Source organism: Asterias amurensis, chromosome 5 (genome assembly GCF_032118995.1).
Source record: "Asterias amurensis chromosome 5, ASM3211899v1".
Taxonomy (NCBI): domain Eukaryota; kingdom Metazoa; phylum Echinodermata; class Asteroidea; order Forcipulatida; family Asteriidae; genus Asterias; species Asterias amurensis.
In genome coordinates this window covers 6,470,386-6,706,058 of record NC_092652.1, presented here as the reverse complement: position 1 = coordinate 6,706,058, position 235,673 = coordinate 6,470,386, and the positions used below count along the sequence as shown (strand labels likewise).

The window sequence follows — 235,673 nt, the reverse complement described above, 5'->3', positions numbered from 1 at the left end:
TGCTGGACTTACCCCTTGTGATTCTTTCAATTTTGGACCTAATTTGGTTAAAAATACTGGACTTACCCCTTGTGATTCTTTCAATTTTGGACCTAATTTGGTTAAAAATGCTGGACTTACCCCTTGTGATTCTTTCAATTTTGGACTTAATTTGGACTAAAAATGCTGGACTTACCCCTTGTGATTCTTTCAATTTTGGATTTAATTTTGACTAAAAATGCTGGACTTACCCCTTATGATTCGTTCAATTTTGAACCTAATTTGGACAAAAAATGCTGGACTTACCCCTTATGATTCGTTCAATTTTGGACTTAATTTGGACTAAAAATGCTGGACTTACCCCTTGTGATTCTTTCAATTTTGAACCTAATTTGGACAAAAAATGCTGAACTAACCCCTTATGATTCGTTCAATTTTGGACTTAATTTGGACTAAAAATGCTGGACTTACCTCTTGTGATTCGTTCAATTTTGAACCTAATTTGGACAAAAAATGCTGAACTAACCCCTTATGATTCTTTCAATTTTGGACTTAATTTGGACTAAAAATGCTGGACTTACCCCTTATGATTCGTTCAATTTTGAACCTAATTTGGACTAAAAATGCTGGACTTACCTCTTGTGATTCGTTCAATTTTGAACCTAATTTGGACAAAAAATGCTGGACTTACCCCTTGTGATTCTTTCAATTTTGAACCTAATTTGGACTAAAAATGCTGGACTTACCTCTTGTGATTCGTTCAATTTTGAACCTAAATTGGACTAAAAATGCTGGACTTACCCCTTATGATTCGTTCAATTTTGAACCTAATTTGGACAAAAAATGCTGGACTTACCCCTTGTGATTCTTTCAATTTTGAACCTAATTTGGACAAAAAATGCTGAACTAACCCCTTATGATTCGTTCAATTTTGGACTTAATTTGGACTAAAAATGCTGGACTTACCCCTTGTGATTCGTTCAATTTTGAACCTAATTTTGACAAAAAATGCTGAACTAACCCCTTATGATTCGTTCAATTTTGAACCTAATTTGGACTAAAAATGCTGGACTTACCCCTTATGATTCGTTCAATTTTGCACCTAATTTGGACTAAAAATGCTGGACTTACCTCTTGTGATTCTTTCAATTTTGAACCTAATTTGGACTTAAAATGCTGGACTTACCCCTTATGGTTCGTTCAATTTTGAACCTAATTTGGACTAAAAATGCTGGACTTACCTCTTGTGATTCTTTCAATTTTGGACTTAATTTGGACTAAAAATGCTGGACTTACCCCTTGTGATTTTTTTCAAATTTTGACTTAATTTGGACTAAAAATGCTGGACTTACCCCTCGTGACTCTTTCAGTTTTGAACCTAAATTGGACTAAAAATGCTGAACTAACCCCTTTGTGATTCTTTCAATTTTGGACGGGGCGGGATTCGAACCGGGTGTACCAGCTCTGGAACGCACGCAATTGAACGATCCAGTGCACTGGGTGTGAGCTCAGCATTAGATCAACCATAACAAAGCACTCAATAAAGACAAACCAAATCTTTCAGTTCTGGATTTTAATTCGATATTTAAGATGAATCGTTTATTTTTGTTATACTCCAAACAATTTCTCACCAACATCGAACTACAGTACTACAGGACAGACACGACACAATTAAAAATTATCATCAAATTAAACCGAAGATGGCAGTAACGCTATCCTCGGTAAGTTTTTGTATTTTGTTTTTTCTTAATTTTTTTTTTTTTTTTCTTTCTTATTCTGTTTTTTTTTTCCTTCTAATTTAAACATTGATGTATTTTACAGCTGTCACAAAAAAAAGGTTTCACATTTTCTCCCTGATATTTTACACGTAATGAAATGTGGCATGCGTAAAAAAAACACTGGTCCCCTTAAAAAACCCAGGCAGTCCCTTTGGGATACAACTCTGGGTTTTATTAGTAATTGTTTGGTAACCATAAAACAACTTAACTTGGCAGATCTCCAACTCATGTAATCGACCTACCAACATGATCGCTTCTTGGGGGAAATAATTACCAACCGTCCAAAGACAGTGGACTTTGGTGAAAATTGTCTTTGATACTCATCATAAACCCTGTAAAAGATCTCACAGAACATCAATTTGTGTCTCCGTTCGTAAAGAACTAGAGAGAGAGGGAGAACACAATTTTATAACATCTTCTAGTTTAAAGAACAATGTTTTCTAGCACACCATTTTTTCAATATTTTTTTATACAAACATTTTTTAGCAGAACACTTTATGGATTGTACCTTGCCCCTTCATGGTATTGTGTTTTTTTGTTATCCAATACAGAATTAATAAATATCTTTGATAACAGTAAATAAATACATTGTAGACCACTGGGCAAGATAATACACACGCATTGCTGGGATTTAACACTGAAGAGCGTATAAACCACAATGCTATCTAGGAATTAATGCTGGTAGAAATTAACAAAACACACAAGCACAGATCTGTGTTCAAACTATAAAGCTGGTTAATCAATATATTGATCTGTATTGATCTGATACTCATGAGTATTTAATGTTCACTCAGATGATCAAGTTGTGGCCGTAGCAATCGAAATTGATCGGTAGTGATTGATGTACTCTGTTTACGCTGATATTGATCACGTTTTCAATACGTCAATCTGCATAAATCAATAATCAATGTGAGTTTATCAATGTATCCATCATAGTCAATATCGATCATATATCGACTGTTAATCACCAATCAATGCTTTGAGGTATCAAGCTGTTAGGATAACACTTAAGCGTGAAAAACAGTAATAAATCTCGCTTAATGCAAAACTGAAATAAAAAAAGTTTTTGGCATTCATACCGACTTGAATCCTATGGCAAAGCCATTCCTCTTTCTCCAATTAATTTATCTTTTACCTCTCTTGAATTATTTAATTCTCCATTTTAAAATCTCATTCTTACTTCTTACTCCTTAAAATCCAAAACTCGCTTCTAAACAACCCCACCCCTCCCCTCCTGAGACAACAGCTTCCCTTTCCTGAAGTAGTCATCAGAATATTTTAAATTATTCAATCAAAAAATATTTGCAGAATAGTCTACAGAGCTTTGTTTTCTTGAAACTAGTGTCCAAAGATTTGCTATCTAAACAGTGTGCCCCAAGCTACTGGGCATTAACTCAAACTACAATGACAACACAAATGTAGTATTTAAATAAGCTATGTACAAAGATGAATGGTTTCTTTTTAAAAGAATTATCTACACTTTTCTCGCGGGGGAAGTCAACAAAGAGGCGATCAGTTAATACCCATTGTCTTTCTCAATTCACTCTTTGTCATCTCAATATTTGACTACATTGCAACACATGAATTAGGTCACTTATCAACCCCAAATCAGGGTCTTGTTTTTGTGGGCGTTATTAAAAAAACAGATTCATTTCAAGGGAATGTTTAATTGCGGGACCTTCTAGGAATCACATGTTGATGGCTTCACACGTACATGAGGTATCTTTATCACCGTGTGGTCATCTTGATTTTACTCCATTCCAACTCATTGTAACCAAACTGAGGCTTGACAGAATAATAGACTGGTGCCATGCGCAATGAATGTTAGTTAGCATTCATTACACCTATTGGAAACAGGGAACATGACCAAGATGGTGACAGCTTGATAAAGCTCTCTAACTCATTGGTAGCCATGTTGGCAAATTCGGATGTTTTCATATATACATTACAAGTGCAGTCACAGAGATCCCCTTTTTCTGCAGAAACTTTTAAGTTTAAAGCCACACGATGTAAATCTCTCTAAAGTAAACTACAAATACAAAATAATCAGTGGTTTTCCTAACTATTCGGATTGAACATCCTCTGGTGTGCAGTTCATGCAGTACAAATGAAAGAGCTACTTTATTTTTTACAATTGTTTAATAAATATCAAACATAACAACATCTATCATTTTTTTTTTAAAGCAAAACATTCTTGATTTCGAGCAAGAAATCATCTGTAGAAAAAAAACAAGGCTTCTGAGAGGTGGGTTAGAAATCCCCATTAAATTCCAAACAGGATGGAAGGAATTAACAAATTATTATTTTATTTTCTGAGTGTGTGAAGAGTTGAAAAAGTATGTGGTTTTTGCAGAGAGTTACTCATGTAACTGTGGCTCCCAATGTTGTCCCTGGGTCTCTGTCATAACGAATATATAACAAAAAAGCACCAGACTACGCATTTGTTTATTTTAAGAAGAGACAGTGTCCTTAGTATGTACAATTTAACGTTAAATATAAATAATCATAGTTTACAAACCAACCTTTCCAGAAATGATTTTCACAGAAAATTCATTGAACAGAAATTGAAATTAATTTTGCCGATTCTGGTGGGTTGGTTTATTTTTTAATGAAACGTACATAATTATTCTTCGAGCACAGAACCGAGCCAAGACATTACATAGATTTAAAAAACAACACAAATACGTCAAAGTTGCAACGACAAGAAGAAGAAAGAAAAAAATACATTGGAAGATTTCTGTTGTATTATTGTATAGTCTGAAATAAGTTGAATACTGATTTGTTGTTGATACACACACACATACAACACACACACATTGAACATCTAAAGTGGTTTTGCTCCACCGTGCCTATGACTGAAGCACTAATTGCACGAGACTATATTCATATGATACAAGAGGCTTTGATCTCCATTCAATCTTATTGCTTCAAATTGTCACTCCAAAAATCCTCTCAACCCGACAAAAAAAATAACCTTTCCCCCCCCCCAGCTTCTTACATTTCCATCCCCACTAATTCAAGAAATGTATTCTGTTAATCTGTCATAGCTGATGTTTTCCTAATGATATTTTCCCCCTCCCTCCCTCCCTCCCTCAAATTCTTCAAGTAAAATGCTCCTTGATTTGAAACCCTTTCGAATAATCAGCGATCATCGCTGTTTCAATTTTAAAGGGGGCATCAGCCGATTTCACGAAATCATATCTCGAGTAAGGAAGAGTAACTTTTCCTACACAACTTAGGACGGGTTCAATGCGTCCTAATTGTATAAGGATACAGAACTCAACTCATCCTAAGTTTTATGATAATTCCTAAGTCAGGAAGAGTTTAGTGAAATCGACAGCTGGTAAGTACGTACATTAGCTGTGATGAACACACCATGTAATTAAGATTGTATGTCATCACTTAGCTTCTGTCAAGCAAACTGTATCAATACTGTCAGTCATTTGAAATTATTGTTCACATTATTAAAAAAATTCTCACAAACACATACTGTCACATTCAAAGATCCTACATTATTTTTTTCAGAATTTCTGTTTGTGTTAAAATACCAATCTTATCTTTTCCCACACGGAAAACAAAAAACCCAAACAAATCAACGAAAAAATTCATCCATCGAAATAAAAAATAAACAACAGTCTGAAAAATACTCTGCTTTTGTTTCTACACACAAACAACTTCCAAGTAATAATCAAAATTGGGTCAAATTACTATCGATAATTTACACTGTCATTCAATTCCACCGCAGAGGAACAAGGTGCTGGAATAACTGTCCATGATTGATTGTCCGTTTAAAAAACTGGTCACAACTGACGCAATTATAATACTTCAAATGTCACTCAACTGCATTCATGATTAATATTAAAAAAACAAGTTCACTTTTAGTTACGTTCTTCGGGTTCACTGATCCGACTCCTATGCCCTCCCAACTACTAAAACAGAACGTTCAAGCGAAGTTTCTTTAAGTTCAGAAATCAAAATTTATTAAAAGCGTATCTGAACGACAATTCCAGAAAGGAAAACTTGCTGACTTTATACACTTCCTTTTCCTTTTCCTTTTCCTTTTCTACAAAATCTCCTCCCCGCGATCTCAAAACTCTCCTTAGAATACTCAAGGTAAAAGTAGCACCAGTCCCGACACAAAACTGGAAAATGAATACAGAGCAGCATTATAACTACCCCCTTCCCTGCCCAGATCCCCTTTGCATATCTTACAGTGTCTCTTTAAATCGATTCTATGATCCAGAGGTCAACTAGAAAAGAAAAGAAGAAAAATCTATTTCTTTCCATGTTGTTACAAATCCCACGTTTCATTTAAAGAGCAGCAAGTCAAGATTTGTTGCCCTACGCTGAAAATGTTTTGAGTCATGTGAATGCTATTGTCCAATCAGATTGGCCTCGAAGGCGCATATATTACCTCCGACATGGTTGGTGTGCAACTGCACTTTAGTAAGTACTCTTTTAATAAATGCATAATTTACCGTCTTCTCTGGGTAAGCTGGTTTTACTATTAAATCCCTAATACTTTGTCTTAATGCTCTGTCACACCCTGCCACGCCTTGCCACGCCTTGTTCTCCATTCACCAATCATCATCTCGGCTATGTAGCGAGCTCGGTGATAATCTCCGCCCACCTAGTCTCGAAGAACTCCCTCATCTCATGGCCCGATCTCCCAACGTCCGAGTCATCCTCGTTGAATGTTTCACAGTTGTCAAAGACGACTCGTACATCCGCAGCAAACTCATCTCGCTGGTGGTAGCTGAGGAGAAGAACAATTTGACGTTATTATTAAAAAATGTTTTATAGTATACAACCTTTCCGATTCAGCTGGTGGTAGCTGAGGAGAAGAACAATCTGACGTTATTATTAAAAAATGTTTTATAGTACAACCTTTGCGATTCATCGTACCAATGCATCTTCTGATGAAGCGACAGAAATCTTTGAATTGATATTGCAAAACATACTTTCAAAAATATTTGAAATCACTTTGAATCTGGCTTGAAATTACACTGAGGCTGATGGTTTGTATTTCCTTCTGATGATGTTATGTGAGTTCTATTAAACCTTTTGAGGACATGGTTTATAATTCCCTCCTTTACCAAAGGTTTATGTTACCCTGCTAGGTAGTGGTTTATATTGCCCTCCTAAGCTACATGTAAGGTTTATATTGCCGGAAGAGGTTATCATTGCCAACGGACAATATCCCAATCTTAACCCAACAGTTGCTGTAGTAATTCAGAGTTTCTAATGGATTTCCATTTAATCTGAGAAAATAGTCGCCCTGCCCTACAAAGCATAAGTCCCTGCAGCCAATTTCACAAAACTTTGTGCAACTGCATACATGTAGGTCCATTTGCAAAAGAATACTTGAGTTAGCTGTGCACAACTTACACAATAAATGTTGCAAAAGTGGACAAAAGTTTTGTGAAATCAGCCGCTGGCCTATTATGACATGACTTACTGTCCAGCATGCAACCTGGCTCGGATGGTACTGAAGTCCATTGGTTTCTTGATAATCTTGCGATAGGTGGGGAACTGTTTGGTATTGACGGGTACAAGGAAAGGCCAGGAGTTCTCTTCCTTCTCCAACTCCGCCATGACTTGTCTGAGGAAAGGAGAGGAAGTCGTCACATTATTCGAACCAATATCAAGTTATGAACCACAAAGAAAACTGACTGGGTATATTTTATTTGAAATGTAAAAGGTAGATCCCTGTAAGGTGAACCCTGAGGCGGGCTGCTGCTTCCAAGGTTGTATCATAAACTCTGGGTATGATCCCTAGCTAAACGGCAGAAACTGACTGGGTAATAAACCTAAAACTTTATTTGAAACAGAAAGTCACATTCCATGGAAGGGAATCCCCTGGTTACCGCTTCCCAGGTTGTACTGTAATCAAAATTTAAAAAAAATAATAATAAATAAAGCAAAGAGAATATCACGTCTGTTAACACACAAAGTTTCAGGCAAAATGCACACTATGACAGTACTTCTGAACTGCTATCCCAAGATGAATTGGATAATTGAATAATATCAATAATAATATCAAAGTCTTATACAACGCACGTAGCTACCAAACAAGGTACTCAAGTCGCTGACTATTTATATACAAACTTTCAGAAAGATATGTTATTGCAGTGATGAATTATGAGACCCAATTATTTAGCACGTTCTAAGGGTTTACAAGGTGCTATGGTGCATACAGCAGCCACAGCCAGGAACACACCGGGGCGAACCCCTTCTCTTTTCAATAACTGCACTGGGTTCTTTTACATGCGTCACACAACACATGGGTCCAATGGCTTTACGTGCGATGGTTAGTGTCTTGGTTAAGGACACAAGTGTCACAGCTGGGGATTCGAACCCACACTCTGCTGATCAGAAACACCAGAGTTTGAATTCGGTGCTCTTAACCGCTCGGCCACGACACTTCCACAACCAGGGCCTTTTGGCAGACCTTGGCTAGGGCGCCGGCTCTGACTTGGGTTCCGGCTTTGGCTTGGTCTCCGTCATCAATATGTTTCAAGCATCAAACAAAACCCAGAGCCGTAGTGAGAGCCTAAGCCGAGGTATACAAAAAGTTCCTGGTAGTTCATTGAAAGCTAGGAACTCTCCCACCCCCTCAAGTATAGATCTCCAAGACTTACTTGCATGGCGCCAACTCCTTCTTCCTTGCTGCTTTCTCCTCCTTCTGTTGCTCCTTGTCCACGGACACGGCGGGGCTCGATGGCGTATCAGCAGGCGTGCTGCGACCTGAATGGTGACCCGAGTGATGACCTGAGTGGTGACCTGAGTGATGACCTTTGTCCTTCTTGTCTTTGCTCTTCCTCTTATGGTTGCGGCTCTTGGAAGCCTTCCGCTTGATTTTTTGGCAAGGTGGGCAGAACCATTTTCCGCGGGGAAATCTAGCATCACAAAAAGAACGTACTTTAAAAATAACCACAGGTCCTACACAAACAGGGTGGGTTTTGGTGAGCAAATTAAAGTTACCACATGTACTGTATTATATTAACAAAGAAAGTTAATGGCCATTTTGCAGTACTAACCCAGTTAGGAAACTTTGTGTTACAACAAAAAGGATCATAAATATCTTCATCTTTCTCAACCATTTAAACACCCCCAACATGCTCTCCACCAACAGGAATAGCGAAACTGTCTGGGGTATTAACGTGAATACTTGTTATGAGTAAAAAGGTTGTACGACTGAAAAGCGGTAACTTACTTGCTTAGTACAGGATCAAGGCAGTTAAGGTGATAGGCTCTGGGACACTGCTCGCACTTCAAGAGTTTACCGGTCTTCTGGCATTCGGTGCAGGTACCTGGTTCACCGGTAGCCTGCAGGTGATGAAAATACAGAAGAATTATATCATTGGGTTAAATCTCCTGACAGATATGAATACTTTGCCCAGCTCTGCTCAAATTGTGTTAACTGCGTGTTAACCCTTCAGGGACCATTTATTCCTGCATACACATCACTGCGCCCTGGCCGTTGCTAAATCTTGTTGATTTTTTGCAACATTATTTTCATGAAAAATATCAGGGAAATTGTTACAATTCAGAAATTTTGCTTTTGCAGATTCTATGTTTGACATGGGAAAATAACAATTTGGTCTAACACCATTTTTTGTTACTACTTTGTTTGAGTGAAAGTAGGTTAAAATTTTGCAGCTATTATTGGATTGTTATGGGCATTTTGGTACAAGCCGCATGCAGATGCCATGGTCCCTAAACGATTAGGGGAAGCTTTTAGATTAACACTAGTTGAATATTAGCTTCATGAAAAGCAACACACACTTTGATAAAACTGCAAATAATAATTTGTCAATATTTGGTTGGGATCTAACTTTAACAGATGGCATTTTTTATTGTACAAGTGCATATGAGATGTGCATGTATGACAGAACAAGTGATATGTATCAATGCTTCAAAATCAAGTAACACCAACATGGAAACAGATTTACATAAAGGTCAAAGTGCAAACAGATTTACATATGGGTGAAATACAAATTTCCCAGGTCGCACCAACATGACCAGTAATGCAAATGCAGCTAACCCAACAAAAAAAAGCTCCAGCAGGATCAGCAGAATACACACATGAAAACCAGGGTGAGAGAGAACAAAAACCTGATTTGCGTGGAGACTAATAAAAAAAAGCGCAACACCCTCCCGAATCCACGCACACTGCCAAAAGCGCATGTTGCCATGGCGATTGAGCGTACCTTGGATATACAGACAGTGCAGTACCAGTCTCCCTCTGGGATCTGCGTCATCTTGGGCTTGATGCAGTAAGTATGGAAGCCCTTATCACAGCCGTCACATAACAAGAGAAGCGCCTCATTGTCTCCCTTACGACACAGCTGACAAAACTATATAAGGAGGTAGGAGGGGAATGAAGGGGGGAGGGGGTAACATAGAGTAGGCCAGGTTTAGTGAAGGGTGAAGTCAAGGCTACATGTAGATTAGGGAAATCAATTTATCTTTGATATACAACCCAGAATTACAGACATGTTAAGGTAAAAACCCAATGTAGAATTAAAATTAAAATAAAAAAATAAAAAATATGAATGGCTTCTGACTGGCACCCCCAAACAAAGAGATTGACAACATAAGGAACACCCAGCATAGGGCTAGATAGCTCAGTTGGTAGGGCAACGGCACGTACTCCTGAGGTAGATTGTTCAAATCCAGCACTGGTCAATTGTTCTTTGTTCTACTCCGATTAATAAAACAGTCTTCAAAACCTGGCAACAATAAAATCAGTATTCAAATACCTGTGGTTAACCTATGTCTCTGACAGTTACTTTTGTGGAGCCTTGTTCTTGGGTTGCCATTTATTTGGGCGGGGTTAAGAGGGGAGAAGGAATGTAGTGTTGGGGAGAGGAGGTCAGTCCTCACAATGACAATACCCCTATTGTGTTCATCAGTACAACATTTAAGAAGAAGGTCCCTGGTAGAGCCCTTTACATATGACATCATAAGACAGCCCACTCACTGAGGTCAACGAAGACCTATTATTGGCTGAGAGTTATGCGCAAGCAAGCACACGTTTGCCCTCAGTGATCACGGCCCATGCAAGGGGTCAAGTTACAGGTCTGGAATTTTATCTTTGAAAATGTTGGAAAGGCAAGTCCAATTTTCATTTTAAAATTACCATATTTTTTTACACTGCAGTGATAATGATCACGACGCAAAGAGAACGCATTCTATTGGTTGAATTTCTCCACACAAAGTACCCCAATGCTCATTCAACCAATCGAGGGCGTGCATTGTTAACATTCTCGTTTTCGTTCTCGTTATCGAGGCTTGTGTGACTGGGGCCTTTATACTACCTTTCAGATCTGCACTCAGATCGACTTCCGACGTATACACACATGCAACAGTTATAACAGCTTACCACTTTCATGATGGACTTGTCCCACGCCACACATTTGTCCAGGACGGCGAGACACATGTGTAGTCGTGACGCTGAGGTGGCGTTCTCGACGGTGCGCCTCCAGCGTATCAACCCCTTTGAGGGCTCCTCCTCTGCCTTGATGAAAGACTGATCGTCGGGGGCGGCACCTCGACATCTGACAATAAGAAAACATAGTGATTACGCGGATTAATAATTAGTGTATAATAGTTAAGATATTTATAACGCGCAAAAAACATATCAACCCAAGGGGTGCTCAAGCCGCTAACAAGTAGAAAAATTATAACAAATGGCGCGTCATAAGATGTGTTTTCATTTTGGGTCTTGAAATTATCAACAGTCCCACATGCCTTCACTGAGGTGGGGAGTTTGTTCTACAAAGGGCAACGGAAGCAATCGAACGAAACTAACAATACCTGTCAAGGAAAGAAATGTATGTGTTTTGTTCCTTTCATTGGCTTTTGAAATCAATGTGTTTGTAAACAGTGTTTGTGCTTGCCAGTTCTGCAAAATAAAGATCAATAAACGAGACTACATACACAAGTTTCATCAAACTTGAGACCAAGTTTCATCAAACTTGAGACCTGAAAAAACAACCCTCGCTCGAACTTCACAATTCTTCTTCACAACTGAACAGTTCTTTTTTTGTCACTATTTAATGGCATTGATGGGGGCTGGCTATGATTTGTGCGAGCAATTCAGCCATGATAATTTAATTAAATTTTTCAACAACTTTGTAAGAGAGATTCTAAGAAAAGGAAGAGAAAAAATTAACGCAGGGCCACAAAGCTAAAATAAAAACTGCCTGACAATATTTCTCCACAGTATTTAGCAGCAGACTGATTACTTCAATGGGCAGTGTCAGCTTACTTTATCTTTCCCTCAGCTCAGCATTCAGCTTAATGAAATGTGCATTCTCCTTTTGCTAAACTCCCCCCAAAAAAATGAAGCCTATTTGTTTGTAACCATCGGACTCCAGTGGGGAGTGGGGGGGGGGCACAAGACAAAACAGCAAGAATACGATACCACTTTCCATTGCTAATTTTTACACTTGGGGTAAACAGATCACAATAGATACATCACAGTCACAGTGGACAATCTAAAACTCCTAACAACAACAACCTGTCTAAGTGTGAGATATGTGACTAAAACCCTATAAAGACTTATCTAAAATGAATTCAAATACTCTAGCCAAAAGGGGGGGGCTCTCTCCTGATGAGTTGATTTGAAATAATTTCTAGATTTAAAAAAAAAAGTTTTGATATTGACAATTGCCTTGAGTATTCACCCTCCTTTGATTCAGTATCCGCCCTCTAACTTTTCCCCCGCCCACCCCGCCCTTTCCTTACTACTCGTCCATCCTACCCTGCCCCATCCTACCCCGCCCCCTCCTACCCCTCTCTCCAACCCCGCCCCTATCTAACTCCCCTAGCTACACCACTGCTCCTGTGTGTCTGTTTGTTTGTAGGTGCTTGTTTATAAGGCAACCTACCTGGACAATCCACCATCACACTCTGTCTGTCCCTGGCCGGCAAGATTTATTGCATTTTCACTGTGAAAAGCGAAACAAAGAATGGGCCAAAACTGTACACAGAAACTGCTGACAATTAAATCAACAAGTTCAAAAAGGAAGGCAGCCAAGACCAGAGTTTTGTTAGCCGTGCCCCGCCCGTTCAAAATTATCTTCGTTAGCAGAAAACAGTGTGGTTTAAGTTGTTTTATAATTAATGTGTTAGAGTTTAACAGCCTTCAACAAGGTAGGAATTCAACAATTTAAGACACATGGTCAATAGCAGGTGATCATTATTAAGAGCCGATGTTGGTTTTTGTAACTGCAGTATTATGCTTTGAAGAAGTCAATAGCTGAATTGCTCATGATGCACAAAGCATTTAGTAGAAAAATGTGTGCATTCTTTAAGCTACCCGAAACTCCCCGTCAGAAAAATAGAACAACACAAAAATAAAAAATAAAACATAAAACAAATTAACCCTTATAACCCAACTCATACTTCCTGCGAATGCGAAGCAAATTTTAGTGATGCAATAATCTGTTGGCACTTCGGAAGCAGTTGTGATGCAAGAAAATTCCCCTCGCACAAAGCATTTGCAAGAAGTATGAACCAGGCTTCAGGGACAATAGCGGCCAAAAACAGCTTGTACCAAAAAGCCCATAACAGCCACAGACTGCTGCAAGATCTGACCTGCTTCAACTTCTCAAACAAAAAAGACAAAAAGTGCATGTTTGTTTCAGATTATTTTTTTCTGACATCTTTTAGAAGACAAGATTACATCAACAAGTTGTGTCAAAAATGGTATAAGCTACATGTGTCTGGTCCTATGTTGGGAATTATATATGAATGGTTTCTATAGGGTTTATTAAACAAATTAAAATGTTAACTAATCTTAGTTTTAAAAATAAAAATTTGTATGTTAACCTTTACATCCCAAAAAAACCCTTGTACAAACTTAAACCAATGAAACTGCTACCAAAAAAACACAAGCAATTAAACAAAGAAAAATTATGTAAACTAATCAAATAAATAACAAAATAAAAATAAAACATTAAATTGGAATGAAGAAGGTGCCGAAGAAGTCAAGAAGTGACAACTTTGGGGGTGTCTTCATCATTTATAATAAATGCAGCGCCAAATCCCCCAAAACAGGACGGCAGTTTGAATGATTATATGAGTTAGCAAGATGATAAAAGGTTATGTTGATGCGATGAAGTTAAACAAGGGATGGGGGAAAACTGAGTAGAATTCAAACACAACGAAGAATGACTTTTCAGTGCTACAATTGAACTTTTCCGTTAATCATCAATGGGTGATGCCATCTTTGGTGGTACTAGTATCCTTGTGCAAGACATTTTGTTCCTTAAAGGATTTGGATACTTTTTCAAAATGTCCATAGATTTACATTAAACTTACAGGGTTTGATGATAATGATAGTGGAAAGCTTCCCTTCAAATCTTACTTACTGAGGTGCTGTAGTTTTTGAGAAATGAGTAAAACAATGTCATGAAAATACGTTTGTAAATGATTGAAATAATTTTCGTCTCATGAGACGAAAATTATTTTCATGACATTGTTTTACTCATTTCCCCAAAACTACAGCACCTCAGCACATAGTATTTTCAGGGAAGCTTTCTACTATCATTATCTTCAAACTGTGTAAGTTTAGTGTAAATCTGTGGACATTGTGTTTTTTGTCCTACAAAAGTTACATAGACCCTTTAATGCAGGGTACCAATGACTTGAAGTCGATGGCTAGTACAGATATCTAAGGCAGGCCTGTGTGCTTCGTTTTTGAAAGGGCAAGGGAACCAAGGCATTTTCTCCTTGGTACACGTAAAGGGCACCCTATGAGGAAGTTGCAAATTTCTACTGCAGAGCATATCAAGGGCATCAAGGCAATGACCAGGGGGCCTTTGTTCCCTCTGTGAAGTATCAGTCCTGCTAAGGTACAGTCTAACAACAACAAAATGTTGAAACTAGGCCCCAATTGTTCAAATGCAGCTTAGAAAAGAAAGAAAAAAACACTCGTTGGAAAGTTAAGAAAACAAACCTTGGTTTGCCGTTAACTTTTCCAGTAAGTGAGGAGCCAGCGGAATCATTTAGCATGCTGTTTTACTGGTCCACCAGCTACTTTTCACTCTTCCATAAAAGGGGGGCTTTTCAACAAGGCACTAGTGAGCAGTACCACTCAGCAAGAATGGATACAGTTTCCTAAGTGTTTTGAACTAGCATTTTGAACTGGCCAGCGGACCGCTGTTAAACAGGGACTTCAATGTCAAATTCATTTTTTTTAATTACAACATAAATCACAAAAGACAAAGGAAATTTCCAGCTGAAATTTTTCTCAGGGTGAGTGGTGAAAATTATTCTTCAAATACATGTTTTTATGATGATTGTGCAATTTGTGTAACTCCGTACAACAACAAATCTTTATTGAAAGCAAGAAAATATTTGTGAATAAAAGATGAGCACAAAAACCCAAGCGCAACCAACATGCCAGAAACAGTGAGCCCCCTTAAAAAACCGAACATCCCCAAAATGCAACAATAACTTAAATAATTAATTAATAAAGCAAAGCTTGGAGTAGAGTAGGAAGTCAAAATTCAAATTTAAGGACATTGCAATAAAAATCACTTTATTAAAGTTTCATTAAAATGTACACATATAAATGAAATCAGCAGTTTTTAAATATATAAAAAAACAATCTCCCATGCCATTTAAAATATATTTGAACTGAAATCTATTTTGATAATTTTTGAGCAAAACTCTTGTTTTTGGACTCTTTGCCGAATGACATTTCATGCAAGAGTCAGAGTAATTTATCATTGCATCTAAAGGCTTTTGGTTTCAAATTGCAGCATTTGCTTTAGCAGAACTTGGCAAAATTATTTCTTGTAGAAACATCAAAACCCTCAACACATATCACTTTTTCTAACGGAATCTTATTATTTAGCATTGTAATATCTAAACAGACCAAACATGCTTACATGCGTGGGAAATCTGCTTAGCAAAATGAGACTACCAGCAAACATTGCATGTAATGATACTAGGTTGGTTGTGAGGGATACCCTGCTAGGTGTTTGCTTAACAGAATTACTGTGCTAAGCAAAATTCCCACTATCACTATCAACTCAATCGAATTGGCCTCTGACCAAATAGTATAGTCAAGCCACTCCTTGTTCTAATCAAGGACTTTCGCTTAGCATAAAGGGCGCCCTCTATGTATTATATGTTACTCACGTTTTGCTGAGTGGCGGTTTCAAGTAGCGTCTTTCTACTGACTTCTCCAGGGCTAGGAGTCTCTTGATTGCGATGCCGATAGGGTCCACTCCCGAGGTCTCGGTGAGCTGCCACGATTCCAAGTTTGGATCGATGGACACCTTCTCCGGTAGCACCCAGCCCTGCCCAAATGAGAATAACAGGTGGAGTTACAAACTACTATAATCAACAAGGCTCGAGTCAAGTTTCAACCGCTCAAACACGACATGCAAACCTGCTGTTTTCACCTAGAAATTTTGGCAAAAAATCATGCAGCCCAAAATAAACTTTGGAAGCAGAAAAACAAGTTCAGGCGCTGAAATGACCGATGGTCACCAACGTCTCCAGTTGCAAGAGAAATACGTCTTGACAACTGTGGGCCAAAACGCAGAACTGAAGAAAAAAGCCAATCTTTCTGGGCCATTACCTTGACTTGCATACTGGCAGAGAAGACGCGCTCTTCCATAGACTCCACTGCTTCAACTATCCCCTTATTGGACGCAAAGGTAACCTCCTTCAGCCAATCAGCATTCTCTTCATAGGTGGGAGGTGGAATACGTGGAATGCTGTTGTTGTCCACAAAGGGGACCTTCTTCTCTATTTCGTTGATTAAAACATCTGCATTGAAGGAAAACGAAGAAGAATGAAAATAAGGAAAGGTTGTGAATGACGATTCAATAACGGCAAAAATAATTAAACACACCTCAGAGGTCTAACAAACTGGCAATTGTATAAACATGTTCACACCTGAAATATTCCATGGTGTAGCGTACATCGTGGAAGCATTCAACATGCAGTTCCGATTCTTCTACATAAAGAGGGACAGATGGTACTGGAATTCTCATTTGAAATCTTGTTTATGTTTCCAGCGAAAATTAAGTATAGAACTAACAGGTATAAAAAAACAGTCAGATCGGATCCTTGATTTGACTTCTCAATGGTTGAATTTTAATGGTTCTTCTGTTGTGAAGGGGGGTAACCCTGTCACAGCCCCAGGACTACAGTGACAATGTGCCCCTGGTGGCAGTTGATTTGGGTCGACAGCCCTCACCTTGAAATTACCATCTGGCCTTGTGATGTTATCAAACAAATATTTAAAACAATAATATAATGATGTTGTATAAATAGGTGCTTCATGCATGAGAGGTTGATTAATTTGGTCCCAGCAGTTGTTTAACATCAAAACAAATTGGTAATGAATGACAAGTTTGAATTTGCTAAGACAAGTTTTCTGCATTAACAGCTTGATGAGTGGTATCAGAGTGTATGCTAAAACATGTACTAATTTTATCTCAAAACTGTTTATAACTCACCTTTTTTAATTCCCTTGCCACAAACCTTAAGGGAGAAGTCATTGTACTTCTGGAAACTCTTCTGCAGCATTCTCTCACGAATTCCGCGCATGTGTAGCGCCCTCGTGACCAGACGTAACATGTTAGGATCGCAGATCTGCCACCAGCCTTGCTGTAGATCTGATTGCAAGAAATAACAAATGTTAGGAATTCAATCTTAACTTCTTTTTTTTGTACTGGTCTATTATCAAAAACTCACTCCGCGGTAGTGAAGTTAATAACAAGAAGTCCCCTCGATCCACTAAAGAGAAAGTAGTAGTCCAGGCCGATTTTCTACCTTCCGCCCAGGTATTAGTTCAAAAGCAGGACAGTTCTTTTCAGAACTGAGAGGTCTCCCAAATTCTGAAAATCTACTCAGCAGTAATAGAGAAGTCTCTTGAATTCCAAAAACCTACCTACCGGTAGTAGATTATACTGCAAGACAAGTTTGCAAAAGAACATAATCTACCCAGCTAGTAGATACACAAATGGTGTTACCGCAAACCAAATATATATTGATATATACTGATACATGTACCTCACCACGCAATGCCTCAAAACCCATAATATCATCTGATAAGATTTGACAAGTGTGACAATTGCTGACAATTTCCCATTACAGCCTAAGACTCACCATCTGGTATAGGTTCTTGCTGCGCCTTCTCCATCTGGTCCAAGAGAGCTTGCATGTTAGCGATGGCCTTCAAGTCCGCCTCTTCTTCTTCGTCTTCTTCCTCCTGCTCCGTCTTGATCTTGAGGGCACTGCCCAGGGGCATGAGAGGGTTGACGTTGGAGGCCTGATCCATCTGGTTCATGTGGAGGGTCTGCAGGGGAATCGGGGCCACACCTGGGAAGGTGTACCCTCCCATGAAGGAGTTCATCTGACCGACGTGCATGAGGGGAAACGGTAACTGGTAGATTCCGTACGGCGAGATTCCGAACGCCGTCTGCATGGAGGCGGCCTGCTTGAACTGATCGGTGAACGAGGCGTCGCTGGACGCTTCCTCCTCTTCCTTTTTCGTGGGGCTGCTGAGTAGCGAGGTGTCGTCGCAAGGCATACGAGGCAAGATGCTGAACCAAGACCCCATGGTGCCGTTGAGTTTAGAGTCCCCGGGTAGGGATGGGGGCGTCGTACTTGAGGACGTGATGGGAGGGGGCGGAAAGTGACTCGGGGACGACACAGACGGTTTATCCGGCCTCTGGAGCATGCTGTCGATGCTCAGAAATCCGAGCTTAGGAGAGCTCTTCTTGGTCGGCGATTCCTGACCTAAGGTGCTCGTATCTGAATTTTCCGAAGGCTCTACTTTAGGTATGAGAGTCCTTTTTGAGGGGTCCGCTTGCGGCACTTCCTGGGCACTGAATTCGGGCTTCTCAGCGTCACTCTGAGAGGTCTTACTGACCATCGAGAGATTAAGCGGAGTCATGTTCTCCCTGGGGTCCTCCTCTAGCGTCCCATTCAGGGTAATATCTCCGTTCACCTGGGGAGGCACAATCTCCTCTTCTGTCCTTTTATCCTCAGCAACCGTCTTCTCCTCAAAGGCAGTTTCCGACGGTCGCGGCTCGGTGGTCTCCATCTTGCTCTCCTCCTGCGTATTGACCACCGACGCCGTCTCGCTGCATGACAACGACGAGCTCTCCGTCTCCGATTTGGCAACAGCGGCATCTTGGGAGATTGCATTACATGAGGTATCCATCGGTAGCTCTTTGGTTTCATTGTCCACTTCCTTTTCCTCTGACTTTGGGATCACGTCCTGAGTCTCCTTCCCATCCCCTGTCACCTCCGCCTTCTCTTCCTTGTTCTCTTCATCTTCGTTTTTAACACACGCTTCTTCACCACAGGTTTCCGTTTTGCTTTCAACAACGGGAGTCACTATCTCCTTCTTAGCGTTTTTGTCAATATTAAAATAATTTGGTTCTGCGCTCTCGAGACCCTCCACGAGGAGGCCACCGGCGTGGGGTAGAACCCAGTAGCGGCGACGATATCTGTCCTGGCCGAACGCAATAGCACGTAGGGAATGGGATGCATCGAAGATCTTATGTCGGAACTGACCATGTTGCTGTAGTTGACATGAGAAAGAAAACCGGTATTTAAAGGGATGGTACGCCTTTGGTATTTGCTCCAAAAATTAGTGACCATAAAAAACGAACTTGGAAAAAGCACTGCAGCTGTTGATAATGTGTCACAATTTTTTAACAAATGATTCCCTTCTTGAATGTCTTATAAATGTAGGATTGTGATTTTAGAGAAAGGGAATCAACACAAAATTTTAAATTGAAATAAGACATTTCTCACATTGTGCATTCCAATAATGAATTATTCTTACTTTGTGGACATATAAATACTCTGGCTTTTGAAAGATATTTCTTAAACGCTACAAACTTTACGGTAAAGAGGAAAAAGGGAATAAGATTCTGGGGGATACCATTTTCAAATAAAGATATATGTAGGTCCCAATGCTTTGCTTTAGGAGTTTGTTTTATTGTCGGCTTCGTTGTGGGTTCTTTTCTTTTATGAGGAGGGGACAACATCTCCAGCTACAAAAATAAACTTACATGCAAAACCACGGAATGACAAGAAAAATCCACTTTTGTTCTAGAAATGAGACAAACAATCTAGCCTTCCAAAAATTAAAATCTTACTTTGCCGAGTTTCTCTATCTTCCTCTCGATCTCCTCCAGTCCCTGATTAGCGGACTCTACTTCCACCTCTTCCTCTGCCTCCGCCTGTTCCTCTTCCGTTCCCGCACCTCCGACTTCCTCCCCGCCACTCATGATGTCTTCATCGTCATCGTCCTTGTCATCGTCGTCATCATCGTCACCGAGCTTCTTCTGTTTCTCCGGGGTGCCGTTCAGACTGGACGGGGTCCCTCTTCCTGGCTCCTGCTTGGGGGTGTCCCTCTTGCCGAACTTCTTGGCTCGTAGAGAGCGTAGTCTATTATTAGATAACAATAATACTAGGTTAAGGAGGAAGCGTGTTGTGTGTGTGTCAGAAACACCAGAGGTTGAGTCCCCTGCCCTTAACCGCTAGACCATGCAGGTTGCTACCACAAAACGACAATCATACTTGCTTTCCCATCAATAGCAACGAACCAGTGTCCAATATTGTTCTGTGGATCCCTAAGCATGGGAGGAGGGAACCTGGTAGACCAGCACTAACTAATACATCGACAGTCTCAAAATAGACATGGGACTTGAATCAGCAGATTTCAAGTCAGCAATGGGGGACAGGAAGGCTTGGGGAACCATCGTGATTCGAGGACATCACTCGACTTAAGCAAGTAAGCAAGCAACCAATAATAAGGTTTAGTAATAAAGCGCAAGGGAAACTGACAAGCCTAGATAGCAAAGATACATGTAGTAGAGCACGAGCATGTTAACCTGGGGGTCTTTGTTCCACAAATATTATTGACAATTTGGGGTAATCCCTCTGCCGCCATTTCCGGGGTTGTATCATAAGCTTGGGTGTGATTTAACCTTTTTTTAAACATATTCATGAACCACATGAATCTTGTTCAAACGACAGGCACATTTAATTTCAAAGGGGTAAATATTTGTGACAGCATTTTATTTACAGCATCTGTCAGACTCATGAGGAACAACAGCATTTCTGATCAAAAGTAATTTTTGTCTGTTTCCAAATTGTTCACTCACTTTCTCATCTTGCCTTCGACGATCCATTTGTCGCGCCTCAAGTTAGTGACTTTATCAATACCGCCCTCTATCTGCTGGGTGACGGGACGGCTGCAAACAAGCTGGTTGACCAGGAAGGCGAAGACGGACACCTTCTGGACGGCACTGAGGGCCTTGAACGGGCAGGTACTCAGGATTACGCTTATCTGAAACACAAACAAGTTTGGTAGGTTTTCATGAATGAATTTAGTTTGCACCTGTTAAAGACACTGGAGACTATTAGTAATTGTCAAAGACCAGTCTTATCACTTGGTGTATCTCAACATATGCATAAAATAACAAACCTGTGAAAATTTGAGCTCATTTGGTAGTCTAAGTTGCAAGATAACGATGAATATCAAATCATTTTTTCAATATAGAACATGCGTGTCTTTGATTTGTGCACAAACAGTGGAACGCCACAGATTGACATAGACAGATATAGATTTGTCAAATGATTACACAGAAAAAACATATGACCCACTTACCTTATCATCTGCCCCGTTCACACCAACGATGTAATATCGTAGCATCTCAGACAGATTCTCCTCTGTGATGTCAATGTCTTCAACTGACTGGCCCCACGGAGATTTCTGTCATTGAAAGAAACATTATGAAACAGGTGTCAAAGTCTTGCCAAATCTCTTCCACCAAAACGCCCAATGTTGTTGCAACCAGCTGCAATATTTGACCAGCCGTCGATTTCACCAAACTCTTCTTACCTTAGGATTTATCTTAGGACTTAGGACAAGTTCAGTTCCATATCCCAAGACGTCAGGACACATTGAACCTGTTCTAGGACTGAGGACGAGTTACTCATCTTACTCAAGATTAATCCTAGCGTTTCGCGAAATCGGCTGCTGCTCTCATCTAACAAAACTGATCTCATTGTAAAGATCAACTCCCACATTTCCATTCTTATACAGAATCCAGCAAAAATTTAGAAAAAAATCATAACCATGTAAATATTTTATTCTTAGATAACCAAAACAAAATTACACACAATGCACAACAGACCTCCTTAACCTATGGGAAAAGCATGTACTGACAGCGTAATATAGAACCATTGGCACTAAAGAGTTGCCACTTTGAGGGTTTTAAGATGAGATTTGGACGACGCTCATGCATAAGGTACATGTACGTAGACAGTTTTAATACAACCTCTCTTTCATTTACCTCTGGATGGTTGTCTGGTATACCAGGATCCTCCAGGGCCAGTGCAAGAAGCAAGATTGCTAACGCTATGACCTCCCCAATGTACTCTGTCTCATCGAGTAGACCCCGTTGTAATGTCTTCATAGTGGGTATATCATCTTCTTTGTCTGCAAGAACAACAAAAATAAAAATCATTAACAACTTTAAAAAAATCTTTCTGATCATCTGAATCAACAGATAATCAGGCATGATAGTTTTATTGCTTTGGTCTTACCCATACACGGATGTGTGTTTTAGCACTAAATACTCAGTACTTTCCCGAGTCCTGTGAAAAATATCACAGGCATGTAACTCGGGTGGGATTTGAACCCACATCACTTGCAAGTGTCTTACCAACTAGACTACCGAGGCTGTCCGGTAGCTAGAGGCAGTTCGAATCCTATGTTTTGGCAGCGGGTACCACAACAACAGGTATGATAATGTGTTCTTGAAAAAAAAAAGTAGAACCATTTGATCGAGATGTACAAAGCCTTACCTACTTTTCACACTTAATACACATAATAGTACATGTGTACATGTAGTGTAGGCTTTTCAGGCTATTCAATCACAAGTTCTATTCTGTTCAAAGGAAAAAATATCGGAAATCAGACTAAAGTAGAAGGAATATTATCGGGATAACTTAGATACAGCCTTAAATATTGCAAATTTGTGAACTTTTGAGTTGTTAAGTAGGATTTGAAACTTTGCATTGTGGATATACGGTATAGAAAGGTTTTGTGGTAACACCATGTAATGACGATCTCTAATGACTTGGGGTGGTTCAGAGTCCAGCTTTCCCCAGAAGACGATCAGAGCATACTGATCCAAACGTCGAGTTGAAACCAACGGTTCTTTTCAGAACCACCCCAACTCATTAGAGATAGTCATTACATGGTGTTACCGCAAACCTTTCTATAAATTATGTTGTTTTGGTTTTTTTTTTAATCTGAGCAATGTTATGCATTTGCACTAACCATACCAAATGAGCGATATCGTTTCATGGTGCCATGGGGGAAAAAAAAGAATACAACTCTCACCTAGACCAAGTGCATCTGCGAATGTGTGGAGGAATTCCAGAGTCATCAGGAGATCTGCAAAGGCCTGGCCTGGAAGTTTCAGCCCGTCAAGTCGCTCCAAGTTCGGCAGAGCCTGAAATACAATGATAAAATCGATCATGTTAAATTTACACAGGGCGTAATGACAGTCACAAGTGTAAGCAAATATGTTTAAGGTAAGGTCTTTGTTTGTTTGTTTGTTTGTTTTTGTCAACGTCATGCTTTTTAAAAAGGGTTTTGAAACCTTCTATAGAGAAATGTTTTAAGGTGAGTCACGTTAATACAATATACGACCAGGGCTCATTGGTACTAATAGTAAAATGCACTGTATAAGAACCAGTAACTGTTGTCCGACGCACCTTGGATTCTTGACAGAGTTTCATGTCCTCCACTGGCTTCTTCAGCTCTTTCGCCATTTGCATCTCCAGGAGACGCTGCTGCACCTTACGATCCTTCTTCACTTTCTTCTCCACCTTCTTCTCGTTCTTCATCCGCTCTTTTTCCTATGAAAAGATTTGATATACAGATTTAATGTTCGGTCTTATAACAAGAGCACTCAAAAACGTCGAGATTGTCTGCAATGACGTCGTCACAGAAGACTAAATTTTTGCACAATAATATAAATTGAATCGTCTTCAAACAAATGTATCAAGTCATTTTTGGGCAAGTCAAGTAAAGTCTCATGGGTCGATTTCACAAAGAGTTAGGACTCGTCTTATCTCGAGTTAGGACGAGTAACTCTTCCTACTTAGGGTTAATCTTAAGGTATGCATGCTACATTGCAGTGTTGGGACTAGTCCCAAGTCCTAAAATTAGTCTAGGAAGAGTTTTGTGAAATCGACGGCAGGTCATTTTCCCTCAAGTCATTGAAATTGGCAACTCAAGTCTGCATTCACCGACTGGAGTCAACAAAACTACTTGGTTCTTTGTGAAATCAAGGTTAGCGTCTATCGTACCTCGTGTTTCTTCCTAGCTTCCAGAGCTCTTACGAGCATCATATGCTGTTTCCGTCTTTCACGCTCCTGCACAATGGGAAAGATATCAGAAAGAAAACGGTTAGAAAGATGACTAGAGCAAGCTAGTCGAAACGTTGAGACCAATTCAGAACTGACTCCGCAGCAGTACAGTTAATTTCGATCCTATAAGCCAAAGTAGTAGTCCAGTCTATTTTCTATACCATCCGCCCTGGTAGTAGTTAAAAAGCAAGACAGTTCTTTTCAGAACTGAGAAGTCTCCTGAACCTCTGATTATCTACTCCGCGGCAGTAGAATAAAGCAAGACAGTTCCCTAAGAACAACTCTACCTGGCAAGTATATACACACATACATTAGTGTTAACGCAAACCAAATATATAAGATGGAACATCATCGATAAGTCAATACCAACAAACAAAGCAGGGCCCAATTTCATAAAGCCTGTAAGCACAAAAATTTGCTTAGCATGAAATTTCTTTCTTGATAAAAGCAGGATTACCATCAAAATTTCAACGTGATTCTCAGAGCAATGTGCAACCAATGGAACGTTGGTTGGTAATCCTGTTTTCTATCAAGAAATTTCATGCTAAGCATAATTTTTGTGCCTACAGGCTTTATGAAACTGGGCCCAGGTAATGGTAATCATTCAAACTTCATCAGCAAAAAAGTAAACGGCACTATCAAATAACACCTGTCAATATTTTCTTACCATTATAAGCATGTGCTTACGGCGCTCACGTTCCTGAAAGACCAAACACAAATACACAAGATTTGTTATTATTGATGAAATGTACAGTATGAAAAGGGTGCAGGATACCAGTCACACATTATTCATGTGGTGTGTTATTTTATATGGCATGTTATTTTGATGAGCATAATTTCGTTGTGCTTTGTAGCCATTTTGTGCTTAAGCAGCTTTATAAAATTAGGCACTGGAGCCTTTGTGGTGAGCATCTGCAACATTTTAGAGAGTACATCAAAGAGCAGGGTGTAGTTTTATTTGGAGAAAATGGCTGCCCTTTTGGGGTCAAAAAGCAGATTTAAAAAAGTCTGAATTCAGTTAAAAGTATTGACTTTCTTTAATTGTACGTTAGTGCATCTACGTGCAAGACCGAAATTCCAGTAGTAAAGGTTTCTCTGGAGTACAAGACTGGTACTTGATGAATATTACAATCGGTTAGCTTTCAGATTTAAGCTAATATTTTTTATCAAACTGTGCTTGTTAACTTTTTGCTCAGCAAAAGAATAAGCAGGATCAACGATTGTACACAGGCGTAGTAATTTGGCTGGTAAACTTATTCTTGACTCTGTCCATACCCACCTGGTGCTTAAGTAGAACAGCATGCTGCCTCCTCATCTCTCGTTCCTGTCATAAGAAAGAGCAGATCAAGAATTGAGTAAAAGGCAACTCCGTCCTCCCACACTTCAAGGTGGTTTCACACAATCAATGTCACTCCGATTTTAACTGATGATAAGAGGACCAAATTCACAGACCTGCTCCAGAGGGCTCAATTTCATAGAGCTGCTTAAGCTTAACAATCTTTCCTGCTTAGCAGAAATTAGCGGGATACCAGTCATAAATTGCACAAGCGACATGGTAGTTTGAATGGTAACCTTATTCTGGTAAGCATAATTATTTGGTGCTTAGCTTCTTGTTATGCTTAAGCAGCTTTATGAATCTGGGCCCTAGTCTTATCTAGGACAAGCAATGGTTGAGCAGTTTGTGGCTTCATAGATAGTGAAGTGTTGGGTTTCAGGGTTTTGAGTTACACTGTATCGGTTATCGACCGATTGTGAATCACAGTTTTTAGTTCTCACAGAATCTCAACTGTATTTTTTGGAATTGTTTTACTAGCTTCATTTGCCCTTGTCACGTTTAGAAAAAAATGTGTTTCCATCTACCCACACAAATTGTACATGTAAGGTGATTCGCCTTGCTACAGCAAAAGACTAGCTCAATTATTTCACTTCAAAAATTTGCAGCTTTGATTAGTCAACATTTTTAAATCTTCAAAATTATTCTACTATTCGCTGTGGTGTGATTAAAGTGTGTCGTTTTCTTTCTCGTGCAAATTGTTTTTGCTTAAAATATGCAGTCTGAATTTGGTCCTAGTGTGCTGTGAATTGTAGCCCTGTTCACACCACACAGAAGATTCCCACTTGAAAATCCTGGGGATCTGTAAACCAACCCCCACCTCTTATTTCAGTTCACACTTGCCACTGTTTCTCTGGGGGAAGGGTGCACACTTCGGCAAACCAGGGTGTTACTATTCCAAGAAAGAAAAAACCTACTCCCCAAGAAACTTCCCCAGAAATTTCCCATGGTTAGAAATTAAAGTGTAAAAATTCCATCCAATGTTGCTGTATTTTTCTCCATGTTTTTCTCAGGAAAACTTGTGTAGTGTGAGTAGGGCTTTTAGTCGAGAGATGAACTTATTAAGATGACAGTGTTATGTTCGGTTGGTGGTCCCATGGCCTCTTTCATTGCTTTTAATAACAACTGATTTTGTATAGCACTTTACCTGCAGGTGTTTCAAAATGCTTATCGTTATCTTTTTGTAAGACAAAATTTGGAAGTTTTTTTTATTCTGAGACCCATTTATGTAACACCATGTAAAGGCTTACAAGGTGCTGTGGTGCATTCAGCAGCCACTCCCAGAAACACAAGGGTAAACCCCTTCTCTAAGAGACAAAAGTGTAACTGGTTTTTTTACAAGCATTACACAACACACAGGTGTTCGAAGCTTTACATGGTGTGGAGAATAAAAGTAACTATAAATATAAATATTAAAGGTAAACTTGCGGGTACGACCATGAGTAAAATTTGATCTTTCCTGCCCCAAGTGCATCCCTCCAACCATACATAAGCTCAACCACCTCCAGTAGTCCAGCATTCTCCTGAAGACGAGCAGAGTATACTGTTTGAAAGGTCATGACCAAATCGGCTCTTTTTAGAGCCACCACTCCTTCAATAGAGATTTTACCCATGGTTGTACCTGCAAGTTTACTATATTAATATTTATATTTATAGTTACTCTTACACAGGACCTACTCAAGTATGTTACCAGCTACCAGCCAAAGTACCAGGTAATGTCTGGTCGGGTTTCTCACTTCTTTTTTTCTCACAGCAGATAAAACTGAAATGCAACTTCTTCTTTTTTCGTTGTGATTTAACAGCACATTGAAATTCCGCCAAGGACTATCAAGAAATGCTTAAAAAGCAAAAGTATTTCAGCGACGTGACTGCATTGCATCATGGTTCACATAGTATGAAATTTATCACAAACTGTCGTGTCCCGTGTATTTGAAAATGCTTTTTTGCCAAAAACCCTTTGCTTTAGCAACATCACAAAATGCGTCAAAAAGAACTGACATAACATAATAACTGTATGGTTAAAGTTGTTTAAATAGCTTAAGCAGAGAGGGTCATTGGTTATTTTTGCAGTATTTCTGTGTCAGGATAAAACACACACAGTTGGGAAATGTTATCAAGAATATCCACAACAAAACGACTTGTTCAGTGAAGAGAGTTTTAAAAAAGAGGAAATAAATAGGATCAGGTCTTTTTTAAACAAAGAGAGGATATGGTTAATTTGAAATAAAGAAATAAAAAAGCAAGCAAATGGCAGCGCTAAGCAAAGTAATACAAAATATCAACAACACAAAACCAGCAGTAAACATACATATTAATTTTTTTTGTTCCAAATGTGTCAGGTTCTTTTCTGAACACATGTTAACAGTTTTTAACAATTTTTTATGCTTTATAATGAACCACAAAGGTAAGAAAAACAAGCGTCCGTGATTAGAATGGACTGATAACATTCCAACATCGTTTTGAAGTGCCAAAGTTGGGTTGGGGTAACAAATGTTAGTGGCTAACTAAAATCTGTCTTGTCGAAAACTGCAAACATTTTTGGAGATTAAAAAACCCTGCTATTTTATGCTCTAAAATACCAATCAAACTCGAAAAATAATTTGTTCAGTTTCTGAAGGAAGTTGTTGTTCCTTAGACTTAAAGGCAATAGTAACTGAGACAACTAGTGACTATTAAACCTAAAATTCTATAAAGCCCCCCCCCCCCACCCACAAAAACTTAACCACTACCGTGGAGGATAATTGATTTGGGGGTTTTTGGGGTTAAGAAAAATTAACTGGAGTGGGATTTGAACCAACAACCTCTGTATGAAAGTGCCAGCGCTCTAACCAACTGAGCTATCTAGCCCTATGTTGGCGGTCGCCCTATTTTATCATAATCCTTGTTAATATTTAAACAACCACAAAACGGTGCAACACAGCAAAATTTGAACCACAGTCAAAAACTGGTGATAAAGAACTGCAACCACTTCCAAAATTAAAAACTTTTAAACTAATCTTGAAAAACCAATTCAGAAATACCGTCACCCATAGTAACCATCACCCATAGTAACCGTCACCGATAGCAACCGTCACCGAGAGGGCGGAGAGAGACTGGTTACAGACTCCACAACCCGAAAGATAAACAATGGAATGAGAATGTTGTGCGCTTTTCTATGGGAAACTCAACACAAACCTTGGCGCGCTTGAAGGCTTCCACGGTTTTGGACTTGCTTTCCGCATCTTTTCTTTTTCTACGATCCTGTGCATGCAAAACAGGAACCAGTCTTATCGGGTTATCCTGACCTAGTTAATTCACCTAGTTAATAAAAACCTGGTTAAAGCTGTTTAAATCATTTTCAACCGGGCTGGGGTAAATAACGGTTATTGGAGCTGTAAATGGTTTATGAAGATTGATGCGTGGTATTTATAAAAGAAACTAATGGTGTATCAATAAGGTAAATGACAATTGAATATCAGTAGTAACAAAGTTCCTGCTACATTAAGTTAAGGGTTCGGACTGCAATAATTCTCAAAAATTGTACAAATCAACACTACATGTAAATATCCATTTCATGAACAGTTTGTTTTAGAAAATAACCTCCATTTCAAATGTAGTTAATGGACCTTGGGATTTCATGCCTAAACAGTGTTTCTTAATTTCAATTTGTGTTCTTTCATTTCTCTATTCAAATAATGAACCACAGGTGAAAGGAGGTATATTTCAAACAGGTTTGAACAAAGACAAATTGACTAGAGTGGAATTTGAACAAATGACCCCATTTGGAAGACTGGCACATAAATCTGGAGGTTGTTGTTTCAAATCCTGCTGTAGCAAATTTTTTCTTTTTTCAACCCCAAATCTTTTTTTTTTGGGGGGGGGGCTTGTTTATTACTTGGTTTATAGTCAAGTTTTCAAGGCGGCAAAGATTTGTCAGGTTTTACCAGTTGAATTCAAATCTTTGTAACATTATCTTACAATTAAAGAAAAACCCAGTCGCTGATAAAGACATTTGGAATAGTTTAGTCAATATGCTTTGATAAAAAAATTAAGTCCTAAGACATAAACAAAAACAAATAAAAAATCACTTGGGGAACCCAAATAATATCACTTCATCATTTGCAAATAAAAAATGCAGAGAAAACAAGAAAATAAAGGAGCTCGACAAGAGATTCTCATTTACACATGTATCATAGAGTCTAAAATGAAAAAAGCCACACGATGAATAAAGACAAAAAAAAACATTTTGAAAATGACAAAAGAAAAGTAAGCATGATGTTGAGCAGTACAAAGCAAAAAGTGAGACAGAGACAAAGCGATTTTAAGGCAGCATTTTAAGACATACAAAAAAAAACAAGGACAAAAAATACAAAGAAGCCAATATGGTGCATGAAACTACAGGAAAGATATGAAAGGATGAAGGGCCTTTCCAGTCACCTAGTTCAAATTCACTCCTTTTGCTTTTTTTAAGGTGTAGTTTGTTTGTGTTTAAATTTCCCTTGACCGAGCCGCCCCTAAACTACTGAAGGTAGAATTTACATCAAGGATTGAAATTGATGCACATTATGCTAGACCTCGAACCTCCCAGCTGTAACAATTTATGAGCTTTATAGAATCTGTACATCACCAGAAATACAAAACTAGAGGTTTGGGCACAATGTGGAATTTGCTGTCTCCCTTTGGTGATTGCGTGATGTCTTTCAAGGGTATTTGTAGGCTAACATGGCTAAAGTAGATTTTGAAAAAATTCTGAAATTAGGAAACATCCCAAGAAATCACATGTCTGTGTAAATATACATGCGTTTCTGAAACATGGAAGAACCATTAAATTGTATAAAGCCAGAAGAAGAAAAAACCAGAGTTAAACATGTTGGACTAATGAATGCGAGGTGCTGTGTTCTTTAAGGAGCGCAATATTATTATTACTGACGAAAAGGTCTTTTTAAACTAAATTCAGAAACTCCCAGCTTAAATATTTAACTCTACAGTTATTTTATTTTGTTTGTTTTCTAGAACCCCCTTAACTTTTTGTAGAGATATTTACAAGGTGTTACCACAAATCGTAGTTTCCCCACCACACACAGCTTCAAATCCTACATAAGTAGGATCTGGCCTACTTCTCCCATATGATGCCACCGATCCCACCCCATATGTCTATTCTGATTAAGAAAGAAAACATCGTTGCAAGGGTCTGTAAAAACAGAACACTGCAACCGATTTTCGTTTGTTTTCAAAGTGCAACAGCGAACACTACACATCAACAACAGACTCTTACATCGCCAACAACAACAAAAATCTTCTCTGTAGAGAGAAAAAAACATTTGAATTTGTTTTTCGTTATTAAAAAAAAAAAGTGACTGGACTTGCCCTGTTTGAAGTATGAGTCAAACAAACAACACAACATCACAAGAAGCAAAGAAAAGAAACAACCGGCCCATTATTTTAAATGTTTCCATCGATACAACTTTTGAGTGTGTGATCACGTCACAGTGCTGTACTACATAAAAAATATTGTCAACAATCAATGTACAAGCATTACAATGCCAAACAACTTTAGGGGGCAGTTGAAATTTTGGTTAAAAAGTTGTTGTTTTTCTCCTGTAAGGACGGGAAGGTAGTCTCAACTTGAAATCCTGTGGTGTTACGTGTACTTTGTCGCTAGTCATGCAGTGTGGTTTGAAAATCTGAGTCACGATGTCAAACATTCATCCAATCAAAATCATAACTGATTAAAAAACTTCTGGTACTCAAACAAATATGGTGACTACGAATTTGAAAGTAGAATCTGCGGATGGAAAAAAATAAAGCAAGTTTCGCTGAAATAAATTTTTTAAAGTAAGGTTGGGTTTTAGTTTTTTTTTTTTTAATTGGTTGATTGAGAATTCTTCATCTCATGCACCCGCATGTTAGTTTAGGACAACAGGGGAGAAGTTTAATAGCTTTTTTTAAATTTATATTCGGAGAGAAGTCTTTTTAAGGGAAAAATGATCCCCCCTCTAGTCCCCAAAAAAGAGAGTTCAGTGCAAGAGAAGGGCTTCATACCTGGAAGAGAGTTTGTTCTGAAGAAGCTTGCATCTGAAAAGATTCAGATAACAAACAATATCAACCACATTGTCCAACACGACGCCTCCTTTTAACTGCCATGGACGTCAGAGGTGTTTTGAGATAAAAACCACTAGTTCTTGCGGCGAAGGTAAAATATCGTTAGTTCTTAGATAATACTTGTACAGTTTTAACATTTTGATGAAACCATCTGTAGTCCAACCTTTTTTGTTGGGGGGGGGTATACATTTTGGTTTCCCAAGTATTGACATCACAATGGTCTTTTAGCGGCCATCTTGTGTCTTGAGACCACACTGAGATTACAGTGGTGGAAAATAATAGGCACCAGCCTAACCAAGCTGGGGGCTTACTCAAATTCTTATTTTGGAAATTCAAAATGGCAGCTGTGTCAAAATGCGTACTCGCTGAAATTTGAGTATTTATCTCACTGAAATGACAATCACACATATGTGTCAGATACCGTAATTTTGGTCTTCAAGATTTGGCGTAAATTTGTCATCTGTTTTTGTTTTTTATGACAACTGTTTGGGAGAGGATGTTTCTTTCTCTTTTCTTGTGATAACAAAGGATGTCTGCTCGATTCAGTAAGAAGAGGGAGAAAAAAAAAACAAGTGACAAACACATAGAGAATATGGATTCAAGACCAACAAATTCTGAGGGGGAAAAAAAATACATAAGAAGGCAGATTCATAAAACAGACATGGGAACTAAACCAGTTATAACAAAAGTTTCAATTAGCAGAATCTAAAGAAAAACACTGTGATTTGAACAACCTTTAAATTTCAAAAAGGATAAGTTGAGACAAAATACAAAAGGTAATGTAACAGTAGATTAACAGTGACTGTAAAAAAGATTAGGGACATTCACACAAAAAAAGAACTAAATCTTGTGATTTTTGATGATAAATGTTTTCTTAGAGTATGAAAACACAAGACGCTAAAATTTTACAAACGAATGCTTTCCACAGAATTGAATAGACCCCCTGCATATGACGTCAAAAACACAAACAGCACCCTTACTGAGGTCAAAGGAAGACCTACATATATCATTGGCTGACAGTTGTGCGTTACGCGTACACGCATGCAGGTTTTGTTTGACCTCAGTGATGGCAGTCAATGCAAGGGGTCTATAGACCTTCATCACGCTGTCACCATCTTAGTCATGTTCCCTGTTTCCAATGACGGTAATGAATGCTAATATCATTGCGCAAACATGGCACCAGACTAATATTTCGTCCAGCCTCAGTTTGGTTACAATGAGTTGGAATGGAGTAAAACCAAGACGGCCACACCGTGATAAAGGTCAATAGGAAGTGGAATAAGGACTGTGGCTCGGGTTCACCTCAGTTTCAGCAGAGTCCCAACAGTGAATTTCAAAATACAAATCAGTGAACAAAAATTGTGCTCCGTCTCTGGGTACATTTTTTAGATATCCTCTTGAAGCGTTTTGAAAATGGCAATCATTCGTAAGACCCCCTTGCCAAGACCTTAGGTGTCGTGTTGGACACAAGTGTGCATAAAGTGGTTCCAACTGGCAACACTGTGGACTCACAATACAGTTTGCCGCGTAGAGGTCACTCAAATGGATGAATTGAACAGAGAAGCGTTTCATACGCGTAGCCTCCCACAAATTCATTAATATTCATGATACCAACCCCCCCCCCCCACCACAGCACCCAAAGAGAACACTTCTAAACAGTGAATTCTACAGTAAGCAGAGCCATGAAATTGGGCCCTTGTGAATTGAACAGATTTTTACACAATTGGTGGTTGGCTTTTCCAAATGATGTAACCCTGTAAAACAAAAATGGCCTGTTCAGTAGGAAACACTATTGCGCGCACTGTGTTATGAACGGACCGAATTTGGACTCAAAGAACATTGACACGTGACAGGAAAGTCGTCAGCAAGGGGGTCTCTACAAGATAACTGTCATGATGACTTGGTGAAGATTGATCTCCGTCACTGACTTTAGTACTAGGATTGAGGTGAAAGGGTGGGGGGGGGGTGGAGTGGGAACAACTGGGCCCAATTTCATAGAGCCGCCCAAGTAGAAAATATTGCTTAACAGTTAAATGAGCAAGATACCAGTCGAAAATTCTGCACATTACATGGTAATTTGGCTGGTAACCTTATTGTGGTAAGCAACATTTTGTCGTGCTTAGTTACTTGTTGTGCTAAGGCAGCTCTAAGAAATTGGGCCCTGATGGTAGCCTCCTGGGCCCAATTTCTTAGAGAAGCTTAAGCACAGAATTGTGCTTAGCAGGACACAAGTCACAGATTGCACATGTGACTTGATTATTTTGGCTTGAAACCTTTTTCTGGTAAGCAAAATTTTTGTCATGCTTAGTTACTTTTTGTGTTTAGGCAGCTCTTTGAAATTGGGCCCTGAAGATGGCGGAGTTGTAAAGGGTGAAGAAGGGAGGAGTGGAAGGAGGGAGGGAGACGGTGGGTGGGATGGGGGGGGGGTGGTTAATGAGAACAAACTGGTTACCTCTACCATCTGATGGGCTCTCATCTCTCGTTCCATCCGCAGCTGCTCCATCCTGTTGTGTTTCTGCTGCTGTTTGAGGTAGAGTCGATGCTCCTTGGCACGCCGCTTCTCCTCGGCAGCATGGAAAGCTGGGGGAGAGAGAAAAAGTCAAACCCAAACATGAAAATACCACGACAGTTTTTGGGGGTGTAATCAGCTGACACTTTTGAATGCGACTTTTATTGAACATGTACTTGGTATCTATTCTATAATTTCGCCTACAAACAGGCATTACATGTATGTTGACAAAAAACAACCTTAGACTCTACCTTTAAGGGCCATCAACGTGTACTGAACCCAGAACTAGAACTTCTCCACGAAAAAGTCTAGAAAGTGAGCGATTTTGACACCTTTTATTTTTCTTCCTGATATTTTTTTCATTTAACGCAAGTCTGATTGCTCTGTATCAAATTTTGAAAAAGTCTTTCGGGGAATTCTGCTCAAGCAGCAAGGCTCCTAGTGGATGATACCCATGTCTACATCCTTACGGACTTAGAAGGGAGTAACCCTATTTAAGCCCCAGGTGTAAGTGGCAACATGCCCCTGGTTAACGTTGATCTGGGTCGATAGCCCAAACTAGTTTATAATGTAACCTTGAAGTGGCTGTCCATGTCCCTGGGGAGGTAGTGCTTTCTGCTCTACTGGCCAGGCTTCCGACTGATGATACCCAAGCCTACATCTGTATGGACTGTAAAAGGGGTAACCCTGTTTCAGCCCTAGGGGTAGGTGGCAACGGCCTATGGACAAAAATAATTGTAGCCCACACCTTGAAGTGGCCTTCAGGCCTTGTGTGTCTGGCGACTTGCATAAAAAAAAATGTTTTTTTAAATGGCCTTTGGATGTAAGGTGATCTCTCTTTAAAAAAAAAAAATTAAAGGAAATTTGGGGTACCTTGTTGTCTCCTGGCCTCCCTGGCGTGGTGGGCTTGCTGCTGCCTCTCCAACTTCCTTCTCATCTTAGCTTCCTGGATTCTCCGCACCATGTCTGCTTTGGGACCAGCGGACAGGAAAACAAACACAGAACACAACGTTCAAAACATTTTTTCATAAAAAATGAGTTCCTCATTGCAATAAAAACAGAATCAAACAGCAAGAGCATTTTGTATGAATTTGTTTAACGCTAACTCTCCCGAGTTCTTTTCAAAGCAGGACCAACCAATTTTCACCATCTTAGATCTCATTACTTGAAAGAAAAAAATCGCATCCCCAGGGGTGATCTCTCTGCTTTCACTTCCCAGGTTGTATCATAAACTTGGTGGTGATATAATAGTAATAATGATTACATTTATACAGCGCTTTATACTAAAAATAAGTGATATAAGGCTATTACAGGTTGAACTGTTTCTGACTAGCACCCCGAACAAAGATATTCACAAAATATGGAGTCTGCAAATATATGGACTAGATAGCTTATTTTGAAGAGCACCCGGCATGTTAATCTGGAGGTTGCAGCTTCAAACCCCGCTCTAGTCAAATCTTATTTGTTCAACCCACGTCAAAAATATAATTTACACAGACATTTTTTCCTCTGCATTGCATTTCCTCGAACATTGACCTTGGATTTTTCTTAGAACTGAAAACAAATTGTTCGCAGGTTTGGGGTTATTTTTGTTCCTCACAAACATATGTTGTACTTTCCCTTTCGGAAGAAGCCTGCAAAGAGAAAGTGCTTCGTGAATCACTAATGTATCAAACGTTTTTAACAATTCTCAGAACTAAAATCCCAAAGGAAAAGTGTTTGAACATTCATGTAAATCAAACAGGAAGTCCTTCACCAAACTTGTTTCATTTTCTACGACATACATGTCAAAGTTCCTGTTTCAGTTTTTTTGTACAAAATTTAAGATTTAAATCTGACAGGAAATTGCTTTGCAATGCAGACCAAAATGTAAAGACACCGAAAAACATTGTTATCCATGAAAAGTGCCACACTCAATGTTTCTCAAAGACCCGTTATCCATTGACTTTTAGCAAGGTCCCATAAGTACAAACCGCATCTCTGGTCGCAGCATTCACAACTGGACACTAAACCTCAGATATCTTAGAAAACGATTGCCTGAATCGTTTCTCAGCATCAAATATTTTAGGGTGGCAAATTATCCAAACAGTATTACTTAAAAACTCATCCTTTCTGAAAATGGTTTCTAGCATCAACGCCTGCAGTATTTCTCACCAAGGAATTTTGAATTATTATTATTATTATTAATATTATAGAGCTGTTCTAACCTTGATGCTCCATCTTCTTACGATGTTTGACCTCGGCGGCACGGCGGGCCAGCTCCTGGGCTATCCTCTTCCTCTCTGGGTTCTTGAGGGGGCGACCGGGGCGAGGCTTACGCCCCATTAGGATATTGATGCGATGCTGGAGCTCGTTCTCCGTCAGTCTCTCAAAGATGATGCCCTGCTGGGACGGACAGAGAAAAAGGAAACTTGCATATTGGTGGAACAACTGTGCTGCTCAAAAATTGACTCGGTACATTTTCTCAATTAAGTTCAACAACATATATTTCCATTTCACATAATGTGTGCAAGTATCATACAAAACGATGATTTGAATTAAAACAGAATACACCAATGATACTTTATATGGGAAAAGGGGCGGAGTTAGCGAAACGAAGGCAATCCCTGGTAAGCGTTTGCTTGATTTGCTTGATAAAAAGGGCATCTAAAATTATCTAAAGAGCATATCCAATCATTTCACTTTTCCACGACCATAAGTAGAGAACAGCAAAGCCTGGGAAGAAGGTTTTATGAAAAACGTAAAAAACTCACCCCGACATTCTCCCCGTCCGGCTTGGGATTCAGAAACTCCCCGATGCGAATCTTGGCGCTGAAGCTGAAATGTTCCCGGCTGACATCGGATATTCCCCGGCGCTGGATGTACCGCATCACCTCCGGGTAGGTCCGTAGCTTCTTCCCGCAGGGGCCGTAGTACAGGACGTCGCCTTTGACCCGGTCACCGGGTCCGAGCTGGCGAATAATGACCTGACGACGCCATCCTCGAGTTAGAGGCCTGCGGACGGCTTTTTCATCAGTCACGCGGAGGCGCTTTCGCTGAACTTCTGCAATATGATAAGATATAGTTGTATTTAATTTCAGAAAGTTTAAACCCAATGCAGACTTGACACTACAGAAAAAGGTTTAAGGGACTTACGCAGGTAGCCAGGGTACATAGCGCTCTGGTTGTCGGCTTTGCGCTTGAGCAGCATGTTCATCGGCATGGGACTGCCCTCGGAGTCCCTGGCCATGGCGCTGGTGTCAGTGTCCTCGGAGTTGTCCAGCTCGTTCTGGTCATCATCATCGTCATCGTCATCATCGTCATCATCACTTTCTAAATCTGAGGCAGAATCAGACGACACTAAGACAAGAAAGAAGACAAATTCAGGAATGATACCTAACACTTAAGAGACCATAGCAGCCACAAACGGCTTGTACCAAAATGCCCAAAGCGACCGCAAACGGCTGCAAGATCTGACCTGCTTCCATTCCACATAAAGAGGTTAAAGTAAAAGTCATGTACAGATGTGAAATTTTCCAAAGTAGTATGATAACATTTTCTGAACACAAAACTACATTTTTGTTTCATGTTATATCTGTTGAAAGTTTTACTGAAAAGAAATTGATTAAAGAAATCAACAATACTAGCAATGTCTGGGCATTTTGTGCTGATCATACAGAAATGAATGGTCTCTAAAGGTTTAAAGGGGCACAGCAATGTCCCCCCAGTAAAGAGCCTTTCTATGAGGAAAGTGTAAATTTTTACAGGAAGCTTGCACAGGGCACCAGAGCGAAATCACAGGCAGGTATGATATTGGTCCTTGAAAAATAGTAGAGCCTAAACATCAGGTGGTGTATGCTCTAGTAGACTTTTCAGGACTTATTAATGGCACTTTTTCTGGAGGCAAAAAATATGGAAAACAGACTTGTATAATAGATGTTAAATTTGCATCGGGGATGAAGATTATTAACTTTTGTTTTTTTAACCCGTACACCGATGTGTGTTAGCACACTGTATAATCAGTACTTTCACCGAATCCTGTGAAAAAATATCACAGGCATATTTACTCAGGTAGGATTCAAAACCAACTTCTGTGGAGTACAAGGGCCGACCAAGTGCATACATGTATATCGGCTTTTAAAGACTTTTGTTCAGGCTCCTTCCAGTGTAATTCTAGACCTGTGAAACACAGCTTGTATAAAATATTGATTCAAATTATATTTTAAAGTTGACCAATGCGCCTACCATCTTGACAGTCATCTGAGCCTCCAGTAATATCCCCATCACTGTCGCAATTTTCCCTGATGGTCAGTTTGTCGCCATCTCTCTCGCTCCCTTCCCCTTCCTCCACCTCCATCTCCTTGACAGCTGCGAGGTTTGGCGTGCTGGCGTTGGACGCTGACGGAGCAGAGGACATCTCAATATCAGGGGACGCCGACTCGCTCCTAGCCTTCTGATCAAGCTCTTTTGTGCCGTTAACCTGTCAAGAAAAAAAGCAAAATCATAACTGAATCCTGACCTGGTCAACTTAAGCAAGGCATCCTGTACAGGGTGAATTTGAAATACACTCAGTTTGAAATATTCTCACTTTCATCCCCTTTTTTTGTGGCAAAACTGCCCACCTCAAAGCAGTTGTTTTCTTATTTAAGATCATTTCTGGGTAAATTGAGGAAAAAATTTCCATTTCAAAGTTTTAAAGGCATTCTATGTATGGATTTGAATATACCATCAGCCTGTCGTCCTCTCTTTGCTTTTTTCAAGAATTGTTATTTTTCAGGCTAGGCTGTTTTTGCCATGGAAGGGCCAAAATGGTTAACAAATTCCAAATGCCTACCTGCTGTTCCTGATTGGCATGCTGTAAGCTCTCCATCATCATTCGTCTTCTCTTCTCTCCCTTGCTCTTCCCTCTTGGCCTCTCCACCACCGGCATCTCCTCCATCTTCACCTCTCTGCCGACCCCACCGCCGGGCTTCCTCCCCCTCTTCCCTTTCCCCCTGCCGCCACCGGCAGTCTCGGGTCTCCTCTTCTCAGTCTGGACCTTCTCCAGACGGCTCTTCTCGTTCAGGAGCTGCTTCTCCCGCTCGGCCTGGGCCTTCTTCTGCATCCGGAGGTGGTGTTGTTGCTCCTTGATCTGTTGCTCGAACTGGAGAGTCAGCTGCTCGGCACGTCGCTTCTGCTCTTGCTCCCTCATCATCTGCTCCTGGAGTTCTTTCTCGGTCGGGATTGCATCTTTCTTCTTACCCTGTTTACGGTGGAAGACACACACAATGAAAGACACAAAAATAAGTCAGACAGAATATTGTTAACATATATTTGGTTTGCGATAACACCATGTGTATATCTTGCCGCCAGGCGGAGAAGAACTGAGAAGTCTCCGGAAATCCAAAACAATGTACTTCGCTGTAGTAGAATACATAGCAACACAGTTCTCTATAGAACAAATTTTCATCTAACTGGCAAGTAGATTCACATGGTATTACCGCAAACCAAAATACATATTGATCCCACCATGCAATGCCTCAAATCAAAATATACCTCTCGTTTCTGAATACACAAATCTTCTATCGAGAACTGCTATTATTTGCTTTGATCAATGTCATGCTCATTTGCGTGTACCCGTTAAGTTATAGGCTTGAGTTTAGTGAGATGAAGATTTCTCTTCTTCTCTGGAAGACACAGACAAGTGAAAATCACAAAAGTGAAAATCACACAAAATAAGTCGGAGAGAATTTATACGTCTTTTCTCGCTGAACACACAAATCTTCTAATGAGAACTGCTGTTATTTGTTTTGAACCATGTTATCATGCTCATTTGCGGGTAGCTTTAGTGACAGGATGTAATTAAATGAGACAAAGAGAGTGTAGACTTTCAGACCAGAAGTCTTAGTAAGATACATTTATGCAACAAACATAAGGGCAAGAACATTGAGGATTGGGAATTTCTTTAAGGATTTTTCAAATCCAAAGAAACAAATAATTTTGGTTCTTTCAGGGTTTGTTAGAGTTTCTTTAAAAAAAAAAAAAATCAAATGACAAGGCTGCTATAAATATGAAACATGACCTGCCAGTTTTGTCCCAAAGTTGCAGTGTCTATTTTGTGTTTATTGTGAACAAATGTTCAAATAACAAGGATTTAGGTGGTCAAATGTTGAATGCATCTTTTTTTGGTGCATTGTCATCGAATTTATAGAGGGAGTGTATTCAGCAACAATGCACTTGTATTATACATCCAATAGATGTATAACGTAACAAACACCATGATAAGGAAATCATATGAACTATAACGATGATTAAAGACACTGGATACATTCGGTAATTGTGATAGACCAGTCTTCACAGTTGGTGTATCTCAACATATGCATAAAATAACAAACCTGTGAAAATTCGAACTCAGTTGGTCATCGAAGTTGCGAGATAATAATGGAAGAAGAAAAAACCTTGTCACCTTAAGTTGTGTGCTTTCAGATGCTTGAACTCGAGCCCTCAAAAACAAATTTTGAGGTCTCGGCATCAAATTCAAATATTTTGGTGAGAAATAACTTCTTTCTCAAAAACAACTTTACTTCAGAGGAAGCCGTTTCTTACAGTGTTTTATACTATCAACAGCTCTCCACTGCTTGTTACCAAGTAAGTTTTTATGCAAACAATTATTTTGAGTAATTACCAATAGTGTCCTGTGCCTTTAAGTAATTATATTGAGATGAAGATGAAGTGATTGGCATGGATTATTAATGGGGTTTTTTTTTCAGTACAGTTAGTGAGAGGTTAAATGAGGAGTAGCATTAGCTGTGACCCAAAAAGGCAAACAATTTTTCTCAAATGAGAGAGACTTTTCACTCCGGTGGAGAAACAGTAACCTTTTTACGTTTAATTCCAAAATGACTAAAAAAACAAAAAATGTCAGCGTTCCAATTTAGGGTTTTGAGTTTATAAGTATTGTGCAAAAAACGTTCTAAAGAAGAGCCCAGTAAGCAAAAAGCAACAATTCCTTTTGAACTGTGTCTGGCTCAACAAAGAGCCACTACAATCAGCTCGAATCTTTTGATCTGTTCGCTCTGAAATATGTTCTCTTCATGCCCTCACACACATACAAATAAAATAATAAGACCCAAACTCCACAGTTCTAGTTTGTACAAGACATTTTGTTGGAGTTTGCCAAGTTTCCTTGACGAGAAAATCATCCAAACGAACAAACAAACATCTAAACATCAAGTTCTTGCACTAGCTACCACTGGACACAAAGCAAAAACAGCGACCGAAAAGGAGGAAAAAAAACGGATTTTGAAACTGTTTTCCCTTCACCTCAAATGCTTCCTCTATTAGGTTAGTAGTGTAATGATCAATGTCATCAGACGGGGTGAGAGAAGGGTTTAGAGTAGGAATGGTGCAAGTGGTGATGTTGAGATCGTTAGTAGTAGTAATCAGTGGCTCATCAGTGACCTCCTGGCTGCCTTTCCGATGGTGGTGGTGGTGATGATGGTGATAGTCCCCGCCGTGGCGGTGGTGCTTCTTCTCGCTGGCTTGTCGCTCGTTGGAGGGCGGCGGCGGCGGGCGCTCGTTGGGCTCCACCTTGTGTTTCCTGCTCATCGACGACTGCTGCTTCTCGCGTAGGTTTCGTTGTTGCTGGAGGAGGAGCTTTTGTCTGGCTTCCAATTCTTTCTTGGCCTACGTTTTTGTCAACACAGGAAACAATATAATTACAACTATACAGCTTCCCGGATAAATTTCTGGATACAAGTTTCTGGATACAATTATCAGTGATTTTTGTTTATTATTGAAAGATGTCATAAAAAAAATGAAGGTCCCCTGAAGCATTAGTTTGACTACACTGCCCAGGTCTTGTTTTTGGCGTTCTTGAAAACGCTCCTGTGGGAATTCTTTTGTAACACAGAACACATAATTATAATTATAAAGCTTCAGGTAATCAGGCCTGGAATTACACGGCGGCCAGAGAGGCCTAGCCCTTAATTGCCCTGGTCTTGGCCTTGGTGCCCCTTCAAAAGTTTCCCATAGACTTTAAGATTTTCTAATGGAAGTGCCCTTTACAAAATGAAAATCAGCCTCGCACTCTCCGAGATAAAATTCCGGGACAAATTGGCAACAACCACAACAATTTTCTGCATACAATTATCAGTGATTCTGTTTGAATAATGAAAGATCATGTCACATGTAAATGAAAGAGGTTTGTATGACTTAAGAGCTGAAGGTCCCCGAAGCATTTGACTCTGCTGCCCAGGTCTTGGCTTTGGCGCCCTTGAAAATGCTCCTGCAGGAATATTTTCGTAACCGTTATCAGTTTATCCAAAATAAGGAAACAAACCAGCTGTACCCTCTTCTATAACCTTTAGCTCCTGAGAGTAATTTTTCCAGGATCTCCCCAGTCTTTAAAGGACCATTTTTCTCATAATGATGTCATTGGATGTTGTGGATATTAACCAAATTTTGCACTGGGACGGTATCGAATGCAACTGCAATTTACGCCATTTTCACGCGAGGTAAGAGACTTGTCCCCACTCACATGATGCTTTTATCTATTGGAAAATGAGTACATCACAGAACTGAGTTTGACACCCTTCCTTTAAACTAACTATTATAATTCGGGGTGTTGTTAGGTTTTAACGGGGAAGACAAATAATAAGAACTCTTGACCCACCTGTTTAATCTCCTCATCGCTCTCCGCCTCCGAATCGCTCTCCGAATCCTCGTCGCTGACCTCCGACATGTTGCTATCGGAGTCCTCCGAGCTCAGACCGTTATCACTGCTGTCGCTTGCACCCTGCTTTCGCGTCCCCTTCGCCAGCGATGACGAGAGCGACGACGACGCGCTCCTCTTCTTCTTGGGAGAGGTGGCAGAGAAGGACGAAGTGTTCGATGGTGCGCTACCTTTCGGCGACGGCGATTTGGATGGATGCTTCTTGGGGGAGGAAAGTGAGGGACTGGGTGAGGAAACCTTAGGGTTTGACTTCTGGGGCAAAGAGATCGGGGGAATGAAACAGAAATGCTTCTTCATGAATTGTTCGGTGGAAATGGTTTATTTTCCCATTTGTAGTGATGTATGGTTTAAGAAAAAGTATTTGCTGTTTTACAAGTCTGCGTTAAAAAATTAAATGAGTGGTCAATAAAACTGTTTTGAACAGGAGTTACAAAAGGAAAAACTATCGTATTTTATTTGGGTACAACCATTTATAAAATTCTTTTTGGAGAAGTGTTGCTCATCCTCAGGAGAATATTAGAGTCCTCCGAGCCCTGAGCATTCTCCTGAAGACGAGCAGAGTTTTCTTCACCCAAAAACTAATCATTAAATGTCAACATTTAACTGACAATATAATGACTAAATGTAATTCAAAAGACTCAACAAGTCAATAAAAATAAAAACTTAATTGATAAACAAGATTTAAGTCATTACATTAATCATTAATCAATGTGATTGATCAATAATCAAAGTAACTGATCAATAATCAAAGTAACTGATCAATAATCAAAGTAACTGATCAATAATCAAAGTAACTGATCAATTATCAATGCATTAAGTTTGTCAATGTACTCACAGGAACCTCTTTGATGACAGACACGGATTCTTTGGGCATAACTAGAGGTGTGGGTTGATGACTTGGCATCGGCATGATGGTCGGTGGCCGGGTCATCAGAGGTACCCTCAGCGGGTTTGGTCTGTCGGTTTTACGAGGCCGGCCGCGGCGTCCAGTGCCCCGTCGGGCACCCCCGCTGCTTGGACTAGGAGATTCACCTGTTGAAATAAGAGAAGGTTTCTAAATAAGCACTTTGCATTATTACAAATATAGATAGCTCAGTTCATGTGGAGGTCGTTGTTAAAACGCTGCTCTGGTCAGTTTCCCTTTATTTTTTTTGTAACTGAAAATTGAGGACAGACATTTAAGTAATCAAAGATTCAGGCAAATTTTGCCTGCCAGTATAAACATTCCTCTCACAGGTGCAACTGCATGGAATTGACAATAAGAATGCCACACAAAGCAGCAATGTAGACCAGCCAACCCCCCAACCCCCCACCACCCCTCGACTACACACACACACACACACACACACAAACAGACGCATTATAGCTTACAAGGCATCATTAAGCACAAAATTATTAACTGCCAAAATGGCAAGATGTGTTTGTGAATATAACCAGTTAGGGTTTCGTAACAACGCAACCTTGAAAATTAAGCTTCATTGTAGATTTCTCTAACAAAAGACGTTGCCATGGGGAACGTACTGTATGTACTGTACATGTATTGTATGTGTTGCTCTGGTAATGAAACGCTTCAAATAAACTGAAGAGGAGTATACAGTACGTGTATTGTCAGATTTTAGAGGCTAGTCGTCATTAAACAATGGTTGCACGCTGTGACGGGGTCCAAAACCCATGGACCCCAGTCACAGAGTGCAACAATCATTCTGTTATACCTTTGTAAAATTGTTATTTCTCTTCTCGAAGTTCTGTTGTCATCTTCAAACATTACTCGACGGACTATTCATTGTTTAATAAGCAGACGAACAAGAAACAATTCCCTCGAACCCGCGGTCACAGCGCTGGAAATCGACTAACGCTGGGAACAATCAAGGTGATGTACACCGGTGTACATGTACATCACTTTTCATGTAACCCGGCCCGTCGAGCCATGTAACAGGCGTTTTTGTTGCACGTCACATGATTTGTTCTCGACCAATCAAACTTCACAATTTGTACAGAGGTATAACAATGTCGAGTGTTGCATCAACAAGTTTTGACATTTATAATTATTACATCAACCAATTACATGCCAGAAATTTACAACCATGTAAAATCGGTAGATCTTTTGTACTATACAGTCTTCATTTCTGACAAATTTATTTTTTAAATGTTAGTGTGTACGTCGCCTCTGTGTAGTATCAGGCCTTACTGCATATTACAACTGTACATATATACATGAAGGGGAGAAAATCTTCAAAAAATTTAGAGAACACAAAAAAAATTGTTGATTCACCAAGAATGCACACAACATTAAGTGAAAACTCTTACTTTTTTGGCTTTTGAACAGGGCATCAAAACCAGCGACACTGGCTTCCTTATCGGCACTGGTTCCGTGGCCGAAGGTTGACGGCAAGCCAAGGTTGTGTGCATAATAATCGTGGCCTAGCGCCCCCAAGCCATGCGACTGCTGCCACCATGGACTGCCACCTTTACGAAATAGGGAGGAAAAACGATTTTAAAGTTTAGAATCATTTCAATATCACGATTATCACACGCAGGCACTTGCTTTGAGTTTGAAGTAATTTGTGTTCATCATTGTTCAAAGGGAAGGTACATGTATACCTTTGGTATTTAGTCCAAAAATAAAAGCCCATAAAGACCTACTAGGTCAGAGGCACTGCAGCTGATCATAATGTGCAACATTTTGAGAAATGATTCCCTTCTAAGGAATGTAGTTTTAGAGGCATGAAACTTTTCTCATCTTGTGTTTTCCAATTAAACTAGTTTTTCTTCCTGCTTGGACAAAACCACTTAAAGACACTGGACACTATTGGTAGTTGTCAAAGACCAGTCTTCTCACTTGGTGCATCTCAACATACATAAAATAACAAACCTCTGAAAATTTGAGCTCAATCAGTCATCGAAGTTGCGAGACAATAATGAAAGAAAAAACGCCCTTGTGTCACAAAGTTGTGTGCTTTCTGATGCTTGATTAGGAGACCTCAAATTTTAAACTTGAGGTCTCGAAATCAAATTCGTGGAAAATTACTTCTTTCTCGAAAACTACGTCACTTCAGAGGAAGCTGTTTCTCACAATGTTTTATACTATCAACCTCTGCCCATTACTCGTAATCAAGAAAGGTTTTTATGATGATAATTATTTTGAGTAATTACCAATAGTGTCCACTGCCTGTAAGTTTCTGGGCACTATCTAAAAAACTCTACCTTTCAATAAAAACACAATTGGCAATTTGGGTAACAACCTGCATGTACAATGTCAACTTGTTTGAATGCTATAGTACATTAAATACCCACAACGGAAAAGTAAAATGTAAGCTTTCAACTTTTAGGGCCAATGGTTTTTCGGTAGTTATCAGAAATCATATGGAATGGCTTGACTGTGCTTCTCTTTCAAACCAAAAAAAAAAAGGTTTGAGAGTCTGACGTCAAGAGATCAAACAATTGCATAAAAAGAACAATTAGACTGAGTTACTTCCTGGAAGATTGACAATTACAGAAGACAAGCCAAACAAACAGTGCGAACGAACATTAGGTCTATTGTCTGACAACTCAGGTTTTCATTGACCAATTTCTGTTACAAGAAACGTTTTTTCAGCAGAGCTGCCAACATTTGCATCTTGCAAACAGGAAGATTTTGTACAACATTCAGGGAGATTTTTTAGAATACATTCAACATACGTATGTAATCAGGGAGATTTTCAAATGTGTTTTTTTTTATCAGAACATGGAAAGATTGGTTACTTTATATAAAAATAAAAAATAAAAATAAAAAAAGAACTTTCTGCAGAATCAGTGAGAGTTGGCACTCAGCTCTGTTTTCAGGCACCACTGGCTGGCTGATTCAAGAAAAACAGTTTCCGTCATCAGGAATATCATCAAAGTCAAAATTTGCATCAGAACATGGAAAGATTGGTTTATTTTCAGGGAACTTTCTGCACAATCAGGAGTTGGCAGCTCTGTTTTCAGGCACCACTGACTGGATGATTTGAGCGATTAAATCACACAAGTGGAAGTCTGTCAGCCCGAACCAAGATTTGATTTCTAATCAAACCGGTCATGCCAGTCGGTCATTACAATTCTTTTAACCAGATTGATTTTTCCGAAACAGAAAAAGCACTGGCCCTTACATTTAATATGGCTGACAGCGACAAATGCCACGACCCTTATATCTACACTGAACACATAAAATGTACACGTAAAGATGCACGTCAAAAATAATGCACTAATGAGCAGGCATAATATAACATAATAATAAGATGACAGTGCAAAGAACATCAAAGAAGCGTGGAAAGCTTGGGCATTACATTTACACTACGGCAAAAAAATAACATGCATTAGACTATCATCAAGAGGCGTGTAGTTTACTTGTGTTGTACATTGTCTGTGATCTCTGTGGACATTGAAACATAATGTACCTCGTACCAGTATCATTTTCACATAGCAAAAAACAATGTAATCACAAGTCATGGGTCCCTAATGGCATTATAATGGACCAATAGTGTACCAGTAGATAAAAAATGTACTTATTTTCTTTTCTTTTTGCACACACTCTATTACTTTTCTTACTGAAGGTGTAGAAATCTGCAATTGTCTTAATATTGGAAACTTGTTTATAAATCTAGTTCAAATGTTTTGGTCGGGGAACAATTATTATAAACCAGTACTTCAAAGAGAATCCTTTAACAAATCAGCTTTTTCAATCACCAGTCTGCACAATGCTTCCTACCCAGTAAGTTTTTACGATCATTCATTTTAGGAATATTTTTTAATGACCTATGACCCGTGATTTAACTGAAGATAAACAGTTGTAGAATTTAAGATGTGTACCATCTGAAGTCTGCTTAAAAAAATACTAATTAAGTCACACGTATTAAATTATGAACAATTTCCCGGTCAAGATTTCTCACCAGAAATTTGTGTTCTATACCACTCGTTCACACGTACTTTAAAGGGTCTATGTAACTTTTGTAGGACAAAAAACACAATGTCCACATATTTACACTAAACTTACACAGTTTGAAGATAATGATAGTAGAAAGCTTCCCTGAAAATATTACATGCTGAGGTGCTGTAGTTTTTGGGAAATGAGTAAAACAGTGTCATGAAAATAATTTTCGCCTCATGAGACGAAAATTATTTTAATCATTTACAAACGTATTTTCATGACATTTTTTTACTCATTTCTCAAAAACTACAGCACCTCAGTAAGTAATATTTGAAGGGAAGCTTTCCACTATCATTATCTTCAAACCCTGTAAGTTTAATGTAAATCTATGAACATTTTGAAAAAGTACCCAAATCCTTTAATGCCAACAATAAAATCTTTGAAGAACACTGGCACTGAAATGTGGACTACACTGTTAATAACACAAGCATGACTTGGCTATAGAGTTATTGTCCACAAAGAAGAAAAAAATATCCAATTGTCCAACGTTAATAATGTGCGTGCACAAAAGCAGCCAATTTTCAACGACACAAAAGAACCCAACAAAGAAACAAAATTGAAGAATTCATCAGATCTGCTGCATGAAGTTGCATAAAAATGCAACGTTTGGTGAATTAGGACTTGGTGTAATACTTCAAGATCTTCTCTCAGGCATGATATTTTAGCTCTTGGAAAAAAGGACAAGGACTAACCATGGTCACTGCTGCCTTAAATAGACAAGTCAGGCTGTTTAATAATAATTTTCTGACTTTCCAAGAACAAAGTCGAAATTCAAACAACATAAAGTATTAGGAAGAATACCGTTCTTGGCTTTCACAGTTGAGAGGGAAACAATATTTCTCTGGGGGTAACATGCATCTAGAAATGTATGAAACTTAATAATCTCTTTTTTCTGTTATGACCAATCTTGTTCTTATATTCTAAATTCATTTTGAAAAGAAAACCGTGCCCAGCAAGTGGCACTTCAAGAAACATTGGGTGCTGGCATGGTTGCTACGTGTACCTCTGCTGACTGCACAAAGCCCTCTTTCCTCTACAGCATTCGTGAAACGTTGCAGCCCTTGTAATGTATTCGCAAAGTTTGCCCTTTGTCAAAAGACCAGTAGAAGTATAATTGTTTGTACTTGAAGTACAATCTACAAAGTACACACATACAATACATACGTACTATGTACTTGAAACCACAGGCATTTAGTATACTGTATCATCTGATAACCCAGGGCTCGGATTTCGGAAAAAAAAACGACAAAACCGTCGGGCTTGTAGCTCAAAATATTAACTGTCCGTACTTTTGGGTATGGAGGAAGCCTGCTTCCATTGCTCCCTACCAACTGACACATCAACATACTACTGGTTACATGTACATACATACATGCATTATGTAAACAAAGCCATTCAAACCACTGTCCCCTTCTACTGTACTGCATCTATTTGCCTACTAATGGCCACGTCCACATGTCTCTACCATCGACAACAACAAAGCAATCTAAAGCTAAAATAAAAAACACTGAAGTACCACAAAGCTGCAGCAACACCAGCTACTAACATACTACTCGAATGGAAATCAAAAGAAAAGGACAACAAAATAAATCAATCAATAACGGCAGAAGCAACAACAGAGAGGGAGGAAAAAAGAAAAGAAAACCTGGGATTTTTTTTATTTTTGTGAAATTTGAATTAAAAGTATATAGGTTTTTGTAATCACCTAGCGTTGCCAGACTAAACAATTGAGCACTGGCCTCAAAGGACCACCCTATAGATGGGGAGTAATAGAGATGAATGATGGAAGAGGAACAAAGAGATGGGTTAGTGTCAAAAAAGCATTAGTCAAGCACAGTATCAATGAATCATAATTTAGAATAATTTCATATTAATGATAATAATGACTTTTATCAAGCACATTTACAATAATGTATCAATGTGCTTTTATTACATGTTGTGCCTAGGCCCAATTCCATAGTTTTTGCTTAAAAGGATAAACAATGCTTTTAAAGGATACCAGTTACAAATCACATTTTGATTGTTTACCTAAATCTCCTCAGCTTGATTGTTTTGTGCTTAGAACTTTGAAATTGGGCCCAGGTCATTGGGCAAATAGTTTCCCCCCCCCACCCCTGCAATCTTTCTAAGCTCCATGGAGAGTATGATTGTTCAACCTTTCAAATCCTACTAACCTTGAGATGCCAAAGGCTTTTTCAAACACAATATCAACCTCTACCCTTGCAGGTACCCATTTATACCCCTGGGTGAAGAGAAGCAATACATGTACATTAATGTGTCTTGCTCAAGGACAAAAGTGTCATGAACAGAACTCGAACCCACACCCCTCTCAACATCACCCTGAATGTGGATCTTGACTCGAGTCAAAGAGACTTCAAGTAAATAGTCCTCGAAGAAATAAAATTTGCAAAGAAAATTTGTCCAAATCAATAGTCTCAATGCGATTTTAAGGCATAATTTCTTTTTCTCTTAATGATTTGATAAGACTCCGTTTCTGGATGATGACTGTTCACTCACTCTCACCTGTGGATGGGCTGATTGGACTGTGTGTAGCCACCGACGTCGGCGATCGCAGAGGACTGCTAAGACTCTCTGAACTCAACGAACCCAAGCCTCCGAACTCTGACCCCAGAGGTCGAGCTGCAGCGGCAGCGGCCGCAGCGGCTGCCGCAGCCGAGTAGGCGTTGTGTGGGAACATGGAAAAGGCACTGGGTACGTGGGATATGATGGGGAACGAATCGTGGTGACTTGTAGAGGGTTGGGAGTAGAGTGGCTGGCCTGGGTTTGTGTGGAGAACAAGAACATCAAACAATTTTAAGTCATTACGATCTGGGGCGTATTTTCATTATCAACAGTTGGAAAGGAGATTGGAATTTTTTCTTAATCAGTGGGCCTATAGATTACAAAGGGGGCAAGACCTTACCTTATCACACACGTGCTTCATTGCCAACACTATGAGATCAGTCACAAAAAGGAATGAGGGAACTCTGATGGTTTGTTTTTGGAGAGGGCACGGGGCACCAAGGCATTTTTTTCTTGGTAAAGGGGGATGAGGAAATTGTAAATTTCTACTGGAGCATTTCAAGGGGCACCAAGGCAATGTACCAGGGGGCATGGAGGCAATCGTCATCGTTGCCTTTTCAGCAGGTCAGCTGCTTGAGCTAGCAAAACTTCAGTTCAATGCTTGACAAAATCTTGGACAACTGGGGGCTCATAAATGTAAGCTTTTATGGGAATTCAATTAAAGGAAAAGAACTAAGATACATATTTGGAACCTTTTGATTGTTTTAATCCTACAATGTAAATAAAGTAAACATGAATGCAGTAGAACTTCATTTCAAAAATTATTGGGCTTTCGAGATCGCCAAAAATCTGGAGTGGTTACAGAAGCCTATGTCCACGCAGGAAGAATAATCCAAAATTTGAATAAACAGTCTAAGAAATGTTCCATGCAGAAAAGTTTCTCGGATCTATTGATAGGTTTTTGAATCCCTCTTGCTAAAACCAATTTACGTAAAAGGGCTATAATTCAGCCTTTATGCTGCGAGGACAGTTTTTTAATAAACCATTTTATCTATCTATCTTATCTAACCACATTCCTTTAAAGAGAATTGTTTCTCAAAATGCTACACATTAGCAACAGCTGCAGCGCTTCTTACAAAAGTAAATTTTCATGGTCTTTAGTTTTTTCTAGTAATAACCGAAGGTATACCCTTCCCTTTAAGTGTCTGGCCTCATCAGACAGTGTCCAAAAGTGACCACAAATTTAACGGCCTATTAATGAAGTCTGAAGTGTCTACCATCAAGGTGAGTCATGATACAAAGCTTGGACTTTACTGTAGAAAGGTTTTACATACAATAAGTATTAATACTTTTAGAAATGCACAGTCATTCAGGGTTTTTTTTAAAGGGCAACTCTCCCTTGTAGGTTTTTATGGAGGTCACTTAAATTATCAGGAAGAATTTAAGCTTGAGTTGAGACCAAACTTAAACATTTTTATTTACTCCAGATCCAGAATCAATGTGCATTGGGGATAAGGATTGCATAGAGAAATTGCATAGTGATGACCAAGCTTCAGTTAGTATGCTCCGATCGTCTTCTCTGAAGACAATCAGAGCATACTGATCGAAACGTTGAGTTGTCAACCACCGGTTCTTTTCAGAACCAACAATTACTCAAAAGGGATTTTCACATAGTGCTACCGCAACCCTAAGTACCTGATTATACTCCCACCATGCAAAGTTTCAAATCCTACTTTATTATTAACAATAACAGTTTCAATGTCAAGAAGTTTGGCAAAACAGAACTGATAAAAGTTTGACCGAACTTTGTACTCACTGATGGGGTGTGAACTATCGAAGAAGCTACTGCTAACGTGGGAGCCAATGGGACTCTTCTGAGATGATCCCTCCCCTTGCTCCATACTGCGTGTACAAAAAGAAAAAAAGGAAACAAACAAATGTGTCAATTAATTTACTGACTGTAAAAGGGATCCCATCAATTAGTCTGACTTGATTTTAGTAATAAGAATAATACCCTTTGTCACACTTAAGGGCGATTCAAAAGTGCTGACTATTTTTCTACAAGAAATGTGGAGTTATTTGCAAAATATTGTTAGACCATTTATTTCAAAGCACCATTTATGGTTAACAAGGTGATGCACGGTGCAATCTGCAGCGAGCCATATATAGGCCTACCAAAAAACACCAGGACGGACCCTTTCTCTAAACAATAAGTATTGGGTTATCTTGCAGTTACACAACACGCATGACCTACTGCTCACAAAATCACAACCCATTAAACTTAGAACCCAGGGATGAAGCAATAATGGTTTTTAAAGTGTCTTGCTTTTAAAGGACACAAGTGTCACGACAGGGAATTGAACCTGAACTGATGCTGCATCAAAAACAATAGATTCTGAGTCCAGTGTGCTTGACTGCTCGGTCACCACAACATGACAATGAGATTGCCATTACGAGCCCACAAAAGGGAACAAGTAATAAGCTAGCCTGCCTACTCAACGTAGTCTGACAAATGTAGTCTGTATCAAACAGTGTAGAACTTTGCTTTTTTAAAGTCATCACATTTGAAAGTAATTTACTGTTACTGTTACATTTGTACAACAAGGCACAATTTCTTATCGCTGCTTAAGGATGTTAAGCAAATTTCCCTGCTTACTGTAGCAGAAAAGAATTGCTAAAGTGTGTACCGGTAGGTGTATTTCACAGGTTAGCAAGTAAAATTTGTACACAGTTTCGTGTGGTTACGGTTAGCAGCGCTACGGAATGGAAATTTGTGCAGTAAGCACAACAACAAAACTTGGCCGTTAAACAGCTGAAGGGGGATAACAGTGCTGCGTATTTCTCCACACATGCCTCTAGTTTTCAATAAACACAAATCCAAGCCATTATAAATGCATCTACTACATGTACGTCGCTGGTTAATCAAAGCCATATAAAAACCCCTTTTGCAAACATACAGTATTTGATTAGAAACCCCAACCCCCTTGAGGCAATTGTTAGAGCCACTAATTATCCCTTCCTCCATGGCTCAAGAGAACAATTGCATCAGTGGGAAAAAAATGCTCTAAGCTCAAGGAAAGACGTTCAAGGCAGCTGGCTTGTTATAGTCTTGACTCAAGCGTTCAGTGATCGATAGTGGACAGATTACTGCGCTCGTTGTGAATCGTTGTGTCCTGTGGGCTAACAAAAAGTCCAAACTACTTTTTTGTAAACTGCGCCAATAAAGTATCTAAACACTTACAAATGGTCAGATATATCGGAACCTGAAATAGTATGCCAAAAAATAATTATTCATTTCTATTCACCGTTAATTTCTGCACATTTTGACACATCTTGTGTTGCGCTACGATGTTGTTTAGTGGATTTATGGACACTTGAGTGGCTTAAGGTCGAATTTCAAAAGTTGCAAAAGCCCCTATTCAAGCTAAATCGTTGTATTGTGACGAGTAAGATCAGCGTTTCTTTTGCCCGCCCTTAATAAATGATTTGTTTGTCGCGTTTTGGATAAATCGGTTGCGATGAACATCAGCAATAATTGTCAATAACCAAGCAAAGGGGTCAAAGATGGGAGGCATACAACAAAATGGGTTAAGAGCCAGAATCCCTGATTATGGTAAGACAGGGAAAGGTGTTTCAAGATAACAGGAAAGATGGCTCAACTGACCAAACAGGAAAGAGGACGGATCGTTGGTTTGATTGAAGCCGGTATGTCGATTCGAGCTGCAGCTCATCAAGTTGGAACGTCACCAGCGACGGTCAGTAAAATGGTGGAATGGCTACCAGGGAAATGTGGACAACCTGCCAAGGAGTGGCCGCCCGAGTGTGACTTCTGCAGCAGAAGAAAGTGAACAAGTCCATCAAGCCTGACACCACTTTCGAGGGATTGCGACGCATCCTGATCAGGAAATGGCAGGGGATTGACCAGGGACAGATCAGATGTCTCGTTTGGAGTATGAGAAGACGACTCCTTGTCGTTAACAGTGATGGAGGACACACCAAGTATTGAGGACAGGATATCAGCAGTTTTAGAGTTAAAGATACGGACATAAATTTCATGGTCAAGTAAACGAAACGAGTTTGTGTCTTTTGTCTTGATTTTGTCTGTGTGTGAGGCTTGTGTGAGTTCCCTTCTGGAATTGGGGTGAATAGGGGCTTTTGCAACTTTTGAAATTCGACCTTAAGCCACTCAAGTGCCCATAAATCCACCCAACAACATCGTAGCGCAACATAAGATGTGTCAAAATGTGCAGAAATTAACGGTGAATAGAAATGAATAATTATTCTTTGGCATACTAATTCAGGTTCCGATAAATCTGACTATTTGTAAGTGTTTAGATACTTTATTGGCGCAGTTTATAAGCCATTGGTTAAAACCAATGAGAGTCAGTCAAGTTGGTTCGCGCTATAATTTTACAACTAGCCCAGTACAATATCCGCAATCGAACACTGACGTCTTGAGCCAAGATACATGAATCTGGCTTGCATTCTGAGCACAAATTCATGGCTCTGCTTACCAGACGCAAAGAATCAGCGCTTAGAGAAATCTGCCCTTACACGTACATACAGTATCAAGCGTATTTCAAGGGTTAGCAGGGAATTCCATTTGAATTTTACGCGTGCGTACTCCATGTTACTAGGCTTATACAGCTAGCTTACGCTTCTACGCTTACACAGCTAGTGCAGAAATTCTGCGCTTGCCTGGCAAGCGGAGAATGGTGATCGTAAGCGCAGAATTTGGTGGTAAGCAGAGCCATGTAATTTGGGAAACCTTTTATGTGAATCTTTGTCTTGAAGCAAACAGACCCATGCATAAAGCCCTTACCCACCACTATCCTCAAAAATCCTGTTGATGAGGTTGTTTAATTTGGGACTATAGACCCAATTAATAACAAAACTGCTTACAGCTGGGTCTGGCATCAAAGTCCACATAAATTATTTGCTATAAACAGAGAGTTCAGGATTCACAATCCAACGACACTAGGGCCTTCAATTTTTAGTTGTGTTAGGATTGTAATTTTGGAGTAAAAGAGGGCTCAACCTTTTATAAAACAGTAGTCCGGCGTACATGTACATAGTCGGACACTTGTCTTTAAATAGACCCAATTTCAATCTGGAAAACTCACTGACAATTGTCCCCTGCAACACTGTGTTTTAAAAAATGTTTTATTTTTAACTACCTTGTTATTTTTCACTTCATGTTCTGGGCCTTAATCTTTTGACAAATCGCACGTTAGCATTTAGCCAATAACACATCGAAGAGGGATGCGGCACCATCATACGCAAAACCTTTGGAAAAATCTTTCTTTGTTCGATCATCCATGTACAGCGAGTATCAGCATTTACGTGTCCGCGATGAAAACCAATATGGTATTTGTCACAACATGACGTGCGGAGAATTTGTTATCTATATAGATTTCCCATAGAAAATCCTTAGGTTGATTACTTTGTATCAATTTTCAGATCAGTTTAGGTTTCCATATCATCGCCTGCGCGATGAGGGTCGTTGTTTGTTACATACCATACACAATACGCAGTCAGTTTATTTTCAAACCCTGCTTCTCTGTAAACTCAGGCCTTAGGACGACGAGGTAAGCATACAAAACAACAATTTCAAGGCAACAAGGGAATTAAAGGTATTATGGTCAAATTGATAGCCTACTCCAAAATTTAATGGCCATAAACAACACATTTGGTGAGAATCACATTCCACTGAGTGATAGTTACTATTTTGAGAAAGGATTCTCTTCAAAGTAATATAGTTTGGATCTTTTTCAATTGAAAACATTTGAATCTGCAAGCATGAATTGTTTATCAGATTTCTCACCCGGGTATTTTGAGCAAAGTGACGTTATAAGTGCAGAGTTCTGCGACCATCGAAATACAGTAGTGTCTGCATCCATAAGGCCTTCAAACCTGGTGTCTTTGACTTTGATAAGTACTTTAGACTGAACAAGTTTTTTCTCTCCAGGATTAGTTTTGGTATAATTATTTTTATGGTATGGTAATGAAACCGAGGATGCCTAACCTTAAAGCCATTGGACACTTTCGGTACAGAAATTTTTTTTAAAGTTCACAGATTTAAAAATAACTTACAAGGTTTACAGAACGTAACGGTGAAAGACTTCTCTTGAAATATTATTCCATGAAATGCTTTACTTTTTGAGAAAACATTAAAACAATATCAATTCTCGATAACGAGAATTACGGATTTATTTTATATACATGTCATGACACGGCGAAACCTGCGGAAACAAGGGTGGGTTTTCCCGTTATTTTCTCCCGACTCTGCAATGACCGATTGAGCTTAAATTTTCACAGGTTTGTTATTTTATAAAGAAGTTGTGATACACGAAGTGTTGGCCTTGGACAATTCTGTTTACGGATGTAACGCTACGCGATGCTGTTTTGTCAACTTACAAAATGGCCGCACAAACACACGCTGTGCGATGCCTGTTTTGTCAACTTAGAAAATGGCGGCCTGCGCGCATGTCGGGGCGCGTATTTAGGCCAGTGCGCCCTCTAGTTCTTATAAATAACTCCATGTGTTATCCCCTACTCTTCAACAATAAGTGTACTGGGTTCTTTTAATACACTACAGCAGTACATGGCACCTAAAACTTAATATCCCATGGAAAGGACAGAAGCAATTATGGTAAATTATCAAAAGCAGTAGAGTTGGAGCTGGTGCTCTAAACTGTTCGGCCACGACACGCCACTAATCGATGACATGATCAATGAACTTTCAGATTGAAACCCTTAAGTTGTCCTGAAAATTCTCAATCTTGCATTTTTTTCTGATCGTATCAATTGCAAGCAAGAATTGATATACAAAAGTACAATGTATTTAAGGAAAACTAGTGACCTACATAAGTACATTTTGTAGGTCTATAGTCACATCTAATGGATGCTAACATTTGAAGAAAAGATGCTATTTGGGGGCAAAGACTTGCACCCCTTTTTGCACTCACATTCATTGAAAATGTTCGCAAATGCTGCAGTGGCTATTGGGTCCTTGGGAAATTGAGTACAATCTGAGCTACGTGTATGGTTTAGGCTCTTATAAATATTTCAGGCTTTTTAATCACAATTCTTCAGATTATTTTAAGGGCAAACAAAACCAGAAAACAGACTACATGTACTTGAATATAAAGTAGGAAAAATATCATGCATTCCACCGTTATATTTTTATATTTTTTCTCCTTCCTTTTCTCTTTCAGTGCGCCCATCAAAAAAGAAGCCGAGTCCATTTCCTCTCTCGTCATAAAACCATGTAATAAGCGTCGGAGTGTGGCTAACCCAGGCAATTTTTACCCCATGACAACAATTTGCATCAGTTGCTATCTATCACGCTTCGGTTACTTCATATCTGTGGCGCTGAGTCCATCAAGTGCAATACAAAATTGTCTTCATCAATAATTTATAGAGCTATACAGTATTTGATTCTTCCCAACCATGTATTGTACGTGTGGTATAATTATTCATAACGGATACATTGCAAGGCCTTGTGGACAAACTACATTGCTATTGCGGTTTTATCCACCTCTTTATTTTAATACGTAGACTGCTCATAGGCACACTATGTAAGCGTAGTCAATTATTAATGTGATTATTTTCATAATAATATATTTTTCAAGATCACAAGTACCAGCGCACAACAAACAATTTTAAGCCCAAGTTATTTATTTTTCATATTTTATTGCATACAGTAGATTTTAGCCAGGTTGTTTTGTGTTTTATTTTAATTCTTTTATTTATTTTGCTATAGGGTACATTTTGTTGTAAACAAATTAACGCTGGGGCTCGAATTTTACACTGGACCACCGTTGCCAAGGCCAGTGATTTCAGTAATGGATCACTAAACTGAAGACACGACAAGTCCAGTGGTCTTGTTTTGGGGTTTTTAACAGAAGAGATAAATCTTCTCTTAGTGGTGGTTCGAAAATACATGTAAAACAGTTTAGAAGAAAATAACTTTGTTCTCATTTTTTGATTCTATTCTCTTCAAGTTGACTCTGGTCTTGTATTATAAAATCCTGGTCCAGTAAAGATTCTGAGCTACAAATCCTGCGGTCTTGTGGACATTTCCCCAAATTTGAGTGTTGAACCCGTTTTGTGGGCTGATGGTCAAACATTTGAACAAAACAAGACCATGTAATAATCTTAAAGACACTGGATACTATTGGTAATTGTCAAAGACCAGTCTTCTCACTTGGTGTATCTCAACATATGCACAAACTTACCAACCTGTGAAAATTTGAGCTCAATCGGTCGTTGAGTTTGCGAGATAATAATGAAAGAAAAACACACCTCTGTCACACGAAGTTGTGTGCTTTCATAAAGAAGTAATTTTCCACGAATTTGATTTCCAGACCTCAGATTTAGAATTTGAGGTCTCGAAATCAAGCATATATGCATGATTCCGAGCAAATATGCTTGATTTCGAGACCTCAAATTCTAAATCTGAGGTCTGGAAATCAAATTCGTGGAAAAATGCTTCTTTCTCGAGAACTACATTACTTCAAAGGGAGCCGTTTCCCACGATGGTTTATATGTTACTATCAACAGCTCTCCATTACTCGCTACCAAGTAAGGTTTTAGGCTAATTATTATTTTGAGTAATTACCAATAGAGTCCACTGCCTTTAAAAGACAGCATTTTAGATGCTGAATGTATTTAAGATACAAGAAGATTGTACCAGTAACTTTTATATGAACAGTAAGCATTCAGATTAAAGGGTAACTTTTTACCTCAGTCTTATAAGGGCATTGCGTTTTTTTCTTTTGTAACGAGCACCTCTGTTCTGATGTAAATTTAATTTGTACTTGGTACACACAAGGGGCATCGGGGCCAAATGATCAGGGGCCTGAAGGCGAACTGCCTCCCAAGCCTGCATACCAATATCCACACTATTACTTAAAAAAGGTTGCAGGGTATCATTGTAAGAAAATCTCTAATTATTTTTGACTTCACAAAAGTTCAGTTGGAACCCCAGTCTGATGCTGTTAATTTATAAAGGCTAAGAACCAGTGGCTGGTAATTTTTAACTATAGCCACAGACTTTCGCAGGACACTACTTGTAGATATTTTTCTTTTCTTTTTTATTACTTTTTTTCTTTTAAAGTAACTTGGTGTATCTCAACGTATTATGCATAAAATAACAAACCTGTGAAAATTTGAGCTTAATTAGTCGTCAAAGTTGCGAGAGAATAATGGAAGAAAAAACACCTTTGTCGCACAAGTTGTGTGCTTTTCGAGACCTCAGCTGAGGTCTCGAAATCATTTCAAATAGTTAAGTGAGAAATTCCTTTTTCTCAAAAACTATGTTACTAACGGAGGTAGCCAATTCTCACAATGTTTTAACAGCTTTCCATTGCTGGTTACAAATAACCGAGTAAGTTTTTTTGTTTTTTTTGTAATTACCAATAGTGTCCAGTGCCTTAAAGGGAAGGTACACGTTTGGTAATTATCTCACTTGGTGTATCCCAACATTTAAGCATAAAATAACAAGCCTGTAAAAAAATGAGCTAAATTGGTCGTCGAAGTTGTGAGAAAAAACACCCTTGTTGGACGAATTTGTGTGCTTTCAGATAGTAATAAAAAACTTCTGGCTAGAAGTCTTTCACTATTTGAGTGAGAAATTACCTCTTTCTCAAAATCTATGCTACTTCAGAGGGAGCCGTTTCTCACAATGTTTGATGCTATCAACAGCTCTCCAATGCTCGTTACAAAGTCAGTTTTTAAGTTAATATTTGTTTTGAGTAATTACCAAACTTGTACCTTCCCTTTAAAGGCAGTGGACACTATTGGTATTTACTCAAAATAATTATCATCATAAAACCTTTCTTGATTACGAGAAATGGGGAGGGGCTGATAGTATAAAACTGTTAGTTTTCGAGAAAGAAGTAATTTTCCACGGATTTGACCTCAAGTTTAGAATTTGAGGTCTCGAAATCAAGCATCAGAAAGCACACAACTTTGTGTGACAAGGGTGTTTTTTTCTTTCATAATTATCTCGCAAACTCAAAGACTGATTGAGCTCAAATTTTCACAGGTTTGTTATTTTATGCATATGTTGAGATACACCACGTGAGAAGACTGGTCTTTGACAATTACCAAACGAATGTACCTTCCCTTTAAATGAAGCCTGGTGGAAGTGAAATGTTTGTATCCCCTCATTGTGTACCCTCAGGATTGCTGGACATAATTAGGGATACTACCGGATTTCTCATTTCCACTAAATCAGCCTTGCAGTATTTCCACCCGTCATGAAATATGTTTATTTCCAGCGCGGTCACAAGTTCATATGAAAATACAATGAAAGTTTGTTGCTGATTTTTCTCACCAAATAGACACTGTAATTGGCTGAAACTTTCACAATGACTTTTATTGCACCAACCTTTATAACATTTCCTTTAAATCAGCTATGCTCTGACAAAACCAATCTATATTATGACCCTTCCTTTAAACTCATCTAACTCTTCTTGAAGAAATTATGAAGACATTGTGAAATGTACTGGTACACAAGGCTGGACAATGAGCGAATGGACAACATAGCAATTAAAGGGGAGGTTTAATACCTTTGGTAATTACTCAAATAATTAATTACCCTGAAGACCTTGGGTAAGAAGCACTGCAGCAGATGATCATGTACATTTTGAGAAAGAATTCCCTTCAAAGGAATGTGTTTTTTAGAGAGAGTGGGATTCAAAAATATATATTTCAATCTGAGAAATATTTTCTGCGGGAAACATTTCTCAGACTGTGTTTCCCGATTCTATATAGTCTTCCTGCGTAGACGTAAATGCTCCAGATTTTCTGCAATACCTCCAAAACGCTACCACTTTTTGAAATGAATTTTTCACAAGTAAGTTTTATTGCATAAATATTGACATTTTGGTTAAAACAATTGAATGGTTCCTAAAAGGAAAGGTATATGGAAACCTTTATAATTTTATTTATGGGGGGGGGCACACACAAATCATCAAGAATGCCCAACATTCACAGTAGGGCTTTTAAAACGAACAGTAAAATGAAAAGTAGAAAACAATCCGAAGACCTTTTCAATTCAGCGTGCTTTGGCCAACACCCCAAAATTTGAGTCCAGAATACCCCACAGATTTGATAAATCGTTATAGAAGAACCCTGAAGTTATCTTCCTGATACGCAAAATCACACTAGGAAATTTATTTTAAAAACTGCCATTGTTTCAGCCAAACATAAAACAATTTGGGTCCAGAATGCCCCACAGTTTGAAAGAAACCTAGAGAGAACTGTTGTAATATCCAAAGCTATGAATCAAACCCATTAGTACAATGTACTTGGTTCGATACGTAACAATCACGTCACAAAACTGCCAGTGCAAAGCGACTGCGAGTTGCAGTTGAAACAAAAGTATGTGATAAATGGCTGAGATCCACTCAGGTCATCAAAGGATATTTTGTACATGGATTTAATCAAAATCAGAGGTCATTCCGACTCTTGGATGGATTATTCCATTAGGCAACAGGATATGCGTCCCCCCTCAATGCAAAGTTATAAACCACCTGATAAAATTACACCGTAATGTATTAAAGTCGTCGACGGCGAGAGAGTGTGTGTGTGTGCGCGAGGAGCCCCAGTCAGTTCCAGTTCATGACTTGGGGTTTGTTATTCATCGCGAATGCGTTGAACTTTTTAACGAAGTCATTGACTCTTTGCAGTTCTCCCTTCTCTCTCCCTCTCACTTGTCATTACTGAGTCATAATGCAATACAAAAATAACACACAATCACCTAAAGATCCATAATATTGTTGTTCACTTTGGGAAAGTGAACAAGAAAAATAAGTATTCTCCAGAGTCGAGCGGTGTGGAATATATATATAAATCAATTTCTCGGGGACAAATGGCTTTTTAATAGTTTCAAAATGGTTACTAAACTCATTGTAGTGTTAGCCTGAGGGGTATCTGGGTGTCTTTTGTGGACACCCTGTTTTAAATTTGGACACCCTTTTTCATCTGTCAGTGTCATGTAATGTATTGTACAAGAACAATTTGGACACAAACATTTTTTAAATTTTAACAAATTCTGGCTGAAACCTTAGTTCAACTGAAATGAGTTCGAGTGAGTCTTTTGGACCCCCTGTTTTAAATGAACACCCTGTTTTTTCAATCTGTCATTTATATAATATGGATTGTGAAGGAAAACTTTGTTTTGGGACACCCTTGTACCAAACCCTGGCTGATCCCTTGGGTCAACTGTTATAATAATTTTGTGCAGTCCCTCACTGGACATACATATGTACAAGTTGCCAAGAGTAAATGAGCTAATGAACTCTAAAAGGGGCAGGTATGGCAAAGGAAATTCCTCTACCGGTTGGGCACAATATATCCAGCTGATTTTTTACATCAAAAACGGGCTTGCAGTGGTACAGCTTCTTGGCAACATTTGAAGGTTGCTCATTTAAACATGACCATACAACTGTGTTGGTGTACTTGATTAATTGCAAATAATGTTTCCTTCTTGTGCAGATGTTCCATTGAACATCCCAGAGAGCCTCACCGTTAAAGGGTCTGGGTTTACATAAAACTTACACAGTTTGGAGATAACGATGTAGAAAGCTTTCCCTGAAATGTTACTTGCTGAGGTGCTAGTTTTTTGAGAAATTATCTAAGTTGTGAAACTTGTGACTTGTTTTACTCATTTCTCAAAAACTATAGCACCTCAGCAAGCAATATTTTATAGGAAGCTTAACTACGTTTTAAATGCTAAAATTGTTTTTGGGACTTGTTTTACTAATTTCTCAAAAACTGCAGCACCTCAGCAAGTAATATTCTAAGGGTAGCTTTCCACCATCATTATTAATGTAAATCTGTGGACATTTCGCTTTGTGACATACAAATCCTTTAAGCCTCGAGACAATACGATGTCTACTAAAAAAAACGCTACAAGCTACTAGTAGTGACACCACTTGTCAACTTGCCCTGCGGGCTACTAAAAACCATGCAACCTACTGTACTTGTTTAAAACTGTTCCTCCAATTTTCAAATGGTGAAATAAGTTTTTTAGATGAGTGGATTTCTTTCTAAGTGAATGCAACTTTATAAAACCGGTTGTGATTACCTAATAAGTTTTTCCTAAAACAGAACCACAATGAGTTGCCTCTGTACCCCCTGGTCATTGCCTTGGTGCCCTTGAAATGCTCAAATTACAATTTCCTCATAGGATGCCCTTCAACAAGGAGAAAATGCCTTGGTGCCCTTGATGCCCTTGCCTTATCAAAAACGAGGCAGGCATACAGGGCTGATGGAGGGCTCGAATTTGGGTGGAAAATCCACAAGACCGCAGAGCTTACACGTTTGTAGCACATTTTTACTGAAGTGAAAGCAGAACCACACTGCGAATCACTGAAGAAAAACAGAGTTTTTATAAACTGTTTTTAGTTGAACAAGCACCAATAGAAGATTTATCACATTTGTTCATTATTAGGTCCATCATAGTCAACAGAATTGAAAAACATTTATCAGTCAAAAAGCCGTGACCGCGGGACTTTTCCCGTTGTGCGTTTACCCGCCTGACGCTAAAATCACTGCCCTCGGGTCTTGCGATCCAGCGTTGTTAATTTCGAGCCCTGCTTTGGGCAACCTTTAAACGGGAACTACGGTCAAGACCAGGGGCATTAGAAACAGAGGCCATGGCATTCGTGTACATTGTAATTCTAGGCCTGGGAACATACAATAATAAAACAGCAATTAGCGCAATATCAATTAGGCCTAATATCAATTACAGCCAATTCATGGGGGTTTTTTTACGGAAAAACTTGTATATTTTACAGAGTTAAGTTTTACTTTCATAATACTTCCAGGAAAAATACAGAGTTATTTAAATTTCATCATAAGGTTTTCAAGACTTTTGGGAAAGTCTTCGTCTGAAATTGTGATTGGTTGAAGTTCCTTCCTCCATGGCAAATACATTATGGCTCGATCTAGGAATGTTTTTTTCTCAATGGTTCGTGTATGGAATGCTGTAAGCATTGAGAAAATAATGCTTGAAACCCCATCAAGAAACATACGTCCTGGAATTTCACTCTTATCTTGACAAGACCAATTTTTCTCAAGAAAAGGGGCTCTGACATAGGCAGTGGACACTATTGGTAATTACTCAAAATAATTATTAGCATTAAAACGAGTAATGGGGAGCTGTTGATGGTATAAAACATTGTGAGAGTTGTTTTTGAGAAAGAAGTAATTTTCAACGAATTTGATTTCGAGACCTCAGATTTAGAATTGTTGAGGTCTCGAAATCAAGCATATCTGAAAGCACACAACTTTAGTGTGACAAGGGTGTTTTTTCTTTCATTATTATCTCACAACTTCGACGACCGATTGAGCTAAAAGTTTCACAGGTTTGTAATTTTATGCATATTGAAGGCTAGTCTTTGACAATTACCAATAGTGTCCAGTGTCTTTAAGGCCTGGGGTAAGACAAATAAAGTAATATTTCTGATGACATCAAGACCAAAGAAATGCAACTTTCGCCATTTACTGTAGGTATGGGGCGGTTTCAAGGAGAATTTTTTTTTAGAGGAGAACAGATGAGAACAATAAAAGAGTACTCAACTACCGATCCCTTTAATTTCAATAACCAATGATCATCCTTACAGAGTACATTTTGTTATGAAGTTAACAAGATATGGGTCATGAGTTTCTAGGTTTGATTACTGACCTCACAAACAAGAAGGAAATTTAAGAACTCTAGAAAACTACATGTAGCTGGGCAGAGTGAGATCTCATTTTGCTTTTGAAACTATTAAATCAAAACAGGTTGAAGTGTTCATATGAGAAAGGTGACAATGGCAAAATAGTTTGTTAAAAAAACAGGGTTGTCCTAATTGTGGAAAATCTCAAAGTTGCAGACAAAGCTAAGCAGTATCTGAAGGGTTTTTAGGTTCATTTGTGAGACTTGAGATTTGGAGCAAACTTGAGTTCAATATTCTCACTGCAGAGATTTTAATTGACCAGCTAAATTGACTACTAAGATGCACCATGATAAAAAGACAGATATTATGGCACATATGGGACATACGGCAGGATACTGCAGTATCTGCAGACAAAGATAAGGGTACAAAGGCAAGATGCTTGTATGAATCATACATGTAAGTTATTGGTTCACTAACGGGCGGCTATTACTCAGTATTCATTTCACACAAAGAACATTTACAGCTCTCTCTCTCAACTACTATACAGCAACTCCCCACAAGCCTGGCTTTATCCTTAGCTAAACCAGCCATGTAGCCAATCAAATGTAAACAAGGGCAAGAGAGACAGCTCACAGGCTGTCAAAAGAAATATTATTGTTCACAGGTCAGATGGGCAGTGTTATATTTATTATGCAAATCCATGCTCCCAATGTGGTGTGTGTGTGTGTTGGGTGTCTCCCCACACTCCGCCATGTCAGGGGCAGCAGGCCTATCATGGCCAATGGAATCAATGATCCCCCGCTTGTCAATTGCTGTATTAAAAAAAAAGTGCATGCAACAACATATTATACATACATTGCACAACTGGCTGGTGTTGTGCGCAGTATACTATACAGGGGCTTTGTGTGGACTGGCTCTCTTTCTTTGCCATGTGTAGGGAGATTTTCATTGTCTGAATGCAGTTTCATGTATTTTGCCAGTGAGTGTGCAAAGTTTACACCCAACGAAAATCTCCACAACAGGAAGTTACATGAAGTACAAAAACAAAGTACCATTTTATGTTTGAGGGCAACCTGATATTATTAGCACACAAGGATGTCTTCTTGTAATTCAATTTGTTGCACAGTTTCTTGTAAATAATCATGTTGAAAGACTAAAAGCAATATGTGATTTCAATGCTATAACACTCAATGGCTATTAACTAAACTCAAACAAAGAGGTATAACTTGTATGGGTAAATATTCAGAATTTGATTTATAAAAAAAAAACAGTACATATCTAGTTAAAAATGTACGGTAGACATTTTAGAGAAAATAAAACTTCAATTAGAACTTATTTTTATTGCAAAAGAGCATCAAGGTTTGGCTGAAATGGTTTCATTGCTTTGTTTCAAAGTCCAAAATCCCCAACATAATTTGACAGGACACTAAAATCTGACATCTGGACCACTTCCTGCATTATGTACATGTATGGGGGTGCTGATCCTAACTTAAGTTTCAGAAACTCAAACTGCATCCAACAGTGCAATGTTTTAAGGGAAAGCATGTGGAGCGAATATGTCCATGCAGGAAGAATAATTCATAGATATTGATACACAATCTGAGACCATACATGTACCTTCCCTTTAAAGTACATCTTGGGGTGAGAATCACACCGTGTTTAATATTATCCATTTTCAATTTTAATTAAAGCTGGGAAGACATTGGAAGTAACCGTACATATTCCTTGGCATTTCTGTCACAGCTCACAAACAACTGTGTATTGTCGTGAATGCAAGAAAGACAAAAAAAGAAGTTTTAAAGAAATGCAAAAACAAATCTTTAAGATATCCCTTTAGATATATACTCTCTAAAACAAATTTTAAAGCATTTATCAGTATCGTCCAAATAATCTCCTTTCAGTACTCTAATACTTAACGAGTCGGCCTACACCTGTTTTAAGCCAGTCTGAAAAAATGTCATGCATTGTTCTTGTTGTGAGAAATCTCTTTAATTTGCCGGTTGATTTTTTAATACAAGAAAAACAACACGTACAACAGTAATCTGCGCCTCATCCCCCACAATCCTCTTTAAAACGTAACCCGGGGAAAAACAAGCGGATGGTTCCTGTAAACAATCGGATTCTTTGTGCGCTGGGAAGTGTTTGAAAACTTTTAGGTCACTCTGATTGGAAGGCCCCAGCTGTCAAAATTGGCTACCTATGAATGGCGCCCTCTATTGTTCAATTCAAGATGCCAAAACTTTTGAGCACAAAACTCTGCTGTCAAAAACCCTATAGCGATATACAATGTACATGAGGGTAGACCAATACAAAATTTGAAAACATACTTTGCAGACAGCAATGATACCAAAAACTATAATCACGTTGTTAATTTAGTGGTTAAGCTTAACAGCGGTTTGATGTGAGTTTGGAAACAATTACCCACATTTTAACTTTATTTCAGAATACAGAACTGCATGGCTAAAAAGAACACATTGGACAGGATGAACAATACAAATTACCTAGTCCTTCTCTCAAACTTAAAGTATGAAATATTTTTTTATATTTACACGCTTGTTTGAAATTATTCTGAGAGTTTATATAAATAATCTTGATGATGCTTTGCAATAAATCTACTGGTACGGCCCAGGTACGGAAAACAATAAGCTCACTCAACAAGCCTTGTATTTAAAAAAAATACTTGCTTTGTTTTTGTAATTTTGACCAGTGCAGGGAGTAGACATAAATCAATACTGTATGGTATACAATGTTTGTTTGAAGTGTACGTCAAATACGTGCACTTACCGAATTATGCATCAAACTGCCTGTGCTTAATTACTATAATTGCATTTATTTATGCATGAGAAGACTTCGCTGAAAAAATAATACGAGAATAGATGTTTTCAATGCAGTAGGGCCAGATCGTTGTTTTATTGTCCCATTCTCTGAGAGGAAAAATGTGTTTCTGAAAATAAACAACAGGTCTTGATTTAAGGTAAAAAAAATTTTGAAACACAGTCCAATATTTATTATTTCTTCTTCCAAGAACGCTGATGTCAATTTAATATTTCATAAATTAAAAATGAGACAAAATTCATTCAAATCTGACATGCCCACTAAAAACAGATAAATCAAATAAAAAAGCACTATTTGATTGAAAAATATGTACACGCCCTGTCTTAAAAAATCAAGTCAGTAATTTTAATCAAGCTGTTAGAAAAACAATATGTTCAGATATTTTTTGACAAGTGCTGGTTTCTTGATACATTTTATTTATAGACAGAAATATTTATAGATTGATAGAATTATTTATGGATTGATAAAAATCTTCTATTTTTTAAAGAGTCTGTAATTTTTAATTGTTCCATGGACAGATTGTGGAATACATGTCATTGAATACGGTTCTGGTTAAATTGGAGATAGCGAAGGTTGAAGAGTTGAAATAAGATGCAATGTTTGACAATGTAAGAGGTAATAATATTCAGGTTTAGAAAGTTCATTGACTCATCCCGTTAAGTCAGTTCCTGATTCAAAAACACTAAGTCATATTTCAAAACAGTTTATAGTTCCCACGTCAAAGACAACACTTTTTGGGGATTTAAAAACACAAATTCGTTTTTTGAGGATTCATACAACTCTTGTATGATACTCGACATCACTTGCAAGTTTCCAAGATTTTGAAATAAAATTGAATAGTGAAGAAAACAAACCTACAAAGTTTCACAGCAATTTTGTTAAAAATAGTTTTGCAAAATTAATTGCTTTTTCAAAACGTGTTTCAAACTCTTAATGTGAATGAAAACATTTGTTTTCAATAACGTCTGAGATAAAAAGTGTTCAGACAGAGACAACGCTGGCAAACTTCTGACTTTCAAGGAAATAAAGATTTGAGTTTCAGAAAGAACTGCAGTCTGCAAATCACTACCATGTTTTTAAACTTCCAAAAATAAAATAGTTAGAATTTATCTTTGTAAAAAAAAAGGTAAAAGCTATTGCACAAGGTTATTTTCAGAATGAAAAATCAAGACCTTAAAATAAATAAGGGTTGAAGTTTTTTATTCAAAGAAAATCAGAAACTATTTACAGTGCAAGCAGGGAGAAACACTTCAGTTACAATCCTGAAAAACAACCAGCTAGTTGAGCCCTCTCCAATTGATTTATAAAACAGTGAGAAAGATACGCCAGAACAAAATATGAATATTTCTATTACGCCCCCGAGTAGAATGACCTTTCCTATCTTAACTACAGCGGTAATAAATTAGAACGATGCCACACCACCGTGTTAATGGGAAGAAATGAAAAAGAAAATAACCGGTGATTGTTTTTACTGAATCCGGCCGAAAAATCCTCCACAATCAACCCCACACACAGGTTTGGTACACTCAACTGGCCTGCGCGGTTGCAATTGACAAAAATTATTCCACAGTATTAGCACGAAACACAACGAAAATATGCTGGCCGTGTCGGGTCTTAAAAAAGGATAATGGAGGCGAAGTGCTTGTTTTGCAATAAAAAAAAAGGAACGAGAGATTTTTTCCACCAAACGCTTCACACGGAAGGTCAAACAAACGACGGGGAAAATGTGTCCAAAGGGCCGGGGATACCCAGTGCATTGCCCCCTAACTACACTCTACGTACACGGTAACACTTACCTGAGAGGATGCCGTTCGCTGCGCCAGGGATCGGGGGCTTTTTCGAGGGGAAAAGATCACAAGACGGACGACAACGCCGGATAAGAAACAGCGACCATTTTTGTTTGCCCTTGTTGTTTCGTATAAATAGGTAAAAGGATAAATGAGGAGTCAATTTATGCATGGACCGACTAGCAGCTGCGCGTAACATGATGGCTTCACTACAAGCCGCAGGCCATGCGATAGCTTCACTCAATCGTAGCTCAGTCTCAAATCAGGTCTAAAATCGCTCGCATCTGACCCAAATCACGGTCACCCTACACACACACATTCACCACACATAAACAGAGGGGTATCCCCACTATTAAGGTGACTTTAAGGGGAGAAAATTGGCCCAAGTTTTGAGGGAAAGAACCCAGCCTTGGCGAAAGATGGCTCGCGGTCAGTCAACACGTTACATGGTATTGCAAACCGGGGATTTCTCGCACCGAAAGTGTACAAATAAAATGCTCAAATTAGCGCCAGATTGGGGCCAAATGGGGTCATACACCCCCACATAGAAACCCAAACACTGCCTGATATTATGGTAATACTCCCGTGTACCAAAGTGGAACCGATCTCAACGGATAAAGCAGAAAACGGCGGTGATTTTGTGGGCACTGCGGACGGGATCCATTTGGGGGCATTTTGAACAAAGTAAGAAAATCCCACTCAGACGCTTGACACACAACAAAAAGAATTCGTTCATTTGAGCCCAAAATAGACACCATTAAATGAGAGATAAGTGCCAAGAACTTACCCTTTCCAGCCGACACGGGTCCCCAAAAGCCTTCAGTTGGCTTCGGGGGTTATAAATCCGGTGAAAACGACGGTAAAAATCCGAAAGAACAGCGGCGTCCTGGGAATCCGAAAGAAACGAACATTTGAGGATTTGGAAGGTGAATTACTAGTAACGAGGGCTGAGTGCATGTGGTTTGTACAGCGTGACGTCACGGAATGCACCTTGTAAATGAAACAATGCAAATGTAAGACTCACACACAAAAATTACTGGTCTAGCTCCACGGCAGAGGCGTTCGTTTTCCCCCAATTCAGACTAAAGATTGCGGATTTGGATGACAAATTACTGGTAACCGGTCATTGAATACATGTATTCTGATTTATTCAAGGTTCGGGGAGATTCAGGGGTTGTGATCTATATGTATTTGCCATTTTTAAACCAACCAAGAGTTCACCAGTATTTTGTCGGAGATTTTAATGTACAACGCACATTCAATGCAACGTGTGAAGGGTACATAGATTGTGTGTTGTCAATGCTATTTCCATTGAGTGGTTTTTATCTCCGCTCCAATCCACGATTACATGAAGAGACGCGCACAGAGAGAGCATGCAGAGCGGGGTTTGCAATGTTACACTCGAAATAATATGCGTCATTGGTTTGAATTGGGGAGTTGTTTGTTTAAATTAAGATGTTTTTTCTCGATGACAAATAAATGTTTTCCATGAATTTGACGCAGCATGTTAGCCGGTTAGGTTTTTTTTTCTACTTCTGAAATGCCATTGAATAGAAGCACAATGTATACAAAATTTGACGTCTGACAAGCGGAATCTGGCGGACTAAAATTGCATAGGATTTTCAATGTCGTAATTTTATAAATAATAATGATAGAGAGGCGCGCCCGCATGAGTCGTGATATGCGGTTGGGTGAAGCTTGGGAATTTTACTATTATTGCATGTTTTGTAGCGTATTATGTTTGTTGTTGTGGCCTGTTGTTGTTGTTGGTTGTTGTTGTTGTTGTTGTTGTTGCTGCTGCTGCTGCTGTTGTTGCTGCTGCTTTTGCTGCGTGTTATTCTTGTGGGTTTAACAACTACGTCATGAATGTTTCTTGGTTTTTTAGGGGTGGTCTTTATTTACCGTAGGTGTTGTTGGGTTGTGTTTGGTTTTACTTTTATATATTTATTTATTTATTTATTCTTGTATGGGGTGAGGAGGTGTTAGGGGTTCAGTTTTCTTCTTCTTTCGTTCCTTTTTAAAATGAAGAACCACTCAACTGTAGTCCACACATGAAGTGAGGACGTTCTGATGACTTTTATAGGGTTGTACGTGACCTGTTCGTGATGGCCGGGTGGCTGGATCTTGACACACAGTTGAAGGTCGGAATGTTGTATAAGGGGAAGGGGGTTTGAGTCTGGGGCAGTAAAAACGGCGTCTGTACTTCGGACTGTATTAAAGGGCAATGGTAGTGGAAAATAGTTAGCACGGTGCGCGTGAGTAGATCTGCCTAACTACATAATAATATCGATGGAAAACATTGTCGCTGATTTGTCTCTTTTTTCTTCAAAAAAAGGTATGACGTCTTAAATTTAGTCCAAAACGCTTATGATTGTTTTTAAACACGCTTATGATTGCCTACTAAAACAGCATCTTTCTAGCATTAAAGATTTTGGGAAACAAAAGTATTGTGGTTTCGAAGTTGTTATACCCCAAACTTTGATTATTAGAAGCGTTCTGACAGTTTGTCAGCCTTTGGGTATTGGATTCAGTATTCTTCCTGCGTATCGTTCCCGTGAGTTCACAAAATATTTTTAATGTATACATCTATATAGCCTACATTCAATGGGATGAAAAACAATTGAAGTTTCCAAAAACCGGATGATTATTTGCCTTTTAATGTGCTGTATTGCCTCGTTTGCATTTTGTTTTATGATTTTTGTCCAAGTATAAATCATGTTTTTTTAGGTGAAAGGTGCAAAGTTAAATAGCGATGTGTTTGTTAATGTTTTCAATTAATTTGAACGGTTTGCTTTGAAATAAATTATTGGTCAATAACTTGTCTGTCTTTTGGGGTCAGACAATGTTTTTCTTTTTGTTGATTCTAATTAATTGATCTTTTGGTTATGTTTTGGTCTATTTATGTAAACATTTTCATAAGGCTCATTCATTCATAAGATTAAATGTGTCCAATCATGTGATTTTAGGCAATTCCGATCAACAACAAAAAATTACATGGGCACCCATCGTGATCGCATCCTATCATTTCTGTTGTAGGGGAAAATTCTTTTGTTCAGAGGAACTGATCTGCAGTTAGCTTGTGGAGTGTGCATTGTGGGTGAGTTAGGTGCCCGGACGCGCGGTGCGGGTCGTTGAAGCGGGTGCCTCTATCGCAGCCCGGCCCGCTTGTACGGAGGCCAAGGCCCCACTCTACCATTAAAAAAATCAAACGGCGTTGGGCCAGTGGAGAACAAAGACTTTAGCGGACATGGCCAATGTGCATGCAGATGGCTGACAATTAAAGGTTGCCCGTTTTGATGCACAGGCCCAGCCTTCAGAGATCAAGAAAGACTTCGCAAATTAGCGATCAGGTCGCCTGGTATTTTTTGTACATAATACATAATAATGATTTAATATAGAATTATGAGTTGCCATTGCAAAAACGTGTTGTGATTGGCGGGCTGGTAAATAAACTGCAAAGCAGAACCAATAAGAGAAGTGTATTTTAGGCATATATGGCTATATTGACAACTCGGGGATGGAGGCATAATGGTCGGGGCCCATGACTTTTGAGGACTTCCCTGGATATTGTGTTAGATTTGTTCCGGTAAAATCTCAACCAAAGAATTCAATCATGTTACATTTCCTTCCGCAAACCGGGGAACGGTTCACAGGCACAACTCTCAAGTCATCCCATCCCTCTCAACCATGCTCTCAACCCAACTCAAATCCACCGCAATTTGTTTTTTTTGGCCTAACAAAGTGTTTCTTCAATTATGTCAACGTCACTGCATGAAAATGGTATAAGTAATTTGTTGTAATGAGTTTCTTTAAATAGTTTTTACGTCTTACGTAATAAGCCATCGGAATACAAAGCTCTGATGAATATTTGTCATAAGGCGCAAAGATATTTTTTGCGATTTTAAAATAATAATGGAAAATGTTTGAAAACTTTAGAAAAGGTGACACATGGTTACATAATATTGGCAAATCAGTCAGATACTGACAATTTGATGCTTATTTTAAAGAAGTTTTCCTCATACCAAGAGTTTTTCTGGAATGCCAATGTTCCTTCAACTTCCTACCCCCATCCTTGCTCCGGGGCTGCCCTGTCCAGATGAGGCCAATAGAGGTCAATGACGTCTTCGCTGAAAGGGACGTGTGATGGGATAAGTCCGACCTCCCCATCCCATCGACCCGCCAAAGTTCAATCTTTGCTGTGCATTTTGTTTTTAGTGATGACAATGATTTTTGCTTTCATGATGGACGCCCGAATGTATAGAGGATGTTTTTGACACATAAATCCACAATTATCACCATCGTTGATAGTCCGGATTTTTTTACAACCATCAAAATTGCCAGAGTCGTAGTTCTTTTCAATGAGGGAATCAATTTGTTTTGTTTTTTCCCAAAACGACTCAAAAAAGGATCAGAAAAAAATTATTGAGGATGGCATTTCTAACGAAAAAAAGTGCTGCGTCCGGATCACAGTTTAAATGCGTGCACGCACTGGCCTTTGTTTTGCTATATACGAATCATGAATTATACATCTAAAAAGGGAGAAATTAAGGGGGTCCGTATTTTAGTTATCGGGTAGAAATATGCAGAGCATATATTTTTTAACGAGAACATAGTTATGAACTAGCTGCGGTAATTTACTTAAACCAAAAGGACCTATATAATTGTAAGGGAAAAAACAATAGTTAGGCCTAATGGCCTGACGTTATACAATTTAAAATAGTATTTTCTTCCAAAGCAAGTTAAATTGCTTATTTTTCATGTACAATACAAATTGGGTGGCAGCTATTCGGATGACATGTAAGAGATGTACACTTTTGTCAGTTTCCTTTCTATGCGTCATATTAAATCATCCACAACATTATCTGCCAAACTTCATTTATTCAACACTCACACCAACTGTCGTTTATTAAATTTAGACATGATTATACATATACGGCTAATTATAATTTTACCCAAACCACTCATCACATCGCGTGATACCCACTGATTCGTTTCGCCGTGTAATAACGCATTTATGGGTTACTAATAATATGAAATGAATTATATGCATAAGCTTTTTATGTCATCTTGCCTTGCAGCACTGTCAAGATGAGATCAAACTGTGTACACAAATGCATAATGACAGCTTCGTATTGAAATTACATGTCAAATAGGGCAGATATACAGTGAGCTATCTCAAGAGGTGGTGTATAAATATCCTTCATACAAATATTTCGCATAGATCTAAATATCACGGAGTTATGCTGCATATAGCCCCATTTCTACCTACAGTATGTTTTTGGTTGTCATAAAAAAATTATAGGAATAAATCTTGTATAACATGTTTATCTTCGCATATATTGAGCTATCTCAAGACGTGATATTTAAATATCTATCCATCTAACAAATATTTCAAAAATAGATCTATATCATATCATTTAACATTGTTCTGCACAGCCGAATTTTTACACGACAGCATCAGGATTTTGTATCAGAAAAAAAAGAAATAGATAGAGCCTATAAAAGAATAAATTTTTTACATCAACTTTTTTTTCGCATAAATATTATAACAAAACAGAACGGCTAAATAATTCGCTGCACAGCCGCATTTCTACTGACATCATGTTTTTGTGTTCAGAAAAAGAAATTGTAGATACAAGAATATCACATGAATATTTTCTCCAAACGAAATACTGAATAGTAATCTGAGAATGTGCTACCAACCGAAATGTGCATGCAAATAATCTGATGTTTGGCGAAAGATTTTTCATGAAGATATTTCGTTGCTATAGTTTTTTTATATAGATATTATTATTTTCTATCTATTTAAAAATACTAAATGAGAGTTAGAATATAATAAGTGCAATTTCTTATACCGTGCTCTAACGAAGATAACGTTAATACTGAGTGCACGATAATTAAATATAAAAATAAAAAGCACACAATACATTCAGTTAATTCAAGAAACACAAGACGTCTGCTCCTTTGCAATAATTGTTGCGAAATTTGTACTAAATACGAATACAAAAACCGATATTTTAAATGCTAAGTTATGGGTTTTTAAGAGATACATTTCGGAGTCGATTCCATGCCTGAAGAAACTAAACCCGACACTCAAATCTTCAAAGGGAAAAACAATCTTATGTTTTCTTTTCCAAATGTGGTAGAATTTCAGAAGGTAAGATTTCTGAAATAGTATTTGTCTTTATATTTTCACAACAATTTAATTTAAAGGCAAACCTTTGTTTTGTCTTTCTATAAATACTTATATAGCTATTATATTAAAAGCTATTGCGGCGCACTAATTAAGACCGTCGTTATAAAGATTATATTCTAAAGGGTTCTGTTATTGTAAAGAGTTCATCGAAGCAATCTTATCGCGGGTCGACAGTTTAGCGAGTTTTAAACGAAGAATGCACCCTTTAATGACTTTACATTATTATAACCCAAAACATATGCCTTGGATTTTGTGCAAACCGCCTTTTTTATTAATGCCGCGCGAAATTTATTAATTATTTCCCTTTCGTTTGAAGTATCATTTTCCTGAAAATCATGCAAACCCTTAAACTGATATTGATCACACATTTTTTTGTAACCAAACTTTATTGAATTGTTGTGAAAGGCACTGAGAGTGTGGTATCATTTTCAACATTCATTTATTTCTATGTTTAAAGTTGTTACACAGGATTGGTCTTTATGTTGTGTGAATGATCAACCATAATACATAAAAAATAACAAATTAATGTGAAATTTTGGCGTATTCCAACGGTCGTTTGAGTTGGAGAAAATAGTGAAAAACCATGCACAACTTTCGGCATTGGAAACACATTGTCCTTTAGGTTTTTTTTATAATAACAACCAAAATCAGCACCTGTTTTGCTTTTTATAGGTTTTCAGATTGATCAGTTTTCCATACTTAATTTCAGAGGGAAACCATAAACATTGTTTAATTAGAAATGGACTACTAATTATCAGTAAACTTTGAGTCTAAAGTGTACGAAGCTTTTTTTATTCTTGTACCAATCCAGTATACTTTTAAGAGAGAGCGGATGTTTTAGACCTGCCCGGATATAAAGTCGACCACAATGCGTTATAATTCTTTCTAAACACACACGTTACTTGTTACCACCTAAAGACCGCGTCATTCCATTTTCTTCGTCGAGGGTTTTTCTTGTGAGAAACTGCGACCAAGGAAATTTACAATTTTGGCGTCGACATATCGAATGACTGAAACGAGTTTGGATGCAATTTTGTGGTATTAAAGGAACACGTTGCCTTGGATCGGACGAGTTGGTCAAAACAAAAGCGTTTGTAACCGTTTTTTATATAATGCATATGGTTGGAAAGATGTTTTAAAAGTAGAATACAATGATCCACACAAGTTTGCCTCCAAATTGCTTGGTTTTCCTTCTACTGTGCGAACTAACACCGTCGGCCATTTATGGGAGTCAAAATTTTGACCCCCATAAATGGCCGACCGTGTTAGTCGACGAGGTAAAAGGAAAACCACGCAATTTCAAAGCATGTTTGTGTGGATCATTGTATTCTACTTTTACAACATCTTTCTACCCATATGCATTTTATAAAAAACGGTTACAAACGCTTTTCAAAGACCAACTCGACCGATCCAAGGCAACGTGTTCCTTTAATGGACCAACAACAATGTCCACAAGCTGATCACGCACAACTTAATACTAGTTAATAAACTAAATCCTTTTATGAATAAATAACAGACCTATGGCATGGACACTAACTGGTATTTTTTCCTATGTCTAATTATGAATGACAGATATTATCTGCTATTGAAGTGACCCAACATATGAAATAACAAACCTGTGAATATTCATAAGCTCAATCGGTCATCTGAGTTACTAGAGAGAAAATAGAGACGAACCCCTCATGAAAGTATCATTTTTTTGTCTCGCGACTAAAGAGATTGTTTATGGGGGGCCTACATGGTGTAGCCGCTAACCTCACTCGTGAAACTTCATAAAAAGCAAAGTTTAAATCATATTACGGAGATCAAAACCATTTCAGGCAAAGCATAATTTCAAAGAAGTATAATATGATCATCTTATACAGTCGTTATGCGCAAATACGTGAACATTATTTTCCTGTAAACCTTTTGTGCGTGTAATTCCGATCTCTGCTGTTCAATTGAACAGTTCTGTTGACTGATTCTACTGCTCCTGCTATCTGTAAACTGCCTGTTATTCGATCGCTATTTTGATGTTCACATTTTTGACGATGTTGTAACTTTTTTTATTATTGTAGCCCATATCCATTATCTTTATTTTATACAAACACGCATGGAAATGAATAATGAAGAGTGAGTGAATACAAAAACACCCCCTCTTTCGAAAATAACTGGCATTTAAAAATAAGTTTTCACAAAAAGCAGCGAAATCAGTGGATAAATACTTATTATATTTAATCCGAAATGCCACAGTGTACATGTTGATAGCCGCACCATGTTTCTTTTCATTAGCCATACCGTGTTTCTATTGAGGAGTTATTTTGATAGAAGGAAAGGCCTATGACATTTTGCATTTTGCGTGAATCACCATCCCCTCCCCTACAGTAATAAAATTCACGGCTCGTATTAAAAAGCCTGTTTCTAAATCGGTTCTCTGGTTTGTTGCGAAGGCAGATCTAGTGACTATCAGGTTGCAGTGATGATCAATAATTGACCTTTATTCGGTATTCACTGGCTTTGTTGCAAGACGTAGAATTTCTATTTGACGGTTTCATTAGTGTATCTTCATGAGTCGACATTCGTCTAGGTCATAATAATGAGGCGCATCTCTGTGTGAATTAATCGCGCCTCCAAATCAGCGCTGACAATGTACAAAATAAAAAATAATTATCTGAAATTGTATAGTGAAAATTTTAAAAATAAGAATGTATTTTTATGCGTGTCTGTGGCATTTAATTTATTTGTTTTTGAGTTGTTTTCCCCGGAATCAATAATCATTTCCAATTCTGAGAATTATTGTTTTACCGGCAGCCCTTATAGTAACCGTGATACAATGATGACAATTGGCAGAAAAAAATACTTTTGGTTCTTAATCTGAAGCTTGTCGTCTTCAAAAATTGTTTAGAGTAAGGTATTCAGTCTGAAATGCTTTCATTTTCGCGGATAAATTAGATTTTAGTTCCGTTACCCCGCCATGAATATTTTTCATTAAACATACAACAATTTTGTTTTCAGGTAATATTGCAACACTTTTTACCCCACCCAGTTAGGGCAGCCTATTTTTTATTACAATGTGGGCGATTTTTGTTATTCTTATTTTTTTTTTTTTTGGGGGGGGGGGGGGAGGGCGGATGTTTCTTTTTTTTTTTTTGGGGGGGGGGGGGGGGGGTAGGGTTAAAGGGGGGGGGGCGTTGTCCGGCAGCCCCGTGTTATGGGACTGATAGAAACATAAGAAATGAGGCGGAGCGAATCTTCTCGCCCATGCATCGAAAACTAGATCTTCCAAGGCCCAGTACTATTCCAAGTTTTCAATGTAGGATAGGCCCTACAGATGCATTTAATTACAAGAAGTTCCCAAATGTGATATTAAAAGAAACTTTGCAGTTATACAAAACAACGAAATTGAATTATAAGATTCTTTTCCGGAAAATTGTATCATGGTCGAAGAGTTCCGCTTAATTTAATTAACTCTCCTGAGGGCGCTCTTATGTAAACAAGGTCAGCCTTTGACCTTTCAAAAAAAAATACGTTGCACCGAAAAAAAGAAAAAGAACTCCTCTCACATGAGCAAACTGGTAAACTTGCTGTGTGTTGCACTACAGACGACTAGCCGCCGGGCACCAGCTGCAAATGCAAGAATTGTCAAAAATCGTATGCATGCAATAACTGGAAAGTGTGGCTGGTTGACATAGACGACGCGCTAAAATGTGACTTATTCGTGAATCCAAAACACTCAAAATGTCCTTTTCAGTTACTATAGAGAATTCAAGTTGCTGCGATTTAGGGGAGACATGATGGACCACCATTGGGACAGCACAGAACAAGTATTTCATGACGCAATTAGGGAGTATTTGGTAAGAATATCTTCGTTTTGGACGAGACACGACGTTTCACAATCAATGCATAGCGCACACACAGCACAGCATCACTAGTGACAGTACAGTGACACACTGGCTGCCCCACACACTGAACTGCAGCACAGTGTAGTGACATTGTTACTGTGGAACACTGACACTACACAGTGACAATAATGACAGTTTGACAGACTTGTTTGGGTGATCATTGCAGTTAAATCCATGTAATTATTGAACTTGTTGAATAAATTGAATTGAATGAATGGAACTTGGAAGGGCAGCCAATCAATTGCAGCAACGGAGAGGATGGACATGGAGGGTCACAAATCATTATTGCAGCGTTTTGCAACAAATAATTCTCATAAGTTGACTTTGGCCCAACTCCTTGTGAAATATTCGCTGCGAAAACGGCAATGTGACATCAAGTATTGCTTTGAATTTGCAGAAAGTATGAACGGGGCTGTAGTGTAGTTAACTGCGGGCTACGTCATGATGTATGCTTCTAGAAACAAGGCTCACCTAGGGGTCTCATATTTAGGGCCTCCTTAACGCTATATGTTTTTCAAATCAGTGTTGATGGGTGAAAGTTTTACTACCGTTAGCCAGCCAGAACTCAAAGTTTCCTGTGTACTGTACACCTAAAGCTTTCCCCAACCTACTCAATATACATTCATAATGCTTGCATTTCCTTTTTGTTGAGTGAAATTAAAAAACATCGCCAAAAAATACAATTTTCTGCTCGGTACTCACTGTTGTTTTTCTGCCGTATTGCACTTCTTTTGCCTTCTCATTATGCAGCCTACTACATGTAGATCAACGAACTGCCGAGCCGCGGCCGAGTAGGTCTAAACCATTCTGTGAGAGGGGTGTTACAAACCCGTGCAGAAGTGCGTGGGCGCTTTATGCGTGAACGGCGGGTATTATTGTAAACCAACAGCCAACGCACTGCCCCATGGGTTTGTAACCCCCCTTTCACGGAACGGTTTAGTCCAACTCGGTGGTGGCTTGGCAGTTTGCGGCGAGTAGGCTGGTGTACAGCGCTTGGTGGTTGAGTTACCAAAAGATAAAGCGTTGAGCATTATTGAGAAGTCAAAAAACGTGCGATGTGGCAGGAAAATAACAGTAAGTACCGAGCAGAAAATTGTATTTTTTGATGATGTTTTTTAATTTCACTCAACAAAAAGGAAGGATAACTTTCCGTATGGCGCCACCACTTTTTCACTCATTTTTACAAAAAGGGATATATCAATCAGGTAAATTAGATACTATATTATTCTATTTCGAATGAAAAAGTGGTGGCGCCATACGGAAACTTTTCCAAAAGGAAATACAAGCTTTATGAAGAATGTACACGTATATTGAGTAGGGTAGGGAAAGCTTTAGGTGTACAGTATGTACACAGGAAACTGCAGTTCTGGCTGGCTAAAACTTTCACCCATCAACGCTGATTTGAAAAACGTACAGCGTTAAGGAGGCCCTAAATATGAGACCCCTGTAAGGCTCACAGGGGAGCCTTAGTTTCTAGAAGTACATGATGTATATAATTCAATATTTTATTTGAATTCAAGACCTCAGCTGAGGTCCCAAATTCAAGCATCTGAAAGCAAACATCCTTTGTGACAAAATTCAAGGGTGTTTTTTCTTCCATTATTCCTGCAACTTCGAGGACCAATTGAGTTCAAATTTTCACAGGTTTAGTTGAGATACACCTAGTACTACTTAGTTAGTGAGAATCTTGACTGATCTTTGCCAAAGTGTCTGGTGCCTTCAACAATGTGTGTGAGCTGCCTTTAAACTTAAATTAAAGCCAAATCCAACTGCCACTTTTCACTCAGCTTATATTAGACCTTTTACACTGCGTGCAGCAAAATGACATGTGCCTATCCTGTCATTTTATTTAAATTCATATTTATTTATTCTGGTTGTGAAGCTAAGGACTCTTAGAAAAGCAAACTTGCCGTAATCTGTACTAGCCAAGAGCACCCATGGAGAGAAGAAAAAGAAGGAATTTTTGGTTTCATATTTATTTATTCTGGTTGTGAAGCTGTGAGGACTCTTAATAAAGCAAACTTGCCGTAATAACTGTACTAGCCAAGAACACCCATGGAGAGAAGAAAAAAAGAGGAAGTTTTGGTTTTAGATGTGGGACCCCCCCCCCCCCCCCCAGGGAACTATAGTTCCCTGATGCCACCAGGACCAGGGAAGGCTGGGGTTGGACACAGGGACCTGTAGGTGGGAGGCGAGGAAAGATACCAACTGCCAACCTGTCTCCTATTTTGGGATGTCAAACTGTAAAGCAAAGGATTTTGAGTTGCCCCCAAAAATGTTGGAAAGGTAGACACACAATTTATTTTGTTGAGGTGCATTCCATGTACATACTGCAATGGGTCACCTAAGAAGCTGATGTTTTGTCATAAAGGGTTGTAAAGTAGCGGCCAAATTCAGCCTCTTTTCCACCCTCTCTGACACATCCCCCGTCCAACCGAAGGGTTACCCCAAACATTGTTGGTGGTATGATGAGTACACAATAATCCAATATGCCATGAATGTTTTTCTTTACTGTTCTCGACCAATGTGTGGTAAACAATTTTTTTTTGCAAAATGAAGTTAGTCTTTGTGGAGTTGACCAATGCAAATGTGCCACGCAATCCCTGTCTGAAGGTTTTGTGTTACTCATGATAGGGATGGAAGGACCATGGAGGGACTGAGTTAAAAATAAAATACAACGTGTCGTGTCGTAACTAGTCTGGAGATTATTCTGTTTATTTACTCTGCATATCAAACACATTATAGGGGGTCAGGGGATCAAACATTGCTGGTGCCTTGATGACACAGTGGTAAATGTAAGACTTGCTGGATCGGATTTGTTTTGATGTAATGGTATGTTTTATTGTGATTAAAAAGTTAATTTTTAAAGCATTGTACAAATATTTAAAACCTTGGACGCACGCCAGTAGCGCAATGACTCACCATTAGGAGTGCCATGAAGTTTGTTTTATTAATACTAAAACTTCACTTGTACAAGCTTAAATGTAGACAAGTTCTCTCAGTTGTGGTATTTTTGTCAGCAAGCCAATTCAGTATTGATTATGGTGTGTTGCAATAAAGATCTGCAAGCTCTATTCACACTACCCACCTTTGATCCATACATTGTTGATGTTTGTAAAAAGTCTTCTACACAGATTAATTAGGACCTAGAGTTCACACTGCAATATCTAACTTCTACCTCCATGATCTAACACAGAGAGAAGTTAACTGAGTTCTATGTACATGTACTAGGACTAACACAGCCATTTATGGGTTAACCCAAGTCCTAGGAAGGGGGTTATTTTTACCCGGTTAAAAAAAAAAAGGTTTTGGTGTCGGCAACGAAAAGTGTAGTGTGAATGCTCTGAGACTTAATCCGGAGAATCTCCGTGTTAAATTTTTCCTTTAACAAGGAGATCTTGTATTTAATAATAAATACAAGTTTTTCTAAAATTCTTCAGATTTAACTGTAGTTTGAAAGGGGCTTAAGCTTGGTTGACTGAGAGCCTGTGAACATTTTTGTAATGACAATGTAAGTCTGCTTGTTTACTGTACAGTACGCTTCGTGCACCAATTTATTTTATGAACTCACTGTTTACTTAAACTTTTATTTCCATTATAGAAAGTACATACAGAGAGTAGCCTGTTCCAAACTATTGTAATGTAATAATAAACAAGTTGTATACACATAATCAAGGTCATTACTGAAAACTCATTTGTTATATGTCAGGATACTGCAGTTATCAAACTTGAAGAGGGTGAAAGATCAATCTTTGTACGTGAGGTTCTATTAGACTATTGCAGTTTGTGCAAACCATAGAGCGTGTTATTTGTTGTGCCGCAGTATTTTATAGATTAAAAATCAAAATCTTAAAACGCATTTTCTTTTGGGCGTGATTTTTTGCAAATCAAGGAAATGCTACTAGCCCAGCATGTTTTTTAAACTACACTACATAGTAAAAGGCAAAGTATTAGTCTTTGGTTTTTCAAATTGTTTGATTGTTTTTAAATCCTATACAAATAATCTATCCTTCTGTGAAAGTTTCATTTCAAAAGGTGGTCATGTTTTTGGAGAAAGCACGACAAATCTGGAGCGAATGTTTCCATGCAGGAAGAATTTAACCCCTATTATAAATTGTTATACTACTGTGTGAATGTTCTTTTTTTTTGGGGGGGGGGGGTGACTAAATATGCTCTGACACGTACAACATACGTATGTTTTGATACCCCCCCCCTTAATCCCACACATTAGGATTAGGGTTGGGGCTAGGATTGGGATTAGTGAAGTGATCTAATCCAGTAATATAAGTAGCTTTTATAGCCAGACTTAGGCTGACCTCTGACCTCCATGTTACATACAGTACGTACTCTAATTATACTTACTGTTTTATTAGGGCCTAATGCTACATATATGTAATATAGCCTCTGCTTCAGGTAGCCATTTGAGCCCATAAATTGTTAATTGGAATGCAGTATAAACCTGTTCGTAATATATTTGTTTGTAAATCATTTCGTAATTATTCATCTAAACAAAATTTAGGCCCCAACCACAAGGTTTTGAAAAAAAAACTAGTGTACACTTCAACCATTGAAGGCATGCATCAAAAGAGCAATACTCTGATCGTCATCTGTGGGACCATAAAACAGAGGGGGACAAAGGGGCTGATACAAACAGCTGTTACAAATGATGTAATATGAGTGATGACGTCACATGGATGATGACGTAAATAACAAGGCTCTTCATGAAACCTTCTGAAAAGCACCTGAGAAGGCTCATAAACAAATTATTTTTATTTTATTAAAATCCGTTTTCGCCCATACATGTATGATCTCTTATTAAATGACTTACAACAAAGATCACTAATTGTTGAATTTTTTAATTCAGCTGCCAGTCTTTTTATTTGAGACATTATTTTGTGGATTTTTTTTTCAGTTTCACCTCCCCTATGGTTGACACGGACAGATCACTTCATTAGGTTATTCAGTCAGAACATGGGTTTAATAGGAACTTCTAAGGGTTGTCTTTGTCGGAACAGAGCATTTGTCGGAACAGGTTTATCGGAGGTGTGCCGGAACATGGTTTTTAGGAACATAGGATTGTTGGAACATAGGCTGTTGGAACATCTACCAACTGGACCCCGCATTGGTCTCCCCAATAGTTGGCCAGCGGTAACCGAATACCAACATTTCACTATTCGCCCAGCACTACTCAAGTGGGAACACGACGGTGGTTTCACCGCTGCAACTTTTTTTGTTGCAGGATCCCGATCTTGCACGTGTGGATCCAGTCGGAACGCGGTCATAGGGCTGTATACGTACAAATGTGGTGTGTAATGTGCAAATTCAGTAGTGAAGAGATTTTTAGTTAGTCAAAGAAAAGTACCCAAAAGAACCAGGGTCCAATTGTACTGCTTATTGGGCCTCTCAAAGCACGGAATTCCGAAGGTCATTTGGTGAAGAATTCTGCTTGACAAACAGGGCCTTGAAATAATGTTAAGGTACTGGGACATTTTGTACACAGTTCTGCTAGTCAAAAAAAGTAAGGCTACATCCAGGAATGTCACTTCACTCTCAATCACACACAGTGCACAGTTTAAGAAACCTGGGGTGCTGGTCCATTCAGTGGAATGACAATCATTTCATGAATTCACACATATAGTGGCTAGACACCTCATTTGCAATCCAGAATTGTACATTTATATTCACTTTATAGGCAAAGTGGAATCTTGTTACTCCTTTACATGCAACTGCTTTTATTCCTAGAGCAAGGAAAGTGTTGTTCAGTGTACAATGTCGATCAATACATTACATATAAAAACATATATATTTTTTTTTACTGTTATAAAATTGAGGAAATGGACTTTAAAGACACTGGACATTTTTGGTAATTGTCAAAGACCAGTCTTCTCACTTTTGGTGTATCTCAACATAAATGCAACCTGTCAAAATTTGAGCTCGATTGGTCGTCAGAGTTGCGAGATAACTAAAAAAAAAAAACACCCTTGTCACACAAAGTTGTGTGCTTTCAGATGCTTGATTTTGAGACCTCAAATTCTTGAGGTCTCAAAATCAAATTCGTGGGAAATTACTTCTTTCTCAAAAACATGTCACTTCAGGGGGAGCCGTTTCTCACTATCAACCTCTCCCCATTACTCATTACCAAGTGAGGTTTTGTGCTGACAATTATTTTAAGTAATTACCAATAGTGTCCACTGCCTTTAAAAAAGGCACAAGACTAATTTGTTATAAATGCAACAAACAATGAGTCGAGTAGGACCCCAGGTCCTTACTCTATGATCTATGTAATTGGCGACTCCAGATTAAAACTGACCCTTTCACATGACAATCTAACCTGAGAAAAGTTAAATCCAGTTCGGGGGGGGGGGGGGTTACCCCTAGTCATACTTTGTAGGCAGGGTCAAATTTGACCTGGTTTAAGTCAGCTTTGGGTTCATTAATCCGGAGAATTTGTAGCCCTGAAAAATGTAGTGTGAACAGTAACACCCCCACTTAATCTAGAGAATATCTGTGTCATGGAGACTCTGCATAAGTGTAGTGTGAAAACTGAAAGGGGCTCATGTGATAGAGTAAGGTGTGTGCAAGGACAGGGTGGATTTATAAACTAAACTGCTTTGTAAGAAGACTAACTGGTAATTCTACAAGGGCTAGGAATGTGGACAACATTTTATTAACTCAAACAAGGTCATCCAAGGTATGATAAACAAGTAGGGGTTCTTGTTAAGTTCCATATAAGTGAGGGTACGTAGTTCTCGAGAGAGTATGTAGTTCTGTGCTCGTTTATTAGGGTCTTGCCACAGGAGGCAATTCACAGTCGACCAGTTCCAGGTTTCTCAAAGGATAGAATTCATTCACATTTCAATGTTCACTTATTATTCTTAAAAATCGTAAAGGCCGAGTTGGTCGGGCGTCGGAAATCGTGACGCGCGATCATAAAAAGACACGGTTTTTAGGCCTCAGTCTTAGGATTGGGCGCAAGATTTCCGTTGTGCGACCATCGCGCGACCGACTATAAACCGGCCTTTAGACATTATAGGATTTGAGGCATTGTGGTGATGTATCAATGTATGTTTGGTTTGCGGTAACACCATGTGTGTATCTACTTGCCAGGTAGAGTTTGTTCTCAGAGAACTGTCTTGCTTTATTCTACTACCGCGGAGTAGATAATCGGAGGTTATACATGTAAGACATCGTAAGACATTGTTTGCAAAATTACCAGTGAGTACCTAAGTGGTCGTGTAGCATGTACCCCCGTATGCCTTTTTGCACTTTAAAAGAAGAGCTTTAGGGCCTGGTCATGCTGGTCATAAGAAGAAATCACTGGCTTACTTGCCGTCATGCATATCTGCTAATATATCATTGCGATAAGAAACGGACAGGGTTGATTATTATATGAATGTCTTAATTTATGCAGTTGGCATGATAACGGTCGAGAGACTAGAACCAATAAATTAAGATAGTTATTCACGCTCGGGGGCACGCACAGAAAGCCGTATTCCCGGCATCCAACTAACAAATAGTCAGCAAGTATTGAGTCAATAACATCCGCCATGATGCAGGTTGGTGAGTCGGCGCCGTACAACATTTATTAAAAAAACCTGGCGTGTCAGGCAGTTGAATTGATGAACCAGGCTATTAAAAGGGTGTTTTGTGCATCGTCCATGATTTTGACGGTATTGCAGTGCGCACTAAATTAAAGCAGGCCTGATGAGTGATACATGTACTTCATAGAGGCAATGAAGGCGATTTCCTCCATGCCCCTTGTTCATTGCCTTACAATGTAGTTCTAAAGTGCCTTTGAAATGCTCACAGTAAAATTTTACAATTTCCTCATGGGGGTGCCCTTTACCAAGGAGAAAATGCCCCGGTGCCCTTGCCCATTAAAAAACGAAGCATATAGGCCTATTAAAAGCTGTGGAGGCGTTTAGTCATTGTGAAAGACTCAAGCCTGGTTCATACTCTCTGCGAATGCGAATGCGAAGGGAATTTTGGCGTTGCAACAATCGGTACGCGCTCCATTTCCCTTTGTGACGCAATGAAACTCGCATCGCACAATGCATTCGCAGGAAGTATGAACCGGGCTTTAAAGACCAGTAGTCTCTCTTGGTGGTAAAAGTGGTAAAACCATGTCTAGTGATTTTAAGCGTAGCCGAAAATTTTGCATGCAGAATTCCCTTGCTATGGGTCTGGAAAGATCTTGAGTTGAGAATAAAAACTTCAACATCTGATGGATGTTTTTAAATACACATATACCTTTGTAGGTTTACAACCTTACGAATCTTTTGCAATTTTTGCTTTATCATACTATTCCCTTTTTTAAAGAATTCTCACTATTCCCTTTTCTAAAGAATTCCCTTGTGGGGTCGAGGTTGAACAACAATTTCTCTTGTTGAGTCCATTGTTCCATTGTCTAAAAGACCCACCAGGGGTGCTCGAAACCGCACAATCACAAGTGTAGTGACCTCCAATTGTGGACCTCATTTGTTTTAAAGCTCTTTGTCCAGAGGAAGGTACCAATTGTTTCCCTTTGTGACTGATAGCAATCATGACCCACAGTCCTCTCTGTATCATAGTCACTTGTTTGGAATGTGTTTACCTATAAACTGTGTAAACACCTGCATTGGGTACCTCCTAAAAATGGTCTCTTTGTTTTGTTAGTATTTTTTGGCAACATCTCCCATTGGTTTTGTACACATTCTCCAACTGGAGGTCTTCACCCAATTGGGGGTCTTCACCCAATTGGGGATCTTCACCCAACTGGGGACCTATTGTTGTAGGTACCCAGTTTGTAGTATAAACCTACACGTATGGTGTACCCAGCATACAAGTGTACACACAATTGGGGGCCTCCTACTGTCCCTCTTTTGTTTGTATTATAACTTTTTGGCAGCAACTACCATCGCTGTTGTACACACTTTCCAACTGGGGACGTTCACCCATGGAGGTACCTCCCCGGTTCACCCAAGACCGGGGACCCTATTGTCCTCTTCTGTTACAAGTACCCAGTTTGAATGTGTATGTGTACCCCAGAAAACAAGTGATTTTAACGCCTGCGATGTGGGACTTCCTATTGTCTGTGTGTAGTTTTGATTTTTGGGCAACAACTCCCAATGGTTTTGTATGAACTTTCCAACTGGGGACCTTTTACCAAGCAGCTCCGTCAGCCTTTTTGAGATATGGTGTGTACTGTGTGAATTTGGTGTATGCAGGCAGATTTACACAAGCCTTACAGTGTTTATAGGGGAATATAAAGTATTGTGTCCACCTTATCTCAAAACGGCTAATAACATTGGGCCCTGTTTATTGTGACCTATGACCTCATTCCCATGTGACTTTTCAGAACAACCTTCATGATGTTTTTGTCAAAGTATTTGAGTGTGTACTACAACTGTGAGCTATAAAAAGTAATTGTGTACCATTAAGATTTACATGTATGCAACACTTGAGCATGATGATGAACTGCATTGAGGTATTACATGTATTATTAGGGATTTAAACTGGAAAATGAGCAAATAGTTTGAAGGTCTCCTGCAGAACCAACATGTCATAGTTTTGCCTTACACAACAAACATTATGTTGTACTTTGTTGACCCTGAAAATCAGGAAGATAAAAAATGTATTGAGATCTTTGTGCTTGAATACCTAATATCTATATCATGACAGCTGCCACTTTTAAAGGGAAAGTACTGTATCTAGATACATTACCTTTGGTTTTTGGAACCATTCGGTTGTGTTAATCCTATGAAAAATTTATTTCAAAGTGAGGTACAGTATTGTTTTTTAGGAGGTGGAGGGAAGGGGCTGGTTTGACCACAATAACTTGGAAACACAAAGGACAAGTGGTAAGAGGGAAAATAGTAATTAATTAATTAGATAGTAAATGAGGCAAACTAAAAGGGAAGATATCTGTGGGTAAAAGGAGAAGGCAAAGACAAAAGGTTATTGGTCATTTCCTTCTTGCATTTCAGACCATGGGTTGAATTTGAAGCCAGATGATGTATGTACTGGTTAAATGGTTACTGGTCATTCAATTTGTTTCCCCCTTGTCCAGATTGATTTACTGTTCTTCGCCATTCTTTACCTCTCGTCCTACGTGGTAATCTGCCACTACAAGAGACAAGCAGACAAGGAGGACTACTTTTCAGGTGAGGTCAAAGGTCGCTTTCCCATTGACATTACTTCATGCATGATATTCCCCCGTCACAGTTTGTAAGGATGTAAGCATGGGTATCGTCCACTAGGAATATGGCTGGTTGAGCAGAATACACTTACCTTCCCAACTTTTTGAAGCAAGTATGGTTGGGTGCCTTGCTCAAGTGTCATGTCCGGGATTCTAACCCATACTCTGTCGCTGACAAAACCAGAGTTTGGGTCTGGAAAACTAGACCGTTCGGCCATGACGCGCCAAATACTGAATTTTGATGATTTTCATGGCAGGTTATTCAGACTAAGGCAGGTATTACTCCAGAGGAGATTATTCACAGAGTGGCAGAGGAAAAGGAGGAGGGTGTAGTGGTGGTCAAGTTTCATGACCGGGATTTGAACCCACACTCTGCTGCAGACAACGCCAGAGCTTGGGTCCTTTAGACTACTGTTGCCCACTTGCTCAGGGGTAACTCAAACCCTAACACTCAACGAGTATAATGTTAAACCCATGTTCCTAATAGTCACCCTATGGTCATCTTCTCCACAGCGGATGCATCTGATGCCATAGTCTACCGTGTAGCGTTATGGAGTTGTACTTTCACCCTAGCCATCTCGGTCGGGGCAGGCGTACTGCTCCCGTTCTCCATCCTCAGTAATGAGGTCCTCGTCTTCTATCCAAACAACTTCTACATGAAGTGGCTTAACGGCTCCTTGATCCACGGTAAGATTTCAAGAACTGCATTAAAGGCTGATTTTGTGCTTATCCTACTGCGGGAGTTTCCATTTCATAGGGCTGCTAACTGTAAGCAGACAAGAAAGCATGCCTATCATAAAGTGATTACTGTATGAGAATGAATGATGTATTATTGTAAATCCAGGGTGTACGTTCAATCGAGCTGCTTTATATCCTTGCTAACCTGTGAAAATGTTTCTGCTCGGGTTCTCACGAAAATTTGTTTGTCGCTAAAGGGTTTTGATACCTTTTGTAGATCCAAGTTCTTGGCCGTGACATCAATCCCTACTAAAATCAAAATGAATGAAAAAGTTTACCTTTAAATTTCAGCCTCATACTTAAGTCATCAAGTTTTTGAAGAAAATAAAATAAAAATCACAGCGCACTACTAACTATGTGCGTGCACTCTCAGAGCAGCAAAAAAAAAAGGTCTGTTACGTCTGCTGCCACCAGCATCTCAAAAGTCTCCCATCGGTAGTTCACTTTTGAATTGTAACTTATTCTGATTTGTTGGTTCTACAGGGCTGTGGAATCTGATATTCCTGTTCTCCAATCTCGCTCTGTTTGTTCTGATGCCCTTTGCATACTTCCTCACAGAATCGGAAGGTTTTGCTGGATCTAAAAAGGTATGTTGACCTGGAAGAAGGTGTGATGCCATACCACCATAATCAGAAACCAACAGTTTGGGTGTTGAGCCACTGTTAGGGTTTGGGATGTTAATGAGAGTGGGGAAGGATCCTAGTAAATCACTAAAGGGGATAGGGTTAATCCTTACATGTACACACTTTTTTTACTTTTTTTTGTGTGCAAGTCGCCAGACACAAGGCCTGACGACCACTTCAATATGTCAGCTACAATCAACGACTTTCCTCAAAATACAACCAGTCAAACTTAGAGGGCGGCTGTGGGTGGTGTGCGAGCTAAAAGTTCCAAGCTTACACCATGTGTACATTTTTTGGTCGGCCCATGTACTCCATAAAATGTTCCTTTTGTTATCCACGGTCCCAATCATGAGTGCTTTAATTCCAGATGTGATCAAAAGTTGGATATTGCCATAATTCCAATTGACTTCCTTAAGACCATGGCTCAATTTCATAGTACTGCTTAAGCACAAAAAGTAGCTAAGCACAACAAAATTATGCTTAGCAGATTTATCTTACCAGCCAAAAAATACCTTGTCACATATACTATCTGTGACTGGTATCCTGCTCATTTGTGCTGAACAGGTAATTGTCAAGCATTATTTTCTGATTATAAAATGGGGTCCGGGATCCCAGTGTCAGGCAGTGACCCTTACCTTTGTCTACTCTGTATTTCTTGGTTCTTCCTCTCTCCACAGGGTATCAAGGCTCGTGTGTATGAGACGTTCGTTGTGCTTCTTATTCTTGGTCTCCTGGTCTTTGGGATGGTATGGGTCGCCTCAGCCATCCTGGACAACGACTCCTCAAGCAGAGAAACACTCGGAAGTATGTCAGGAATAGTGTGGATTTGTTGATGGTGAAGAATTTCAAGTTTTCTTAAACGATCTCTTTAAAAGGAAATTTGATTTGCTCTTTATTTTGTAGTTCTGTGTGTCCATTGGCAGTTTGTGTTAGTTTGAATTAGTAATGCAAGAAATTTCTGCTCTTGCAAAAATGATAAATATGTTTGGTGTGAGTTCTTTATAAAAGAGTGTTTTAAAGGCCTTGTCGCACAAGACAACTTTTACTGGCAGCCAATTGCAGTGCGTGCTACCGGACCACCTTGGTATGGTAGCTCATGTGTTATCTTTTTTCATTGCTTTTGATCCACTAGAAAAATTGGTAAACATTGAAATGTGAATGACTTTTCTACTGGAGATTGTTTTCAACTGTTCGCCTGTAAATTGTCTCGTGAGACAAGGTATTTCTGTCAGATTGCAGATCCCCAATCCAGATTATTTCTTATCATTGTCCTCATTCTTTTATTCCGTTCTACCCAGGGGTTTGGTCGTCATATCTACCGTATCTCTATACATGCATCTCGCTACTTGGAGTTGCCATGTTGCTTAGTAAGTCTGACATTAGTGAATACTCATTTCAGATCTTTGGTTTGATTTGGTGTTGCGTGCCTGTTATCGGGGATTACACAATTGCCCCTTGGAAAAAAAGGACTCTATGAACTAGGCCTGGGCGACTAGTGAAATTTACTACTCGACTAGTCCCACCTCAAATACGTGTAGGTCAAATAATCGCCAAGGCCTATTTTATGAACACAAATTTCAATACCTGTCCCTTTCTGTCCCTTTTAAATAAGCACTGTGACATAATCATTTGTCAAACACTGTTCTCTGATAACTTCTTTCAACTTCATTTTATACGAGTTAGTTTTAGGGAAATGTAGGTGGTTTGAATGAATGTTTCCCTTCCCCCAAATATCAAAGAAGGTTGAATCATCACTTTAAAGGAATCTGACATTGCATTGTGTGTGTTTTTGCTTCTAGTATCAACCCCTTTAGGGTTCACCAGAATGTTCTCCGTGATCGGTGAACTTGTGGTCAAACCACAGTTCATGGAAAACTTGGATGAAGAATATCACTTGGCAAAGTTTGAAGAAGACGACTTGCTGAGGAAGATCAAAGGTGTGTTTCGTTAAGTCAACCTCACAGCCAGTTTAAACTGACATCATCATGAAAATACTCTTGGTTGTACCATTTTGTATTGAAGGACTTGGAACTAAGCGCTGTCTTTTTTACTTTAAATGTTAATCATATCACAAGTTACAATCTTAGGTTCACAGCTTGAGTAAAAACATCCAATTTTTTGTTTTAAAACACCTCCAAACATAGATTCTGCCTAGACGCCTAAGTCTAAGCTGCTGTTGCTACGGCTATACCACATTGGTTGCTAGGGGTTGCTAAATAAACAACACTTTTAAATTGAAAGGCACCAGTCTATTTTATTCAGACGCCTCATTGTGTACAGATTATCAATCGGTGTATTGATTCCTTTTTGCTCATAGAGTCTAGTGCCACATACACCATTGAGCAGCCCAATGGACAGACAGACTTGAGGCAGAGACTAGCCGATGTACAACGCGATCGGAGGGTGCTGGACAGGAGGCGGAGGGCGTCATCATGGCAACGCAACCTTGGATACCCGCTGCTGTGGATTCTCCTGTTTGCGCTGACCGTACTGTCGCTGTGCATGGTGGGATGGAACATCTTCAGATTGCTGTTTGGGATTGGCTTCTTTTCCGTCAGCATAAAGGTTTGTTCTCCATTTAACAAAATCTTTTACTTTAAGCTGACTTAAGTGTGAGGGTTTGCGGTAAAACCATGTGAAGATCTCTTTTGTTTAACATTTTTATCAGTATGCTCTGATCTTCTTCAGGAGAATGGACTTTTCTACTGAAGACAATCGGAGCATACTGCTTAAAACATTACTCAAAAGAGTTTTTCATATTCTGTTGCCACAAACCTCTGTTAATAGTTACTCTTCCGCAATGCAAAATTTCAAATCCTACTGATGACTTAAAGGTACATGTAGGGTCCTAGATTGGTAAAAACACAACATTTTAACGACCATTCAAACTTCCTTGGTGAGAAGCACTGCATCTGTTGACTGTGTAATCTAGTTTGGCGAAGGATACCCTTCAAAGCAATATGGTATGGACAATTTTCTCAAAACACCTGAATCTCAGATTTCTGAAGTTTGCTTGAAAATTCATTTTTTGTTTTGAGAAGTGGTTGGCTTACGTCATTGTCACCTCGCTAAACTTGGATGGAGTCAACGTTCTTGATAAACATACTGTGGCAAGTAGACACTGTACTCAGCTGCAACTTCACAATTTGTATAATATCTTTCTTGATAATTTTGCCTTTATTTGTATAGCATTACATTGACAAAATCCAATCTACATGTATGATCCTACCTTTAACTGAAATTTAAAAACTTTTATGACTGCATGTATCTCAAAAGTCCTTTCTTCTTTTGTTTGGAAAATATTAATCCTCTGTTTTCATCTTGTGTTTTTAGGAGGCGGGCCTCGGGAAGGTGTCTCTGTCGATGCTAGGATCGTTTGGTGCCCTCATTGAGGTTGCCCTTATATGGTATCCTTTTTCATTTATATAATTTTTTTTTTTCTTTTTTTGCTGTATTATTCTGGTAGCAGAAGAATTTCACCAAACCCAAATTTGGCCTTGAAGACTAAGGAAACCTGTAATTTTTGCTTACAAATCATTGGGTATCATTGCCGCACCCAGAAAACAGACTATAATCTTTCAAGGCTGAGACTAAAACAAAAACGCTCATTTATTTTTTTATGTGCATTGTGTTGTGGCTGAGTGGATAAGACTCAAACAAGACACTAACCATTATTGCTTTGTCTTTCTGATTGGACGCAAAGGAGTTGATCCCCTGTGTTGTGTAATGCACCTAACAGAGCCCAGTGCACTTGTTGTAAGGGGGTTCACCCTGGTGTTGATAGTTTGATTGGCTGCATACTGTGCCTCAACCATAGAGTTATGTATAAGAACTAGAGGGCGCACGAGTGATGCTTCGTGCACAAACGCCACGGGACTGCAAGATGACAAGCGCGTCATTCTGCACGCGCGTTGAATATGAAATACACGTTTGAGTTTTTTTTTATTGAACGCTCACGCGATGCTGTTTGTTCAACTTACAAAATGGCCGCACAAACACACCCTGTGAGATAGCTGTTTTGTCAACTTAGAAAATGGCCGCCTGCTCGCATACCGGGGCGCGTATATAGGCCAGTGAACGCCACGGGACTGCAAGATGACAAGCGCGTCATTCTGCACGCGCGTTGAATATGAAATACACGTTTGAGGTTTTTTTTGTTGAACGCTCACGCGATGCTGTTTGTTCAACTTACAAAATGGCCGCACAAACACACCCTGTGAGATAGCTGTTTTGTCAACTTAGAAAAACGCTCTAGTTCTTATATATAACTCTATGGCCTCAACACCTTTGGTGGTATGTAAAGGAAAAAATGTCTCATACTCCATAACATAGCTCTGCATATATACATGTACCTTCCAGTAAAAAATACTGAGCACTTTGACACCCCTTAGGGGTGTAATAAAGCGCTGTTCAAGAATCTAGTAATAATATTACTAATATATTTACCTTAACGTGATGACTTACCAGCTATCTCATGCTAGCGTCAGTCGTCGGCTTTTACAGTGTGCCGTTTTTCAGAACGTTAGTTCCCCGGACCAAAGACACGCCCATGACCAAAGTTATAGCCAACTGCCTGGTGCTGTTGGTTCTTAGTTCAGCATTACCGCTGCTGTCAAGAACACTGGGTAAGTCACAAATTGTCTTCTTCTTCCTTTCTAGTACAGCCTTCATGATTGAAGTTAATGAACCCATGAAATATGCTAATTACATTTACACATGCGTACAGACCCTGTTGGTTGGCAAAAGCCATAGAGTTGTGCACTAAGCAGACGCGCAATTGCGTCTGCGTTACGCACCCATTAGCCTATACAAAACGGCGCGATGGTCCCTCATTTTGCCAACCAAAACGTTAGTGCGCACACGCTATGTGCAATTTACATATTTCATGGGAAGGGTCTATTGCACTTCCAGACACACCGGGCCGAACCCCTTATCTTTGCGATAAGTGTGTACTGGGGTCATTTACATGCTTTTGATAATAATAATAATTGTATTGTATTGTGTTGTACTATGTTTTATTCCAAACTGGAACACACCCCATAACCCTGGGGAGGGTAACAATATAATAAAAACAAAATACATTGAATGAATAAGTCATACGGACAGGAATTTAACTTAGAACAAAAACAAGTAATCACACAGTTTGATTTCTTTTAAAGCAAATAAAAAGACGTACTTGGCAATGCAAATAGTAATAGCTTCATCGGGAGTGTCCATCAAAAACTTAAACCTGTCTTCCCTGCCAAGAGTTTCAAAGCCTTTGTAATGGTCAATAATATAAGCCAACATAATATTCCTAAGGTCGTTGTATAAGGGGCAATCAAGAAGAAAATGGATTTCTATTTCATCATCAAGGTGACAACCGGGCAAATTCTTTGGCTTGACTCTAACCCAATATACATTCCTATTTCAATATGTAGCTTGTGTGAAGAGCATCTGAAAATAATAAGTATTGCTTATAAAACGCTTTACATCCATGAATGAACCCCAAGGCGCTGTACAAATATAAGTAGCACCAGGCAAGAGGTAGAAATAATCTAAGAGCATAGAAAGGTTTCTTAAACTGCAAACCACAAAAAATGGACCAGCCAATAATTGAAACGACACGCCACGAAAGTTAAAAAGTTATGTTTGTGTCTGCTTATGACAGGTATCACCAACTATGACCTGATCGGTGAGTTCGGCCGCTCCAACTGGTTGCAGAACTTTTACCTCATCATCATCTACAACATCCTCTTTAGCATCCTGACATCTTCCTGCCTCCTGAACAAGTTCACCGCCACGGTGAGGGACTACATCCTGCAGAGCGTCACGCTCTACATGCACAATGTCCGAGAGGCCAACCAAGTACGGACATCCAAGTTCTGGGCGATGAGGAGCTGGAAGACGCAGCACGCTAACGGGACCAACGGGAAAGTGACGGGAGTGACGGCGAACGGTGCTTCTCCTAGTACTAGTAAGAATGAATGAAGCAGGTTGCGTGTTTTTTTTAATGCCTGGGGTGGAATTCACAAAGAGTTAAGAGAAATGGTAGCAACAGCAAACAGTGCTTCTACTAGTACGAGTAAGAATGAATAAAGTAAATGAGGGTTCTTAAATGCCTGGGTTCTATTCACAGAGCTGCTTAGCAAAAGAACATTTCTTAACCATTTTCTGCTAAGCAGAATTGAGCAACAGTTGCTTAAACTAGTACTAGTAAGAATGAATACAGCAGATTGTTTTTTTTTTTTTTATTGGGTGGGACCAATTTCATACAGCTGCTTAAGCAGAAAATATCGCTCAAGAATTTTCTGCTGAGCAGCAATGAGCAGGATACCATGACAAATTGTACTTGTGACACGGTAGTTTGGCTGGTAAGCTTATACTGCTTAGCGTAATTTTCAATGTATGACCCTAACTTTAAGGTAATAATTTAAGTGAATAAGGATAACAACTCGCACTTTAAGATACGGGTCACTGTTTAAAAGGTCAAACACATAGGATGCGTATGCATACGCAGTAAGTTTAAGCTTTCATGGGAGCTCACTGAGGCAAGAGTTTGTTTCAAAGGGTGGTATCAAGATTTGCGTGAAGGTCATTTGAGATTATTAAAGGGTTATGAAAATGTTTTTAAAGTGCACCAAGACTAGGGGCAACTTGTGTACATGTTGCCCGTTGGAGTACTTGTGTGTGTATGAATTCGACCCAGCTGAAGAAATCATACCAATTGTGTATTTCAGTCACTTACAGGACTGACCTGGAGTCTATCAAGCCCTTTTCACAATACTCTATTCCCCTGGGCTGCCCCCGAGGAATAACGGCTTTACCCTGGTCAGCCCCGGCAATTGGGCATACCCTGGGGAAGAACCACCCCTGCTCTGGAGTAGAGGGTAAGCAGTTAAACCCTGTGGTATTCTTGAAACGTGCAACTGGAATCATGTGGACTAGGGACTCGGTGTGAAAATGCGCCCGGGTAACCTTGGGAGTAAAAAAAGTTCTGGGGTCTTCCCCAGGGTTATATTCTAAGGGGATAAGAGATACAGTGTGAAAATGGCTTAATAGGGATGAACGGTTTGGGGCTGCCTTGTGTTAGGGTGTTTGTATCAGATGTGTTAGAAGTATTTGTGTGCGATGTGTGTTCGTAACAAGATGTGTGTTGGTAACAAAGTGTGTGATGCGTGTCAAGCTGTTACTTTGAAGCATTTTGATCCCTGTGAAGTGTTAGACTTTTTACCCTGGTTATAGGATTGTACAAGGAAGTAGTTAAGACTATGGTTCTTTTCAGAACCACCCCAACTCATTTAGAGATAGTCATTACATAGTGTTACTGCTTTAGGTCTTTTTACACTACAGAAAACCTATGTGTTGGTCACAGATCGGATCCGTGCAATGTGAGCCGACTTTCTATACACAGTGTTTATTCGTATAGGGCGCTTGATCCATATTGGCTGCAGACTTACAGTGTACCAGGCAAATGTAGTGTTCTTGGTAATGTGTGTATGCTCAGAGCGTTCCAAAGTCTCCCATTGCAAATTCTTGATTTAAAAAAAAGTGCTTTAAATGTGGTGACATTTTTTACATAGCAATATAATGTATATGTGCCAACATGGTTTGGTGGGTTTTTATAAAACATTAATTACAAGTGGAATTGTACTCACAACATTATTTTATTTAAGTTCAACAGAAATTTGAAACAAAATTTGAACTGTTTATTTAAATTGAAATGCAGGAATATGACTATAGTGTGTTTAAATGAAAGTGTGTTTTATTTGTCAGCGAGGCTTGGTATAATGTCCACCATAATTTCCCTTGAGTAGACTCATAGACTGGTGCAATCCCCTCTTCTTTTTTTTTAAAGAAACTTTTGAGTAAACTTTTGTCATTCTGCCAAGAAAATTTTGTTTAATTTTGTTCATCAGTCAAAAACGCGATATATTCTCTTACATGAATTTAGGAAAAAACCCTCATAAATTCCTAAGTCAGTATTTTTGTTTGAAGTTCTCTGTGTAATCACATTGCATTAATTGAATACCACTTAAATGCTGCTTTTAATTGAGGTCAGAGCAAAAACAAAAATTTGTGGTGTTTTATTAAAATGATTTTTTTTATGAGGTATCGCCCAACTCACTCTCTCTAAAGTGATTTTGGCTTTCGCCCCACATCAACTGTCACTAGGCACACATTGCCACCTACTCCTGGGGCTGAAACAGGTTGACCCCCTTTACAGTCCGTAAGGGTGTAGGCAAGGGTATCATCCACAAAATCAAGTTGGAAAAGTCCTTCTGGCTTTGCCACTCTCACACGCATGTGGCCTCCCTTTTCTCGACGCTTTGCAGCTACACAGTTTTGTGTAAAGTCATGAAAGCCTTGACATGTGGAAAAGATAAGAGCAGAAAGGACTAGTTGCTAGTTGACATTCGTGTCATTGAACTTTTAAATTTTTTGTTTAAATACAATCTGTGATTCCACCAGATATATATGCAAATAATAGTAGAATGCTTCGGTCAGACTTTTATTTTTTTATGTATCCAGATATGTTTGGAGCAATTTAGTTAGTAGGTACTTACTGGTTATACCACCTGAGTTGAATCTATAAGTCTAGCAGTATTCAGTTAAAGTAATTCTTGCCAGTTTGATTTGAATGATGTCTGGTTCACTGCCTCGCTGGGTCACAATTGAATGTGCAACTTGAATTCCCTCAGACTAAATCCAGATTCATGGGTACCAGTTGTTGCTGATCTGGAGGTTCCTTGCTGCAAACTATGTGACTAAAGCAATGCTAGATGTAGCCTGAACATCTGACGTTGCACTTTTAGGCTCATGATTTACGCCAGATACCTGCCTTGAGTATATAATGAGGATCCTGACGAGTGCACCTTTGACCTCAGATTATTTCACATGGAGATTCGCAGTGAAATCCTACGTACAACATTACATGCCTATGTACGAGTACAATACATTGCATTGTATACAAACATGCACGCCAAATGCAGATGTTCGAAAATGCAACCGACAAACATCACCTCGGACCAATCAAAACACATGGAAAGCTTTCGTCACAGCACGTCTATCCAATGAAATCACTGTATCAAACTAAATCATTGGGTCCATTGAACCAGTGCCTGTCTTTATCCGTGTGGCTAAATATAGACAGGGGACCAGTGAGTCTATGCTGGATGTAGTCGTAAGGAATTCAAACTTCAATTGTGAACAAGCTAGTTACATTACAGTCAGTACACTAGACAGCACTCAAGTTGCAAATGGTTGAAAGTATATTGGAAGTATATGGATTGCAGTACGCATCATCGATCGCCATCATGTATTAACAACAAGAATCAAGGGAAAGTGCATGCTTCAAAGATGGCGGTCGATGACGCGTATTGCAATCCATCTTTTGTTATGAAAGGCTTGTAAGATGAACAGTGTCTTAGTTAACTAAAGTTAGCGCAAAAGTCATGTCGTACCTTGCAAAGTAGGCCTAAACCTTGTATTATTCCCAATTTTGCCTTGTTAATAATTTTTAACACTACTGTGCGTATTACCTGTGCATACAATGCATCCATTCCATGCAAAAGTACATGTGTATATATTCCTTTATTGTTTCCATACCCTGCCTTATAATAACTGCATTCCCATAAATGTTTGTTTTTTGTTTGTGAAGATGTTTCAGTGTTGTCAGGGTTTTTGTTTTCCTGTTGAAAAACATACATACGTCTGGTAAAGATCTCTCAAGGTTTTGCAAGAATTTGATGGATTAGGTTCTTTATGGTCAAACCAACCATGCCTGACAAGCCTCCCCAGCTACCCCCACCCGGCCCCCAGGGGGGTTCCACCCATGCAAAAGCTAATGTATCAGGCCAATAGGCACAAATTGCATGCGGAAATGAAAATATATGTCTTTTTAAGGGGCAGTTTGGGGGGGGGGGTGCAAGGGCAAGATCAAGTTCACTAAAAGCATAAAAACAACATTTGCAGTTCCCCAGATTGCACAGTAGTAGGTTTTTTTTTTAAACCAAAGATGAGCATCAAGTGAAAAACATTCCAAAGACCTCACTTCATTTTGGCGTGCTTTGGGCAAACCAGAATGCCCCCCTAGTTTTGAAAGGTCCTAGGAGTGGTTAAAACACTTCCCCACTGCCCCCACTTAGTGCACCATTTTGTAAGACAACCTGTGAATTCCAAAATTAGCAAAGTAGACACAATATTTATGTCAGCTCTTGGGTTGTTTTCCTGGGGGGGGGGGGGGGGAGGGGGGGCGGTCAATCTCAGTATTTTGTTAAGCAATTTATTTGTTTTATTTAAAGGGGTGTGACTTTCTGTCTGTCACGTGTGCACTTTAAGACTTGTAATTTGAGGTGATTTTCCTCCAGTGAGAAAAGGCAGACACAGGAAATAATGTCCTTCCCCCGCATGCCAAATGTTTAAAAAACCTTTCCATTTGTTCCTTATGCAGTACTATGTGCATCTTTTTAAAAAATGTATATGAAATTTTGTACTGTATTTTTGTTACTGATTGGAATTCTGTTGTTAAAGTTGTTTAATTGTTGATTTAGAAGAGGGCAAAAAGTGTAAAGTCACAAATTATAGTCGTGTGCCTATAAATTAACAAAAGATGAGGGTTGATTTTTTAGCAACCTGTTCATGTGTTCGTATTTGTTACACAATCTAAAGCACAAGAAGTGACAAGACAAGAGGTGTCACTTACAATGAAAACTTGTGTCACTTACAATGAAAACTTTAATATTTTTTTTTACTATTATTTTATAAGCAGTGGATAAACTGTAATTAACAAAATTATTGATCAAAAGTGATTAATTACAAAAAATACAAAACCCCTAAAGTTGAATGTATAGTTTTTTGCCCAAATAGTCTACCAAATTAATGTGCTTGAAAATGTTCATAAAATTGTTTCTCAGACACAGCACGATTTCATCCAGCAATTTTACAAATAAGAAAATGTTAAAGACTCAAAATGTCTTCTGCACATAATATGCTAATCTTTTAGTAACAACTTCCTTTTTGTGTAGCGACTGATATATTTTGTGTAGCATTTTGCTGCGCTATACAATGTACAAGGGAAATTCATTCTCTGTTATAGCCAAAAAAATGTTAAACTTTGTTTTGGATTTTATTTTGTGTATGATCAGTATGGTTTAGTGTAGAACCATGCACTGTTTTGGAGGTTTCTAAGTTTGTTTACAACATTATTCTTTCCACCTTGATTTTTTTTATTTGTGGTCTTCCATTATGCTCATACCTGTACCTGTACTAAGAAAACACTTTTATTTACCTTCAATAGGGACGGAAAAGGGTAAGGGGAGTGGGCGGAGTCAACTCACTCAGCCCAACAAGCTGTCATAGTTATTAATAAATAAAAGAAATATTTGTACTATGACTTCTCAGACAATAGCGGGTGTCCTATCCACCAGTCCTTTTCCTTTGTTCTTGTCATTGAGAACAATGGAAACGGACAGGCGAGTGGGACAGCGGCTATTGTTTCAGAAGTCTCTCATTTTTGACCCGAGGGTCAAGATGTGAATTTTTAATAGGCAACTAAAAAATGTTCTGTACCACATTTTACAACAAAACGTGTGGTTTTGAAACAGAGAACATTTTGACTACATGTAGCATGTACAACACAGTTTAGGACATAGAAACAACGAAATGATATCAAAAAAAAAAAAAGACCACAGTCATATTGTATTCTTTTCCCCCAAATATCTGTAAATTTGTACATATTTTCCTAAGTATTAACTTTGTTTATTTATTTGTTATTGAATAATACAGTGTTACACTGTTTTCCGGGGTTTTATAAATCCCATTACAATCAAAATAATTATCTTCAATTATGATGAAGACGGCTTTAATTGGACATGATCTGGCGTTCTAAAAAACATCTTGATATCTTTTTTGCGACGACGTCAGTTGAAACGGGTCAATGCAACCATTCTTACTGTGCAAGTTGACTGGTTTACCAAGCAAGTTAACTAGTTTACCACGAAAGTTTACCCGTACATTTAAAATGACAAGATAATTATCAGCTGTTAATAAAATGCAAGTGTCAACAATTCTTTGAATTCTTGAATTTTTATCAATGTAGATTTCAAATTTTTACAATTAACAAATGTTGTATAGACGATGTGAACTATGTTTACATTCAAACCGCCCTCTGTTGACAAAACACTGTACACGTCATGTTTCGCCGGGCAAAAAGGCGCGTAGTCATGGTAAGATTGCGTGTACTCTCTAGCTGGCTGCCAAAACACAAGGGTTTTGGCCGGCGGTATGCTCGCGAATCATGTTATGGTTTTCGAGTGACGTCAGAGGTCACATCGTCTATAAAGTCACTTGAATATTTCATTTCGAAGTCTCCTATCTTTACAAAATTGTAACGTTACCTTTTTTCTTCCCAAAAGTTCAAAACCTCCAATGTGCATGATGATGATAAAAAAGGGTATTCAAATTATATCGTATTAATCTATTTTATTGAATTGACTTGATTAATATAGTAGAAATTGAATAATTTATTAACATTTAGTGAAAAATATATAATTGTTTTTTAAACTAAAACTGCCATTTATAAAAATAATATATGTATGAGGCACTTATGTAATGGCTAACCATCATCTATATGAGACAATGAAACATAGTTTTAGCAATTATATTTGAGTTTGTTTGAACTTGTAATACAATCCCAATTGTATAATCTAACTAACTTTTGTGCAAGAACCATTTTCGCATACTATCAACCAAAGAGGATGGTTTGTTAACAATGTAATACATTTATATCAATTGCAAAGGAAAGACAACCTTTTCAAAAGGTTAATTTTAATATGTGTAGTGCATCCACCCAAAATGCTGTCATTCCCCTAGATTGTATTTCATACCCGAAGTAATTCCACCTCAGAAAGTAGATTTTAAGAATGTCAGCAGAGTTTTCTGTAACATTTGTTTAAAAAAAATTAACTGTTCACAAAAAGTTAAAAACAGCTGATAACAATGAGCAATAAATTATTTAAGAATGAGCTATTAATCACAATTATGGTCTCCCTGTGTAGTTTTGTCCTTGATTACCCTGTATGCTGAATAATGTATTCTCTGGTTTGCCCGAGTTTGGTTTAGTTGATTTAGAGCTCCCATGCATTTAGCTAGAGTGCTCCAGATTGCTCAGTTGGGCATTTAAAACCAAGATAAACACCAAGTAGAAAACATTTCTAGGACCCTTGTTATAATTCAGCCTGCTTTGGATAAACTTATCCAATTTGGGAATGGAATGCCCCACAATTTTGAATAAAATCTGGGGAGAACCCTGTGCTACCAGAGGTATTTTGTGGAAAGAACCAGCTGGGCTAGAAATAGGGTTAACTAATATATTATATATAAATGGTTGTACTTTAAAAACTAAAATATTATATATAAATGGTTGTACTTTAAATAGTTCTTGAACACAAGTACTGAAGTAGATTCATGAAGTTGAATGGAAAGAGTGCTCCAACAGCTTGGACAAGAATAGTACATTATACCCTTACATTGATGTTTGTAAAGCACTATACTCGGTACTTTCTTGAGTTCTGTGAACAAATTCACAGCGAATCATTTGGGTGGGATTCAAACCCATGACCTTAGGATTGCTAGATCAGATGGCGTACCACTAGAGCACCAAGCTAGCCTGGTGGCTAGAGGCAGTTCGAATCCTATGTGTTAGTAGCATGTACCGCAACAATTTTAAATTGATGTTATTTGGGCTAGTCTGTCAACATTTTTTGTCTTTAACGCCACAACACCAAAGGCGTTTTATAACAACCACTCCAATCATGATCAAACCATACTTCACAGCTCCCAGTAAGTAAAAGACATTGACATCAACAACAGAGAATTTGACAAGCTCAGCAATCTGCGCAAACACCAGACACGTCCCGGCCGCTACGATCTTACGAAGGACACTGGGGATCTCTTTGAGTGCAACCGCTCTCTCGGCCACGACCATCAGGGCCAGGCTCCCGAAATCCCGTGCCAGGGTGTAAAACGGCGTCGTGTCCAGATGAACCCACTCTTTGTGATCGCACCATCGAAGAGCAAGGGGTATCGACCAAGCAGGGTCACTATCCATGGCTATCAGAAGACCATTTTGGATGAAGGTTACTACGACGGTGCTGAATGCAAAGGCTAAGTGGGTGGAGGTTGCGAAGGTTTCTACTGGGAGTTTGGCAACAAGAAGTCCAACAACAAGACCTGGTATTGAAGGGGAAACAAAATATGAGATTTTTGGTTTTTCATAGCAAACAAAAACATTGAATGGAGATACAATAACCTACTGGGTGTGAAGTTATCAATTATTTTATTCTATTCTAAGGCGAGGCTTGCGGTACTGGTGGTTGACAACTCAACTTTTTTGTTCAGTATGCTCTGATTCAGGAGAATGTTCTCAGAAAGAAGTTTATTTTCAGAACCAATGCTACTCAAAGGAAATTTTCACATGGTGTTACCGCAAACCTCCGCTAATTATTTGTATACCTGCACCATGTTAACCTTATTAAAGGAACACGTTGCCTTGGATCGGTCAAGTTGGTCTTTGAAAAGCGTTTGTAACCGTTTGTTATCAAATGCACATGGGTAGAAAGATGTTGTAAAAGTAGAATACAATGATCCACACAAACATGCCTCAAAATTGCGTGGTTTTCCTTTTACCTCGTCGACTAACACGTCGGCCATTTATGGGGGTCAAAATTTTTACTCCCATAAATGGCCGACCATGTTAGTTCGCACAGTAGAAGGAAAACCACGCAATTTCGAGGCAGACTTGTGTGGATCATTGTATTCTACTTTTAAAACATCTTTCCAACCATATGCATTTTATAAAAAACGGTTACAAACGCTTTTGTTTTGACCAACTCGTCCGATCCAAGGCAACGTGTTCCTTTAATGGTAACAACTTAGAGGTAATGGGTCTGAGGCCTGCAAGCCATTTTCCAGAACTTTTCACTTACGGCAAATTTCATCCAAGATTTTAAACTGCACCCCTTATGCATTATGGGGGAAATAAAAACAAAAAAAGTCTTTCCTTCTCAATTACAAAATAACTTAACTTTTTATTCTTTCTAGAAAAATAGCGACTTCAATTCGAGCTAATTTTCGGTACCTTAAAGAGACCAAGGACAAAACGAAAATGGGAAAATAAAAGGACTCATTAGGGTTGCTCCACAATGAAATCGTGTACAAAGTTTAAGGGAGGTTCTTAAAGACACTTCTTACTGGACACTATTGGCAATTGTCAAAGAATAGTCTTCACAGTTGGTGTATCTCAACATATGCATAAAAATTACCTGTGAAAACTTAAGCTCGATCGGTTGTTGAACTTGCGAGGTATTAATGAAAGAAAAAAACACCCTCGTCGCACGTACATTGTACCATGCATAGTCACACGAAGTTGTGTGCTTTCAGATGCTTGATTTCGAGACTTCAAATTCTAAATCAAGGTTTCAAAACCAAATTTGTGGAAAATTACTTCTTTCTCAAAAACTACGTTTCTCACAAAGTTTTATACTATCAACCTTTCTCGTAATCAAGAAAGGTTTTATGATAATAAGTACTCTGAGTAATTACCAACAGTGTCCACTGCCTTTAACTATGGGGACAAAAGAAATGACCAAAAGATGTCTCCTCAGGAGTGAAATGAATAGAATGCATGAGTTGTATACCTGCCAACACCGAAACCTTAGAAATATGAACAACTGTTTTTGAGTCCACATGATCAGAATACCTACTGTCACAAGTAATGGCACCCTATTTTGCCAGAACTTTGTGATCTTGCTCATTGCTGTCTCTTGTCAGAAATAGGAATGTTTTGTTTTTTGGGGGGCGTGTACATGAACTCCCCAAAATCTGGACCAATCCAATTGAATCTGAACAGTTTAATATAGCACAAATGAAGTTGGAGTGTGTAAGAAGACGTACCTACAAAAACGCCCAGGAATACTTGGTGTGTGAAATGTGATGCGATAAACACCCTAGATACACACACAACAGAAGCCAGTCCAGACAGGAACAGCCAAGGGAGAAGACTCAATAACTTTGTAGTACGACTCTTCTGATTGGCTGATTGGAGGTACGTTGCTAAGGATGACATCATGATGAACCATACTGCCGTGGTGACCATTGCATGACCAGAGGGTACACCTTTAAAAAGAAACACAATTTAAAAAGCTTTTATTTTATTTTATTTATTCTGGTTTTTAAGCCAATGACTCTCAGAAAAGCAAACTTAACCACTGTAGGCCCTTGGCCAAGAACTCAATGGAGAGAAGACAAGAAAGGAAGTTTCAGTTTTAGATGTGGGAGGAAAACCCCAGAGAATTGTTCCAGGGAAACCCACACAATCAGGTGGACTAAAAACCCATCCACACACAGTGCCCCCAGTTGGATTCAAAGTATTTTCAGTGTTGTTATGTCTCTCATGGTTATATATAAACCTCATGGAAATTATTAATCAAAGTTCCAACTCTCTGGGGGAGATTTAATCAAATCCTCTTCGTTTTAGTGCATAATAACACGCACTTCTTATAATTTGGGGAGGTAGTGCTTTCTGCTCTACCAGCCAGGCTTCGGACTGATGATACCCAAGCCTACATCCGTATGGACTGTAAAGGGGGTAACCCCGTTTCAGCCCGAGGAGTAGGTGGCAACAGCCTCTGGACAAAAATAATTGTAGCCCACACCTTCAGGTCTTGAATGGCCTTCAGGTCTTGTATGTCTGGCGACTTGCATAAAAATAAAAATAAAAATGAAATACAAAAATAGCGCCGAGGGCATCTCATGAAAATGCTCATTGAACTGTTTTTCTGTACAAGGTATGCAGAGTTATGTTCAAATGAGACCCCTCTTGTTGCATGTTTTGCTCACCTGGCCCTGTCTCACATGTCAGTCGATACTGCTTGATGATTGGCCGGTTGGAATCGTTAAATAAATTACTGAAATGAATCCACCAATAGGGTCGTTGGCCATGCAGTAACCTAGGAAACAGGAAGTGACAGAAATTTGATATTAAGAAACCATGATGATGGAAAACCTAATTAAATCTTTTTTTTTTTGTCTTGGAGCTGTGAAGTATGGTCTGGTTTTCCAAGAATTCTATTAAGAGGAGTTGGAAAACATTTCAGGTATGGGCTGATAGCTTGCACTGGTGAGGGTGGTTGGAACCCTGTCAATAAAAGTTATCATTTTGTATACCTTGTATTTCAAGTTTTATCTGTACTTTCCTGTCTGTTGTCTCCTTATTCTTTGTAAACTAGGACTGTATCACTAACCGTTACTGAGGGCCTACATGTAGTATTGCAAGGTAGCCCACCTTGTGTGGCTGTTATGTCTCTTTTTTTCAAGACCAATGTTAAAAGATAGCCATAACAGCCCAACAAGGTAGACTACATGTACCTTGCTTGCACCTGACAAACACTGCTTTTTGTAGACCACCCCATCCACATCTTCCTTTGCCAATATTTTGTTTTTGGGGTACAATTATAGAATACAGGGCCACTCCAGGGTTCGGGTTAGGGTTAGGGTTTAGGGTTAGGCCATTAGGGTTAGTGTTACTGTTAGGGTTAGGGGTAGGGCTGTCGCCGAGGGTGGCCCTGTATTCTATAGTTACTCCGTTTTTGGTCCACTACAAATCCGGCAGTATAGTTTTTTTTTATAATCATTCCATAAATTGCCCGAACAACTGCCTGGTCCCCTGCACATTGAAAGATCTCTAGATCCTAGTTGCAATAATCGTAACACTCTATCCTCCATCTCCGAATGTTTGAAGGATGGAGGAGGGTTAGGATTGTCGCAACTATTATTCTTCAATTACTTAAGGCGTTACCATTGTGTTATTAATATTAGTGGTACCATATACAAAGTAGACCCAGTATTCTGGGGAGCCGTACTCCTTCAAAAAATAAATTATCATCTACACAGTTCTTACTACTCTAGTCAAATTACCGCAGATGTCAATTTTATTTGAAGTAGTACAGTGGCCCAGTACGAAACATGTCAACATTAATTTTAAAGGAGTACAGTGCCCAGTTACAGGCAATGTCCAAAACGGTGACTTCAGCTACAGCATGGCTAGATCAGCGCGTCTGCCAGTGTTGAAGTATGTGCAGACGCGCTGATCTAGCCGTAACTAGTCTGTAGCCAAAGTCGCCGTTTCGGACACAGCCTTATACTGGGTCTTCATATAGTTGCGGTATTCCCGTAACCCTCCCGTAACCCTCCTCCCGACGGCAGAGAGGAGGGTTACGTTATCGCAACTTACTTCTAGAAACTATAGTGTATAAGGCTCCCCCGTGGGAGCCTTTTAGTTTCTAGAATTAATCGCAACTAGTCTTCATACAGAGCAACCTCAAAATGGGATTCTTACTTCTTCAAGATAAGATTGAGCCATTCCGACATGACAGCAGCCCACATCACCTTCAACCCTTTGGCTCGACTTAGACAATAAACCAAAGGCACACACACCAAGAAGGCACTCCGCGGGTCGCCAAGCTGCGACAAAAACAACATTATCTCGGAATAATCTCCAAAGACATGTTGAAGTTTTTGTATGTGGGTGATCTCTGCTGTCTGCAACCAATCCATGATGATCGAGTGTTTTTTTTAACCACTGACACTGACACAGTCACTGAGTCAGCTTGCCGGTGGTTCATCAGCAGAACAGGTGGGGGAATTGGGCTCTGCACTGGCAGTGTTGCAATGTTTTGTGTTGAGTTGTTGTTGAAGCGGCATTCACATTGAATCAGTAATCACAACATAACTGATACCAAAAACTTACAATTGGCACTAAAACTCATGAAATACAGTTCAGAGAATTATACAGGTACTTCCTAATTTACATGTAGGCTACCGTATACTGTGTGGTGTTTATCTATTTACTTTTTAGTACACGTGTCGGTAGTTTTCAATACCGCCCTCTTGTGGCAGTCCTTGAATTATTATCAGGCTTGTTATATTCACCCGATTGGGTGTGATAAGAATAATGTCAACTTTTTCCTTTGGTGTATGACCATGCTGACCATTGGTGGAAACTTCCATCCCTCTTAAAATTGTTTTGGAAAATATCAAACAGTACTTCCTAGTTAAATTCGTTGTCATGGTTCATGTTTTTGCAATTTTTTTCACAATATTTTTGACAACACAGTTCCCCACTCTCCCCTTTTTATTGCTTTTACTTTCCTAGTGCGAGAGGGTCGAGCGCTCATCATCTAACCGAGTGAATATAAAGCAAATAATTCGCCACCTGCAAACTTGCCTAGCAACGTGTGCTATGCTACGGCGGCCGCGGCGCACACATGCATTGCCCACACAACACACTGCTTGCTCTGCACGCGAGTCTTGTGTGCTGCATGCAGTAAAGTTGACAATAAATAAATAATACACAACACAATGGATTAGCTAACTGGCCGAACAACCAGAAAGTAGCCAAGTAGCGACGAAGACTATTTCATCGAGATGGCAGAAGTAAAACCTGCCGGGCCTTTGAGTTTAGGACACGACAGTAAGTATTCATTTTTTTATAAGTAGGAACTGGGAAGGTAGACATTCATTGTTCAGCTCAAAAAATTACTGTGTTAAATATGTTCTCAATGACAATGATCATGATGTTTTGTTGGTTTCTCCATGGCTATTTCTACCTCGATGGTTTCTGACTTTCTCTATTGTTAGTGACTTCATCATGTAGTACATGTATGTACATATGTAGATATAGTTTCTTCAAGAAATTCTTGTCTCTTTTCAAAATTGCATGACCATGACAAATTGACATTTCTTGAATGAGTTGAGACAGAGACAGATAGAGGACGTGTCACACAGTGTTTGTTTGTCCAGTTTGTCTTGTTAGTTGAACTTACTTGAACTTAAAACTTACTTGACTCCACCGCCATAACACAACTGGGGAGGAGACGGTGGTTCTGGTTACTGGGACAGACAGCTTAGATAAGCTAGAGCCCCCCCCCCCCCCGACGTTCTTTAGGAATTTATCCACATGTTGTTTATGTTATAAAGTGATCTCTTTCTCTCCTTTAGGAAGTATTTAGCTTATCACACCAACAAGCAAGGGGCATAACCTTGAATTTTTGTAGCTGTAAGGTTTCGCCCATTATTGTCAAAAGCTGTGCTGTCGCACACTGTGCTATTTGTGCTATAACTGGGGCATTCAGCAGAGTTCTGTCATCCATCCAACCCTGGTGTAAAAGACGGCGTAACCTGACAATTACTATTAGTGAAAATTGAAAAATTGTTAAAATGCTCCAGCGACATGGCCGAAGACCCTTGCCGGAGCGCAATTGTTGTAATAACACCCGGACAATGTACTTGATCCTCCTGGCAATCATTATTCATAACTGGTATTTATTACATCCAGAGAAACCTTTATTTATAAATATATACTGCAGTTTTTCTGCCTGGCCAGGCTGATTGCTTACTTTATGCCCCCTTTTTCTACCAGTCATTTCCTGTATGCTCCTTTTTTTAAGGTAGTTTTATTCTCTTCTAATCACTTCATTTAAATGGCTAACACTAATAGTATTATTTTATAAGTAATATAATAAAAAGTATTTTAAAATATTAAAAGTAATAGGGGCAGCGCCTTTACAAAAGATCAAAGTGCTAAACAGAATTAGCAAGAAACAAAGTACAATGACGGGTGTTTTGAGAGCAAAAATAAAACGTTTCCTGAAAATGATAAATAGGCCCTATAGGAAGAATTCCTGATATTGAAGGGGATAGATAGAGTGCTCGCTCTTCTGGAAAGTGTTACTTCTAGCCAACACATCCAATGCCTCACATTCACACAAACAAAGTCTTTTATACCCGAAGCTTCTTCGATCAAGCGATCTTAGAAATCAACTTCCGAGGCACAATGTCTGGGTGTGTATTTGCCCATTGGCTGCAAAAGGAGTTATAAGTAAGTGCTGTGTATACAAAGCACACTTTAAAGCTGAAAGGCTAAATAAATATCTCAAAGTACAAAGTAGCAGTAGCACAGAGTTTGATAATGCAAACAAACTTTAAAGCTGGATCCATGCTGTCTAAGTTAGAGGCGTAGATCTTTTGTAGAGCTTTTGTTAGCTGTACTAAATGATTTTTTAAACGGTATTGCAAAGCTTTGAAGTTGGCTAGGGAAACATTCATTGATAAGAAAGCGCTGTTTAATCATTTATTTTTATGTTGGCAGAACTACCTGATGTAACCTAACACTGTTGCATCTTACATTTATGAAGACTTCTAAACTGCAAACATCATTATAGTATCGATATCTTCGACCCATACGACTACTATTTGATAAAATAAGAACTGTTAGATTTTACAATGTAAGCAATTCACTCTTTACTGTAGGATTCAAGGCCCGGTCACACAGGCCAGATAACGAAAACAATAAAAATGCACCCCCCTCGATTGGTTGAATTGCTCCAGGCAGAAAACGCCAATGCTTAGTCAACCAATCGAGGGCGTGCATTTTTATTTCTTGTTTTTCGTTCTTGTTATCAGGGCCTGTGTGACCGGGCCTGAAGTGTAGAAATATTCTTCTTGTGGACTTGGGGAAAGGTTGAGATAAAAACACTGCTGACATCCCCCGGGCCCAACAAGTAGTATACATTTATTCTGAAAGTTTCACAAGTGAATCTTATTATCTTTATGCATAAGTTTGCATTTATAGGTTGAAGAAAAAGCACAAATCTGTGACCAAACTTTATCTTGATCTGCACCCATGATATAGTTAGCAATGTGTTGAGTGGCGTGTCTGTATCTGTGCCACTGCAGATAACGAGTAAATTTGTGTCCCACACAAAAATAACCTTATTGTTATGTATTGATTAGATACACTACATGCGTCTTCTGAAAGACTTTTACAGAAGCCTTATAAGAGTCAATCTATACTTTAGCTATTCACTGAGTGATAATTCAAAAGAGATTTAAATACATGTACATGTAGTTTGGCATTGTACACATTGTAACACTGTGAATCTTTATAATACATTTTTGTATTGGAAGTTTTTGCAAAGATTTTATGTTTTTGTGTGCACACTTTTTGGCCAGTGGCATCACACTGTCTAATCCTACTTGGTGTAATAGGTCTTGCAGTAGTGTGTTTTTCTCTTATGCCATAACTTTTAAGATGAATTTACATTTGTAAAACAGAGGAACAGAATAAGTATGGTCCCTTTAAAGTTGAGATTTAGCTACTGTACAATGTATGCATACACGCCCTGTGGTAATCGGTCTGATGGTTACTGAAGCTCTTGAAAGGCAGGGGTCGAAATTAAGTGTATTTCCATGGTAGTCAGCAGGGCTAGTGACCAATAATTTTTAGTAGCCCTGATTAGATTTTGGTAGCCCAAAAGCCACGTTATGTCATGGTCACGGCTCAAACTTTACAATACACCAATAACATAGTTCGTTATTGTTTGTGATGATGATTTTTGCATTATTATTCAACTAGCCCGTCGGGCTATCAAACTGGAAAAATCAGTAGCCCGGATGTAAATCTGGTAGTCCGGGGCTAGCGGGCTAGTGGCAATTTCGACCCCTGAAAGGGCATGGGCACCAGGGCATTTTCCCCTTTGCTAATTAGTTGCATCTATAGGCTCTTTGAGGAAATTGAAAAGTTCTGTTGTAGCATTTCAAGGAGCACCAAGGCAATGACCAGGGACCTGGAGGCAATTGCCTAAGTTATATCCTCCCTGAAGCATTAGGCCTGGACACTGGATAGCCTTGAAAGAAAGCCCTACGGACTATAACTACCCTAAAAACAAAATGTAAAATTTTCATTTTCACTTTCAGTAACTCCAACAGACCGTGCACAGCTTGGACTAATGGAAGGAACTAAACCACCTGTGGATGGGCACCACCGCTTCCAGGGCTTTCCCGGGGGCAACTTTTCCTCAGCGCGGCAACCGATCACAGGATTCGTAGATTACAACAATCAACTGTTCAAGGACTACAAGAAGGGACAGCACTTTGTTAAAGGTAAAGTTTTTCAAAATGTTCAATCGTCCCTTTCTATCTGTATTATTAAGTGTTTTTAAATATTTTTTAAAACTATTGAATTTCTTTATAATTTGTGAATTTTTATAGATCTGTTGATGAAAAAAATTTTGTCATAATGTGACATCATTGTGAGCTTTTTGTACAAATTTAGTTAATTTTCTCTTTGTTTGTTTATTTGAATTTTAGCACAAATTTAATACACCTTTTCTTAAAAATGTAGAGTGCATTTTGTGGTATAAACTTTGTTATTTTTCACCATGTTTTTCTAAATCATGTCACTGATATTAACTCATAAAGTGTGTTTTCTTTCAAAGATTTAACTCTGTTTGATTATTTTTGTTGTTGCTTTTCTATTTAATCACCTTGAACAAATTGTCGTGCAGGCCTGATTTTATAATTATGCAAACTTCACAAAAACAGCAAGAACTAGCCCCAGTAAATTTTACAATGTACTACATGTACTACATCACTCACATTTGATGTGTTTTGCAGGACAATCCTATCGTCATGATCGTGCATACTTTCTGGCAATTTTGTAAAAACATTTTGGCATACAACCAGACCACCATAATGAGAGTTTTTAGGTTGTTTCATGGGTTTGGTAATAAGTGTCTCACCTATAGACCATGTAACCTTTGTTTACAAAAGGAGACAACCCCTGGTCGTACCTGGGCAAATCCTGACAGGGGAGACACTACACCGATCATTATGGAGAATGTGACATTTGGTGTCTCAATTTCCTTATGATCTCAAAATTTATAAAGGTAATGGCTGAACAAGTTTTGAGACGCGTACCCCCCTCTCTTCCTATCAAAAGTTGATAAAACCGGACCATGCAATCTCCATGAAATAAGATTTATTTATTTTTTCCTTTGAGGTGTGTACAAATCATGCCAGCAGAAAATTTGAGGCTCTGTGACTCTTTCATAAACATTGTAATGTTACACTGTCTATTGCCAATGTTGTGTTTATTTTTGTGACTGACTAACTGTTTCATCCACTGTATATTAGGATTACCACCAGGGCTACGTGCTGAAATACCTACACATGCAACAATGTTAACCAGAGAAGCGTTTACCAATGATCGTACGTTATTTGATGTTTTGTTCTCCTTGCCCTCGGCTTTGATTCAGTTATGCTCACTTTACTCAACCACGAGTAAAGCAGAAAAAGTTCTCATTTTGCCAAGCCTAAAAAGACTTTTTTTTTTTTTATGCTGGCACTATCTTTTGCACGGTTCATTGTTGTGTGACTCTAAGAACAATATCTAAAATAGTAAGATTCATTTACGAGAAGTCTGACTATTTTCCCTAGAGTAAAAGATGGTTGTGCTGCAATGGTTTAGAGTAGAAAACCAGGGTTTGATTTCAAAAAAGAGTAAAACAGTGTATCAGTTCGCTGCTAAGCAAAGTGTGATGTCATGACATACAAATGAACGTGGTGTTACTGACAACTCAGCTTAAGATGAATCTTAGTGCTTTGGGAAATGAAGCCAAGAATTTCCACCCCTACATGTCAAACCATAAAAGGGTAAAGCAAAACAAAGAATCAAAACTACAGTGAATCTAACTGCTATCCTTGTTATTGCAATACCTGAAAACCTGTAGCTCAGCTGCTCCTTGTTCTTTTGAGCAAAAATATGTTTTTATAATATTTGGAATCGTATAGAATCATTGTTCACCTCAACCACATGTAACTCACAATCATAATTCATTTCATCATACACGTGTTTCAAATGAGAGTGACTAACATCAATCAAAGTGTTTCAATTTTCGTATGGCCTGGATTTTGCCCTTTGGTTGGATTAAGGATTTGTTAATAGAGTAAGGAAGGATTTTAAATCACCTACTGTAGTGATCAAAGGTTCAAATGGCTCTCTCTTCTCAAAGACAAATTCCAGGCCAGTACACTTGATTGTCACACAGAAAACACCTTTCCATAAATTTGTAGTAAAGTTTAAATGTTTATTTTAATCAAATTATCCGAGTTTCTCTTGGGGAAATGTTATTTTGATGAGTTTATTGCTTGATGGTTACCAGGGCAACCAGTAGAGAAGGCAATCAATGGGATCCAGTATGGCTCAGATGGTATGCCGCTCAGCCGATCGGCGCCAACACCAAGAAAGACGGTCTTTCTACTTGAGGACAGAACGTAAGTCCCAAATGTTTATTTCTCTATTGAAAAATTACACATGTGATCACATTGTTTTTCCTATGCCCTGTTTCATCTGTGCCTTTTCCACATCGGTACAAAATGTTCAATTTGTAGATTGAAATGTTTGCTTACAGTGTGCATTCGTACTCCATGTTACTATACATGTAGGCACTCTTTGCTGAAACAGCCAGTGCAGAAATTGTCCTGTAAGCGGAGAATTGTGATTGTAAGCGCAGAGTTCAGCGATATACTGTAACATCATGAACTTGGGCTTACCTAGGCCAAATTTCACAAAGCTGTTTGTGAAATTTGGCATAGATAAAAGCAGCAAATACTGCTTAGCAGATTTGTTTGCTAAGCAAAAGTTATTGGGGCACTAGTTGAATCAATGTAAAATCTCATGGAATTTTGGCTGGTAACCCATTTCTGTTAAGCAAGTTTTTTGTGTGCTAAGCAAGTTTTAATGCTTACAGGCTTTATGAAATTGGGCCCTGGCATGAATAAAACACTACTGTATGAGACCTTATTTTTACTGAAAGTTTTTGCTCTGTCGTCATTTCTAAACATTTCAAATTCTTCAGAAATGCGAGATGACCAGTGCCCAATTTCATAGAGCTGTTTAAGTAGAAAAGTTTGCTTAACAAGTTCATGCTTAGCAGAAATGAGCAGGATATTAGTCGTAAATTGTATATGTTGCATGGTATTTTGGCTGGTAACCTTAATCTAGTAAGCATAATGTTACTGTGCTTAGCTACCCTTTGTGTTGCTAATTCAATCTAATGTTTGTCATCTACTCAGGTCTGCTGAGGAGAAGAAGAGAACGCAGCAAAGGTTTGATGCTGATTTAGACATCCACCAATTCAAAGAACACAAGACTAAAACTACAATGACTATACAAGATGAGAAGAGAAAGGTGTGTAGGAAAGCAATAGACCCTAAATATCGCCCAATGTTGGGCGATATAGCTGTCATTTGTGCATAACAAATGTGCGCCAGACCTTAGTGCCCTGTAGTGTTTTTGGTTATAAGCAGACCCCTTGCACATGACGTCACATTCACAAAAGGTGCCCTCACGGAGGCCAAAGGATGCCGACCATTGGACGATAGCTGTTCTTTGTGCGTACACATGTGCGCTAGACCTCGGTGTTCCTGTAGTGTTTTGGGTTATAAGCAATATAACCCTGGCATAGGCCTCACATTCCCAAAAGGCGCCCTCACTGAGGCCAAAGGAGGCAAATCATTCGCCAATAGCTGTTCTTTGTGCGTAAAAACGTGCGTGTGACCTCAGTGTCCATGTTGTGTTTTGGGTTAGAAGCAATTACCCCTGGCATAGGCCTCACATTCCTAAAAGGAGGCAAAACACTTAACAATAGCTGTTCTTTGTGCGTAAAATATGTGCCTGTGACCTCAGTGTCCCTGTAGCGTTTCGCGTTACATGTATGAAAGGGGTCTATAAAACAGACACTTCAAAAATACTAGCAGATACATTCATGGGCAGCACACCACAGCCCAAGTTCATAAAGCTATTTGCACACACTGCTTGAAGCACAGACAAAAAAGATTGCTCTGCACAGAAATTTTGTTTTGCTGTTAATCTGTATTTTGCCAAGTTTGATAGTTTTGAAAAAATGGAATTCATTCAAACACAATTTTCTTAACGGATTTGACAATCGGTGCAAAGTCAATTTACAAACTGTTTTCATTTCATGTTGTTATGAAGTCTTTGGGACTAACAATTTGTGATTGTTTTTTGTTTATCTAGGATTTACAGATGCTGAAAGACTACAAACCATGGGGAAGGCCTGGGGGTGGTGCACCAGCCAACACCAACGTCCAAAGTGTCCGCAGGACCAAAAACATGGATGACTCTATTCTGGGAAACCAAGGGGAACTTCTGGTAGGTCCATAATGAAAGATGTTGATCATTTGAAAGTGGTTTCACAGGGTTCTGTTCATGCATAATCTAATGTAATTGGGCATACATGGCCTATATGCCGATTTGCTTGACTATACGTGGAGGGTTCTGCCTTTTTTCCCCTTTTTTTCACGCAAAAAACATCAGAGAAAACCATATAGAATGCTCCAGATTGCACAAAGAAGAAAACATTCCTAATAAGACCTAGTTTTTATTCAGCGTGTTTCCGCCAAATTTGCAAAACTTAGTCCAGAATGCCCAACAGTTTTGTGTAGATGATCTTCCCGTTAAGGGAACTCGGTAAACCCCAGCTGGCAACAGCCAATCTCTCTCTCTCATACAAACATTAGTTAAACAAGAAATTGTAATCAGCTACATGTAGACCATAACACTTATATCTAGTCATTGTGAAATCAGCCGTTAGCAAGGGGGATTAAAACCCATAACCTTGCATGGTACATGTAATGTCAGTGACGAGTAATTTTGTTTCCTATTGGTTCCAACAGCTGCAGTTTCCTGCCTTTGGTAAGGAAGGCCACGGCGCTCCGATGCGTACAGACTCCGGTTCACTCAAGACCAGCATGCGTGCAAACCATGATATCAGATTCCAAGCTGGTGGGAAGAACATGCCCCTGAATGTCCACAACAAAATCAGATACACTCAGCCCAAGCAGAAGGGCGTGGAGTACATTAACGACTTAGGTAAGTAGTTTTTGTTCACCTTAAAACCTTTCTGGTGATCCCCTAGCTGCCACTAATTCCCAGGTTGTATCATAAATTTGGGTGTGATCCCTGTCTACGTGGCAGTAAACGGTTGTGTTGCTTTTCACTAGCATCCCCATTGGTTCAAATCCTGCTCTAGTCAATGTTTCTTTGTTCAACCCAAAATCTTTCAAACCTTTCTCTCAGACTTTGACTGCACCAGCAGCTTTTGGTATCTCATCTAAGACCTTAAATGAACAAGCAGAGCTTGCTTGAAATTAACCCTGGGCCATGTTGTGGATCATAAGACAAACTTCAGCAGTAAACTTGTGGGAACAACCATGTCGAAAACTCTTTTGGGAGTACCAAAACACTACTAGTAAAATCACTAACATGTGGTATAATGATTTTTATCTAATGCTTGAAAGAGGCGAGTTGTACAATAGTTTGATGTGCATTCTGGTTATGAATGATGAAGAAATACTTAAAGAGTTTCTGTTGCACTGTTTCTGCAGGGAATCTAGCTCTCGAACAAAGAACCAGGAAAGAGATCGAAAAGAAGAAAGACTTTGAAGAAGAGAAAAAGACGGTAAGGAACGAACAGAATTGTGCAGCTTTATTTCATCAAGAAGCAAAAATTATGTACGATTTTTCAGTGTATGATTTGAAGAGGTGACACTTGCTTGGTTTGATTACAATATACCACAGGCGTCGCAGGTTTTAGTTCTGCAAAAAAATGTCTGTACATGTAGATTTTCATTCCTCACAAGCTCAAAAGCACTGATTGTACACATTGCTTAGCTACGCTGAAGAGCGAGGGCAGACAATCACATTTATCACATTTGTTTGACAGAATGTTTTTCCAGCATTAAGTGTTCCAGACAATGACAGACAGTAACATGTTTTATACAAACATCTATTAAGCAAATATTTATTCACATAGAACTAAACGATGCTGGTGTTTGCTGTCTCCAGCTGCACACGTATGTATGGGGCAAAGTCAAATACTTCCTTTGTTATGTGAGATTCTTTACATTTCTTTGTACCTACAAAAATGTTTACATAAAAACATTTGTACAAAAATGTTTACATAAAAACATTTGCGTGTTTGAATCCCCCAATCAGAACAAATAAAACAGTAATATCTTTGTGTGATTATTTATAAAATTTTATTTAATGCAAGATGATGTGTTACCACCATGTTATGGCTAAATGCAAAAAGTAGTTTTTTGGTGGTCTGAGGTTTTGCCTCTTGCAGAGTCTTACTCAAAAAGTCTGTCCCGAGAAAGACTCTTCTACTGCCATAATGTAAGGCCATTAACTATTTTGTGCATTTATCTCCTCTTTTTGTAACCTTGTTTTTAAGCTAGTGGGCTACCTGTAGTTTAACCACAACTTGTATTTAAAATGTTAGTTTTGTTAGTCTAGTTATCTTTTGTACCACTTTGGTGAACTGTTGTTTCTGATATTGGCAGAATAGATAATCACAAAAAAATGTTTACTACTTACAAACAAATTTCAACCTCTGTGATTTTTTGAAGGACGTCCTAATTACTTGTCATCATTGCTTTGTGATAAACGTATTTATCCAATCAATGTTATCTGATACACCTCTGACTGTTTTATAACTAAGGTCTCGCTACTGTTGACCGTCCGTTGATAATGATAACTAATCTTATTTGTTCAGAATGAAATAACCATTAACTCACTGATCTTTGATTCCACAGTGGGAGTACGACCCGTACGGGAAGTCAGGTGGTGGAGCTCCGATAAAGACTAATTCAGGTAGTTCAAGGATAAAGTGTTGTGGAATAGTTTTCTTTATGACAACCCTAAAGTAAAAATTACTATTCACACGAACTGTGTTTGCTCTGATTTATACAAGAATTTTCTTTAAAAATGATTAATTCTACATAAAGACACTGGATACTATTGGTAATTGTTGAAGACCAGTCTTTGCACATATATGCATAAAATAAATTTGAGCTCAATTGGTCGTTGAAATTTCAAGATAATAATGAAAGAAGAAACACCCTTGTCACACACGAAGTTTTGTGCTTTCAGATGCTTGATTTCGAGGCCTCATAATCTTATTCTGAGGTCTTAAAATCAAATTCGTGGAAAATTACTTCTTTCTCGAAAACTACGTTTCTTAGAGAGAGATGTTTGCTCACAACGTTTTATACTATCAACAGCTCCCCATTACTCGTTACCAAGTTAGGTTTTATGCCAATACTTGTTTTGAGTAATTACCAATAGTGTCCACTGCCTTTAAAAAATTAAGTGAAATGATGACACAGACTGAGTTAAGTGAGTGGTTTTTTGTGTTCAGGCAAGAACATAGTTGCACGCCAGCGAACGCTAGTCAAGAACAGCTATGAACTACGGGAAGTCGAGCAGAAACAAGATAGAAAACGGAGACTCAGTGAAGGTACTTATATATGTTCGTTCTTATTATAGGAACATTACAGAATTGGTTTTGCTTGCAAAAATGTTGCTGGCAGTGATAGCATTTTATGTAATCCACCATATATATAAACTGACAAACCTGTAGAAGTTTGAGATCGATCGGCCATCTGGGTCACGAGAGAATTGTGAAAAACCGATCACAAATTTTGCATTGCATCGATGCCAAAACAAAAATGAATAAAACGCTCCCTGAGCGATAAACTCCAAACGCGAAATTAGACTATTTGTTTCTCATCAAATATGACATTTCAGACAGAAATATTTCAAGGGATGTTTTCTGCTATCATCATCATTAGACCGTATAAGTTTTCTGTAAATCTGTGATCTTCACGATTTTGTTTCTTACCAATTCTGTAACGTCCCTTTTTTCACCAAGACTGTTTGTTGACTTGTTTGTGTTAATAATCTACGTCTTCTCCTTACAGTGGTTAAACATCTAGAAAGCATTTGAAAAGCAAATTAAATTCGCTGATAACATTTTGTTTGTTTTTATCTTGCAGCATCCGGTCACGACAAACCATCAGCTGTAAGTTGTTTTAATTTACTCCCACACCTACTTACCTAACTCTAAGACTACAAGCTAGCTTGCAAGCCATGAGGAAACCTGTGTGGATGCTTGACATGTGAGCCAGAAACACTGGGGTTAACCTAGTACTCTTCCACAGAAAGAGTTCTCCCGGGCTCTCTTATGTGCACTACCAATCTTAGTATGGCTAAATGTCCCACCTGAAGGACAATCCATTTGCAGTAAAGTATCTTGCTAATTGACACAAGTGTCACGACCGGGACCCGAACCAACACTTTACTGATCACAAACACCAGAACTTGAGTTGGTGCTCTTAACTGCTTAGCAACGCCACGGCACACTCAACAATATCTAATATTACTAGTGTATGTGTGAACATGAACAATCCTAGTTTGTATACTCATTTCTGAACCATGCATAGTGTCAAAAGGGCAGGGAATAACAATTTAAATTTTTTGTTTTTCTCTCTTTGCTCTCCAGACCAACCCCGACTACAGTCCATGGGGTAAAGGTAGCGGGGCGCCCTCAAGAGACGATGAAGGCAACGTCAGGAGGTACAAATGGACTGATGGAGCCAATGTGACCGAGTTTGTAGATCCTAACATCACGGTAAGAAAGAGAGCCGAAGCTTCTTTTCAGCCAAGAGTAATTTTTGGTGTTTAACCTCGCCCACTCCCACTAGCCCCACCTACCGTATCTCTGTTGAGCAAGACTTAATAGAAGATTTGTTAGATGTTAAATTGACATCGGGCGATAAAGAGTTTTTTTGTTTGTTTACCCTTACACTGATGTGTTCTACGCACTGTAAACTCAGTACTTTCCTGAGTCCTGTTAACAAAAATCAACGGGCATACTACCCAGGAGGGATTTGAACCCATGACCTTAACCATTTAAGAGCAGTTACCACTAGTCCACCAAGATTGTCCAGAAGGTAAAGGCAGTTCGAATCCTACCAGTTAGCAGCTGGTACGTACTGCAACAATTTAGAAGATGTAACTTTGCATCAGGGATAAAGAATATTATTTGTAGATAAATGATGCAATTTGTTGTTGTTGACAGGGAGCTTCCCTGGAGACCAAACCCCTAGGAGGCGGGGGACACAAGGTAGATGCAAAGGGAGAGAAACAAACCAAGAATCAGCAGACCCTCGTTCACGACCCAAACTCTGGAGGTAAGGCAAAGCTCATTTACAAGTTTGTTATGAAATTTTGTTAGGTTTTAAATTGCTCATTTTTGTCAATGAAAGACCCACACCACTAATTAAAAAAGTCTGGTAAGAAAAGTTTTGCATAACATAAAGATAAATCCTGCATAACATGTTGTCACTATTTTTGTGGTATGTTGTGGGCAAGTGGACGAGCGCATTGGACCTAGCTCTGTCGTTTCTGACCAAGAAGATGTCAAGTCTTCTCAGTTACATATTTTTAATTTGTTAAATTTATTTCGATGGCTAAATTTTTCTTCCATCAATAGTACATAACTGTTTTAGCCACTAACTAAATAATTTAAAGAAACAGAATCGTGCTGACCAACTTGTGGTCCCAAGTTTGAATTCCTGTGAAAATTGGTGTTTCCTTAAATTGGTCTGTATCTGCTTAATATTTTTAACCTCTGTGAAGCGCCTCGGGACCCTTTGGGGTTAAGGGCGCTATACAAAAACCGTTTATTATTATTTATTTTAAAAGCTTGCACAGTCTCTACTGCAGACAACCACGCCAAGAGCAGCCAATGTCTACTTACAGACTTCATGGCCCCTGCCTGACTTGTCTTGACTTGACTTGAGTTGCATGACTGGCATTATTGAATGATTGATTGATTAATTGACCGGATTCAAACTGTTTTATTTGAATATAGGACCTTTGAGAGATTCGCATCGCCATGCAGGTATTTTTTACATCAATTTGTTTCGTCTGTGTGTTGTGTGACACCACATCATTGCTTTCATTGCACCACTCTTTAACCCTTTAGAGACCATTCATTTCTGCTTACTCATCACAATACTCCCAAATAAGGCTACTATTGTTGATTTTTGTACTCCATTTAATTTGTTTTCAGTAATTCTTTTTAACCTATTAACCTATTAACCCCTTGAGTCAACCTAACTTGTGGCTATACTGTCTGCTATATGCTCACCAGTTATGGAGTCAAATTGAACTTAAACTTGTAAACGCTGCACCGCCTAAAATGTTGTGTGACTCGATTTGTTAGCTTCTTAACAGTAGGGTTCTATCTTCTTACAACTTTTATCATTTGCAACCATCTATTTTGCAATTCATATAACCATGAATTTTTTTTTTAAACAGACTTTGTCTAATGTTACAGCTTCAAATTTTGCCATAGCTCATTAGCAATATACCTTACTGCAAATAAAATCTCAAAAAGTTTGTGGCGGGATATTTCGAAAGCCTCTCTCTCTTCTCATCTGCTTGCGCTTGCTCTCTTCTGTTTCACCAGTATACATGTTTATGTGTTTTGTGCCTTCGTGATAGACTCTGCTAGGGTCACTATTTTTGTTCACATTTATACCATAGATCCTTGTGGTTGCTGCACCCTGTAGAAACTCAACCTGAAAATCAGGCACGGATAGGCTGTTGGATGAGGCATATTCAATTCCTTCGTTCAACTCCCCTAATAGTAATAATAGTCTTGCATTTACACCTGGAATATTTTCTTTTTGTAGCTCCTTATTACCAAGAGTGGCCTTTAGTCTTATTTTTTGGGGCGAACTTGCATACAAAAAACACCCCATCAAAAAGTACATTGTCACCTGCGATATGTGAATGGTGTCCAGCTTGTGTCTGCTTTGCAGAAAGTTGTTTTAAAAGCACTAGATTCGGTCCCCGCACTTTAACAACTAATAAAGAAATAAAAGGGTACAACTAGTTATAAAGCGGCCATTTAAATCGGCAGGGTCGTGGCTGTGTCATCCACGGCCCTGCAAGGTTTAAACGGCCGTTTTATAACTCGTTTTTACCCTTTTATTCTCGTTCATGAATGACCTTTTGTCAAAAGGTGAAACCGTTTCACAATTCTAGACAATCTGCCACAAAATGTTTGTGAAATTGTTTTGTGCACGTCAGGTGGTGTGTATACGCGCGTGTACACACATACAATGCACTGTTACTAATAGCTATGAACTGCATTCTGCGTAAGTTAAGTTAGCGTACATAAGCTTGCGCGCCCAACACGCAAAGCCAGCCAATCTTTAACAGCTCAAGCTGATCATTATCAACCATTTAAACACCCCTTTGTGGCACGCTCTCCACCAATAGGAATAGTGAAACTGTCTAGGGTATTTATGAATGTAGAATCTTTGTGTTTTACAGTGATAACTTTTATTCTCGACACTTCCCCCAACCCCTCCAGAACCCCTTGCACGTGATCCATCCGGCCCTCCCAGGTCCGGGGAGTATGCCCCGTGGGGGCGACCAGGTAATGGTGCACCACTGCGGGACCAGCAAGGGAACATCAGGACGATGAACCCGGCCAGGGCTGAAAAAGATAAGATGGGTATTCTGCCGCCTCGGCAGGAAGAGCAGGTGGCCAAGAAAGAGTACCTCAATCAACTCAGTAAGTCAATCTTGTAAAATTGTTTCTTTAATCTTTTTGCTTCTCATAATTTCTTTTACAAACGGTCAATGTTTAGGGGAGTGAGGTTGAAAATATTTTCAGGAGTTGAATTATGGAATGTTTCATTGAACAAGATGAAGCTGAGTTGAGTGGATCATTCCATCTTTCAATGAATGCAAATATTCTCTCCACACGGATGCAAACCATTCAATATTTGTTTTATATAACATCCAAGTAAATCTTTGTCATTTGATTGGAATGCTTTTTAAAAATTAGGTATGTTTATTTTTAGTTGATTGATTGATTGATTGATTCGTACAGCCCCTCAGTGTTACCAAACTTTCTTGTTTACATAGTTTGTGTCTGCGACCTTTTGAATGTCCTCTTTTCCTACCTAGAATTTGAAGGGAGCATGGGCTCTGGCTGTGCTCCTAATTTTAAATATCTGTGCTAAATCTACTGTGACTGTACTGATGTGCTTTTATTACATGCATATTGTGTACTGCAACTGTATGTTCTGAGTTTTGTATCTGAGTCATCATCGTGTGGATTTTGTACTATTGGTGAATGCTCATCCTTTTTCAGTAGAGGATCATCCCTCCCCCCTCTCATACAACAAAACCCGATTACTTCATTGTATGGTGCTGTGTTAAAGGTTCCCTCAGCAAACTGTCAAAATAGGCTTAGCACGTATCGGAACTGCTGGCTGTAGTACTGAATCCTTCTTGTAACTGTTTTTGATTGATTCTTTAATACAGAGCGTGAGATTGAGGACCAGCATTATATCCGTGACAAGGAGACCAGAGAGATTCGGCAACCAGCTACTGAGGTAGCGACGTGGATCCGTACTAAGGAAGTAGGTTACCCAAAGAGAGATCCGGTCACTAGAGCAATACTACCTGTACATTACAAACAGACATCGGATGTTACTGCCCAGGTAAGAATTATGTGTGCTAAGTAAAGCTAAACCAAAAGTACTACCCAAGTTAGAACGATTAATGCTATGATTAAGGATGTCACTACCCAAGTTAGAGATGTTAAATAAAGATATTAAATCAGAAGTGCTACCCAAGTAAGAATTTTAATGCTATTTGTACAAAATTGGTTTTTGTAGGCTGTCTCTGACCAAGTAAGGATTCATTCGAAACAAAGTTATTACATTTGGAGCTGCCAATTCTTGATTCTGCAGAAAGTTTCCTTAAAATGAACCAACCTTTCTGCGACCTGATAAAGACATTTGCAGATCTCCCTAATTTTGGAAACTCTTCCCCTTGTATGTTGAATGTAATTCTAAATAAATGAGCCTCTTGTAAATGAATGGTAATGTTTTTTTGTTTTTTTTTAACCCTGGGGTTACGTGAGGTTTAAAAAATGACCTAAAAACAATTATTTTTTGGGGGGGAACCCTGGGGTATGTGAGATTCAAAAATGAACCACAAAATATTGAATGTAGGAACCCTGGTGTTATGTGGAGTTACAAAATGAACCTTAAAAAACACTTGTGTATTTTGGGGGCCCTTGGGCTCATGAGTTTTAAACTCCCTCTGTATAATTTTGCACTTGTTCCTTCTTCACAGCCTTTTTGCACTAAACCCAACAAACTGTTTTTAATGTGCGATTGCTTTCTGAGTAGAAAATTGTTTTGTGAACGATGACATAACTTTTGACATTGTTTTTGCAGAGAATGGATATTCGTCGACCAGGAAATCCAGTTGAATACCAGAGTGATTTAGAAAGACAAGCTCAGGAACGTCATCAATCCAACGTTGCCAAGAAACAAGAATCGAGAGACCTCTCTGCACATGTAAGTATTGTCTGTCATCAACAAGCTCTTAAGAATACAATCTATAAATCAATCCGTTTGTGCAAGAGCTGCATGCTGCACCGTCATTGCTGTGTTGCTGGCAGCAGGTTTTGTACTCAAAAACATGAGAAAACTTTTCCTGCTACTGTCTTCTGCCTTTATCTGTTTAAACAATATTTCGTACCCCTTAATATTGCCAAAGGCTGGCAAGAGTAGTGAGTGATGCTTATTTTATTTATTCTCTTGTGGTATGTAATTTTTGTAAAAACTTTTTAACCATTTTTCTGCCAAAGACTTTTGTATTTTTATCAGCTTTGTTTTTCTGTACGCAGTGTTTTGCGGCGATACCTTTACTTTAAAGAAAAAATTCTGCAAATGAATTTTGTCTCTTTATCTAGCTTTGTTTTTGTTCATAGCGCTTTGAGGCCGTTTTGCAGCAATACTGCGCTATATAAGTTTCTTTGTAAATTAATGTTATCATAAAGCAAAATGATGAAATGAAATTGTTTTTTTGTAGTGGTTTTGAAATTCTATTGTATGGTCTTTTCCTGATTGTCATTTATTTTTTCTATTACCTTATTGTTCGAATGTGTAATGTGTATCAATCGCCTTTCCAAAATAGCTCTGGTATCATCTTTTATAATATTCTATTCTAAATGTCACAACAGTCTGGATCGACCAAGTGGATTATTAATTCCCATTCCCACCACGTCGACCAGGTTTCTCTCATTTCCAGGTCGATTTAAATATCATTGTATTGTTTATACTTAATAGTTTTTCCTTTCTTCTGTAATGGTTCGTTCTATTTTGCCTTGCCTTATTGTATTGTCTTCCCACTTAGATATTCTTTATTTATTGAATTCTGTGATTGAGATTACAATGTCCTCTGGCTTTGTTTTACATGCCTTTTTTATACCGGATATAAACACGAGTAAATCTACTTTCCTGTGTAGATTTGTTTGTTGAGAACATGCCTGGCTATTTATAATAACTATTAATATTATTGTAAGTGAGTTATTTTTTTTAATTCTTGTATGTTGTTTTGATAATAATAAAAGGATAGCACTAGGCCTACAAAACTCCAAGTTGCATTAATTAGTTGAGCTAATGTAAATAAAAACTCGGGTTCAAATTTCAAATGTAAGATGTCAACATTCAGTATAACAGCAGTTCATGGAAAGGTGGCAATCACATGAGGAAACATTTTGCACTTATTTTGTTTTATTTTTTCTTGACAGCATCATGAGAGTTTTGGTCAGGTGTGGGGTCGTCCAGGCAACGGTGCCCCGTCCAGCCAGAATGACCACAAAAGACACATAATGGACACGGAGAACACAAGGGGACAGGTAAAGGTCAAATTGTTTTTAAGCGGATATTCGCTTTTTTTTTATTGATCCACCTGATTGATCAACCTGAACCTGAAGCTTAAATTTGCACCCAAAAACAATTTGCATTTCATTATAACATTATTTTAAACATCTGTAGCCCCTAGCAGTGTCCTGGGGTGGATTTCACAAGTAAACAACAGCCTTTAGCTTTTAATATCTCCAAGTCCTAACTCTTTGTGAAATCAACCCTTGCTGATTAAATCGGCTCAATTCTCATACTCTGTAATTTGGGCTTTTTTGCAATGCATTTGTGTTGATTACAACACACCCAACTTGACCGTAAAGTGACCTTTGAGAAAGTTGAGAAAGTTGTAAATTTTTGAAATTCAACTTCAGACTTGTCATTGTTTGTAGAAAGTTTATTTGCTCGTTCTGTAGTCACTTATTAGAGCTTAAAATGCATGGCTTGACACATCCAACTGCTGGGTTTCAACCGTTCAACTCTAAATCTTCCCTCCTTTATTTTGACTCTTCCTCTCACTGCTTCAAATCTTGCCCTCCTTTTCTAACATGCTGCAAATTAACAGGACCTCTCACTCCAGCCGAGGGTTCAACCACACGGATCAAATGCCGTTCAGAAACCCTGGGCCCGCACGACGGCCCTGGAAGGCCGCTTTAAACCACAGAGTCAACAGAACTTACCACGGGTAGGCTTCGCTAACATGTGTTCCTTAACCGTTTAGAGATTACTAATTTCTGTGTAAATACCACCATGCACCCAGACATTGCTAATCTTGTTGGTTTTTTGCACTGCTGTTTTCAAGAAAGATGTCAGGAAAATTCATAAAAAATAGGAGTGCAATGGTTTTGTTTTAGAGGTTTAGATTCTTTGTTTACATAGGAAGCATTGAAGAATATCAATTCTTTCCCATGCCTTTTCTTTGACCCTCTTATTTTAGCAGAAGTTGGTAAAATTTGTGGCCATTTGTGGACGCTCTGGGCATCTTGGCACAAGCCACTTGCAGCCGCTATGGTCTCTAAAAGGTTAAAGCCATTATACACTTTCGGTAAACAGTATTGTCCAAGTCCCACACTTCGTGTATCACAACTTATATATAAAACAACAAACCTGTGAAAATTTAGGCTCAATCGGTCATCGGAGTCGGGAGAAAATAACGGGAAAACCCACTCTTGTTTCCGCGCGTTTCGCCGTGTCATGACATGTGTTTAAAATAAATCCGTAATATATATTATTTTACCGATTTCTCAAAAAGTAAAGCATTTCATGGGATAATATTTCAAGAGAAGTCTTTCACCATTACCTTCTGTAAACCCTGTAAATTATTTGTAAATCTGTGAACTTTTTTTTTTTTTCTGTACCGAAAGGGTCCAATGGCTTTAATCTAGAAGTACATTGAGAGCTATTTTTAAGCAAACCATTAAATAATTAAATTTTACGAGTTAAAGTTTTCAGTTACCATCGCACTCTATTCGCTTGATTTGCACATGTAATTTGGCTGCAATACCCACTTGTAAAAAAGATTTGTGCATTTTTTCCTGTTGATTTTCTGCTTTCTTCCTGTCACAACACTACGCACTCTTCTATGACACTAACTCCTTAGAGCACTCCTCATCACTGTTTGCTATATCCAATGTCTTTCCTAGGCTGTACCTTCTTCAATAAAGATCTAAACACTGGGATCGATTTCAGAGCTGCTTAAGCGGGAGATATTGCTTGACATTAACTCGCTTAGCAAAATAAGCAATATACCAGCCAAACATGTACAATGGACATGGTATTGGCTAGTAAGCATAATTTTAATAGATGCAGTACCCGCTGCTAAAACATAGGATTCGAACTGCCTCTAGCTATCGGGCAACCTCGGTGGTCTAGTTGGTATGACACCGCTCTAGAATTGCAAAGGTCGTGGGTTCGAATCCCACCCGAGTAAAAATTCCTGTGAGTAATTCACAAGTACTGAGTATACAGTGCTACACACATCGGTGTATATGGGTAAAAACCAAAAATTAATAAGCATAATTTTGTTGTGCAAGCTTAAGCAGCTTTTTGAGAATGGGCCCTAGGGTGACACTGCTTTCAAAATTGTTTTACTTCTCTAACCCCTATGGACCTTTATCACAGTGCAGCCATCTTGAATTTCTCCCATTGATATCAATGTAACCTAACCGAGGCAGGAAGAACAAAATAGTCTGGTTCCTATTTGCAAAATTATTGTTAGCATTCATTATTGTGAGTTGATATGAGGAACATGACCAAGCGCAGGCAGCATGATAAAGGTCTATGGCCAGACCTGTAGTGCACTTTTTTCATACAGTATCTTAAGCTAAAAAGAACAACGTACTGCTAAGCAATCCCGAATGACAGTTACCGTTGTGTGACATATGGTATTTTGGCTGACAACGTATTTTGTTTTGATAAGCAGGATTTTGTTCTGCTTAGCTGCTTTTTTCTGTTTAAGCAGCTTTATGAAAATGGAACCAGGCCTAATACATTTATTGATACAACTGTTCTGCAGATTTTGTGACAATTTTCTTACATTTCTGTTCATCTGCAGCAAGAGTATGCAGTACGGGCTCCATGGGCGTCGATTTAGCAACTTCCCACCAATCAAAATACAGCCACTCAACAATTTGCATAATTCTCAGTATTACTTCCAGATAACCAATCAGCAAAGCCGTCCAGTCATTTGCTATTCTTAATGTTAACCGCTCAAACCAGTCGACCAGTCAGAATAGCTGTTTTAATTATAGTGTCGTTAACCGCCTTCTAGACAGCCAGTCAGAAACCACTCATTAATTTGCATATATTAAAATATATGCATATTTTAATATTGATTACTCCATTCATCATGAGATCCGTCCAGTAATTTATTCCACTAGAACAAATTTATTCATACAAGAGGGTGTATTTGAGTAAAGTGCAAGTTTATGTGTACATAAATTTTATACAAATATATAATATCATGCATTGATAGTGTTTTATTTGTTGTACAAACATTTTATTGAAATTTATGTTAACGTGGTGTTTGTGTATTTAAAAAATTTAATTGTATGGCTAATATTTTTCTCCAAAATGCCAGAGTAATCTGATATTTGTATATTTTGTAGTCGCATTTAAAAAAAAAGAATTCATGAAAATTACAGAAAGACAAATTTCTTGGATTTTCTATTGGCTTCCACGTCTTATCAAGTTTTATACTTCAGCAGTATTAAATTGTCTTATCAGGAGTTCAATTATATGAGAATAAGTTTGTAATTCAAGTAATTTTTAAACTCGGAAAAGTCCAATGGTTTAATCAATATTTTTGCAAGATTTTTGTACAAGATTTGTTTGTATATATAAAATAATGTGGTACCTCTGTGACGTATAATGTTTATACATGTACAAGCCACATGTATTTAATTATTATTGAGTCTTATGTTTACATGTGCTATGGTTTTGTTAAAAGATGCAATATGTAATGTATTTAACACGGTGTTGTGGAATGTTTATTAATTTATAATCTGGGAAGTTTCAGGTGAATTTAATAGGAACAAGTAACACTCTTCCAGTCAAAGCAAATCTAATAGCCAGTCAAAGCAAATCTAATGGCCATTAGCAAATCTAATAGCCAAATCTGGAAGTTTCAGAAAATCCTGTGATAATGTATTGGTTTAAGTTGTTTGGGCTCTTGTCATTGGGGTATACTTTTGGTTATAATGTATATTCTCAAGTTACTGGCCATCCAAAACTTACCTGGTAAGTAGCACTGCAGAGCTGTTGAAAGTATAACACATTGTGAGATACAGCTCCCTTGAATTTGTGTAGTTTTAGAGAATTAGGAATTTTCAACCAAAACAAGGCTTCAGGCATAAAGCTTTTCTCATCTGAAAGCAGGCTTTTCTGAAAGCACATCATTCTTTGCAGCAAGAGTGTTTTTTCATTAATCTTCTTGCAACTTTCAGATTTCTGAATCTAGATTGTGGAGTCTTGAATCCCTGTTGATTTGTTGTCCTGTAGGACCCTCCGGAAATTGAGCACTGACTACAGTGCTTATCACAATTATTCGACATGCAATTTTTTATTTTGCGTAATGCTTGTAGAAGATGGAGTTAATTTTAGACATGCATCACAAATTATAATTTTATTTTGCCACGTTTTTTTTGTATCTTGCCAGTCGCCAGTTATGTTCAGTGCATTGTTTTGTGTACAATGTTCGTTTAAAGATTCAAAGGTCATGCCATGTTGTTTTTTATTTTGTTAAGTTGCCAGTACCACAGTAGTTTTGTTCAAATTGTATTATTTTTATTTTGTTACAACGCAATGTTTTTACTGCAGTTTGATGTATAGTGTGTCTATTCTGTGTACTTGCCGAAATGTTATGTTGAAATATTTGCAGAAACGCCGCCCACAAAACCAGTCCAAGCCCGCCTGGTTTTAAGACCCATATATGTATTTTTTTGTAAATAGTTATAGATGTAGCAACCAGTACTTTTTGACGACATAAATTTTCTCCAGTTGTGCACAGCAGCCATTTAAAAGGGTACATGTTTCCTTAGGACTTAAACATTATTTATCCTGTGAGGAACATTCATAAACACTGTCTTTCGTCAGACAAGCCTTTTACTTCTGTGTCCCTGGTCGTTCCGGAGCTACCTTGAAAAATGACCAGTACTTGCATTTTGTAGTATTTTCTCCTTTTATTTATATGGAAGTAAGTGGGTGCTACAAATAAAATAATTTACTTTTCATTCAAAGTAGATACTTTTAGCATTTTAGTTAATACTCTCAAGTAAAAGCTTTTACTTCCTTTTGTTTATATGGATGGTAGTAAACACTTGAAATTGTAACGTAAAAAAAATACTAGTTTTTATTCATATAAATATATATACTAGAGAAGTATATTTTTTAAGGTGATGTGTAAATTGGTTTGGTAATATGAAAAGGGATAATACATGTTCTATGATTCTCTTAATTTTTAATTTTTTTGGCACCTCTTAATACCTTATTTTGCACCTGATTAGTTTTGTTTACATTTCAATACCCGCATAAAATTATGAACTTACTTTATTAAATTAATCAGGAATATGTTGAGTTCATTTAAATATTCACTTGAGTCACTTTGAGAAAGTTTGTATTCCCACCAGACCTTATAATCTTGATTTTCATCTCATTTATTCTGGTTGCGGAGTTAAAACTCTCCGAAAAACGAGCTACTGCACTAGAAAAGAACCCAAATGGAGAGCAGACACAGAAGGAATTTCAGTTTGAGATGTGGACAAAAAACCAAGAGAATTATCTCGGTGAAAACCCACACAGTCAAGTAGGGACTGAATCCCAAATCTACATAGTACCCAAGTTGTGGAACGAGACGACTCCCCAGAGGAAGTACACCACTACGCAAACCCAACCACCCATCTTGCAAGTGTGCCTGTCTTAATGCAACAACATTTTGAATACGTGCTTGGAGTCTATAACATTGGGAGATCTTGATAATGAGTAAAAAAATGTTCAGTCTAAGCGCGAGTTGAAATCAACACTATATTCAAAGTTTAAAAACGATGCTTGCGTACACTTTGATAAATAAATTTCACAATAGGTACACATTCATGAACATAGAGTTGTACTTTTTATTTGACAATTTATATGTTGTACATTATATCAAATTGAGACCTTGACAAACACTTTGTAGTTTCAGATGGAGAATTGAAGTCAGGTACATAAAATGTTCAAAAGAACTGGGAACAAATTTTTAAAACTTACTATAGTAGAATTTCATAAACTATGTGCTTGTTTTTTGTGCTTACTATAACAGAGATTGAATAATTTATTGGTCATACAGTGAGTAGGCAACATTACAACGGGACACTCGAAGTGTACTCAGAAACTAATACAAATTTTGAGAAACCTATTACAAACAAGTAAAACAGTACACAACAAAAGAATGCAATTCACAAAATCAAAGGAGAACATTAGGGTGTACATTTGTAGAATTTGTTCAAACACGAGTTTTACACTACCTTATAAATTCTTCAACATTTTTTTTGCCATGCAAAATATAACATATATCAACATCTGAAATCTTTGAAATGAGCAGCTTTTCAGCTATAAACTAGCTCTGATTGCTGTCTGCAGACGCAAAGCTAAAATCAAATGCTGCTAAAACAGACCTAAGATTTCTCAGATATTTCACTGACATAGTTTTTCTTCATTGACTTTCTACGTTGACTTTCCTCCACACAAATCCCTTTTCGAGACTTGACTCATGCAATTCTCTTTTTATTGTACTTTTAGAAACTTTCATAAAGATTTACATTTTGGGCTGTCAAACCAAATCACGAGCTGACATTGCCACCAACTCCTTCTAGTCCACAAATAAGGTAGGCACAGGTGTCATTCACATGAGCCCAGTTAGTAGACCTTTCCAACGTTTTATTTTTTATTTATGGCTGAGTGACAACACAAGAGCTTGGGTCTGGTAAAACTAAGGGAGGTTGAGGGAGTAGGGGGTGGGGGGGGGGGGGGCTTTGTCTATATGACAATGTTGAGCAAATTTTTTTTAAGGATTTTACTTTTACTTTCTAAGTATAAGTGAACCACTGTAGAGACAATATTGGCAAGTGTTTGGATTTGGACAGTGTAACACACAAGTACATGTATATTTGCTTTCATTTAAAAAAGTTGTTCCACTAGACTTTTTATTTGAGTGAAGTAAACTACACAAATGGCACACCAATACTTTTGGTTGCTGGAACTCAATACTCCTTAGGAGCTGAGACCGTTTCAGGAATGCATAATGCCTTATAATAATAATAATAATAGTAATAAGACATTTGTAAAGCGCCTAATGCAAAAGCCTCTAATGAGTAGAGCATTTTGACACTTGGTTTAAAGTTCCTTAAACGTGCTATTTATTAATATTATTACTATGTTGAACTTGACCTGCTGCGCTTGTTTTGGTCTCCATCCTGTTTTGCTCAAGTCTTAGGCCATGTAACATGAGGCAATTTACTTACAGGCAACTACTTCCAGGCAATCTCCAAGAGGAAAATACACTCACATTTGAATGTTTACATATTTTTCTTGTGCCACCAGTGTGGTCATGTAGCAAGCACTGCAGTTTGTTGCCTGCAAAAGTTGCTGCATGTCACGATGCCCTTGAATTACAACTTTGCAAATTAACTAGACCTGGGAGACAAGTAAAACTAGTGTCAGAGTTGTGACTATTAACTCATTAGTCGAGTCTGTTAAATCATTCATTAATGAACCAATTGTGTCGCTCACGACTATTCACAACACAATTTACTTACAAAACACAATCAGACATCGGTGACACAATCCTTCAATCCTTTCGGCTTGAATTTTACTATTTTGCGCTTGTTGCACACATTGCCACAATGTATATTTGGAATGAAAAATTAGCCGCGACTAGCGTCGTAGTGGAGACTAGTCGAGTAGTAAATTTCACTTATAAACCAGGCCTAGTATTAACACATCATCACCATCGCAAAGTTCTTAGAACATCACCAGGCTACGACTCTTGAGCAACTGTGTCTTGGGCCTTTCCGTCTGTGGCCGTCTCTGTTTGTTGAGATGCCTCATCTTCCGCCTCTTCACCATTGTCTGTTGAGGCAGCGTTGTTAATTGCATCTTCTGGTTTATCTTCGGAGGAAGCCGTCTCTGCTTCTGGATGAAACAAAATGAAACAATGAAATAATTCACGGGATTCACGACATGCACACCAAGACCAATTTAAAGACACTGGACACTATTGGTAATTGTCAAAGACCAGTCTTCTCACTGGGTGTATCTCAAAATATGCATAAAACAACAAACCTGTGAAAATTTGAGCTCAACTGCATTATCGTCAAAGTTGCGAGATAATAATAAAAGAAAAAACACCCTTGTCACGCAAAGTTTTGTGCTTTCAGATGTTTGATTTCAAGACCTCAAAATCAAATTCGTGGAAAATTACTTTGTTCTTGAAAACTACGTTTCTTCAGAGGGAGCCGTTTCTCGCAGTGTTTTATACTACCAACAGCTCCCCATTGCTCATTATACCAAGTAAGGTTTTATGCTAATAATTATTTTGAGTTATTACCAATAGTGTCCACTGCCTTTAATTTCACTCCCTTGGGGTCATCGTTTGATAATGACCCAAATACAACATTGTGTAATTTTTATCTGAAAGCTTTGTTGTAAAGATTTGTTTTGTGTCAAGTTTCCAAGTCTCCTAAATTTGTGGGGTCACAAAATTTTAGTGAGTTTCCATAATTTTGATTGTGTCATATCTTTGAGGTACCCATTTTCAAGGTTACCTATTTTCGTGGGTATGTAATTTTTGAGGTAACCTAATTTTTAGGGTATCCTATTTTTGAGGTACCCTATTTTCATGGGTACCCTATTTTCGAAGTACCCAAAATCAAGACAGGTGGTTCTCAGAGGCTTTTTTCTCAACTTAAAACAGTTCGGACCGACACTTATGTACATCTCTGGAGGATTGGCACATGAAATTTACAGGTCAATGCATCTGTTGCCCCTGTTCTTGGCATTGGTGCCCCATTGAAAGTTTCCCATAGATTTTAAAGATTTTCCAATGGAAATGCCCTTTGCAAAATGAAAATGGCCTTGCCCTCTCAGAGATGAAATTCTAGGACTGCTTCATGGTCTATTTTACTTTCGCTTCATCCACCCTGTCTCTCACCTTTCCTCTTTTCTTCCTCTTGTTTCCTCTTCTCCTCTTCTTCGTCAAGTTCTTGATTAAGTTTCTGAATTCTCAAGAAGTCTGCCGCCAGCTTTTTGCATATCTTCTTGTGTGTGAACCAGTGTAACTTCTGGCAATCTGGATTGCAGTAATTCACCTGCGCACAACCCACAGCAAAGAATAAGAAAATCTCATTTGAAGCGCATTCTAAAAATTCAAAACTTCATTTTCAAAACTACTCTATACTTTAAAACTTTGTATGGTGGGGATACTGGCAGCAAGCTGTACGGTCACATCACCACTGATTAGACGTTGGTCATGTATATCCCCAGTCTACCCTAAAGGCCGAGTCACACTGCAGCAATAACGAAAACGACAACGATCACGACGCAAAGAGAACGCATTCTATTGGTGGAATTGCTCCAAGCAGAATACGCACACGTTCATTCAACCAATGGAATGCGTTTTCGATCTGCTCGATGTTGGAGTCTTTTGACCTGATAAATCTTCATCATTTGAGGCACTACTTTTCTTTAGTTTAGAGAGTATATTGTGAAGTAAATCAATATTTAAAAATCGAAATTGGGGGTGGGTCAAAACATTTTCAAATTTTTTCTTTTTTTCTTTACCATTTTGCAGGCTGAGCATTTTTTGGCAGCTTTAGCATCTCCACATGTTGAGCACACATCTTCTGTTTCCACACTGCGAGATCCGTTGATACCTTGTGTTAAGATCGTCAACGCTGAAGGATCGTCACCCTAAAATAACCAAGAATGTCAGACAACACAAACAGGAAAAAATTGAATTAGCTGTTGTAATTGCAAACTGCTTATTAATCAAAAGGAACCGTGGTATAAATGCAAAAAATAGGTAATGTCCTTACTTTTTCGACCCTAGAAGAGTTAACGCAGCAGTTTAATTTGTTTGTTATTTAATGCCATTTCAGGATGATTTGCTTTGTGTTTGATTTTGGTGTTTTTGCAAGGAATAGCAACATTTTATTCTAATCCAATCTGGGCGGTCAGGCAGAGTGGTATCTTTCATCACCTACCACCTCTAGGGCCACAGTCACCCTAGGGCCACTATGTGGATTGGGTTCTCAATTGTGTTGATTATCCCCGTGTTTCTAAAACAGAAACTTCCTTCCTACTCTCCATCAGGTTCTTGGCTATAGTTCCTTCTCTCCATCAGGTTCTTGGCTACAGTGATTAAGTTCCCTTCTCTAAGCATCCTTGGCCTCACAATCGGAACCAATAAAAGAAATCACAAAGTCTGATACAATTCAGACAGTCCAAATACACAACTAAACAAGTTTCGTCTTGTGGAACATGCTGGGAGTAATTCATGGGGATCCCGTTCTTTTTGTAGGTAGCTGCAGGGAAGGTGTGGAACGGTCTACCACATTCCATCAGAGCCATCCAGACAAAAGACACTTTAAAAAAAACTTGAAGACCCATCTTTTTTCAAAAAATATTTCAGTAACATTCAATAGACATTGGACTTTTTAATTTTCTTGATCTTTGCACCGCTGGAGGACAACCAAGAGGGAACTTTTTGATTAAAGCAAGCGTCATGAGCACTTTTTTGTGGATATTTTAAAATAAGAATTATCACAATGGGACAATACAATTCAAGTCTCACAATTTTGACATCGGCCAGGTTGCGGACAATCTGTTGTAGCAGTTCTGATTCGTGATACGGGAAATCTCGAATCCACTGTCGCATAATTTTCTCCATCCCAACTTTCTCACCATCCGGTTCTTGACCCTTCAGTAAACTATACAAAGAAAAATAGAGAATGAAGACACACAAAAACCCAGAAGTTATGAGCTTGGTTCCTGCACATGTATACTCAGTTTGTGGTAACATCAGATGTATACCTACTTTGATGTTTAGACTTGTTCTTTGAAAACTTTTCCTGCTATTTATCCTATTCTCATAAAGTAGATGTTGGAATTCGGGAGACATCTTAGTTCAGAAAAGAACTGTCCTGCTTATTTACTTCTACCTGGGGATGTAGGAAATCAAGGACTATTTTCACTTAAGGGGACCTCTCTTTAGTAATGAAAGTGTCCTTCAGAAAACGAAAAGAAAAGCCACGTTAGCGTTTTGGACAGTACTGCCAATCTGCTGTTTCAGGAAATATGTTGCAACAAGTGGATTAATAAATTGGTGGAGTGACAATTGATGCAACATACAACAAAGAGGAATAAAAGGGGTAGAACCCCCCCCAACCCCCCCCCCCCTCCAAAAAAGGGACAGTGATGACGTACAAAAATTGTCTTGTAAGAACCTTGTGAGTCTTGTAAGGATAAAAACTGCAAAATTGTACCACCATCAGTCTTGTTCCCTCTATGCAACAGGCACAATGAACATGGTTCTCACTATATCCAATTGGGATCAGACTATTGTCCCTACCAGCCTCTGTTTGAGATTCGTTTGAATGGAGAAAAATCAATATCGCCCAAAATCTGAAAACTATAATCATTGAAGTATTTCCTGTTACAGGCCTGATACTTCACGGAGGCAACGAAGGCGATTGCCTCCGTTGCCCCTTGTCATTGCCTTGGTGCCCTTGAAATGCTCAAGTAGAAATTTACAATTTCCTCATAGGGTGCCCTTTGCCAAAGAGAAAATGCCTTGGTGCCCTTGCCCTTTCAAAAACGAAGCATACAGCCCTGCTGTTATGGAGGGCTTGTTATCGTTAATGAACACTGCTAGAAGGTCGTTCACATTGTCAGGTTTCCTCATAACAAAGTATCCTAAGTGATTTTTTTTTAATTAGTAAAGCCATAGATTTCCCAATCAGCATGAGCGTTACAAATGTATGTGTTCTCCATTGCTCGTTAGCCAAGTAAGAATGTAGGATTTGAAACTTTGCATGGTTGGAAATATAAGATATGGAAAGGTTTGCGGTAAACCATGTAATGACTATCTCTGAGTTGAGCTGGTTCTGAAAAGCATACTGATCGAAATGTCGAGTTGAAACCATTGGTTTATTTCAGATCCACCTCAACTCATTAGAGAAAGTCATAACATGGTGTTACCGCAAACCTTTCCAAGTATGACTAATTACCAGTAGTGTCCAGTGCCTTTGAAGGACAAAAAAACTAAAACCAACAAAAGATTCTACACTCACACTTTCAAAAGGCCGTCCACCCCCTCCGGTCGTTCCACGTCCCATTTGTGGCACATCCTGAGTAGGCAAGACAGGTAATGCATTTTCATCGCTAGGACCTCGTTAGTCTCCGACGACTTCATCTGCTTCTCGCAGATGCAGTCGAAGACGCGGGCTACAGGAACTGACTCATTCAGAAGGTCTCCGTGTTTCTTGACGAACAGGACCAGCTGTTTACAAGGACAGATACAACATAAGTTTCTGCAAATAACTCTTCAACCCTTAACACTTGCTTCAACTTCAATCCCTGTAAACTTTCAAACCGTCACTCAAAACTCATCTTTTTCCGTACCCATTATTTTGTTTATTTTTTTTTTAGTGTTTAACGCGCCTTTCCTAATGGATACCGACCTAAAAGCACTCATTATTGTTATGATTGTTACAAACATTTCCATTTCCATTGAAATGACTGCAAACATTTTCAGCTTGTAAAGGTTACATGCTTGGTCGTATGTGTATTTATAGCATTTGGGCTTCTTCTTTTTGTCTTTATGTGATAAAATTCAAAGTTTTGTATCATCAACTTGGTTGTGATCCCTAGCTTTACGGCAGTTACATGTTATATGGCTTCTGACTTGCACCCCACACAAAGATATTGAGAAAAGAAAAAAAAACAGGGAGATTGCGAATATTAGGGCTCCATATAGCTCAGTTAGTAGAGCGCTAGCACGTTCAATCGGAGGTCGTAGGTCCAAGTCCCACTCCAGTAAATTGTTTTCTTTTTTCCCCCAAAATTATACAAACTGCATTTCTCCTTACCTTGACTGGGTTAAGGTTTGTTTGCAGAACAAGTTTATGAAAAGTACCCGCCAACTCGGGTTTCAGTTTGGGCTCTTTTTCAAAACCTGTGAAAAAAGAGATACATCAAGATGGTCAATGGTAGAAGAACGTGGCTACAGATTTTTAACAAGAAAGGGCTGGTTTGGGTGGGTAGTGTCGTATTTCCTCGCCTTCCGTCTCTAGGACCCAAGTTCAAAACACGCTGAGGGGGGCACTTTTTGGACTGGGTGTTCAGTCCCTACTTGACCGTGTGGGTTTTTCCCTGGGATAATTCTCTGGGTTTTGCCCTCCCACATCAAAAAAACTGAAACTTCCTTCCTTATCGTCTCTCAATTGGGTCCTTGAGTTGTGCAGTGATTAAATTCACTTTAATGAGAGTCCTTGGCTTCACGACAAGAATAATCAAATTGAAATGAAACAAGAACGCATACATATAAAACCATAATTTTCAAGTTTCAACATTTCTGGTTGTTGCACCCAGCAAATAATAACAGGCGTGAGAGTGTCTATCGCAAAAAAGAGCAAGGGAAATGGCAAATTTCCTCCGGACATCTTAACGTCTGCCATTACCTTGTGGTTTAGTGTAATAATCAACATTCTCTCTGGAAAAATAGTTATTGATGATACTGACGCAGTCATGCTGGCCCACGAACGCTGCCATCTGGGCTGCAGTCCGCCCGACTGAGTTCACAGGAGATGTCTTCGCTCCGGATTGTAACATCAGGCGTGTCACGTCTTTGTTACCTGGAGAGAAATATTGTATTTTTTTTATTAACTTGACATGGGTCTCGAGTATATTAAACAAGGCAACAATGTCCTCAAACCTGACTATCCCAACTTAAACTGCAAGTTTGACTTGTTTTTGTCGAACTGAGGGCTACAGGGCTAAACTGATTATATAATAGGTCTTTCCCTTTCATATTATACTCACAGTGACTTCCTAGATATGAGGGTCAATTTCTGGGATGGAAAATCAAAGCTTCATTTAGTCAAAATCTTACCTGCACTATTAAATGGGATTCACATTCACAGGCAGAATACAATTTTTGGCGGCAGGTTTTGGATAGCAGACAATTGTTTAGCATTAGCTTCTGCTTTAGCAGCTCTATGAAATCGGACCGTGTTCAATCAAATCTGTTTCTGTAGTAGCATGGTCATTTGGAGAATTTCAATTTCCAAAACAAAACTTTTGAAGAAAAAAGGTACTACTAAACTCACCAGAGAGGGCACCAAACATAAGCGTTGTGTAACCATTCTCGTGCTCGTTGATGTTAACATCAGCCCCATTAGCAAGCAACAATTCACAGAGGGGGACTTGACCCTTGAAGGCAGCATGCTGAAGAGGGGTCATCCCATGCTGATAATGAAGAAATAAATTATACAACTTTAACATCTATTAAAGGCAGTGGACACTATTGGTAGTTGTCAAAGACTAGCCTTCACAGTTGGTGTATCTCAACATATGCATAACATAAAAAACCTGTGAAAATTTGAGCTCAATCGGTCATTAAACTTGCGAAATAATTACGAAAGACAAAACACCCTTGTCACACGAAGTTGTGTACGTTTAGATGGTTGATTTCGAGATCTAAAGTTCTAAATCTGAGGTCTCGAAATCAAATTCATGAAAAATTACTTCTTTCTCGAAAACTATGGCTCTTCAGAGGGAGCCGTTTCTCACAATGTTTTATACCATCAACCTCTCCCCATTACTCGTCACCAAGAAAGGTTTTATGCTAATAATTATTTTGAGTAATTACCAATAGTGTTCACTGCCTTTAACCTCAATGTATTTCTCGGGAGAAATATAGGGTTTTAACTTCCTCTAGCTACCATGATATCTCGGTGGTCTTTTTAGTAAGACACTGCTCTAGAATTGCAAAGGTTGTGGGTTTGATTCCCACCCAAGTGAAATGCCTTTGATTTCTTCACAGAACTCGGGAAAGTCTGAGTATACAGTTATATTTTATATTGGTGTATGGGTAAAACCAAAATTATCATACATTACACAGTGAACAGTAAAGTAAAAGAAAGTGACACAGTTAAACAGTACATGGGTGGTAAACAAAGTGAGGGGACACTTATTATATTGGAGCCAATTCAATGTATTCTGTAGCAGACTGAAAAGGAAACTTTGTTGCAATTTCAATATATGACCAATCGAGCCCAATTTTCAAGCAGGTACAATGTTTTTTTACTGCTTATTTTCAGATTCACCGAGTGAGGATACTCAACATTTCAGGGAATTGGAAATGAGAGCGTAGCTATTTGAACTTTGCTGTCCTTCAAAATGAAGCCTTTGGTATAATAAATTAAACAATTTGTACAGAATTTTCACTTCTTACTTAGAATATAATTTTTTTCACTTTACCTCATCCAGACAGTTGACAGATACATCAGAAGCCCCAAGCAATTGTCGTATCAGCTCAATATTCCCTGAAAGTAACAAAAAACAAATTACTGCAACACAAATAAGTTTTTGTCTAAAACAAATTGTACTTTGTACCAAAAATGTCCACTTGATGTACTTCTAGAACTATAATTCACGGGGGAGCCTTTATAGTTTATAGAAGTGACTTTGATGTAAATAAAATTGTAAAAAACGTTCAGAGTAGAGAGTAGATCTGAAAGAAACTTGCCAAGGTTTGTTTTTGTATGGCAAACAGTCCTCATGTCATAAATGCGATCGGTGCACCAGTGACCAGCGGGCCTGCTGTGTAGGGCATTGACAAGGCAGCAATCTCAGTAGTTGTGATATAATCGTAAGCCTCTGACTGGGGGTAAGTCAGGTCCTACTACTTGCCGTCAACTCATTTGGTGCCGTCAACTCGCAGTCAACTCCTCCAATATATTTAAAATCCTCAAAAGAGGCATATAACTGTAAAAAATTAGCTAAAGGAGAATTTTCATTTATAAGTTTTAGGTTACATTTCGTAATGTGCCCCTTTGATTTTGTCTATTTTTGTTAAAGGCAGTGGACACTATTGGTAATTGTCAAAGACTAGCCTTCACAGTTGGTGTATCTCAACATATGCATAAAATAACAAACCTGTGAAAATTTGAGCTCAATCGGTCATCAAAGTTGCGAGATAATAACAAAAGAAGAAAGCACCCTTGTCACACGAAGTTGTGTGCGTTTAGATGGTTGATTTTGAGACCTCAAGTTCTAAACTTGAGGTCTCGAAATCAAATTCGTGGAAAATTACTTCTTTCTCCAAAACTATGGAACTTCAGAGGGAGCTGTTTCTCACAATGTTTTATACCACCAACCTCTCCCCATTACCTGTTGTCACCATCAAAGGTTTTATGCTAACAATTATTTTTTTTGAGTAATTACCAATAGTGTCCACTGCCCTTAAGTCCCATTCTTTTGCTGTTTGGTTAAGTGCTGATTAGTTGTTTGTTGTTTTGATTGATGCTAATTTACCCAGGCCATTGGGATTTGTGGTGTTTAAAATGTTAAAACCTTTTAGCTCTTTTTAAAGAAATTTTTATATTGTACATGTTCTAGTGCAATTCAACCATATCGGTTGAATTGGATGAGTGGAATTCCAAACTTTTGTTTACTTATTTCTTCTTTTTTTCTTCTTGACTTATTCATTGTCTTCTTAATATTATTGAAATGGTATGTTTTTACTAGCTAGATTTTACAATGAACATGATGAATAGTCTATTTTGTTCCATTCTACTTGAAGTAACTACCGCCTTCGTGTTGGTTTGGGCCAACAGAAATAGCAATAGTTAAGATATAGAAAGGCCGAACCCAAAATGTACCCGTGTTGAACATAAATATAATTTCATTCGTTTTAAAATTTATTTTATATATTATTATTTATAATAAAAAAAACGAGATAGAAAAAAATCAAAGAAGTAAATTTTATTTTTATTTATTCGTTTTGTATAGCAGTTTTGTTGAAATTCAACACTTACCTGATTGAATACTCTCGAACAATTCCTTCTCCGAATTGGATAGTTCTCCCTTTTTCTTTCCTGCCATTTTACAATTATTTCAAGAGCCTGGAAATTACAAATAGATATTGACGACTCACTCTCGTTAGTTTGTACACAAAATGAGAGACAGATCAGAGCTAGAAAAGACTAGAACAACAGAGCAAGCGTACAACACATGCGAATCAGGATAAATGTGTGCATAACTCATGCTGTAAAAGGAGCTTTATGAATAATTCATAATTTAAACTTGATCTAGTCCCTTCACCATTCCACAATGGTGCAAAAAGTACAATAATGCTGAATGTTTTCTACTGTTTCAGTTTTAACGAAGAACATCTTATGAAATTGAACAATTAATAACCACGATAAACAATTTCAGTATTTAGTTTTCATGCAGTTAGTGTAACCGTTTTCTCGGTGCATTCTTTATTGAGGACTTTGAAACTCTCCTTTTTTTGTTACTACACAGTCACCGATAGAGGGCCTAATTGAGATGATAGGCTTCTTAAAAATGCCCTTTTTGAAACCACGGCTTCGGCTTTGGATTCGGCTTCAGGATCCGTCCTCTCGTCTGAAGCCCTGGGCCTGCCTATAAAGCGCACAACACGCGCAATATGCCAACACAACAGCGGGGCCAAGCTAGTCTGAAGCCGAATCCAAAGCCAAAGCCGGTCGTTTCGAAAAGGGTGAAAGTGTGGCTCAAAAAAAAACTATACAACTTTGACATTGTTGCAACTCCGAAAACTGAATTACAAATTACATAGTTATTTTTTTTTAAAGCTCAATTTGTTAAACTCTAAGAAGAAGTTACGTTGACCGTATACAAAAGAAAAATACGTTCACAAAAAAAAAGAAGACTTATAGTGCATTTATGAGAGTACACGAACACCCCTCCCCCTCCGTAGAAAGTCTTGGGTGCCGCCCCCACCCCATGACTTTCTATACTGATTGACTATGGGCGATATCATTCCTCCCGGTATAATTATTGGTAGTTTGAATAATTATTATGCCCTCATACGTGCATCAATTTTAATGACACACAATTATTATTTTTAGTATTATATACATATCGAGTTCTGAAACCCATGGTCATCACTCATGTTTTCTACCACGGCATTGAGTCTTCTTATAAATAATCTTATATGCTGAGTGTATCGCACGGGGTAAAATGGTGCAATGGTGCTGTTTGTATTTTGACACTTTTGGGTATTGCTATAAACATAAGTGAGAGCAAAAAAAAAGGCCATGGGTTCGAATCCCACACCGAGATTATATATCCGGCCATGTGGATTTATTATTATGTTTTACCATAGAGCGAGGAATGGTTTTACAGTACTCGGGAAAATATTGGGCATTAATATTATTGGCAAGCCCTATCTTCACAGGCTATAGGCTTAATATCAGTGTACTAGTATTGCAAATCGGGAGATACTTTAGAAGAAAAGAAAAAAAACATTATGTACATTTATTGACCCTTTCCAACAGTTCACTGGAAGGCAACACGTTTCTGTGTTCTGTGCCCACATCTAAAGTTCATCGCCGTTGATTTGGCTGCCATACAAAATTCATGAGGTCAATGGTATTTTTTTGCACAGCGCTTGTTTGCTCGGCAAAACCCATTGTGTAAGATGAATGAACTGATAGCTTGTAAACCATACCGCTGTTGACAAAATGCATTAATATGTCACCTTACACGGGCTATTATTGTCTGCACAATGTTTGCTAATCGGGAAAGTTAAAATTTCTTAAGTTTGCTTATAGCACTGGCCAGGATATTATGTTTGTTTTCGAACTAATTTCTTGAGTTCAAAAGTGACTAAAGAGAAAACATAACACAGGCCAATATGGGTCTATACATAATTATGAGTGTGATATTTAACACCCTTCCTTATACAATGGACTGATGAGCGGCCATATTTGGTAGGTTATTAATACGACAATTGTGGCCGTTTTATGACTCCATGGTTCAAGTTGTTTCGGTTGCGTCAATTTGTCTCTTTAGGGTTGCGTTGGCAAAGACACTCGAGATCACATTTGCTGCTTTGCATCAAGGGTAACTTTAACCTATATGGCTCCAAATGAAGACAGAGACACCTTTAAAGAGTCTTGCACCATGCTGATCCCGACCTACGGCTAACATTTCAAAATGACTGACTCGAGTCACCTTTGCTCAAACAAACACAAACCTACCCCCATAAATGGAATGGTACAGTCCATCTCCAAGGGAAAGGATTTCATACCAGGGATTCCAGACATACCGGACATCCCAGAATGCATTGCAGTCCTTGGTGCTGATGATCTTAGGTTGCCCCTCTAGTGCCGTCGTCTTCTGACTTGAATCTTTTCGGTTCTTTACGGTGCTACGATCCGTCAGGGCTTTACCTTCGTGAGGAACCCTCCCAGTAATTCTCCTTCTTCAGTCCAGTACTTTTGAAAAGAAACTTCGCAAAAATGGTAAGTTTTACAATCAACTGTGTTAAAAGTTATTTCAATTTTCTAGAGGGGTGAAGCGCTGCTTGGGAAATCCTCTTTTGATCTTGTCTATTAATACTTTGCTTTCATTTTTTCCATTCTATTTTGCATACTTTTCTACACACCCTGTGCTTTAATTGTGGTCTATTGAGAGACCGCTTCCATAACCATGTATACCTAAACATATACATTGTTGTTATACATTCTAATCCTTGTCATTAGTAAAGTTCTTCGAGAATTATTGTTTTAAAACATCTCATTTCAGGTACATCAATACCGGTGTGCCTTTTTGCCTTTTTGTAAAATCACCCCTGCATCAACCACACCGGAGAAGTGGGCGGTTGTTGCATCAACGGGCAGTATCCTAATAAGACGATTGATGGCTTTTTGTATATAGTGATGAGATGTGCCACAATTTTATGAAAATCTACATAGAATTAAGTGTGGATTTTTTTTGTAGACGATTCATTATTGTCAATATAAAAGTTTAATTTAATTTCAATACTCCATTTTATAATTACAGGCACGGGAACCGGGAAAGTTCAACGAGGAACAAATGGAAGGTATGTCACAAAAAAGGAAAAGTTTCCGTATGGCGCCACCACTTTTTCATTCTATATGAAATATCTAATTTGCCTCAATGAGATATCCCTTTTTGTAAAAATGAGTGAAAAAGTGGTGGCGCCATACGGAAAGTTACCCATGAATATTGCTTTAGTCGTGCTTGAGTCAGAAAAAGACCGATGGACACCAAAACAGGAGTCATGCAATTATTTACCCATTATTTTATGTATCAGCCTGCAACTATTTGGATGAAACGAAACTTAAAGTATTGACGAAAGAAAATTCGTTGTCCAATGTCTAACCAGACATTCCGCTGGTGGGGTGAACTAAAACCTGGATTGAGATTTATAATACACGTACGAGGTATCTCCATTGTGATGTTACCATAGATGCTGGAATTCGTATTGATGTACGACTACAAATTAATTGCAATGTAAGCCTTTGAGAAAGACTCTGCTAGGGTCGAAACGTCAACTTCTTTTGCGATCAAACAACAAGGTGAAGAAATAGTTTGCTTCAACTTTCATCAACTGAACTCATCAACTCCGTTTACGATGTTGATTCTGTTAAAATGTCAAATTTGTTTAAAATGTTACTGGAAATTTGTGTCACAAGGTTCGATCATTAGACGTGACAAATAATTAACCGAAACTAGCTTTTATGCGACCCGCTTTTATGTAAACACATTAATTTTTATAGACCTAGCTATAATTTAATGCGGTCGGACTTGTCCGTCATATGTGTACATTACTATCCAAATAATAGTGCAGTGTGCAATCCTGTCAATATTGTTAAAGACATTTTTGTGCACAAAATAATAGAGTTGCGACACGTGTGGTTTTCCCGACACCAACAAATTTTGTGGGGCAAATTTTCATGTGAGAAAGTTTGACGGGGTGTCCAAACAATACGTCCCAGGAAAAAATTCCCATTGAGTCCCATTGATATTTTGAATGGGATTCAATGGGATCCCATTGTTTCAATGGGATTCAATGGGATCCCCTGTGGGTCCCATTAGATCCGGTTGAATATGTCCCAAATTCCACCCCAATCCCATTGTATCCCATTAATCCCATTCAAAATTTCAATGGGATCCCATTAAATCCCATTGATTTTTTTCAATGGGAATTTTTCCTGGGTTTTTTTCTGTAATTAATATTGATATTACGAACTGTATAAACTTATTGATGCACGTACCACTTTAAGCAAACTATGCAATTGTGGCACCTTGAAAGGCCTATACCATTTACATGTGTGACCTCTAACGTGCTTATTATTACCCCCAATTGAAAACGATTATACGTTTACAGAGAGGGCAAACATCAAGTCAGATTATATTGTCCAAGAGATGTAAAGAACCCCTTTTGGGGATGGGTTGGTAACGACAGCGATTGATGCACTGACCAAATAAGTCTAACTTGGTTGGAGCATGTTCCTTTCTCCATAGTTGGAGTGAAATTACTTCAAGATAAATTTACTCGAATGTGTTTGTGGTATCGAAAAACTACACCCTGCCCATTATTTGTTACTTTTCAGAATGATTAATTAAAAAAAATAACGAAAATGTCCTTTAAAAGCGGCCAATTGTATATGATAATTGATTTTTGATTTTTCCAAATCACATTATGCCATAATTATTGTTGAAGTATTCTCGGTTGTGAAACGTTCATGGTCGCCCTTCATTGTTTATATCTTTTTAACCTACAGTTCCAATTAGTTTCCACGCACAACATAAAGTTTACATAAGCAATGTAATTAATTAGTAAACATCTGAGATGCAAGGTCGAATACTTTTGTCTTACCAAAATGCTAATTTGTTATTAAGATGAATCCATCATTATTGGTCAGTAAATTCCATGGGCGCCTGAACTTCAGATGTGACAAAGCTCTGCAGCTGGCGAGGTGGGGGTTCATGCATAAGATAAGGGGCGTGTTTTAGACGTGGTCTCATAACGAATTGGTGGATCATGTATTGTGAGAGTGGAGCAAGTTGGTGTCAAACCTTTCTATTAAGTTATGGTTTTCATAAGCATTGAAGTTGATGGAGTATGGATGTAGTCATGATTGTTTAGCTCAGGTTTGCAGACAATCATGCTGCGTTTCAAAACTGACTCTAAACTTCTGATGTTTGGTAGCCTATTTTTCAGAAAATGATTTCTGAATCTGTTGAGATGAATTTCATGGACTAAATGAACATCTGCCTATTTCCAAAGCTTGATGTGTATAAGTGTTGGTTGCAACTGTAAACCTAGCAAACTTTCTTTTTAGTTGTTTTTCTCTCGATGTTCAAACTGCACACATCCCTTCCAAAACGATTTCAAGTTACGCTTATGTTCTTTAGACATTGATATAATTTCTTATGATCGTGCAATGCTAAAACTGTCACTGATTGAATCTTTAAAGTCAAAGTTGATTCATGTGGGGTTATCCATCATCTTTCTAGACGCACTTCTTTGACTTGAAATCTTCCACATGACCTGTCACTTTATTTTAATCATTGCAAACCTGAAATGGCGATCATTGGCTCCTAAGAGCGCCTGTTTGAACGAACGAAGACAGCTGAGAAATCAAACTGAGTTATTCCTGAATTCTCTTAACATAATCAGATTAGTGAAACCCCAGTTCTTTCGAAGCATTCACTTTGCCTTAAGATATTTATTAGAGGTTCAAATGCTACACAATTTAAACATAAATTAATTCCACTCGAAATTATTTCATAAATCAAACAATGAGATGTTTTGGTTTATTATCCCATTTTGTTCTACATGATTAATACATGATGTGAAAATGAAGCCATTGTTTTGCGAGTATACCTTGGTCATAATTTTTGTCATTCACACCATCAAACATGATTTCGACAGAATTTCAACCGGAAAATAATGTTGGTGAATACAGTTTAAACCAGTGAGTTGCAAATTGCCTCCTTAATTATTTATTCCCGAAGACATTTAAAAACAAATGGTTCAACTCATAGCCAAGTTGATGAAGGTTGAATTTAATAACCTACATTATGTATTTCAAACGGAAAATATTTTCATGGTGTATACTTATTTATAATCAGTGAGTTGCAGATTGCCTACGAATAAAAATATTCATAAAGACAGGGAGGTCTTCCTAACAAAATAAACTCATCCACATAGACAAGTTTAGTAAGATCGGATTTCAGTAACCTACATCATTAAACCATGGAGAATTTCTACCTCATGTACATGTACATGCCTTAATGAATCGGGGCACCTCGACATGCCATCTAAGATAATTCCCCGACCGCAAGGCAGGGTTCCTCCTTCTAGTGAAGCCGCGTCACGAGTCTTGGTATGTGAACTCCATGTTTGGAGAGCCAATGGGATACGGCTGCATCAATCACAGCTGGTTGTGCGCACCATATAAGTACATGTATATACGGGGCTTATACTGGGCAGCGATGAAGTATGGGTATACGTGAGAGCAGCTTTACATTATGTGACATTAAGGGCTCTGAAAATAATAGTGGGTGGAATATCACAGAGGCAATCTTAAAACAATGCTTCATGTGGGATTAAAGTTATGAAACAAATTATCATGTTTAGTAATGAGAAAAAGTCGAGTGAAATGTAAAATTTAGAATTTTAAAGGGAATGTATACACGTTTGGTAATTACTCAAAACAAATATTAACTTAAAAACTGACTTGGTAACGAGCATTGGAGAGCAGTTGATGGTAAAACATTGTGGAGAACGACTCCCTCTGAAGTAACGTAGTTTTTGAGAAAGAGGTATGGTTTCATTAAAATAATAAAAGACTTCTAGCTATAAGTCTTTTATTCCAATCTGAAAGCACACAAATTCGTCTAACAAGGTTTTTTTTTGTTTCATAATTTTCTTGCAACTTCGATGACTGATTGAGCCCAAATTTTCACAGGCTTGTTATTTTATGCATAATTATGTTGAGAATACACCAAGTGAGAAGACTGGTCTTTGACAATTATTATTACCAAACGTGTATATCTTCCCTTTAAGAATGAAGTTTTTCAATTTGTAATATTGATAGAGTTGCTACCGCCGCGGTCTTTTGGTGCATTTAAAATGTTTCAGAAAGTTACTTTTATCGATACAATATTCGGCCCAACTTAAGGTTTTGAAAAACTAAATTTCTGCCGTTGACGTCGTGCGTCAACATGACAAATTTGACATGTCTGTTTACCTCCATGCTGCAAAAAGCGGCTGCAAAATGCACTACAAAAGGAGCTCCTAATGATTATGAAGTAACATGAGTGATGACGTAACAGGGCTTTACACAAATCTTTCTGAAAAGCACCGGAGAATGGTATTCAAACAATAACATTTGCTTAATCTCATGTGAACTCATTTTTCTTATTGAACATTTTAAATGAATTTCAACAAAGATCCCTCGGTTTTCGTTCAAGTAGGTCTTTAACAAACGTGGCCAGAGCATTAACCACATTGTTTGATTAATTACCCATACAAAGAATTAACTGATTGCATCAAATTGTTAATATTTTTTCCTGAGAACAGTATGGGCGATCTTTTTTCCCCACAGAGTCATCGACATATAGAAATAGACCGTTGTGTTTAATAATGCTAATGGTTCTGTTGAGAGCTTTATAGGCTTCATGGGTGTCTTTATTTCAGATTCAAATATTTTGTGTATATAATTCCACCTGTTTTGTCTACTGCTCAAAGATCATCATTTTTTCCCCTTTTTTCCCCCATTAGAGTTCAAGGAAATCTTCAACCTCTTTGACAAACAAGGAGATCACAAAATTCCCAGCACAGATGTAGGAAACGTCTGTAGGTGCATCGGTCACAACCCAACACAGGCAGAAATCAAGAAACTGATAGGAACTGCTGATGAATGTAAGACGATTTAATAACTCCAGAACAATCAACACGTATTTATTTTATATTATAAATGCTGCTATACCCCCAAAAAATTGTGCGAAAATGCAGTCCCAGTTTTTAGCAATGAATTTTCAATTTCGGTCAAAAGTTGTCTGGCCTCGCTCATCATCGGTATGAAAAAAAGCTCATGAAGCCTTGAAACTTCATGAGCATTGTAGGCCTCGTTTAATGTTGTCTAATCATGCAAAAAACTGAAAACTAAAACCATTTTGTTCGTTAGTTCGTGATTTCTGTGACGGTTGTGTAAGAAGAAGAAGAAACAAATTGTTGAGGGGCCAGGTGCTATTAATATGTTTTGTGCCTCCAAGGAGGGCGTAGGAGAGCAAGCAGGGCGCACGGATATGCCTTCATATACTGGCCGTGTTGTTGTAGTAACCATGGTTCATTACAGATACTTAAACAAAACAAACTTTTATTATTGTGCCAAGGGAAAAAAACAGTTCAAAGCTGATTTTAAACAGCGGATGTGTATTGTTCTGATCTTATTGCAGACGAACGCTTTACATTTGAAGAGTTCCTTCCCATGTTGATAGCCGTCGCAAAAAGTAAAGACGTTGGTAAATTTGAGGATTACTTGGAAGGTTTGAAGGTGTTCGACAAGGAGGCAAATGGACTCATTTCAGCAGCTGAGATGCGCCACGTCCTCACAGCACTCGGTAAGAAAAATGTTCCCTTTTATTAATACAATTTTAATTCTTTGTTTTCTGATAAGCGTTTCCGATTAGGCGAAGTTTTCCGAAATTTGATTAATGTAGTTTATGAAAGGAACTAAGAGAGCAAGTCAGAGTTGACTCGCTGAACCCCCGAGGGAAGGCCTGGGTTGACCCGGAGATGCTAATCGAACGTATCAAATTAATAGAAATGGAGGCGATCTTTTGTCCCAACCCGGCATGCCGAAAACGCCGCTCTTCGGCGCAGTCCAAGCCGGTGTCCCTGGGAAATCTGGCAGTATTATTGTACCCGATGGGCTGGAGGAGAACTATATTCATAGAGGGTGTTATAGACGGATTTGTTACACACAGGGGTAACAACGTAGGGACTTTGTGCAGAATTTCCTTGTGTCACGTACCGGTATCTCGTTTCAGCAGTTCCATAAAAAAAAATGCCGCGGAATTTTATCATGGTACGGCCGTCTTGATTTCCTCCAATTCAAAACTTTGTTACCAAACTGGGGTTGGAATTAAAACTAGTTTGGTTCTTTTTTGTTCAATAAAATGTTATCACGCATTACTGTTATAGGACGCAGGGAACATATGACGTTTGTATTATGACAAGCTGAGCTAAAATGCTGTATTTTGTTGTTGTTTCCCTTCAAAATTAGGTGAGAAGCTTTCAGATGAGGAAATGGACGTTTTGATGGCTGGCCATGAGAATGAAAGAGGGATGATTAATTATGAAGGTAAAGTATAGAACGTCCACTGTACATGACGTTACCAAAAACCAAAACATCGCCCTCATTGACGTCCCAAAGACTACCTATCATTGGCTGAAACGTGCGCGCACACGCACACACGTTTCCATTTTAATTGACCCTAGCATTTAGGTAGCCAATGCATAGGTTTTGTTTTGTTTTGCTTGTAGAGCCCCTCCCCGCGCTTAAAGAAGAAAAACAGTTGCTAAATAAACTAGTAGTTTAGTTTTATACGAACTTTATGAACAAGATAATTATTGGTGAAACGATTTGAAACAAATCCACAGTTTATTGTTCCTAATGGATAGTTTTAGTTGTACTTTATTTCCTCGCATCCGTACCTAAAAAGTATTTTGAATGCACGTCACGCGAGCAAATACGTACGTGAACGTAAACGTCGAAAAATGGTGTCGTTCCTAGGTGACGTCACCACTTATCATTGCATGTTCACATAATTATGACGCACCTGACGTGAAAAAAAGGTTCAATATTAGGCCGTGTCCGAATTGGTGGCTACGGCTGCGGCTACGACCGTTGCCAGGGGTGTTGCTAAGGACGTCCTATATTCCAATGCATGACGACGCGGCGATCCAGCTGTAGCCGTAGCCGTAGCCGCCAATTCGGATACGGCCTTAGGCTAAATACTTGAGATTTTAACGACACAATTTCCTAACGTTCATGCATGTTCATGTAATTGCTCGCGCAACTTAACGCGCGTCTAAACCTCGCGCGTCACAGTGACATCACTTTGTATTAATTTTGTTTTGGTTTGTGTAATTTTTGCTTTGTTTATTTCGTTCGCTCATTAACATGCTTTCCTTTTTCTTTCCAATTTCTCTTCCATTTTAATCCGCAGACTGGATCAAGTCTATAATGGTAACACTGGAGCAATGAAGAGTCCATTCCTTATTGTTCAGCGGTAGCATTATACGCGCAGTTAGAATCAACAACAACAACAACAACGTCATTCTCAAGAATTCTCTGGTTGATTCTTTGCAATATGTCTTCATCTTTTTTTCACATGGTGTTTTTTCTTTTCTTTACGTAATCAATTGAATACCTTTCTCTGTTCAAACTTTTCAATAAACAACATCTCAAAAGCGTTCTTATAAATATAGAAGTATATTTAAAACTCATTGTAGACATTTATTAGGACAAAAAAACAAAACGTTAGATTGTGCAATTGTAGTGAGTAGTATATTCTATTTATTTATCTTTACAACTTGGTATAGCTTGTGTGTGCCAAACTATGTTTTGTTTATAACGAGTGTTTAAAGTTTGTATGAATTTGGCTTAATATTTAAAATACACAATGGGTGTATCAAATAGTTTATACTCTTGTACATAAACTATAATTCTTTATTTGAAAAAAATAAACTCTTCGTTAGCGGGAAAATGAAGAGAAAAAATGTCAAGTTATTTTTTACCGTTGCATAATGTTAATGTACCATTTTGTAGGTTAAGGTACAACATCTTCATGTGCATATTCAACAGGTTAATTTATATTCATAATGCCGGGTTATAATCAGCTCTGTTCACTGTGCGTATAAAATTATATATGAGTTATTTGCATATTCATATATGCTATTTCAAACTCATGTCGTTGGAATGTTTTTTGACAAACTGGGTTTAGTTTTGTGAAAGTCACTGTTCAAAAACAACGTCACAACAATAGATCAACCCTGTTGAAAAAGGGGCATTTCTTATAAATTGTCATGACTTTTTCATTACAAATCAAATTTTGTGGTCATATAATACATCATCAAATAAAATGGAAAGTGAGCACACAATTTTGAACGAGTCAGTTATGTGCCCATAACCCAAACAGTAATTTCTTATACGTTGCTGTTGTCCTTGGTTTTTGGAAGTAAAAATCATTAGGTGATAAGCATCAATTCATAAAGTCTAAATAGTATTTTGGGATTAATTTGGTCTCGAATGATTTTATAAGTGACAACTCCATAAGGCGCTGTCACGTATTATGCACATGGGCTGGGCTGGCACAACTCTTATAGGCTTTGACACTGGTCGCTATTATAATTCTTGCAGATCAGGGATTATGCCTATATCGTAAAGTAAGTTAAAACAACATACATTTCTCACAATAATATCATTAAATAACAGGGACTGGATCTTTGCTTTTAATTACCCGTTATTTTGGCCTTCACTGTTGTGGTACGCCATCAGCTACAACATGCAATAAACTCTTAATTTTACATTTCACTTTTCTGTGTTCAGCTGAATGTTGACTTTATTCAATGTGTGTTTTCTTCAAGACGCTTTTCGTTTCACGCCAGGGCCCAATTTTTTAAAGTTGCTTAATCAGAAAATTGTGCTCGAAATGTATCTGCTAAGCAAACATAACTAGAATACCAGCAGTCACAAGTTGTACATGTGCCATGTTCGTTTGGCTGCCATACTCTGGTAAGCATAACTTTACTGTGCGTATTATATAGCTGCATATGAAATTGGGCCCAGATGTTTTTCTGTTTGGATGGGGTACCCTTTTTTCCAGGGGTGGGGGCCGGGGGCGGGGAGACTTCTGACAAATTATTGGAACTGCCGTTTTCGGTTAAAGGAACACGTTGCCTTGGATCGGACGAGTTGGTCAAAACAAAAGCGTTTGCAACCGTTTTTTATAAAATGCATATGGTTGGAAAGATGTTTTAAAAGTAGAATACAATGATCCACACAAGTTTGCCTCGAAATTGCGTGGTTTTCCTTCTACTGTGCGAACTAACATGGTCGGCCATTTATGGGAGTCAAAATTTTGACCCCCATAAATGGCCGACGTGTTAGTCGACGAGGTAAAAGGAAAACCACGCAATTTCGAGGCATGTTTGTGTGGATCATTGTATTCTACTTTTACAACATCTTTCTACCCATATGCATTTTATAAAAAACGGTTACAAACGCTTTTCAAAGACCAACTCGACCGATCCAAGGCAACGTGTTCCTTTAAGTTTCTATTATACGCCCTTCGGCGCTATTTACCCTATTATATATAATGACGTACAGAATGTAGAAAACCAAATCATTTTGTCTGCGTGTAAGGAAATTTGTTTTGACGTTTAATAATCACAATAAGGGAAGGTATATGAGTAGTTTCAAAACATTAATGCGAACATAAATACGATATGAGAGAGAGAGAGGGGGAGGGGCAGAGACAATAAGCACACACACAAAACAGAGGATAACAAACTACTTAAGTTTTTAGTTCGCCGTTTACAGTTTAAACCTTCAACAGTAATAATTCACATTGCCGTGTTCGAACAGATTACTAAAAAAACACACACACACACACATAAAAAACCCACAAAAACCCAACGGTGCCGCGCGTTGTCGATCTAGTCACATGGAAATCGAAATTTATTTGTTCAAACATAAAGAGTTATTGTTCAGTAACAATCAAACAATTTTTTTTTAGTAATTGTTTGTCACGATTTATATGTTAGTTAAACTTGTTAAACTTGACTCCGTCAAGAGCAATAATGCCTTTGGTCCGGTCTGACGTCTTTTTCAGCACTGTGCAGCATTTTTCTCTTCAAATATCGCGCCTCGATTGACGTTGGTTTATTTACATTCCACTCATCAAAACACGTATTTTTTATATTGGTAACAATAGCTTTATTTTGAAAAAAAAAAACGCTTCCAGGTGAATTTAAAATAATTTTTTTATGTTGGCGATATAATGTTGGGAGGGGTCGAGCATAGAGTACTACGATCATAAGCGATTTAATGTTGAGATAGGTCGAGGATAAGTAAGCAAAAACAAATTCCCCAAACTGTTCGGTCGGCTGGGGACCAAAATAGCTTAGCAATTTTTTTCTGCTATTAAGCAAAGAGCAAATCTATGAAATTGGGCCATGGTGAGATCCGGAAATCAGAGAAACAGAGCGCTCGCTAGCGTTCGTTCACACAAGCGTGTACAGTTTTTAATAGACCTCTCTTTTGTTGATAAACAAACCGCCTTGGTTGGCATGGTCGGCCGAATGTAAGTAAAACACTAAATCTTAAAAACAGATGGTTTAACCAAATTCAACATTTTCTGAAACTTTCAATTAAAAAAAAATACCTCTCATAATTATTTGTTTTGTTTTGAACAAAATCAACAAATTTTGTTACATTGTTACAAAAATAGCGATCTTTTCTTAATTTGCACTTACGGCTTTCCATAGTTTTCCAATCAGGGTTGGCAAAAACTCGGGCCGTGACGTTGCAAAAGAAAGGTCTATCCATGGCATGGTTTTAGTGAAGTGCACACAAATAGGCTTGTACATGATGTACATGTGCATAAACAGCGTGCACAGGGTGTGGTTGTTGACATTTTGCGCGAATGAAAAGTTTTGACCCAGACATGCATGGTGTGTACAACCGCACGACAACGCTATTCATTTTGTTTAGTGATGCTGCATGCTACCCCTACAGCAACTACTGTATTAGCCGACTGACTGCGCTTTGATCATCATACACAGAGGTCTCGAGGAAGGATATGATTTTATGAAGTTACGGTTCGATTGCTGATGATTCAGTTGATGCTGCTCTAATCTTCAGTTCAAATTTGGTATGTGTAATTGTAAGCAAGGTGAATAAGTACATCTTGTTTCTGTGTACTATAAAATTAAATAAATATTACTTCCTCCATCTATTCCTTCCTCCATGCATGGACCCAGTTACTGTTCTGTACCGTGCTGTACTACCAGCTACTACTCTAGCCCAGGTTGGACTCCTCCGTTGCAGGCAACGCGACGTCCTACCACTACCAGGGCTACTACTACTCCTTTTTTCGAAGGGGCGCTGTATTCGAAAAAAGGAGTACAGCGCCCCAGTTACTGCCAGGTCTAAATAAATTACTTCTAGAAACTATAAGGCCCCCCTGTGAGTTTGTGGGTGGAAGTATAAATATAGTCTTTTCTTTGATAACTTTCCGTACGTAAGCATAGCCTCTATGGCGCCACCACTTTTTCACAATTTTTTACAAAAAGGGATTTATCATTGAGGTTTATAGTCGGTATAAATACTATATTTATTTCATATGGAATAAAGTGGTGGCGCCATACAATTACAAAACTTTTCCTGTAACAAGCCTTGATCTTCCAGTCCACTCTCTCTCATAGTCGCACTCACTTATTATCAGGAATAGCATGGGGCACTCATTTAGCAGGAATAGCAAGGGGGGGGGGGGGGGCTTTATCCACAGTATGTACGATTAAGATGTACGATAGTTTCTTGGCTCAAACCCACTCTATGTGTTATGTAGTTAGTTTAATAACGTAATCCTCGACGACAGAGAGAGGGGGGTTAGGGCCTACTGCTGTAAGTTAGCGCAACTAGGCCTAATACTATGTCTATGATGGCACACCGATCGTGTATTATGGTAAATCAAGTTTCCTTGGATTTATCAGCTACGATTAAGTCCAGGAAGAAAAATCACTTATTACAATAATGAAAGAAGTTTCTTAAAACACATACTTCACAAAACAAATCTTATTATACTAAAACTAATGTATAAAAATAAATTTTACTTTGTTATAAATAATATCAAATCAATATCAAGAAGTACTAGCAATAGTTTACTTCAATTTAAAATTCATTACTCAGAGAAAAACTGAACCCTACTTATTTTTGTACTGGATAGAATCAAAATTACTGACAGCAAAGACAATGATGTTAGTGATACCTTTAACCTTGTACTTTGTTGAATGCATGTGTAGGGAGTAACCTTGCCAGCAAGCTACCCGTTATGCATCAGGGCACAGAAGCAGCACTCATATGGGAACATTCCTGTTTACAAGATGTTAGAATTCACTCTTGACACTCATTATACGTTTAAATATGGATTTGATGAATTGCACTCCTGTGTTATTTCAAATGTGGCCCTCATGTTCAAGTGGCCGTCTGGCTTTGTGAGTAGAGGGATGTGTCATAAAAAACCTTCATAAAGCTGTTTAGCAGAAAATACTGCTGCACTTGACACATTTCTATGCTAAGCACAAAATGAGTTGGGCACCAGTCACAACAGTCATTAACTTTATGGAATGTTGGCGGGTAACCTGTTTTTGGTAAGCAAGATTTTCCTGTGCTTAGCAGGTTTTTGGGCTCATAGGCTTTAGGAAAATTGGCCCTGACCTTTGGAGTTGGCAAGTTAATATAAACGTCAAGGTCAATATTGATATAGTGATACTGCCCAGTGCCTACATGTATTGGTAAAAGTATATTCTCAATGGCAGTTTGCATTCTACAAAAATGTTGATTGAGGTGAAAACTGTCTTTCGATAAAACACTGCACGACACAGCGTGCATAGAAGCTTGTTAACTAATCTTAAATAGTTAATGAGTTTTTTGCTGTTGATAGTGAAATGTTTACCTTATGATAGACTGTACTTATTTGTAATTCCCACACATAGTGATCTTAATCATCATTGTTTTACTTCACTGTTAAAATGCCTTAATGTCTTTTGTTTATTTTCAGATAAGATTTAAACACTGCTGATCATTCAGGAAGTTCCTAAATTAATCGCTTTGAAGAAGAAGGAAGGAAACTCAGAGAAATGAGTCAACAGCCATCGGCACGTAAGTTAATAATTATTAACATCAACATCTTTCAGTGATAACAGAGGATTGTAATCTGTTGTGATAAGTTAAAGGACATTTCACAATGACCATGTTGAACTTTCCGGAGGCCACGGAGGCTTATGGCTTCTTATACCCCTTGGTCTTGGCATTGCCTTGGTGCCCCGTGAACAGTTTCTCACAGATTTTGAAGATTTCAAATTTCCACTGGGAAATGTTTACAAAAAATGTTTAGATTTAAAGAACACACTGAGGAAACAAAAGACCAAGAGCATGAAAGTTGATTGGCTGAACTCAATGATTTTATGAAACGGAGGAAGAAGTTTGTGTATGCTGTTATTTAGCTGTATGAATTTTGAAGAAAAGTTTTTCCAATTTGTGAGAATGTAAGAGCTTTGAAGTTTGATTGAGTGGTCAAACAGTGTCTGCACTTAAGGTTGTTGTGTCAAAAGTACTTAGTTACAAGAGGGTAAATCTCTTCATGCCCATTAAGCTTGGGCGATATCACGATATTATCGAATATCATGATATTAATTTGGAAACGATTTCGATATCGAATGGATTTGGTTTTAATCGAAATATCGATTTTATCACGATAAATCGCGATATATCGCGATATATTTGCTAGCTGAGACATCTTGCACCCTATACATTTGTAGGTTTGGAGTAAAACCAGAAGAATAGGTCATTAGAAGACCTCTCTTATGCTATGACTGTCTCTTCTACAACTTTCACTTGGAGTTTGAAGACCGATGATGTCAAATTTCATTAATCGCGATTATATCTAATATCGCGATATATTGTCGGCGATATATCGTGAATAAAATAAATCGATATCGGCCAAGCTTAATGCCCACTCTATGTGTTCAGGCGATCAGCTATTTGTAATTCAACAGCTACTTATTAAGTAGTTCAACACCAATATTTGTTTATACGGATAGGCCGGTTTATGCCTTGCCAGGCAAGGGTAGTTTGGTAGTATTTTGTGGTGCAGTATATGTGCCAACAAATCCATTCAGACAATAAGTAACCAATCAATTTGTGGTGTTTTGATTACGTTTGTAGTTTGGTAGGACCAGTATTTGTCATTTATGAACCATTGATGTATATCTGGTTTGTCATGTTGATTCTGTAATTTTAAATTGCAGCGGCTCCACCTCAGGGGTACGAGGCAGTCCCGCAGCAGGAGCCACCGTCTACACAGGGAGACGGGGCAACCCCACAACAAGAGGGACCTCCACAACAAGGGGCACCTCCACAACAGGGAGATGAGGCACCTCCACAGCAGGGGGCACCTCCACAGCAAGGCTACGGCGCACCTCCACAGCAGGGGGCACCTCCACAGCAGGGCTACGGCGCACCCCCACAGCAGGGGGCACCTCCGCAACAGGGATATGGGGCGCCCCCACAACAGGGATATGGAGCACCCCCACAACAAGGGGCACCTCCACAACAAGGATATGGGGCACCCCCACAACAAGGGGCACCTCCACAACAGGGATATGGGGCACCCCCACCTCAGGGGGCACCTCCACAACAGGGTTATGGGGCACCCCCACAGCAAGGTTACGGGGCGCCCCCACAGCAAGGCTATGGGCCGCCCCAACAGCAGGGGGCACCTCCACAGCAGGGCTATGGGGCACCCCCACAGCAAGGCTATGGGGCACCTCCTCAGCAAGGCTATGGGGCACCCCCACAGCAGGGCTACGGGGCACCCCCACAGCAGGGCTACGGGCCTCCCTTGCAACAGGGGGCACCTCCGCAACGGGGAGATGGGGCACCCCCACAGCAGGGAGTTGAAATGCAAGGTAAAATTATGGACAATTTTGGTCAAATGGATAGTGGGCTTTAGTGGCCATGGCTATTCAAGTTTAGATTTTGAGGTCTCGAAATCAAGCATTTGAAAGCACACAACTTGGTGTGACAAGGGTGTTTTTTTCTTTCATAGTTATCTTGCAACTCCTACGACCAAATGAGTTCAAATTTTCACAGGTTTGTTATTTCATGCATGATGAGATACAGCAAGTGAGAAGACTAGTCTTTGACAATTACCAAAGGTGTCCAGTGTCTGTAAATAGCTAGTGCAGAAATGCTTGCACAGAAAGTATAGCCATGAAATGTGGCTCAGTGTGGATGTCAAACTAGTACTAAGATTGTTGTCATTGTTGTCCATATCTGAGTGTCTGTCATTGTTTTCCATGTCTGAGTTGCTGTCACTGTGTTCTTGTCTGAGTTGCTGTCATTGTTGTCCATGTCTGAGTTGCTGTCACTGTGTCCATGTCTGACTTGCTGTCATTGTTGTCCTTGTCTGAGTTGCTGTCACTGTGTCCACGTCTGACTTGCTGGCACTGTGTACATGTCTGACTTGCTGTCACTGTTGTCCTTGTCTGAGTTGCTGTCACTGTGTCCACGTCTGACTTGCTGGCACTGTGTCCATGTCTGAGTTGCTGTCATTGTTGTCCTTGTCTGACTTGCTGGCACTGTGTCCATGTCTGAGTTGCTGTCACTGTGTCCATGTCTGAGTTGCTGTCATTGTTGTCCTTGTCTGAGTTGCTGTCACTGTGTCCATGTCTGAGTTGCTGTCATTGTTGTCCTTGTCTGACTTGCTGGCACTGTGTCCATGTCTGACTTGCTGTCACTGTGTCCATGTCTGAGTTGCTGTCACTGTGTTCATGTCTGACTTGCTGTCATTGTTGTCCTTGTCTGAGTTGCTGTCACTGTGTCCATGTCTGAGTTGCTGTCATTGTTGTCCTTGTCTGACTTGCTGTCACTGTGTCCATGTCTGAGTTGCTGTCACTGTGTCCATGTCTGACTTGCTGTCATTGTTGTCCTTGTCTGACTTGCTGGCACTGTGTCCATGTCTGACTTGCTGTCACTGTGTCCATGTCTGAGTTGCTGTCACTGTGTCCATGTCTGAGTTGCTGTCATTGTTGTCCTTGTCTGAGTTGCTGTCACTGTGTCCATGTCTGACTTGCTGTCATTGTTGTCCTTGTCTGACTTGCTGGCACTGTGTCCATGTCTGACTTGCTGTCACTGTGTCCATGTCTGAGTTGCTGTCACTGTGTCCATGTCTGAGTTGCTGTTATTGTTGTCCTTGTCTGACTTGCTGTCACTGTGTCCATGTCTGAGTTGCTGTCACTGTGTCCATGTCTGAGTTGCTGTCATTGTTGTCCTTGTCTGAGTTGCTGTCACTGTGTCCATGTCTGAGTTGCTGTCATTGTTGTCCTTGTCTGACTTGCTGGCACTGTGTCCATGTCTGACTTGCTGTCACTGTGTCCATGTCTGAGTTGCTGTCACTGTGTCCATGTCTGAGTTGCTGTTATTGTTGTCCTTGTCTGAGTTGCTGTCACTGTGTCCATGTCTGAGTTGCTGTCACTGTGTCCATGTCTGACTTGCTGTCATTGTTGTCCTTGTCTGACTTGCTGGCACTGTGTCCATGTCTGACTTGCTGTCACTGTGTCCATGTCTGAGTTGCTGTCACTGTGTCCATGTCTGACTTGCTGTCATTGTTGTCCTTGTCTGACTTGCTGGCACTGTGTCCATGTCTGACTTGCTGTCACTGTGTCCATGTCTGAGTTGCTGTCACTGTGTCCTTGTCTGAGTTGCTGTCACTGTGTCCATGTCTGAGTTGCTGTCACTGTGTCCATGTCAGACTTGCTGTCATTGTTGTCCTTGTCTGACTTGCTGGCACTGTGTCCATGTCTGACTTGCTGTCACTGTGTCCATGTCTGAGTTGCTGTCACTGTGTCCATGTCTGAGTTGCTGTCACTGTGTCCATGTCTGAGTTGCTGTCATTGTTGTCCATGTCTGAGTTGCTGTCATTGTTGTCCATGTCTGAGTTGCTGTCACTGTGTCCATGTCTGAGTTGCTGTCATTGTTGTCCATGTCTGAGTTGCTGTCACTGTGTCCATGTCTGACTTGCTGTCATTGTTGTCCATGTCTGAGTTGCTGTCATTGTTGTCAATGTCTCTGTCATTGTTGTTCACGTCTTAGCTGCTGTCAATGTCAATGTGGCGGTCTTTGTTTCTTTTGTTGAGTTGATGTCATTGTTGTCCATGACTGAGTTTATGTCTTTGTTGTTTAAATGTTGTTGTATCCACATTATTTGAATTTTGAAATAATTTAAACTTATTAATGTACATTTTATATGTAAATACATTAAAATGTTTAACCTTTCTTAATGTTGTAAAAATAAAACTCAATTCAGCTTTTATTTGTGAAATAAACCAATCAGTAATAATAACAATAGTTAATAGTAAGATACATTTTTGTAACTTTTACACAGCTTGGAAGCCTGGTGCAGTTTCCGAGGGCGCCACTCCGTACAAGTGGGACAATGTTCCTGATGATGACCCCGATGACAACGAGGATGCATCGGAGGAGCCAGGAGCCGCCCCAGACATTAGCAAGCTGGAGGCTGTACCTGGATATGAAACCGTCGCTTTTGACAATGGTGAGCTAGTTTTCAAATGTGGTTATATATGTACTTTGCTTGGGAAAATGAAATCAGCCGTTGCAAATAACCAAAACCAAAAGGACCAAGGGTATAAATACAAAAAAAAAGTTGATGGGCTGACGTTCTGACTCTAGTACAGTGTCTTTCTCAAGACTAAATATACATAAATCAGAAAAATTGGTTTTATGAGATATCGCACAATTCACAAGGACAGATGGCCACTTCTACATGTTGTAGGTGAGGCCTACCCTTGACTGATTCTGGCTATAGACCCCAAATCAAATGTCAGCAGGGGCATATTGCCACCCACTCCTGGTATACCCGCAAGTTAACTCGTAACAATTACTTTAAATTAATTCTGGTTTCAGGTCCACCTGTCCCTCCACCTGCATATGAGCCCCCATCAGAAAACGATCGCCCACAAGAGGTGTTTGAAACGTAAGTTGATCGGGTCCAAATTTTACGGCTTTGCTTTTCCCTGACATAATCCTTCTAGGAAAATCACTCATAAATATGGATTCCTCCCACTGGGGACAACTGTCTTTCACACAGAGAATGTTTGACAGGGGTTTTGTTTAAGTGTGTGCAAGCACCAATTTTCTGCTATGTAAGCGAGGAATGGAGTAATTACGTGGAGCATGCTTGCTCACAAGCTACAAATCTGTGAAATACCCTTTTTGCGTCTGGTATTAAGCAGAGCTTTCTGTGCAATTGTCAAATTCAGTCCCTACCTGACTCAAGGTTTCCCCTGGAATAATTCTCCAGGGTTTTCCTCCCACGTCTAAAACTGAGACTTCTTCCTCGTCTGCTCTCCATTAGCCTTTTTGAGGTATGGTAGATGTGATATGAGTGTACTGTTTGGTTTGGGTGTACACACACAAATTTACCCAACCTTGTTTGTATTGTGTCCGCCATATCTCAAAATGGGCTCAAAGTGATTAAGTTCATTTTTATTAAGTATACTTTTCTGAGAGTTCGTGGCTACACAACCAGAAAAAAACCTGAAATGAAATGAAATTGTGCTTTTGCTATCTTGACGATGCAGGAAAGATAACATCGAGGAGGATGCAGTCAAGACGGCCATGTTGACGTATGTGGACAAACACTGCTGCTACGGCTCAAGACCTGCCAAGAACATGACGATCAGTAAGATTATACCCACGCATGCTCTTCATGTAAGTTGTACCTTTAGGCCATTATTCAAAGACTTTGAATAAAGAGAAAAAAAAAGAAGAAAAAAGTCTCTAACTTGGAAAACAAAGTTAATGGCCTGATTTTTCGACCCCAGTGGAGTCTTTCTCAAAGGCCATTTGAGACCAATTAAGAACTCCACGGTACAATCTCCTAAAAGCTTAAGTACATGTAGTAGTCCCAGCCGGTTTTCTACCTTCCGCCAAGGTAGTAGCAGTCAAAAAGAAGGACAGCTCTTTTCAGAACTGAGAAGTCTTTGAATTTTGAAAATCTACTCAACGGTAGTAGAATATAAAGCAAGACCATTCTCTAAAGGACAATTGCAGCACTGTTAAGAAACCTTAATATCCTCTATCGCCCTACACATCAAACAACCCGTCTTGCTGATTGGTTCATGGCTCTAAAGACTGCCTCTTTTATTGAAATAGTTGTGACCTGTATGCAGTGTTGAGTGCACATGGTTTCTATCTCAAAGTAAGATCTTGCACAAAGACTATGGCATGATGTGAAAAAAATGTTTTTAATATTTACAGTACACACTGGAAACGTTCAACGAGGCAAGGACGACATCCCGCAAGTTTAAGCCCTTCTTTGGCGGCATGGTGGACGGCCCTCAGAACGGTGCTCCGCCACCGGTGTGGTCGATGGAATGTCGACCAAACACCCAGTTTGAGACTCATGAGAAGCATCTGGAGGTGCCTCACACGTCTTATCTTCAGGTAAGAGTAACTCCGCCTGTTCAGTCTAGCGCCCTCTTGTGGTTGCTTAAACTTCACTTTCTGTCTTGATTACTCTGTTCGTTATACTTGCAGTATTGATAGATGTAGTTTCTCATGAAAACAAGTTGTATTTTGATTGTGTAGTGTTTTGATATTCGACTACTACTACCAAGGTGGGGCTCAGCAAAGATCAAACGTTGAGAATAGGGGAAATTGCAATAGACTGTAAGAATCGCACCCGCACATTGGAACTTTCGAAAATACTCAATTTTTTTTTTTGGCATTTAAGGCAAAATGTACCATACGTTTTTGGAACTCTTTGATTGTTTTAATAAGGGAATCAATGTGTGGTGAAGAGGTTTTCAACTAGTGGTTTAGTTCTTACGAGGCCTGGTTCTTGATAATTTTACCAAGGCCTCGGCGAGTTTAAACTGTTAGTTGAAAACCGCTTCAACACACTTCTTCCCATTCATAAATATCTTTTCGGACAACAAACATCAACACTTTTGGTCAAAAAGTAAATAAATGCACAAATTATAATTGTTCAATAATTTCTTTCAACACAACACCCCTCCTGCTATGAAGTGGTAAGGCCCTCCGCCACCCTCGGGTAAACAACCCCTTATAAGGGAATGCTGTGCGCGTCGCGTGTATCGCGTGATGTGGCACAACTGTCCTGGCCATTGCTTTCGACCAATAGGAGTGAAGAAACTGTCTCATAAGCACAGGTGCTAGCTCGCGTGTCACGCCCATGGTTCAACACTTTTTACTGGCCATATACAAAGGTTTATACACACCCACGTGACGCGCTCTCAACCAATAGGAATAGCGAAACTGAGGTATTTATGAATGCTATATAAATATGGATGTACATAATAAACTAATTAACAAGGTGGTCTTGTTTTTTAGTATTACAGGAAATCTGGAGCGGTTACATCCATGCAGGAAGAATAATTCCAAATAGGAATACACAATCTGTCTCAGATTCAAGTTTTGGGGCATAAAAACTGATGTCTTTTTTACATTTCCTCATTACTTTGAAGTGAAATGTTTTTCAAACTGCTTTATACTATCTACTGCTGCTGTAGTCTCCTTACAAAATTTAATTTGAACTAATTCATTTTGGAATGATTATTTTACAGTCCTGCCATCGGTGTACTGGCCGAGGATTTGTGATGTGTGGACGTTGCCATGGCAGAGGAAGGGTAGGTTTGTTTTCTGATGTAAGGACTAACATATCTATGGGTTGCCATGTTTGATTGGGTTTATAGTATCGAATTCAAGTTCTGGTAAATTCATTTATAAACACAGATTTGTGTTAGCGTGGCATGCTCAATGATGTCCCGAGTTCTGTGAACAAAAGTAACAGGCATATTACTCGGGTGGGCTTCGAACCCACGACCTTGGCAGTTCTACAGCAGTGTCATACCAACTGGACCACCGAGATTGCCCGGTAGCTAGAGGCAGTTCGAATCCTATAGTAGATCTGGTGTTTAAGTCATTGGAGTGTGGGTTCGGGTCCTGGTCGTGATGCGTGTGTCCTTGAGCAAGATACTTTACTTTAACTGCTTCTCTTCACCCAGGGGTTTTAATGGGTACCTGCAAGGGTAGAGGTTGATATTGTGTATGAACAAATCTTTAGAGCGCTACGGTTGCCCCAGGTTGCATACTCCCTAGGGAGCTAAGAAAGATTAAGGGAAGACTCGATAAGTGTCATAACGATAAGAGGCAGCTCTAACCAATCAATCAATCAACCGCAGAGACAGCAAGGGTCCGTCGCGCCGATCTCCTGTGTCCACGCCCTACAGCCTCACGCCACATGTGGTTGGTTTCGCTAGGTCGATTTTGGCCAAGTTGTTGGGCCCAGTTTGATCGAGGGCGACCTCTAGGTCTCTTCCAGCCAGGAGCTGGTGCTAGGCCTCCCCTGGGGTTGATGGTGATGCTAAGAGCTTTTTAGCTGGGATGTTGTCAGCCAGACAAGCGTAATGACCGAAGAAGGCAGAGCGGCGGCATTGAATTAGTTGGTTGATGGGGGGTAGACATGTTCTTTGGGTGACCTAATTGTTGTTGACGAAGTGGAACCACTGGATGCCAAGAATTGATCGTTGACACCTCATGTGGAACGATTCTAGTCGATTGAGGTCAGATTTGAGGAGGGTCCATGTTTCTGCTCCATACAACAGTTTGAATTCTTATTTTGATTATTATTAATTTAAAAAGCATGTACTGTTTGTCGTTGTGTGTTACCGTATTTCACTCATTCCTCCTACAATGTGACTCTTTCATTCTTGGATGCAGGTTCGCTGCTCAACTTGCTGCGGTAGTGGCCACAGAACTGTCCATCGTGATGGGGAATCCCATCGTGAAACCTGTCACTCCTGCCACGGCTCAGGACGTCGCAGGTATGTTACAATTTGTTTTGTCGTTCATTAATAGTGGCTTCTTATGTAGTGTGCATATCCGTGACCCAGTGATACTCAAGGCAATTTAACATTCAGTGTTTTCCTGCAAGGTACATAGGACTATACGGTACTACAAGATCTACTCCTTTTACCCCCATATCATAAATAGAAAAAAATTAGCGATCACAGCATACCGGTTTAACTGTTGAGTTCTCAGCCACCAGTTCTAATTAGTTTAGTTATCTTTCTCATGATATTCGCTGACAGTGTGCCAAATTCCATGGTTGTATCATCAAAATCACAATTCCCTCTCAAATTTCCCCTGTCTGCCCAACTATTAAACAACATCCCGATTTCAACTAATCATTAGAAACTTATTTTGCTGAAGGTGTATGCGCTGTGGTGGCGATGGCAGGGTGACTTGTCCTACTTGTGAAGGATGCCGCACCCTCAGGCACTACATTCTCCTCACAGTCTCTTAGTAAGTTCCCTTAGTTTCTTTCAAAAAAATTGAATAAGCTTTTGAAAGGGTTTTGGTATCTTTTGTAGGTCAAACCTTTTAGCCATGACTAGAATCCCTGCTGTAAATGAAGATGTATATTATGTATAATTTACCTGTAGAAGTGTCAGCTTCATTAGTCGTCAAGTTTTTGAACATCACCAGATCACAGAGCAATTTCTCTAGGAGTCACGTAAATCCATTGTACATTAATATTTCTTTGTTTTATTGCACTTCATACTGGTAAAACACTAAAGTAAATAAAAGATGAAGTCCTTAACATAGAACTTCGACTGAGATTTTCTTTTTTTCTGACACAAACCTTAAAATTTTATTAAATTTCAAGCCTGTTAGTGGCAAGGAGAAACAGGTGAACAGCACTTCTACAGGGCCGTCCCACAACAAAAATGTCAACAAATACCTGCTTTTATTTTTTTTTTTCTACAAATCTAAATATCATTTCACAGAACATTGATATGTGTTGTTTGGTTTAATTTTAAACTGTCATGTTGATATCCAACTACTCTCATGTCTCTAGAAGAAACGAATTATAGATAATAATATAAGTGTGTTTTTATTATCAATATTTTTATCAAATGATCTTAAATAACAGTGCAGTATTTGTTCTGTCTCTCTCTAGTGTCAACAACTCATCTGACTATATCCTGGAGCATACAGACATGCCGGATGAGCTGATCAGGGACGTCAGCGGACAGGTTGTGTTTCAGCAAGCACTGCCCTTTGTAAGTGCAATTATGTTAATAGTCTTTGTACATGCATAGCAGGCACAAGCTTACTGTGCGATTTCCATTTCATAGCGCTGCTATACCGTAAAGCACAGACAAAAAGGCATGCTAACCTTCCAGTGCTTACTGTATGAAAATGAATGACATAACATTGTAAATCCATGACGAATGCCCAAGCTGGCCACGTTGTTTTTTCTTGCTGACCTGTGAATCAGGATAGGCTTTCGCTTAAAGGGTGTAGGTACTTTTTCCTAACAAAAAACACAATGTCCACGATACATTAAACTTACACAGTTTGAAGATCATGGTAGTAGAAAGCTTCCTTTGAAATTTTACTTACTGAGGTGCTGTAGTTTTTGAGAAATGAGTAAAAGTAATAATTTTTGTCTCAGTTTTAGCATGTAAAAACGTATTAACCAGTTATGCTATGGTTTTGGTATAATATCATAACTTACTGGTTAAGGGGATTTTACATGCTAAAATAGTTTTGGTCTCATGAGACCAAAACTATTTTGTGGCTTGTTTTACTCATTTCTCAAAAACTACACAACCTTAGTTAGTAATATTTGAAGGGAAGCTTTCCCCTATCATTATCTTCAAACCCTGTAAGTTTGATGTAAATCTGTGGACATTTTGAAAAAGTACCCGAATCCTTTAAGCAAATTATTCTGCTAGAGTTAGCACAAAAAATTACTGACCGTTAAGCTGAGCGTGCTATGACATTGGCTCTTGATTAAGATGTGTGGTAAATTTAGAACTTCTGGAAAAGGAAGTTTGTAAAGCTATATCCTTTTAGATTTCCTTTTCTTTGTGTGGTGGGCTGTGACCTTATTTTGTCAACCCTGTGGTAGCCAGTTTGGTTTGCAAGGCAGTACAGGTAATTCACAATGCAGTGCACCCTCTATCATTAGCTTTACTCTGGGTCGTTGGCATGGATGTTGAAACAGAATCTGTACAACTAAATTGCTTACTTATACCTATATCCATCTCCAGGTGTGGCCAATCTCACAGTTCCCGGTTCAAGAGGTGAACCAGAACTCCATCCGTATCGTTGAGCATCACCGCAGTGCTTGGCCCAATGCCATGCTTCACCAGCAGGTAGGTCACCATCAAACCATCAAACCAAGTACTGGCTGAATCTGATGATGGTCAGGTTAGCGTAGTGGTATCTTACCTCGCCTTTTACCTCTAGGACCCTGGTTCGAATCACGTCGGGGCACTATTTGAAGTCCATACCTGACTGCAGGGGTTTCCCATGGAATACCTCTCTGGGTTTTCCTCCCACCTCTAAAAACTGAGATGTCCTTCTTTTTCTTCTCTCCATGGGGATATTGTATAGTACAGTGGTTAAGTTTGTTTTTCTCTGAATGATGGCTTGACAACCAGAATAAATGAGATGAAATTAAATTAAATCAGATTACCTATGTATACAAGACTGCACGGCCAAACCAGCCATACTGTACTTGTAAATGGGTTTAATCACATAGTGTAAGGGGTGATGACATGTTGGAGTGGGGTGTAAGGGCAACCTCGTTCCCAGGGGTGATCGATCTTGCCGCGCCATTTTTTTCCCAGCATGCCTTGCTCGATCATAAGCCCTGGAAGTGTAACTCGAAAATATCAAAATATAAGGGATATTACAATTAGTCCTGTGGTTGATCCGTTCTGTGTTGGGTGTTAGTCGCGCACACGCTGGATGCGCTGTGTGTAATAAAAGTCATAAACTTGTCTTGGCGTTCAGCGTTGCGTGACAAAAAAAGTGAATACGTACATCTTTATACGCACGCGTTTCGGCGTATAGAGCTTTTTGGAGACGCACGGCGTTTCAAATTTTGCGCGTATATGATAGCCAATCAAAGACACGGATCGGAGTTTCCCTTTCAGGGATTAGAGACGTACACAGAGCTAGCGTGATATGGCGCGCTGCCCATGGTAGCGAGGTTGGTGTAAGGGGTGATGACATGTTGGAGAGCTTAGAGAAGCCCTTCTGGGGGAAAAGTGCTTCATAAAAAACAATTGTTCTTATTATTGTTGTTCGTTTTTTGTTTTATTCAGCGACAAACTCTTCGTTCAGTCCCGGTGACCGAGGCCCACTACGATTGGAAGGACGTGAGCACACGCTTCTGGGTGTACGGCTTCGAACACGAGGTCTATGCACCAGACTACCCTCACCAATGCTGCTGGGGCTGCAATGTACTGTGATCTGATCAACGATCGAATTTGAAGGCATCACCGTGGAGGTGTGATCACGGTCGTCAGTTTGTTGCGTGTATACTCCATTCACCAATCCCTTTGACTTCAGGCCAGGGCCCAATTTCATAGAGCTGCTTACACGGAGAAAAATTGCTTAACATTTTTTTGCTTAGAATAATTGAGCAGGATACCAGTCTTAAATTGTACACTGAACATGGTAGGTTGGCCGGTAATGTTTTTCTAGTAAGCATAACTTTGTTGTGCTAAGCTACTTTTTGTGCTTAAGCAGCGCTATGGATTTGGGCCCTGGAGTTGCACGGAGGCCATGGCTGATGGCCTTTGTTGCTCGAAGGCCCAACTTCCTAGCGCTGATTATAGTAAGTAGACAAATTTGCTTAAGCATCAGGATATTAAGAAAATTAGGCGACCATCTTATAGGTTCACAATGAATTTGCATTGTTATGTCTTTCATTTGTATAAAGTAAGCACCTAAAGGTGAGCATGCCTTTTTGTGTGCTTATGACTAGCAGCGTTTATGAAATGGAAACTATTTCAGTTAAGCACAAAACCGGTTGTTAATAAGCAGTTTGTGAAATTAGGCCTTTGTCTTGGCATTGGTTGGTGTCCCTTTAAGATTTTGCAATGGAAGTGCCTTTTGCAAAATGAAAATGCCTTCCTAAAGATTAAAAAACCAGGCCTGTGATTGGATCTTGAATGTGTGTGTGTGTCTAACAAGTCGTGTGTGTCGAGTATGGTTTATAATAACTTGCGTCCAAGTAAAATTTTACTGTAATCTATACAGTATTGTAATTTTAGCCAAAGTGAACTTACTGGATAAATTTTAGATAAATTGTTCAGTGGGGCACCTTTAGAGAAAAATTGATTAGAGTGGGATTTGGTCCTGCTACCTCTGGAATAACCTTCCGGCGCCCTACCAAATCTTGCTGTTGTAAATTTGTCTTTATTCAACAAATCAAGAGCATCAAAGGTGTACTTTTCAACCTTAAAGTTATTAAATTTAAAAACATTTAATGGGTACTTCCGGTTTATACAGGTCAAAAGAGAAGTTCACCAACATATCCATTTTTTGTTAAGTACTTGTAAAGCCCTCTCATATGTATAGATTGTCAAAATAGCTTGTGTGGTTGAGGAAATGTGCGTTCAAGGCACTGTAGGTACACATTTGGTAATTGTCAAAGACCAGTGTTCTCATTTGGCCGGTGTATCCCATAGTAAGCATAAAATAACAAGCCTGTGAAAAATTGGGCTCGGTTGGGCAAAGTTGCGAGAAAATGGTGAAAGAAAAAACACCCTTGTTGGAAGAATTTGGGTGCTTTCAGATAGGAATAAAAGACTTACTAGATAGCTAGAAGTCTTTTATTATTTTAGTGAGAAATTAACTCTTTCTCAAAAACTACGTTACTTCAGAGGGAGTCGTTTCCCACAATGCTTTATACTATCAACAGCTCTTAGCTGCCTTTTTTACCCAAGTCAGTTTTAAAGTTAATATTTGTTTTGAGTAATTACCAAATGTGTACCTTCCCTTTAAAGAGATTTCTCACATGTTTGATGTAAATTTTGCCATGTTTTAGTACTATAATTCTACTTTTACCTTACTATATTCTATGCCCTTTACCTCATTAAAAGAGTCTGTTATTTCCATTTTACCATTTTACACAAAGTATATTACTATTTTCATTTTACCGTACTGTTTATGGTTTATAATTTTTATATTTTCATTCCAACGGTAAATTTTAATACCACTTAAAACAAAAATGTTTTTATAACTTGTAAAGTGCATCAAAGGATCTTTGATCCAGAATGTGATATATAAATGTGTTTTATTATTGTTATTCATATTAGAAGCTCTTAGAACTGTTGGTAGACTGCAGAAAAATAGTTTAATTAATCAATTATTCAAAAAGTGGTTCCATTTTCTTATTATGGTTTTTCATATTTTGTTTCTAATTCTACTTTAATCAAACATACTGAGGCTAAAAATCCCCCCCCCCAAAAAAAAAAAATCAGGAATGGGCTTTCTCAAAAATCAGGAATGGGCTTACTCATCTAACAGATGCTTTTTAAGCTTTTTTAGAACTCAAACTACTAAGCTTTTGGATTCTTGCCGTTATCTCAGTATTTTCTTAAGTATCAGTATTCTGCAAGAAGTGCAAGATTTTATATATTGATACTACCTACCAAACTTTCACTTTTATTTTGAACTTGATATCAAGAGGTGGACCATTTACTTATTATGGTATTATTATTGAAGTAACAGGTGGAAAGTATTTTTTATTAATTATATTGTTTGGATAATAAACAGTATTAATATAATCTGACAATCATTTTAGGCATAATTATATTGGAAATTAAATGTTTGTGTTTTTAAACTGAAAACAAAATATAAATGCAAATTAGATGTAGTTAAACAAATAAAAAATATTGACAATGTGTAATTCACCTATTTGTTGTTATTAGGGTGTACTGTTATTGACTATTTGAATAGCCCTCCTGGGGTTTTGGGTTGAAAAGTTGCACTATTAGTATAAACTATGATTGAAGTTGTTTTTCTCAAAGTACATTGCTGTTTCGAAAGCTTGCGCGGATATTTATTTGTTAGTTATAATCTGTTTTTCCCTCATTACATTTTAGGTAGATTTATTATTGTTGATGGGAAGTGGTCAAATGGCAGAACAAGTGCAATACAACACGATCTTCAAGATATGCCTTGAATGATTGCTTTGCGTCATTGTTAACGTAATTTCTTGCGTATAAGGCGCTCTGTACTTTGACACGCATAAACAAACAATCTCGTCACATTTAATGCCCTTGAGGCAGTCCATACTTTAGCAGGCTCACCCAACGCCTTGCTGGTATCCGGCCAATCTGTGACACAAAATCCATGTACTTGCTACGCTTCCACACACACGATATGAAAGATTACCATTGACCGTATGCGGAAGTACAGTGCAAGAGATTAGGACCGAAATGATGAGGGTGACCTGTCGATAGTTGGCGGAAAATCCTAATTTCTAGTCAAAATGTCGAGGTTAGGAGAGCTTTTTGACAGTGAGATTCCGGCTGGGAGGAAAGCCTTACAGGACAGCCATGCAAATCTCCTGGATGTGGCATCGTATTGCGACGACAATTATTTAAAGGCAAGGGCGATTTTTTTTATTTTATTTTTTTAAATAATTGTAATGTGTGTACTGACAAGTCCAGTGGTAGTGCCATTAATAGTTAGTGGTGACTTGTTTTGCACACAAAATCAAAAACATTCACTGCATGCAGGAAGTAGAACCCTAGCAAGTGAGATTGGATTAAAGACAGTGGACACTACTGGTAACTGTCAAAAGACTAGCCTTCTCACTTGGTTTATCTCAACAAAATACATAAAATAACAAACCTGTAAAATTTGAGCTCAATCGGTCATCGAACACGTTGAAGTTGCGAGATAATAATGAAAGAAAAATAACATTTGGCACACCATGGCCACACAAAGTTGTGTGTGTTTAGATGGTTGATTTCGAGATCTCAAGTTCTAAATCTCATCTGATCTGATCTGAAAAATTCTGAGGTCTCAAAGTCAAAATCAAATTCGTGGAAAATTACTTCTTTCTCGAAAACTATTACTATGGCACTTCAGAGGATGCCGTTTATCACAATGTTTTTTTACCATCAACCTCTCCCCATTACTCGTCACCAAGAAAGGTTTTATGCTAATAATTATTTTGAGTAATTACGTTTCGTTTTTCAGGCTAGGCCTTTACTGCATGCTAAACTACAGTGGGACTATCATATTAATTAAAACAGTTTTTAAAGTTCAACAGCACCCTCTCTTGATATTTTGCTGTTCGCGATAAACCGTATTATTGTTCAAATTGACAGAGAGCACTACCCCACTGCACTAATTATTACTTGTTCCACCTCAGTGCTTAAAATAATACAGACTTTAATACGCCGATCAGAGACTTGGCTGAGAAACTAGGCTTGTATGTCAAGATTCATTAGCTACACTAGCATTAGTGCTGGGCGAATAGTGAAATTTTGTTATTCGGATACCGCTGGCCAACTATCCGAAATTAACCGGATATTCGAATAGTTTTTTTCGCCGCTAGAGGGCGGTTCATTCATAAAAATGACCGGATCTAACTTAAAGATGGTGATTTGCTTTTTCTTTTGATCGTGGATGGCTCTACGTGAAGGAAAACTTTTGTAATCTTTGAACAAATTACGTCAGAAATGTCATTGTTTTAACTCTTCACGGAGGTGAGCATAGCAAAATACTTAATTTATGCTGTTTTATGCTGTCTTAATAGAAGTTTCATTAGGATTCAGACAAAACATTCATGTCAGTTGTCGCCCGATGTCCGCGGATATTCGGATATTAAAGAATATCCGGTTACTTGGTTGTAATTACAGAACTATCCGGTTTATAAATAGCTATTCGCGCCCTATGCGGATATCCGGTTAAGAAAAAAAAGGCATTCGCGGTTACGGATAGGAAAACCTATTCACCATTAACCGGATATTCAAATAATTCGCCCAGGCCTAACTAGCATGACTGGTGAATATGCCACTGTGGGTACATCTGTGTCTAAGTAGCTGTCTACGTAACTCCCAATCCTATTTAACTCTTGTGTCTTTTTCATCCTGTAGGCCGAGAACAAGAGAGAGGCTTTGGCCGAGACAAAGAACTATGCAACTCAGTCGCTTGCGAGTGTTGCCTACCAGATCAACACCCTAGCCACCAGTATGCTACAGATGTTGGATCTACAGGGAGTGCAGCTGGCTGAGATGGAGTCTAGTATCAACCACATTGCTCGGGTAGGTTTCAGGCCTGAGGAAAGTCAGGGCCACAACAAATCCCAGAAAGTCATAACTAAATATTCACCCAAACATTTGTGTGGAATGAAGAATGGGGGCTCAATCAAAGCCTGGCTTTTTCAAAAGAGTTAACTTTAAGTAGCCTGTGTTTCAAGGCATTAAGATACAATTCTTATGGGAGATCTCTGTGATTTTTAATATTATGTTGTAACAAAGGGTTTGGAGCCGAGACTAACTCAAGATATTATCTCTTCCTTGACTCAGAATGTGAGCATACATAAAGAGAAGGTCGCTCGGCGAGAAATCGGTGTGCTGACAACGAATAAGAACTGTCCCCGCACCCATAAGATCATCGCTCCAGCAAACCCTGAGAAACCAATGAAGTACAAGTCAAGCCCCATCGACTACACCGCGCTAGACGACACAGGTCACGGCATGAAACTGAGCGGCAGCTCCAGGGCAGGACGCACGCCCGACGTCAGCAAGAAGAGGACAGACTCCATCAGTAGCACCAGCACCATGAGCAGCCAAGAGAATAACTTCCCCATTTACCAACCGGTTGGCAACGTCGGGAAGTTTGACACTTGGGGTCGGAATACCCGACGCCCTGTTGCCCCGCCTAATGCACCCGTGGCACCTGTTACTTACGCGCCCATAACCAGAGATTTGGGGCCACCACAGGCTCCCCCCAGTAACCAACAACAACAGCGGCCGCCTTCTGTGGCATTTGGGCAAGCACCACCACCCCCAAGTCAAATAGGTTATGCCCCACAAGGTGGGGGACCCCCTCCTCCGCCTGCCCCTCCCACAGAACCGGAGATGCACTACAACGGCAATCGTGCTAGTATACCACAGATGGTCCCACCTCCAATGATGGCCCCGCCTGCAATGGCACCCCCGCCTCCCCCACTACCAGGGGGACCAGTCAGCGCACCCAAAGGAGCATCCAGTGAGGGTGGAAATTCCATGATGATGATGCCCCCGCCTCCTCCACCGGATATGGTGGGCGGGGGTGGCGACATGCCCCCTCCACCACCACCAGATATGGAAGGTAAGGTTCCAGACGATATACACAAAATGATAAACAATTTGTAATCTACAGTATGACATCATAGTTAGCCATGTAGAGACTTGCTGCTTGTTTTCCAGGAGATAGCGATCTAAGGCTCTGCTGTGGTTCGGGAATCCAAATGTAACCCCAGGCAATGTGAATTTCTCCCATGGTATCTCCATCACTCTATTTCAAATAGGATGAATTAACGGCAGGTAAAAACCTTGTCCTGCAACCGATTTCATGAAATGCTAGGATAAATCCTATCTCGAGTTAGGACATTTTCCCCCAGCATGCCTTGCTTGATCATAACCCCTGGAATTGTCAAATTTAAATGTGCTGTTGCTAGCACATTTTAAATGAGCTATAAATTAGCACACATTCATTTTTCAATATTTTCATCGCGCTCACGTATGTCCATCGTCAGAAAGAATGTTTTTAAAAAATTTTTATTAACGTGTCCGTGATCAACATACAAAATCTTAAAACTACGCGCGCACACACTTGGCACCTAATACAAACCAATTTGCTGAGCCAATCAGTGTTGTTTCCCAGTACAACCCTCCCAGGGATTAGTGACGAGAGGTATCGATACGGCGCGCTGCCCATGGTAGCAAGGCTGTCTCACACCTCTTTATTTGAGGATTTATAATATTTGACATAACAAAGTGATTTTGTTATTATGTACCACCTTGATGCAGTGTCAGCCTTACCTCCTCCACCCCCAATGGAAGAGATATCGTACCCTTCCAATATGGGCCTAACTGATGAGATGCCACCACCACCAGAGTTCATCCAGACCAGCGATATCATCGATACTAATGCACCAGCAGAATACTTGGAAAAGGGTAGGTTTAGTTTGCATTAGTGCTGGGCGAATAGTGAAATTTTGTTATTCGGATACCGCTGGCCAACTATCCGAAATTAACCGGATATTCGAATAATTTTTTCGCCACTAGAGGGCGCTAAAAAATAAAAAATAAAAAAAATATTTTTTTTTTGCCGCTAGAGGGCGCTGTTCGTTTGTGAATGAGATCATATGGGCGGATTGATATAAGTTTTAGACAGTGTCACTCGGTTCATTCATAAAAATGACCGGATCTAATTTAAAGATGGCGATTTGCTTTTTCTTTTGATCGTGATTGACTCTACGTGAAGGAAAACTTTTGTAATCTTTGAACAAATTACGTCAGAAATGTCATTGTTTTAAATCTTCACGGAGGTGAGCATAGTTAAATACTTAATATATGCTGTTTTATGCTGTTTTAATAGAAGTTTCATAAGGATTCAGAGAAAACATTTATATCCGTTGTCGCCCGACGTCCGCGGATATTCGGATATTAAAAAATATCCGGTTACTCGGTTGTAATTACAGAAATATCCGGTTTGTAAATAGGTATTCGCGCCCTATGCGGATATCCGGTTAAGAAAAAAAAGGCATTCGCGGTTACGGATAGGAAAACCTATTCGCCATTAACCGGATATTCGAATAATTCGCCCAGGCCTAGTTTGCATGAACATTTCAGCTTGCTCTTCTAGTACCTGTTTTTAAAGCGCGGGTTGTACTTTTGGTAATTACTCAACAAGTAAATGACCAGAAAAACTTTCTTGGTAAGAGCACTGTTTTTGTTTACTGTTAGTCTTTGAGGTAATTAATGTAGGTGTCCAGCCCTTTGAATTTGGAAGTGTCGTGGAAGTGTCGTGGCCGAGCGGTTAAGAGCACCGAATTCAAACTCTGGTGTTTCTGATCAGCAGAGTGTGGGTTCAAATCCCAAGCTGTGACACTGTGTCCTTGAGCAAAACACTTGACCATTGCTTCGTCCTTCGGATGGGACGTAAAGCCGTTGGTCCCATGTGTTTTGTATCGCATGTAAAAGAACCCAGTGCACTTATTGAAAAGAGAAGGGGTTCGCCCCCGGTGTTCCTTGTTGTTGCTGCTTGATGCGCCATAGCACCTTGTAAACCCGTATAAGGTGCTAAAAAATTGGGTCTCACAATTCATCACTGCAATAACCTCTCTTTCTGAAAGTTTGTATATACTCAGCGCCTTGAGTACCTTGTTTGGTAGATATGTGCGTTATATAAGACTTCGATATTATTTTCTAGTTAAAGGCACTATATGAGTTGTCCTGCCTATTATCGATCATGCAAGGTCACTGGAAATCAATGGGCTTTAAGATAAATGTGAGGCAATAAGAGTTTAGCCGTGCTCCGATTTGATTTTTGCTTCTGCTGCAACCCGGAAAGTTTCTGTAACCAGTTTTCGTGTAATTCTACTGTGCGTTCCCACCTGGACTTATTTTGTGTGACATTTGCATAAGGTTGTACAGCGTGTTTAGAGTAGAGTGGGGCTGTTCCCATTCGACTTTCTAGCGACCCTGATAAATTACTGTGGCTGCGCGGAAGTATTCTGCAACCTCTTTCCGCCTGTTAGTTTTACATCACGGTCGCGGTAGGTGGACAGGGAGGTCAGTTTACCATGCATCCCCATTGGATTTAATTTTGTCACGGTACTTAAACAGAAAAACAGTCCAATAGGAACACGGCTTTTGACTTGCCTTCAAGAATGCAAGTATTAAATCTGTTTTCTTTCCTTTTATGTAGTTGTTGCCATCTACGATTACCAACAGACAAGAGAGGATGAGTTGACATTTCAGGAGGATGACATCATCTACGTGTTGAAAAAGAATCCCGACGGCTGGTTTGAGGGCGTCTACAATGGGGTGACGGGACTATTCCCGGGCAACTACGTTGAAGCGGTCCCGTAAGGAGTTTCTTGCACATTGGAATTCTGTAGATAGTGTATATTAAGAGGTAACCAACACCAGGCCTGGAATTCCATCTTTTAAAAGGGCAAGGCCATTTTCATTTTGGGCACTTCCATTGGAATGTCTTTAAAGTTAATGGGAAATTTTTGGAGGGGCACCAAGGCCAAGAGTAGGGGCAACGGATGCCATAAGCCTTTTGAGGTATGCCGGGCGTGATACACATGCGGGGAATGATGCCACACTTACCAAGAACGTTGGTGGTCAATACTTTTACGTGTAAACGTCGCGTCGCCTAAAAAGAGCGCACTACACCGAATAACACACGTTCTATTTCTATGGGCAATGCGCACAAATTTACCCAAACCTCATAGTGTTGTAGCATTGTGTCCGCCATATCTCAAAAAGGCTTATGGCGTGTAACTCCAGGCCTGCAACACCATTTTGTGGGGTATCGGGGTTATAGCCTATTGTTTGTGTATGGGATTTGGAAGGAAAATTATAATGTGGAAAATGGAAATTTTATGTGAAGGGGATTTCTTTTTAGGCAAGTTAACCCGTACCTGCCTACTAATGGACTTTCCCCTTAGAACACACAAACACTGTACATGTAGTTGAAAAAAGAAGTTTAGTGTCTCTCTCCATACTCTCATTGCTTGTGAAATGAGTCCGGGAACATGACAAAATGTATATCACATAATATAGAGATTTTTGTACTCTTTTCAACGGTATACAGTTTGTTCTACATGGGCTATTACGTCAAGGACTGTGCTGCTGACTGTGACCAGTTAGGTAGTTATGGGTTAATTTTCTCAAAAAGTGTAATATCTACACGTACTCAATTAAGCATCTCCTACACATTGTAACATTTGTTCAAGATGTAAAACTGCTTTATATGCATCTTGTGGTGGATGGCGGCGCACTATAAGTGTTCTTCTTCTTCTTATTATTATAAATCCATTCGAATAACTTTTATTTGAACTAAAATTTCATAGCCGTATTTATTTATTGAGAACAAAATCTTCCCGAGTTTAGTTTCACATAGAATTATTGAGAGTCATTGAAAAGACATCAAAGTTTTAATATTGTGTTTTTCTGTAAAAAACAGCCAACACCATACGTATAGTTTATGCATACAGAAGCACACTATAAAGTTCAAGTAAAATAACAATGATGGCTGAATAATCGGTTACTAGTTTAAAAATCTATTTATATCCAAGTATGTACATGTGTAAATGGTTTTTGTATAAACATTTGCATCCACATAGTCCTAAAGGGTATATGTAACTTTTGTAGGACAAAAAACACAATGTCCACAGATTTACACTAAACTTACACAGGTTGAAGATAATGATAATAGAAAGCTTCCCTGAAAATATTACGTGCTGAGGTGCTGTAGTTTTGGGGAAATGAGTAAAACAATGTCATGAAAATAATTTTCTTCTCAAAATTGTTTTCATGACATTGTTTTACTCATTTCTCAAAAACCACAGCACCTCTGTAAGTGATATTTGAAGGGAAGCTTTCCACTATCATTATCTTCAAACCCTGTAAGTTTATTGTAAATCTATGGACATTTTGAAACGGTACCCAAATCCTTTAAGTAGTTTACAACATACACAGAAACCAAACAAGGTAGGCTTAACATTAATGGTGTAATACATCCAGAACAATAGTCATTCTATTTATTAAGAGTGTTTAAAAAAACTTGCGATTAAAAGTCGAAAAAGGCATGTGCACACATAGGCTTCCAGACCAGACTACACAATGTGTTGTGCTGCACTTGGGCCAAAAAAATGTCATCCAATAACCACTTGACCAAAGAAAACTAGTCCCGCCATGTCGCAACTTTCTCAGAACTCAGGAGTGAAGTAAGTCTGGCTGGTTACTTAAGTTATTATTGCATGTTTGTATGTCCTTTTCACTGAATTGTTTTCCTCATAAAAAGCATTGATTAATATGTAACAATCAGCAGAATTTGTTGCTATTTTTGCCACAAGTTATAAAAAATATAGGGGTATTAGATTTATAGTTTTTTTTTATGATTTGATAATCTAAAGATGCACAATTGCCAGTCGTTTTGGGAGCAGGCCTCAACAGCACTGGTGCCTACTGGTACTGTTGTCTTAAAAACACAAAACCTTGTAACCATAAACCACTAAATATAATACCGGTATTGTTAATGTAGGAGACTTTATAACAAGCACAAGAGTTAAGACAGATTGTTGAGTCATTGAGAGCTTCTGCGCATCAGGTGACTCTTTTATGTTTTAATTTCTTTAATAAAGATAAGCTGAAAAGGGAAAAAATGATGGATTACAGTTTTCTTTTTTAGGTATAATATACATTATGATATATGGAAATGTATGGAAATGCAGTAAAATGCAAAGAATGCATGATTGACTGATTGATAAAAGATAGCGACAAAAACATGTGGATGGTCTTTGTACAGGTCTAAATTCAACCACCTTCAACTCCATATCCCCCCCCACCCCATCACCACACGCAAACCCCCAAGCTGTCCCAACCACCATGTCGCACATCAAAATGACAAGCTCAGGGATGAGAAATTGTGAGCATTCCCATGAAATATAACTTGCAACCATGGATTAAATCTCGGACCCAGGACCTCCAGGATGTTCAAATAATGAGGTTAACAGGCCATGTACATGTGGGCTATTTTGCTCTCCTTTGGTAACTGCAAAGTTTTTTTTTAAAGAATTGTATTTATTTTTCGCAAAGGTATTTTGAGAAGAACCTGAAACCAGGAAAATGAGGGCACTATCAGAAGTAGTTTCCATAGAAGGGGGACAGAATTTCGTGCTCCCTGGGCATACTGCGAAGGTCGATCGTTCAAGTCCAGTTCAATCAATGTTTGTCTTGTTCATGACCTTAACCCAAATCAGTGACCCCTGGTGGCATTTTTAATACTTTATTTTTTTACTTCCCTCCAGGAATACTACTTCACACAAAAGTGCCTGGAACTGCTATAAGACCTTGGTTTGTTTGTTCTATAAACCATGTATTTTCTTTCCTCCATAATAAAACAAACACTTTCTGTTGGCTCCAACCGGCGGCCCGCCCCATAAAAAATTCCCAGACGTTTTGTTTTCTGCCGAGCGAGAGAGTGTGGACTAAACAATGAACAGCGCCACCAATCTTGCAAGATTGGTGGCGCTGTTCATTATTTTCTTTTTTAACCAGGAGACGAGTACCCAGACGACGTAAACGAATAACGAAATGTTTATTGACGAGACGACCTGACTAATGTAGTAGTTGCGGCAAATCTCAAAAGTCGAGGAATGTGTGAGTGTGTTTTGGGTAAACATTATTGTTAATAATAATATTAGTAACTAGATTAATGATAGTTAATTGCGTGAATAATATAAAACAGAAAACACTCCTGAGGATGAGTATGGTACAAATTTGTTGTAACACTGAACACCATTGTTTTGACATGATTGAATGAAGTTGAACATTCTTTTCTGTTTCACTTGTTTTTGTGTGCATGACGCCTTCTGCATACACTATTTATAGTTTTTTATACAGTGCATGTATGGGTATAAGCCTATTCGCTATTGCAGCTGCGCATGTCCGTTACTGCTGACAACGCAATTTATCTCCCGTGACCTTTTGACAATACCCGGGTTTATTGTCAAAAGGTCATGGGAGATAAACAAATTGCATACGCTTATTCGCATGTATGATGTGTGGTGGCACTGACCCTCCTGCCGACGGCGTAGCAACTAGTTTCTTACCATTATTTATAATCGGGGCCACACAATTAAAACAAAAAAGGGAACAGTTTATGTATGGCGCCACGGCACCACTTTTTCATTCGATAGTGAGATAGGCCCTGTCCCTTTTTCATTTTTTGTAAAAATGAGTGAAAATCAAAAAGTGGTGGGGCCATAATATTATAATCAGCCGGACGAAACCGAAATAGTTCGAGGAGAAATCACTGCTGGTGCCATGTACATGTAGGCATACAGAAATTTATCCCGAAAAAAGTACAGTGATATTGATTGTCCACATATTAAAGATAAACTGGTACGTAGTTGTGTTGTGAAATGCTACAAAACCAATAATCATGTAAAAGGAACCCTTTTTTTTAGATGAACCAATTGCTAATAATTTATTGGCATTAAAGCCATCGGACACTTTCGGTAAACAGTATTGTTCAAAGGCCCACACTTCGTGTATCACAACTTGTATATAAAATAACAAACCTGTGAAAATTTAGGCTCCATCGGTCATCTGAGTCAGGGAAAAAATAACGGGAAAACGCACCCTTGTTTCCGTACGTTTCGCCGTGTCATGACATGGTATTTACTATAATCCGTAATTCTTGTTTGTTTTAATGTTTTCTCAAAAAGTAAAACATTTCATGGAACAAAATTTCAAGAAAAGTCTTTTACCATGACCTTCTGTAAACCCTGTAAGTTGTTTGTAAATTGTGAACTTTTTTTTTTTTCTGTTCCGAAAGTGTATAATGGCTTTAACACAGCGGCGAATTGGAGTGTACCTTCTACTAGTCCTATTCTAAAATAGTAGCACTTGGCAGTATTCTTTGCCCCCGTTTTTTCCCGGTTTGATTGATTGGCTTCAGATTGTGCCACAGCACCTTGTAAACTGCAACATTGTGCGAAGTAAATAGGGGTCTTGTGTTTCTAACATTATGTTTTTTAGTCATCATCATACAGCTTCGCACACCTTGACAAAAAAATAATTGAGTGTGCTTTGATTGATGAGAAAAAGCACTATCAAGAACTGCATATAATAATAATAATTATGACTATTTTGGTAGGGAGTAATTTCCAAGTTGCCACATCCGACAATGCTTGCTGACTAATCTTGCATGATGCCGAAGCGTACAAGACAAGATCCTACGGAGGGGAATTCAGTAATACAGAAAGTGCAGAACATTTTAAGAAGTCGAGTTTGCAGGAATGAAATCCCACCAACAGACATCATTGAGGAAAGTCTCAAGGTTCAAAGACAGTAAGTAACTAGAAATTAAATGTAAATGAAATTTGTTAGTGTTTTAGTGGTTGCAATGGTGTAACCCTCCTCCCGATGCAATAAATAAATAAATAAATAAATATGAAACATTTATATAGCGCTCTACGGAGAACAGAGCGCTTTACATGAGACTATGACAACAAAACAAAAGAAAAACAAACAAACTAGGATGGGTGGGGAAAAAGAAATGTCTTGAGGAGGCTTTTGAATACAGGCAACGAGATCGCCTCTCTCAGACCCGCGGGGAGCTCATTCCATAGGCGAGGGGCAGCTATGGAGAATGAGCTATCCCCAGCTTTCCGTCTAGTTCTAGGAACGGAAAGCCGGGTCTGATCAGCTGATGAGCGGAGTTGTTGCCTGTATTCATCAGCAGTATTGGAGTTTTGGGAATGAACAAGTTCAACCAGATATGATGGAGATTGGGTGTGGAGGATTTTGTATACATGAGTGAAAATTTTGAAGTTGATACGTTCTTTAACAGGGAGCCAATGCAGCGATGCAATCAGTAACCCTTCGGCTTCGTTTGGGACGAGGGTTACGTTATCGCACCTATATATAGAGCAGAGGTCAAAAGAAGGTTCCATTGGCATGGGTAAGGGCAATAAGGCATTTGTTTGTAAATGGCACCTCTATGAAGAAATTTTAACTATCTATTAGGGGCCTATCGGGCGCCCAGGGCATATTAGTTACAAATCAATTTGTTACATTATTATTTTGTTTTTTACATAACTAGTAAGTTATTGAATTTGTATTTTTCTCTCGCCTGTTTGATATTAAATGAAAACAAAAGTAACACAGGAAGAATACAGTATCTATACATAAAATTGAAAGTTTACATAGTATATAGTGTAATGAATGCACAGTTTGCAGACAGATAAACGATAGCAAACTAAATCAGAAAAAAATTAAAACACACATAACCGAAAGCTTTTCAACAAAGGAACAGTGAACAGGGTCTTGAACAGATGTAATGAGTGCAAATTGTTGGATGGTAAGTTCTTCCACAAAGTTGGTGCAACCTAATAACAAGAAACTATGTTATTTTTTGTTTCAGGCATCTTCTGGACTTGATTTATAGATGCGCCGTTCAGGGTGAAAGCAATTCGGCACTTGTCACTGGACCTCACGGTGGCGGTAAAACAATGGTAATCTATAGACCTTAATATATATTTGTTTTCTCTTTTTATTTTCTACAGCACATTGGGACTCCGTGTGTAATACCCTTTATAAGAGCGGTTTATTATTATTATTTGTATAATTATTTTACAGCTTGTATCCAGCGTTCTTGAAGAGGTTAAATCGGATCGTAACGTCAGAAACAATCTCCTGATCGTCCGTCTCAACGGTCTTCTTCAGACTGACGACAAGATTGCCATTCAGGAAATTACCAGACAGCTTCGACTCGACAACGTTGTCGGAGACAAAGTCTTTGTGAGTTATTTCAGCTGAATTGATTCAAAATGACTACTTTATTGTTTTTGTTACATTGAGGAAGGTGGTGGTAACACTTAAAGACTTCCTTATACATAAAAAACTGCACAAGCTTTCGTAACAACTTCTTCATCAGATGCAACGAAGTAGCCCCTTATCAAGTTTCAATCAACTTTTCTTTCAGGGCTCATTTGCTGAAAATCTCGCATTCCTTTTGGAGGCTCTAAAAACAGGTAAGCCAGCATAGCATTGTGAGATGTTACATAGAACTTGAACAAAATAGTTTTCATGGATTGCCGTCTATTTGAAGAAGATTTGCTACACAACAGACTTTTGTCTTTGTACTCTGACGCCATTACTCACTGTAATACATGAAGTTTGTCATGGCCGAGCGGTTTAGAGCATCAAACTCAAGTTCTGGTGGTTAAGCCATCAGCAAGTAGACACTGTGCTCAGTTGAAACTTTCACAGGTTACTTTTATTGCATCTTTCTCGATAGATTGGCCTATAATTAAATAAATACTCCAGTGACAAAAACCAAAGATGACCCACTTTTTTTCACACACCACTCTAAGGTAATCGAGAAGAGGCACAGTCTGTGCTGTTCGTCCTTGAAGAATTTGACCTGTTTGCTCACCATAAGAATCAAACGTTGCTGTATAATCTATTTGACATCTGCCAGTCGGCACAGACGCCCATAGCTGTCATTGGTATCACTCGTAGACTGGTAAGTCGGATTCATATCTGCTTATTTTAAGCATACGTTCCACACACAATGTTTGATTTCACAATATTCCTATTTTTTATCGATTAACCTCTTAAATCATTTTATATCCTCTTTGCCAAAAATGAATGATTCCGAAGGACCCAGGACTTGAATTCAAATTCTGCTGATCAGAAACACCAGAGTTTTTTCTCAACAGCTTATCACATTCCTGCTTTAGAGACCACTTATTTCTGTATAATCATCACCATATGCACAGACATTGCTTAGCATGTTTTTTTTTTGGCATGTTATTTTCAGGATAAATGTCTTGGAAATTAAAAATGTCAGTTTGGTCCATAACGTTTCCATTGACACTCTTTTTTGAGTTAAAAAAGTTATTTAAATATTGTGGCTGTTTGCAGCCACTCTGTGCATTTGTTAACAAGCCCCCTGTGGCCACTACGGTCTCTAAAGGGTTAAGCACATTTTCAACTCGACATATTGACTTGATAAGTTGTCTACTCGAACCCAACATTCCTAGAAGTCTCCCAAACACAATAAGTGACAGAAGTAAAGTTCCCCCTCCCTTTTTTTCTATGCCATCAGGATGTGGTGGAGCTCTTGGAGAAACGAGTCAAGTCCCGCTTTTCTCATCGTCGCATCCATGTCTTCAACACACTCAACTTCCCGGAGTACAAGGAAGCGTTTCAGAGAATGCTTACCCTTCCGAGTGATCTCAAAGATCCCAAGTTTGTCAAACGTTGGAACAAGGATGTAGAGGTGAGACCCTGAGCGGGTTGATTTTGAATTTTGTTTTGTGATATACACTGATGAACTCAGACTGTTCAATATTTTCACTGTTTTTTTTTTTCATAAATACTTTTTCAATTGCAATATCGCCTAACATCACAAGGTTGGATGGCCACTTCAAGGTGAGGGCCACACTTAACTGGTTTGGGCTATCGCAAAAAAGAAACTGTCACCAGGAGCATTGCAACATGCATGTACAGAAATAGAATCACCCCCTTCACAATCCATAAGGGTGTAGGCGTGGGTAGTCATCCACTAGGAGCCTGACTGGTAGAGCAGAATGCACTACCTATCAAACTTTCTTTCAAGAAGTTAAACACTTCTTTCATGTTGTTGCCAGGTACTATGTGGCAATGCCACAGTCCATGATGTACTGAAGAAAACCTACCAACTGGACAAAAGCATCTGTGGCCTGCAGTCTCTATTGGTGAGTTATATAGACCGATCCAACGCGCACCGGGCGCGTAAGTGTTTAGCACAGCGTGCCATTGCTGGGGGTGTACATGTGCCAAGTTTTGTGCACAAAGACATGAGGAAATCATGTTTCTTTTCACTCTTTATGGAAATTAAATGTTTTCCCCAATGAATAACACAATTTCCTTTACAGGACATCATGATATACCAATGTAGATCACTGACCACAAATATTTGCAACAAAATATAAGCCAAATCATCTTGAAAAAGGTGCTTGTCTTAGGCGAGTTAGGGTTCAAAGACGCGGAAACTGCATAAAAGTCGCTAAAATGCATTACATCGGCAAGGTATTTTGTCAGAATTTCAGTATTTTACTTTCTGCTTAATTTTAAAAACTTATCAAGAATGTAGTACGTTGTTAAATCAAGCAGCCATATCAAGGAAATTTCATAGATTGTTGAGGAAGACATTCAATTCCAATAAAAAGTGAAAAGGAAAACGATTTTCTCGTGTCTTTGTGCACAAAACTAAGCACAAAGACACCCCAGCAGTGGTGCGCAGCGCATAGCGGCGCCCAGCACTTGTGCCCCTGGATCAATCTATAGGAGAAAGGTGTTAAAATAATATTGACCGTTGGTATGGATTGGCTAGATGTGGTTTTTACAAGACACAATTTCAATGAATTTCAATCACTACCATTCACCTTTTAAGAATAATGTATGCGTAGATATTGCTTTACACATTATATTTGATATCATTTTACATTTAGCTCACTGGCCTGCAAATTGATGTTTTGATATTTAGAACGATGTTCGATGGAAATAGGGTCACGTAACTGGTATAGGAATATTTCTATTATACTACAAAAGCATACTACGTGTATTTCTATATTACGCCATTATACTCTTTCCATTTAGGATATGGTGTAATACAGAAATAGTACAATGTATGCTATTAGAATAATATAGAAATTGTCAATGAACTAATGGAACTTTCATATGGAAGACACTTGAGACACTTTCTGGCGACATACTTATCCAACATTTCTTTCCTCCTTGCCATGGTTTGTCTCATAGCTGATTCCTGTTTGCAAGGTGACTGAGGATCACCCCGAGATCGAAGCAGTTGACTTTGTGGAATCCAGTAAACATATTGCCACTGACTCAAAGGCAGCAATGTTACACGGTAAGACTACTCTTGAGGAACTTGCCGCATTACCTTTTCCTACCAAACCCCTCCCCGTCTCCTACCTGACCCCTGCCCCTTCTTTATTTCCAACCTCTTCTCCTTGCTAGCCCCTCCTTTTTTCCTTCTAAACTCCTCCCCCTTTTTCCCTTCCTTACGCCTCACCGGTCTCTTCTCCTTCCTAACCCCCTTCCTTGTTTTCTTTTCCAACTCCTTCTCCTTTGCAGCCCTTCCCCTTCTTTCCCCAACCCTCCCCTTCACCTTCCCAACCCCTCCCCCTTCTTATGTTTGAACGAAGGGTACGCATGGTACGAAATGAGAGCCTTTTTGGGCACTAGGTGGAACTATTGGAAATCGCAAAATACACAGAGCTCTATGACAAAATAAACAAGTTCAACAAACTTGACACATTAGAATACTGTCCATACATACGGTATACTAATGGTGTGACTTAAATCTGTTTCCAGGTATCTCTGTCTTACAGTTGTGTTTGGTGATTGCAATGAAGCATCTCACAGACATGTACGATGGAGACGCATTCAACTTTGAAATGCTCTACAATGGTGAGTACAAGCGACTGCCCAAGTCCAACCCCAACCACTTTCTCTTCTCTTGCATGAGATGGTGCTTATAAACTTCCAAGGATCGAAATTGCTATAAAATTATTATTATTTATTTATTGAGATCTGAGATGATTTTCCTCTAAAACCTGAGATTTAGCATCTTCTCATTTTCAACTGCCATTATCAATGAAGATTTTGGAAGTCCTAATTGGAGAAAGTTTTGGTGTGAAACGTTTTAGAGCACTTACATGTATAGCATCTTGTAAAAAAAAAGTAAAAAGTTTTTCAACATGATTGTTTTCTTGTATCTTTGATCTTTGTAATTTTATTTCTTTTTATTTAGACTGCAACTCAGCCTTTTGCTGCGATGGTCTTTTGCTCTAAAAAAACCGTTCCACATCAAATCAAATTTTACAGTAACACAGTGATATATTTTAATTTGCAACATTTACAGTTTAGTGTGATGCATGCATAAATAATTGCAGTTTTTTTGTTGTCCCCTCAGAGTACCTCAAGTTTATGCAGCGGAAAGCTCATGTTGTCCAGAGCTTTGAGAAACCAGTTGTTTTGAAGGTGAGTTACAAATTCATCGGCTGGTCTTTGAATGTTAAGTTTTAAGCAAACAAACAGGTTAATTTTCATATAGGAATTTTAATGTGTATGTTTTTAATAGTGCAAGTTATTTATAAAGGAACACGTTGCCTTGGATCGGTCGAGTTGGTCTTTGAAAAGCGTTTGTAACAGTTTGTTATAAAATGCATATATGGTTAGAAAGATATTTTAAAAGTAGAATATAATGATCCACACAAGTATCACTCGAAATTGTGTGGTTTTCCTTTTACCTCGTCGACTTACACGGTCGGCCATTTTTGGGAGTCAAATTTTTGACTCCCATAAATGGCCGACCATGTTAGTTCGCAATGTAAAAAGAAAACCACGCAATTTATAAGGCAAATTTGTGTGGATCATTGTATTCTACTTTTAAATTATCTTTCTAACCATATGCATTTTATAACAAACTGTTACAAACGCTTTTCAAAGACCAACTCGACCGATCCAAGGCAACGTGTTCCTTTAAAAAAAAAGTTAAAGAAATTATTAGAGATCACCTACCATTACAAGGCCACTTCAACTGCCACCGGGGGCATGTTGCTATCTACTCCTGGGGCTAAAACAGGGTTGTCCCCTTCACAGTCCAAAAGAATGTACAGGGGTTAGGTATTGGTAGCATCCACTAGGAGCCTGGCTGGTAGAGCAGAGTACACTACCTTCCCAACTTCTTACAAAGCCTATGCTCCCACACTCTGAACCCACACTCTGCTGTGGACAACACCAGAGCTTGGGTCCAGTGAACTAGACCGCTCAGCTGCGGCATGCCACAGTGATGCAAAGGTTTTTACCATCCCCAAAATTAACGTAAAGTTATCTGCACTCTTTGATTTTGCAGGCATTTGAGCAGCTGGTAGCCTTGGAGATAGTGAAGCCAGTGGACGGCCACGGATCACGCACACAGAAGGAGTATAGAGCTATGTCATTACTGGTGACATCGGCACAGTTAACAGAAGTGATGAATACATACCCAGGCTGCCCAAGTGAACTGAAACATTGGGCGTCCAATCCTCTACCTACATGATGTCACTGCCAGCAGGTCTGACACTTTTCGCGGAGGCAATGAAAACGATTGCCTCCAAGCCCCCTTGTCATTGCCTTCATGCCCTTGAAATGCTACAGTAGAAATTTACTATATCCTCATAAGTGGCCCTTTACCAAGGAGAAAATGCCTTGGTGGCCTTGCCGTTTCAAAAACATGGCATATACAAGTACAAGCCTGTGCCAGTACAGTGCTTTTTCAGCGATGATATATCATGGTTAGCATGTTTGACTAGATTGCGTCCAACATCCCATTTGCTGACCTGTCCGAATACCACATAGTGGGCAAGACAATGGAGAGTCTGAGCTGAGGTGATCTCGCAGTGTGACTGCAGATGTATTACAAAACACTGTAATGGGCACAGTTGTGGGCTCAGTGCTAAAATTATTATGGTCCAGCGGATATTTCAAGCCTTTTGTATGAATGTTGTAACAACTTTTTGAAATAAAAATCACAAATGCATTTATTAAAATTTAGTTCTTTTCTTCTTCATTCGCAAATCAATATAATAATATCAGAGTCTCAAACAATAAGGTGCTTGAAAAAAAGAGAACAAATTTTAAGACAGGTTTTTATGTAGCACCTTATAAGTTGCTGCGGTGCATTTAGCAGCCACTACCAGAAACACCAGGGCAAACCCCTTCTCTGAGGGACAAGTGTAACTGGGTTCTTTTACATGTATTAGAAAACTCACAATACCTAGGCTTTCAACCCACTCTAAGGATGAAGCTAAATTGGTTTGTGTCTTAAAGACACAAGTGTCTAGACCGGGACTCGAATATCTGCTGCATCAGAGACACTAGACCTCAAGTCTGGTGCGCTCGCACACAACACTATTGGCCACAAATCTCGAGGTGAATTTTTTGAACACATCGTTTTATCTCCACAGCCCCACCCCCCCCCTTCCTGACCTCCTTGGTAAAACTGGTAAAGAGAAAGAAAAGCCGTTTTGCAAAACCCTAAAAGTTGGACGAAAGTGTAAAACGAGGCAGAGATCGGACATGTTCCATTCATTACATCCACACATAATATGCCTTTGAAACGGAAAAATTGCCCTCAAATTACCAAGAAATGATCTTGTACAAAAAAAAACACATTTTTTTTTGAGTTGGGCTGATTTGCCACGGAAGGGCCAAAATATTGACGCACGTAAATAAACAGACACATCAACACCTGACGTCTTTACATTTTAAGAACACATTTATTTATTATGGGGGAGAGGATTAATAATGGCCAGTCACATGAATACTTAGCATATCCAACACACTTGTTACCTGTCTAGTCTAGAGTAAACCAACAACACTGTCATAACCAGTATTTAAATTGTATATTCATAAAACACAAAGACTATACTACCTTTTACATCACTATGTATTTAATGGTATAACTACACATTTTTTTTTTACTCCCGCTTTTTTATATTCATTTTGCTTTTTTTTAATTTTTATTTTATTTTATAGTTTATAATTTTGAGGATTGTGTTTTACTTCTCTATACATTATTAATATGTTTTTTTTTGTCTCCCCTGTTCAAGACAACAGTGGTGTGCACAAACATTTTATAGTTGGCAGTATTTACATTGTACACAGCAGAATTGGGTAGCAAACTTATTCGTTGAATCCAAAGACAATACTATACACTTATACATTGATTAAAAAACAAACAAAATAAAAAAAAAACGGAAGAAAAAAAAAGACATAACAAATTGATTTACTTTTTTTTTTTTTTACAACATACATGTAAATCACGGCTAGCATAATTGTCACTTTTACTGGCTACAGTCTAAAAAACAACTGTACACAAAATATGCACTTCCGTTATACTCATTAACTTATATAACGTCAGCACAACATCAAGATGTTACTTTTATGACCTAAATAATATTTGAGGTAGTATAGGAATTTCCATTGTCATTTTCCCGTTTGGGATAGTGTCACTGCATCTGTATTAAAAAATAATCAATTCATCTGTGATTCATTCATTTTATTCGAGTATCACACGTAAAATGTTTGCGGATATTTTTTGTAAACTATTAATTTTTATGATGAATGCAGTGAAACTAAACCCACAAGGAAAAAAACAATGTACTTCATAATAATATGCATTATTCATAATATGCATTAATCATATTATGCAAATGTTATGTAAATAGCATTTTAAAACACACAGACGCCACATGTCTGATTTTTGTCACTGATGGGTTTTCCCTATCCCACATCATATCAACACTAGGGGCTGATTTTGCAAAGTGGCAAGTTTGATCTAAAAATGCAAGGCCCAATTCCATAAAAGCCTGTAAGCACAAAAGCTTGCTAAGCACAGAAAAGTAATTCTTAACAGGAACAGGTTACCAGCCAAAAATACATTACGCTTACATTGTTGCGACTGGTGCCTCACTAAATTTTTGCTTAGCAAAGAAATTTGTTAAGCGGTATTTTCTGCTAAACAGTTTTATGAAATTGGGGCCCAACTCAATCTTAACTGCTAAGCAAAGTGTGATGTCACAATACAAATTACTATGGTAATACTGACAGCTCAACTCAAGATGAATCTTAATGCTTTGTGAAATCAACATGACACGGTACTCAACAAGTACCCAGCAAGTTGGACTACTGATAGTGAGAATCTGTTTAATCCGGTCTAATCAACAATAGACCGAATCCATTTAGTTCTGCCAACTTAAGACAACTTCACAAATCCTTAGTGTGCGACCGCAATGTATCTTGAAACTGGGGACAACTCTAGAATTACATTCAACATAATTGGAGAAAATTTTCCAGTTTGTTTATCAGATCATTGACAGATTGGTTTTTACTTATTAGGGAATTTTGTGCAGAATCAGGTCGAGTTGGCAGGTATGCGTTACCAGTGGAATGAGGTGTACCTGGTCTAGTTAGCCACAACACTAACTAAGCCAGCCAAGTATTTGCGAAGTAGTCTAAAGCAACTGCCATGCAATGCCCCTCATGTGGGACGGACACATGTGTGTCTCCACCCCCCCATTCATCAAGCCACTGGTACCAATACATAAAATGAATGATGTACTTTATACAACATGGCAGCAGCAAATTTAACTTTTGTTTTCGTCTTGACTTGACTTTTTTTTTAGCAAGGTTATGATTGGTTGAGAGGCACAGCTTAATATATAGGTCTACTGTTAGTTAAGAATAAACTGCGAGCACCCCCCCCCCACGCTGTGGTTCATCTGAATAGGGAATCGCTAAAGAGTGAGTTTTCCTTTATGTTTTAAGATGAGGTTTCGTACGGTAATTAAACCAGCTTTAAGAATACATAAATACATGTGCGCGTACCACAGCACAAAGTGTCAAGTTGGGATTTGGATGTTGCCTTTCGCAGTCAGAAGTGAATGCTCGATTCGAATTGCTCAGGCTTCGTCAGGTGTTGCTAAGCCACATGGTTTAGAATCAGAATTTGTCTATGTTGCTTATAAAAGGGATGATTATAAACCCAAAATTCTAAATGAAATTTGAGGTACAAGGATATAAAGTCTTATGCGTAGAGTGTCGCGGCCGAGTGGTTAAGAGCATCGAATTCAAGTTCTGGTGCTAATTCACCGGAGTATGGGTTCGGGTCCTGGTCGTGATGCGTGTGTCCTTGAGCAAGATACTTTACTATAATTGCTTCTCTTCACCCAGGGGTATAAATGGGTACCTGCGAGGGTAGAGGTTGATATTGTGAATGAAAAGCCTTCGGAGCGCCACGGCAGCTCGGGGCTGTATACTCCCTAAATGGGAGCTCGGAAAGATTAAAGGGATGTTTATTGGCCCAATGACCAGGGGATTAATGTAAAGCGCATTGATACGGTTTATTGTGAAATGCGCTATATAAGAACTTGTTATTATTATTATTATTATTATTATTATTATTATTATTATTATTATTATTATTATTATGCTAATCTGGTGGTTGCAAGCTTGCCTCAAATCGGGTGACATAGCAGCACTGTATTTAGTCGGGGGAATCGTGCATTCACTTGTGACCGAACAAGGCATCATTGTACCCCGACATTATTTGAATCCAACTCGTATCTACATATTTTCTATGATTTTAACATGTACCATTCTTTGCCTTGATGAAACCTGTGAAAATCAACTTTTCCTCGGAGGCAAGTCCTTTACTTTGGACAAAATCCACATTCACGACCCATTGCCTTTGTGTTCCTTCATCTATTCCAATATGTACTTTTAAGTTTGTTCCCTGCACTCCCTTTCCAATTTAACCTGTGATTTCAACTCAACAAAAATGGTCCAAAAAGTTAATTTGACACACACAATGAATTTCATGTGAAACATACACCACAAAATTTGCAACTTATTTTGCCTACTGCATAAGTATAGGAAATCACAAAATCCCTCGGTCTTTTGTACATCAAAACAACAATTCGATACCCCCACATCCCTACCCTAATACCCTTATTGATTAAAAAATTTCCTATAACAATGAAGCCAAGTTCAAAGGCTTCCATCATACTCGACAAATTTCCAATACATAACGCCTTGTATAAGATAAAGTCACCATTTTAAAATACATAAAACAGGGGCCAATTTCATAGAGCTGCTTAAGAAAAAAAATTGCTTAAGCACGAAAACAGCTCGCTTATTTTACACATGTTACTAGCCAAAATTTCATGCCATTATACATTGCTTGTGACTGGTATTAGCTGTTGTTTACTTAGCATAACACTTGAGTGGAGTCTTGGCCGGTACTCTGATTTTACTAAGCAAGAATTTGTTTGCTTAAGCAGCTCTATGAAATTGGGCCCTGGTCTCTGCTGAATTCAAAGGCAGCAATAATTGTACTTAAATAACATATAAATATAGATATTATCTATTTAAATGTGGGCTGCTTGTACAGTCGTAATTTACTTTTCTTTCTGTGACATGATTTATTGACTGAATACCAGTGCTTGGCCCTAAGGTGGTCATAAAATGCTTGACATAATTAATAAGATAAATACGTGCAATGCGAGAAGGTTGCTTGTCACATGCCCCATAAACACTAACCCCCAGGTTTGGAATTTTCCTGGAGGCCATTGAGACCAAAGCCTCTGTTGCCCTGGTCTTGGTGCTACTTTAAAAGTTTCCCTCAGACTCTATGATTTTCCAATGGAAGTGCCCTTTGCAAAATGAAAATGGCCTTGCCCTCTCCAAGATGAAATTCCAGACCTGACCCCCTCCCAAGTAACCTAGAAATCTACAAAGAAAGAGTGGGTTTTAAAACTACTGTGGAAATGAGGACATTCAGCCTATCAGATTTTTAAGAAAAAAAATACCATAAAACTCATCTAAGATAATTTATCAGAAAAGATAAAATGAAAAAATAAATACAAACCCAATAATAATAGTTATACTAAAAAATAGCAACTAGTGCCCAAATTCATGGCTCTGCTTAAAGCGGATCTTGCCCTATATTTTAGGCAGTAAGCACAGAATTTCAAAGTTGGCAGAGCCATGAAGTTGGGTCAATGTTGTTTTCTGTGAACTACCAAATGTTTTTATTTTTAATTTTTCATCTTTTTTCCCCCAGAGATAAAAGCACTTTTGTTGCTAGGGTCTTTAATGATTGAAACTTTTAAACCCACTTTGTCTCAAAGAATACACCTGGCTAAAAAACAAGAAATATTGTTTTCATATTTGGCAGCCTACACAATGCTTCACTATCCTGCATTGTCCCGCTGTAATTCAAAAATCCACACGTAACCAGCATGCATTAATACTACAAGCGAAGCATTCAGGGAATCCCCCAACTGAATCCAACAAAATTAATCATTTGGCTTTGTAGGTAGCTGATGGATTTTGGAGTAATATGCTCCAAAACCCTAGCAGTCCAAAATTTTAGATTTGATCATTAAAAAAAAATTAATAATATCCCCCCCCCCCAAAAAAAAAAAAAAAACAAAAAAACAGTACATACACGTACATAGATGCACAGAAGTAGCTAGGTTTGCTAAAAGTTAAAAACTAGAAAAAAAGTTGTTAATAATAATTATTTGCAAAAAAACATACAACACAGAGTGGAATTTACGTGACATAATGGTGGAAAATAAACAGGATAAAGGAAAAAAATATATGTACAATATTTACACTTGGTGCACATAATTCTCACACACACAAACTAAGTGAGGTTGTCCCTTTGTCGACAACGGCCTGTGAATATTTCATCATACATTTTAAAAAAAGTTCTTAAAATAAAATTAAAATAAAGTGAAAATAAATAAAAATACAAAATAAAACAGGTACTAACTTTTAAAACATTACTTTGATAAATTTCAGGAACTTGTAACCATCATGCTGAAGGGTGATTTTGTCCTTGTAGTCTTCCCCTGAGTATACGAACACATTGACTTGAGACTAACCCCAAAGGTTATTTTTAAAAGATTGTGTTCATATTTTGTTTGCTTTTTGGTGAACAAGAATATGTTATCTTCGTTTAATAACCGAGCATTTACATTATCTTTAAACGCACTGGACACCTTTGGTTATCAAAGTTGCAACAGAATAATGAAAGAAATACCACCCTTGTTGCACAAACTTGTGTGCTTTCAGATGCCTAAAAAAGGCTTCAGGCCTAAAGTCTTTTAATATTTTAGTGATAAATTACCTTTTTCTCAAAAACTACGTTACTTCAGGGGGAGCCGTTTCTCACAATGTCTTATACTATCAACAGCTCTGCATTGCTCGTTACCAATTAAATGTTTATGCAAACAATTGTTTTGAGTAATTACCAATAGTGTCCAGTGCCTTTAAGGTTCAAGCTTATTTTGGGTGATGTTCATCACCTTTATGTTTCTCCGACAAACATAACGGATGCCGGATAAAGAAGTTTTACTGTTGTGCATGGGAAGCTACAAACAGGAACTAATAATAATAAATAATAAAGAAAACTTAAAATAGCGCAGGTACTTAAAAATCAAGGTGCTCATAGCGTTTGAGGAAAATAAATTTAGGACTATGGATTGTGGGAGTATGCTTTTTTGAACAGGTGAGATTTTAAGTTTGTCTTGAATGTAGCTGTGATGGATGGAGAACTAGTATTTTTGGGGTATGTCGGAAAAACGAAAGGGGCGATATTTATACCAGCCCGGACACTGCACTGTGTAGTATGCAAAGTGTACGCGCTCACACTTTGATTGCCCCGTACAAGAGGGACAAAGGGTACTGGAATACATGCTCAAATCTCCCTTTTGAATGATTGTGTAATCCCCAATTTCAGACTAGGTCTTTTCGTTGGACACACAAGGATTCTGGGAGATAGATAGGCTGTCACCATTGTTTACCAGTGAACTCGTGGGTGGTTAACATGGTAAAGGCCAATGATTGTTGGTTGTTGCTTAGGGACCTTGGGTTTGGCTGATTCATGGTGAACAGAACAATATGTTATTGAGATAAAGGAAAAGAAACCCTGCTGTATTTTATGAGAATATTGTTTGTCATAAAGAAAAATTTATCCGGATATTCCAAAAATTAACCCTGCAGGTGTGCACGGACGTATTTGTGAAAAACCTAAGCATTAAAGTGGTTAACCGGGCGGCAACCTGGCATGTGCAAGAGGTAGATACTGCCCCCAGTGTTATGAGTAATGTTGTAATACCTTTTTTATCTGCCCATGGTTGCTCTGCTGTGCATAAAAATGAAGCCGACCATTCCCGCTTCTTTGTCAGAAACAATAAATATTCCAGGGGTGGATTTCACAAAGAAATAAGACTAGTCTTATCTTGAGTTAGGTCGAGTTACTCGTCCTAACTTACGACTAGCCTTCAGTTTTTGAATAACTCCTAGAACTAATCCTGAGTGAGGACTAGTCCTAGCTCCTTGTAAAATTGACCCCAGGGCTCGCCGACTAATGTGTATTTGTGCGTTTATAAAACAACAACAGTCCTCAATAGTGCTTAAAAGACAAAAGTGCAGGATAGGTCATATTACAAAAAATGTAAAATAAAGACCTAAGTTTTTTGAGACAGAAAATCCTGGCTTCATACTGGTTCCAACCATGCACTGGTGGAGGGTGTAAATGTGACGCAGCAAGTATGAACAAGCCTTTAATGGGATTTATATACATAATATTGTTTTAAAAAAATGCACACATTGCTGAATATCTTGTACACTGGAAACAAAAAGATTCCCCATAAGAGCCGAAAAAGTAAACAAACTGAATACCAACGGGGGTGTAGTTTAGTGGAGACTGTTACCTCAGAGACTAGATTCCTTGGGGGCAGTTGGAGTTAGGGAGATCAGCGGTGCCGTGTAGGAGTTGTAGCGAAGTAGCTGGCCCAGTCTCTCCTCGACGCAGCCTGCCGACAGACGGGCCTCGGAGTCATGGTCCCAGCATTCCTCGACAGTCTCGTACAGGAGCTGCATACCCTGAAAGGTTGGAAAAGAAACGTAGGGGAGATTAGCCGCATTGTCTATTTAGAACTTGTCAAGGACAGTTCTTTGTAGAACTGAGAAGTCTCCCAAATTCTGAAAAATTTACCGTAGAGCGCCTGTACGTCAATCTGGAAGCCGGTAACATTTTCGAGTTCAGTTTCCCTTGTGGTTTACTTTTTGATATCATAAAAAATAAAGTAAAAAAGAAATGATAACTCACTGAATGTTTGAGCCAGCTTTCCCGGAAGACTGGCCGTAGTTTCTTGGACACCACGATGTCCTGCATGTCCTCAAGGGTTGGTGCTTGACCAACCTCCTCCTCAAATGGCAGCATGTATTCATCCACAGGACCTAGGGGTAAGGGAAGGCGAAGCAATCAAAGTAGGACAGAGTTGAAGAAAAAATGGAAGGCAGGTGGATTTTTTAATTTTTTTTTATTGTAATGATAGGCTTACTTTTGTATTTGTATTTATATTTTGTTTGTACAGCTCCATGAGCGTCATGCCAGACGGACATGAGCGCTCAATAAGAGGCCACTATTGTTATTATTATTACATCACAATGCCATGGACAGCCACTTCAAGGTGAGGGCTACACAGTAACTGAACTAGGCTATCGACCCAAATCAACTGCCACCAGGGGCATGTTGCCACCTTCTCCTGAAACAGGGCTACCCCCTTCACACTCCAGAATGCAGAATGTACCACCTTCCCATCTTTTGACGAAGCAATTATGGTCGAGTGCTGGCCTTGCTCAAAGGGAACAAGAGTCATGACCAGGCCAGGGCCCAATTTCATGAAGCTGCTAAGCACAAAAACTTGCTTAGCATGACATTTCTTCATTGATAAAAACAGTCTTACCAACCAAATTTCCACATGATTTTCAGGACAAGCAAACATCAGATGAATACCAGTAACAAGCCATATGTAACAAATGGAAATTTGATCGTCAAATCCTGTTTTTATAAGGAAGAAATGTCATGCTGAGCAAATTTTTGTGCTTAGCAGCTCTATGAAATTGGGCCCAGAGCTTAAGGGCCATTGAACTAGACCACATGATTTGGTTCATCTCTAAATCCTGTCTAAAAACCTTAATTGGAAACCAGAAACTTGCACGTGCTCTAGACAACCTACCTTCCTGAGCAGTGCATCTTGATGCTATCTCCCACAGCACCAAACCGCAGGCGTACATATCAATACGCAGGAACGCATCCCTCTGGAATTGAATAGCGCCCTCCAACACCTCTGGGGCCATGTACCGCCTTGTTCCCACCTACACACATTCAATTCCAAACACAAAATTGTTCAGTTTTAAATTTCAAACTTAAAAAAGAGAAACAAGGAAAGCCTCGTCTAATTAGTGTTAAAGAAACCATAGGGAAAAAAGAAAAGAAAATAATGTGCCATGGTTCTAATCAATGTTCAAGTGACTTTTCTGCAATTTTGACACATATGACTAGTAAATGATCTGCAGAGCTTTGATCATTATCGCTGATTTTAAAAGCTTACGCTAACTCTACAAGGTAATTTGTGACACTTTTAACGATACAGTTAAATGTTAGGATATCCTCAGCTGAGAGCAACCAATACATTATGCACAGTAGTCATGTTAAGCATCAAATCCAGCACATGCCCTTCAGTGATGAGAAAGCAAAGTCATGTTGACCCATTTTCGTGGCTCTCAACCTATATTCATGGCTTTTAACCTATGTACAAGGTTCTTTTAACTTATTTTCATGACTTTTAACCTATTTTCATGACTCTTATCCGATTTTCACTGCCCACAGAATCAAATGCTTTACAGGGTACCATACATTTAAGCGCAGAATTCCATGGTAAGCAGGGGCACAGTGTTAGCCAGAGGGGTAGGACACCCTGTTTTATCTGTCATTTACATGTGAGAACAATGTGGACACCCAGTTTTGAAATTTCCAGCAAATTTTGACATCCTCTTACCAAATCCTGGATAAAACCTTACCCAGACAACTTTACTTCCCAGACGAAAAACAGTGAATGTTTTTAAACGGTGCATCAACTTATTCCCCCCAAAAAGGTAGCAAAAGTGAGAGGGTTAAGCTTGGGATATCCTAACAACAAGACAAAACATTATCATCACCTGTCCGTGGGTGTCTCCGGGACTTTTACCAGCTTCAAATTTACAGGCCAAGCCAAAGTCGGCGACGCACGCCGACATGTCACTCTTCAAGAGGACATTTTTACTTTTAAAGTCCCTGTGCGCAACAGCCGGTTTGGCGCTATACATAGTGTTGGCCGGCAAGTCTTCGTGTAGGTAGGCCAGCCCGTAGGCCATAGAGAGCGAGATCTTGCACAGATCTCCCCACGTGATGAGGTTCCCCTTGAGGAAGTCGCTGAGAGAGCCGTTGGGGTGGTACTCCGTGATCAGCCACAGCTCCTGGGCCATGCCCTCCCCGTGCCGCTCCGTCCCAATAAAATACAGAATGTTCTCGTGGCGCAGCTGCGGGATGGAGTAGATCTCCTGCTCCGTGATCCAAGACAGCCGATCTTGCATCGGGAACACCTTCACGGCGACGTGCTGGTGGCCCATCTGTGCTTTCCACACGGCCCCGAAGCGCCCTCTAGCTTTGATCTCCAGAAGCTGGATGGGGCGATGACCGAGGACAGGGGACGGAGGGGAGAGGGGGCTAGGTTCGCTGTTTGGTACCGATGTGAGTAGTGAGTATCGATAGCGTCGACACATCCAATACACACTGATGACGATGACTGTGAACGCGGTGATCGGGACCAGTGTGTACAGCACAGTCGTCAGGATGATGTTGTTCTGGTTTTGCTTCTTCGAGACGGCGATATTGTCTTGAACTGAAAAATAAAAAACAAATGTTGTACTTAGAAACCAACAACACACTGTTAATACCATGGTAAGAAACTGGTTAAAGACTATTTGTACACTGGTTTGTTAAAGTTTTTTTTATAAATGTAAAAAGTGCAGCAAATCACGAATTAACAAGTTATAACTTTTGTATCAGGGATTGAGTTTGGATCAAAACTGAAGTGCTTGCTGATTATTTTGTCGATAGGACTAAACAAATTGGACTGTGTATACAGCGCTCATAAATTTGCACTCATGTCATGTATGTAGGGGTAAAACCAAATCACAAACATCATTCAATGTTTCATTAGTGGCATACGAAACTTCACTATATAAGACCTGCAGCCAATTTCATGAAACTTTATGGAACTCTGTAAAGCTACTTGCGCAACGTTTATGGGACAAGTTGCTCCATAAACGTTGCGCAAGTGGATTTAAGTAGTTTGCGTAAAGTTTTGTGAAATCGGCTGCAGTGCAGAGAAGCAGTCCATACCATGGATCACTGCCTCAAATTCCCACAACCTACATGTACCCATGCAGCCCAATAGACCTTGTCAGCTACACTTTCAACGCAAAACACTACGTGGAAAAAATGAGAAATTAATTCTGAAAAATGTACTATGCGGTAGTAGAATTCATAGTGAGACAAGTTCTGAAAGGTACATAATTGATGCCTTAATGATACAAAAAGAAAAAGACTAGAAATAATACTCACTAGGATCTTCAGTTGAAATCGGCCTCGGTCTCGGGTCATGAATGAAGTCCTGATTGCACAGATCACCTGAGCAGCAGCAAAAGTAGCGGTTGTTTTCGGTGCTGTCTTCCTGGGACACGCACCTCTCCGACTCGATGCAGTCGGTGCTCTGCCAGCAACCCCTCATGATCACCTCGGCCCCATCCGTCGTGTTGTGCCACAGCACAAAGCATTTGTGGGGATCCATCTCATCAAAGTCTGGGTCCTCAGTGTCATACTCTTCGCTGCATGAGCGTATGCTATGGCAGTTGGTGTCATTGCTCAGACACGTTTGAGAGTTATAGTGTAAACAAGACACTGTCGACAGAGCTACATTGACGCTTGCTCCCGAAGCGCATTTGAGTAAGACTGAAGGGATGAGAAGAAAAAAAAAGAGCTCAACACACAGTATGAAGTGCTAACACACATCGGTGTATAAGGGTAAAACCAAAATTAATATTCTTTATCCCAATGCAAATTTAACATTAAAAACAAAACGGTTGAACCAATGCAGAAATAGTGTGCACTGTGCACTTGTTTTTTTTTAGAAGGGCATTCTTTAGTCTTTAGTACATTTAGCGTGTGTATGTACCTGCTGCAAGTGCTTGTACTGTACTGTTGCCTGGTTACTCACGTCACATCTGCAGTTGCATCCAAAAGAGGCAACTGTTACAGGCAACTTGGAGGACTGACTTCAGTGCATGCTATACGACCACTTCGGTAGCACATGAATCATTTTTCAAACAATGTCTTATGATCCACAAAAAAAAAATAAAACAAGTGAACATTGAAATGTGAATTCCTTTTCTTTATGGAGATTGCCTGGAACTAGTTGCCTGTAACTTGCCTCGTGTGACATAGCCTTAACACATTGGAATCCCTTTACAAAATGTATGGTTGGTTAGGAAAGACTTTTTAATTCTATTGATCGAGAACCAATCTTGTGATGTGCTACAAAAAGATGCATGAATGTGGGTCAGGGGAACATGAGTGATGCTCCCCATTGGTTACATTACCTTGATCGTGCCCACCGCTTGTCATCTCTGGGCCCAATTTCATAGAGCTGCTTAAGCAAAAATTTTTGCTTAAGCAAAAAAATCATTGCTTAGTAAAATCAGATTACCGGCAAAGACTCCACTCAATTGTAATGCTAAATAAACAACAGCTTAATACTAGTCATAAGCAATGTATATGGCAGGAAATTTTGGCCAGTAACATGTGTAAAATAAGCGAGCTATTTTTGTGCTTAAGCAATTTTTTTTGCTTAAGCAGCTCTATGAAATTGGCCCCTGCTGTCTTGTACAATATTACAAATAGCCCCTTTATGTCAAGTTGATCAGAAACCTTTTGTGTGACACTTTTGTATGAGCGGAATTAGTTCAAATATTGCAGCTGTTATGGGCATTTCAGTGCACGCCGCTTGCGGCCGCTATGGTCTCTAAAGGTTTAAAACGAATTTCAAACAGTAAAAAACACTTACTTGAATAAAACAGGCAAAGACCAAGAATTGTCTTGCACATAACACAAGATGTGTAGCTGAATAGGTGTGCCATCTTAGTGAGTCGATTTCCCTTGAAGTCACTCACGGAGAGAAGCAAGCATGTTCCGTGCTAAGAAACGCGCTAAAACTTAGGGTTGTCAAACGGGACTGTAAATATTTGAACCATCAACGGAGACGACTTCTTATAAATCAGGATATACAGTCTTTCTAAACATTGTGCCGTGTGCAGGTAGTATATTATTCTTGACCACTGTTGAGCTAACTGCAGTTCTGAAAGAAAAAATTGAACAGTTCAATTGTTAACAGGATAACAACACAAATAAAGTGAGAAAATTACAGTTGAAATTGTCATCACAAGTTGTTGCAAGTGGTGTTCTGTTCAAACCTTGCAGCGCCATCGTTTCCCAGTGACAAGGATCAATTTGACAAGGATCAATTCGTTAGAAACAAATATTGAATGCAGTTTGTTCCTGAAATGCAGCATAATAATGTTTTGAAAGCTGGCTTTTCCTAGACCCAGTAGGGCCTAACTGGGGCTCTATACCAATTTTTGTTTACAATTTTCGTATGAAGATTGTATACAAAGTCAAAACTTTTTGTTTGACCATGGAGGTAGAAATATTCTAACCTCCATGATTTGACATTTGCATCTTCGTACGTACAGTATGTAAAAATTGTTTTAATCAGTACAGAGCCCCACTTGGTCTAAGCTTGAAACACACAAATGACACAGAAGTACCTTTGCAAAATGTCTGTTTTAGCTTGTTTAATAACATCTATATTACAAGTATAAATCATGTCATGAACATTTTTATGAATTTATAAACAACATTTACGTAGAATAACCCAATTCCAATCTGGACGAATGAAATAATTTGTTTACGGAATTTGGTTAAATTGTTTAGTTTCTTGTTTTTTGTGTTGTTGTTTTTTGTTTGGCCAAGATTTAAGAAGAATCCCCCAAGATGGAGACCCCCCGTTTTTTTCTAAATTGTATAAATCTATACCAGGGCCAGTATAATCTAAAACTAGCTAGGCTAGGGCTAGGCCTTGCCATGTATGTAGCACAAAAAGAAACAAAAATCAGACATCATCTGGCATCTCGGCAGAGAAAAAAACAAAACATTCCCCATCCAACCAAACCCACTCCACTCCCCCACCAATCATACGGCCGAGAGGCGGCTGCAGTCATTTTCCCAAGTCACCAGTTTATGCTCAATAATCATAAGAATGTATTCTACATTATTAAAAACACAACAAAGGGCTAACATATAGTAGATTTCAAAGTGTACTTACACGTTCGCCATTGTCGTTTCACACACTTGGTATCACGGCGGCCATTTTGTAAGAACATGTATTCATTACCGCCACTCATTCATGTGCACGGGCCGACAAACACAGATCGCATTTTTTCACCATAAAACAAAATCTAAATATGTTCCTACGTACCACTAATTTTGCTCTTAAATTCAAATTAATACGAGCAGGGTATTTCTAGCATTTATTGCATTTCACTTACTTATCATGCACTCCGATAAAAACAGTGTAATTTGAGTTTTGAAAATTCCATCGCGAAATACTACGAAGCACAAACATCCAAAATGGCCGCTGCTTGCTTATGTTTTTAAAAGTGAATACAATACGCTATGGTTTAGTTTCTGCTTACACTTAGGACCGTGTGATTGCGGCCTTTTTCGTTTCCTACGATCCGAAAGGTCAACTTCGGCGGCACGCGTGGTTAAAAATGTTGTTTCTCGTCCTAATCTACGAAATAATGTCTATACCGCACAAAAAAGAGAGTTTTTGGTAGTTTGAAAACTGAGATTTTCGAAGTAAACTGTGATTGTTGGTGGTCTAGATTTGTTTCGGGTCCAGATATCTAGGTTACTTAAATTGGTGGTGTAATAAGAATTTCTGACACAAATTTTCTCCATGGCTTGTTCGGGCCAGGGCCTCAAACCCCCAGAGTGTTCTGATGATGAGTCAGACTTAGAGAGGCCCAATTTACATATATAAAGAAAGATTAATAATCCATAAATGAAACACAGATTTTTTTCTAAGCATCCTTGGTGTACAGATAAAACGTTAAACATTTCTAACTGTGGTGACATAATCCACAAACAATAGCGAAACTGTATCTCAAACTGCTCGAGACTGGGGCTTCAGGGACGGCCAGGCAGAAAAGAAAAAAAATATTTAGGAAAGCCAGGCATGGATTGCTCTTTTGACTTCTTGCAACATGTTATTTTAAACTTTAGGCCAAGTTTGCATCTCCAAGGTTGAATTCAAATTTTTGCTGGTTGTCCTTATTCTTTGTACTTTCCCCAACCCTTTATAATTAGTATGATCTGACAACAGTCTGTTCTATGATATAATTCAAACCTCTGTCTATGCGTTTGGTTTATGTAACTTTTTTTCTTGTTTTAATTTTTTAGGCTTTTCCTGTTAAAATGCTGCGACCAACGGGACCCTTGTTGAAAAAAGAAATGATACACAAATATTAAAGGCCAAATAAAAACACATGTTTGCACCCTACTTTTTTTTTTAAATGGCCACCCAGTTTTTGAAGACAACTGGCAGTTTAAAAAAATTTTTCTTCTTTTTGTGTGCAAAAGAAAAAGAGAGAAAAAAAGAAGGCAGCCTCTTAAAGAAAGTGTGTGGGGACGCTAAACACATTTTGTTTGCCTGAATAAGTAGAGAATTGTTTTACCATGGAGGTAGGTTTTACACAGATTCACTTTGATTCATTAATCGACTAGGATTTTTTTTTTTTAAGCAGATCATGGCCTAATTTCATAGGGAGCTTATGAGCAGAACATGTTGCTTTCTCTCTATTTTTCTTCTGGTAAGCATAGTTTTGTGTGCTAAGCATAGTTTTGTGTGCTAAGCTACTTTATTTGGCCCAGGGCCCAATTTCATAGAGCTGCTAAGCACACAAATTTGCTTAGCATGACAGTTTTGAGCCAGCTGTATGAAGTTGGGCCCTGCTGAGCAATGCCAAATGTACGATAAGTACAAATCCCACAGTTTTCTCTTGGTGTACTACATGTAAACATCGTTTTTCAATATAGTGCTTTTAAAAGCAATAAAAAAAGGGTAATAGTGAAGGAATTTTGTTTATTGGGGCAAACAACCTATATAAAAGAATCCCGCAAGGTTCACAATCGATGATGTATGTTAGGATTTGACTGGCATCCCCGAACAAAGATGTTGACAAAATAGGGAGACCACAATGGGCTGGATGGCTTAGTCGAGTGTCGACACAATAATCCAGAGGTGGCTATGTCAAATCCCATTCTAGTAAACTTTTCTTTGTTCAACCCCAAGTTTGAGACATTTAGTACTCTTGTGGCTTATTACTAAAGTATAAAACAGTTAACATAATAGTTATATAAATAATCACACTGTACAATTTTAAATACAAGTACATGTATCAACTTAACAGTAGCCTTTATTGAATGTAAATCTGCAATTTTATACACATTAAAAAAAAAACACCTTCAAACTTGATACATACGGGTTGATCATTTTGAAAGGGACTCATAAATTAGATTGCTTTTTGGAATGGCTGTTCATCATACTTTGGCCTCTTTGAAAGTTTTAGATTTTGAATGATGACGATGTTCAGTGTACACAACCAGGTCAACTTTGCAGCTGAACCCAGTTAACTGGGTTAATTGGTTTAACCGGAACGTGTCCAATTTCCATATAAAACCAACTGGTGTAAACTGTGTTCAACTAGGTTAACTATGTTTAATTGTATAAACCAACTGGTTTTGTCCAAATTCCATATTAAACCACCTGGTTTTAACTGTGTTTTAAACTAGTTTATCAACTGGGTTTTAACTGGTTCCAATTAAACCTTGTTTAACTAGGTTCAACTGGAATGTTGACCTGGGCAGACTAAACTTACATGTATGTAATGATCTTTCCAAATCTCAAAACTAAACATAAATTGAAATTAGTGCTGACATTTCAGCGTGAATAGATTTTTAATTTTGTTAGTACTTTCTTATGAGATAACTCCTTTCCTAACATCACTTAGGCCGGAAAGGCACTTCAAGGTGAGGGTTACACTTCAAGACACTGCACAATTTCATAGAGCTGCTTAAAGACACTGGACACTATTGGTAATTGTCAAAGACCAGGCTTCTCACTTTGTGTGTCTCAACATATGCACAACATATCAAACCTGTGAAAATTTGAGCTCTATTGGTAGTCGAAGTTGCGAGATAATAATTGAAGAAAAAACACCCTTTACACACAAAGTCGTGTGCTTTCAGATGCTTGATTTCGATACCTCAAAATCTAATTCTGAGGTCTTGTAATCAAATTCATTATTTTAGTGGAAAATTGATTCTTTCTTGAAAACTACGATACTTCAGAGGGAGCCATTTCTCACAATGTGTTATACTGTCAACAGCTATCAATTGCTTGTTCCCAAACAAATTTTATGCCAATAATAATTTTGAGAAATACCCAATAGTGTCCACTGCCTTTAACTAAATTTGGCATTGGGCTATCAACCCAAATCAACTGTCACCACCGGCACATTTCCATCTACTCCTAGAACAGAGTTTCATGTTGCATTTCTTCGAAGTAATCTAAAATTCTCTTTCTTCTTCCAGGTTCAGGTTTGTTTTGCAAAACTTCCATAATGAACAAAAATAAAATAAGTAACACAATATAGTATGGAAAGGTTTGCAGTAACACCGTGTAATGAATATCTCTAAATGAGTTGGGGTGGTTCTGAAACGAACCGCTGGTTTCAACTCCACGTTTCAAATCAGTATGGTCTGATCGTCTACAAAATATAATAAATACACATGGAGTAAACTGAACAATGGAAATACGTGGAAAATGCCAGAAATCCAGGGACTTGCACAACACTCATTTTTTGCCCACACTTCCTACGCTTCAGTGTAATGAGGGAGGGGGGGGGGGGCACTTAAACACTTTTTGGGAAACGCTGCAGGATGTGAACAAAATGTTTTTAATTGACAGGGGATTTGAATCCCATGCATCTATGATGTGACTTGAGTCATCTGAATGTCCGTGGGTACATCTAGCGATGATTCTCCCACGATGAGGCACTCTTCAGTCACCTCCTTGTCCACGTCCGTTGCGATACCCAATGCATCCCGAACTGCTCCAACTGGAACAACATCTGATGGTTTGATCTGTTGGAAATGAATTAAAAGAGTTGAGGCTACGAGAGGTGGAGGATTGTTACACGTTTTTTTAAAGATTTGATATTACAGATGGCCTAACATCACAAGGCTACTTCAAGGTGATGGCTACACTTAACTGACTTGAGCTATCGACCCAAATCAACTGCCACCAGGGACACAGTGCCACCTACTCCTGGGGCTGAACCACAGTTACCCTCTTAACATTCAGTAAGGATGTAGGCGATGCTTTCAGTTAGCATTTTTATTGTTGGTGTTCAGCTAACTTTATGCTGGTCTCAGTCGTGATGGACACCCTGCAATAACTCTGGTTCCCGGACTTAAGAAACTAATGAGTGATCAGGGCCCAATTTCATAGAGCTGCTTAAGCAAAAAAATCTTTGCTTTGTAAAATCAGATTAGCGGCTAAGACTCCACTCAATTGTTATGCTAAGTAAACCACAGCTAAATATTAGTCACAAGCAATGTACATGGCATGAAATTTTTGCCAGTAACATGTGTAAAATAGGCAAGCTATTTTCGTGCTTAAGCAAATTTTTTGCTTAAGCAGCTCTATGAAATTGGGCCCAGGTTGGCAGAGTGGTATCTTGCCTTGCTTTGCCTTCCACCTCTTGGACCCCTTTTCAAATCACACCAGGGGCACTATCAACATTGTTATTGTTATAAAGTAAAACAAATTAATTTATATTATAAAGGGTCCAGGCTCTGTACAAGCCTAGGCTTTTTTCCTGGTGCCCTCCTCTTAATATCACCCTTTGTTCTTTTTCTTGTATGTTTTATGAATATTTATTGTGATATTTGGAAATAAAAAACAAACAACAAAACAAACAAAACTATGAGGATTGGGTTATCAATCCCTGCCCGACTGTGTGGATTTCCCTTGATTAATTCTCTAGGGTTATCCTCCCACATCTAAAACTAAAACATCCTTCTTTGTCTTCTCCATTGGGTTCTTGGTTATAGTACAGTGATTAAGTTCGCGTTTCTGAGCATAAATAATTTCGGTGAACCGCTCGCCCTTGGTGGACTACATTGGATTTAGAGCCCACAGCCCCGACTGTCATTGACATTTTCATTACCTTGGAGGTTAGTGACAGAAGTTGCTGTGTGAGTTTCTCAGCGATGCTACTCTCTTGCTCCGATGGCTTGGCGACGAACTGAAGATGATTAGGGGGCTTCCGACTCAGTCTCGCCGTCTGCGTCTTCTCCAACTCATTGATCAGATCGCTGGTGCTCTTCAGTTTGTTGTCGATCTCTGCCGAGTCGATTGCAGGCACCGAGTCTGCCTCACTGCCCAGGAGTTTTTCTAGATGAAGGAATAGGAGTGCCAAAATAACTTATATGGGATTTGAGGCATTGCATGGTGACGTATCAATATATATTTGTTTTTTTTGTAACACCATGTGTATATCTTGCCAGGTAGATTATGCTGTTTTGTATTCTAAAAAGAACTGTCCTTCTTTTTAACTACTTCCTGGGCGGAAGGTAGAAATCAGCCGGGACTACTACTTTAGCTTTAGTGGATCAAGGGGACTTCTCGTTATGAGCTTCACTACCGCAGAATGAATTTTAATTGGTCTCAACAATTCGACTAACTTGCTCTAGTCATCGACAGGAGACAGAAATATCTTCTTGTACAATGTATGTCAAATGCTGTTGTTAGAACTTGTACTCTTGGGGTTGTACAAGTTTGATATACGTACATGTACATAGAGTTACTATGGAACACATTTTGGGTTGAACAAAGAAAAACTGACTGGAGCGGTAATATGATATTTTGGCTGGTAACCATCTATTAAACCATATTCCGGTAAGCATAATTATTCAGGGCTTAGCTGATTTTTGTGCTTAAGCAGCTCTATGAAATTTGGCCTTTGACTGGTAATGCTTTGATTCTGAAGCAGATGCTGCAAATACTTACCCAATGATGGAAGGAATGACATATCGATGCCAATGTCTGACAGTGACTTTAGGGAATCAAACTGAATGTTTGTTTCTGGCGTCTCCTGCTCTTCCTTGACGGCCTCCTGGTTACTAGAGGTCTCCTTCTGGGTACCAGCCGAGACAGTCGACGTATCTGTTTTTGCTGCTTCTTTATCCACTGATTTCTGCTTCAAAAAGCGCACATCAAAAATAAAAGAATAAAGTTCAGGCAGATTTAACAAATTAAAGGAACACATTGCCTTGGATCGGTCAAGTTGGTCTTTGAAAAGAGTTGGTCTTTGAAAAGCCTTGGTCTTTGAAAAGCGTTTGTAACCGTTTGTTACGTAATTGCATATAGGTAGAAAGATGTTGTAAAAGTGGAATACAATGATCCACAAAGACATGCCTCGAAATTGCATGATTTTCCTTTTACCTCGTCAACTAACCTGTTCGGCCAATTGCCGAACGTGTTAGTTCGCAAAGTAAAAGGAAAACCACGCAATTTCGAGGCAAATTTGTGTGGATCATTGTATTCTACTTTTAAAACATCTTTCTAACCATGCATTTTATAAAAACCCCAGTTACAAACACTTTTTATAGACCAACTCGTCGGATCCAAGGCAACGTGTCCCTTTAATGAAAGGCACTAACTGATAAAGTTTGCATTAGGCAATAATTATGGGAGAAGAACGAAAATATCTGTAGCGTAACTGAAATAACTGTACTTGACATGACCTTAATCAGTTCTCTTGGAAGCTCCGATTAACTTATCACATTTTATAAGCATTGCTTTTTGAAATACCAATGCAGACCAACATCAAAAGAAATTGCAAGGGATTGATAATAACTCAATCAATTATCTTGCATCATACTACGTGTATATGCATCCTGTTTTTGGAATTTTTTTCGGTTGGAAAATGCATCATCTGGGATTTGCTTCGCTTACCTGTTTTAGTAGCGCCATTGTTTTGGAATGTTGTCCCTTAGTGAGTGTGTCTAGCATGCCGTCGACAAGGCTAACCACATAATCATCACAGTTCTCTACATATTCCTTTATGCTAAAAATAAAAATAAATAAAAAGAACCTTCCGTCAAACACAAAATTTCCAATAAGCTCTTTTACATGGTATTTGAGGCATTGCATGGTGAGGTATCAATGTATATTATTTGTATAATAGATGTAACTTTTGCATCGGGGATAGAGAATATTAATTTTGGTTCGACCCTTACACCGACGTGTGTTAGCACTGTAGAAGCAGTACTTCCCCCTGAGTTCCGTGAAAAAAATCACAGGCATATTATTCGGATGGGATAGGAACCAACAACACTTGTCATTCAACTAAATTGCCCGGTAGCTGGAGACCAGGAGCTCCAAAACATGCAAAATCAATTTGGTGAAATCCATATAAATTGCACAAATGATCGTCCTGAGCCGTCAAAATGGCTCATTTGGGCCAGCCTATTGCAAGGTCTGATTTTGAAAACAAGAGTACCAGGGAAGTGTGCCTTACCTCTGAGCATACTGGGCACCAGCTTCGTCTCCGTAGGTTGAATACAACAAGTCGGACTCCTCTTTACTGATGTTGGCAAATGAGGAGTCGTACTGTGGTCCATGGGAGTTGAAAGGTCCATTGGCAATGTAGGCAACTAATGTAGGGGGGGAGGGGTCGTTCATGAATAATATTAATATTTATAATGATTACTTGTTCTTATGTAGTGCATTTTACAATAACCCTATCATTGTGCTTCATACTTAAGTGCCCTGCAGCAGATTTTGCAAAAAGCAAAGATTTATCCTATCTCAAGTTAGGAGGAGTAACTGGTCCTAAATTAGGATGGGTTAAATACATCCTAGAAATGGTTATGGAACTTAACTTGTCCTAAGTCCTATTATTAATCCTAAGTTAGGAAGAGTTTGGTTAAATCGACGGCCGTTCATTGGGCCAATAAAATTCCTTTAATCTTTCTCAGCCCTAAAGGGTATACAGCCTGAGCTGCCGTTGCACTTCAAAGGCTGTTTCATACACAATATCAATCTCTATCCTCGCAGGTATTCATTTATACCCCTGGCTGGGGAGAAGCAATTATAGTGAAGCATCTTGCTCAAGAACACAGGTATCGCGACCAGAATTCGAACCCACGCACCAATGGCTTTATTCACTAGTACTTCTTACTTCTTCTTGGATACTCAGTAGGGTCCATAAGACAGGACGTAAAGCCAAGGGACTACTTGAATTCAAATTCTTAACCCCTCGGCCATGACACCTAACATATAATTATGTAAACAGACAGCGATGTGTCGCAGCTTTACCTGGAATGGCCTTGTTGCGTTTGTCCTCCCTGAACCCTGGCAGTGTCCCAGTGCCTTGGGTTAGCTTCCCGGTCAGCATCCCCAGATTGACTGGCTTGTTCTCATCGACCCCTGGCTGAGACCGATTCAAGATGGCAAGGGTTGTTGTGCCGGACTTGTCTCTCCGTAAAAAGCCAAGCTGAAAAGGATAACCATTTAAAAAAAAAATTAAAACTGTTCGCTGTTACACCCAGTAGATCCGGTAGGTCACATGGCACTCATTAATGAACCATAAATTTTTTTTTTTCCGGGGGTAGAAAAAACCAGTGTACCAGGGGTGCGTTCCACTCGCGCAAACGTTGCCAACAGTTGCGCACGTTTGCCAATAATTTCAAGTGGAACGAGTTGTTAGCCGCCACCGTTGGCGAACGTTGGCAACTTTAGGCGAACATACTTCTGAGGTGTTGGCGAGTGGTTTTTAAAATGGCGGACAAGCATACGGTAATATTATCACAAACATAATTACAATGTATATTCGGTGGATGATAATGCAGATTTAGAATAACAAAGTTAATTAGTTGATGTACTGATGTCAACAAGAGGACTATTGCAGCAAAAACAAAGTAAAAATAAAACTACGTATGGTGCGCGCAATCTTCATTTCAGGGCGCCGCCATATTGACATCGCGTTTACGCACCAATCGTTTAATAGATAAAAAACGTTTGCGCGAACAGTTGCATGTCGTTTGCGCGAGTGGAACGCACCCCAGGAGAAAAACCCTCATTGCATAGGAGAGAACCAACGCCCAGAATCAAACCAGGGCCCATTTTCATGTAGCTGTTAAGCAGAATATACTGCTACACAAATTCCTTTGCTGAGCAATAATTGAGTCGGGCATCAGCCATAACAATTCAAACTTAATGTAATTTTGGCGGGTAACCTGTTTCTGCTTAGCAGTACTATTCCGGTTAAGCAAGTTTTTGTGATGACAGGCTTTATGAAATTGGGCCCAGGGCCACAGTGGTGAGAAGCGTTGGCTTTACACAAAAGCCAATCGGGCAACCCGACCCTTCTCAATCGCCACTCCCCGTTTTTGGAACAATCTTCCCATTCATATCCGTGCCTCATCTTCACTGGACTCATTTGAAACTGCTCTAAAAACACACTTATTTAAATCTATCTAGTCTATTCAGTTTCTGCTATTTCATCCCACTTTTATTTGTCTTTCTTTTGTTATCAAACACTTCCTGTTCAGCGCTTAGAAACCTTGTATTAAGCGCTATATAAATGCTTGTTGTTATTATTATTATTAACCCTTGTTATATTGAGTAGAGTCAACTGCAGCCTGTGTTTTTTTTTAATAATGGAGGCCACAGAGGCAATGCCCTCTGTTGCTCTGGTCTTGACCTTGGTGCCCCTTCAAAAGTTTCCCACATACTTGAAGATTTTCCGATGGAAGTGCCCTTTGCAAGATGAAAATGGCCTTGCCCTCTCAAGGATGAAATTCCAGGCCTGTGATATTACCTTGGATTTAGGAAATCTGGCCGTCAGACGTGCTCTTGCATCTTTAGCTGCTTCCAGGGCCTGCTCGATAATCTCCTCGGCGGATTCTTCCTCAGTTACATCACCAATACTTCCGGATCTGTACATTCAAATGTCAATAGAGAACGCAATTGAATATGGACCCAACTTCATAGAGCCGCTTAAGCACAGAAAGCAGCTAAGCACAACAAAATTTTGCTTACCAGAATTAAGCTTGGGCAATATCGATTTATTTTGTTCACGATATATCGCCGACAATATATCGCGATATTCGATATAATCGCGATTAATGAAATTTGACATCATCAGTCTTAAAACTCCAAGTGAAAGTGGTAGAAGAAACAGTACTAGTATAAGAGAGGTGTTCTAATGACCTATTCTTCTGGTTTTACTCCAAATCTATGGGGTATCAGCTAGCAAATACATCGTGATATTTAATCGATATATCGATAGATCGCAATTATCGCGATTATCGCGATATATCGCGATATATCGCGATATATCGATATTTCGATCAAAACCAAATCCATCAGATATCGAAATCGTGTCCAAATTAATATCGCTATATTCGATAATATCGTGATATCGCCCAAGCTTAACCAGAATAGAGTAACCAGTCAAGCAACCATGTCACATGTATAATTTTTGACTGGTATGCTGCTCATTTCAGCTAAGCAGAAAATTTTCAAGCAACAATTTCTGCTAAAACTATGAAATTGGGCCCAGATACAATGAGATAAAGTCAGAGAACCTGTAAGAAAATTTCTCTGTCTTGTTTGCTTTCTCTTTTTGAATCAATTAGAAGCAACTGATTCTTCTATTTTCACACGGTTGTAAATTATTTTTATTTACTTTACTTTTACCGCCGCTGGCAAATGAGGAATACAAATGTACGATGAACTCTCGCTGTAAAGAGCACAGTTATTTGCTTATGAAGAGTAGATTCTGAAGTTCTGAATCTCATTTCTACTTTGTGTTTCTTTGCTTTGATGTCCTCTTATAACAACGTTCCTGTTATAGAAAGGTAATTTGGCCAGTCACAGTGATATTGTTAAAAGTCTACTGTATTTCAATAAAAATTTCACCTTAATACCAGAAATACAACAAATTAAGTACTACTATTTGAAATGAATGTGCAAACACACCCTATTGTCGGTGCCATGTTACTGTCTTCCGAGTCTATGGCCTCCATAACACTTGAGTCTTCTGTTGATAAATCAGCATCGCTCTGCATTAGCTTCTTGCTCAGTTTGATCCTTGACTTGCCGGGGTCGCTGCTTTCACGGTAACCAAAACTCCGCTTCAACAGCATTAGTTTCTCCTATACAACAACAGAACAGAGGATATAAATCACTGTAAAGTAAAACAAGACCACTTCAAGGTGTGGGCTACAATTATTTGTTTCCAGAGGCCGTTGCCACCTACTCCTAGGGCTGAAACAGGGTTACCCCCTTTACAGTCCATACGGATGTAGGCTTGGGTATCGTCAATCCGAAGCCTGGCCGGTAGAGCAGAGAGCCCTACCTCCCCAATTTTACGTAGCAAGTGTCACGACCGGGTTTCGAACCCACACTCTGCCAATGAAACACGAGAGCTTGAATCCGGTGCTCTTAACCGATGGTGTTTTTCATCTGGTGTTATTGCCATTGAACGACTGAGAATACTTCTATTCCCCCTGGACCAGATGCCAGTCATCCCAGATTATGCCCCGGCTCTTGCTGGTTGTAATTTGTACTCCAGGGTGGAGAGAGGCAATTTTGATTAAGTTTGCCTTGCTCAAGGACACAAGTCTTACAGTTTTTAGTCTCTTATTATTGGACATACCTTGGACATACATTTTAAGCCCACAGCATGAAGACGCTTAGCTGCCTTGTAGTAGATAGTTTCTGGTCTGTTGTAGATTGTTGCATTTTCACACATCAATGAAAAGTCCGCCTAGGAACAAAGAAACAAAACAACTTTAACACCACATAGTTTTTACTGATTCACACAAAAGAGTCCATGGCTGTCAGTTCCGATTACATGGAGCTGCTTAAGAAGGAAATAAAGCTAAGCAAAAATAAGCATGTGACATGCTAATTTGGCTGGTAACCTTATTCTGATAAGCATCATTTTATTGTGGTTAGTTACCTTCTGCACTTAAAGGAACACGTTGCCTTGGATCGGACGAGTTGGTCAAAACAAAAGCGTTTGTAACCGTTTTTTATAAAATGCATATGGTTGGAAAGATGTTTTAAAAGTAGAATACAATGATCCACACAAGTTTGCCTCGAAATTGCGTGGTTTTCCTTCTACTGTGCGAACTAACATGGTCGGCCATTTATGGGGGTCAAAATTTTGACCCCCATAAATGGCCGACGTGTTAGTCGACGAGGTAAAAGGAAAACCACGCAATTTCGAGGCATGTTTGTGTGGATCATTGTATTCTACTTTTACAACATCTTTCCAACCATATGCATTTTATAAAAAACGGTTACAAAGACCAACTCGACCGATCCAAGGCAACGTGTTCCTTTAAGCAGCTCTATGTGCTTAAAGACACTGGACACTTTTGGTAATTGTCAAAGACTAGCCTTCACAGTTTGTGTATCTCAACATATGCATAAAATAACAAACCTGTGAAAATTTGAGCTCAATCGGTTATCAAAGTTGCAAGATAATAATGAATGAAAAAACACCCTTGTCACACGAAGTTGTGTGCTTTCTGATGCTTGATTTCGAGACCTCAAAATCTAAACTTGAGGTCTCGAAATAAAATTTGTGGAAAATTATTTCTTTCTCGAAAACTACGTCATTTCAGACCTCAGAGGGAGCTGTTTCTCACAATGTTTTATACTATCAACATCTCCCCATTACTCATAACCAAGGAAGGTGTGATGATGATAATTATTTTAAGTAATTACCAATAGTGTCCACTGCCTTTAAGCACAAAAGGTAGCTTAATTACATACAAATGATGTTGACCAGAATAAGATTATCAGCCTAAGTACTAGTGCACATGTACCATTTGTGACTGTTTTTTAATAATAATAATAATAAAGGCACATGAACACCTTATACATGGCCTCAAAGCTCGTGGTAGTTTTTTTTTTTTTTTTTTTGCCGAGCAAGAAACTTTTGAGCAAAGTTTTCTGCTTATGTAAGCAGCTCTGTTAACATGGGCCCAGTTCTTATGGATCAGCCCAATGAGTATTGGTCAGTAGTCTTTTACCTTATACTCGTCGAGAGAGCTGTATTCATTACAGTCGATCTTCTTCTTCATGTTGCTAAAATCCATGGGTTGCTGGATGATGCTTGAATACCCCGGCGCTATGACATCATTCACTGGCCAAGCAAAGAACTGATCAACATCTTTCCTGTAAAATAGATTTACAAATGTTACTTCCAAAGTTACTGGCAGGCTTTATACTTCACAGAGGCGTACTGATTCAGGTTTCCGCGATCAAATACTGCTCTCGCGAGATCACTGCTCTTGCTGGTTGCCGACTACTACTCCCCAACAGCGTGAGAGCAGAGGTCTCGCGGGGTCCAGCAGTCTCGGGAAAATATTGCCAGTGTCGCGAGAATCACCATCACTGCAACAGACATGTAACGACTTGTCTACAAGGCTATGTGCGGTTTATTCTGGCACCATGCTTTCAATAAACAGCTCTGCTCGGCACCATGGGAAACAGCGCTTCACTAAGAGACTCCCCAGAGTTAATAAGAAACAAATAAAATAAATCAATTAAAAGAGTAACTCTTCCGAAGAAGCAAATCCGGCTTACCTCTGAATAATTTTCTGCAGACTCTCAAGTACTTTTTTCAGGGCAATTTTGTTCATAACTGCAGACAAACCCCAAAATAAAAAAATAACAACTTTAAAGTTGTGAGCTTGAATGAAGGACCGAAGAAATTAGTTGAAAACAAAAACAACCGATTGCTAAGAAACACTAAGAAATAAATTAAGTTACAAGGCAGATGCTTCTTAAAGCGGTTTTACCAACACACCGATGTGATACCTTCCACCGATTGCTACGAAAAATAAATCCTCTGGGCCAAGATTTTAACACACATTCTGTAAATTACAGAACTTTGACAGCGCCCTGAAGGCACATCATATCACTTGCTTAGGTGTGTAAGTTTTGAGAAATGAGTACTGTATAAAACCGTTTCACACAAATTATTTTAGCCTGCACAACAGATTTACGTAACTCTCTTAAAAAAAATTGCAATAAGCCTTTTTGAGGTATGGCGGATGTGATACGCACGTCATACGCAGCGACTGATGCCACGCTCACCATGTTTGTGGTCATTAGGATTACATGTAAACGCCGCATCGCCTAAAATGCACACTTCACAGAATAACACACATTCTGTTTCTAGTGGTTAATACGCACAAATTGACCCAAACCTTATGGTGTTGTATCATTGTTTCGCCATACCTCAAAAAGGCTTATGTGATTTTTTTATGTAAGTAAATTATATAAATTACACATCTTTTTTCGGAGTGAGAAGGGATTCATGACACAGCCAAAAACTTGATCCACAAAAGGTAACAAAACCCTTTGAAGGTCACTCTAACAGATACATGTACATACTTTTTTCTTTCTCCCTACTGATGCTTGGTGTCGGAGGGTGTTGCATGGGTTCTATCTTTGGTTCACGGTGGATCTTCTCGCTGGCAGTGGAGCGTTGATCCAGACTTTCAGCTCTTTCAGAGTCCTCCTCATGGTACCGCTGCTTCTTTGAAGACTGCGAGGGAGAAGAAAAGAAAATACATTTGATCAAATTTTCTCACATGCTTTTTGTTACGTGTCGTGGTCGAGCTGATCAGTTGAGTGTGGGTTAGGGTCCTGATCATGGCACTTACATGCATGTCCCGATCAGAATAGTGTTGGTTCTGAAAAGAACCGGTGGTTATTGATTCAAAACATTTTTAATCAGTTAGGTCGATAAGTTTCAATAAGAGCATACTGATAATTCTGAAGAAGATCAGAGTATACCAGTGTATACTGATCACAACGTTGAGTTGTTCACCATTGGTTCTTTTCAGAATCAACACTACAGGCCTGTATGCTTCGATTCTGAGGGGCAAGGGCACCAAGGCATTTCTCTTTAGTGATGGGCACCCAATGAGGAAATTGTAAATTTGTACTAGGGCAGAGCATTTCAAGGGCACCAAGGCATTGACCAGGGGGCATGGAGGCAATCGCCTCTATTGCCTAAATGCACGTTAAGTATCAGGCCCGACACTACTAACAAGAGATGATCATATGGTGCTATCGCAAAGCTCTCTAAGTTAGGCATATACTTCCACCATGCAAAGTTTCAAATCCAACAAAATTAAATTTTCTGATAATATAATAGTTGGCTGCTCCTTAGTCTCACCTTCTTTTTGCTGCTAATTGGTTCTTTCGGCTTCTCCTCAACTGGCTCCGAATCCACATCCATTGATTCCGCCTGATCCTGACTGCTGTCTGCTGCCCTTTCCTGTTCTGAGGTGCTGTGTTCAACATCATGCCACTTCCTCTTCTTCTTCTTTTTCTTCTGGTGGGATTCTTTGGGCGTGTCGCGGTTCTCCTCTGTTGACACCGGAGCCACAGTGGGCTCTAGTTTTGGCTTGCTCACACGGAAGTCTTTGATGCCAGTTTTGGCATCCTGTGTCTTACTTCCGACTTTAAGGACCAATTTGAGTGGCGGTTCAGCAATCAGATCCCTTGTGACTGTGGAAGGAAACGCAACCGCATAACAAGTAAAATTTTGTGAAAGTTTGTCCTTGAAAGGGCAAGTCAGGGGTTCTCCTTAGTAAACAGTGTTACAGTGTTGCAGTGCTACAGTGCGTGCGCGCCATTATGAGTGAACGGCGTGCCGTGCAAACGGACAGCGCGCACACCCACTGCAACATTGTAACACCCCTTTTACAGAATGGTTTAGCCCAACAACAAAATAATGCGTTTAATCTACAGGTTCAAAATATGAACCTGGAAATTCGCTCCGGGATCTGGTAAGTTTTTGTCCATTTTTCTTTGAAATATTTCCTAAATGGTGTTTTGAGTATTATAGCAGGCTGCATTAGACATTGCGGATTAAGTTCGTACCCTCAGAATTTGTGTCATAATTTTTGAAAGGGGTAAAAATGGGGCAAATCTGGTGACTAGCTGTCGAAATTGTATGTGTTGGACCAGATCAATCGTTTCCGCTCGAAAAAAACTCGTAACCCTCCGGCCTGGCGGCTGTCGGGAGGAGGGTTACGTTATCACAACTAGGTAGTCTACGTCAGCATACAAAATTGTGTGCGTGATTGTCTGAGGTTGTTAACTGTGGCAATTTCGGTGTACAGAAAAAAAGATCGCTCAAAAGTCGAGGATCGAGGGGGTCCTGCGTCGTGGGTTGTGGGGGTTGAGGGACGAGGGGGTTTTAGAACAACCCGTGAAAACTTTAGTTTAGAAAATTAAAGTTATAACAAATTTAAATAATGCCTCTTTTTTATTGGGGGGGGGGGGGGTTGTGGATTTTAAACATTATTAAAATTAAATTAATGTGTATTGCCACTAAATTGGGCGAGTGGATGATGGTGCCAAGTCACAAGTGAGTTTGCAGCGAGTTGTACATGTTGTAGCATGAAAGTGGTTGTAGGACCCATTAATGCTAGATACAGCAAGTGAGAAGACTGGTCTTTTAGTTGACCTTTCGAACTTCGAGTTGACCATTTATTATTTTTTTATTAGTTACCCCCCCCCCCCAAAAAAAAAACAACTAGACACAATTGCATTTGTGCACAAATGCACAGCTGTTTCGTTATTAACAATTTAAATTTTGTCAACTGAATTTGAAATTCATTCTTTTTTTACAGCAGTTATGACTAATCCAGGCTATCTAAAAAAATAGTTTGGATTAACAGTTAAAAAAAGATCAGCAGCCGTAGTCAAGACTGTCCAACTCAACTGCACTCTGCCTGGTCTGCTGAATAAAAATAATGACTGTTAAAAGTGTTATGCTAATTTAAAGACCATCTTTTGATTAACTTACCTTCAATATCAACCGGATTCTTGTCAGATTTGTGATGCTTCTTATGTTTTTTGCCCATTGTTCTACTAAAACAACAAAATAATATAGAATATCTGTATTTCCAACGATCGAAACAACAGATTCTTTATCATCGGTACCTTCTTTGTCGTGTAAATGCTGTCGTATGTGTACCTTCGACCCCTACTGTTTTTAATACATACTGAACGTCTGGGAGTCAGACGTATGGTGCAGCATTTTCAAGTGAGGGCGCTATACAGTTGGAAAATCAATAGGGAGCCTGTTAATGAATTTATTTACTCACAGTTGAACATATGAGTTAAAACATCGTTTTAATAATGTTATAGTCCACTAACAATGTTTTATTTCTTTAATAATAATAATAACTTTCGATTTGTATTGCGCATAATAATTAACAATTAATTCTCTAAGCGCTTTACAAAGAAGTACACTAGTATACACTATTATAATCTACAACATAAGGGGACAAATAACACCACCACACTACAAGCATAACGACACAACATTACAAGAATGGTAGCGCTCTACCAGAGTAGCGGTCTGCGGTTTTATGAATCCCCTAAAACATTTGTTTCAGTAATGTCTAACAAACAACTTGTAAGCCTATTAGTTAAATGTAAGTACTGTTTCTTTCACAGCAACCAAAGCGCGGGTCTAGAGCCACAATTTTTTGGAGGGCGGGCGGGGGCTAGACCCTTTTTAACGAGACGTCACCCTTCAACTATTCAACTCAATTCAGTTTATATTTATTTTTATGTCGACAGTAATAAGGTATAACAATGAAATACCAAACTTTGCAATAATATAGGTTTCATATCAGCAAGACGATGACAGCGATCTGATCTCGATGGGGCAGCTGGGTCGCATGCAAGCAGGCATGGTAACATCTCTGTTTTGAACAAAACGCCGTTGCATTTCTGACATCATCTTATCTATGATAGTCCTATACCATTCTCACCACTTATTCTGCTTGATCAACATCTGCAGATATGGATGAACACGGCTTGTCACCACTATTCTCCGTTGCCCCATGTTTCTTCTTTATAAAAAGTCAACTTTCGTCTATTTTCTTGGCAGCCATTTTTTCTCGTGTGAAGTAGCTAGGGCTGACTTTAACAATACACCCGCATCGTAGGCCTATACTTATTTCCAAACTGGGATTAGTTTTTCTTTCATATACAAAACAAACAACTCGTGCCACAATCAACTCGCACTCATGTCATAGCTCACCGGCTTTTATACGTACATTGTAGTGCAGAGATGAGATGTTTGTGGCGTGGCTTTTCCCGTTTTGGGAAGGCGGCCTCCGAAAACCCTCGTTTTAATAACACAGGTTGATAAAAACTGAATCGATTGTTCGTCTTAACCGATAATGAAATTCCTCTAATTTCAAAACATTTAATGAATAAAATATAATCAACACAAAAGGGGCACTTTGAGGCCTGAAAAAAAAACACACAACTACGTACAAAATAAAAAGCAGGTTCGTATTAATTTTCTGAAAGATTTTTCTTGAAGAAATTAAAACAAATGTCCCTAATTTTACTAATATTGTTAACGCTGCCGAGTTCACCTAGGTACGAGTTCACTTGGTACATGTTGACTGAGTTACGAATTTAACTTGGGTACGAGTTTTTTTGAATATGTTTTCACCTGGGTACGAGTTCACTTAGGGACGAGTTGACATGGGGTCGAGTTGAGTTGTGTACAAATTGAATGGGTACGAGTTGACTTGAGTGCCATTATGATTTGAAGTCTTCCAACAGGTCAACTCGTGCCACAGTCAACTCGTACTCATGTCATAGCTCACCGGCTTTTATACGTACATTGTAGTGCATAGATGAGAAGTTTGTGACGTGGCTTTTCCCGTTTTGGGAAGGCGGCCTCCGAAAACCCTCGTTTTAATAACACAGGTTGAAAAAACTGATTCGATTATTCGTCTTAACCGATAATGAAATTCCTCTAATTTCAGAACATTTAATGAATAAAATATAATCAACACAAAAGGGGTGCTTTGAGGCCTCCGAAAAAACACACAACTACGTACAAAATAAAAAGCAGGTTCGTATTAATTTTCTGAAAGACTTTTTTGAAGAAAACATCTCTTAATAACTGTCACAACAGAAATAAAAAACAAATTCCCTAATTTTACTAATATTGCTAACGCTGCCGAGTTCAACTAGGTACGAGTTCACTTGGTACATATTGACTGAGTTACGAATTTAATTTGGGTACGAGTGTTTTTGAATACGTTTTCACATGGGTACGAGTTAACTAGGGGACGAGTTCACTTAGGGACGAGTTGACATGGGGTCGAGTTGAGTTGTGTACAAATTGAATGGGTACGAGTTGACTTGAGTGCCATTATGATTTTAAGTCTTCCAACAGGTCAACTCGTGCCACAGTCAACTCGTACTCATGTCATAGCTCACCGGCTTTTATTCGTACATTGTAGTGCATAGATGAGATGTTTGTGGCGTGGCTTTTCCCGTTTTGGGAAGGCGAACTTCGAAATGCCTCGTTTAATAACACAACTTGATAAAAACTGAATCTTAACCGATAATGAAATTCCTCTAATTTCAAAACATTTAATGAATAAAATATAATCAACACAAAAGGGCTACTTTGAGGCCTCCCAAAAAAACACACAACTGCGTACACACTAAAAAGCAGGTTCATATTAATTTTCGGATTTGTTGTTGTTGAAGAAAACATCCCTTAAAAACTGTCACAACATAAATAAATAAAACAAAATCCCTTATTTTACTAATATTGTTAACGCTGCCGAGTTCACCCAGGTACGAGTTCACTTGGTACATGTTGACTGAGTTACGAATTTAACTTGGGTACGAGTTTTTTTTTGAAGAAAACATCCCTTAAAAACTGTCACAACATAACTAAATAAAACAAATTTCCCTAATTTTACTAATTATGAGCGCTGCCGAGTTCACCTAGTTCCGAGTTCACTTGGTAGACGTTAACTTGCGTTACGAATTTAATTTGGGTACGAGTTCACTTGAATATGTTTTCACCTGGGTACGAGTTAACTTGGGGACGAGTTCACTAAGGGACGAGTTGACATGGGGTCGAGTTGAGTTGTGTACAAATTGAATGGGTACGAGTTGACTTGAGTGCCATTATGATTTGAAGTCTTCCAACAGGTCAACTCGTGCCACAGTCAACTCGTACTCATGTCATAGCTCACCGGCTTTTATACGTACATTGCAGTGCATAGATGAGATGTTTGTGGCGTGGCTTTTCCCGTTTTGGGAAGGCGGCCTCCGAAAACCCTCGTTTTAATAACACAAGTTGATAAAAACTGATTCGATTACTCGTCTTAGCCGATAATGAAATTCCTCTAACTTCAAAACATTTAATGAATAAAATATAATTATCACAAAAGGGGTACTTTGAGGCCTCCGTAAAAAAAACACACAACTGCGTACAAAATAAAAAGCAGGTTCAAATTAATTTTCGGATTTGTTGTTGTTGAAGAAAACATCCCTTAAAAACTGTCACAACATAAATAAATAAAACAAAATCCCTAATTTTACTATTATTGTTAACGCTGCCGAGTTCACCCAGGTACGAGTTCACTTGGTACATGTTGACTTGAGTTACGAATTAAATTCGGGTACGAGTTCACTTGAATATGTTTTCACCTGGGTACGAGTTAACCTGGGGACGAGTTCACTTAGGGACGAGTTGACATGGGGTCGAGTTGAGTTGTGTACAAATTGAATGGGTACGAGTTTTCCAACAGGTCAACTCGTGCCACAGTCAACTCGTACTCATGACATAGCTCACCGGATTTACACGTACATTGTAATGCAGAGATGAGATGTTTGTGGAGTGGCTTTTCCCGTTTTGGGAAAGCGGCCTTCGAAAACCCTCGTTTTAATAACGCAGGTGGATAAAAACTGAATCGATTATTCGTCTTAACCGATAATGAAATTCCTCTAATTTCAAAACATTTGATGAATAAAATATAATTATCACAAAAGGGGTACTTTGAGGCCTCCCAAAAAAACACACAACTGCGTACAAAATAAAAAGCAGGTTCAAATTAATTTTCGGATTTGTTGTTGTTGAAGAAAACATTCCTTAAAAACTGTCACAACATAAATAAATAAAACAAAATCCCTAATTTTACTAATATTGTTAACGCTGCCGAGGTAACCCAGGTACGAGTTCACTTGGTACATGTTGACTGAGTTACGAATTTAATTCGGGTACGAGTTCTTTTTCGAAGAAAACATCCCTTAAAAACTGTCACTACATAACTAAATCAAACAAGTTTTGCTTAATTTTAGTAATATGGTTAACGCTGCCGATTCACCTAGTTCCGAGTTCACTTGGTAGACGTTGACTTGAGTTAGGAATTTAATTTGGGTGCGAGTTCACTTGAATACGTTTTCACATGGGTACGAGTTAACTAGGGGACGAGTTCACTTAGGGACGAGTTGACATGGGGTCGAGTTGAGTTGTGTACAAATTGAATGGGCACGAGTTGACTTGAGTGCCATTATGATTTGAAGTCTTCCAACAGGTCAACTCGTGCCACAGTCAACTCGTACTCATGTCATAGCTCACCGGCTTTTATACGTACATTGTAGTGCATAGATGAGATGTTTGTGGCGTGGCTTTTCCCGTTTTGAGAAGGCGGCCTCCGAAAACCCTCGTTTTAATAACACAGGTTGAAAAAACTGATTCGATTATTCGTCTTAACCGATAATGAAATTCCTCTAATTTCAGAACATTTAATGAATAAAATATAATCAACACAAAAGGGGTAATTTGAGGCCTCCGAAAAAACACACAACTGCGTACAAAATAAAAAGCAGGTTCGTATTAATTTTCTGAAAGACTTTTTTGAAGAAAACATCTCTTAACAACTGTCACAACAGAAATAAAAAAAAACGCGTTTCCCTAATTTTACTAATATTGCTTGCTAACGCTGCCAAGTTCACCTAGGTACGAGTTCACTTGGTACATATTGACTGAGTTACGAATTTATTTTGGGTATGAGTTTTTTTGAATACGTTTTCACATGGGTACGAGTTAACTAGGGGACGAGTTCACTTAGGGACGAGTTGACATGGGGTCGAGTTGAGTTGTGTACAAATTGAATGGGTACGAGTTGACTTGAGTGCCATTATGATTTGAAGTCTTCCAACAGGTCAACTCGTGCCACAGTCAACTCGTACTCATGTCATAGCTCACCGGCTTTTATACGTACATTGTAGTGCATAGATGAGATGTTTGTGGCGTGGCTTTTCCCGTTTTGGGAAGGCGGCCTCCGAAAACCCTCGTTTTAATAACACAGGTTGAAAAAACTAATTCGATTATTCGTCTTAACCGATAATGAAATTCCTCTAATTTCAAAACATTTAATGAATAAAATATAGTCAACACAAAAGGGGCACTTTGAGGCCTCCGAAAAAACACACAACTGCGTACAAAATAAAAAGCAGGTTCGTATTAATTTTCTGAAAGATTTTTTTTGGAGAAAACTTCCCTTAAAAACTGTCACAACATATCTAAATAAAACAAATTTCCCTAATTTTACTAATATTGTTAACGCTGCCGAGTTCACCTAGTTCCGAGTTTACTGTGTAGACGTTGACATGAGTTACGAATTTAATTTGGGTACGAGTTGTTATGAATATGTTTTCACCTGGGTACGAGTTAACTTGGGGACGACTTCATTTAGGGACGAGTTGACATGGGGTCGAGTTGAGTTGTGTACAAATTGAATGGGTTCGAGTTGACTTGAGTGCAATTATGATTTGAAGTCTTCAAACAGGTAAACTCGTGCCACAGTCAACTCGTACTCATGTCATAGCTCACCGGCTTTTATTTGTACATTGTTGTGCAGAGATGAGTTGTTTGTGGCGTGGCTTTTCCCGTTTTGGGAAGGCGTCCTCCGAAAACCCTCGTTTTAATAACGCAGGTTGATAAAAACTGATTCGATTATTCGTCTTAACCGATAATGAAATTCCTCTAATTTCAAAACATTTAATGAATAAAATATAATTATCACAAAAGGGGTACTTTGAGGCCTCCCAAAAAAACACACAACTGCGTACAAAATAAAAAGCAGGTTCAAATTAATTTTCGGATTTGTTGTTGTTGAAGAAAACATCCCTTAAAAACTGTCACAACATAAATAAATAAAACAAAATCCCTAATTTCACTATTATTGTTAACGCTGCCGAGTTCACCCAGGTACGAGTTCACTTGGTACATGTTGACTTGAGTTACGAATTAAATTCGGGTACGAGTTCACTTGAATATGTTTTCACCTGGGTACGAGTTAACTTGGGGACGAGTTCACTTAGGGACGAGTTGACATGGGGTCGAGTTGAGTTGTGTACAAATTGAATGGGTACGAGTTTTCCAACAGGTCAACTCGTGCCACAGTCAACTCGTACTCATGACATAGCTCACCGGATTTACACGTACATTGTAATGCAGAGATGAGATGTTTGTGGAGTGGCTTTTCCCGTTTTGGGAAAGCGGCCTTCGAAAACCCTCGTTTTAATAACGCAGGTGGATAAAAACTGAATCGATTATTCGTCTTAACCGATAATGAAATTCCTCTAATTTCAAAACATTTGATGAATAAAATATAATTATCACAAAAGGGGTACTTTGAGGCCTCCCAAAAAAACACACAACTGCGTACAAAATAAAAAGCAGGTTCAAATTAATTTTCGGAGTTGTTGTTGTTGAAGAAAACATTCCTTAAAAACTGTCACAACATAAATAAATAAAACAAAATCCCTAATTTTACTAATATTGTTAACGCTGCCGAGATAACCCAGGTACGAGTTCACTTGGTACATGTTGACTTGAGTTACGAATTAAATTCGGGTACGAGTTCACTTGAATATGTTTTCACCTGGGTACGAGTTAACTTGGGGACGAGTTCACTTAGGGACGAGTTGACATGGGGTCGAGTTGAGTTGTGTACAAATTGAATGGGTACGAGTTTTCCAACAGGTCAACTCGTGCCACAGTCAACTCGTACTCATGACATAGCTCACCGGATTTACACGTACATTGTAATGCAGAGATGAGATGTTTGTGGAGTGGCTTTTCCCGTTTTGGGAAAGCGGCCTTCGAAAACCCTCGTTTTAATAACACAGGTTGAAAAAACTGATTCGATTATTCGTCTTAACCGATAATGAAATTCCTCTAATTTCAGAACATTTAATGAATAAAATATAATCAACACAAAAGGGGTACTTTGAGGCCTCCGAAAAAACACACAACTGCGTACAAAATAAAAAGCAGGTTCGTATTAATTTTCTGAAAGACTTTTTTGAAGAAAACATCTCTTAACAACTGTCACAACAGAAATAAAAAAAAACGCGTTTCCCTAATTTTACTAATATTGCTTGCTAACGCTGCCAAGTTCACCTAGGTACGAGTTCACTTGGTACATATTGACTGAGTTACGAATTTATTTTGGGTATGAGTTTTTTTGAATACGTTTTCACATGGGTACGAGTTAACTAGGGGACGAGTTCACTTAGGGACGAGTTGACATGGGGTCGAGTTGAGTTGTGTACAAATTGAATGGGTACGAGTTGACTTGAGTGCCATTATGATTTGAAGTCTTCCAACAGGTCAACTCGTGCCACAGTCAACTCGTACTCATGTCATAGCTCACCGGCTTTTATACGTACATTGTAGTGCATAGATGAGATGTTTGTGGCGTGGCTTTTCCCGTTTTGGGAAGGCGGCCTCCGAAAACCCTCGTTTTAATAACACAGGTTGAAAAAAACCAATTCGATTATTCGTCTTAACCGATAATGAAATTCCTCTAATTTCAAAACATTTAATGAATAAAATATAGTCAACACAAAAGGGGCACTTTGAGGCCTCCGAAAAAACACACAACTGCGTACAAAATAAAAAGCAGGTTCGTATTAATTTTCTGAAAGATTTTTTTTGGAGAAAACTTCCCTTAAAAACTGTCACAACATATCTAAATAAAACAAATTTCCCTAATTTTACTAATATTGTTAACGCTGCCGAGTTCACCTAGTTCCGAGTTTACTGTGTAGACGTTGACATGAGTTACGAATTTAATTTGGGTACGAGTTTTTATGAATATGTTTTCACCTGGGTACGAGTTAACTTGGGGACGACTTCATTTAGGGACGAGTTGACATGGGGTCGAGTTGAGTTGTGTACAAATTGAATGGGTTCGAGTTGACTTGAGTGCAATTATGATTTGAAGTCTTCAAACAGGTAAACTCGTGCCACAGTCAACTCGTACTCATGTCATAGCTCACCGGCTTTTATACGTACATTGTTGTGCAGAGATGAGTTGTTTGTGGCGTGGCTTTTCCCGTTTTGGGAATGCGTCCTCCGAAAACCCTCGTTTTAATAACGCAGGTTGATAAAAACTGGTTCGATTATTCGTCTTAACCGATAATGAAATTCCTCTAATTTCAAAACATTTAATGAATAAAATATAATTATCACAAAAGGGGTACTTTGAGGCCTCCCAAAAAAACACACAACTGCGTACAAAATAAAAAGCAGGTTCAAATTAATTTTCGGATTTGTTGTTGTTGAAGAAAACATCCCTTAAAAACTGTCACAACATAAATAAATAAAACAAAATCCCTAATTTTACTATTATTGTTAACGCTGCCGAGTTCACCCAGGTACGAGTTCATTTGGTACATGTTGACTTGAGTTACGAATTAAATTCGGGTACGAGTTCACTTGAATATGTTTTCACCTGGGTACGAGTTAACTTGGGGACGAGTTCACTTAGGGACGAGTTGACATGGGGTCGAGTTGAGTTGTGTACAAATTGAATGGGTACGAGTTTTCCAACAGGTCAACTCGTGCCACAGTCAACTCGTACTCATGACATAGCTCACCGGATTTACACGTACATTGTAATGCAGAGATGAGATGTTTGTGGAGTGGCTTTTCCCGTTTTGGGAAAGCGGCCTTCGAAAACCCTCGTTTTAATAACGCAGGTGGATAAAAACTGAATCGATTATTCGTCTTAACCGATAATGAAATTCCTCTAATTTCAAAACATTTGATGAATAAAATATAATTATCACAAAAGGGGTACTTTGAGGGCTCCCAAAAAAACACACAACTGCGTACAAAATAAAAAGCAGGTTCAAATTAATTTTCGGATTTGTTGTTGTTGAAGAAAACATTCCTTAAAAACTGTCACAACATAAATAAATAAAACAAAATCCCTAATTTTACTAATATTGTTAACGCTGCCGAGGTAACCCAGGTACGAGTTCACTTGGTACATGTTGACTTGAGTTACGAATTAAATTCGGGTACGAGTTCACTTGAATATGTTTTCACCTGGGTACGAGTTAACTTGGGGACGAGTTCACTTAGGGACGAGTTGACATGGGGTCGAGTTGAGTTGTGTACAAATTGAATGGGTACGAGTTTTCCAACAGGTCAACTCGTGCCACAGTCAACTCGTACTCATGACATAGCTCACCGGATTTACACGTACATTGTAATGCAGAGATGAGATGTTTGTGGAGTGGCTTTTCCCGTTTTGGGAAAGCGGCCTTCGAAAACCCTCGTTTTAATAACGCAGGTGGATAAAAACTGAATCGATTATTCGTCTTAACCGATAATGAAATTCCTCTAATTTCAAAACATTTGATGAATAAAATATAATTATCACAAAAGGGGTACTTTGAGGCCTCCCAAAAAAACACACAACTGCGTACAAAATAAAAAGCAGGTTCAAATTAATTTTCGGATTTGTTGTTGTTGAAGAAAACATTCCTTAAAAACTGTCACAACATAAATAAATAAAACAAAATCCCTAATTTTACTAATATTGTTAACGCTGCCGAGGTAACCCAGGTACGAGTTCACTTGGTACATGTTGACTGAGTTACGAATTTAATTCGGGTACGAGTTCTTTTTCGAAGAAAACATCCCTTAAAAACTGTCACTACATAACTAAATCAAACAAGTTTTGCTTAATTTTAGTAATATGGTTAACGCTGCCGATTCACCTAGTTCCGAGTTCACTTGATAGACGTTGACTTGAGTTAGGAATTTAATTTGGGTGCGAGTTCACTTGAATACGTTTTCACATGGGTACGAGTTAACTAGGGGACGAGTTCACTTAGGGACGAGTTGACATGGGGTCGAGTTGAGTTGTGTACAAATTGAATGGGCACGAGTTGACTTGAGTGCCATTATGATTTGAAGTCTTCCAACAGGTCAACTCGTGCCACAGTCAACTCGTACTCATGTCATAGCTCACCGGCTTTTATACGTACATTGTAGTGCATAGATGAGATGTTTGTGGCGTGGCTTTTCCCGTTTTGGGAAGGCGGCCTCCGGAAACCCTCGTTTTAATAACACAGGTTGAAA

The 235,673-nt window shown here is 38.9% G+C and overlaps 11 protein-coding genes across 31 annotated transcripts; 6 read left to right on the top strand and 5 right to left on the bottom strand.

Moving 5' to 3' along the window:
- Positions 1-4,853: 4,853 nt before the first annotated feature.
- On the bottom strand, positions 4,854-70,883 carry LOC139937526 (bromodomain adjacent to zinc finger domain protein 2B-like). Of its 16 annotated transcripts, XM_071932701.1 has the most exons (38): positions 70,605-70,883; positions 70,368-70,466; positions 52,100-52,185; positions 50,284-50,538; positions 49,466-49,513; positions 45,123-45,281; positions 43,651-43,847; positions 42,756-43,067; positions 41,405-41,767; positions 38,937-39,344; positions 38,348-38,582; positions 37,259-37,462; positions 36,877-37,166; positions 36,331-36,505; positions 34,997-35,092; positions 34,067-34,194; positions 31,555-31,587; positions 28,708-28,773; positions 25,480-25,524; positions 24,868-24,900; positions 24,141-24,206; positions 23,544-23,687; positions 23,167-23,278; positions 22,112-22,257; positions 21,424-21,528; positions 20,918-21,102; positions 19,907-20,198; positions 17,901-19,323; positions 17,249-17,407; positions 16,363-16,553; positions 15,918-16,078; positions 12,656-12,715; positions 11,146-11,320; positions 9,971-10,117; positions 8,974-9,086; positions 8,399-8,656; positions 7,216-7,359; positions 4,854-6,513 (listed from the first exon to the last, which is right to left on the bottom strand). In XM_071932701.1, the coding sequence occupies exons 3-38, from the start codon at positions 52,182-52,184 to the stop codon at positions 6,354-6,356; spliced, it is 7,173 nt and encodes a 2,390-aa protein (XP_071788802.1). In that variant the 5' UTR covers position 52,185; positions 70,368-70,466; positions 70,605-70,883; the 3' UTR covers positions 4,854-6,353. The 16 variants fall into 16 exon arrangements, with proteins under 16 accessions (XP_071788802.1, XP_071788804.1, XP_071788801.1 ...); XM_071932703.1 differs by lacking the exon at positions 70,368-70,466 and having other exon boundaries at positions 70,605-70,612; XM_071932700.1 differs by lacking the exon at positions 70,605-70,883 and having other exon boundaries at positions 70,368-70,559.
- Positions 70,884-79,419: 8,536 nt separating this feature from the next.
- Positions 79,420-101,419, top strand: LOC139937539 (protein LMBR1L-like). The gene is made up of 11 exons (XM_071932736.1): positions 79,420-79,609; positions 89,706-89,799; positions 90,348-90,521; positions 91,056-91,159; positions 91,873-91,999; positions 92,494-92,562; positions 92,995-93,132; positions 93,513-93,760; positions 94,529-94,602; positions 95,663-95,820; positions 96,846-101,419. The coding sequence occupies exons 1-11, from the start codon at positions 79,547-79,549 to the stop codon at positions 97,163-97,165; spliced, it is 1,569 nt and encodes a 522-aa protein (XP_071788837.1). The 5' UTR covers positions 79,420-79,546; the 3' UTR covers positions 97,166-101,419.
- Positions 101,420-102,535: 1,116 nt separating this feature from the next.
- Positions 102,536-110,003, bottom strand: LOC139937545 (glucose-6-phosphatase 2-like). Its single transcript, XM_071932745.1, has 4 exons — positions 109,572-110,003; positions 108,074-108,183; positions 107,129-107,350; positions 102,536-105,406 (listed from the first exon to the last, which is right to left on the bottom strand). The coding sequence occupies exons 1-4, from the start codon at positions 109,787-109,789 to the stop codon at positions 104,928-104,930; spliced, it is 1,029 nt and encodes a 342-aa protein (XP_071788846.1). The 5' UTR covers positions 109,790-110,003; the 3' UTR covers positions 102,536-104,927.
- Positions 110,004-110,489: 486 nt separating this feature from the next.
- Positions 110,490-134,823, top strand: LOC139937531 (uncharacterized). Of its 4 annotated transcripts, XM_071932722.1 has the most exons (20): positions 110,490-110,705; positions 113,990-114,175; positions 115,208-115,282; positions 116,236-116,347; positions 117,149-117,263; positions 118,113-118,247; positions 118,772-118,967; positions 119,483-119,556; positions 120,695-120,752; positions 121,300-121,398; positions 121,937-121,962; positions 122,443-122,571; positions 123,022-123,133; positions 123,817-123,846; positions 125,329-125,532; positions 126,291-126,469; positions 127,214-127,336; positions 128,575-128,682; positions 129,252-129,371; positions 131,241-134,823. In XM_071932722.1, exons 1-20 carry the CDS (start codon positions 110,660-110,662, stop codon positions 131,277-131,279), a joined length of 2,166 nt encoding a protein of 721 aa, XP_071788823.1. In that variant the 5' UTR covers positions 110,490-110,659; the 3' UTR covers positions 131,280-134,823. The 4 variants fall into 4 exon arrangements, with proteins under 4 accessions (XP_071788823.1, XP_071788825.1, XP_071788824.1 ...); XM_071932724.1 differs by lacking the exon at positions 115,208-115,282; XM_071932723.1 differs by lacking the exon at positions 123,817-123,846.
- Positions 134,824-134,978: 155 nt separating this feature from the next.
- LOC139937542 (ankyrin repeat and MYND domain-containing protein 2-like) lies at positions 134,979-145,433 on the bottom strand. Its single transcript, XM_071932741.1, has 10 exons — positions 145,258-145,433; positions 143,699-143,763; positions 142,546-142,684; positions 141,898-142,071; positions 141,307-141,392; positions 140,509-140,717; positions 139,011-139,146; positions 137,999-138,127; positions 137,370-137,526; positions 134,979-136,351 (listed from the first exon to the last, which is right to left on the bottom strand). The coding sequence occupies exons 1-10, from the start codon at positions 145,322-145,324 to the stop codon at positions 136,197-136,199; spliced, it is 1,317 nt and encodes a 438-aa protein (XP_071788842.1). The 5' UTR covers positions 145,325-145,433; the 3' UTR covers positions 134,979-136,196.
- A 2,122-nt stretch (positions 145,434-147,555) lies between these two features.
- LOC139937550 (myosin light chain 3, skeletal muscle isoform-like) lies at positions 147,556-156,849 on the top strand. Its single transcript, XM_071932750.1, has 6 exons — positions 147,556-147,732; positions 148,274-148,313; positions 153,030-153,170; positions 153,707-153,871; positions 154,537-154,614; positions 155,483-156,849. Exons 1-6 carry the CDS (start codon positions 147,730-147,732, stop codon positions 155,518-155,520), a joined length of 465 nt encoding a protein of 154 aa, XP_071788851.1. The 5' UTR covers positions 147,556-147,729; the 3' UTR covers positions 155,521-156,849.
- A 1,982-nt stretch (positions 156,850-158,831) lies between these two features.
- LOC139937535 (protein SSUH2 homolog) lies at positions 158,832-176,020 on the top strand. The gene is made up of 13 exons (XM_071932732.1): positions 158,832-159,190; positions 161,099-161,199; positions 162,348-163,007; positions 165,485-165,652; positions 166,024-166,093; positions 166,701-166,830; positions 167,380-167,565; positions 168,708-168,770; positions 169,864-169,967; positions 170,356-170,448; positions 171,107-171,209; positions 172,206-172,310; positions 173,268-176,020. The coding sequence occupies exons 2-13, from the start codon at positions 161,178-161,180 to the stop codon at positions 173,412-173,414; spliced, it is 1,851 nt and encodes a 616-aa protein (XP_071788833.1). The 5' UTR covers positions 158,832-159,190; positions 161,099-161,177; the 3' UTR covers positions 173,415-176,020.
- Positions 176,021-176,358: 338 nt separating this feature from the next.
- Positions 176,359-184,391, top strand: LOC139937541 (abl interactor 2-like). The gene is made up of 5 exons (XM_071932740.1): positions 176,359-176,563; positions 178,065-178,232; positions 178,497-179,283; positions 179,985-180,131; positions 181,888-184,391. The coding sequence occupies exons 1-5, from the start codon at positions 176,447-176,449 to the stop codon at positions 182,049-182,051; spliced, it is 1,383 nt and encodes a 460-aa protein (XP_071788841.1). The 5' UTR covers positions 176,359-176,446; the 3' UTR covers positions 182,052-184,391.
- A 931-nt stretch (positions 184,392-185,322) lies between these two features.
- LOC139937543 (origin recognition complex subunit 4-like) lies at positions 185,323-194,261 on the top strand. Of its 2 annotated transcripts, none has more exons than XM_071932742.1 (12): positions 185,323-185,354; positions 186,856-187,049; positions 188,125-188,215; positions 188,340-188,501; positions 188,686-188,734; positions 189,077-189,228; positions 189,814-189,987; positions 190,358-190,444; positions 191,508-191,616; positions 192,084-192,179; positions 192,685-192,752; positions 193,627-194,260. In XM_071932742.1, the coding sequence occupies exons 2-12, from the start codon at positions 186,907-186,909 to the stop codon at positions 193,810-193,812; spliced, it is 1,317 nt and encodes a 438-aa protein (XP_071788843.1). In that variant the 5' UTR covers positions 185,323-185,354; positions 186,856-186,906; the 3' UTR covers positions 193,813-194,260. The 2 variants fall into 2 exon arrangements, with proteins under 2 accessions (XP_071788843.1, XP_071788844.1); XM_071932743.1 differs by having other exon boundaries at positions 185,330-185,369; positions 193,627-194,261.
- Positions 194,262-197,162: 2,901 nt separating this feature from the next.
- On the bottom strand, positions 197,163-208,904 carry LOC139937537 (activin receptor type-2A-like). The gene is made up of 7 exons (XM_071932734.1): positions 208,595-208,904; positions 207,278-207,568; positions 205,780-206,166; positions 204,333-205,054; positions 203,351-203,489; positions 202,438-202,568; positions 197,163-202,211 (listed from the first exon to the last, which is right to left on the bottom strand). The coding sequence occupies exons 2-7, from the start codon at positions 207,348-207,350 to the stop codon at positions 202,041-202,043; spliced, it is 1,623 nt and encodes a 540-aa protein (XP_071788835.1). The 5' UTR covers positions 207,351-207,568; positions 208,595-208,904; the 3' UTR covers positions 197,163-202,040.
- A 1,844-nt stretch (positions 208,905-210,748) lies between these two features.
- LOC139937532 (bromodomain-containing protein 7-like) lies at positions 210,749-225,396 on the bottom strand. Of its 2 annotated transcripts, none has more exons than XM_071932726.1 (14): positions 225,255-225,396; positions 223,614-223,948; positions 222,824-222,977; positions 222,011-222,068; positions 221,455-221,599; positions 220,068-220,178; positions 219,389-219,564; positions 218,226-218,343; positions 216,722-216,899; positions 215,922-216,057; positions 215,357-215,468; positions 214,409-214,598; positions 213,567-213,793; positions 210,749-212,478 (listed from the first exon to the last, which is right to left on the bottom strand). In XM_071932726.1, exons 1-14 carry the CDS (start codon positions 225,310-225,312, stop codon positions 212,323-212,325), a joined length of 2,154 nt encoding a protein of 717 aa, XP_071788827.1. In that variant the 5' UTR covers positions 225,313-225,396; the 3' UTR covers positions 210,749-212,322. The 2 variants fall into 2 exon arrangements, with proteins under 2 accessions (XP_071788827.1, XP_071788828.1); XM_071932727.1 differs by having other exon boundaries at positions 214,409-214,595.
- Positions 225,397-235,673: the final 10,277 nt, after the last annotated feature.

What these genes read in the sequence shown, in the direction of transcription:
- LOC139937545 (XM_071932745.1), bottom strand. Translation starts at nt 109,789, where the DNA reads ATGGATTGGTTGCAGACAGCAGAGATCACCCACATACAAAAACTTCAA. An exon ending in CTCAATCTTATCTTGAAGAA is followed by an intron (nt 108,184 to 109,571) that starts GTAAGAATCCCA and finishes CCTGTTTCCTAG; the next exon opens with GTTACTGCATGGCCAACGAC. An exon ending in GACATGTGAGACAGGGCCAG is followed by an intron (nt 107,351 to 108,073) that starts GTGAGCAAAACA and finishes TTCTTTTTAAAG; the next exon opens with GTGTACCCTCTGGTCATGCA.
- LOC139937532 (XM_071932726.1), bottom strand. Translation starts at nt 225,312, where the DNA reads ATGGGCAAAAAACATAAGAAGCATCACAAATCTGACAAGAATCCGGTT. An exon ending in ACGCAACAAGGCCATTCCAG is followed by an intron (nt 216,058 to 216,721) that starts GTAAAGCTGCGA and finishes CCCCTACATTAG; the next exon opens with TTGCCTACATTGCCAATGGA. An exon ending in GTCATTCCTTCCATCATTGG is followed by an intron (nt 213,794 to 214,408) that starts GTAAGTATTTGC and finishes TCCTTCATCTAG; the next exon opens with AAAAACTCCTGGGCAGTGAG.
- LOC139937550 (XM_071932750.1), top strand. An exon ending in CCACGTCCTCACAGCACTCG is followed by an intron (nt 153,872 to 154,536) that starts GTAAGAAAAATG and finishes CTTCAAAATTAG; the next exon opens with GTGAGAAGCTTTCAGATGAG. An exon ending in AGGGATGATTAATTATGAAG is followed by an intron (nt 154,615 to 155,482) that starts GTAAAGTATAGA and finishes TTTAATCCGCAG; the next exon opens with ACTGGATCAAGTCTATAATG.
- LOC139937539 (XM_071932736.1), top strand. Translation starts at nt 79,547, where the DNA reads ATGATGGACCACCATTGGGACAGCACAGAACAAGTATTTCATGACGCA. An exon ending in ACGCAATTAGGGAGTATTTG is followed by an intron (nt 79,610 to 89,705) that starts GTAAGAATATCT and finishes CCCCTTGTCCAG; the next exon opens with ATTGATTTACTGTTCTTCGC. An exon ending in GTTTTGCTGGATCTAAAAAG is followed by an intron (nt 91,160 to 91,872) that starts GTATGTTGACCT and finishes CTCTCTCCACAG; the next exon opens with GGTATCAAGGCTCGTGTGTA.
- LOC139937531 (XM_071932722.1), top strand. Translation starts at nt 110,660, where the DNA reads ATGGCAGAAGTAAAACCTGCCGGGCCTTTGAGTTTAGGACACGACA. An exon ending in TTGAAGAAGAGAAAAAGACG is followed by an intron (nt 119,557 to 120,694) that starts GTAAGGAACGAA and finishes TTGATTCCACAG; the next exon opens with TGGGAGTACGACCCGTACGG. An exon ending in CATCGGATGTTACTGCCCAG is followed by an intron (nt 126,470 to 127,213) that starts GTAAGAATTATG and finishes TTGTTTTTGCAG; the next exon opens with AGAATGGATATTCGTCGACC.
- LOC139937542 (XM_071932741.1), bottom strand. Translation starts at nt 145,324, where the DNA reads ATGGCAGGAAAGAAAAAGGGAGAACTATCCAATTCGGAGAAGGAATTG. An exon ending in CAAACCTTAACCCAGTCAAG is followed by an intron (nt 140,718 to 141,306) that starts GTAAGGAGAAAT and finishes CCTTGTAAACAG; the next exon opens with CTGGTCCTGTTCGTCAAGAA. An exon ending in AGAGGAAGAAAAGAGGAAAG is followed by an intron (nt 136,352 to 137,369) that starts GTGAGAGACAGG and finishes TGTTTCATCCAG; the next exon opens with AAGCAGAGACGGCTTCCTCC.
- LOC139937526 (XM_071932701.1), bottom strand. Translation starts at nt 52,184, where the DNA reads ATGGAGCAAGGGGAGGGATCATCTCAGAAGAGTCCCATTGGCTCCCAC. An exon ending in CTGCCAGTATGCAAGTCAAG is followed by an intron (nt 16,079 to 16,362) that starts GTAATGGCCCAG and finishes TCATTTGGGCAG; the next exon opens with GGCTGGGTGCTACCGGAGAA. An exon ending in TGTGATGGTGGATTGTCCAG is followed by an intron (nt 11,321 to 12,655) that starts GTAGGTTGCCTT and finishes TCTTATTGTCAG; the next exon opens with ATGTCGAGGTGCCGCCCCCG.
- LOC139937543 (XM_071932743.1), top strand. Translation starts at nt 186,907, where the DNA reads ATGATGCCGAAGCGTACAAGACAAGATCCTACGGAGGGGAATTCAGTA. An exon ending in TTGTCGGAGACAAAGTCTTT is followed by an intron (nt 188,502 to 188,685) that starts GTGAGTTATTTC and finishes CTTTTCTTTCAG; the next exon opens with GGCTCATTTGCTGAAAATCT. An exon ending in GTTGGAACAAGGATGTAGAG is followed by an intron (nt 189,988 to 190,357) that starts GTGAGACCCTGA and finishes TGTTGTTGCCAG; the next exon opens with GTACTATGTGGCAATGCCAC.
- LOC139937535 (XM_071932732.1), top strand. Translation starts at nt 161,178, where the DNA reads ATGAGTCAACAGCCATCGGCAC. An exon ending in GCAGGGAGTTGAAATGCAAG is followed by an intron (nt 163,008 to 165,484) that starts GTAAAATTATGG and finishes ACTTTTACACAG; the next exon opens with CTTGGAAGCCTGGTGCAGTT. An exon ending in GTTGCCATGGCAGAGGAAGG is followed by an intron (nt 168,771 to 169,863) that starts GTAGGTTTGTTT and finishes TCTTGGATGCAG; the next exon opens with GTTCGCTGCTCAACTTGCTG.
- LOC139937537 (XM_071932734.1), bottom strand. Translation starts at nt 207,350, where the DNA reads ATGGCACACCTATTCAGCTACACATCTTGTGTTATGTGCAAGACAATT. An exon ending in CCGGAGACACCCACGGACAG is followed by an intron (nt 203,490 to 204,332) that starts GTGATGATAATG and finishes GAATGTGTGTAG; the next exon opens with GTGGGAACAAGGCGGTACAT. An exon ending in AAAGCTGGCTCAAACATTCA is followed by an intron (nt 202,212 to 202,437) that starts GTGAGTTATCAT and finishes CCAACCTTTCAG; the next exon opens with GGTATGCAGCTCCTGTACGA.
- LOC139937541 (XM_071932740.1), top strand. Translation starts at nt 176,447, where the DNA reads ATGTCGAGGTTAGGAGAGCTTTTTGACAGTGAGATTCCGGCTGGGAGG. An exon ending in GCGACGACAATTATTTAAAG is followed by an intron (nt 176,564 to 178,064) that starts GCAAGGGCGATT and finishes TTCATCCTGTAG; the next exon opens with GCCGAGAACAAGAGAGAGGC. An exon ending in GTATCAACCACATTGCTCGG is followed by an intron (nt 178,233 to 178,496) that starts GTAGGTTTCAGG and finishes TCCTTGACTCAG; the next exon opens with AATGTGAGCATACATAAAGA.